The sequence below is a fragment of the Halichoerus grypus genome, chromosome 7 (assembly GCF_964656455.1).
Source record: "Halichoerus grypus chromosome 7, mHalGry1.hap1.1, whole genome shotgun sequence".
In the NCBI taxonomy this organism is placed as follows: Eukaryota; Metazoa; Chordata; class Mammalia; order Carnivora; family Phocidae; genus Halichoerus; species Halichoerus grypus.
In genome coordinates this window covers 72,012,014-72,239,980 of record NC_135718.1, presented here as the reverse complement: position 1 = coordinate 72,239,980, position 227,967 = coordinate 72,012,014, and the positions used below count along the sequence as shown (strand labels likewise).

The 227,967-nt window shown below is 38.5% G+C and overlaps 4 protein-coding genes and 1 non-coding gene across 14 annotated transcripts; 4 read left to right on the top strand and 1 right to left on the bottom strand.

Moving 5' to 3' along the window:
* Positions 1–17,008: 17,008 nt before the first annotated feature.
* On the bottom strand, positions 17,009–28,242 carry GGPS1 (geranylgeranyl diphosphate synthase 1). Of its 4 annotated transcripts, none has more exons than XM_036109750.2 (5): positions 28,026–28,242; positions 25,386–25,548; positions 24,326–24,418; positions 18,553–18,623; positions 17,009–18,094 (listed from the first exon to the last, which is right to left on the bottom strand). In XM_036109750.2, the coding sequence occupies exons 3-5, from the start codon at positions 24,393–24,395 to the stop codon at positions 17,333–17,335; spliced, it is 903 nt and encodes a 300-aa protein (XP_035965643.1). In that variant the 5' UTR covers positions 24,396–24,418; positions 25,386–25,548; positions 28,026–28,242; the 3' UTR covers positions 17,009–17,332. The 4 variants fall into 4 exon arrangements, with proteins under 4 accessions (XP_035965643.1, XP_035965645.1, XP_035965641.1 ...); XM_036109752.2 differs by lacking the exon at positions 25,386–25,548 and adding an exon at positions 22,484–22,587; XM_036109748.2 differs by lacking the exon at positions 25,386–25,548.
* Positions 28,243–28,594: 352 nt separating this feature from the next.
* Positions 28,595–172,143, top strand: ARID4B (AT-rich interaction domain 4B). Of its 7 annotated transcripts, none has more exons than XM_078077719.1 (24): positions 28,595–28,863; positions 29,865–29,919; positions 88,848–88,958; positions 91,625–91,690; positions 95,853–95,943; positions 98,765–98,844; positions 104,648–104,739; positions 112,304–112,442; positions 116,851–116,930; positions 118,677–118,753; positions 119,776–119,930; positions 122,844–122,916; positions 124,865–124,959; positions 125,871–125,968; positions 127,095–127,338; positions 127,659–127,834; positions 131,892–132,143; positions 146,842–146,926; positions 149,394–149,592; positions 158,907–160,121; positions 162,712–162,825; positions 165,038–165,253; positions 166,306–166,452; positions 170,388–172,143. In XM_078077719.1, the coding sequence occupies exons 2-24, from the start codon at positions 29,914–29,916 to the stop codon at positions 170,513–170,515; spliced, it is 3,939 nt and encodes a 1,312-aa protein (XP_077933845.1). In that variant the 5' UTR covers positions 28,595–28,863; positions 29,865–29,913; the 3' UTR covers positions 170,516–172,143. The 7 variants fall into 7 exon arrangements, with proteins under 7 accessions (XP_077933845.1, XP_077933846.1, XP_077933844.1 ...); XM_078077720.1 differs by having other exon boundaries at positions 28,595–29,029; positions 131,892–132,035; XM_078077718.1 differs by having other exon boundaries at positions 28,595–29,029.
* Positions 172,144–175,713: 3,570 nt separating this feature from the next.
* Positions 175,714–198,602, top strand: RBM34 (RNA binding motif protein 34). The gene is made up of 11 exons (XM_036108675.2): positions 175,714–175,869; positions 176,016–176,190; positions 176,398–176,534; positions 179,947–180,178; positions 180,888–180,947; positions 186,203–186,246; positions 191,300–191,383; positions 191,535–191,598; positions 192,977–193,016; positions 193,472–193,590; positions 198,259–198,602. Exons 1-11 carry the CDS (start codon positions 175,811–175,813, stop codon positions 198,535–198,537), a joined length of 1,293 nt encoding a protein of 430 aa, XP_035964568.2. The 5' UTR covers positions 175,714–175,810; the 3' UTR covers positions 198,538–198,602.
* Positions 198,603–204,252: 5,650 nt separating this feature from the next.
* On the top strand, positions 204,253–221,442 carry TOMM20 (translocase of outer mitochondrial membrane 20). Its single transcript, XM_036108676.2, has 5 exons — positions 204,253–204,533; positions 210,513–210,559; positions 212,519–212,600; positions 216,627–216,769; positions 220,180–221,442. Exons 1-5 carry the CDS (start codon positions 204,413–204,415, stop codon positions 220,222–220,224), a joined length of 438 nt encoding a protein of 145 aa, XP_035964569.1. The 5' UTR covers positions 204,253–204,412; the 3' UTR covers positions 220,225–221,442.
* Positions 204,951–205,085, top strand: LOC118546047 (small nucleolar RNA SNORA14). The gene has a single exon (XR_004922395.1). It is a non-coding gene; the product is annotated as a small nucleolar RNA SNORA14 (small nucleolar RNA).
* Positions 221,443–227,967: the final 6,525 nt, after the last annotated feature.

Sequence of the window (227,967 nt, the reverse complement as noted above, 5' to 3'; positions counted from 1 at the left end):
CTCGGTGGGCTGAGGGTCCGCTTTCGGAGGCTGGGGTCATGATCCTGGGATCGAGTACCGCATCAGGCTCCCTGCTCAGCGGGGAGTCTGCTTCTCCCTCTGTGTTCTCTCTCTCATGTTCTCTCTCAAGTAAATTAAAAAAAAAAAAAATCTTAAAAAAAAATAAACATAGGGGCGCCTGGGTGGCTCAGTCGGTTAATTGTCTGCCTTCAGCTCAGGTCATGGTCCCAGGGTTCTGGGATCGAGCCCCACATTGGGCTCCCTGGCTTCTCCCTCTCCCACTCCCCCTGCTTGTGTTCCCTCTCTCGCTGTGTCTCTGTCAAATAAATAAATAAAATCTTTAAATAAATAAAAAAGAAAAAAAGTGTTGATGCCTCAAAAGCTAAAAATAATAATAGTAATTAACTAGCTAAAACATAAGGCAGAATGAAAGTAAATACAATAATAGAGCAAATTCCATAGGCATGTTACTTTCTAAGCCTCAGTATTCTCCTATGTAACTAGCTCAATGGATCAACTGGTTTGTTGTGAGGATCAAATGAGGACACAAACTTTTAGCAATGGTGATTAAAGCACACAATACCTGTGATGTTGTTCTCACTAGTTGAAAGAGGCTTTTCACCCACCCGAGGGGAAACTGAATAAAAACTCAGGGAGGTAGCATTCATGCTATTAAAGTTGAGAAAAATTTCAGTACATGAGATAGATACCCATGTGAATCCGTAAAAACTGCTTTTGTTGATTAATGAAAGGACATAGGATGAAAAACCTTGCTCCCTAAAACAAACTTTCAGGAGCTTTATAGTTTGAAATCCTATCAGTAAGAAAGGAACATCCCTCTCCTGCCTGGCTGAGCTGAGCCATGTGGATCATTTTGACACTTTTCCAATCCAGGTATAGAGCTTCACATAAGGGTTTTTCAGATATAACATTCCATATTTATTTTAACTTTGTAGTTGTCAAGGATTCTAGACCTTAGAGTCTGCTTCATAGCCCAGACAAGAGCCTGCTTAATTCTTACCTATACTCCAACCAATCCTATGCTATCCCTGTCTCTTCCCCACCTTTTTTTTAGTTAGACTCCCCCAGTTGCTCTGGTGTTGTGGTCTCACTTGTTTCAGCCAGTTAATAAACCTGACTTTGTTAGACTATAGGTTTATCTTTCATGGGCTTTATCACTGTTTATTTTGACCAAGCTTCTTGCACTCATGAAGGTTGGAGGACACTTTTAACCCTAACTTAGACAAAAACTGAATCAGAATAAAGGTAAATGATTTACTGACATTCATATGTGTCCTAAAAAGAGCTGTGGACTTTTTAACCTGAAGGTTTTAAAATTGCCTTTTGGCAGAGAAAAACAACCGTTCTAGAAAATTGTTTGGCATCCGCCAAATTCAGACCACCCCACAACAGACACAGGAAGCATGAACCTTCTTTTTCTTTGTAAAATATTTTCTTGTCTCCACTAAATTGTGACAATATTTGCCCAGTTTTATCTAGAGTGCAATAATGATCCTTTTGCCTTCAGTCCGTTTCTCGTCACATTTATCCCATACACTGCTGCCTCAACTATGTTACCTACTTGAAGTACTTACTCTGCTAAATCTTTCCCTCAAAGAGGTGTATACCTCCTGCCTCTCATTCCTCACCTCCTTCTCAATTTTATCCCTTTCAGCCTGGCCTCTGGCTTCACCAGTGACTTCAAATCACCAAGGTGATTCTTCAGTCCCCCTATCCCTTGATTTCTCTACAGCATAGGTTGATAGGATTAATTCTCACCCTTTGTTGTAAAAGTCGTATTTAAGGGACGCCTGGGTGGCTCAGTCAGTTGAGCATCCAACTCTTGATTTCGGCTAGGGTCGTGGTCTAGGGGTTGTGAGATCGAGCCCCGAGTCAGGCTTGATGCTCAGCGACGAGTCTGCTTGTCCCTCTCCCTCTGCTCCTCCCCCCTGCTTGCTCTCTCTCTCTCAAATAGGTGAATAAAATCTTTAAAAATAAATTAAATAAAAATAAATTAAATAAATAAAAATAAAAGTTGTATTTAAAACATTATAGAAAAAAGCTCAAACTTAAAATACTGAATATTTGCAATGGAATCTCATCATTGGTGCCTTGAGTAAATATTTAGCAAGTGCCAGCTCTGCACCAAATACTGTTTTTCAGGCATTGGAGATCTAGCAGTGAGAAAGAGATGCAGTGTTCCAGTCCTGGGACATTTATATTCTAATGGCATGAGGCAGATGATACATAAATAAAACAAATAATTTCAGATTGTGCTAAGTGCAATAAAGGAAATAGAGAGTGCTATAATAAGATGTAACCAACTTAGAGTAGGAAGGTAAAGGGAAGATAACTTTCAAGATTGTATTTGAACTGGGGCGCCTGGGTGGCTCAGTTGGTTAAGCGTCTGCCTTCGGCTCAGGTCATGATCCCAGGGTCCTGGGATCGAGTCCCCCATCAGGCTCCCTGCTCCGTGGGAAGCCTGCTTCTCCCTCTCCCTCTGCCTCCCTCGCCCCCCGGCTTGTGCTCTCTCTCTCTCTCTCTCTCTTTCAAATTAAAAAAAAAGAGAGAGAGAGAGAGAGAGATGGTATTTGAACTGATAGCTGCAAGATAAGAAGGATCCAGCAAAGTTAAAAATAAATAAATAAGTAAAACAAAAAAAAAAAGGTGAGAGGTGCCTGAGTGGCTCAGTCAGTTGAGCATCGGACTCTTAGTTTTGGCTCAGGTCATGATCTCATGGGTCGTGGGATTGAGCCCTGTGTCAGCTTTCTCGCTGACGGGGGGGGGGGATTCTGCTTGAAGATTCTCTCCCTCTGCCCCTCCCCCACACTTGAGTGCAAGCACTCAGATTCTCTCTCTCTCTCTCAAAAATAAATAAATAAATAAATCTTAAAAGAAAAACTGGAAGAACAGCATCACAGGCCTAAGTAGGAGCAAATATGAAGATCCATAAGTGGAAAATACTGACTTACAACTTTTAAAGATCTTTCTAGGGGCACCTGAGTAGCTCAGTGGGTTAAGCGGCTACCTTTGGCTCATGTCATGATCTCGGAGTCCTGGGATTGAGCCCCAGGTCGGGCTCCCTGCTCAGTGGGGAGCCTGCTTCTCTCTCTCCCTCTGCCTGCCACTCCCCCTGCTTGTGCTCTCTTTCTCTGTCCAATAAGATCTTTAAAAAAAAAAAATCTTTCTAGTGCTACAAGTTAACAGGGATGGGAGTCAGGGGAGAGGGTGAGTTAAGAGGGAAGATGGTGAGTAGAGAGGTCAGTTATGAACTATTACAGTCATTTCATATACAGCACACACACACAAAAATGGTGGTTTAGGAGTGCCTGGCTGGCTCAGTGGGTAGAGCATGTGATTCTCAATTTCAGGGTCATGAGTTCAAGGCCCAAGATGGGCATGGAGCCTAATTAAAAAAGAAAAATTTTTTGAAAAGAAAATGGTGGCTTAACCCAGAAAGGTAGGAGCAAAACTTGAAGACTGGGGGTTTATTTTTTTTAATTGCTATTATTTTAAGATTTTATTTATTCATTTGAGAGAGAGACAGAGAGAGAACAAGCAGGGAGAGAGGCAGGCAGAGTGAGAGGGAGAAGCAGACTCCCCGCTGAGCCAGGAGCCCAACATGGGGCTCCATCCCAGGACCTGGAGATCATGATGTGAGCTGAAGGCAGACATTTAACCATCTGAGCCACCCAGGCACCCTGTAGACTGGGGTTTTAGCTGGAGAAATTAAGGAAGATGAAAAGAGAGAACTACTCACTAGATTTTGCAAGATAAATGCCAGTGTCCTTGACAAGAGCAGTTTTGGTAGTTTTGGACTCAGAAGCCAGACTAGCATGAGTTGAAGTGGAAAGGAAGTTTAGGGAACAAGGCTAAATGACTCTTCAAAGAATAGATCTAACTGCCACATTTGATGAACATTTTTCAGACATCCTATTGGATGTCTCTGCTGCATTACACTGTAATGGTTTACTCCTAGAAACCAGATATCCCAATTCCACTGGTTCTTTCTTCCTCTCCTCCTTCTTCTCCCTCTTCTTCCTCTTCTTCTTCCCCTTCTCCCTCTTCTTCTTCCCCTTCTCCTTCTTCCTCTTCTTTTTTGACAGGGAATTGTGAATCACTTTGGAAATCTAATGAAAGCTATCCATATATATATATATATATATATATATATATATATATCCATTCATATATATGTACATATATGAATTTTGCCTATAATTTCAGAGAGTTAATTAATCCTTTCAAGCCCATTAATAGGCCCCAATGAGTCCATGGATCCCAGATTAAGAACACCCTTTCTTGGGCGCCTGGGTGGCTCAGTTGGTTAAGCGACTGCCTTCGGCTCAGGTCATGATCCTGGAGTCCCTGGATCGAGTCCCGCATCGGGCTCCCTGCTCGGCAGGGAGCCTGCTTCTCCCTATGACCCTCACCCCTCTCATGTGCTCTCTCTCTCTCTCTCATTCTCTCTGTCTCAAATAAATAAATAAAATCTTTAAAAAAAAAAAATCTTTAAAAAAAAAAAAAAAGAACACCCTTTCTTTTCAATTAGCTGGTCTCTTCTTCCTTCCTGAGTTCCTTACTCCTTTGATTGCTCCCTCCCTGGTTATCTGTCTTTGCCTATTGTTCTTCTTGTGCTGCATACTTTCTCAGTGTCTACATCTACTTTCTTGGTTTTGTTATTGGGGCCATGACAACTATTTTAGTACAGAAGCCATTTGGAGTTGTGGGATAACTTGAAAGAAGATCAAGTTCAGGTAAGCCCACTCAATTTCGGGAGACCTATTTGATTTCATTAGTATCTATTTAGACACCATGACAGTTGAGGCTATGAATAATTGTTCATAAGCACATTCTGAGAAAGATTTATATAAGAAAACAAAATCAGGGGTGCCTGGCTGGCTCAGTCAGTAGAGTATGCAACTCTTGATCTCGGGGTCGTGAGTTTCAGCCCCATGTTGGGTGTAGAGATTACTTAAAAATAAAATCTTTAAAAAAAATAAAATAGAAAACAAAACTCAAAAGCGAATTCTCTCATTGTAACATTTTACAATCTTCTTCAAAGTTGTTCCTCCTCCTACCCCCATTGCAAGGAAGTGTCAGCCTTCCAGGGAGATGTTCCACAGTGGCATTCCTGCTGGCCTTCTTCTTATGAACTTTTGGCACTTTCTGACATGGCAACTTTCCCCCTTATTATACTGGTTGTGAAGATTGATTGTGTCAACTTAGGCTAGGTCATGGCACCCAGATATTTGGTCAAACACTAGTCTAAATGTGGCTGTGAAGGAGTGTATTAGATGAGATTAACAGTTACATCAGTAGACTTCAGGTAAAGCAGATTGCCCTCATTAGTATGGGTGGGCCTCGTTCAATCAGTTGAAGGTCTCTCGGAGAAAGAGAGAATTCTGCCCCCCCACCCCCGAAGCATAGGACCATGAAACATGGAGACAATATCAGAGTTATTTCCACAAGGGAAAAGCAAGGAATGATTGCTGGGTAGATAAAAAAAACATCTGTCATAGATTCAATTCAATAGCATCTCAAATCTCTCCAATGATATTTTTTGATTATGGTTTGTCTTATTTTAAGGTTTTCTCTGTTCCCTTAATTATTCCTGTTCCTTTAAATTAAATTTTTTCTCTATTTTTCTTGTTGCTTTTTTTTTTTTTTTACCTTGGTCTTTCTCTGTTAAACTGCAGATGCTCTATAAATGTGGGAGTTCCTGGTTGTCCATTTATATCACAAAGTGAGGCAGTAGAAATTCTAAATGGGAGCTAGCAGGAGCTCGACTTCTGTCGGTAAGGCTGCTTGATGGTAAGTCTCATTGTCATGTGAGAGGGAAGGGAACCACCATGCTGCAGGAAGGCTCTCATATGCCAAATAGAAGAGTGTAGCTCTTTGACACCAACATCTTTGCCAGTTACCCAAATTCTCCCCAGAAACTCACTCCTAGCTCTCTAGAGAAGATGTCTTACTTTTCTGCTTAGGGATATATACCTGGCAATGATGATTTAGCTTCCTCACTGGGGTACAAGAAAGAGGTAGTGGGAGGAATGCATCCTGTTATTTGCAGCCCATCAATTAATTTCTGTTTTCATCCATATTTATCCCTTCAAACCTCTGTGTTGACAAGTACAGCACTGTTCCAGTTCATTTCCTATCACTGCTCTAACAGATTACCACAATCTTAGTGGCTTAAAACAACATAAATTTATTATATTACAGTTCTATAGAAGTCCAACACTTCTCACTGGGCTAAAATCAAGATGTCAGCAGGGCCGTGTTCCTATCTGGAGGCTCCAGGCAAGAATCCATTCCTTGCCTTTTCTGGTTTCTAGAAGCCACCTGTATTCCATGGCTCACAGTCCCCTTCATCCATCTTCACGGTCAGAAATGGTGTGTTGAGTCCTTTCCATATCACACCACTCTGACCTCGTTTCCATCCTCACATCTTCTTTTACTCTCCCTGTCTGCCTCCCTTGTCCACTTGGAAAAATCCTTGTATTACTTTGGTCCACCTGGGCAATTCAGGATAATCTCCGTATTTTAAGGTCATCTGATTAGCAACCTTAATTTCATCTGCAACCTTAACTCCCCTTTGCCATATAACCTACCATATTTACAGTTCTGGGGATGAGGACATGGACATCTTTGGTGGGGGCATTATTCTGCCTATACATTTGGTTCTACTGAGCCTGTTGGATCCTATGTCAGCCCCAACCTCTTCTCTACATATTTTTAGCTATGGCTTTATCCACACCGCTTTCATCAATCAGTCATCTGCTTTCTGTATTCCAGAAATTTTTCTTAAGATTTTATTTATTTATTTGAGAGAGAGAGAAAGTGAGAGAGCACAAGCGGAGGACAAGGGGTAGAGGGAGAGGGAAAAGCAGACTCCCTGCTGAGCAGGGAGCCTGATGTGGGTGGGGCTTGATCCCAGGACTCTGGGATCATAACCAGAGCAGAAGGCAGACACTTAAACAACTGAGCCACCCAGGCGCCCCTGAAATTTTTTTTGAAATTTCTCATGCACTAGCAGAGCCCATTCTCAATGTTATTTTGATATTTTAGCCTTTTTATTCTTTTACTTTCCTTTTAGTATTCTCCCAAAAGGGAGAAAGAATCAACATTGTACTCAGTCTAGCATCTTGAAGAGGATGAATATTCTTTTTTTTTTTTTAAAGATTTATTTATTTGAGAGAGAGAGATTCCAAGCAGGGGAAGAGGCAGAGAGAGAGGGAGACAAGCAGACTCCCCACTGAGTGGGGAGCCTGATGCAGGGCTCAATTCCAAGGCCCTGAGTCACGACCCCACCTGAAACCAAGAGTCAGATGCCCAACCGACTGAGCCACCCAGGTGCTCCTTGAAGAGGATGAATATTCTTCCTCCACCTTGTAGGGCTTGCAGAAAATTTAATCTCAGTCAGACTTGGGACCACTTTACCAGCTTTTAGATTTAGAAGGTACCTGAGGTCATCTCATCTCTAGGCTTCATAGACACCATGCACAGGTTTATTGTTAAAGCTAATAAAGATCCTTCAAAGTCCAGAACATTTCTGCTTCCTCGCCATGGGAATGCTGCTATGAACATTTGTGTACAAGGTTTTGCATGGATATGTTTTTTCTTTTTTTTTAAGATTTTATTTATTTTAGAGATAGAGAGATGGGAGGGACAAGCAGACTCTGCGCTGAGTGCAGAGCCTGACGAGGGGCTCAGTTTCACAACCCTGAGATCACGACCTGAGCCAAAATCAAGAGTTGGACATTTAGCCGACTGAGCCACCCAGGTACCCCTGGATATGCTTTTTCATTTCTTTTGGGTTTGTGGACTGAATGTTTGTGTCCTCGAAAAAATTCATATGGAAGGGAGTGAGGATGTCCGGCCCATCCTCTCTAAAATCTTGCTCATCCCCTGGAACACTAGCAACAATCTTGGGAACTTCTGGCTTTTGCTCCCTTCCCAGAATCTCTCCTCTCCTTTCTTTTTTCTTTGCCCTTAAAGTCACTGCTCCTTTTATTCTGTGCCCCTCTTCCAGGATACCTAGCCTGATCCTCTCCACGGGCTCAGGTTTTAGGAAAATTAATTCAGAAAAGGAAGTATCTTGCAAGAAATTTATTTTAGTCTGATAATTTTAATACTTCCCTGAGACAAGAAAGCACAAAGTGGCCTGGGTACTTTTCTGGAACTAAGGATGGAAAAAAATAGAGGAAGAAGACCACAAATATCTCAAAAAAGTATTTTGCTTAGTAAAATGGTTGGATATTATCAAATTCAATTACCAGAAAGCAAAGCAAATAATTTTAGTATGAAATTTGATGGAAGGTACTATTGACCTTTCACCAGCTTATTTATTTCTCCATTTGATCCAATGAAACCAACTCATCTTTTCTTCATTGTGTGCTACACAGACATTAAAGTCTTGAAAAAAATTTGGAATTCTTGAATATAAGCTGTAAGTTTCAGTCTAATTCTTTTTTTTTTTTCTAAGATTTTATTTATTTATTTGTCAGAGAGAGAGAGCAAGAGAGAGCAGAAGCAGGGGGAGCGGCAGGCAGAGGGAGAAGCAGGCTCCCCACTGAGCAAGGAGCCCGATGTGGGACTCGATCCCAGGACCCTGGGATCATGACCTGAGCCAAAGGCAGACACTTAACTGATTGAGCCACCCAGGCGCCCAGTTATGGTCTAATTCTTAAACAAAAGTATTAAGTCCCATTATGTATTTTAGTGTTTTGCTAATTAACTTTAGTAATTTTATGCTTATTATGGTAACATAATTATTTATAATATTTCATTATAACTGTATTTGCCATTAATAGTTGGAAATGATATGGATCAATAAAACTTTTCTATTGTTACAAAATATTTTGCTAATAACTGTATCTGTAAATATCTATATCGATATATCCTTAGTATATAGTTTTTGTTTTTGTTTTTTCTTGGATTTATTTGAGAGAGAGAGAGAGAGAGATTGAGAGAATGAATGGGAGGAGGGGCAGAGGGAGAAGCAGACTCCTCACTGAGCAGGGAGCCTGACGCAGGACTCGATCCTAGGACCCTGGGATCCTGATCTGAGCTGAAGGCAGATGCTTAATCAACTGAGCCACCCAGGCACCCAGTATATAGATAGTTTTGCTGCACTCAATCACAGACTGTGATTTAATCCATTTATATTGATGGACATTTGTCACTTTTCTCTATTATATGTACTGCTATAATAAATAAATATATTTTTATATACATTTTGTACACCTGAGGGGGTATATCTTAAGTATATATTCCCTACTCAAAATGTAAAACAAGATCACCATATGACTCAGCCATCTAGGATTTACCTGTCACTGTTGGCTTGAGCTGCTATAACAAAATACCAGACTGAGTGGCTTAAACAACAGAAGTTTATTTTCTCACAGTACTGGAGGCTCAAGTCCAAGGTTAAGGTGCCAGCCAATTTGGTTCCTGGCTTGCAGATGGCTCTCTTCTTACTGTGTCCTCACATGATAGACAGAAAAAATAGTTCTCTCTTGTCTCTTCTTATAAGGACACTAATCCTGTTGGATCAGGTCCCTACCCTTATGACCTCATTTAAACATAATCGCTTTCATAAAGGCCCTATCTCCAAATATAGAAATATTGGAGGTTGAGGCTTCAAAATGTGAGTTTTGGGGGAACATGACCACTCAGTCCATAACATTACCCAAAAGAAATGAAAAAAGTACACCCACACAAAAACTTATATGCAAATGTTTGTAGTGACATTATTCATAACAGCCAAAAAGTAGGAACCACCCAAATGCCTGTCAACTCACAAATGCATAAACAAATATGGTCCACCCATGCAATGGACTATTATTCAGACTTAAAAAGAAATGAAGTTGGGATCATGACCTGAGCCGAAGGCAAACGCTTAACCGACTGAGCCACCCAGGCGCCCCCCTCTACTGATGACCTAGGTTCTTTTTTTTTTTAAAGAGATTTTATTTATTTATTTGACAGAGAGAGACACAGCGAGAGAGGGAACACAAGCAGGGGGAGTGGGAGAGGGAGAAGCAGGCTTCCCGCAGACCAGGGAGCCCGATGCGGGGCTCGATGCGGGGCTCGATCCCGGGCTCGATCCCAGGACCCTGGGATCATGACCTGAGCTGAAGGCAGACGCTTAATGACTGAGCCACCCAGGCACCCCTGCAGACCTAGGTTCTTTTGTTATACCCTTATGTAGCTATGTAAAACAAGGCTAAGATCCTCTAGGGAAGGCCTTTGTTTTTCTTGTTTTGAAATTCAATCCATTTATTGAAATATATATTGTACATGACTTACAAATCTTCACTTCTGTCACTCTGCTAGAACTTTTCCGGAAAAGCCTCCATTTCCTCGATCCTCTTTCCACAAGTAATGGAAGTGACTGTGCTTTGAAGGTTACAGCTGACAAACACCTGTTCGTTGCTCTCCCTGGCTAAGTGCTGGGCAAGGCCAGTGGAGGTCCTGTCAGAAGTGTCTCTGAGGACGGAGGTAGACACAGGGATGGAATCGTAGCGATTGCACACAGCCACGGCAACACTCTGCCACCCTAATTCTTCCTAATCCCATCTGTTTCCTTTTGGCAAATTACCACTCCACAGTTGTATATAGCCACAGTGTCCTGTCTTCCCATACAGAAGCCAAAGGGTCCCGGCAGGTTGCTACGTCCTTCTCTTACTGCTACAACCAAAGGGTAATATGTGACCTAATCTTGGCCAGCTGGATTCTGCTTCTAGGGAGATTCTTCCCTTCCCTTCCCTTCCCTTCATCCCTTCCCACCCCTCCCCTTCCTTTTTCTCCCCTCCGCTCCCTTTTCTCCTTCCCTTTCTCCCCTCCCCTCCCTTCTCCTCTCTTTTTTCTGTTTAAATAGGCTCCACACCCAGCGTGGAGCCCAATGGGGGGCTTGAACTCATGACTGTGATTTCCAAACCTAAGCTGAGATCAAGAGTTGGACGCTTAACTGACTGAGCTACCCAGGCACCCCTCCATGGAGATTCTTGAGTGGAAAAAACTGTTGGAGTCCCCTCATCTGGCAGCAGACTCTGACCAAAAGGCTAAATAGTACTTGCTGTTACAATTATTTTCCGGCTCTTGTTCTATCTTGGTTATTTGTCCTGAACCTGAACCTGGTGATCCCTTCAGTAAATTCCCTTTGGTTCTTAAGGTAGGCTGATCTCCAAGCTATAGGAAGAGAAAAACAAGAAAGCACAAGGTGGCTTCAGAGATTGTTACAGTAAGTTGCCACCGTGTGAAAAAGAATGAAATAAAATTATTTACATAAATTATCCCTAGAGTGGAACATAACATTATTGGTTTAAATAACTTGCTTCATTTTCAGTTTCCTTTACTTAGTTTTATATGTCCAATTCTTTATGGTTGACTTAATATGTCCACTTTTCTTTTTTAGTTTTTAAATTTTGTTTTTGAAGTAATCTCTACACCCAACATGGGTCTCAAACTCATGACCCTGAGATCAAGAGTCACAAGCTCTACCAACTGAGCCGGCCAGGTGCTTCAATCTGTCAGCTTTAATAAATCATTTCTTTCTTGTAAGAACATTGACATGAGTTAGAATATCATTTATTACAACTAAATCTTTTTTTACTTTTCAAGTGTTAATTCACATTTTAAAATTTCTGTTAAGTGACTTTACAAGTTTTGGTAAGATTTACAAATTACTTTGTAGCTTACCATTAAATATCTTCTATTATTCATTAAACCAATTCTCAGATCTTCAGATATAGTTTTCTTTCTCTATGTACAGTAACAAATATAATTCAAGGATAATCAATTGGTCATTCTTCTAAAGCATACAGTGCTTTATAAAGAATGCACATAGGGGCACCTGGGTGACTCAGTCAGTTGAGTGTCTGACTCTTGGTTTGGGCTCAGGTAATGATCTCAGGGTCGTGGGATCGAGCCTCTTGTTGGGCTCCATGCTCAGCGTGGAGTCTGTTTGGGATTCTCCCTCTCCTCTCCCCAAAATAAATAAATAAATAAAATCTTAAAAAAAAAAAAAGAGGGACCCTTGGGTGGCTCAGTTGGTTAAGCGTCGGCTCAGGTCATAATCTCAGGCTCCTGGAATCGAGTCCTGCATCAGGCTCCCTGCTCAGTGGGGAGCCTGCTTCTCCCTCTGCCTCTGCCATTCCCCCTGGTCATGCTCACTCCCTCTGACAAATAAATAAAATCTTAAAAAAAAAAAAAAAGAAAAGAACGCACAAAATATAACAGCTAGTGCTACAAGTGTCTTCCAGACATCTCTGTGAAAAGATGCCCATTAATTAATGGTCATAAAACATCCTACACAATTAACTTGAACTCATGGGTTAATACTGAAACTTACATTACTAACATTATTGCTTATTGCACTACTATATATTTTACTAGCTAGTATATAGTAAAAATAAGCCATACCACTCGTTAAGGTCCAGTATATTCAATCACATAAAATGTGAGGTTGCATTACTACAAGATTAATGGAATAACCAGAGGAAGTCTGTAGTAGCCAGCTGGAGGTGGGGACGGTTTGAGGAGCTGAACGCCAATTGCGTTATATCTGAATTCACATTATTGTGGAGTCCTTTATAATGAGTCTTTTTCTGTATTCTAACCACCAAATATCAGCCTTATATGTATGGCAACAAAACCTGTTCTTTTTTTTTTTTTTTTTTTTTTTTTTTTTAAATTTTATTTATTTATTTGAGACAGAGAGAATGAGAGAGAGAGAGCACATGAGAGGGGTGAGGGTCATAGGGAGAAGCAGGCTCCCTGCCGAGCAGGGAGCCCGATGCGGGACTCGATCCAGGGACTCCAGGATCATGACCTGAGCCGAAGGCAGTCGCTTAACCAACTGAGCCACCCAGGCGCCCAACAAAACCTGTTCTAATGACAGGGAAAATGCAAAGTAAGGGTCAGATAAGAGACATCTCAAAGGACAAATCCGGGTGCCTGGGTGGCTCAGTTGATTAAACATCTGCCTTCAGCTCAGGTCATGATCCCCGAGCCCTGGGATTGAGTCCCACGTCAGGCTCCCTGGCTCAGTGGAGAGACTCCTTCTCCCTCTCCTTCTCCCCCTCCCCCTGCTTGTGCTCTCTCACTCTCGCTCTATCTCAAATAAAATCTTTAAAAAAAGAAAGGACGATCGCAATGCCTGGGTGGTTCAGTCAGTTAAGCATCTGCCTTTGGCTCAGGTCATGATCCCAGGGCCCTGGGACCGAGTCCCGCACTGGGCTCCTTGCTCAGTGGGGAACGTGCTTCTCCCTCTGCCTGCAGCTCTCCCTGCTTGTGCTTTCTCTCTGACAGGAAAATCTTAAAAAAAAAAAAAAAAAAGGATGAACCTATAGGACTTGGGACGACTGGATAGAGGTGATGAGGGTAAATAAATTACTCCTGGATCACTTGAAGCATAAAGACGGTGATAGAAAAGGCAGGGGTTGAAGTGGTTTCATTCCATTGTTTGGATTGGTAGAGGGATCGAAGGGAAGTATAGGTTGGTTTTAATTACGTTATTTCAAGGTGATGATGGAAAGCTTAAATGAGTAGGCAGTAACAGGACCTGAATTTGAGGTCAGGCTTTGGATAAAATAGTAATCACAGACAAAACAGTAAGCAGTCTAAGAATCCTTTCAGAAGTGAACAGAACATTGAGTAAGAATCATTTGAGAAAGTTAGAGGTAGAACCACATTAACACAAAAGTTAACATGTGAAGTTTATGTTATCTTTTCACACACTTTTTTTAATGGAAACCTTGAGAGGTGGGAGATTAGTTTCAAGTAGATTTATTCATTATAAATATTTATTAAGTGCTTCTGGGAATACAAGGGTGAATAAGTCACAGTCCTTGCCCTTAATGAGTTTCCAATGCAATGGGAGACAAGTAAAAAAGTAATTAGGGGCCCCAATTCCAGCACTAAAAATGCTATTTAATAACTGGCTATTTACTTACTAGTCTCCATTACAGGAAGGAATAGTGTCTTTATCACTCTTACATCTCCAAAGCCTAGCGTAGATCTAGCACATAGGCATTCAGGAAGTATTCTAAAAAAATTAAATGAAAATAGACAGTCTCAGCAATGATGAGTACTATTTTATGGCAGAGCATAAGCTGTGTGGGGAGAGTGAAGTGTTAGGAAATATCGTTAGTTATGGTGGGTTGGAGATCAGATTTTGGAAAGCCTTATATGTGATGCCAAGGGATTTATAGGTGGCAGTACTGAGGATCCAAAGAGAATGTCAGAGGGGTGCCTGGGCAGCTCAGCTGATAACTGGCTCTTGGTTCCAGTTTAGGTCATGATTTCAGAGGGAGTGGAATTAACCCAGCATCGGGCTCTGTCAGAGCACAGCATGGAGTCGGCTTCAGATTCTTTCTCCCCTTCACTCCTCCTTTGCTCCTCCCTGCTCATGTGCTCTCTCTCTAAAATAGATTTAAAAAATCCAAAAAGGCCAAACAAACCAAAGAGAATGTAAGACACGGGAATGACAATCAGATTTATGCTTTGGAAAGACGACTTTGGTTGGAATGTATGTTACTATAATAGACAAGTGCTTTCCAAACTTTTGAACACATTTAAGTGTGCACATAGAATGGGAGGCTGGCTGTACAGAACAACGTGCTCTGACCTGTATTCAAGTTCCTGGCTCTGCTCAGCAAACGCTTGAAGAAAAAAACAAATCATCTGGTACCCAACAGGTACTTCATCTATGTACATTTCCTTCCCCTTTTCCTTCCTCTGAATACACTGATTAAAAAAAGAGCCAATGGATAAAACTTGAAGATATATGGCAGGGGACTGATATAGGCCCTCAAGAGGCAGAAAGGGAGGGAAACAAGAGCAGGAGGGCTTCCTTGGCCTAATGGCATGAGGACAAACAACTTTTCTTGAGATGAAAGGCAGACAATTTGAAGACAGACCTAAGAAGTAGGCAGGAGGAAAGTTTGCAGAGTTTCCACTAACTGGGAAAAGAGTGGAAAAGAAGCAGGGGACATTAGATTGACAAATGTGAAAACTCCATCAGGATTAGATAAAGGGCTTATTGAGGCCTTAACATGTTAACCTGCAATGGTTCTAACAGCAGTTCTGGAAACGCTCCCCGGCAGCACTGAGCAAGTTGGGAGAACAAAGATGGGGGTGGTTGGAAGCATCCAGGATTGGGAGCTGGCAGGATGAGAAAGGCCTGAGGAAAGTGATCTGAGAAAGCTCTTGAAAGGCCGCCTTTAGTGAATGACTGTAGGGCATAGGTCAGGAAAGGAAGGAAGTCAAGTTAGAAGTTAACAGAGTGGAATAGAGTAGAATAGAGAAGAGCTGGTGGATTTAAAATCTTGCCGAAAGTGATTTATGGCAACATAATTTAGCCTTCATTCTTTTGGCTTTGGCAAGGAAAAAAATCAATTTATTTTTTGAACCTCCACAGACTAGAAAATGTGCAAATGTTTTAAAATTACAGGTCTTCTACATGACAAAATCCAACTTACTTTGGTTCCAAGACATTCCTTTAAGCAGAAAAAAAAAATACCGTAGTTTAAACCTAAGTAGATAAATGAATATATTTTATTAGATTTAAACTACTCTTACATTGTTTTTCTTCTGTATTGACAACTGTGATTATAATTCAAGTGAAAAGAATAGATTTTTGATTACTTAATGGATAAAATGACTCTTTTTTAAGTCCCCAATTCAAGGTCAAGCATTTCTGTCATTGACAAAGACCAGATACAAATGACAAAAGAATCATGAATAGCACCAGGCCAAGATTAATTTGATTAGGTAAGGAATAATCAATTTAAACAGTCTTCATCTTAAAGGTAAATATTTTGTCTATATAGTTAGCATCAGATCTTTTTTGAATAATCTTTACGTTTTTAAGTAATGGAGTCATAAACACAGAGTTCAAGTTTCCATAATGCAGCATAAATACCCATGATTTTAAGTTTCCCTTATGTCAATTAAAATGGAAGATTCAAACTATTTTAAAAGCTAGTAAATGTAGTACCCAACTCTTCAACGACTTCAGCTGAAGGCTTCAGTGAGATTTTCTCATATAAGTACATAGTGATTAAATCTGATATAACATATTATAATGGAACTAAACAAGCAAAATGCAATGTTTCTGAAAAACACAGTTTCATTTTGGGAGGTCAGCAACACTTGTAAATGAAGGAATCAGGGTTTTTCTTTTCTTTTCTCCTACCTCTTGTTGCCAGATGGCTCCAGGGGCTTGGTGGTGGAAAGTACACAAAAGGGATAGAGAGTCAGGGTTAAAGCACTATAAAGCTAATTAGTGCCTGATAGCATAGCCTTTGACTACTTTTCAGCCAGGCACTAGCTCTCAGGTTAACACTTCTCGTTCCTTTAATCACAGAGATTAAAGATACCTACTTCCCTTTCTATTCAAGCACCAATTGCCTTCAAGGGGAAGTAGTGACCTGGGTGGCAAGGAAAAGAACATTTCCCCCTGCTTTTGTACTTAAGGTGAGCAAACAGCTCTTTTATGATTTTTACTACTAACCAATAGGAAAATATAAAAAGGCTTAAATTAAGGCTCCTTCCTAAAATACTTTTTCCATATACCCTTGTTTCTTCACAAATGGAAAGCCATTGCTGTATCCAGATATTAATCAGTTTTTGGATCACAAATTACAAGGAAAAATGAATGAATTTGGGCTAACATATAAATTTCATTAGGTGGAGACTCCTTGGTTAAAGAGCAGAATTTGCTGGGCAGGAAGAAGAAAAAAAGGAAGGGGGTAAGAAGAAAGACCAGTGCACTTACTGAGTATCACGGTCAGCTCTTTCATGGAAGACTTCAGTGAGGGAGTTTCCAAGAAGAGACTGAGATATTCTAAGTAGCAACATTTAGGAAGAAAGAGGAGGTCCAGTGGTCTCTGGGCCAGCTCGCTACAGAAACTGGTCCCAAGGAGTCACTGGCTTGAAACTGGGGTAGACGAATGGGGAATTGCCCATACGGTACAGTTAGGAAGTATCTGGATAAAAATTCCTGGAAGCTGAAGTCTTCTTTATTGACAGAATCAACAGAACATTTGTGGCAGTTGTCCATAAGGTCCAAACATAGCACATTCTGACATTCAAATTAGACCTATTTAAATGTGGCTCCTTTTGATTCCTTCAACTTTGTATATGATGATTATCTGTACAAAGGGGTTCTAAATGGAAACAACCTCATTCACATCACCCCTATTCACTCAGTTTGTGGAGAGTGACAGCTTGGTCCAAATTTTTTAAAAAGTGATAGGCTAAAAGACAAAAAAAAATAGTCAACTGCAATAAGCTACCAGGCTTAATCAAGAATGGCTTAATATTATTCATCCTCTTCTTTGAACATTTTGCTTAAGTGCTTTATTAGAGCTACAAGCTCAGGGTTCCCACCACGTGCATCAATTTGTTTATAGGCTTTAGATTCAAGCTCTTTAAGAGTACTCCGAGTGTATTCAAAAGAACCTACATTCTCAAGATAATGTACACAGTATTTTTTAATATCTACATTTTCGGTTCTCTGGCGCAAGATATTCTGCACCTGGGTACTTTCAGGCCTTGACCAAATAGCGTGAATAGTAGGGAATGAAAACTTTCCCTCTGTTAGATCTTCACAAAAGCTTTTGTTTTCACTGTATTCTTTGGAGTGTAGATTAGCATAATCATCCCTAATTTGGAAAAAGAGCCCAAGTGTATTAAGTAGTGGCTTTAGATCTTCTTTGTAATCAGAGAACAACTGCATGAGACCTACTGCTAATCCAAATAGTCCACCTGTCTTTTGCAGCACCATCGCTTTATATTCTTCTTCAGTGGGACAAGTGTAATTATCCCTCCAATAAATATCTAGACCTTGTCCCTGATGGAGTTCCAAAAGCTGGTGGGTAAAAAGCTTCACTGCATCTGGGTGATCAAGGGTTAAGACTTTCTCTAGGCCAAGAAAATATACATAATTGGCAGAATTGATGACAGATGGAATTCCATAGATGCTGTGTGCCACTGGAAAGCCACGTCGGAGTTTTGAGTTGTCTTCAATATCATCGATGAGCAAACTGGCATTATGCAACATTTCTGTCACTTCAATGATAATCTAACAAAAAAGACAAGTGATAATTTCATTTTATTTGAGCTATTCAAAACAGCTTATAAACACTTAACAGATTATGAGAGTCTCAGATTTCCTAGTTTTTGCAATGGATAATTATTTAGCAACCTCAATATAAAACAATACAAGTATGCACATTAAACTCAATTATGAGCAAGAGGTATTTTATGTGACATCTATTAATTTATTAGGGATTAAGAATGAGGTTAGGGGCACCTGGGTGGCTCAGTTGGTTAAGCGACTGCCTTCAGCTCAGGTCATGATCCTGGAGTCCCTGGATCGAGCCCCGCATCGGGCTCCCTGCTCAGCGGGGAGTCTGCTTCTCCCTCTGACCCTCCTCCCTCTCATGCTCTCTGTCTCTCATTCTCTCTCTCTCAAATAAATAAATAAAATCTTTAAAAAAAAAAAAAAAAAAAAGAATGAGGTTAGAATTGCCTAAATACCTGTAGCTTGTCTTCTGGAACTTTTAGCCAATGATTAAATGCCTGTGAAAGTTTGGTTCTCACTTGTTTACCTGAAATTAAAGAATAAAATTTGGAAATAAAATTAATATTTCAGTTATTAAAAATACATTCAGAAACCTCCTTGAAAACTGTTCAAACTTGAATCCAGCCCCATCACTGCTGGGCCCCTACTGCCCCCTCTACCAAAATTCACATTCTAAAAGCTCACAGCCTTTTGAAATTAGGACATGCAAAGAGATTCTAAAGTATTCAAATGGCCCACTAGTAAGCCCACTCCTTTCATCTTAACTTGTATCAACAATTTTGGAATGAAATGGGCATTTTACGAACTATGATCTAATTCATTCCTTTTTTGAAAAATAAGTCGGTCTAGTCAGTGGCAGTTAATTAGCAATGTCTGTTTCAGAGAACTATAGGTATTTCTTTTCTTTTTTTTTTTTTAAGATTTTTTATTTATTTGACAGAGACACAGCGAGAGAGGGAACACAAGCAGGGGGAGTGGGAGAGAGAGAAGCAGGCTTCCCGCCAAGCAGGGAGCCTGATGTGGGGCTCGATCCCAGGACCCTGGGACCATGACCTGAGCTGAAGGCAGACGCTTAACGACTGAGCCACCCAGGCACCCAAGAACTATAGGTATTTCTAATGAAATGTACTTTGCTATTGAATTCAATAAAATCTCATAAAATTACCTCTTAAAATTATCTACCATTCCTTTAAATTAAGGTTTTAGAGATTGTACAACTCTGCTTCTTTCCTATCAAAAAATGAGATGACAATTCCCTGAAGTATTCCTTTTTAGCATCCCAGTTTGGTCAAAAGTTAATCTCTTTATTTTGACTAGGGCCATTAGTTTTCCAATATTATCATTTTCTTACATGGAAAGCTCAAGAGGTTTTTGGGTAGTAGTTATCAATAGAAGTCATTTTCGCCCAAATATAAAGGAATGGTAGATAAAAACCCCAACAAGATCTTTTAATAATGTTCTATGAGAGGGGCGCCTGGGTGGCTCAGTCGTTAAGCGTCTGCCTTCGGCTCAGGTCATGATCCCAGGGTCCTGGGATCGAGTCCCACATTGGGCTCCCTGCTCGGCAGGAAGCCTGCTTCTCCCTCTCCCACTCCCCCTGCTCGTGTTCCTGCTCTTGCTATCTCTCTGTCAAATAAATAAATAAAATCTTAAAAAAAAAAAAAAAAGTTCTATGAGCTTCCTGCTAGAGGGAATGCACAGTAACATCCTAATTTCAGATGAGGTTTCAGAAAAAGTTACATAAAAAGTTTCAGTGAACAAAAACAGTTATTTTTTGTGTGTGTGAACAAAAACCTATCTGTTTTCTCTGCACCAGTCACCCAAGCAAATGAATACATAAACTCTCATCACATATCCAAATGAAAGAAAGTTGCACTTTTTGTGAGAAGTCTAAAAGGGAAGGATCTCTTAAGGTTCAAGAAGCAGTATTTTCTGTCTACTAACCTTTAAGGTGAGCACAGTCTGGGTAGCAGCTATATACTTTATACTTTTGATTTACTTTCCAGTTTAACAAAGGCCAATCTGAGCTATACTTACAAAGCACATCTGTGCAAAGTAACCCATACTGCCTAAAAAACAAGTTCAGAAGATGTAGAACACAAAGAATCAATGTAGAGCCACATTTTCCCTTTTGCTTTAGAATGTACTTAGAAAACAGCACAATAAATGGCTTAACTTATAGGTAATGCAGTTGTGTTTTAATATTTTTTTCCTTTAACCAGATTCTGGGGTCTGGATTGATATTTTTAAGGCCCCAAATAGTTTCTAACAGGTACTAGTCATAGAGATCCCTCAAAATTAAAAGAAACAAATGATAATTATCTTTCCTCTTTATTTTTTAAAAAGATTTATTTTAGAAGGAGAGAGAGTGTGTGATTGGGGGTAGGGGCAGAGAGGGAGGGAGAGGGACAAGCAGACTCGGTGCTGAGTGCGGAACCCGAAGCTAGGGCTTGATCCCATGAACCCAAGATCATGACCTGAGCAGAAGTTAAGAGTCTAATGCTCAACTGAGCCACCCAGGTGCCCCCAATTAGCTTTCCTCTTTAAAAGACCTTAATGTTACTAACTCCTGGCCTGGGCACCTACACTAGGACAAATAAATAAAAGTCATTTGATTTCACAAATTTCAGAAAATCCTAATATTAATAATTGTTAATTATTATAATCTTTTATTAGCAAGAGTAACTTTCCAACAGAATAAATGGCCTGGACCACCTTTAAGTCACTTTAGGAACTCCGAAGTTCTCTGTGAAAAATAGGTTTATTATCCATAACGCAATTTCCTATTTTTTTTAAAGATTTAATTAATTAATTAATTAATTAATTTGGGGGGAGGGGAGGAGATCAGATGTACACGCAAAGTGGCAGAAGAAGAGGGAGAGAATCTCAAGCAGACTCCTCATGGAACCCAATGAGGGATCAATCTCATGACCCTGAGACCATGACCTGAGCTGAAATCATGAGATGGGCGCTTAACAAACTGAACCACCCAGGCACCCCCCATTAAAAAAAATTTTTTTAATTTAAATTCAATTTAGTTAACATTATACTGTATTATTAGTTTGTGGGGTAGAATTTACTGATTTTATCAGTTGCATATAACACCCAATGCTCATTACATCAAGTGTCCTCCTTAACCCCCATCACCCAATCCCCTACTCCCTATTTTTTTCCCTATTTCTTTTTAAAGATCTTTATTTTTATTTGTTTTGTAATTTACTTTTTAAAGATTCTATTTATTCATTTCAGATAGAGAGGGAGAGAGCACAAGTCGGGGGGAGGGGCAGAGGGAGAGGGAGAAGCAGACTCCCCACTAGTGGGGAGCCCGACGTGGGGCTTGATCCCAGGACCCCAAGATCATGACCTGAGCCAAAGGCAGACGCTTAACTGACTGAGCCACCCAGGCAACATGAAGATTTTTATTTTTTTAAGTATTCTCTACACCCACTGTGGAGCTTAAATTTACAATCCCAAGGTCAAGAGTCACATGCTCCACTGAGTCAGCTAGGTGCTTCATAATTTTCTATTTCTTTAGGAAAATCATCTGAGGTTATATTCTATAATAGATGCAAGATTATATTAAATTAAAAAAAAATGAGAGACATAACAAGAGGTTTAATTGTTATCTAATGGCTTAAAATACTACTTCAAGATAATGATTTAAAAAAAATGTTACAGAAGTTCATTACACAGGTAAACAGTATTGCTAAAATGTAGCTACAGACAGTCCTTGCTTTGTACAGTAGCAGAACAGGAGACGCTCTTTAAGACTCTTTACAGCACTGATAACTGGCATGTTTTACCATAGCCCAGTTCTAGCCAGTGTTTGCAAACTTGTTACAAAATAAGTCCAACAGTAGAGTGCAGGAGTAACATCATGTTTCTCAGCAGGAGACTCTGAAATAAGTGTAGTTACTAGCTGCTGAATAAATATCGCTCAAAAGGGGTCTCTTGGCTTTTTCTTTTTCTGGGGGGGGGGGTGTGGGGGGGGTGTGGGTGGGGCAGAGGGAGACAGAATCTGATCTCACCACCCTGAGATCATGACCTGAGCTGAAATCAAGAGTCAAGATGCTTAACTGACTAAGCCACCCAGACACCCCTTGGCTTTTTCTTAAATAGCAGGCAACTTTTCCTTTTCATTATTCTTCTTTTGTGTTTTTTCTTTGATTCGTTTTTTTTTTTTTTTAATTTGAGAGAGAACGCGCGTGCGTGTGCGATGAGGGGAGGGGCAGAAGGATAGGAAGAGAAGCGGACTCCCTGCTGAGTGAGAGCCCCAACATGGGGCTTGATCCCAGGACCCTGAGATCATGACCTGAGCTGAAGTTAGATGCTCAACTGACTGACCCACCCAGGTAACCCCCTGGTTAACTTTTTGAGTGTACTTACGATCATTGTTTATGCAGTTATATATCAATAAAAAGCAGCACCAAGCCAAGGGCAAGCAGTCGACGTTGTCTGCCCTGGGTGTAGGCAATAAAGAGGTGCACTATCTGTAATGAATATAAAAATAGTAACAGACTGACTAGTTTTTAAAAAAGTGTGTATCTTCTTTGTCCTTTGGATCTTGAGGATTTCATCTTTAAAACGTTTGGATTTTAACTTATGAGGATTTTATTTTTTTTTGTCTCTGGAATCATCATGGTGGAAGGTAATTTATATCCAAAAAACTTAGGATCCTTTCATATTGCTTCTATAGTACTATGGAGTATCTTTATGCTGTCAATTAAATTTCATTTAATAAGCTTTGGTGAGTTATATCAGACAGTATGGCTGGGTATAATTTGAGTTGGGGAGTAGATGGTTCCCTCCATTCCTTCGAAGCATTGACATTAGCAGGTACGTCTCCATTTAGGTCTGCCAGAATAGAAATGACACTAATCATGATGGCTTTCAAGATGTAGCTGGGGAACTACCACTCTTCTGCTTTAGATAACCATATTTATCCTCTCCAGGCTTAGGAAGAATAGAAACACACATAATACCACTGAGGTGTGCCCATAAAGAAAGGTGTGCACTTTAGAACAGAAATGAAAAAGTGTTTATTGTGATTGAGTTGAGAACATCACTGGGTCTATAGGTTAGCTATCTTACGGGCTAAATAGGTTTTTATGGTTGTCAACTAACTTATCATCTTTCACATAATTTCTACAAGAAAGAGCATTCCAAGTTTCAAGTAACTGGTTTGTGAATGAATTTTTATTCATTTTATTCAAGAACCCACACTTATTATATATATGAGTTTTAACTTGTTATTACCATTTTCCAGACCAAGTTAAAAAAATAGCAAAATAAAACATGCATATACATGATTAGGCAGGTGTTACTGTTAAGAAGCTATGTTCAGGTGACCTATCTTTATATAGGAATAATGTGGGCTATGTTTCCAAGTTATGTGACTTAGAGATGCATTACTATTTGGCTCTTAAAGGAACTAGTAGCGTAAGAAATGCAGTGTATGCGTGGTAGTAGAAAACATGAACATGGAAAGTAGAGTAAAGCTTTTTATTGTTACACAAATTGGCATAAAAACCCCTGATATCTAAATAGTGGGGAATAGGAATGTGTGGCATCCCTAAAGAATAAAACCTCCAATGACGTACTCAAATGTTTTCAGTATTTTTTTTTTGTTATGTTGTATAATTGGACATTTTTAAAAGGGAGCTTCAAAAATATCCTTTTTTAAAAAGATTTTATTTATTTGTCAGAGAGCGCGCACAAGCAGGGGGAGTAGCAGGCAGAGGAGACGCAGGCTCCCCACTGAGCAGGGAACCCGATGCAGGACTCAACCCCGAGTGAAAGGCAGACGCTTAACCGAATGAGCCACCCAGGCATCCCCAAAATATCTCTTTTAAGAACAAAAAACTAGGGGCGCCTGGGTGGCTCAGTTGTTAAGCGCCTGCCTTCGGCTCAGGTCATGATCCCAGGGTCCTGGGATCGAGCCCCACGTCGGGCTCCCTGCTCAGCGGGGAGTCTGCTTCTCCCTCTCCCTCTGCCTGCCTCTCTGCCTACTTGTACTATCTCTCTGTCAAATAAATAAATAAAATCTTTAAAAAAAAAAAAAAAAAGAACAAAAAACTAAAAAGTTCTATTTGTCATTTTCCTCATATGTATCACCTTATTAAATAGGAAATCTTAAGAGCTGGTAAGTCTAACCTTTTCTGTATGCTAGCATTTGAATGACCACTACTCTATCACAAGACCCTATAAGGACCATAACTAAACAGTTACCTGGTAACTGAAGTAAATATTTATAGGGTTCTAGAAGAATTCTTTGGGCTGTTTCTTGAGTCTTCTCCATTGTTTTTAAATTTCAAAGCTGATCTGTGAAAAAGGAGAAATATAATCTTAATAACTAAATTAATTTTGAGTTTCAAATGCAAAGGAATTTGTATCTCAAGGTGTTTTTGTACTGGCAGACTTTCAGTTCTGTTGTATAAGAAAATTCTACATATATGAAATCTTGAAACATGCTAAGTGAAAGGAGCCAGTCTTCAGAACAAATCTATAAAGACAGAAAGTAGACTGATGATTGCCTAGAGTTGGGGTAGCAAGAACAGGGAGTATGAAGCTTCTTTCTGTAGGGATTAAAATATTCTAAAATTAGATTGTGGTGACGGTTGCACAACCCTGTATATATACTGAAATTTAAACTTTAAACGGGTGAACTATATATGTAAATTATCTCTCATAAGGAAAAAAAAAAGGAAATCTTCAAGTGATTCATTGGTCAGCCTTAGTTAAAAAACTTATACTAAGCCTTTCTTATTTTACTCAACCATAAAGGCTTAAATTGTTGACATCAAATCAATGTCAAAACAAATCCACAGAATTAGTTACTTCTATATTTGATTTATTACATAAATTAGTAAGCATACTTTTTTCAATGAGCATTAAGATGAATAAATTTTATATACTTTAAGGGGAAAACTTCTCTCTTGTACTTTCTTTACAACCAATCCATTTCAGAGATTCTAATTTAAGACGTGCATTAACTTGAATGCAATTATCAAAAATATTAGCCTGTACCTACAAACACACACACACACACACACACACACACACACACACACACTATTCCCTTGTAGTGATTTATTATCTGAGTTTTACATTCACTTCAATATTTTCTGAAATACCCCTCATGGTCTTCTACAATACTTCTTTACTGTTGAATCCAATCCCCACTTGGTTTCTTTGTAAGTATCTTTTGCAATTTTTATTTCTCCTTATCTTAGGAATCTTCTTTTCTCATTGCTCTGACATCTTGGGCACATTTTAGGTGGTTTCTCACCTTTATCTGCTTTCTTTTGCTTCTATAACAATGATTTGGTATTCAGGATCATGAACCAAAAGGATTGAAAAGTGAGTTTTTAGTAATCTCCTCTTGAGTAACTAGGTGAAACAATCTTAAGAACTGAGCATTCCAGCAAAGGAAATCATCTTAGCAGTATGACCTAAAAGACAAACACTCCATGTAGAAAAGTTTCACACCTGCCTTGACTGACAATTAATACCCAGTATGTCACAGCGGAAAAAAAAGTTCAGAAAATATTTTGAAATTATCTAAAAATTAGTAATCTCTTATCTATACTGTTTATTATTTTATTTATTTATTTTTAAAGATTTTATTTATTTGACAGAGAGAGATCAAGAGAGAGAACACAAGCAGGTTGGGCTGCAGCCCAAGACAGAGGGAGAAGCAGGCTCCCCGCTGAGCAGGGAGCTGATGCGGGACTTGATCCCAGGACCCTGGGATCATGACCTGAGCCGAAGGCAGACGCTTAACCGACTGAGCCACCCAGGCACCCCTCTTATCTATACTGTTTAACTTTGACATGTTACCCCATTCTTAAGAAATTAAAAAAAGAAAGATGACAAGCAGGGCGCCTGGGTGGCTCAGTCGTTAAGCGTCTGCCTTCGGCTCAGGTCATGGTTCCAGGGTCCTGGGATCGAGCCCTGCATCGGGCTCCCTGCTTGGCGGGAAGCCTGTTTCTCCCTCTCGCACTCCCCCTGCTTGTGTTCCCTGTCTTGCTGTGTCTCTCTCTGTCAAATAAATTAAAATCTTTAAAAAAAAAAAAAAAAAAGGTGACAAGCAGGAAGAATAATCACTTACATAAAAGATTACTGAACAGAAAGAATTAGGGGTAGGATAAACAAAAAAGGGCATCTTTTATACACTTCTGCATTTAAAACAGTTGGTAGCCATCTCTTCACAACTAGGTTGAGAGCAATAATCATGTTTATCTTTTTTCACAACCTCCAGAACACATTTAACTTACGAGTTATGTGTCCACCTTTCAAGAACTCTTTTGTCTCTATCTGGAGACAAGTATACTTTGCCCAGACGTCAGAGCTAACTAATCTTTATTCCAATTCTTAAGGCTTTGGTTGATGCCATTAAAATACAAAAATACTAATTATTACGTGAATTAATGTTCCTTTCCTAGAGGATGTTTATACACAAGTATTCTCAGTAGCAGGAAAACACAGGAACCTCAATTTTTCTAGGTATTGAAAAGTAATCTGTTTTGTGTCTTCTTAAGTCTCAGGGGTTCTACACACTGTGGCCTATACCCTATCTGATTTTTTTTCCCTTTTTTTTTTTTTTTTTAAACACAAAGGACTCCTATTATGGCTAGAAATTTCAGCCATCAGGTACTAGACTCAAATATATTGAGGCATTAGTGTTACATGAAATCTACTAACTTGTTTTTAGATTGAATAACTACAGAATGCCTCTGTGAGAGAGTCTGAAACTACTCACTTTCAAAACTGGAAAAGTGCCTTTAATTTGTTCCTACAATTGATGGATGAATATTAATATAAAAATAGATTATCCCCTGTGTGTGGACTAGTACTGAAATAATCTCCTAGTTGGGCTCCCTGCATTTGCCCCTCAATCTAGACCTCTACTCTTCAGCCATCTTTGCAAAATTCAGATCTCGCCCTATTTCCCAACCAACTGAGAACCCTTCAAAGACATCCCTTTGCTCTTAAGGTAAAAACAAAACTCCTTAACAAACTAAGATTGGACTACTCTCCCGCCTCCCCCACCCCCAACTTCAGTTCTTCATACTTTATCTCATTATTATTTTTGTTATTATGTTAGTTCTTCACACTTTAAAAGCTCCCTCTAGATACAAGGCTTTCCAACATATTTTTTCTGCCTGGAATGTTCTTTCCTTAGTTAACTCCTGCTAACCCACTCTCAGCTCGATCCTCACTCTACTTCCCTTAAGCAAAATTCCCTATTTTAAATCATCACGTAACTCTCCTTTGTAGCAGTCACCACTGTTACCAGTTTCACACTCGTGTGTCCATTTTACTTCATATCTGTCTGTACGGATTTTCTATATGGTAGGTGTTCAATAGATATGTGAAGGATTGAATGAACAGAAATTGCCTTCTAACGCGCTAGAGGACGAAATCAGGGCGCACCCTTGCAATATAAAAAGTTAAAATACCGTGCAAGTTTTTTTTTTTTTAAGGGAATGATCTGGTTTCAAAATCGCTAAATACTGACATACAAAATAAGTGTAGCTGTGAAACGCCGAATGAATCCTTCCACTCAAACTTTGGGAGATGATAAACCTGAAGAAAATTGCCCGAGATACAGGCAGTGGATTTAAATAACTTCAAGGCCGATTTTTAACAGACTTGGCAAAAGGGCTTCAAGGGGGTACTCTGCTAGTCCAGAGCCTGCAGGGTCGGTGAGGTTCCTGCTTCCTCTCCGCTCAGATGCCTCCTTCCGCCCTACTCGGTCACCTACAGCTCCTCCCCTTCTCTAGCAAGGATGGAAAATTCATACACAATCCGGTTCAGCATCCGGGTCCTCACCCTCCTTTCTTTCTTTCCTTTCGACCCCGCCTTCCAGCCTCCCCCGCCCTCATTCCCATCCGGGTTTCCCCCGGCCGCCACCACAGCCGCTCACGGTTCAACGGTGATATCACAACTTTCGCGCTGCCGGTCCGGGAGTAGTAGTACCCAGCATCAACTTCCCACTTTATAGTTCACACCAAGACGCCGCCTGACGCCTACATGGATCCCTCCCCCTACTTCACCACAGAACTCTCCACCCTCCTCAGCCGCCAGCGACACCGCATTACTCGGTGCAAGAAAATGCGCCATCCCGGTCACACTGCGCAGGCGTCGTTGCCGCCTCCCCACTGCTTTGTCGCTCCGCCCCTCCCCCCCCCCACTTCTCGTCTCATGCAGACGCGGAGCATTGCGGATCTTGCAGTTCTCCTGGGCAAGGGCTTGCGCATTGGCCCTGGAGGTTGGACTACATTTCCCGGGAAGCTTTGAGGCGTAACTTTCTGTTTCCATAGAAGTGGTGGGAAAATGGCGTCGTTGTTTGTATCCCGGGGACCAATAAGAATAGGGTATAGGCGGGTTCTAAAGAATGTTAACCAATCCGAGGTCGTCTAAGAGGCCCTCCGGGAAAGAGGTAGGGGAGGGGAAAATATCTAGGGGAGGGGAGAAAGAAGGGAGGGGGGACACTTGGGGTTGGGGGGGGAAGCGATGTTTGCCCGTCAGTCGAGTCCGGAGTGAGGAGCTCGGGCGCCGGAGCGGAGGGAGACTCTTGAGCTTAAGCTTGCCGCCGCCACGGCCACCGCCTGGACCTTTGCCCGGAGGGAGCCGCAGAGGGTCTGGCGCCGCCGTCCTCTGGAGGGCAGCGCGATTCGGTGCCCGGACCTTCAGTCCGGGAGGGATTTTTCGTCGTCCCCCCCTCCCCCCAGCGAGGGAGCCCGAGCGGCCGCCAAACAAAGGTACCAGTCGCCGCCGCGGGAGGAGGAGGAGCCGGAGCTTCAGCCTCAGCAACCGCTGGACCCGCCGCCCTTCTTCCCCCATCTCTCCCCCGGGCCTACTGGTTTTGGGGGGGAGTAGGGGAGGGAACTCTGGACGTGCCAGGGTCAGAGCTCGCCTCCGCGGAAGGTAGGGGCATTTTCTGAGGCTTTCACCGTCTCGTAAGGGGGTCTTTTCGGGAGTCACCGGGCCCAGCCGAGGAGCAGGGGACGATCACTCGGGGGTCTCGCCGGGCGCCCGGATTCGGGGCTTCGGCCTCCCGGGAGCCCCCGCCCCCGTGCAGTTGCCGAGCCCGAGTCGCCCCCCAGCCTGGCGGCCGCACACTCAGCGCTTTACCGGCTCCGGGCCGCGATGGGGGGCCCGGGCCGGCGCGGGGGGCTGTGCCGCTTCCCGGCCCCTCGGTCCTCTGGCGGTCTCCGCGGTCCGGCAGCCGGGGATCCCCCTCGCACTTGTCTGGTCTCCGCCTCGGAACGGGACGTGGGCAGCGGTTGTGCGGTGGGTCGGTCCTGCCCGCGGCCCTCCGGCCCGCCTGGCCTCTCCGCCGCCCCCATCCGGGGCCCCTTGGGCCCGGGCCTGCTCCGGCTCGGACGCGGGGCTGCGCGACCCTCTGGGGCGCCGACCCGCTCGGCCTGGCCCGGAGGCCCTCCGGGAGGACAGCCGGCCCCGCGCCGGCCCCCGGGCTTGTTGTGAGTTTCTTCTCTGACAGAAATGGCGTCATTGTCGGAGACGGGAAACTCCGTCGGGTCCCGACAATGGGGACGGGAAGCTGCCGAGCTGTGTAGGTGGCTGGGTTTGCGGGGCTGGCGAGGCCACAGGGAGCCCCTCATCGGCGTTTCGTGTTTCGGAGGCTGACGTCCGCTACGGCTCTTGCTTCGGGGTTTAGGCTTCGCTCGGTTCCCACCGCCTCCGCCAGTGCAGAGGGGTGCCTGTGGTGTTGACCGGGTGTCTTTTGTTTCCCCTCCAGGTGCAGGTGAATCTGGTGTTTTCGAGGGGATCGCGGTCCCGGAATCATCATGAAGGTAAGATTGCTTACAGAAAATGACCTCTGGGGTTGTAGAATTGGGGAAGTGGGGGGGGGGGGTTGATCGAGGTCGTGTGTGGGGCCTCCCAGTTTTGCAGAGGAAGGTGTGTTTGGTAGCTTGGAGCCCGAGCCCCTTTCCCGGGAGACGATGGGGTTCAGCTGGTGTGGCTCTCTGTCGGTTTAGCTGTGGAGTTGGGGCCACTTATAGGATGTCGCACTGAGCATAATTCTCCCATATAGAACGTCTCTTTTTGCAGGGTAAGGCAGGAGTAACTGCATGAAATAAAGTGTTTTAAAAGGTAAAACAGAAAAAGCAGGTCAAGTAATCTGACTCTAGAAACTGAACTGTATGGTGGTTCTAGCGATTACACTGATGAAAGAAAATCTCGTTTATTGTGTGAACGGTACTGTGAATTTTTAGCAGAAGACCTATTCGGTTAGCCATGAAAATAATCTGAATTGAAAGATTTTTAAAGAGAATCTTTGTGATCTTTACACAACTCAGAGATAGCAGTTTTTCCTTGTATTTCCTGGGATTTAGGATTATATGGTTTATTTTTCTTTGTTGATCCATTTAGTCTGTAAATTGTTAGATGTTGTGATAAAACCAATGTGGATTGATGTGGAAAACCCATGGCCAGGTTACTCTTAAATGTAAACATGTTAACTGAATGGAGGATAGTGTGTAAAAAGTAGAATTTACTTAATTGGTGGAAGAGATCATGGCAGTGAAAGTATAGGTTGTTTTTTTTAGAGACTATGTAATTGAATGCTGTCATTTTTTAATACACTGGAGAATAAAAAGCCTTAGATATCTGGCCTTTCGAGATTCAACTGGTGGAACTCAGAAACTAGAGATATTTTTCATCCATGACAAATTCGGAAGTGCTTGAAAGGGTAGGGTGTGTTCACAAGTATAGAAATGCATAGAATAGTATGTGAAAATGTAAATGTTGTCTACTTTTGATAGTTCCTTTGAATTATTTGAAAACAAGTTTTCTTCTGTTCAGGATCAACTGCTTTTATAGTACTGCATCTAAATGAAAATTCGTAATGCTTGTGTTTATGGAAGAAAGTAAAAGCTGTGACTACTTAAATATGTATCAGCTATACAAAGTAATTAAGTTTAGTCTAGTTTTTCTTTTTTTTTAGTTTTTTTTCTTCTTGAGTTTGGGGTGCTATAAACTACCTGAAACAGTTTATATCTGTTGAATTCCTGTCTCATCTTCATGTAAATGAAAAAAATAATCAGTTATGTTTCAGAAACAGATCCCTTTTGTTAGTCACAGATGCTACCTATAACTCCTGGGACCTGTGTAAAACAGTGACAAGTGAATTTGTTAGGAAAAACCGTATATCTTCCTTGGTGTTGGGTGAGAATTTCTTAAGAAAAGTGTTGGGTTGAATAACATATAATAAATTCAGAAGCTGACTAATACAGGATTTAGTTTGTGATAGATACTGCAATCTGTCATAGTTCCCAGTGTACTGCCTGGCACATCTTGGGTACTCTGTTAACGTTTGATTAAAAGAAATGTAGTAAGTTGAAGGTCCTTAAGATTTAACTTTTCTTTTCTTTCGTTTTCTTCCTTTCATTTCCCCCCCCCCTTTTTTTTTTAACTTGTGTGTTTAAAAAATGAAACTACACTGGAAACTTTAGCCTTAGAAGTGTCATAGTATTAGGCAAATGCAAATTTTTGGTATCATTTTAGAACTACTAATTTTAAGTGCTTAGCATTTCCATTAACATTGCCTTTTTAAAAAGGGGTACTACTAATGTTCAAAGGAAGAGTTATTAAATTTCTAATTTTATACAAGAAGAACTTCCTGTTATTGTATGTATAGTAAGTCTTCTCATTGGGAATCTACTGATAATCAGCAGTACTACAAACTTAGCGTATTTCTTATAACGTAATTTCTTACATGGTGAACATTGAGAGGTTGCCCATGATTGGTATTTTGCTGTAACAAAGTTGTAATTCAAAAAGTATTTAGTAGTGATTATATTGGGCTCACATTTTCTCTTTTTTGTGTGTGTTCCCAGTTTCTAAATTGTAATGACAACTGAGCTATAGAAGGATTTATGCTATTTATCAGATCTTTCCAAACATACTAGTACTTTGAGGCAAGCTTTTAAGTTTTTATTGTCTGTTTTGTTAGTCACAAGAAATTTTTAAATTTTATTAAGTGGCAGTGTATTGATGTCATTGAAAGAATGTTTAGTAATACTTTTCTGGTTGTTGCTTTAAAGTCCCAAAATAAAGAAAAATGTATATATCATTTTAAATGTTAAGTATTTTAGAAACAATTTTACTGTAGTACTTACTTCAAGAGTTTATTTAAATAAAGCCCCTTCACTCACTAGTATATTCTGTCTTGTAATATTTTTGCCCAGTGTGTTTTTGAGAAATAGCACTGTAACACAAAAGCCGTTTTTGTTCTTAACATAGGTCATGATATTGGGGTTACATCGGATTTTTTATAGTTTTTATAGGTCTTTCAATGTCAGTGATAGCACATTTTCAGGAAATCCTAGATTATTGAAAGTTTGTAAATGATTCTAAGACTTAATTATATCTGATTCATTTTCTACTTTTTTCTAACTAAAACTGTTTTCCTGCTTATACATCGTGCACATTATTAACATCTCTCATTACATTGCAGTAAATTTTCAAGTGAAGTGGGAGAAGCTGGAGAGGCTGGAGATTTCAGAATCTTTATGGGATGAGTGATTTAGATGGTTGTGCTTAGAATCTTGGGAGAGTGGGCTTTTTCAGATCTACCATTATCTTCAGTAATCACTGGCTTTAGAACACACAAAAATAATGGATTGATGGGGCACCTGGGTGGCTCAGTCGTTAAGCATCTGCCTTCGGCTCAGGTCATGATCCCAGGGTCCTGGGATCAAGCCCCGCATCGGGCTCCCTGCTCGGCGGGAAGCCTGCTTCTCCCTCTCCCACTCCCCCTGCTTGTGTTCCCTCTCTCGCTGTCTCTCTCTCTGTCGAATAAATAAATAAAATCTTTAAAAAAAAAAAAATGGATTGATTACAAATGCCCTTTGCTTGTGTGCATGTTCTCACCCCCTTCCCCTTTCCTCCCACCTTCCTTCCCCCTTTCCTTTCCCTGGCTTCTCCTTTCCCTCTTTTCTTCCCTTCCTTTTTTCCCCTTCTTCCTTCTTTTTCTTCACTTGCTTCTTCCCTCTCCCGTCACTCTCTCTACCCCCTTCTTTTCCCCTTCTTTCTTCCTCTTCCCTCTACCCTCTTTCATAAATCATTCATTTAACAACAACCCCATGCATCAGGCAGTGTGGAATGAAGGTGAATAAGCTATCAGATCTGCTCTCAAGGAGCTCACAATTTAGTAGAAGACACAGAAAAACAAAGCAGAACAGCACATATTGAATTATAAGAGTATTGACCACAGTATACAATAATTGTGGTAAGTGCTGTGGGAGGACAGAAAAGGACATCTAAATCAGAGTCATGGAAAGTTCTCTGGTAGAATTGACATCTAAGCTGAGTGTTAAAGCTTTCATTGGGCAAAGAAGGGTAAAAAAACAGTGAGACAGATAGGGGACTACATGTTGGAAAATGAAAAAAATCAAGATAGTGTATTTGGAAACTGTTCGCTGTGCCTAACTTAAAGCATGATGTGTTTGGGATGGAAATAGGAGGGCAAGGATGGGAGAAGGCTAAGTTAGGCAGTGGAAAATTTTCTTGAACGGTACATAGAACCACTGAAGGTTGTTTGAAAGGAGTAAAGTTGGTGGATTTATATTCTGGAGAGGTCACTTTGGTAGTATCGTAGTGAATACGCGAAATGGGAGATCTGAATGGAAGATCTGGAGATTCCAGGTGAGAAGTCCAACTGAGAAGTGAGTAGGGGCTTGAACTAATGCAGTGGGGGTAGATCTGAGATATCTAGGAAACAGAATTCAGGACCTAGTAACTTGCCCTAGGGTGGGAAGAAGTTTCTGTCGTGGGGCATGAGATTGATATTATTGTCACCTGAAGTATTGTTGGAATTGAAATAAAGATGTTGTACAGGGTTTTGAGTATTGAAGGGACCTGTAGGATGTCCACATCCTCTAGTTAAAATGTAAGATTAAGAGAGCAGGTAGGATGAAGAGAAATCAGAGGCATGGTTAATTCAGTGTGAATTAACTTTTAACTGTAATATTTGAGAGGATTTACATCTATAATGTGGCGTATGTATTTTGTCCTATGAATTTGTGGTCTTCTTGATGAACAGGTAATTTTGTAAAATACTGACTTGTGTTCTGTCTAAATTGCTAATTGTCTCTTGTAATTTTTTAAAAAAGCATGTTGGTTGAGTACATATTTCACTAAAGAATGTGTTCCTGCTACTTCAGTCTGTGAATTCAGTCACTGAAGAAATAATTGTGTACCCTCCATGTACCAGACATGCTTCTAGGTATTGAGGATACAGCAGTAAACAAAACAAGAGTTCTTCCCCTCATGGAGTTTACTTTAAACTAGGACACACAGACACCAAGCAAAAAAAAAAAGTGATAAGTGCTGTGAAGTAAAGCAAAATCAGGATAAGAGGTTACAGTGACAGAAGGTGTAAACTTTAGGTGAAGTGTAATAAATGGCCTGTTTTTGGAGATGACATGTAAGCATCATGTGAAACAAGTGATACAGTGAGCCATTCAGTTATCTGGAGGAAGAGTGGTCTATGCAGAAAATACAAGGGCTAGGGTCCTGGGGAGGAATGTATTTGGCCTGTTTGACCGTGGCATACCTTAGGGAACAGGAAGGCCTTTAGAGCTGGAGTGGTAGGATATGAGGCTAGAGAGATCACAAGGACCAGTTCAGTGTAGGGCCTTGTAGGTCTTGGGAAGGACTTGGAGTAAAACCTGAGTGTATTGGAAGTTACTGAAGGGTCTTGAGCAAGAGAGTAAAGTGATCTGATTTACATTTTTAAGCGGTAACTGCTGGTCAGAGGCTAGACTGTGGGGGAGCAAGAGTAGAAGGAGGGGCACCAATGGCAAGGCTGCCAAGTTAGTTCTGGTGAGAGATGGTGGTGGACCAGGTGGGAAGGTGGGTGTGTTGCAGATGGGGATGATAGGATTTGAATGGATTGGATGTGAAGGAAAAGTTCTGCTTCTTGCTGCTACTTATGGTTGACTAGTCTCTCCCCTTCCCCTTTTAAAATATGTCTTCTGTGATTAATTGGTGGAATGGATTCTTAGGATTGAATACAGCCAAGAAGGCATTCCCAACTCTTAGCCTTCCCTTATTAGGGAGCCATGAACATTGAGCCATGAACAATGAACAGTCCTTTCCATCTTTTTGTTTTGTTTTGTTTTTAAATTTTAGGAAATGAGATAAAAGTCACCCTTTCAAAGTCTACAGTGCGGAGGTGCTTGGGTGCTCAGTCGGTTGTGTCCGATTCTTGATTTTGGCTCAGATCATGATCTCAGGGTCGTGGAATCGAGCCCGGCATCAGGCTCCATGCTCAGCAAAGAAGTCTGCTTAAGATTCTTTCTCCCTCTGCTCCTCCCCATACCCGCACACACTCAAGTACTCTCGCTCACGTGCTGTCTCTCAAATAAATAAATCTTTTTTTTTTTTTTTTTTAATGTTTTTTTTTAATTTATTTATTCATGAGAGTCAGAGAGAGAGAGAGAGAGGCAGAGGCAGAGGGAGAAGCAGGCTCCCCGCCTAGCAGGGAGCCCGATGCGGGACTCGATCCCGGGACCCCGGGATCATGACCTGAGCCGAAGGCAGACGCTTAACCATCTGAGCCACCCAGGCGCCCTCAAATAAATAAATCTTAAAAAAAAAATAAAGTGTACAGGTCAGTACTTAGTATTTTCACAAGATTGTGCATCTGTTCACTACTGTTTAACTGCAGAACATTTTTGTCTTCCCAACAAGAAACCTGTACCTATTAGATGTCACTCCTTGTTCTCCTCCTCTGTCTCACCCCAGGCAGTCACTAATCTACTTTCGGTCTCTAGGGGATTGCCTGTTCTGGACATTTCCTATCAGTGGAATCATACAATATGTGGCCTTTGTACCTGACTTCATTCACTTAGCATAATATTTTTTTTTTTAAGATTTTATTTATTTTTGCGAGAGAGAGAGAGAGCACGTGCGCGCACACACAGGGAGGAGGGGCAGAGGGAGAAGCAGACTCTCCACTGAGCAGGGAGCCTGATGTGGGACTCAATCCCAGGACCTTATGGGATCATGACCTGAGCTGAAGGCAGACGCTTAACCAACTGAGCCATCCAGGCACCCTCACTTAGTATAATATTTTCAAGGTTCATTTTGTAGCAGTACTTTATTCCTTTTTATTGGTGAATAATATTTCATCTAATGGATGTACCACATTTGGCTAATCCACTTATTAGCTGTTGGACATGTGGATAATTTCCGCTTTTTGCCTATTATGAATAAATGCTGCTGTGAACTTTTGTATGTAAGCTTTTGTATGAACATGTTTTCAGTTTTCTTGGGTCCTAGGAGTGGATCTTTCTGTTTACAGGGTAGTAATACTATCTTTGATAACCCTGTTGAGAGCTGAGTGTTTAGCTTCAGATACTTTGTGCCATTGTATCACATGGCCACCGAAGATTTGGACATTAAAAAATTTATCCAACATTTATTGAACACTTATGTATTGGTCTCTGTTCTAGCCATTTAGGATATATCAGTGTACAAAACAGAAAGTCCAGGCCCTGTGGATCTTACATTTTAAGGTGGGGGGACAGACAAAGAGGAATAAACATAATAAATAATCTAGTTTGTTAGGTGGCAAATAGTATGGAAATAAGAGGGGAGCTGGGTAAGGAGGGTAGGGAATGCCGGGGGGGTGGGACAGGTTATAGTGTTAAATAAGGTGGTCAGGTAAGCATACTGAAAAGACATTTGTGCAAATACTTGACTGAAGGATGTGAAAGAGTTAGTCATGTGGCTTTAAAGGCAGCTCAACATGTTCAGTGAACTGCACAGAGGCCAAAGTGGCTGGAGTAGAGTAAGGAAAGAAGAGAACGGGAGGGGATGGGTCAGACAGATAAAGGGGATGAAGGTTCGGGGCAGAGCAGATCAGATCACCTAGGACCTTGACAGCCTTTGTTAAGGATTGTGGTTTTTACTCTGAAAGAATTAGAGTTTTACTCTGATAGAAACTGTGAGTTTTGAGCAGAGGAGTTATGCAGTCTCATTACAGAGTGACAGAGTTTCATTATATTTTTAAGGGATCACTGACTGCTGTGTTAAAAACAGGCTGAAGGCAAGTTGAAGATAGAATAGAAGCTGACCAGTTAGGAAGCTATTTTAATAATAGCTGTAATGATGATGATGGTGGGATATAGTTAGGAAGCTATTTTAATAATAGCTGTAATGATGATGATGGTGGGATGGGATATTGGCTACCACAGGGAAGTGAGGAGTGGTCAAAGTCTAGATCTCTTTTGAAGGTAGATCCAACAGGAGTTCTGGTCAGATTGATTGTAGAGGAAGGAGAGTTGAGGAGAACACCAAGATTTTTTGGCTGAATAATGAAAAACTGGCGTTGAGGATGAAGTTAGGGCTGTGTAATTTTTGGAAATAGCATTATATTTTATATTTGTGAAAAATGCTAAGTGGTGTATTGCTCTGTGAAATATGGCTGTAAAAAAGATACAGGTATGCTATGTTAAATTTTTGTTAATAGATAATTTAAAACAGTTAAAACTTTCGTTCTTTTTTTTTAAAGTTTTATTTATTTATTTATTTATTTATTTGACAGAGAGAGACACAGCTAGAAAGGGAACACAAGCAGGGGGAGTGGGAGAGGGAGAAGCAGGCTTCCTGCTGAGCAGGGAGCCCCATGAGGGGCTCCATCCCAGGACCCTGGGATCATGACCTGAGCTGACGGCAGATGCTTAACGACTGAGCCACCCAGGCGCCCCTACAAACTTTTGTTCTTGATGAATTGTTTAAAAATAAGACTCCTTCTGCCTTCCTTTTGGTGTCACAGAACAAAGATGTTTCTACACTCATGAAAATTATGATCTAGTATTCTATATGACACTAACAGTAAGCGGTGGAACCCATAGTCCTGTTCATCCTTTTGATATTTAAATGTAGATTATAGAAGGTATGAATTTGATAAGGCCTCTAAAGAAAGTATGTCAGTCTTTTTTCTTTTCAGTTGGGCCTCCTTTACACCTAATGGACATTGAACAAAACAAGCTATATAACTAGCTTTTGTTTCCAAGATAATTGAAATATTTTCATATAATTACTTTACATCAAAATAAGACTGTATGCATATTTGTTATCTCTTAAACTTCTAATCGGTATGTTTAACTTAATTTTAAATGAGAACTTTTGTATAAAAATTGTTACATTTCTGCTTTCAGAAGTACTGGAAATTCTGACATTCAGGTTTTCTATGGAAGATGATGTGTTTCTAGAAATCTGATCATTTTCATACTAAGATTCGAGATAGCATTCAGGTTCGGAGGTTATGAAAGTATATGAACAGTTTACTAGAAAATAAAAGGCAGATCTACGGGGATCAGTTTACAGAGACAGAGAAACCAAACTTCATGTTTAACTTTCTGTGCTAATGGTCATATTTTGGCTGGTTAATAGAAGCAAGGGACAAAATAAAAGACAAGAAAAAGGGAAAGTTTAAAATGACACGTGTTTTACTTTGAGTATAGTTCCCAGTATTCCTTTTTTTTTTTTTTTTTTAAGATTTTGTTTATTTATTTGACAGAGAGAGAGAGACAGTGAGAGAGGGAACAGAAGCAGGGGGAGTGTGAGAGAGAGAAGCAGGCTTCCCGCTGAGCAGGGAGCCCCATGCGGGGCTCCATCCCAGGACGCTGGGACCATGACTTGAGCTGAAGGCAGACTCTTAACGACTGAGCCACCCAGGCGCCCCGTTCCCAGTATTCCTTAATCAATATTTGCTCATACTCTATTGGGAAGGTCCAAGTATGGGCTTCAAGATTGCTGTGAATCTCTCCTCTCCCCAGAGTTATGTGCAAAATTTCATATACCCATATGCTTTCTTGGGAAGATGAACCATAGCTTTCATCAGCTTCTCAGTGGAACCTGTAATACAGATATTAAGAAACACAACTCTGTGGTATCACCTGTTTGCTGATATGCTGGTAATCATTTTAATAGGAATAGTTGTTTGTATGTCCTTCTGATCTTATCCTTAAACAAGCAGGTAATCAAGTGGTTACTACTTAGTTTCTTTTCTTTTTTTTTTTGTTTAGATCACTGTACAATCAGAAAAGAGTTTTTATTTTTGAAATGTTAGCATTTATATGAAATGCATATATAGCTTACAATATTTGAGTTTTTGAATTTCTGGAACGAATTTGAATTTTTCAATTATAAATAAATAGCCTTTGATTCATGGAAACATTTCATAAAATAATTGTAAAAGGTTGCTCTGAAAATCTGGAAGTGTAGTTTTTAGCATGCTGGCTTTACTTATGAAACTATTTATTATAAAAGTTAATGTATGTTTGTTATTACTTTTTCCGCATTCACTTATTTGCCAAATGGGGTCATCCAGAGCAAGGATAATGTCTAACTGAATATCCAGATATACTTAGCTTTAGGATACAGTTAGAGATTATATTACTCTTGCTGGTGTGAGTGTCTTTCCAGCTTAACATTGATGTTGGCAGTCACGTGGTACAGAAGCTGATTCTCTGGACCATTATGATTTATACAGAAGAAAATCTTACAGAAAATAGTGTATATCACTTTTTTTTAAAGATTTTATTTATTTGAGAGTGAGTGAGAGAGCATGAGCTGGGGGGGGAGGGGCAATGGGAGAGGGAGAAGCAGACTCTCTGCTGAGCAGGGAGCCCGATGCAGGACTCAATGCAGGACTTGATCCCAGGACCCTGGGATCATGACCTGAGCCGAAGGCAGACTCTGAACCGACTGAGCCACCCAGGTGCTCCTATATCAAATGATAAATTTAGCTATAATTAAGAGAATAATAATTCTGTAATAGCTTTATGCTATTAAAGTATGTCAGATTATATGTAGTGTATCTTGGGTGGTGGTATGGATACTTTATGTAGACTTATTTAAGCCATTTTCTTCTAATTTATAGATAAATTTTTGGCAGTATGACTTAGCTCTAGGATATCTGAAGTCCTGTGTCAAGGCTTTGCCAAGGAACAGGTTGCTGTCTCCTAATTTGATAATTTTGCTGGGCATAATCATTTATGAGAGCATAATCCTAGATACCTGTTTAATACGTTTTTTTGAAAATCACTCATTTTTTAATCATTTACTTTAATAGCAGAAATGAAGATTATAAACTACAAAACTTTGAGCAAGTGGCATTTAAAGAAAAGATTCACTTTATACCAATAGTAAAAAGCTCTACTTGAATATGACTATAAAAACCATCTTTGTTTAGTTAAAGTGCCCAATAAACAGTGTAAATGATTAAGAGCATATGGCTTGGAAAGAGAGGTCTTGTTCCCAGTACTGTCTCACTCTGTTCTTTACTTGGCTGTTGAAGTTTGGGCAGAGTTATTTATTTTTGCAATGAAAGGAAACATCAGTTTCTTTTTTTTTCTTTCTTTTTTTTGCAAAATGGGGATAATAATAGTTGCCTTACAAAGTTGTGTAAGTACCAAATGAAATATCATTTAAAATGCTTTATACTGCACTTGGCATAGTTCTGAGCAGTCAGTATGTGGTAGCTTTATTATTCCCATAAAAGCCTGTCATGTCTTTTGTAAACTGATAGAGTGAGGATTCTTTTTAATCAAGACTCCTTGGGATTGAATTGGGACTCTCCTACTTATCCGGGTTGTGGGCAGTTTTCTTAAACCTTCTAAGAAGGCTGGTGCCCTTGCCTAAAATGAGGAACGTTTGTAGTATTTACCTCATGGGGTTATGGGGGGATGCCTAAATGTAATAAACAGGATCTATTACATAGTAAATTCTCAATAAATTGTAGCTATTATTATTAGTTCTGTGGAAAGAATGTGCAAACTCTTGTGAGTTTAAAGTAGGCTTTCAGGGTGATACAGTCACTAATCTTTTTTAATTTAAAAGTTGATTTGGAAGTTTGGTGGAAAAGTTGTAATTTTGTGATTAAGGTTAAAACCTGTTATTTTTGTCTTTATGAATTCCTTAAAAACAAAATTTAGGAGCAGCTGGGTGGCTCAGTCAGTTAAGTATCTGCCTTCGGCTCAGGTCATGATCCCGGGGGTCCTGGGAACAAGCTCTGCTCAGTGAGGAGTCTGCTTCTCCCTCTGTATGCCGTTCCCCTGCTTGTGCGCTCGCTCGCTCTCTTTCTCTCTGTCAAATAAATAAATAAATAAAATCTTAAAAAAAAAAGAGACTATTTCATGGAAGGGGAAAACCAGATTTCTTTATTCTAAGAACTCTTTGCTCCCATTTCAAACTTTTATTTTATCCCAGCCCTCCCTTCCTGATGCAGAAGCTTCTCTTAGTAAATATAATACTTGTCCTCTCTTCTAATTTGCAGCTGGTTTGTCCAGATGGGATTTTTTTCAAGGGAAAAGTAAATTTTACTTCCAAGCCTAGAGGGTTGTTATTGGATTAGGTGAACCACTGGAGATATATATTTTCTGGATAAGCATCCGCCTCTAGCGTTGCTTATGTAGGGCAAACATTTTTTTCTTCTCTTGATCCGATCACTGTTCTGATGTGGCAGTTAGTCACCTGAAGCTGGTCTGGCATCGGGAGCCTGTGGGGGTGGGGCAGATGAGTGATGGGGCCCTGCCAAGCCTGTCTGGACTCTAGAGAGGAGTAAAAGGAAAGCTGAACAGGCTTGAAGACAAAGGAGCTACTATTGCTGTCAAAGTTTAAATGAGGCAGCTTGTCTTATGCCTGTTTGGGAGTTTTAAAATAATGTAGCTTTCCATTTTTTCAATTTTATCTTGATAAGGGTATCTCACCAAAGGACCCATCTCTATTTTTTATCTGAATATCCTTCCTGAAAGTTGTCCAGTGATTTTTAAGAAAAGTTGTTTCATGTCTGAGGGCTTTTGACACTTAGTCACCTAATTTTGCTTTACCTGAATTTGGAGACCTATTTTTCTAAACTAGTTCTATTCCTAGCAAAATTAAATTAATAAGTTTTTAGGGCGCCTGGGTGGCTTAGTTGGTTAAGCATCTGCTTTTGAGTTGGATCATGATCCCAGGGTCCTAGGATCGAGCCCCATATTGGGCTCCCTGCTTAGAAGGGAGTCTGCTTCTCCCTCTGCCTTTCCCCTTGCTCATGCTCAATCTCTCTCTCTCGCTCACTCTCTCAAATAAATAAAATATTTTAATAAAAAATAAATTAATAAGTTTTTATTATAAAAGCAATACAGGTTTGCTTGTAACATTTGCTATAAACATTAAAAATTACAGAAATCGTACAGTGAATAGTAAAAGTCATTATGTTCCCCAGTCTCGCTTCCTGTGGACAACTTGAGCTAACAGTAGGGAATATATTCTTCCATACCTTTTTCTTTGCACATATACATTTACAAAAGAGGATTTATTTTGTTATGCTTGGTTTTTCAAAAATGGGCTCATACTATAAGTATCGTTCTGTGACTTTTAAACTGTCCTTGTGCATTAGTACATAACAGAGCTTTGTCACTCTTTTTTGATGGCTTTTAGCAAGATTTTATTTGCATTCGATATGCTCTTTTCTCTACCACCAAATGATTCGTATAGGGCACCACTATGTTTCTTCAGCCTTAAGTTTTGGCAAGTGTGTAGAAACCTCCTTTAGAGCAGTATTTAGCATTCAGTAAGTAATCAGTAAGTATTGTTAATTTATTTGAATATGTAGTACTGCTAGGTGGTGAATAGTCCCAGTCGTCTGTAGCATTTATGACAGCCCCTCGTGGCCCTATGGATTATTATTACAGCTACTAACTAATAATGAAATCGTATTGCATGAGATTGCTATTAAAAGGTAAGCTGGGGGGTGCCTGGGTGGCTCAGCTGGTTAAGTGTCTGCCTTCGGCTCAGGTCATGATCCCGGAGTCCTGGGATCGAGTCCCGCATCGGGCTCCCTGCTCAGCGGGGAGTCTGCTTCTCCCTCTCACCCTACCCCCTCTTGTGTGCGCTCTCTCTCTCTCTCTCTCTCTGTTTCAAATAAATAAAATAAAATCTTTAAAAAAAAAAAAAAAGGTAAGCTGGGAAGTTAGTGAGGGAGCATCCCTGTGCTATATGGCTGCTGCTAGAGAAGCTAAGGCTATTCTTGGGATCCCTAGTAGCATTTATTAGAAAGGTTAATTTTAGGACAGACTACTGTAGGCATTGACCCCCACAGATGCTTCGGGTCAGAGTATGTGGTTTAGAAAGGACTTTTTAACACTAGCGTTATAATGTTTTTATTTATTTATTTATTTATTTATTTATTTATTTTAAAGATTTTATTTATTTATTTGACAGAGAGAGACACAGTGAGAGAGGGAACGCAAGCAGGGAGAGTGGGAGAGGAAGAAGCAGGCTTCCCACTGAGCAGGGAGCCCGATGCGGGGCTCAATCCCAGGACCCTGGGATCACGACCTGAGCCGAAGGCAGACGCTTAACCGACTGAGCCACCCAGGCGCCCCGCGTTATAATGTTTTTAAATGGCACATTATGTTTTTAAAGTTTCATAGTCGTTAAGTTATTTCTTATAATATCCCTTTGAGGTAGGTCAGCAGCATTTTTCCTTTTTTATGGTCGGAGAAGCAGATGCAAAGATGCTGAGTGATTTGCCCACAGGCACACATTAAACTGATGGCAGAATCTGTTCTCTTGTTAGTAAACTGAACCATGCTGCCTCTCTGCTAGTTATAAATGAGTAATAAAGTTGTTTCCATTTAGTGACCTTTTGATGGCTTTATGGAATAGTGAATGTAGTTTAGAAACCTTTTACCTACTTTCTTTATTGAAAGAAAATCCTTATAAAGCTAGAATTTACCTGTATCATAGTATTAAATATTTTATGTAAATTTATCCTATTCTTTTAAAAATAGAAAAAATCATAGGAAAACATATTAAAATGAACTACAGTGGACTTAGTTCTTCTGGGAGAACCTTTACTGGCTTGAAAATTAGTATTGTAAATTAGAGGAAAATGGTACAAGGCTTTGAAGAGTTAATATTTTATAGTAGGAGAAAAATGAATCCTCAGGTTATATTGCCAAGTAATTTTGAGTGGAAACAACTGTGGCCTATAGAGCTAGAAGGGACTTTCAAAGATCGTTTGGCTCTGTGCATTTAGACCCCAACTATTGTAGCAAGTGACAAACTGGGTTACTTAGACTAAAAAACTACAGTCTGGGCGGCATCCCTTAAGTTCTAAGTTTTCTTGTCCATTGGAAACATTCTCTGTTTACTTGTTTGGACTTGATTCTATTTTTCCATTCCCTCTCCCCCAGTATAATAATAATTACTATTTTTTCTTATATGCAGCCTTTTTTCTTTCCAGTTGAAAATAATTTTTTTTTTTAAGATTTTTACTTATTTATTTATTTAGTTGACATAGACAGTGAGAATGGGAACACAAGCAAGGGGAGTGGGAGAGGGAGAAGCCGGCTTCCTGCGGGGCAGGGAGCCCGACGTGGGGCTTGATCCCAGGACCCTGGGATCATGACCTGAGCTGAAGGCAGACGCTTAACAACCCGAGCCACCCAGGCACCCCTCCAGTTGAAAAGAATTCTAACTGTAATCTTGTGTTGATAGAGGGAGATCGTGGGGAAATTTTCAAATAATAGGCAACTATTGTAAAGAGATTTAATTGAAGGGATCATAGAGAGCCAGAAAATTATATATTCACTTTTGGAGTGTTAAGACAGATGCTTTGACATGAGTTACAAGTCTGTGATAATAAGTAATGGTTAATCCTTATGTACTCTGGTAATTAGCAATCCTGTATTTTAATAAACATGCAATTTCTAAATACATTTTTTACTGCTATAGACATATCCCATTTATCCCAGTCAAGCTGTCATCAATTTTATCTTGTTTTGAAATAGTATTAAAATATTTATCACACAACCTCTGCCCTTATCATGTTCTTCATGACATCATCAAATTCATCATTATTATTATTATCATGGTAATTTTGCTACTACTTATTTAGTGTTTAATATGTGTCAGACATTTTCTACATTTTAAAATGTAATTCTCAAAAAAATGCTGAGAGGTACATATGAATATCCCTGTTTTGCAGATGAAAAAAGTAAGGCTGAGGAGATTATGTAATTGACCTAAGTAAATTCATGCCACTAGTTAAGTGGTAGAGCTAGGTTTTAAACCTAAGCTACTCCCAAGTCAGAGCTCTTACCAATACTTACACTGTTCTGCCTCTCATTTAACATACATGTCTTTCCTTAGATGTCTAGTTTGCTTAGTCCACAGGTGATTTAGAAGTATCCAGTTCTTTATAAGTTGTGAGTGTCTGTGTGTGTGTTTATGTTTATATGTACATATAAGGGTCTTGGGCGAGGGATTTTTTTTTTTTAAGATTTTATTTATTTATTTGACAGAGAGAGATATAGCAAGAGGGAACACAAGCAGGGGGAGTGGGAGAGGGAGAAGCAGGCTTCCCGCGGAGCAGGGAGCCCGACGCGGGGCTCCATCCCAGGACTCTGGGATCATGACCTGAGCCGAAGGCAGACGCCCAACGACTGAGCCACTTAGGCACCCTTGGGCGAGGGATTTTGAAATGGGCACAGTGAGCTCTGGGATTACTGAAGGAAGAGAAAAGGGAGATACTTTAAAAACTAAGATACATGAATGTATTCTCGTTCAGTAATCCTTTCTGTTTTCACATGTGGACCTTAAACTGTCAGGTTTTAATAAGTTCCATTTCTTTTTTAAGTTTTTATTTTTAAGTAATCTCTACAGCCAACATGGGGCTCAAACCCACAACCCTGAGATCAAGAGTTGCACGCTCTGCCACCTGAGCCAGCCAGACACCCCTGTTCCTTCTCTTTATGGAACAAGGGAAGCACAAGAATTTAGAAAGGTCCATTAAATTTTCATAAAAAATAGGGTTGTATTCTGGAAAGTATAAATTTCACTTATTAAAAAAATTAACTTCTGGGGCGCCTGGGTGGCTCAGTTGGTTAAGCATCTGCCTTTGGCTCAGGTCATGATCCCAGGGTCCTGGGATCGAGTCCCGCATCGGGCTCCCTGCTCCGCGGGAAGCCTGCTTCTCCCTCTCCCACTCCCCCTGCTTGTGTTCCCTCTCTCGCTGTCTCTCTCTGTCAATTAAATAAAGAAATAAAATCTTCTTTAAAAAAATAAAAAATAAAAAAATTAACTTCTGTGGAATACTTCATTCTTCCTTGGTACTGGGCAAATAAGTTGCTGTTACATTTTTAAAGTGTATTTTAAAATTCAGGATTAATCACTACTTTTCTTTAAGAATCAAGAAACTTTTATGTAAGAGTATACAAGTTGAATTTTGAGGGATTAAATGCAACAGGGGTTTTTATAGCAAATCATTACTAAATGTTACTATTTAGGTTCTTTATAAAACTAGTAAATTCTTGCAGAGCAGTGACAGATTTAGGTTCCGTATTTCTTTCCTATTGCTGCTGTAACAAGTTGCCACAGATTTGTGGCTTAGAACAACACAAGCTTATTATTTTGCAGTTCTGGAGGTCAGAAGGCAGAAATGGGTGTTGCTGGACTGCATTCCATCTGCAGGCTGGATGGGAAATGTTTCTTTGCTGTCTCCGGCCTTTGGAGGCTGTACACATACATTCCTTTGCTCCTGACCTATCCTCTATCTTCAAATTTCTGACTGACCCTACTCTTCTGCCTTCCTCTTTCACTTTTTTAAGACCCTTGTGATTTCGTTGGGCCGGTCCAAATAATCCAGGATAATCTTCCCATTTCAGGGTCAGTTGATTAGCAACCTTAATTCCATCTGCAACCTTAATTCTTCCTTGCTATTTAGCAACATTTTCACAGATTCTGGGGATTAGGATACAAACATCTCTGGGGAGGCCATTATTCTGCCTACCAGGGGCTCGTGAGTTTAGCACAATCCTTTAGCCTTTTAGGCTTTTCTATAAAATGAGATTTGTATTTATTGTTTACCACAAAGGAATTTCATGAAAATGGGAATTCTCTGCCAGTACAGACAGATCATGCATAGAATACATTCAGAATTATTAACAGATGTTTACTGGTTGATTTTTACCGTTTCTGTTGGGTAGATGCTTGGGGATAGGTAACCAGTGGGCTTGGTAAACTCTGGTCTGAATACTAGAGTTAAGTTTGGCCTCTAGAAACAGAACAAAATGTCAGTGACTCAAGACACTTCCCAGAGAGTGAAGCTTCACTGCTGTTGTTTACTTTTTTTTTTTTTTTTTTTTAAGTAGGCTCCACGCCCAGTGTGGAGTCCAACTCGGGGCTTGAACTCACAACCCTCAGATCAAGACCTGAGCTGAGATCAAGAGTCGGACAGATGTTTAACCAACTGAGCCAGCCAGGCACCCCTGTTGTTTCCTTTTAATTTGACTCTTACGTGACTTTTTGTTTTAGAATTTGACCTTTCCAGACCTTTGTTTGTTGAGGACGGTGAAGATTTATAGCCCAGTGTTGAAAAAATAGATGAATGCTTAACTCTGATTTTTTAAAAAAGTTTTATTTACTTAAATAATCTCTACACCCAACATGGGACTCAAACTAATGACCCAGAGATCAAGAGTCACACAGTCCTCCGACTGAGCCAGCCGGGGGCCCTTAACTCTCATCTTTTTATGATTTGAGTCTGTTTTAGTCTAAAAGATAACATTTTTTAAGCAGTAGGCTTTTCCACTTACTATGATTTTTCAAAGGACTGGTATGACAGTAATTAAGGAGGGCTTTGAGGGACACCTGGGTGGCTCAGTTGGTTAAACGTCTGCTTTTGGCTCAGGTCATGATCCCGGGGTCCTGGGATCGAGCCCCACCCCTGGGATGGAGCCCCTGAGCAGAGAGCCTGCTGCTCCCTCACCCTCTGCCCTTCCCCGCCGCTTGTGCTCACACTCTTTCTAGCACTCTTTTTCTCTCTCTCTCTCAAATAAATCTTAAAAAAAAGGGGTGGGGGAATTTTGAGTAGTAGGCAGTTTCAAATCACTATTGCATATGATTATTTTGTGTGTGCCTAGTTGTTATTCTTGTTTGAATATCCCAAGTAATCTTGGAGGATTTCAGTTTTTAATGTTTCATTTGTTAATTTTTCTTAGAGCCACCTTTTTACTTTGCTGACTTAAAGTCTTTCAGTGTTCAAAACTGAGGTGCTGTGCGGCAAGGTTGGAGAGTGGAGTAGAGGGTGGAAGTGACTGTGCACCTCGGGGGCAGTGTCTTTAATGATGTAAAATTCAGGAATATAAGCTTAGGGTTGGAGATAGAAGAGCCTTGGTGGTTAAGAATATAACCCTTCACACCAGACTGAGACTGAATTGTAATCCTCTCACCATTGGCAAATGGTGATTGTGCTTGCTCTTGCTCTCTCTGTCAAGTAAATAAATAAAATCTTTTAAAATAAATAAACAAAATAAAAAGTATCCCCCAAAAGATCCTGGTGTAAAATTAAATTACGTATCAATAATAAAATCAACACATTCTTTAAGTCAAATGAGATAAAAGGTAAATGTACAAAGTTTAGTATCTCAATGTAATTTTAACAACCAAAAGTGTACTCTGGCACATGACAGATAATATCTATAGACTATTTAAATGTATTTTATGGGGTAGTGGCAGAGGGAGAGGGAGAAGCAGGCTCCCCGCTGAACAGGGAGCCCATCCTTGGATCATGACCTGAGCTGAGGGCGGTCACCTAACCAACTGAGCTACTCAGGCGCCCCTGGTGGATACTTTCTCTAATCCTCTCACCTTGGGCAAATGACTTAAGCTTCTCTGATTCTTAATTTAAAATTTCTGAAATGAGGATAAAGAAAAAACCGACCTCCTACTTTGGAGAAATTGAGTGACATACTCCATGTAAAGCATTTAGCATGGTATCTAATATTACTGAACAACAGCTGTTAATTACTACTATTAATAATGATAAATAGAAGGGATAAATAGTGGGCAAGTATTCAGATGTTAGAGTGTATTGTTTGGAACAGCATTATCAGCAGGAATATAATGGGAGCTATGTGAAATTTTAAGTTTTCTGGTAGTGGCATTAAAAAAAACAGGTAAAATTCATTTTAATATTTAACCTGGCACATCCAAAATATTGTTATTATTTATTTATTTATTTGACAGAGACACAGCGAGAGAGGGAACACAAGCAGGGGGAGTGGGAGAGGGAGAAGCAGGCTTACTGCTGAGCAGGGAGCCCAAGGCGGGGCTGGATCCCAGGACCCTGGGATCATGACCTGAGCTGAAGGCAGATGCTTAATGACTGAGCCACCCAGACGCCCAAAATATTGTTATTTTAACATGTAATCGATAGAAAATTACTAATGAGATTTTTACCTTTTTTCCCCCCACACTATGTCTTTGAAATTTGGTGTGTATTTCACACCTACAGCACATCTTAATTTGGACACTAAATTTTCATTGGAGATACTTGATCTATAACTGCAGCTCATAAAATTTACAGTTGAAAAAGTAGATTCATATATCCAGGTTGTTCTAAACATACACAAAAGTTTTCTCATAACTGAATTGAACATAGTTTTTAAGTTAAAATTAAATAAAGTTAAAAATTCAGTTCCTTTGTAGCCACATTTCAGGTACACCTGTGGCTGGTGGCTCCTCATCTGATGTCACAGGATGTCCCTGTGTGCCTGTGTTCTCCATGGCTCTTCTCAGAATTATGTTATGGTGATTACATTAAAAGCTTTTTTTGTTTAAAAATACTCTCGTTAAAATACATTTAAATAGTCTGTAGATACTATCTGTCATGTGCCAGGTACTTTTTTGGTTGTTAAAATTACATTTAGATACTAAACTTTGTACATTTACATGTAATGTAAATGCATTGATTTTATTGTTAATACATAATTTGATTTTACACCAGGATCTTTTGGGGGAATACATTTTATTTTATTTATTTATTTATTTTTAAAGATTTTATTTATTTCACAGAGAGAGCAAGAGCAAGCACAAGCAGGGGTAGTGGCAGAGGGAGAGGGAGAAGCAGGCTCCCCGCTGAGCAGGGAGCCCATCCTTGGATCATGATGTGAGCTGAGGGCAGTCACTTAACCAACTGAGCCACCCAGGCGCCCCGGGGGATACTTTTTAAAGGGAAACTTAACATTTTAGCGATTTAAGTTTTCAGGATTTATTTCCTTGTTTAATATTTGTATTTAAATTGAAACAAAAACTTAGAGACCACAGTATACTCTAGATAGCCTATACACTTTTTTCTTTTTAAGTTTTTAAGTTTTTATTTGAATTCCAAAAGTTAACACAGATAGCCTATACACTTTTAAGAAGATTCTGTAGATGAAACTCCTGTGTAAAGGAAGCACTAGAGATTAAAAATACCTTTAAAAATATTTAAAATAATGATATGAAGGGAAGGAAAAGAACTTCTATCACTGAAGGAAAACACTTATTTAAAATGTATTGTGGCTATTTCTTTTTTTCTCCAGAAAGGCATCTTTAATGTAGAACAAACTATAGTGGGGTGCCTGAGTGGCTCATTCACTTGGGATCCTGACACTTGATTTTGGCTCGGGTGGTGGTCTTGGGGACATGGTATCGATAGATCCCTGAGCTCTGGAGTCAGCTTGAGATTCTTTCCCTCTCTCTCTGCCCCTCCCCATGCTTGTGTTCGTGTGCAAATAAATAAATAAATCTTTTTTTTTTTTTAAAGAACAAACTATAGTAACAGAAGCAGTAATAAAAAATGACAGCCGTTGTTTACTGAGTATTTTATGTGTATTATGTCTTCTTCTAAACACAGATATCTCATTTAATCTTCACACAACACTGTGAGATAGATACTTTTATTTCCTATTTACAGATAAGGAGAAAATAGTAGAGCGTGGATTTGAACTTCACCCAGCTCCAGATCTTGCCTTCTTAGCAACCACACGACCTCCTTATTAGTTTCTGGATAGAGTGAAAAAGCAAAGGAAAGAGTATTTTTTTCCCCCTTAGTAGTTTTTCTGGGATTCTCTAATGGGGGAGCTGGAGTGGAGTGATGTGGAGGGAGGGGGAGCACTGTATTTAACCATTCATTTGGGTTTTTAAGAATAGGACTGGGGTGCCTGGGTGGCTCAGTCGTTAAGCATCTGCCTTCAGCTCAGGTCATGATCCCAGTGTCCTGGGATCGAGCCCCGCATTGGGCTCCCTGCTCAGTGGGAAGCCTGCTTCTCCCTCTCCCGCTCCCCCTGCTTGTGTTCCCTCTCTCGCTGTGTCTCTCTCTGTCAAAATAAATAAATAAAATCTTTAAAAAAAAAAAAAAAGAATAGGACTAAATATTTAAATTCTTCTGGGACAATAAAAAGATACCTAATAAAGGCACATTTTTTTTCTACTCCCAGATTCTTTAGAGTCCCTGACAGTTTTTAAATGTATGATATAAAGACTTTCTGCTGGTCATGAATGAAACCTTAGAATTCCTTCCCATGATAGTGCTTTAGGCAGCTATCTCAGATGGGTAAGAATTAGGAATTCAAACTGGTGTAGACCAGCCTCCTCATTTGATCTCTTGACTTATAAACCAGTGTTCCTTTCCATTGTATTCCATTATATTCCATTGTATTCCAGAGAACAGGTCCATCTACTTCTAAACCAGTGCCAAACCAGTGTCCACAGTGATGGGCAAGAAGCATTTCTATGAGTAATTATTTCCTTGATGAATTAGTGTCTGGTGTTAATTTTTGACTAGGCTGAACTCTCAGCAGTTGTTAGTTGTTGTTAGCACATTAAACATTTGGATAATTTCAAAAACATAGTTTGTCCCCTCGAAAAACACTAACAAGTATTTAATGAATATGAACTTGGATTAGGTTCAAACTTTAAGGTGACTCTGGAATGTACAATGAGAAACTTACAAGTCTGCAGGGTTTTTTTGTTTTGTTTTTTAAAGCAAGCTCTGCACCCAATGTGGGGCTTGAACTCACGACTCTGAGATCAAGAGTTAAACCGCTCCACTGACCGAGCCAGCCAGGTAGGACTGCAGTTTTTAATGAATGAAATGCCTCTGTGTGTGGATCAAGCCAGCTTTTATGGCAAACATTAATAGTGGTTTAGTTCCCCATCTCCACACCACTGAAGTTATAACTTACATTGTCCTGATTGCAGTTTTAGCTGTGATTAAGTGTTGATAAAACAAATGTAGGGTCCTAGTTAAGCACAGTGAAGATCTCAAGTAAAACTGAAGTGAAATGAAGCCATATACTACGTAAGGACCAGTCTGCTAAATAAATATTTAACCAGTCTGTGGATAGGTACAGTGACTGTTAATAATGCAAGTAGTAATTTTTGTATAGATTTAATATATGGTAATTGGTTTGTATTATTTGAAACATTATAATTTTTTTAATTTTAGAAAATTCCATGACACTCAAATTCTGGAGACCTCAAGTGATGAAAATAGATGATTAGAGATGAGTACACTTTAGTATGACGAATATGCTGGTGATAACAGCTTTAAAAATTTATTATGGAAATTTAAAACATACAAAATTGAGGTTCAGTGAATTTTCACATACTTATCACCTAGCTTCAGCATTGTTCACATTTTGTCATTCTAGTTTTATCTGTTTCACTTTACTGCTCCTTCTCTCCCCTCCCCCTCACCGTGTAGCATTTTAAAGCAAATCTCAGGTATCATTTCACCCATCATTTCACTCGTCTCTTTTTCCAAAGCATAATCACAATGCCATTGTCACAACTAATAATGTTAACAATAATTCCTAATGCCATCCTATAGTTAGAACATGTTCAGATTTCTCTGATTGTCTCACATATGTCTTTTACAATTGGATTCCTTACATTAGGATCCAAATAAGGTCCTCACATTGCAATTGAAAGATACGTCTCTTAAGCCTAGTCTCTTATTCTATAAAGTCTCCTCTCTTTTCATGCCATTTATTTGATGAAGGAACCATATTATTTAACCTGTAGAATTTCCTAAATTCAGAGTATAGCTCATTTATGTCTGTGTGGTTTTGTTTAACCCCTTTATTTCTTGTAAACTGGTAATTCTAGGGACTTTTTTTGATGAGCATACTTCCTAAGAGGTGTTGTATTTCTATTATGTATCATCAGGAGGCACATAATGTTAGGTTGATTCACTTTTTTTTTTTTTTTTTTTTAGTATTACTAAGATTGGTCAGTGGTTTTAGGTGTTGTAAGCCTTACCTATTTGTTACAAAGTTCATGTTAACTTTCACTCAGTGGTTTTAGCAGCCACTAATGATTGTTGCCTGTCCATTGTACAAGGATTGCAAAATGATTTTATAATTATATCACTGTTACTGCATTTGTTACTTGAAATTCTATGTAGTGACTCTAAAATACAAAAATACAGACTAAATTGGGACGCCTGGGTGGCTCAGTCGGTTAAGCGGCTGCCTTCGGCTCAGGTCATGATCCCAGGGTGCTGGGATGGAGCCCCGCGTCGGGCTCCCTGCTCAGTGGAGAGTCTGCTTCTCCCTCTCCCCCTTGCCTGCCTCTGCCTGCTTGTGCTCTCTCTCTCTCTATCAAATAAAAAAAAAAAAAAATACAGGCTAAATGACTATTTTCCCTTCACTTTGCTGGTTTTTAGAATAATTAGTAGGTGCCCTTCTAAAATGACCAATGAAGCTTTTTGGTTTTTGTTTTAGGGTTTTTTTAAATGTTTTCTATGTGTTTTAATTCACTGTGGTTGCTGTTTGACATTTCAGTGGCAGTTGGAGTTCTTTCAAATGGTTTCTGTGTTCTTTTGAATATGATCCTGTTAGTTTTTGATAACTTCCTTACTCGCTGGCACAGGGGATCTTGGGCTTGTCATGTACATTGCCTGCTCCAGGTCTGAAATCAGATTTTTCCTGGAGGAGCCCTGGTTTCCTCAAGTGGGAAATGGTTTTTAGAGATCACAATCAGGGTGTTAGGTGTGTTCACTGCTACTGGTCCTTTTATTGCTTCTAGGCTTTTTTAGTGTTTATACCCAGAAAATAAGGTTTTTTGTTTTTGTTTTGGTTTGTTTGCTTTTTTTTTTTTTTAATTTTATTTTTGAGCCATTTCTACACCCAACGTGGGACTTGAACTTACAACCCTGAGATCAAGAGTTGCATGCTCTACTGACTGATCCAGCCAGGTGCCCTTGTTTGCTTGTTATGCCGATATTTCCAATTCCCATGAACAATTACAGAGTTTTGATTTAACTTACATTTGTATTTTTTTAATTTTATGCTAAAAATCTTTGTTCCTAATAACGTTAACATATATTACATATAACATACATATGTTTTGAAATAACAATATCAGTCTTATTAGTAATACTAAGACTAATGCAATTTAAGATTCCTTTGTGGGGGCAACTGGGAGGCTAGTTGGATAAGCATCGGACTCTTGATTTTGACTCAGGTCATGATCACCAGGTTGTGGGATCGATCCCCATGTTGGACTCCGTGCTGGGCGTGGAGCCTGCTTGAGATTCTCTTTCTCTGCCCCTTCCCCCTGCCTGTGCGTGCTCTCTCTCTCTCCAAAAAATAAAAATAAATAAATAAATAAAAAGAAAAAAAGATTCCTTTGTGGGTTTTTTTTTTGTCCTTAGGCTATATTCCACTGAGGAATATAAGAACAGAAGACTTACTTTATTTTACTTTGTAGTTTTTTTCTTTTTAAGTAAACTCTGTGCCCAACATGGGGTTTGAACTCACAACCCCGAAATCAAGAGTCTAATGGTCTTCTGACTGAACCAGCCAGGCGCCCCAGAATACCTATTTTATTTTATCTTATTTATTTATATTTAAAGATTTTATTTATTTATTCATGAGAGACAGAGTGGCAGAGGCAGAGGGAGAAGCAGGCTCCCCGTGGAGCAGGGAGCCCAATACGGGACTCGATCCCATGACCCCGGGATCACAACCTGAGCGAAGGCAGATGCTCAATTGACTGAGCCACTCAGGTGCCCCCAGAATACTTATTTTAAAGTGACTTGAAATCATTGTTTCTATGTGCTTATCCTACCACCTTGATAAACAGTTCATTTCAGTTTGTTTTTGATTTTTCGAGATTACTATATTTTTTTCTTTTTAATTTTTTTTTTTTTTAAGTAGGCTCTATGCCCAACATGGGGCTTGTATTCATGACCTTGAAATTAAGAGTCTCATGCTATATCATATGAGCCAGCCAGGTGCCCCTCCTTTTTATTTTTTTTTTGATGTAAATATTTACATGTTTTCAAATGTTGGGGCATTTCTAAAAAGATGCTGGTGGTTGGCGTATCATTATTCTCATATTCTGTCACTAAAGAAAGGAAGTATTTTACTGTACAGTAAACTTTATTTTTTATTATATTTGTATTTTACTGTGTTAAATACATTAATATTAATTCTGTTAATTGTATAATTAATTATACTATTATGTTAATATAATTACTGTACAAATTATATAGTTATATAAATATATAATTAATTATATTTCTAAATGTTTACTATATTTATTTTGATTTTTAAATTTTTACTATACAGTAATTTTTTATTTAAAATCTAATTTATGCTTGCATGACTTCTTTAAGGTTCAAATTTAAAAGTCCAGTATAAATTTTTCAAGTCATCAAATGTTTGCTAGATGGCAGTAAATAGTTCTTGTTTATATTGCTTTTTATTTTTTTATTTTAAAGATTTATTTAAGGGAGAGTACATGGAGGCGAGGCAGAGGGAGAGAGGGAGAGAGAGAGAGAGAGAAAGAATCTCAAGCAGACTCCCACTGAGTACGGAACCCCACACAGAGCTCGAGCTCACCAGTCTGAGATCATGACCTGAGTGGAAATCAAGTCCGATGCTTAACTGACTGAGCCATCCAGGTGCCCCTATATATTGCTTTTTAATTTCAAATATTTTACTTGGTTTTGAACATATCACATGTCATTAGAAGGCAGATGGAACTATCATTGCTTAAAAGTTGTGGTTGTGATATCTGCAGATAAACAATAAATATTTCCTGTAATTCCATTCTCCCATCAGTTAATAACTGTATAAAGATGTTTTGCAGGGGATGCCTGGGTAGCTCGGTCAGTTAAGCGGCAGACCTTTGATTTCAGCTCAGATCACGATCTCAGGGTCCTGGGATTGAGCCCTGTGTCAGGCTCTTGCTCAGTGTGGAGTCTGCTTCTCCCTCTCCCTCTGCTCCTCCCCCTGCTTGCTCTCTCGTTTTCTTTCTTAGTTTTGCAGGCTAATATATTGAAATTATGACAGAGAGCCAGACTTCAGAGATTATATGGCTCAAATTTGCCAGAGTAGGCCCTTTTCTACTGGAGGAGATCTGTTGTAGGTATAGTCTTGCTTAATGCCAGTCTACCACGGAAATGTTAAAATCAGCTCTTGAGTAGTAGGTGGTGATAAACTTGCTATACTGCTATGTTGGGTTGCTAGACTTTATTTGGCTCTATCTTCTTTCATCCTTTCTCTTTTTCTCTTTTCTTTCAGTATCTGTGCTTTTTAGAATACGCTGTGTGATAAAACCCCAGTGTACTTAATTAGGTTTAGGCAGTGGTTCGCTTAGGTTTGTACTATCTAGGTAAGTCAGATGTTTTACCTCAGAGATTACTGATTTTGTTTTTGTCAGTTCTTACTGGTTTAATTTAGTTAAGGGGTATAGACTGGTATATAGATGGTCTTTTTAAAAAACATTTTTACTGAGATGCATTAATTGTTAATGTTAGGATGATTGCAAACTTATATCAAACATAATATATAATGAAAAGTGAAAGCAGACAAGTTACGTTAGAGGATATATTCATATTGTTGAAGTCCAAATGTCTGTCTTTTTTTAATTTTTTTATTTTTTTTTTATTTTTTTTTTAAAGATTTTATTTATTTATTTGACAGAGACAGAGACAGCGAGAGCGGGAACACAACAGGGGGAGTGGGAACACAGCAGGGGGAGTGGGAGAGGGAGAAGCAGGCTTCCCGCTGAGCAGGGAGCCCGATGTGGGGCTCGATCCCAGGACCCTGGGATCATGACCTGAGCCGAAGGCAGCCGCTTAACGACTGAGCCACCCAGGCGCCCCTGTCTGTCTTTTTTTTAAAGATTTTATTTATTTGAGAATGAGAGAGCGAGCGAGAGAGAGCATGAGTGGGGTGAAGAGCAGAGGGAGAAGCAGACTCCCTGCTGAGCAAGGAGCCCGATGGGGGACTCGATCCCAGGACTCTGGGATCATGACCTGAGCCGAAGGCAGATGCTTAACTGACTGAGCCACTCAGGTGCCCCCAAATGTCTTTTTTTAACTTAATTTTTCAAGTGGTTAGAATACTTACATGGCTGAAAAGTTAAAAACATGTAAAGGAATATAGTAAAAAAACCTTTCGTTCACTTTTTCTTTCCACTCTTTGAGTTTCCCTTCTTTCCACACAGGTATCCACTGTTGTTTCTTGTGTATCATTCCAGTGTTGCTTATGCATAGAAAAGCAGACACAAATTTGCCTTATTTCTCTCTTTTTTATGTTCAATTTTTAAAAGTTTATTTAGTTATTTATAAATTTATATTTTTTTAGTAATTTCTGTACCCCTCGTGGGGCTCAAACTCATAACCTGGAGATCAAGAGTTGCATGCTCTTCTGACTGAGCCAGCCAGGCGCCCCATTTATCTTCAATTTTTGTTTGTTTATTTATTTTTTAAAAGATTTTATTTATTTCTAGAGAGAGTTGGGGGAGGGGCAGAGGACGAGAGAGAGAATCTCAAGCAGACTCCCCTCTGAGGGAGTCTGTGCTCGATCTCACGACCCTGAGATCATGACCTGAGCTGAAATCGAGTCGGACGCTTAACCAACTGAGTCACCCAGGTGCCCCTACCTTGGATTTTTAAATCGTACATTCCGTTCTGCACTTTTCAGCTTTGTTGCTTGGCACATCTGGGAGATGTTTTCATATGAAGGTGAACAGTGAATGCCCTCGTTTGTGGAGTTTTTTTTAAACAACTTTATTGAGGTATAATTTTTACACCAACATATTAAACCATAATGAATGTAAAAATCAATGATTTTTAAATAAATGTATGAGGTTATGCATCCATTATCACAATCCAGTTTTAGAACATTTTTATCTTCCTTAAAAAGTTCCTCCTGTCCATCTGTAGTCAGTCCTCACTCTCATCTTCTGCCCTAGACAAGCCCAAATCTCCTCACTTATTTGTTCAGCTCTGTGTTAGCCAGTTTTATGGATGTAATATCACTTATTTAACCACTCCTCCATTTTTGGAGTTTGGGTTGTTGTTGTGACCTTTTGCTTTTATAAATAGTTCTGAGATGAGGTAATTTTGTACGTATGTTATTCTATACATGTGCAAGAGTATCTGTAGGATAAATCCCAAAAGTAGGGTTACTGGTTAAAGGGTATATATATTTTTTATTTTGGTATTTTCTCCATATAGGTTAAATAGATTTACATTCTCCCCAGCAATAGGATTGCTTGTTTTTCCAAACCTTACCAGCCAATCATGTTATCAGTCTTCTGAACTTTTGCTGATCTGAAAGTAGAAAATACTATCTTGGAGTAGTTTTTATTTGTATTTCTCTTATGAATGAGTTTAAACATCTTTTCATGTGTTTAGGAGCCACTTGAGTTTCTTTTTCTTTTTTTTTTTTTAAGATTTTGTTTATTTATTTATGAGAGAGGGAGAGAGTGCCATTGAGGGGAGGAGCAGAGGTAGAGGAGCAAGGCGACTCAGTGCTGAGTGTGGAACCCAACGCCAGGCCGGATGCCAGGACCCCGAGATCATGATCTGAGCTGAAACCAAGAGTCAGGTGCTCAACCTACTGAGCCACCCATGCGCCCCAGGAGCTACTTGCATTTCTTTTTATGTCAATTACTTCTTCCTATAATATGCCCACTTTTCTTTCGAATGGTTAGTCTTTTTTAAAAATTAATTTTTAGGTGTCCATAGATTAGTTTTTTGTTAGTGATATGGATTACAAATCTTTTTAAAGAGTTTGCTATTTTTATTTATATTTGCTTGCTTTGTATAGTTTTATTTTTTGCCATGCAGAGGGTGGTTTTTTTTTTTTTTTTAAAGATTTTATTTATTTATTTGACAGAGACACAGCGAGAGAAGGAACACAAGCAGGGGGAGTGGGAGAGGGAGAAGCAGGCTTCCGGCCGAGCAGGGAGCCTGATGCGGGGCTCGATCCCAGGGCCCTGGGATCAGGACCTGAGCTGAAGGCAGACGCTTAACGACTGAGCCACCCAGGCGCCCCCAGAGGGTGTTTTTTAAATTTTATTTATTTGAGAGAGAGAGTGAGCAAGCTTGCACATGCGGGGGGGGGGGGCAGGGACTAAGGGAGAAGCAGACTCCCTGCTGAGCAGGGAGCCTGAAGCAGGGCTCAATCCAGGACCCTGGGATCATGACCTGAGCTGAAGGCAGATGCTTAACTGACTGAACCACCCAGGCACCCCTGAGGTTTTCTTTTTTAATGGTTAAATTTATCAATGTTTTCTTTTATAGCTTTTGAACTTCGAGTTAATTTACTCTTTAAAGTAAGGCATAAGTTGAATACCCTTCCAAGGTCATAATTCATTATCACTTTGAATTAAATTAGCCAGATTTATTGACTTGTATTTGTGATGAATACCTTTGAACATACATTGTCTCACACATGTACAAATGTATCTTTGGATGAATTCTGGTGTACATTCTTAGGGCTAGGGATATATGTGTTTTTAATATTGATAATTGTCATCAAATTCAAATTGAATACATGTATCTTTTAAGACTGTTAAAATACTTCATTGCTAATAACTGGTGAAGAAATAAGTGGTGATTTGTGTTCAAGATGCCAGATCATTAAACTCCTCCAGTACTAGGAAAGCTTTTGTTGAAAGTAGAACACTTAGTTGTAGAACACTGAGAATCTTCTTTTTTCATTATGTATTGGTCTTCAAGGCACCAGAATTATATTTTAGAAATTCTTGGAGCATTTGCATTACCTCTTAAAATAAAAATGTGCATATTCTGTGCTCCCTCTTGACATCTGTCCTAGAGCAACACTGGTATAGGTAGGTACACAAGGAAGCGTGTATGAATATGTTTATTGAAGCCTTGTTTGTAATAGTGAAAAGCTGGAAGCCATTTAATATCATTAAATACCAAAAAGATAATTTGATCATCAGTGTTTACTGATTGGAAAGATCTCTCAAACATTTTTTGAGTGAAAAACAGAAGTTGAAAGAGAGTGTATTCAATTTAGTACCAATTATGTAAAAATATATTCACAGAAATATTGTATATGGGTACATATACGAGTATATAAATGGAAAAGTCTGGAAGAGATCTGGAAGGACATATGCCAAAATGATAAAAGTGGTTACCAATGGGAAGGTTTGGGACTGGATATGGTAATGTTTTATTTGTACAAGGATAGTATATTCATAGGCTGTGTAAATAAAAGCTAATTTTAAACATTTGTTGGCAATAAAAGTATGTCGTTTTGTGCATAGATCCCTGTAGATGCAGAGAAAGGAGACTTGAAGGAGACCCGAAAGAGGCAAAAGGAATTAGTATGAGGGATGTGAGAAGAGGAGAAAGTGAAGGGAGACAGCATTTACTTTCTGTATACATCTATATATTTTTATAAAGCAGATGAATTCATGTATTAACTTGTATGATGAAAAAAAAGACTAGGTTCTTTGGGACCAGGAATTCATATGAGAATATGATCTCATTTTGTCAGGCTCATTTAACTGTTCTTAATGAAAATAGTAGCTGCCAGTTGAATCACTAGGTAGAGAATAAAGGCAAAGTTTACTAATTTGATTATAATTAGGGCATTAATTTGCTTGATATGATGCATGCTCATCACTTTAGGGCAAATACAAGAATGAAAATATGCAGACCCTTTCCCATATATCGTCATGAATACTTCTAGCTTGTAATACATTCAAGATAGTAAACATAGAGCCTGTTCTTCCTGTAGCCTCATCTGGAATTGTCTCTTGTCTTCCCCCGTGCTTTTACAACCTCTCCCGCTCTCTGGATATCTCTCTAGTTCAGTTACCCTAGTTCACTAGTCCAGTTTTAATGAAATGGGAATCAGCAGTGAGAGGAAAAAAGATACAATTCTTCATTATTCCTTTATTCAGTTGGTCACTGAATATGAAGATTTGTTTTTTTTTTAATTCAAATTAGTTAACATATAGTGTAGTATTGGTTTCAGGAGTAGAATTTAGTGATTCATCGCTTACATATAACACCCAGTGCTCATCCCAACAAGCGCCCTCCTTAATGCCCATCACCCATTTAGCCCATCCCCCCACCCACCTCCCCTCCAGCAACCCTCAGTTTGTTTTTTATTTTTAAGAGTCTCTTATGGTTTGCCTCCCTGTGAAGATGTCTTTAGTCAGTCCTTCTCTCTCTATCCCTACCTTATATCTTATTCTAGCTTACAAGAGATTCCTAACTTGTCTCTCTCTGATTCTGTCTTATATTTTTGGAGTCCATTTTCCACATGGCAGCCACTGTGATAGGAGACATACATCAGATCATATTACTCTGCATAAAATTTTGTGATGGTTCTCCTGTTGCTCTCAGGCCATGCTTCTCCCTTGACTATCAAAATGCTTCTCAGTATGGTCATTAATAATTGTAGACTCTTATATAACTACCTTTCCCCTTGCATTACGGTTTTCCAGACTCTATATTTCTCATTTCAGGTCATTACACATCTTTTTTTCCTTTTTTTTTTGAGAGAGAGAGCGAGAGAGCAAGTGCATGTGTGCTTGGGGGGTGGGGCAAAGGGAGAGTGGGGAGAGAGAATCTTAAGCAGGCTCCACACCCAGCATGGAGTCTTCATGGGGCTTGACCCTGAGATCATGACCTGAGCCAAAATCAAGAGTCAGACTCTTGACTGACTGAGCCACCTAGGTGCCCCCAGGTCATTACACATCTTGATTCTTTTTCCTAGACTTCTAGTCATCCTTCAGGTATCCTTGTCTGCTATTCTAAGACTGATTTACATTGCTCTTTGTGCTCCCCTTGAGCCTGATTGCAGTAGTTGTCTTTGTATTGTAATTGCTCACTTGTTTAACTGACTCCTCCACTGGACTCCTTGGAAACAAAGACTAAGTCTTAGATTGTCTCCTTGGTTCCTAACTAGTGCCTGGTATATTATAGGCTTTAGGTAAAATATGAGTCAATGAATAGTTAATCTTATGTAATCTTAACTTTCAGCAATTTTACTCTCTTACCTTTCTTTTCTCTTGTTCTTTCCCCACCTAGTGGAAAAAATGGGGTAGGGTAAAAGAAAAAGCAAACTGAAGAATAGGAGGAAAGTTTGTGTGCTGGGTTCTTAATATTCCATGCTTAATTCCCCCCCTACCCTGCCAAGAAAGAATACAAGAATTTATTATTTTTATTACAAAGAATGGACGTTTGCTATTTTCAGATTTCTAGGCAAGGGATATAATTTTTAGTTTAAAAACTAAAAAGGCAATATGTATTCTGAAGTATTTAGGGGAAAGTTCCTCTGACATCTGCCATTTACTTTATTTATTTATTTATTTATTAAAAGATTTTGTTTATTTATTTGACAGAGAGAGACACAGCGAGAGAGGGAACACAAACAGGGGGAGTGGGAGAGGGAGAAGCAGGCTTCCCGCAGAGCAGGGAGCCCGATGTAGGGCTCGATCCCAGAACCCTGGGATCCTGACCTGAGCCAAAGGCAGATGCTCAACAACTGAGCCATCCAGGTGCCCCCTGCCATTTACTTTAAATTCTTACATCTGGCTGGCTCAGTTGATAGAGCATGTGACTCTTGGTGTCAGGGTTGTGGGTTCAGGCCCCACGTTCAGCATAGAGTTTACTTAAAAATAAACCAAAAAACATTGATCTGACTGTACACAAATTTTAAATTGTACAAGAAATTGACAGGATAAACAAAAATTAAGTGTTGTTATTAGAAAACTAATAAATGCAACTGGGATAAAGTATATTTTAAAAATTAAATTATCTGATAATTCCAACATCTCTGCCATATCTGAGTCTGGCTCTGATCCAGTCTCTTTCTTCAAAATGTGTTAGTATGCCCTGTAATTTTTTACTGTAAATTTTTATGCTAATTTTTACTTGTAATGATGTACTGGGTAAAAGGAACTGAAGTATATGGGCCTTTAATGTAAGGTTTTATGTTTATTGGCTAGGTTTTAGGCTATATATACTGTTTGCTGTGGCTGTGGGTGTCAGAAGCTAAAATCTTCCCTGGTGTCTTTGTTTTTGACTTCAGGTTTTCTTTAAGTAAATTCTGTGCCCAATGTGGGGCTGAAACTCATGATCCCGAGATCAAGAGTTGCATGCTCTACTGACTGAGCCAGCCAGGTGCCCCTTCTAAGAGACTTTCTTACATAAGGTCTTATACATGCAGTTCTTTCACTTGTAATCCTCCGTTACTGTAAGGAGTTCTGTTCATATGATGGAAAGGTGTGGGGGAAGGAGAAGGAAGCATTCTGTAGTCTTACAATCAGGTCTTATTCTTTTAGTGAGCTAGTGTCCCTGGGTTGTGATCTTCACAAGTGTTTCTCAGGCCCTTCTCCTGGGATGAGACTGAAAGGTTTGAGGGGGCTGGTTTTGGGTATTTTCCTTCCCCCAGGTTGGTTAGGCTCTGATAGAATAGTTTCTTTTGAGGGCCAGCCTTGTAAAGAAAAACAATGCCCTGGGTGTATTTCAAAGTGGTGAAAATTTTTCCTAACCCCCTGCCAGAAGCACGAGGGGATTTTTCTCTGATGTCTGTGAGAATCTGGTAGGTCATTCATGAAAGTATGGGATAGGGACGCCTGGGTGGCTCAGTCGGTTAAGCGTCTGCCTTCGACTCAGGTCATGATCCCAGGGTACTAGAATCAAGCCCTGCATCCGGCTCCCTGCTCAGTGGGGAGTCTGCTTCTCCCTCTCCCTCTGCCCCTTGCCCCACTGGTGCACACGCGCTCACGTCCCCTCTCAAATAAATAAAATCTTAAAAAAAAAAAATGAAAGTATGGGACAGCTCAGGCTGTCCATACTGAGCCTTTAGCAATTCTTCAATAACAATTTAGGTTTTCCTATGCCTTACTACCTCCAGCACAGATTTCTACTCCTGCATTACTTCTCTGGTTAAGTTGTAATTCTCTGTATTTGCCTGTTCATTTCTTCAGTTTTGGGAGCTGTGGTGTCATTTCCCTAATAGAGAAAGAAGAGTCCTTGATTTTCAGTTTGTTCAGCTTTTCTCTTCTGGGGATGGGAGTGGTAACTTCCAGTCTCCTTACAGGCCAGAACAGAACCAGGAAGTCTTCTGCCATTTACTTTATTATTATTAATTTTTTGCCATTTACTTTAAATATAAATGATTCACAGATAGAAGGATGGTAGAAAGGTATATCATAAATTACGTAGAGTAACATGTGAATGGTAGAATCTGTGTGTTCTGACCTGAGGATACACGAAAGGTTGGAAGAATACAGAGACATTGTCTAGAAAATTCAGAGAAGTCTTTATGTCTAAGCAGAACTTTGGAGAATGAATAGTGTTCTAGATGGAGAGTAGGGGGAGGGATGCTTCAAGGACAGATAGCATTGTGGCCAAAGATCCAATAGGCTGGGAGAATTTGAAGTGTTGAAAAGCCTAACATGGCTGGAACACAAAACCTATGCCTGCCTAGCTCTTACCTCCGAATATTATATTAGCATAACACTTTAAGTACCCATATCTCTCTTTCAAAGCCAAGACTTGGAGTTGGAGCTTTTGTTTTTGGACATAATCTTCGGCCATATATCTTTTGGGTTTTTCATCAAGTAAAAAATAGCTCTCTTTAAGTCTCTTTCAAACTTTCTTTGAGCATATTTTGTATAGCAACACAATACATGTACACATAGACACTGGACACAGAAATTCCACAAAATAATAATTCTTCCATGTTCATTTCACTCTGATACTTTCTATTCTTTTCTACCTCATTTTTTGAAATGCTGGTCAGGACCCACCAAACTATATTCACAGTCCATTAATCGATCATACCTTAGTTTGAAAAACACTGAGGGAATTCCCATGTACCAGTTAGTACTCTCAGAATGATTAACTATCATCTTCTGCTGGATTTATCCTTAATTATTTAGTAATTTTTTATTCTGTTGTAAAATTTCCACATTTGATCATTTTAATTTCTGATTGTTTTTGTTTATAGGAATGAAATTAATTTACCTGTATTGATTGTGTATCCCGTGATCTTGATAAAACCACTTACTTGTTCCGGTAGCTTTTTTTGTAGATTACTTTGGATTTACTGTATAGCTAGCTGATCATGTCACCTGCCAGTAGAGTTTTTCTTCTTCCAATCCAAATGCCTTTTGTTTTTCTTTCTTGGTTACATTGGCTGGAATCTCCAGGACAATTTTTTTTTTGTTTTTTGTTTTTTAAGATTTTATTTATTTATTTGAAAGAGAGAGAAGGAGGGGAGAGTGTGTGAGCATGAGCAGGGGAAGGGGCAAAGGGACAAGCAGACTCCCCACCAAGTGCGGAGCCCGATGGCAGGGCTCTGTCCCAAGACCCTGAGATCATGACCTGAACCAAAGTCAGACGCTTAACTGACTGAGCCACCCAGGTGCCCCTCTCTAGGACAATGCTGAATAGAACTGGTGGACCTCTCTGTCTTGTTCGTTCCCTCCCTCCCTCTCTCTCTCTTTTTCTTTCTTTCTTTCTTTCTTTTTCTTTCTTTTTTTCTTTCTTTCTTTCTTTCTTTCTTTCTTTCTTTCTTTCTTTCTTTTTCTTTCATTCTTTCTTTCTCTTTTTCTTTCTTTCTCCTTTCTTTCTTTTTCTTTCTTTCCTTCCTTCCTTTCCTTCCTTCCTTCCTTCCTTCCTTCCTTCCTTCCTTCCTTCCTTCCTTTCAAGATTTTATTTTTAAGTAATCTGTACATCTAATGTGGGGCTTGAACTTAAAACTCTGAGATCAAGAGTTGCAGGCTCTACTGGCAGAGCCAGCCAGGGGCCCTTGTCTTGTTCTTAATCTTAGGGGAAAGCATTCATTCTTTCACCATTAAGTATGATGTTAGTTTCAGGTTTTTCATGGTTGCCTCTGTGTTGAGGAAATTTCCTTTTGTTCCTAGTTTGCTGAGAAATTTTATCAGGAATGCATTTTGGATTTTTTGTCAAATACATTTTCTGTGTCTATTGAGATGATCATATGCTTTTTCTTTTAAAAATTTGTTGATATGCTGAATTACATTGAGTGATTTCTGAATTTTAAACCATCCTCCATTTCTAGAATAAACATCACTTGATGTATTTTTAGTGTATTGTTGGATTCTGATTGCTAAAAATTTTAGAATTTTTACATTTATGCTAATCAGAGATAATAGTCTGTGGTTTTCTTTTCTCATAATGTCATTGTATATAAGGAAAAACCTGGCCTTATAGAATGAGCTGGGGAAGATTTTATCCTCTTCAATTTTCTCGAAGAGTTTGTGTTGAGTTGATATTTCTTCTTTAAATGTTTCATAGAATTTACCACTGAAGCTATTTGGACCTCAAGTTTTCTTTGTGGGAAGGTTTTTAACTACAGATTCAGTTACTTTTTTTTTAAGATTTTATTTATTTATTTATTTATTTGAGAAAGAGCTCGTGAGTGCGCGCACACACGCAGGAGTGGAGGGAGGGAGAGGGAGGACTCTGTGTTGAGCATGGAGCTACACGTGGGGCTCGATCTCACACATTGAGATCATGACCTGAGCCAAAACCAAGAGTTGGATGCTTAACCAACTGAGCCACCTAGGCACTCCACTACTCCACTATTAAATTTTTAAAATAGGTAGAGGTCTATTCCAGTTATTATTTCTTGTTGAATGTGTTTTTATAATTTGTATCTGTCAAGAGATTTGTCCATTTTATGAGTTACTGAACTCACTGGCATGGAATTGTTCATAATGCTCCCTTATTATCCTTTTAATGTTTATAGAATCTGTAGTGATGTCACCTCCCTCATTCCTGATAATGGTAACTTGTATCTTCTCCCTTTTTCCCACATGCTTTTGGCTAGATTAGCAATTTTATTGATCTCAATACAAGTCAGATTTTGTTTTCATTGATTTTCTCTATTTTCCTGTTTTCTATTTCACTGATAGTTATATTGATTTATTGATTTATTTATTTAATTTTTTTTTTTTTTAAGATTTTATTTATTTGTTTGACAGAGAGAGACACAGCAAGAGAGGGAACACAAGCAGAAGGCAGAGGGAAACGGAGGAGCAGAATCCCCACTGAGCAGGGAGCCTGACGTGGGGCCCGATCCCAGGATCCTGGGATCATGACCTGAGCCGAAGGCAGACGCCTAACAACTGAGCCACCCAGGCGCCCCTATATTGATTTATTTTTTGTTTTCTACTTCAGGTTTTATTTTTATTTTTAATTTTTTTTTAAGATTTTATTTATTTATTTGAGAGAGAGAGAATGAGAGAGAGCACATGAGAGGGGGGGAGGGTCAGAGGGAGAAGCAGACCCCCCGCTGAGCAGGGAGCCCGATGCGGGACTCGATCCAGGGACTCCAGGATCATGACCTAAGCCGAAGGCAGTTGCTTAACCAACTGAGCCACCCAGGCGCCCTCTACTTCAGGTTTTAATTTGCTCTTCTTTTCCTACTTTTTTTTTTTAAGATTTTATTTATTTGAGAGAGAGAGAGACAGCACGAGCAGGGGGAGGGGCAGAGAGAGAGAGGGAGAAGCAGATTCCCCTGCTGAGCTGGGAGCCCAACATGGGGCTCAATCCCAGGAGCCCGGGATCATGACCTGAGCTGAAGGCAGACTCCGAACCAACTGAGCCACCCTGGCGCTCCCTTTTCCTACCTTTACCTACTTTCTTAAGGTGGAAGTTGAGGTCATTGATCTGAGACCTTTCTTCTTTTTGATACAGGTGTTTAGTGCTATAGACTCATGCCTAAATACTCCTTCAGCAACATCACACACTTTCTGATGTGTTCTATTTTTATTTCTATTCTGTTTGAAATACTTTCTAATTTTCCTTATGATTTCTTCTTTGACCCATGGGTTATTTTGACATGTGCCACTTGGTTCCCAAATATTTGTGGACTTTCCAGAGATCTTTCTGTCATTGATCTCTAACTCCATTGTAGTCATATTTTGTATAACTTAAGTGCTTTCCCATTTATTGAGACTTGATTTATGGCCCAGAATATGTTCTGTCTTGATAAATGTTGTGTGTGCAATTGAGAAGAATGTTCTGTTCTTGTTGGGTAGAGTGCTATACATGTAAATTAGGTCAACTTGGTTGATTGCATTATTTGCTTGTGTTTGGGAGTTTTGAATTTCCTGGATCTCTAGGTTTATAGTTTTTATCTAGTTTAGAAACAATTTAGTTTGGCCATATTTCTTCAAAAGAATTTTTTGTTTATCCCCTTTCTCATTCTTTGGGGATTCCAGTTACATATATATTACGCTATTGGAAGTTGTGCCACAGCTCCCTGATGCTCTTTCCATTTTTTACAGGTGGGGTTTTCTTTTTTCTTTGTTTTATTTTGAATTTTTTCTATTTGTCTCCAAGTTCATGAATCTTTTCCTCATCTAACGTATTTTTCATCTCAGACATCATAGTTTTTTTTTTTTAAGATTTTATTTATTTATTTGGGAGAGGGAGAGAGAGAGAAAGATCACGTGCATGCGCACATGCGTGGAGGAGGGGCAGAGGGAGAGCAGATTCCCCACTGAGCAGGGAGCCTGACATAGGGCTCAATCCCAGGACCCCAGGATCATGACCTGAGCTGAAGGCAGATGCTTAATCTACTGAGCGACCCAGGCACCCTTCAGACATCATAGTTTTCATATCTAGAAGTTTGATTTGAGTCTTTAAAATTTTTTTTCCATGTCTCTATTTGACTTTTTGAACATATGGAATTTGATGTCTTTAGATGCAAATTCTAATATCTGTGACAGATACGGATCAGTTTTGAGTGATTGGTTATTCTTGTGGTTCATATTTTCCTCCCTCTTTGCATGCCTGATAATTTGTGAGTGGATGGCAGACATTGTGAATTTTGCCCTGTGTGTACTGGATATTTCTGTAGTCCTGTAAATCTTATTAAAGTTTTTCTTAGGAAGTAGGTAAGTTATTTGGAAACAGTGTGGTCTTTTTGGGTCTTGCTTTTAAAATTTGTTAGGCAGGCCAGGAGCAGTACACAGACAAGGGGTAGTTATTCTCCACTACTGAGATAAGACAAGACTTTCCTGGGTACTCTACCCATAAGTTATGAGTCTTTCCAATCTAGCTGGCAAGAACAAGCACTTTTTTGGACCTGTGTGAACACCGGGCAGCATTCCCTGTAATCGTTTCTTCCATGGTCCTGTGTAGTTTCCTCACATACATATGTTACTAGGTCCTCTGTTGAAGACTTGAGGAGAACCTTTTACAGATCTCCAGGGTTCTCTTTCTGGGTAGCCTTCTCCTCTCTGATAGTCTGTTTTAGGACTTCTAGCCACCTTGGTTTCCTTAGACTCTTACCTCTGTTGCTTCAATGCAGGGAGTCCTCTGGCTTTTGCCTCAGTTTCCTCTTAATTTAACCCTTTTCTTGATGATAGTGACTGTATTATTGATAAACTTTAGCACCCATGTAAAAATGAGGTGTAAGAGTAATATGTTAGATGATATGTTGTGTTCTCTGGTTAACCAAATACAGTATTTTAATCTGTGTGGAAGAAGTATAATCACTTCTTTTTGATAACCATGGAAATGACAAAAGGGCCAATTATGCAGAAAATAGTGACATGTTTGCAAAGCTAAAATAAAAACTAAGTTGCAGTGAAAACATGTCATTTAGAATTCAATCACTTAATTTTTAGTTGAAATAATATGCCATGGTCACATTATATTTTTAAAGACACACTTGTTATATGTAGGTACAAACAAATGAAAGCCTGTGAAGTAAATGTAATTAAATTTCTCTATCTGATCAATTTATCACATTTCATCTTAAGATAATTTTACAGTATGCTTGGAAAACAGGTGATGTTAGACTTCACAGAATTAATGGAGATCCACTTAAAATACAGGATGAATTTTATTTCTTTTATGAAGGAGTCCAAGTTAACTTCTAAAAAGAAAAGAACAGGGCGCCTGGGTGGCTCAGTTGGTTAAGCGACTGCCTTCGGCTCAGGTCATGATCCTGGAGTCCCGGGATCGAGTCCCACATCGGGCTCCCTGCTCAGCAGGGAGTCTGCTTCTCCCTCTGACCCTCCTCCCTCTCATGCTCTCTGTCTCATTCTCTCTCTCGCAAATAAATAAAATCTTAAAAAAAAAAAAAAGAAAAAGAAAAGAACAGTGTTGACAAGAAGTCTCATAATTGACTGCTCTTAAGTAAATACTAAATACTAGTGTTTAATATTAATAATTCTATAATAAAAAAGATTTGATTTAAACAGTTTCTGGTTATTATAAAGATTATTAAAAACTCATAAAAATATGGAAAATCTAGAAAACTAGACAGGATAAAGATCACCAGCTGAAGACATTGCAGAGATAACTACTGTTAACATTTTAGTATATCCTTCCAAGTCTTTACATATACACTTTTTTTTTTTTAAAGATTTTATTTGTCCATTTGAGAGAGAGAGAGAATGAGAGTGAGAGAGCATGAGAGTGGGGAAGATCAGAGGGAGAAGCAGACTCCCTGCTCAGCAAGGGAGCCCGATGCGGGACTTGATCCCGGACTCTGGGATCATGACCTGAGCCGAAGGCAGTCCCTTAACCAACTGAGCCACCCAGGCGCCCCATATACACGTTTTTTAAACAGAATTTGTAGTAATAACTTTTCTTCTTTTTAATATTTTTTAATATTGTCTCCTAAATGGGAAGATCAGTTTAAATATTAGTTACAGATGGAGTTTTATTTATTTATTTTTAAATTTATTTATTTAGAGAGGGAGTGCATGTGCATGAGAAGGGGGGAAGGGGCAGAGGGAGAGAGAGCGAGAATCCCAAGCAGACTCCACCCTGAGTGTGGAACCCAGCAGGGGGCTCATTCCCACAACGCCAAGATCATGACCTGAGCCGAAATCAAGAGTCAGTTGTTCAACTGACAGCCACCCAGGCGCCCACAGAGTTTTAAAGGATGATCAAGGCTGGTGTTACAAGGCAGCATGCAGTAACTGAGTAGAAATTTGGGTGTATGCCCTTTTCCTATCTCTAATTGGTTGTGTCCTTAAAATCACTTAAAGTTCTGCCTTTGTTTGCTTTTTTATGTCCGTGAGTAATGGTCCTTTTCCTATTCACCGACAGAGTTTGTTTGTTTTTATAGAAAGGAATGTGTTAATCAGTTTTATTATTTTGTTATAATGTTAAATACTATCTAGAGTAGTAAATATTTCCATCTCTGGTTAAATCTGATTAATGTGCTTCAAAGTATTCTTGTTCTCTCCCTTTCTTGCATTTTAATTGGGTAACCTTAATGAAAAGTGTTAATGAAAAAATATATTTATTATACATATATAAAATCTCTGAAAAATTCTGTCTGTAACTGTAGGGTTGTCAGAGACCTACAGAAACACTTTTATGGCTTCCAGGTTAACTGCTCCTATGTATACAGTAGTCTGCATCCATTGTCCACAGCACCTTGGTTTACCTACTTGTGCTTCCAGGTTTACCAACTTGTGCTTACATATTTGTGCTTACCTACTTGTACTTGAAACTAATTTTTGCATTAACTAAATTTACATACTGTTATCCCAAAGTCTACCAAACAGAGGTTGCCTGTAGCTGATTGTATCCTATGAAGTAATCTGGAGCAGAATATTACCTTCTGTGAGTTAGAGGCAGCAGTGAGGGCTAAAGGAGGATCTTGAGTTTAGTGGAGCATGTAAAAACTTAGGCTCTTGAGGATATAAGTAAGCAATCAGGGCTATAAACAGTTTTCATGCAATATCATAGTGTTAAGGGCAAACCAAGTAAATACTGGGTTAACTAGGACCCACTAGAGACCATTGTTAGGCACCATTATGCTTACATAGTGATTGTGTTTTTGATGATTTTAATACCTTCAAATATACCACTGAATTCTACTATTTCAGTGTTTCTCTTTATTTCATACCTGATCCCTCGTCTCCTAAACTGTGGTATATGTCCCTAGGCCCATATTTTACCTCAAATAGGAAAGTTTAAGGACCATTTTGTGCCTGAAAATTATTCCATTATTGATAATATTGATATGTAATACGATTAGTAATATATTACTTTCTTTTCATTATGTATCTCTAACATTTCTAACATCTCTCCTTGGTCTTTTCAATGGTATAAACAATAAATTTTTATTAGCTATTACCCAGCTGCCTTAGAATTGCTAACTGCTGTTAGATTACTAACTCCTGCTCACTTTGGGGCATACGCTATAGAATTGCCCTGGTCAGAAGCAGTCTGATGGCAAGTCATCACTGTGCGGTCTGTGCAGTCTGCGACTTTTTATTTTGAGTTTGCATTTGAAGCCACTTTATTTTTTATTTTTATGTCTTACTATGAGAAGTTACTCAGGACTCTTTATAACTTAGTTTGAACTGTGGGAGACCATGACTGTCTTCTTTGAGATGCTGCCCCAATTTCTTTGAAGTAAATTTTGGATTTGTCCAATAGCCTGATTTTAGTGGTCCTCTCCTATGTGGGCCTGCCCAGCATGTATTCTCCCTTCATTTGATAACAGCATGCTGGATTCCCTGAAGGGACTGTCAGTGTAGGTGCCCTGTCCTTGACTGGCCAAGGACTGAGCGTGTGATTCAGATTAGACTTTTTGGATATATTTTTAAAAAGTAAGAAAATGGAAATAAAATACTATTAAAATGTTTTATTTTATTAATGCATCAAGTAAAAATAATACAAACATGTCAGATTTGATGGTATTGTCAGTGTTTTTAACCCTGTTATGTGACTGTCAAAGAGCTCATAATAGAAGAGAATGTGTTGGGAGTTCTCAAGATCACTCTCAGGTTTGGTAATTCATGGAGAGAACTCACAGCACTCAGTGTATAGTTATGTTTAGGCTGTAATTTATTAAAACAAAAGGATACATAATCAGCAAAAGGAAAAGATGCTTGGGGTGAAGTCTGGGGGAAGCCAGGTGCAAGCTTCCAGAATCTTCTCCCAGTAGAGTCACACAGGAGGCCCTCAATTCCCCTAACAATGAATTGTGACAGTATATCTGAAATGTTGCCAACAGGAAAGCTTGTTAGAGACTGAGCACCCAGGATTTTTACAGTGGCTAGTTACATAGGCACCCCATGCTTGGCACATATCCAAATGCCCAACTCTGAGAATGAAAACAGGTGTTTAGCATAAACTGTATTGTTTGTAATACAGTTTAGGCACAGTGAGCCATTCTTATCAGTGAATTGTGGGAATGCTTCTGAAATCCAGGTTCCCATAAGTTCCCAGATGCCATCTCAGGGCCTGCCTGGCAGGCAGGCCAACAATAGCAGTCAGGCCTGTTGTATTTAACTCTTATGCAGAGAAGTATTAGTTTTCATTTTTCTTAGAGTTTTTACTTTTTGCATTAATAGTTTTATCTCAGTTTCTGATTTCTTTGCTAGAATCTTAAGCCACATTTGTATATTGTTTTAAATGAGTCTGCTTTTATTGCCTTATTTCATTCTGTGTGTATGTTAAATATTTTTTTCATTATCACCATCCTGATATCTTTCATGGCTTTTTCTTTGGCCATTCCCACCATAGTATCTCATAATACATGGGTCAGGAAACCAAATAGAGATTCTGTTAGTTGTTCAGTCTATCTATTACAAGTTCTAGTGAAGACCTACAGAAATAACCTCTAAGTTTTCAAACAGTAGGTGTGTCAGAGTTCCCTGGAAAGACTTGTTAAAACACTGATTGCTGATTCCTTTCCCCAGAGCTTCTAATTCAGGATGTCCAGAGTAGAGCCTGAGAATTTGCATTTCTAACAAGTTTGGAGGTGATGCTTGACACAGTTGGTCCTGGGAGCACACCTGAGAACCTCTTTCCTAATCTGTAATATAATCCACAACTCCCATGAAAACCAGATTTGTCATCTGCCAAATATACATCTACAGGCATACTGAACACAGATTAAAGATGCTGAAAGTGAATGGACCATTTTCAACCCCTCTGTGTTCCTTAACTGCCACTTTTCACTCAGGACATATCTGTTCATGGGACACATGGCTCAGGTGGATCAACTTAGATATGTATTTAAAAAGCTTACTTTCTGGGTGCCTGGGTGGCTCAGTTGGTTAAACGTCTGCCTTTGGCTCAGGTCATGATCCCAGGGTCCTGGGATCAAGTCCCGCATCGGGCTCCCTCTCCCTCTGCCTCAACCCCCTGTTCTGTGCTCTCTCTTGCATGAGTGTGCATGCTCTCTTTCTCTCTCTCTCCTAAATAAATAAAAATAAACTCTTAAAAAAATAAAAAGCTTACTTTCTAATCTGTTTTTAAGATAAATAAATAAAAGATTCCATATTTTTTATATGTTCAGTGAATTGTCCCCACACTACTTGCAATTTCTCATCTCACCTGAGTAATCAGACCTAGTGGATTATTTCTTCAACATTTTCTTGGAAAAAATATTGGTTTTTCTTTCCAGCTAGGAATGCTTATGAAAGGGGATCTCACTGAAAATTTTTCATGACCTCATTGAGGTCAGAGAATCCCAAGGAGGCAGAGTTTAGCTGGTGGCAGGGTGTGGGCATGGTCATCACAATAGGTGGCAGGGCAGGCTTAGTAATGAAATTCTGAAAATGTTCTGATCCACATGGGATCCTAGGTTGATAAGTCACCCGTTTGGCTGGTATACATTTTTAAAAGTCCAGGTCTGGTGATGAGCAGTCTGATGTAAGCTATGGTGTTAGAGTGCCTTGAGGATTGTCTGCTTTGTTCTCAGAGCCCATTGAAAGAAGGCAAGCTCAAGTACCCTGGAGGGCCTGTTACAGATCCCTGTATATAGTGTGGCCCTTTCTACCTGCTTTCATTAGTGATATCTTGTGTTCATTTATTTAAATAACTGTGCAGTAGGGAAGGGTAAAGAGTTCTTTAAATATGGCTGGAACTGTTTGATACTGACTCTGATGTAACAGTAATTTCTGGTGATCCAGAGGACAACCAGTGTGACCTAGCAATAAGATGAGGTGCATATGCAGAGCCAGGAGATAGTTTTGATATAAGTATGTTTCTCTACACCTGTCCTGAAATAATTTCTCTTGGTTCTAAGTGAAGAGATCTCCTCAACAACTAACAGAATCCCCATTTAGTGTGATGTAGTATGGTAGGAATGGCCAAATAAAAGTCATTTGGTGCTACCATTAAAAACTTGAAAGATACCAGGATGGCGATCAGGGGAAAAAACAAACCAAACCCCAAAGCAAAACAACAACAACAACAACAACAAAAACCCTAAAATATGCACATAAGAAAATAAGGCATTAAAAAAGTCTCACATTATTGTCTTTAATATTACTGTTTATTCTGTATTTGTAGACTGATAGATAGCCTTGGATCAGATGTATCAGAAAGTTCTTTCCAGTTTTAGTGAGAGTTTTAATACAAATTGAGACTCCATAGGAGGCAAGGACCATATATTTGTAAGTGATTTTATTCTTCAGAATTAATGTTTTTCTAGAGAAAGTGAGAAAAGAATAGTTAATAGGTTAATAGACTTGGACCTTATTTTTTCATAGAAGGTTGAAATCTTATTTTCAGTGTAATCTTTCAAAACCATGGACCAAAGTACTTTTAAGTTTCCTGAGATTTTGGTCTGAAGGCTTTGGCAGTGCCTCCTTTCAGTCCCAATCGCGCTAGCTGGAGTGTACAGCATTAAATGTGTCCAGCTGGTCTTCTCAGTGTCATAGACCTATATTGTGACAATTTAGCCTAAAATTTTAAACTGAAATTGGTGTAATGTTTGTATAGATGTGATCTAAGTCCTCAGTATCCTAGGGCATTATGGATGCTCAATAAATGTTTATAGAATTGTAATTAAATTTTATATTATTTCTACTTTGATAAGTTTCTGATGGGCTTTAATTAAGACTATTTTGATTATTGGTAATAGAAACCATCTCAGCTTATCAAAATCAGAAAAGGGAATTTATTTTAAGGATACATAGTATCCAAGAGCAGAAAATCCAGTCAAATTTTAGGAGGGATTGAAGTGAGTTGGGAGTTGGAGAGCTAGCAGGAACTAGCTATTCCCTTAGGCACTCAGAGGACACACAGTCTCTTATGTGTCCCTTTTTCCTCTGTATGTCTGTTTTGTCCTTCTTTATTTCTTACTCTTTCTTTGCGGACCAGTTTTCTCTCTTTTTCTCCCTACACATGTCAGAAAATGGCTACAGGCTATATTATTTTGCTCTACCAACAAGTTGATTAGCATTTCAGCATTAAATTCCTAGGAGAGAGAACTTGGTCTGCCCAGTTTGGACCAGGTGTCTGGCTACCAGTCTAATCAATTTGTTGGCAAAATATATTGCCAGAACATATCTCTTTGTTAGGAGAAATTATCTAATAATGATGCTTGTCACGTTACCAGCTTATTCTTTATGAAACTATATGGTCTTTTTTTAGTGTAAAAATTTGGTTATCTGAGGGACACCTGGGTGGCTCAGTCTGTTAAGCATCTGACTTTTGATTTCAGCTTAGGTCATGATCTCAGCTTCGTGGGATTGAGCCCCGAGTCGGGCTCCACGCTTAGCAAAGTCTGCTTCTCTCCTTCTCCCTCTACCCCTCCCCTCATGTGCGCACTCTCCCTCTCTCTCTCAAATAAATAAATCTTTAAACAGTTTGGTTAACTGATAAGTTATAAACTGTTTTAGATTTATCAGCACATGATATAATTTTCTATGTAACAGATCACAACTTTATATTTTACTTATATATAAATACATATTATATGCTTATTATATTATTATTTTTATTATATGCTTATTATATTATTATTTATCAGTCCCACTTTACACATGTGAAGCTAGGCTCAGAGAAGTTAAATAATCTGCCTCAAAGGTCACATACCTAGTAAGTCATAGACCTAGAGTTTGAACCAGGTACTCTGATTCCAGAGCTCATGCTTTTGACCTCTCACTGTAAGATGATTCTCATTATAAGGTGTTTTGAAATATAAATATTTAGCTTAAGAGAACTCTCATTTAGCCAGGCTTAATTAATGTCTGACTTCTTTGGTTCAGTAAATGTTTCCTGAATTCCTCCTATATGTAGGTGCAATTCTAGGACCAGGGCATCCAGAGGTGAGTAAGGGGCTATTTCTGCCTGAAGTTGCTCAATCTAGGAGAGAGAACAGACACAATTCATTAAAATACAGTGTGAAATGTTCACCTTTACAGAACGTTTGTATCTGTTTGGGACAAGCAAAGCCAGTATATAGTGTAACAGTGAGTATTGTAATATTGGTTACCAAAGGAGTTAATATTCAGTGATCTGAAATTAGAATGAATTCTAGGGCTTAGAGTGCTTATTACATATTATGTGGGTCAGTTTGTTTTGGTCATTAGACAAGTAATGGACAGGTTTTTGAGCAATCAAAGGTTAGTTTCCTTTTTTTTAATTAGAAAGAGAGCGTGGGGGTGGGGAGAGAATCTTTAAACAGCTCCATGCCCAAGATGGAGCTCGACCTCACGACTTCGCGGTCATGACCTGAGCCAAAATCAAGAGTTGGACGCTTAACTGACTGAGCCACCCAGGTGCCCCAGATTAGTCCCCCCCCCCTTTTAAAAATATTTTATTTATTTACTTGAGAGAGAGAGCGCACATGAGAGGGGGGAGGGTCAGAGGGAGAAGCAGACTCCCTGCTGAGCAGGGAGCCTGATGCGGACTCGATCCAGGGACTCCAGGATCATGATCTGAGCCGAAGGCAGTCGCTTAACCAACTGAGCCACCCAGGCGCCTGATTAGTTCCCTTTTGATGGCTTCTTTCAAGGTTATATTCTTGAGGCTATAAAACAGGATAAAAGCTTGGTTGGTGGGCCAGACAACCATCAAGTGGGAACAAATTGTTATACCCCTGTTAGTGGTATAAGGGTCAGATGCAGGTTGCCCAGGATCCAGGGCTCAGTCATCTAAAGGAAATATACATAAGTGGAGTACTGTGGGACTGAGAGAGGTGAGTAGTCTTGCTCTTGGGCAATGGAGTAGGAGCAGGGTCTGAGCAGATTGTGGAATGGCACTGTACTGTTAGGTGTCTGAGGTGTTGGTCTCTGGTTTCCCACCTGTTTAAAAGAAAAGGACAAAACCAACATTAGATTGAGCTATATAAATTGCCCATATTTGACCTTTTTGATCTATAAAAATAGCACTTTCATATGGTTTAATCTGATATTTGCTGAGTGCTTGTCAGTCTCCTAAAGAGTCTAAATACACTACCTAATTTTAACTTAAAACTTTCGCAAGCACCCTACAAGATAAATCTCCAGTCTATAGAGAGGAAACCAAAGATTAAAATGGTGGAGGTGACATACTTCAAGATAGAAAGTTACTTAGTGAATAGCAGTCTCTCTAGCTCAAAAGCCAGAGATTCTTCAGATTTGCTAGGGTCTTAATCAGTACATTAAGTTGTACAGCCACTCTGAAATCAGACAACAAATAGGAGATGGTTTTCATCAGGAGAGCTAGTGAACCAAGTACCAAACCCTATATCCATAGGATTTGCTTCCTCCTTGTTTTCTCTGCTTCTGGCCTCTACCATTTATCTCCTTGTCATTCTCTATTTCATCCATCCTCCTTCCACTCCCTCCCTGCTTCTATCTCTCTCTCTGCAGTCATGAAGAAATCAGTACATAAAAGTTGGTGCAGCACAGATAAGACTATGTAATGATTAGCAGTCACTTTATAGAATCACATTTAAGATATGGAAGAACATTCAGGCTCTACTAAGTGAAAAACAAAAGTTTACAATGAAGTGAGAGCAGTTGATCAAACTGTCATCTCTCTCTCTGGTTATTTTGCTAGGGGAAAATATCTGGAATAGTATAATGATAGTCATCTCTGAGAAGACAGACGCATCTGCTAATCTGATTTTTCTCCTTAGTTTTCTACTGTAATTTTTATTGGTAATAAAACAAAAATGTAATATTGTTGTTTTCAGGTCATCTAAAAAAAAACTTGATTAATGGGGACTTTCAAGGATTATTATTTTTGGTAATCAAGCAGACTCTTAGAAAATATTCTCTAGATGCATCCTTAGTGACTTATCTTGTGACATTTCAAAATGTTCTACTTACTGCCTTTCAGTTCATGCCAAAGTAGATATTACTAACATGCCCAGATAGACATAAACTGTAACAATGCCAGTTTATGGTTTCTCTTTATAAATTCTGATTTTTTGAATTGGCTGCACCACCAGGCTCCTCTAAATTGCAGATCATTAAAGTTTAAATATTATAAATGAGCATGGTATGTTCTGAGAGTGACGTTATTCTGAAGCAGTTTCATTTAGTTTGAATAAAGTTTTAACCTCACCAGCAAGATACCAAATAAGACTAACCTCTTCTGAGGGCAAAATAAATTGGCTACCTCTGTGTTATATGAGGAAAGTGCCTGTGCTTTTTTTGCTTATAGAATAATGTCTTAAATATACAGTAGGCACTTAATAAATATCCTTCCTATATTTCTCTCTTACTTCTTTGCTGATGATGAATAGTCTAGTTAGAATGTCTATTTTGAGCTTTTAAAATTTCCAGGAATATGCCTCTGTGAATGTGCAGGTATCTCTCTGGCTAGTAGATACGAGTAAATTTCGGTTAGTAGATGTGGGAGTAAAATTTACTTACAAGTAATTTGTGGTTCCATCGTATAAAGTAACTTAAATTTTAGGAAAATATTAGGAAAAAAAGTGGCATCCAGAGAAGATTTTTGTGTTTGTTTGTTTGAGAGAGAGAAAGTTTTGTTTGTTTGTTTGAGAGAGAGCGAGAGCCTCAAGCAGAGTCTGTGCTGAGTGTGGAGCCCAGTGTCGGGCTCCATCTCACAACCCTGAGATCAGGATCTGAGCCAAAACCAGGAGTCGAACGCTTAACTGACTGCGCCACCCAGGCACCCCTGATTATTTTTTAATATGCAAGAACTTAAAAAACATATGCAAGAACTTTTACATCCAGTTAAAAAAAAAGTAACTCAAAAAGATGGATAAAGAACACAAATGAGCAACTCAGGAAAAGATATACAGATGCCCAATAAACATATATACTACCTAAAAAAAGTTTACTTTCAAAGAATTTTGAATTTGTAGTACAAATAATTAATATAACCTATATATGTATACATATGTATGTACCTTTATCTTTTTTTTTTTAAGATTTTATGTATTTATTTGACAGAGAGAGACACAGCGAGAGAGGGAACAGAAGCAGGGGGAGTGGGAGAGGGAGAAGCAGGCTTCCCGCTGAGCAGGGAGCCCGATGTGGGGCTCGATCCCAGGACCCTGGGACCATGACCTGAGCCGAAGGCAGACGCTTAACGACTGAGCCACCCAGGCGCCCTGTACCTTTATCTTTATCTTCATATTTCTTGAGAGCAAGCTGCAGACATGATGTCCTGTCACTGCTAAATATTCCACTGTGTAATTCCCAATAAAAAGGCCACTCTTGTACCTATCCTGCCTTCAGCCCTCTAAATCAGGAAGTCAGCATGGGTATAATATTGCCATCCTATCCACAGATCCCTTTTAAATTTTACCAACTCTCCTAAGAATGTCTCTTTTTCCTTTCTGGTCCATGCTTTATCCAGGAATTCATGTTGCATTTGACTGTCCTACTTCTTCAGACTACTTCAATCTAAAACTGTTTCCTAGTTTTCCCTATATTTCATATTCTTTTGAGTTTTAAGGAATACAGGAATAAGGAATTCTGTAGGATAACTTCTTCAACCTGGTTCTAGTTTTTCTCATTGTCAAGTGCCACACAGAAAGTTGCTCTTTTGTTTTCAGTATATTCCATCATTGCACCACTGACAGTTGAGTAATATTCCAGAATTATATTAATACGCTGTTCATCAGACCTCCACTCATCAGTTTAGCATCTGTAGACAACACTATGAATCTATCACCTTTAAGATGGCTGCCAAAAGATGATCCTCTGTTTCCATCATTCCTGATACATTTATGAACATTTTACTGTAAGGAAGAACTTTCCCTTTTCTGCATTTACTTATTTATTCATCATTCATTCACTTGTCAGTATGGATCATGGATGCCAGTTTTAATGAGTGGGTTGTAATTTGTTATTAAGTTTTTAAACTGAGGTACAATTTACTTACAGTGGAATATATACATCTTAAGTCAGTTTTGACATACATAGACATGCCTGTCAAGGATAACCAAATTTATTTTGGTTTCCCCCATTTGGCCAGTAGGAGCCCCTTCAATTGGCTCCTGTGTCTCTCTTTGAAATGTCTCCCATCATTTGTTGAACATTTCCTTACTTTCTGGCTCAAGAGGTTTCAGATTCTTCTTGTAGTTTTCCTGTCCAACTTTGAAGTCAGCCATTTCTCCAAAGATCTTTGGTTTCTTTTAATGTAGGATGGGATTTAGAAATCAAGAGATGGGCCATTGGTATGTTTTTGTTGCTGGCCTATCGGTTGCTATTGCGCCTTCTAGGTGGACAGAGTTAGGAAAATATATGTACATATATATGTGCACACACATACACACAAATATATGTGTGTATATATATATAATATACACACATATCTGTAACTATTCATTTTTCTATATGTGTGTATTATGCAACCATGAATTCATATTTCTTTTTTTTTTTAAGATTTTATTTATTTGAGAGAGAGAGAGCGTGCACAAGCCGGGGGAGGGGCGGAGGGAGAGGGAGGAGCAGACTCCCCACTGAGCAGGGAGCTTGATGTTGGACTCCATCCCAGGACCCTGGGATCATGACCTGAGATGAAGGCAGATGTTTAACCGACTGAGCTACCCAGGCGCCGCCCAGAGACAGCGAATCTTAAGCAGGCTCCCCGTCAGCGCAGAGTCCGATGCAGGACTGGATGGATCTCACGACCCTGAGATCACAGCCTGAGCTGAAACCAAGAGTTGGACACTTAACCGACTGCACCACCCAGGCACCCCACCTTAGACTTCTTTATAGCCTTTTTCCTTCCCTCCTTTTACATTTCTCTGGCAGTGAGAAACATGGCCCTACTATCCTCGGTATATTTACTTATTTGATCAGTCAGTTTACTTATTTGGTGAGTGTAACAAATTTAATTATGCTGCTCATTTCCTGTCTCTGCTCAGCTCCCACCATGTCCTTAGCCACAGGGTCAGCCTGTGCTTGCATGTGACTCCCACAGCCACCTCCTCGTTACCTTGTACACTCAGCGTCTGTCCTGTCCCTCTGTGCCTCCCCAAACTTTACCCCTCACTACCCCATGTCCTTAGTACCACATGAAAAGGAAGAGAGGAAATGGTCCCAGAGAAGATTTTAAAGTTAGATTACACGGTTTTCTTTATTTCTTCAATGTACTTAGTTTTTTTTATGTTCTAAAAAATTGTGCATTTTTGTTTTTAAATGACATACCCTTTGGCGTATAGGTGTATTTTTCATTCATTCATCTGTTAGAATTATCTCTGCTATTGTTTTAATGCCTCTTTGAGATTGTCATATACAAAAGGTCGTTTTCCTAGATTTATTGTTACACTATGTTGTTTAAGTACATTTCTTTACTGATGGTTGTAGCATCAAATCTCTGTTTCTCCTGGCTGCATCGGCACTGCCACAGCCAGTTTGAATGCTTACCCTTCTGAAGAAACTACCTCAATAAAATGGCGTCAGGCATGTTTTACTTTTTAAAAAAAATAGATCTTGAATAACTGAATATTTCCTAGGCAGTGTCAACATTAGTCAGCCATTTGGAAAATTGATTCAACTATTGTCTTTTTGAAGCTTACTTCAAACATTTGGTGTACTGCAGCCCAAGGCACATTAGAAATTACTGTTGATTCCTTTGGGCACTTGTATGTTTCACTGGCATTTTGGCTTCTTAAATGGTTATTATCCACCAATAGCTAATTTAAAAATCGCTTATGCTTTTTAGTGTTCCCATGGAATTCAATGGTTTTTAGGTGCCACTTAGGGCATTTGGTAGATTGACTAGAAAAATAATTGTTTAAGCAATGCTGGATAACTGTGAGGTAGCCGTTGCCTTGACAACTAGAAACGGTTCTGTTTGCTAAACAAAGGGATGGTAATTTAGTAGTTTAATTTCCTTTTTGGCATGGAGGTGCTGCATAATAACATTTTATTTTAGCCTCTGAATTGGTCTGTATTATTGACCAAAATCAGAGAATCAAAGCAAAAAGAGAAGAGTTTTTTCTGGTTTAAAGACATGTTTATCTAACAGGGTCAGTGTTGGTGCAGGTAATTTAATTAACCAGCTGAATAATTCTTTGTATATCTCTGTTGCACCGAAGGCCAGGAGCCCTAGAATAGGTATATAGTCTTGGTTGTCTTTCTACTATACTAAAGGGTTGTGATGTACTTCATAATGGAGCAACACCACAAACACTTTAACCTCTGTTGCTACTAGAATCAACAGGATTACTTTATTTCTGAATTGAATGAGGGGGGATAATATTTAAACACCTCCTCCCAACCTCCTCCGTATTATACACAATTATACTGGCATCTCTTCTGTTTGTGTGGAATATCTTTTGTATAGGACTTAAAGAATTTTTTTAACTCACATTTTCCCCCCAAATTATTAAGTAATAATAACAGTCTTTATTTAGCACTGTATGCCTAGCCACGTTCCAAGCACTTTACATGTAGCATTTCACGTCTCATCCCTGTGAGATAGTCACTCTTTTATCCTGAAGTAGCGAGGTTCTAGCCCAAGGTCATCTAGCTGCTAAGTGGTAGATTTGAACCTAAGCATCTAATTCAAGAGCCTGTGCTCTTAATTTACTATATTGTACTGACTCTTATTAATATACTCATTCTAAGTACATTGAAGAGTACAGGAAAGTATTAATAAGAAAAATAAAAATAACCCATAATCCCAATCACTGCAGATTAGAATACTTTTTTTTCCCCCCTTTAGATTATAATACTCTTTACTGTTCTCATGAAGTGATGTAGTATCTGGGTTTCTTTCAAAATAATCATTGTATAGGAGGGGTGGGTGGGAGTATAGATGAGACAAAATTGCATTGATAATTGTGGGATCCAGATTATGAGTATATGGGGGATTTATTATACAGTCCCATCTTCTTTTGTATATGTTTTGAAGTATACGTTTTATTTTTATTCATTTTTATTTTCTTAGAGCGCATGTACATGGGGGCGGGGCGGGGAGCAGAGGGAGTGGGAGAATCTTTTTTTTTTTAAAGATTTTATTTATTTGAGAGAGAGAGAGCGAGAGAGAGTGAGAGAGCACAAGCAGAGGGAGAGGGAGAAGCAGGCCTCCGCTGAGGAGGGAGCCTGACGTGGGGCTCCATCCCAGCACTCTGGGATCATGACCTGAGCCAAAGGCAGACTGAGACACCCAGGCCCCCCCCCCCCCCCCCCCCCGCCTCTTAGTATACATTTTAAAAAGCAAAGAATACATGCCACTTGTAACAAAGAAACCTTTTTTTTTTTTTTTTTTTTTTTTAAAGACTGGAAGACTGGGGCGCCTGGGTGGCTCAGTTGCAGTCCACCTCCTGATTTTGGCCCAGGTCATGATCTCAGAGTCTTGAGATTGAGCCCCGCATCAGACTCTGCGCCGAGCATGGAGCCTACTTAAAATCCCTGCGCCCCCCCCCCCCGCCACCCATGCGCGTGGGCTCTCTCAAAAATAAAAAAGAACAGGAAGACTTACTTTGAATGAAATATTTTTATACCCATACCCCTCCATTCCATTCCCTTTCCCATAGGTTAATCCCTTTTTAAAAGCAGTTATTCCTATCTTTATTATGTATATTTTTACATATGTATAAAATAACATAAATATATCTGATTATTTTTGCATTTCTAGAAAAAGCTTAACTGACAGAACCACCAGGTGCCTCCTTTTTTTCTTTTTAAAATGCTAGAGGCAAAACCTCATTTTAAATGATTGCTCATTGGGGCGCCTGGATAGCTCAGTTGGTTAAGCAAAGGATTCTTGATTTCAGCTCAGGTCGTGATCGCAGGGTCATGGGATCGAGTCCTGTGTCAGGCTCCGCTCTCACTTTGAAATCTGCTTGAGATACTCTCTCTCCCTCGGCCCATTTCCCCGTGTGCGCACCGTTCTCTCTCTCTCTCTCAAATAAATAAATAAAATCTTAAAAAAAAAGGGGGGGTGCCAAATCTGAATTTACATCAGTTTAATGACTTGTTTGCCTACCTTGAGTGTTTCATAATAGTAATAGTAATTGTTAATAGCTAAATGCTTGAAGCATCATAATTGAGTGCTTTTTTTTTTTAAAGATTTTATTTATTTGACAGAGAGAGACACAGTAAGAGAGGGAACACAAGCAGGGGGAGTGGGAGAGGGAGAAGCAGGCTTCCCGCGGAGCAGGGAGCCCGATGCGGGGCTCCATCCCAGGACCCCGGGATCACGACCTGAGCTGAAGGCAGACGCTTAACGACTGAGCCACCCAGGCGCCCCGAGTGCTTTTTAATACTGACCATGTTTTCCTGATGTGGAAACTGAAGCTTAGAGAGGTTTAGTAGCCTACAAAAACTCATCTAGTTAGTGTAAGGAATAGAGCTGGGGTAAGGACCTTGTCTTTTCTGCCTGTGCTATGAGTCTGCTTTATTACCTTATATTATACTAATGATAGAATGATAATTTATGCTCTGATAAAATTATGTATACAAATCTGACCGTGTAGGTAGGTTATGGATTTCATTTGTTTTTCTGTAGAAATTCTCATTCATATTTTGGTTAGCATAGTTTCACTTCTAGATGATTATGTGTCTCAGTGTCCCATTTTGGCCATCTCTGTAACCCTGCTTTGAGAAACACTTAATAGAGGTATACAGAATTCAAATTCTTATGTTCATCTAATGATGAGAATTCGGGAACAGAAAAGTAACTTACCTAAGATGATGCAAAACAAAACAGTAGAGGCAGAAGTAAGATCAGACCATAGATCTTTGCTTTTCATGTGTTGCCTTTAACAGATTAACACTGTTCTAACAATGCATTTCAGTTTAGCAGGTGTTTATTAGACTTCGGTTTCCCTTCTCAAGTATTTTTGTAGTAGACATTTTCTTTATGTGTTTTGCTAATTCCTTTTCATGTGTTCTATCTTGAAGGAAGGGAAATATTACCCTTCATAATAATAATTTGCCTCCACAATATTTAAGGTAATTATTACTCTTTTCTGTTAGCATGGATTTTTATGTTGGTAAGCATGGATTTTTATGTTGGTAAGGATGTGAGATAGGCTTGGTTTTGGGGAAAAATCTCATTCAAATTTAAGTTGAATGAATCTGCTCAATAAACATATTGATAGCTTGCTATCATTGGCATGTTGCCAGGGTTTGGTATGAATATTAATGAAAAGAATATGTATATGGGTTTCTGTATATAAGTAGTCTAAATATATTACTATTCTGTTCCCTTTTTTGTTCACAATTCTCTATAATAAAAATATCTTAAAAACTTCTCACTTCTTAAACATTTGTTTCTGAGTAGGCATAAATGTGCAACTTTTAGTTTTCTTGTTTTTTTCTACATTTCACAGTTTCTCGTTCCTCATCAGTATTCATTTATTTTAACTATACTATTTGTCTATGAAAATAAAATTTACTGGCTAATAAGGCAGGATGTGTTAATGGGAGAGGTTTGCAAGTTGTGGAGATTAATGTCTGTGGTCATGAAGATAGCCCCACCATTTGCTTTTGTAGCAGTAACACACAATACCAATTGAACCACAAAGTGAATTGATGTCTTCCTGAAATTTTCTTAAAATTTCTGGGTGAAATGCTATGTGTCCATTTCATATACTTGCTATAATAAAGCCACTAGCTTGTCTGGAATTTAACCAAGAATTTGACCAAAGAAAATGGTATTTTAAGAGGGTTAAGGCAAGTAGGTAAAGTAGAAAAATACATTTATTAACTTTAGGTGCAAGAGCAGTACAAAGTTACCAAAGTTGTAGTCAATGATAACAAATTTAAGTAGTAGTAATTCAGAAATTATTGTCTTTCTGTGAGGGTATACTTCTGTTATGGCATAAATGAATTGAAATATGGGCATTTTCCTAGGTAGATTTTTTTTTTTTTAACTTTTTTTTTTAAAAGTAACTACGTGCAACATGGGACTTGAACTCAAAGCCCCAGGATCAAGAGTCGCATGCTTTACTGGCTGAGCCAGCCAGCCCCCCGCCATGTAGATTTTAAAAACCATATACTTGATATATTTTGTGTTCTTTTTAAACATACTTTTCATGAGGGCGCCTGGGTGGCTCAGTCGTTGAGCGTCTGCCTTCGGCTCAGGTCGTGATCCTGGGGTCCTGGGATCAAGCCCCGCACTGGGCTCCCTGCTCCGCGGGAAGCCTGCTTCTCCCTCTCCCGCTACCCTTGCTTGTGTTCCCTCTCTAGCTGTCTCTCTCTCTGTCAAATAAATAAATAAAATCTTTAAAAAAAATAAAAATAAAAATAAAAATACTTTTCATGAAATAAATAGAATGTGAAACAAATGGCTATTAAGGAGTTCACCGTGGTATTTTTAGTTGTAGTACCTTTGTTTTGGTTTATGTGCTACCTCCCACCTTTAAAAAAAGTTACAATTATTTGATTATAATACTTTTGGTATAGCATTAGAAAATATATCTTTTTTTTTTTTTTTTGATCACTCCCAGTGTGTATTATCCACAACTATTGGGATGAATTTATTTTAAGATCCAAATGAAATTTATATTTTCATCATTCACTGCTATATTAACAGCATTTTTCCACCTTATGTTCTATAGAATTTCTGCAAGATGTTAATAGATGTTAATAGAAAAAAGGTTTATTTGGATGATGAGGCAGAGTAGGGGTTTGATGTTCCCAAACTTTCTCCTCTTCTTTTTGGTGGAACATCTCAGGATATTAGTATTTCTTGTAAAATACTTTGTGCAAAGTTACCTACATAATCTTTCCTTGATTATGCAATGATTAATATAAGCAGAACTCCTTAAAATTATAGATCTTATACAGAAGTGTACCTGATTATGGAGTCAGAGCGGCTAGATTAGGACTGTTAAAAACTAAATCTCACACACACACACAATAAAAAAAATCACAAGTGAGGAAACTTAAAATATTTAACATATAAGGGTAAATAAACAGTGAACTCATGCCAGAGCATATAAGATTTCCCAGATTGGATTTCTTATAGTTTTCTCCAGTTGTTTGAAATACATGTAATTCTTCCCACCCCTTCTGTGCTATTATTCTACCTTAGAATTGTCTAGGTAGGGATATGACAAAGCTATTCTGAATTTGGGTGGCTTCTAAGATGTAGCCAAAATTTTTGAGGCTTTTAAGGATCTGCCTTCTCTTTAGGTGGTCATATAGTAAATATTTGAATGAATGGGTAGATGGAAGGGTGGATAGAATGATAAATTTGTGATTAAGCTGATTCATATCATGGGCTATATGTATTTTATATAGAGAAAAAAAGATGCATTTTTATTTTATATGATGTACATTTAAATAGATTTTTTGATACATAGATTTTACTCATTTTTAAGTTATAGTATTTTGTGGATGGTTTTTGTTAACAAATACATTCAATTATTACAACTTTTTTTTTAGCTATAGTGAGATTATTAGATCTGCCAGCCTGAAGTCTAATTGTGCTAAAGAATTAAAGACTTTTAAATCTAATTATATTTGTTTGCATTTTTAGGCCCTTGATGAGCCTCCCTATTTGACAGTGGGCACTGATGTGAGTGCTAAATACAGAGGAGCCTTTTGTGAAGCTAAGATCAAGACAGCAAAAAGACTTGTCAAAGTCAAGGTAAGTATATGTAGATCTTATAAATTATATGTTCAGTATTTGATATTTAAACTAGTACTTGGTGGGTGTATTTAAGACTTTTTTTTTTCCTGCAAGATGAGTTTAGTTTCTATATAAGGGTTGTCAAATACCTGAAAACAAAACATTATTTGGGATTTTAAAGTATTCTAATTAGAATGAAGTTAGGTTCTTACAAATTGATATTTTGAATGCCCTTTCAATATTGACAGACTTGGTACTGTTTGTGTTTTTAGCCTTTTCTAAAAGGCTGGAAAGGACCTTAGAAGTCATGTAGTTTAATTCTTAATTTTAGACCCCCCACCATTTTAGCCATTAAGTTGAGATGTGATTTATAATTTGATGGTGTTTTAAATAACAGTAAAATAAGGTAGATCTAGTTGTTGATTTCCTTATCTTCTTTCTTTAAAAAAACCTTTCTTAAATACTTGTGTTTTGTCTCAGTGCAGAAAAAGAAATGTAATTGTTTACATTTTAGTAAATTTATCAGTGTTGAAAAATATAGGACAGGTGAAATATTTGAAGGTAGATATTTATTCATTTGTCAATTATTTACTGAGTGGTAAACTGTGCAGGGTACTCTGTTAGGTGGAAGGAGGTTGGGGATATGAGGATGGCCTGATCTTTGTCCTCAGGGGATTTATGGTGCAGATTAGCAGATACCCTGTAAAACATTGGTTTGAATATCACCAAGTCAAAAGGCCACAGAGGTGTATGTCCAGTAGAGAGTTTCAGGTTTTCTTCTGGAGCTTTTTCCATGCCTATATCCTAGGTTCTTTCCTTATGCATGGATGTGTTGAAAAAAGCTTCTTGTGATTCTGATTTACACTCCTAGTTAAGATCCACTGTGATAAGACCTTTAAATTAACTGTAAATCTGTAGGAGTCTAGTCTTGGCCACACCATGCCTTTAGTTTTCACATGTGTGGTATCTGTGAGCTCTTCCGTGATTTGATTTTTGTGGGTACTCTTATAGTGTTCTGATAGCGGCATTCCCTGTTCTGATTTCACACACTGGTGTTCCCTGAGCACTCATTTTTTTGCCACTACCATCTTGGAAATGAAGAGAAAGCTTTTTATTAGTTTCCTCATTCTTCCAGACAGGGCTCCTACTAACACATGGAATATCTTACTGTGAATTAGACAAAAGCCCTCCCTCTTGGTAGATAGCTTCTTTAGGGGAGCTTGGCCTACAGATAAGACTTCTGTGTTAGGTAGAAAAAGGTCCTCCCTTAGGACAGGAGCAGTTTTACTCCAGGACCCATGCTTTGGTTTGCAGAGCACAGGCTGAATTTTAGCCCTGACTTGCAGTCTCAGCTGGGTGTTGCTGTGTAATGAATGAACCAGCTAAATGGCATGTATCACTCCTGCCATTTCTTGCTATTAATCAAGGGAAGAGAACTGTTAGTCTTTACTGCTTCTGTTGATAGCACAGAGTACAAGTACCTTGTGCCTTGTAAATAACGGATAGCTAAAACTTGTTAATTTTTTTGGCTGCTCTAAAAATCTGTTTATAATTCAAAGTTAATTATTTTCTCAACAGATATAGTGGTATATTTCTGGTTTGTTTATAATTCAGACAAAGTTAATGCATTTCCAACAATTTGTTGATATACTTATTCCTCATCAATTTTCATTTATTAAACATTTACTGTGTGCTAAGTACTATATTAGGTATTGAAACTCTAGTGTTAAAATCTGATCTCTGTCATAAAGTGGCTTACAGTCTGAGTGAGTGACAGAGATAATTAAACACATAATTTAAATAAAGCATGGTAATGCTTTTGTGTGAGACAAATGCCTGGGATGCTGTGAGTATAGGACATCTCTTTTCATAACTTGTTTGTGAGCATATTACGTAGATTGATTACCATAGACATCTGATAAGACCATGTTGATGGTTCAATCCCTGTAAGAACTCTTGCTTTGTATAGGGAAAACAACTTTTTCTACATTGAATACTGGAAGCTGTCTTATTTTTCACCAACTAATGTGAAATATTTAAACCTGAACCCTTATTTTAACTTAATCTCCTCACATCTGGTTTCCCATTCTCTGATTTCTGTACTGATACAGAGTACAGTAAACTTCTGGAGCTTGACTGCCCGAGTTTGAATCTCAGCTCTACCATGTACCAGTTCTGTGATCTTGGACTGGTTACTTATACTTTCTGCTCCTCAGTTTTCTTATCAACAAAGTGGGAACAATCATACCTACCTATTAATAAGGTTGTTGTAAAGATTATATGTTTAGTGCTTGAGCCTGATGCTTAGCTCTCAATAAATGTTTGTTGCTACTGCTTATTATTAAACTAGGCCTTTACAGAATGATAGAGGATCTAATAGCCTAAGGTCTCTACCTGTTTCCCCCCCCCCCCCATTTTTTAGGAAAAGAAATTATACTACTAAAGTAATAGCTAATAGTATTGAATAAAGTCTAATCCATGAAACACCAACTGATTTAGTCTGGGAATTTGTCTGTTTAAATAATAAATTTTTCAGTTAATCTGCTTAGGGATTGAGATTTTATATATACTAGATAGCTGTGTTAGATTACTTGTAAGGAGAACGAATTCATGCGTTGGTGAGCTTGTGTCACTTGATTTTTTTTGTGTGTGGGCTTGTTGCTAATTAAATTTGTGATCTCTAGGTAACATTTAGGCATGATTCTTCAACAGTGGAAGTTCAGGATGACCACATAAAGGGCCCACTAAAGGTAATTCATTTATTTATTCATTATTAATTCTGATGCTTCAATGGGAGACATTAAAAATTATACTTGGTCATTTCTTTTTAATCATTGGCTGTTACTGAGTTGATAAACATAATTCTCTCTAACTAGACCAGTAGAAAACAATAGAATGTTCGGTGAAACTTGATGTGATAGGAAAACCTGTGGTCAGAAATGATCAAGGAAGCATTGACTGCTTTTTATTTACTCACATGTTTACTTTTCACCATGTTGCACTTCCAGAATTAATAGGTGATGAATTAGGGATTAAGTGACAGAGGTTCTGTGATGATGTGAAAAGTGAGGGAAAAACCCCAACACGTTAAGAACCTCAGAGCTTTTATTTATTTATTCATTCATTCATTCATTTATTTATTTTTAAAAGATTTTATTTATTTATTTGACAGAGAGACACAGCAAGAGAGGGAGCACAAGCAGGGGGAGTGGGAGAGGGAGAATCAGGCTTCCCGCTGATCAGGGAGCCCGATGTGGGGCTCGATCACGGGACCCCGGGATCATGACCTGAGCCGAAGGCAGGCGCCTAACAACTGAGCCACTCAGGCGCCCCTTATTCATTTATTTTAAGATTTTATTTATTTGAGAGAGAGAGAGTGTGTGTGTGTGTTCACACAAGCGCAGGGAGGGGCAGAGGGAGAGAGAGAAGCAGATTCCCTGCTGAGTAGGGAACCCGACAGGGGGCTTGATCCTAGGACCCTGAGATCATGATCTGAGCCGAAGGCAGACACTTAACCGACTGAGCCACAAAGAGCTTTTAGAGTGCTAATTTGTTGAAGCAACTACAGGCAAATGAAATTTTTTAAGGGTTATCAGGCAATTAAATTGATAAGCAGGTTACATACAGATAGTTTTATTTATTTGCTTTCATTTCTCCTCCCTGGTGGGTGAAATGAGTACCGCTCTTTCTACTAGTGAGCAAGCTAAAGGGAATGTGTGGGTAGCCACGGTGTGCTCTTTGGCCCTTTTGAATGTCTGAAAATTGGACAGTGGCCTGCCTGGGTGAGTTTTAAGAAATGCTAACAAAATTGAAGAAACATTTATAGATACAAGAAAAATCCTTTACTGACACAGCTGTACTTTTGGGGGGAATTAGATATGTGTATCTGCCAGTGGTTTGTTTGTGGTTGACTTAAAGCCTTTTTTTTTTAAAGATTTTATTTATTTATTTGAGAGAGAGAGAGAGTGAGAGACAGAGAGCATGAGAGGGGGGAGGATCAGAGGGAGAAGCAGACTCCCTGCCAAGCAGGGAACCTGATGCGGGACTCGATCCCGGGACTCCAGGATCATGACCTGAGCTGAAGGCAGTCGCTTAACCAACTGAGCCACCCAGGCGCCCTTTTTTTTTTTTTTTTTTTAAGACTTTTAATTGGATCCCCAGAGCATTAGTAGGCACTATAGAGAGCTAAAGCTTGTAATTTAAAAAAAAAAATCTTGCCTTAGAAAAATTATTTTCCACCGTTTCTGTTTTGTAGGTGCCATTTTTAATGTTACATGTACATGTTCATCATTTTCAGGGACAAAAAAGACAAAACATGTATACTTATGATGCTTGTCACCATTTGTTTAGCACTTAGTATGTGCTAGTGCTATGCTGATAAGTCTTTTGCACATACTATCTTATATAATCCTAACAGCTCTTTACATAAGACACTAAAGGGACATAAAATAATCTGGCCATGACAGCCAGTAATGACAGAGCTAGAATTCTGATAGGGTCACCCCCTTGTCATTGAAGCATGTGCCCTCTGAATTTTCAGAACACATACACTTCTGTGCCTTATTTGTGTTTTTGCCTCAGAAGCACACCAGCATAGCTCTCACTGATAGGTGCCCTGTTTGCATTGGCTTGGGCCAGCTCCTGCCAGCTACAAAATATGCTCAGTGTTGTGAAGAGATAGAAAAGGCAACCACTTTGTATCCTCAGGCCCTCTTTTTCTCCTTCTGCTCCCACCTCTTTATGGCACAGTTGGTTTATTTTACTTGTTTGGCTTTTCTTACTGTATTGAATTGTTCTTTGTGATTAGGGCTAAGGACCAATTTTGATTTTGACATAGGCAGGTATATTAAATTTTGGTCTCAAGATTGTTAAAGTTTTTTTTTTTTTGGTCTATTTTTTTTTTTTTTTGCGTGTGTATAGAGTTTAAATTGTTCCCTAATATACTTCATAGCTTTCTGTTACCTGATAGAAACTGTCAGCATTTGGATAAATGTTTCTCTTAGAGGAAATAAACCTACCAAAAGTGATGGTCATTTGATCTCAATATATTTTCTAATGAGTTCACATGAAATGTAATACCTAGACCACTTATTAAATCATGTATTTATTGACTGTAGTCATTTAATAAGAGCTCTATTAATTCTCCAGTTTCCTTCCCCATTTTGGGCATTGTGTGGGGCTAACAGTCTCTCTCTGAACAAGTTTATTTTTTGTTATCATCATAAAGACATATACTTGTATTTTATTTTTATTGGGGTATGATTGACATATAATATCTTATTAGTTTTGGGTGTACAACATACTGATTCAATGTTTCATCAATACAGTAAGTCTGGTTATATCCATTACTATACATAGTTTAATTTTTTTTTTTTTTTTTGCTTATGATGGAGACTTTTAAGATTTACTCTCCTGGCAACTTTCAAATATGCAATATGGTACTATTGACTAGGGTAACCATGCTGTCTGTACCTTATATCCCTAGGACTTAATTTATTTTATAACCGGAAGTTTGTACCTTTTGACCACTTTTACCCATTTTGCCTACTCCCCACTCCCTTCCCACCCACTGGCAATGACCAGTTTGTTCTCTGTGTCTATGAGCTTCTGGTCGTTTGTTTGTTTATTTTATTTTTTAGATTCCACATATAAGTGATATCATATGATACTTGTCTTTCTCTATCTGACTTATTGCACTTAGCATAATGTCCTCAGAGTCCATCCATGTTGTTGCAAATGGCAAGATTTCCTTCCTTTTTATGGTTGAATAGTATTCCATTATCTGTATATTTTTTCCTGTATCCATGCATCCACCAGTGGATACTTAGATTGTTTCCATATCTTGGCTGTTGTAAATAATGCTGCAGTGAACATGGGGGTGCTGATACCTTTTTGAATTAATGTTTTCATTTTCTTTGGATAGGTGCCCAGTAGTGGAATTGCTGGGTCATAGTTCTATTTTTAATTTAAATACCTCCATACTGTTTACTGTAGTGGCTGTACACCAATTTATTTTATATTCCCACCAACAGTGCACAAAGGTTCCCTTTTTTCCATATCTTTGCTAACACTTGCTTTTTGTTGTCTTTTTGATAATAGCCATTCTGATAGGTGTGAGGTGATACCTCATTGTGGTTTTGATTTCATTTCCCTGATGATGAGTGATGTTGAGCATCTTTATATGTACCTGTTGGCCACATGTGTGTCTTTGGAAAAGTGTCTGTTCAGATCTTCTACCCATTTTCTAATGGGATTGTTTGGTTTTCTGCTATTGAGTTATATGAGTTCTCTATATATTGGATAATTAACCCCTTATCAGATAAAATATTTGAAAATATTTTCTCCCACTCAGTAGGTTCCCTTTTCATTTTGTTGATGATATCCTCCACTGTGCAGAAACTTCTTAGTTTGAGGTAGTTACAAAGACCATATAAATGTAATTATCGGCATTTTCTTGATTAGATGGAAAATATTTTAAATGATTGTCATTAGTGGAACATTATAACTCTTAAGGAAATGTCAAAGCTCTTTCTTGTTTCTACCTTTCCTCGGCCTCTTTGAAGGATGAGTGCTAATATAAGGCAAGGATAGTCAACTTCAGAGATCATGGTTCTTAAAGTATGGTCCGAGGACCTCTGGGGGCTCCCAGGACCCCTTTCAGGGAGGTTGTAAGGGCAAAACTATTTTCATAACAATACTTAGATATTATTTACCTTTTTTACTGTGTTGACATTTTCACTGATGGTACAAAAACAGTGGTAGGTAAAACTGCTGGCGCCTTAAGACAGATCAAATCAGTAGTTTCTTTATTCTTCGCCACCGTGCACTCAGTTAAAAAAAAAAAAAAGAGCTAGTTTTTGTTTTATTCATTTACCTTCTAAAAGTTTTTCTAACTTTTTAAAAATACTTTAGGTCGGAGCTATTGTGGAAGTGAAGAATCTTGATGGTGCATATCAGGAAGCTGTTATCAATAAGTTAACAGATGCAAGTTGGTACACTGTAGGTAAGGGAATAAATCTTTTAAAAATGTATTTTCAAAAAATACAAATCAAAATTTCCTTGATTCAGTTCCTCCCCTAATGCCATAGATATTATTACTGTTAATATATTTTGTTTTTGTTTTGCTGTTAATGTTTTTTTAATCTTTCCAGGTCTTAAAAATTTTTATTTCATAAGTATGTACATAAAGTATAATTTGAAATTAGTGTATATATTATACAGTTGAATTTGTAGCTTTTTTCACTTCAAAATATATCTTAAAGAAATTTTTTCTATCTTAACTATTTTTAGATGTACATTTCAGTGGTGTTAAGTGTATTCATGTTGTGCAACAGAGAAATTTCTTTTAATTATAGTAGTATGTTTCATATTTGTTGTACCATAATTTATTTTCTTTTACTGATGGTGTTGCCAATTTTCTTGCCATTACAATAAATGCTGGATTGAATGTCTTGTACATGTACATTATTCTTGTATTTTCCTGGTGTATGTGTACACTGAGGACCAGGCATAGTGAAGTGAAATGTACTTTAAAACTTAGGTAGTGAAAACTGCCTTTCTAGAAGAGGGTATTCATTTACACTTCAATGGACAGTGTGTGAGTGCACTCATTTTCCCAGCCCAGGTAAAAGTTGATTTTAGTAATCTGTAAAAATATTTGCCCATCTGGATACAAAGTAGTATCTCAGTTTTGTTTTAATACTCCCCTCCTGTGATTAAGTGAGATTGAACATTTTTTTCATATGTTTATTGAAAGGAACATCATTTCATTTGTATTTTCTCTCTTTCAAATTACCATCTTTTTATTATTTATTTATTTATTTTTAAGATTTATTTATTTGAGAGAGAGAACGAGCAGTGGGGAGGGGCAGAGGGAGGAGGGGAGAGAGAGAGAGAGAAAAGCCGACTCTCTGCTGAGTAGGAAGCCCGATGTGGGGCTCCATCCTGAGCTGAAGGCAGACACTTAGCCAACTGAGCCCCCCAGGCGCCCCTCCATCTTTTTTATTTTTTAAAGACTTACTTACTTGTTTTAGAGAGAGAAAGGGCTCACATGCGTGAGTGGGGGGAGGGGCAGAAGGAGAGAATTTTAAAGCAGACTCCCTGGTGAGTGCAGAGCCTGGCATGGGGCTTGATCTTAAGATCCATGAGATCATGACCTGAGCTGAAACCAGGAGTTGGAGGCTTAACTGACTGAGCCACCGAGGCGCCCCTTTTGAATTCCATCTTATAGTGTCTTACCAGTCTCCCCCTTGTCCTGTTGGGATGGTTACATTTTCTTATTTTTAGGACATGAGATCTTTGTATATTCTGAATATTAACCCCTGGCTACCTTAGTTGCAAGTATTTTTCTCCTATTTACTTTTATTTTCACTATCAATTTTCATATTGTCAGTTTTTCCTGTGGTCACCTTTTCCTTTGTAGTTTTAGTTTTGAATCTTGTTTTAAGGGGCTTCCTTCCATCAGTGTTATAAATTTATTTTCCATTGTATTCTTCAGTTTATAGTTTTATTTTTGTTTTGCAAATAGCTGTTTATTTCATCTACAGTTTATTTTTTATTTTTTGGACATTCTGAAGTGTCATATTTTTTCCCCCAATTAATAGCCAATTATCCTGGTATTATTTATTGAATGGGAATAATTCTTACTCTTTAATGACCTCATGGGTGAGAGTAAACACCTAGTTAAAATGTCTTTGATGTTGTCAAAATTTGATGGACCTTTGAAATAGTATAGATGAGTTTTCTCTATATTTTTGTGGGGTGAGGAAAAGCTTGGTGAAGAGGGGAAATTTTAATTTGAGACAGGAAAATTTGACTTTATGTAGGTGACAAGACTGTGAGCATGTTCTGTGCAGTAAGTCTAGATGGTAATTATGTATGGTAGTCAGTCTCATAAATGTGGCATTTTTTTCGTTGAATATTTTAGTTACAACATTAAAACATTGTACTAAAAGTTATTTATCCAGTCTCACATGAAATTTCACTTAATATATAAGAACCTAATTTTGTTACTTAGGTAAAAACTGCTATTTCTAAAATCAAAGCCTGGTAACTTTATTTAGAATAGATGTATTTTTTCCCCATGATTTGTGAGGAATGTAAGTATATGCTATAAAATTACAGTATAAAATATACATATATTCTGTGTACGCATAAACTTACAGTAAATTTGCTGGAACATTTTAGTACTTTAAATAAGTAGTTTTCAGTGGGGAGCACTTGGCAATGTCCATAGACATTCTGGTTGTCGCGAATGCGGAGCCACTAGTGGCATCCGGTGGCTAGCAGCCAGGGAAGCTGCGGACTGTCCTGTCGTGTTCGGGATAGCCCTTCGCGACAGAGAATAATCTGCCCCAAAATGCTAGTAGTGCTCAGGTTTAGAAACCCTGCTTTAAATAGTAAAAGCAGAGTAATTTTTTAGGGGCAGTCTGAATAAATACATTTGTATTCTTTTTGTTTTCTCGGTAAATCTGTCAGTATTTACCAGTTGGAAAACTTGCTTTTCCTTTACCATGTTGAGAAGGGTTAATTAGCATTTAAATTATTTCTTCCTAAAATGCTAACTTCTTTTTTTTTTTGGTGTTTTCTGGGTCAGGGAAGATGTTTTCATTTCAGGTATATTATTTCCTTATTGCTAGAAATTGGAAAGCATATTCTGTATTTGAAGTTGTCAGTTAGAAAACATAAAATGTGAACTGAATTTCAAATGTAATCTTCTGAAACACTGGTTCTGTTTGCACTCAGAAAATTAAATGATAATTTATATCATCGTGTTAATCTTTGAAAAATCCTTCAGTAGTTTCCAATTTTACCTCCTCTCCTAGTTTTTGATGATGGAGATGAGAAGACACTGAGACGATCTTCACTGTGCCTGAAAGGAGAGAGGCATTTTGCTGAAAGTGAAGTAAGTAATCATTTAATGAATGACTGTGTCTTCATATTTTGTATTAGGGGGAGCATATTTTTCTTTCTCAACTCAAGCAACTTACTTGTTAATCAGGAAAATTCATTAATACCATTATCATGTAATCTGTGAATCCTGTTTTTAAGGCCTTGTGTTTGAGTACCAGGTGATATATCCTTTTTTTTTTCTAAGAATATTTTAGCATTGGGGCGCCTGGGTGGCTCAGTCGTTAAGCGTCTGCCTTCGGCTCAGGTCATGATCCCAGGGTCCTGGGATCAAGCCCCACATCGGGCTCCCTGCTTGGCAGGAGGCCTGCTTCTCCCTCTCCCGCTCCCCCTGCTTGTGTTCCCTCTCTCGCTGTGTCTCTCTCTGTCAAATAAATAAATAAAATCTTAAAAAAAAAAAAAAAAAGAATATTTTAGCATTTGTCCACAATGAAAATTCAATGATCTTGCTTAACTGTTATCTTCAGGCAACTTTTATGTAGACTCTAATTTTAAATAATTGTAGAAAAGAGATGTTCCATTTATAATCCACTTGAACCCCCTCATCATGAAAGGATCTGTAGCTACTGTAAGCAGTCCCTAACTACTACTGCTACTACTGCTTCTGCTGCTGCTGGCTGACATTATTATAGCCCCTCCTCAAAGATGCCTTGCCTGACTGCCCTTTCTACACTAGTTCCTGCCATCCTTTTAATCCTTCTAGGTTGACCGAGGTTTCTTCAAAGCTTGTGTCATTCTCTGACATCAGGATATGTATGTGCTTAGTTATTTGTCTGCCTCCCTCCCTAGAATGTGTCACAAGGGTGGGGATTTTATATGTTTTCTTCACCACTCATTCCCAGTTCCTTGGACAGTGCCTGGCATAGAGTAGGAGCTGAATAAATGGTAGTCAGATGAATAAATGAAGTGCTTATATTTGCCAGGGACTTTGCTCACTGCTTTACCTACATCATCACATTCATAACACTATGAAGTAGATAGCATTATTATCTTCAATTTACAAGTGGTGAAACTGATGGTCAGAGCTGGTTCTGAAACCAGGATTTTCTAGTACCAAAGCCATGCTCTAGAATTGAAAGGTGTTAAGTTAGTAAGAATGGAGGGAGGGTTCACAAAGTTTTGTAAATCAGTAGCTTGCAATCCAGAATTTTAAAAATGGACGTATTGTTAAAGTGTTATATTCTATAATCCAGCCTATAAATATTAATTAATGCACAGTGTGGCCAAACCATGATTACTTTTCTTCTTGTCACTATTTAGAACAGTGTTTCTTTGGGGGATGTTTTTATATTATTTATTAAACTATTAAACTTTATTTTATATTTTCTTGTTTTGAAAATACTTTCCTTGGGGCACCTGGGTGGCTCAGTCATTAAGCATCTGCCTTCAGCTCAGGTCCGGATCCCAGGGTCCTGGGATCAAGCCCCGCATCCGGCTCCCTGCTCCGCGGGAAGCCTGCTTCTCCCTCTCCCACTCCCCCTGCTTGTGTTCCCTCTCTCACTGTGTCTCTCTCTGTCAAATAAATAAATAAAATCTTAAAAATATATATATATATATATTTTTTTTTTCCTTTCCCTTAAATAATTGAATTCCTAATCCAGTTCAGAATTTGGGACAGGTTCTGTGTATTATGATACCAGCCTATTTTTTCAGTCTCATATTGTAACATTTCCTTGGACTTATTTTTTCTTTCCCCCTTTTTTTTTTTTAAGTTTTTATTTAAGTAATCTCTATGCCCAGTGTGGAGCTTGAACTCACAACCCACTATCAAGAGTCACATGCTCTTCTGACTGAGCCAGCCAGGTGCCCCATTTTCCTGTACTTCTGTCTTATAAGACTACTTCGTATTTTCAGATTATGATTCATATTCTTGTCTTGGTTTCTGCTGAGTACTGCTCCTCTTAATGTTCCTCCATGAGGTCTTTCATGAGCTTTCTAACCAGATTTGATCCCTTATCCTTTGATCCTTTGGCACTTCTCTTATTCTTATTTGATGGTCTTTTTTTATTACTTTTCTTATTTTCCCTGTAAGATTTTAAGCTGTTTTGGGGGTAATAGCCATCTTTTTGTCATTTTGATAGGCTCTTCTTTTCCCAGCAGTGTTTTCTATACGAAAGCCTTCAGTAAATATTTGTTGAATTAATTGTGAAGGTTTAAATATAGGAAATACAGCTTTAGAATTTGCAGTGAATTTGGCTTTTTGCAGTGATAAAGTAACAATTCTTTATAAGTTATGTAATTTTGTTTATGTTTATTTATTTAATCTCTACACCCAGTGTGGGGCTCAAAATCATAGCCCTGAGAGCAAGAGTTGCATGCTTTTCCGACTAAGCCAGCCAGGCGCCCCTAAGTTTATATAATTCTTAAAAATAATTTCATTTCCCTTAGAATATGTGTACAGTTATAGTAGGTCAGTGAGTGAATATGGGGGCTTTGAAGACTTGATTTTTCATATGCTTAGTGAAGGCATGTGCCTTATTTATTTAATCCAGAGAAATATCTAAAATATCTAAAATACTTTTTTTTTTTTAGGAGAATTGTGTAGTTCATAAGACATTTGTAGTGTAAAGGCTGAAGCAATATGAGCAAGTAGTTCAGTGTATCCTTCTCATCTTCAAGGTGGACCACTTTTACTGTGTGTGTCTATATGTGTTAGATTCTGTGTTTTGCTAGAGGGTACTTAGAATACTGGTGTATTGTTCCATATCCCATTCTCATAAGCCAGGTGTTATGTTAGGTACTGGAGACACAAGGATAGGCCAAGTAGACATGGAATTTATCCTCGAGTAACTTACCATCTGTTGGAGGAGAAAAAGCATTAATCAAACAATCAAATATTTTAAGATTATAAATGTACTGAGTTCTGTGATAGCATGGCCAGGAGTGTATTTAATCTGCCATCTGTGTATTCCTTCCCTTTATTTGATATTTTTCATATTTTCAAAAAACATTTTTAATTTGTTGAAAAATTATTCAGAGCATTGTTATTATCAGTAATAACTTTGGTCTTTGAGCAAAAAGCCACTGGCAGTGTTTGGGGTCACTAATTCCATTAATAAGCTACATACTTAAAGACTTAAATTTAAAAGATTTCGTAATAAGAGATCACAACAGCACTTCCGTCAGTCTGAATTCCAGCACTAACATCACTGATTCTAGCCCTAACCGGCTTAGTGAGAGTGTTGCCACTGCCCGGGGGTTGGGGCATTTCTGCAGAGCATATAATTCAGAAGTAGTTTCATCAGCTGTTATTTGCTGTGCATTTACTACGTGCAGTTGAAAACTCTAAAGAAAAGTTGGGTAAAATCTCAGCTCCATATTTCCTATAGCCCATTTAAGAAACAGGGACATAGGCATGTTTCCCCTAGGCCTATGGAATTTTCTTTTAGCTTCAGTATAGCTAGGAGTCTCTGCTTTTTGCTCTTTAGGTTTTGACGCAACACATTCTACCCTCCCCGCAGTCTTTTCTCTCACTTGAAATAAAGGTGCTCCTACCTTCCTGGACATGGTTTAAGGCCAGGGACAGAGATACGGCTTCTTACTGTTCTAACTCTTTATTACAGAGGGAGAGAAATCAGAAATCCTGGATATTTTCTTTCCTGTAACTGGTGAATACCAGATGCTTAAAATAGAAATTACAGTACTTAATAGAAGTCTCTGCTTTCACAAGAGCAATCTTAATTTTAGGGGAGTGAGGCAGGGCGTTTAATCCTTCTGTTAGCTTGACCGAAAGTGAATCTAGATTAATTTATTTTCTCTGTTTACCAAATATAGTACTTTGAAATTTTTTGCTCTTGGGAAGCATAATTAGGAGTTAATGATAAGTGACTTTTTTTTAAAGATTCTACTTATTTGTTTGAGAGAGAGAGCAGAGTGAGAGAGAGAGAGAGCGCACGAGCAGGGGTGAGAAGCAGAGAGGGAGAGGGACAAATAGACTCCCCGCTGAGCAGGGAGCCCAATGCGGGGCTCGATTCCAGAACCCCAGGATCGTGACCTGAGCCGAAGGCAGACACAACCGACTGAGCCACCCAGGCACCCCTGACAAGTGACTTCTAAAGAGGTTTTGTTTGGTATATTACTATATTTGGACCAACTTTTGCCTCCAGATTTTTTTATTATTTATTTATTTATTAAAATTTTATTTATTTGAGAGAGAGAGTGAGGGAACAGAGGGTGGGGGAGAGAAAGAATCCTCAAGTAGACTCCCCGCAGAGTGTGGAGCTGGACACGGGGCTCGATCCCAGGACCTCGAGGTCATGACCTGAGCTGAAATCAGGAGTCAGATGCTTAAGTGACTGAGCTACTTAGATGCCCCTCTAAATATCTTTTAAATGCCTGACTTAAGCTAGATTTGAAAGATTAGATTGTATGCCCTATAAAAAGTTAATATATTTTGTCTTCTGAAGGAATTGATCTTTATGTTTTATGGGTAGTACCTTTTACCTATATCAGTATTCTTTGTTGTTGGATACATAGATCTGTGTACCTCAGGTACATTTACATATATTCTCAGAAGTTATGCAATCTAATAAGTTATGCAAGATTATTAATATGCTTCCCCTTTCACATTTTAGTTCATCATTGTTTCAACAAAATTATCTGTTTTAAAAATAAAAGTTTTAAATATTAACAGTTTATATTTAGGTAGTCTGATTTTTTTTTTAAAATCCAAATTGATATATACCCTTTCATATAACACCCTGGTTTGTAACTTTGAGAAGTCTTTATCCGAAGTAGTTTCTCACCCTCACTCCCATCCTGACAGTTTTTGTGGGGTCTTTAGTTCCCCTGGTATTCATGAAATTATCTGTAATAGCAGAGGTTCTGTTGGATGAAAGGAATAGCAACTGTGTGGAAGATCTTAAAAAGGCAGAAAAAGTAGGATTATCAAAATTGATATTCAGAGAATTCAGTTAGTTGGGATAGCGTCTTCAGATTGAGACCTTAACTTTTTAGTTATATAAATCTTTTCAGGAAATAATGACAAGAAAAATCTAAGAAGTATCTGATATTGAGAAATGAAGGGAATCATTCCAGGATCCCTTTTTTCTTCATTCTGCTTTTAACCAACAACCAATTCCTCACCTGGAAATCATTATTTTAGGATGGGGTGAGGGACAAAGGGTTTGACATGAACTGTCAGTTGACAACAAGACATGTTTATTTACCGATCATTATTTTCATACCAAGCACCGTATTGGATGCTGCAGATTAAAAAGGAAGGGAAAATTAAATTTAGAAAAGTCAATATTTACATATTTTTTAAAAAAAGTTGATTGCAGAAAATGTTTGCAGAGTAATAATATATCCTACCTAAAGCCTTTTTTCAAACAGTTGATGCTTTTTTTTGGATAATTTTGTTTGTTACTAAGAATTTTATATTATGGATTATGATTCCCTTTGAACAAAGAGAAATTTTATTTGCAGTTGGCTCCAATGCAGGTGCTAGGTCCTTACATATAAATTTCGTATCTCTCCAGTCTATTTTCTACTGAGCTGTGTTTTGTTTTGTATTTTAATCATTCTTAGAAGTCTTTCAGCCTTCAAATAGATAATGAAACCATGAAGAAAGAACAACTGAATTTCTTTTCACTCCCCCCCCCAATAATGGGTTCATTCATCTTTATTCTAATATCTTTGAAATGACAGTTGTCTCTCTTTAGGAAAGTTGTATTTTAGTCTTCCTTGGGGCAGTTTTTAATCTTCAAATCTAAGCATATTCTTAAACTGATTTGGTTTAAAAGGGAAAAAGAACTTGCTACGTCGTAACTTTGATGGGTTTATGTTCTTACCCACAGACATTAGACCAGCTCCCACTCACCAACCCTGAACATTTTGGCACTCCTGTCATAGGGAAGAAAACAAATAGAGGAAGAAGATCTAATCATATGTAAGTCCATTTTCATAACTGTTAGTTGAACCTGAATTCATTTCTCCTTCTAGTATTGTTTTAAGAGTTAACTAATTTGAAATTGTACTTTGCAAAATGCTAACTGGATCTCATAGTAATTTCAGACTCCTTAGCACGGGTGCTTGAGATACTCCATGCTCAGCCAACCTTAACAGTTGTATATCTACCTCCCATTTCTCCCTGCATGTATCTTGATGCTGTAGTCAGAATGGAACCAGTCAGCGTTCGCTGAATACATCCTTTGTTTTCCTGATACCATGCTTTTATTCATGCTCTTTTTTTTCTTTCTCAAATCCACCCATACATGTCATTGTCCCACTCATTCAATCACCAACAGAAATGCTCCCACCTTTATGTGAACTGTTTTGTCTCCTTACTCTTCCCTTGAAAACAGACCTGTTTTCTTTCCTCTGAACCCCTCTAAATTCTTTGCATTTATCTAATGTCAAAAACAGTATTTCACCTGTTATTGTCATTGTAGTATTTGTTTTCTCTTCCTAATAATCTCCTTGACAGAAACCGTCTTCCTTATTTTCATGTCCTACAGTTGTGACATATATTCTACCTATTTAACAAATTACTTTTAATGGGCCATGCTTAGGCTCCAGAAGGCTCTAAATTAAAAAGGATCACAGGATCATAGGGTCATCAGAGATAAAGAAACAATTTTCAGTTACAGAAAGAAAAATAATTTATTGCGAAGGACTGGGGAGCAGAATAGCATCAGACTTCTCCATTGTAATACTAGATAATGGTAGCCAATAGAATGCAGAGTGGAAGAATGAAAGTCTCTATTAAAAAGGTGGACTCAGTTACCTAATATAATGGAACATTGGGGGGAAATTAAAGATAATATGATAACAAATAGAGAAAAAATAGCAAAGGCATTAAGTAACTCACCCTGAAAATTACATCAGAAAGGAAAACTTAGTAAGATGGAGGGAGAGGAGGTGGCTTAAATATAAAATTAAGTCCTAGTAACAATAGGAATTCAACAGAATAATGTATACAATGTATAAATTAGTATAAGACTTTTATTTAGAGATAAGGTAGTAACTATCAAAGAAATAGCTGAAACAGTTAAAAACATAGTTGCCTCCATAGGAGGCAAAGAAAATGGGAAGGGGTGGGATTTTAATGTATTCCATTGGAGGTTATTTTAAAAACAATTTTGAACATTTCACTTGGATAAAATTGAAAAAATTTTAACATGTCTAAGCCCAAATATTGTCAGAATGGCTGTTAAAAATAAATGTTGAGTTGAATTATTGAAATCTTTAGTGTAAGTGAATGCTTTCATTCAGTATTTAGAATCACATATTAAATCTAATTGTGGCTGAGCTTTGAAGATAGAAATTGGGTAAGCGCTATCTCTCATATTGCTTACTTTTAGCCTTAGAGCAAACTCATGAAGATAGGTATTATTTTTACCCATACTAAAAACTGGGGGAATTGGGCTCAGGGACAGTAAGTAATCCAAGGAACACAGGAAGGAAAGGACAAGGACTTGAACTCACCCATGCTCTATGGGCCTTTTCCCATTCAACTGATTGACTCTTATTTAGATAGAGTAGTACTTCAGTTACTTCCTAAATTAGTTCTAACAGTAAATAAATAATGACTCCTTTGAGGGAGGAAATTAAAAGACTAATCCTTGCATTGAAAAAATATTTCATATTAATATTTTCCTACTATACTTGTGATTCAGACCATGCATTTTTTTTTTTAACTCTCTGAAATTTTTAGAAGATGTTTTTCAGTTAATTACTAAGTGAATAATTTCTCTCACTTGTCATTTAGCTTGCTGATGACTTGATTATCTTTAGGGTATTCAGGGTATAACAATTATTTACTCTTCTGCATATGACTTGTTCTATCCAGAAAGAAAAATAAATGAAAAATGTATGATAGCATTATTCATATGAAGGAATCGTGTTGTGATTATTTGATGCTACTGTGATCTAATAATGTTACCAGTTTTTCCAGAGGGATATTTTCTTGCCGTAGAATATTCACTGAAGCACTTACAAGATAAACCTTTTGCTGTCTCTTTGAAAATTAATGATTTCAATTATGTATTAAAATTTTACCTACCATTGCTCATTAGAGTCTTCCATAGTTCTGTAGTCAACTTCTAATTATGATTGGTGATGTCAGAATAGTGAGGTGGGGTGTATTTAATGTAAAATTATTTCATTAGTGAAGATTTCTGCTTCTCTAGCTTTCGAGAGTGGCAGTGTGGCTTGATTGTTAAGAGTGTGAACTGTGGAGCCAGGTGGCCTGGGTGTGAATAACTCTCTCTGCCACTTCCTTGCTATATAACCCTGGGCAGATTACTTAGTTTTCATGCCTCAATTTTCTCATCTGTAAAATTGAGATAATAGTATAACCTATCTCTCAGAGTTGTTGCGAAGATTAAATGAATTCATATCCTTAAAGTATTTATATAGGAAACACTGTGTAAATACTAGATATCAAACATCATATATTGAATGCAAAAATTTTCATGAAATACCAGTATGTGACGTGACTTCATTCATAAAAATGTGTTTATATGTGAGTATATAAAAATTCTGCTTACAGTGTTTATGTCTGATAAGTGGAACTGTTTTGGGCTATATTATTTGAATTTTTTAGAACATTTCCATATTATGTTATATGCATATTGTAGGAAAAAGTTTTTGTGTCTACCAAAAATTCTTTTTAAAAATACTGCATCTAACATTTAGACATGTTTTATCTTTCTTCAACTGTCATCTACACGTGTAAAAATAAATTTAAAGTAAGATAATTTATAGATTATCACCTAGAGTGATCTTCAAAAATGACCCAGAATTATGATGTATTAAAAAATCTGTAAGTTGAGGTCTCCCTTTTAGATGAGACTAAAGCATGCATTTGTCACTGAGCAAGTTGATCTTTGCTTTCTAAAGACTCCCGCAAACATTCTAAGTTAGTGATTTTCCTGTTGAGAATCTCTGTATAATGAAAGATTTGCTGTTGGGATTGTATAGCATATGTGCAAAGTAAGAAGGCAGATCAGAGGTTGAGAATTAACTATTGTAGGAAACGAAGCCCCTCTCATCTGTAATCTTGTTTTACTTGCTCTTCCTTCCCCCTCACTATGGTGGTCATTCTCATTGCCAAGAGATCTTAACATCATAGTATGTAGACACCACAGGCAAGTACCACAGTTGGAAATTCCCTTCTCCTTAATTACAATTCCTCAAAGTTCTTTCACCCCTTTCTGAGTGATTTTCTACAACAAAGTCTTGGACCTGGACCTTAAGGTCATTTATCTGACCTTCATTTCCTCTTCCATTACTCAACTAAAAAAGTCTTCATTTTGATTCTCTGATTGTCATTTAAAATTTAATTTTGTACAGAGATAAATAAGGTTATCTCTTCCCAGGATTCCCCAGACTCTATTGTTAATGAGTATATCACTACTTTTATTTTCTTTTAACAACTGTTAATCCACATACCAGTTAATCTGCCTCCAGCTATTCAAAAATTATTTTTGACACCTTCCTTCAATTGAGTTTTATTTATATTCTACCTTTAATTAGTTAATTCTAATATGTTGAAGTTATTTTCTTAAGATTATCATTCTCTTTTAATTTTTTAAAGAAAGTTACTGATCATTCAGTGTATAAGTTGATTGAATTTTGCCCTTATAATTTAACCATCATATACAGATGTTTTGTTTGATTCTGCCTAAAGAATAGAATACCTGAAATTATAGAAACATTTGTGTACCCTCACCTCTCAAAAGTGTTTTCCAATAACCTGGCAAAAGTGTATATGCAGCTGCTACAGTAGAAATCAGTCTGCTTGCTGTTATTTTTTTTCTCCTTCAGAAAAAGAATAAAGCATAAGAAAGCTTATAATGGTTCTTGATAGTGATTATTTGTGGGGAGGGATTTTACCTATTGACAGTACTAAGTTTACCCAGTAGAGTAGTGATGTGTACCTGGCGTTTATAGGTCTGCAGATCTTTAAAAAATTTTTTTTCATTGAGATATAATTAACATAACAAAATTCACCCTTTGAAAGTGTATAGTTTGCAGTGTTTTTAGTGTATTCACAGATTATGTAACCAGTACCACTAATTCTAGAAGATTTTTTTTTATTGTTTGCTGTTTTATTTTGAGATGAGAATTTGATTCTAGTTTCCTTCTTGATTAAAAATTGGGGAAAAAATAAAACCCTTTTATTGGTAAGTATATACATGTCCATATTTCTAAGGAGCTGTACCTTGTTAGACTTTCTCATACTTACTAATACAGGTTTTTTAATTTAGTGTACAAAATTTGAAACTGAGTTACTTGCCTGAAATTATAAGGATGATTGAAGTCAGTTTCCTGTTTGCATCTTGTCATTTGCTGTTCTTTGGCACACGTCTTGTCTAAAGTTCTTCCTACTTAATTTACAATTAATTTACAATTAATAGTGATGTGCAGTCCCCTTAAATAATTAGCTATTAGTCTGTGGTGGTAAACATTCCCGAGTAGTTAGCTTTGTTTCCAGTGGCAGCATCAGATGTTATGTCACAAACAGTGCATTATTTTGTTCTGGCTCTGTAAACAAATACCACCTTACCACTGAAGCAGCAACGCTGTCAGAGGGGAATAAAACCAAGTAGGTTCTCTGCTTGCTCTGTATTTGCTCCCTTAAAATATTTTTTAAAATTATTGTTTATTATTTTTACATTTTATTTTTATTTATTTGAGAGAAAGTGCGTGAACACACAGCAGGGGGAAGGGCAGAGGGAGAAGGAGAAGCAGATTCCCCTGCTGAGCAGGGAGCCCAAAGTGGGGCTCGATCCCAAGACCCCGGGATCATGACCTGAGCCGAAGGCAGATGCTTCACCGACTGAGCCACACAGGCACCCCTTAAAATATTTTTGATGCTCATTTATTTTAGTTCACCAGTTTATTGAGTGTCTTGTATAAATTATTTCTTGGCTAAACTCCTCCAAGAGGAAAAGTTAAAGGAGCCTTAGGTATATATAGTGGTGTGGTTTTAACTGGTTGTGTACTTTATACTGCTTGTATACATTTTGTGATTTCAGGAAAAATAAAATTTAAAATAACCATCGTAGAAAGAAATAAATCTATTCAGTTCATTTATTTACTCAACAAATATTTATTGAATATCTGTGCTTGTGCCAAGCACTGTTCAGGTACTTGGGATATATCAGTGAATAAAACAGGCATTGATAAAATCTCTGCCCTTAGAGCTTATATTCTCTCATATAGGGGAGATGGGCAATAAAGAGAAAACGTAAGAAAGAACTAAGTAGATTATATAGTATGATGGATTTGTAAATGCTGTGGGTAAAGAATAAAAGTGAGGAGAGATTGGGGCAGGCAGGTTGTAAATTTGAATGAGATGGTCAGGGTCACCTAACTGAAATGACATTTGAACAGAGACTTAGAGGAGTCAAAACGTTTCCAGATGTCGAGGAGTAGAACATTCCAAGCTGTTTGGCTGCAAAGGGGAGTAGAGAAACGAGGTGGCAGTAGCTGGTGGAGAAGGTGAGGTCAAGGGATTCTTTTTTTAAGTGGGAGAAATAATAGCATATTGATGGAAATAACAGTATGCTGATGGGACTCAATGTAGTAGAGGCAGAAAAATTGATACAGGAGAAATGAGTGCTCTTGGAACAAAGTCTTCAGTTGCCAAGGTCGGGGTTGGGGGTGGACAGGAAATCTAGTCTGTAAATGGGCAATGGTTTTAGAGTGGAACTTGGACATTTAATATGAAAGGTGGATAGGTGTTTTATGTAGGCAGTCACTTTTTTTTTATATGTCACTTTCTGATGTCTGAAGTCTTCACACTTGTTAAGTCTTAAGAAAGAAATGAGAATCTTCATAAAGATGCAGATGACTTTGTTAGGCAAATAAAGCCCAGTTTTCTCTCTCTCTGTTTTACAGATTTGATACATGTTATCCGTGATATTGGGACTTTCTATCTTGCTAATGATAATGACATGAAGAGTGTCCATTAAATCCTAGCTGAATAAGTTTTTTATGGCTGCTTTAGAAAAGCAGTAATTATGGTTTTAAGGTTGGATGTCTTCCATAGTCATTAGAAAGTGAAGAGATAAAAGTCATTGCCCTTGAGAAACACTTCTAATCAATTAGAACTCAGACTTGGGAGGTCTTTCATTACTGTCCCAAGCTGTGTGCCTATTTTTAAGGTTTTATGCTTTGCTAATATGAAGGTATATTTGTTTTTCCTACCTCCTACTTACTTTCCATGTCCCTACTTTAAATTGCTTTAAGTGCCATTTGAAATACAGTAGTTCTCAGCAGCAAACTTGAAAATTTGCTTTGTTTTTACCAGGGGACAATTTTTAAGTCCCTTGATCATTGAAATCAAATAGTGATATTTCCCATATCACTCTAAAATGTTTAGTATTATTATAGTAGTTTTTGCTTTTTTTATAATTATGTTGAAATATATAAAGGAGTGACATTATGTTGCCATCCCTTTGGAAAGGCATCAAGACAAATTTTAGAGTATATTAGATTTGTCCCAGTCAACCAAATAGTTAAATCATGTTTAAGGTTTTAAAATAATCTGTCAGTTTACATTTTTTGTCAGTGAACTTGGTCATTGCCAACTATCTCAAAAATGTTTTCATCCCTATAGGTAATTAATACTAACCATTCTTCTATTTAATTTGTAAAAAAGAACGTACATTGTAGTCTATTCATTTCTTAGTGTCTTTGCTTACTCTGTGCGTTTTGAGCACTCACTTGTTAGAATCTTTCTTTAACACTGATTGTGGGCTTTCTTGGAACCAGATTCAGAGCTGTATTTTTGTTTGTTTTATGTTTTTTTTTTTCCTTTTTAGTTTTACTTTTTGCTGTGCTTTTGTCTAACAAATGGATGGTTTTAGATAGTTCCTTTTTCTGCTGACAGTGAACTTCTTTCTAATTTATTAGTCCAATATACAATGTAAACTGAAAGGAATTTCTAACATAATACAAAATAACAGTATTGTACATTTTATCAATTCCTGGTTTGTGTATATTTGATATTAAGGATAGCATTGGTGATCTCTTATCAGATTGTCTTCTCTCCCACCCTAAGCCCCAATAAATAAAGACCTTTCTTCCCCTTTTTAAAATTAGCTTTGTACTGGGAGTATAAAATTACTATCTTTAGAACTTCCTTAATCTGAGAGTTGGATCTAATACATTTTAGTGTAGTACTGGGATGTTTCGTATGGGGCCTTCAGCTTTTTGAGAATTTGGGGACCATTGTTACTCTGTTCTGTTCTCCCCCCTTAACCTTTTAGAGTAGCACTAAATAAACGCAAAGGATGTTTAGGAAAATGATGTGCTTCCTTCTAATGATAACCCTTTTTGTTATTCTTTAGAAATTTAGAAAATTGTTTAAAAATTTAAATTTGCCATTCTGTAGGTTTTAGAAAATGAGGTAAGATTTCTAGACTACCTATATTTATCAACTTGGTATGCTCATTCTTTGTGAAGATAAATGGAAATATCTTATTTTTTTCTTTCCCTAGACCAGAGGAAGAGTCGTCTTCATCCTCCAGTGATGAAGATGAGGATGATAGGAAACAGATCGATGAACTACTAGGAAAAGTTGTATGTGTAGATTACGTTAGTTTGGATAAAAAGAAAGCACTATGGTTTCCTGCATTGGTGAGTAACTTCAGTATAAAGGAGTTTAAAATTCAACTATTTAGGTTCATGAAGAAAACAATTGATAATCTTACTAGTGTTTTTCATAGGTACAGAGTAGGGAAATGGTTTTAGTGTCATTTAGTTTACACAAAGATTACTTTCAAAATTGTCTTTGAGTACCAAGAATTCTTTTAAGTCATCCAAGAAAGGCAAAATTATGGTAATTTTAGAGGGTAGGTATGTGGGAGTTCATTATACTGCTCTCTCTATTTTGGGTAGAAGATTCATAATGCAAACTTTTAAAACTTCTAAATTCATCATGCAAAAGACTGCAGAAGAAGAGAATCTTTTTCTACTGTTGTCTGCAAATGATGTCTATTTATCGTTCTTTTCAGTGAACATGATTTGTGTTCTTTATCCTGAATACTTATCAGTTCAGTGTTTTGCACCAAGTAATTGCCCAATAAATGGCTAGCTCTTATAATTAAAACTTATATTGTATCTTACAATTAAAACTAAAGAGGGCAATTATTTGTTTTAATAAATATAAATACTTTATGATACCTTCATACCTCTGCATATACCCATCTATCCAGCCTAATAGTTATTGGATGCCTGCTATCTGCAAGGACTGTTAAGACCTTTACAAGGACTGTGAGGCAGGTAATATTATTTATCCTCACTTAGAGATCAGGAGACTGATTATTGGAAAGGTTAAGTAACTTGGTTAATGGTGAGCTGAAAACAAATGTCAGTGTATATGATCATTTCTTTTTTCCTAAAGCACTAAGATTCTTTGTAAGAATTTCTTTTGAAAACATGTTTTAAAAAACAGTTTTGTGTGTCTTTTTCTAAAATAACAGGAATATTAATTTTTCACTGTTAGTATATTCAGTATTAAGATTCTCTCGCCCATAGTTTCTAAATAGTTTCCTTGATGATAAGGAAAATATTTAAGGATTTATGATGTTGAATTGTCAGTAATTGGTGTAGGAACCATCACAGTATTATTTAAAGAATCTTAGAGATCCTCCCCCCCCCCAAATTGAGATCTTTTGGACAGTTATGAATAATTTTTGTCAATTAGAGTGTGAACTTGTGTTCTCGATCGAACAGTCAACATAATCACATAAATAGTATTTGGGTTTCAATTTTTAAAATTAGTTTTTATAAATTGAGTAAATTTTACAAGTGTTTAGTAACATCACTGTGTTAGGAAACAGTTGTACTCCTAGGACCTGTAAGTAGCCCCCATGTGTTGAGCACCTACCATGTCCAGGCACTGTATGAAGCTGGTCACATAAGTAGTCGCATTGAATCCTGAGACTGAAAAATACGGGGTATTCACCCCATTTTAACAGAAGGAAATCTTAGCTTCCATGACTCACGCAGTCTTCCTTTTCATTTTCCTTCACTGTTTCTCCTCTAACCAGCCTTTAAATGTTGCCGTGCAAGGTTCAGAATATATCACTCTGTATTCTCTTTAGGGTGATCTCATCCCCTTTTATAGCATCAGTTGCAGAGTTAACAAACTGAAATGCCTTAGGGACCAAGAAAATCACACACATGAGTGAACAGGATGAAATATGGATTATCATTCCTGTGGCAGAATGGAAAGCGAACCACTTAACACACCAGCAGCAGCACTGGCCAAAGCTACCATATGTGTAGTTTTTGAAACCCATGAGAAAGTGTGAGTCCTTCGATAGCTCAGTGGTAGAGTGGAGGACTGCCAAACCCATGAGAAAAAAAGAAAAAGGTAGATTTTGTTCACAGTTTTAGACCCAAGTTTAAGCCCCTGGTATTTAGGCTGTTGACTCCCAAGTTTATATCTTAACAGTTCAGACTTCCATTGAGCTCCGGACTTGGGTATCTGTTTAGTATCTCCATTTGGCTGTCCTTCAGCCATCTCAACACTTAATAAGTTTAAAACTAAATGTATTCTTTCCTCCCTCCTTCCCAAACTTGGCCCTCCTCCAGTGTTTCATCTCACAGTGAATGACATCATTTGCACAAGACAAAAACCTGAGCATCCTCTGCTCACTCATCTCTTCACTTCCCTAATTACCTCTAATATTCTCTTTCCTTTAATATGCCATTGCCACCACTCTCCATCCGAGTCACCACCACCTCTCTCACCTGGGTGATTGTGGTGGCTTCATCTCTTTCAACTCTTGCCCTTCTCTAGCCCATTTTCTTAAAAACAGCCGAAGTAATTTTATTTTATTCTTTTTTTTTTTTTAAGTTTTATTTATTTAAAATCTCTACCCCCCATGTGGGGCTTGAATTCAAGACCCTAAGGTCAAGGGTCATATGCTCTTCTGACTGAGCCAGCCAGGCATCACCAAAGTAATTTTAATTTTTTTATTTTCATTTTTTCAAAGTAATTTTAATTTAATTTTTTAAAAAAGATTTTATTTATTTATTTGACAGAGAGAGACATAGCGAGAGCAGGAACACGAGCAGGGGGAGTGGGAGAGGGAGAAGCAGGCTTCCCGCGGAGCAGGGAAACCGAGGCGGGGCTGGATCCCAGGACCCTGGGATCATGACCTGAGCTGAAGGCGGATGCTTAACGACTGAGCCACCCAGGTGCCCCTCAAAGTAATTTTTAAAAGGCAAATCTAGTATAACATTACCCTGCTTCAGAGCCTTTCCTTAAAGATTTTAGATTTTATCCCTAAGAATTAACATGACCTAAAAGACTGGAAAAACCTGAACCCTTCTTATCTCTCTTAATCAGTCCAGGCAGAAAGTTAGCCAGACTGACCTTCTTTTGCTCTCTGGGGCAGGTTCCAGTGCTTGCTGTCTCTGGCCCTTCCCGTTATTTGTTTCCATTGCTTGCAGCGCACCCCTTATACGACACACACGTGCATCTAGGCACATTGTTTGTCAGGCCATTTCCTACTCAGTCTTTTTTTTTTTTTTTTTTTAAGATTTTTATTTATTTATTTGACAGAGAGGGAACACAAGCAGGGGCAGCGGGAGAGGGAGAAGCAGGCTTCCTGCCGAGCAAGGAGCCCGATGTGGGGCTCGATCCCAGGACCCTGGGATCATGACCTGAGCCGAAGGCAGACACTTAACCGACTGAGCCACCCAGGTGCCCCTTCTACTCAGTCTTAAAAGCTGAGCTTAAATGTTGGGTCTTCAGGAAAGTGGTCCCTGATTACCTAGATAAGGACTTAACGTAGTAGCAGTTAAATACACGTGCACTTACTTGTTTAGTGCTTGTCTTCTATAGGGTGCAAGCTCCATGTGGGGAGGAGCAGTGACTGACTTGGTCTCTTTTTCTCCGGCATCTAGTACAGTACCTCGAGGTGGCAGTCAGTATCTGTAGAGTCACAAGATGAGTATATGAGCAAATGCTTAGTATTTACTTCAGACTTTTTTTGGCATGACAGGGAAGTTTCCCTCGATGCTAATAATGTATAAAAGACTTTCATCAGGGAGTTCATTCAGAATGCCATCAACATTTAAAGAATGCTTAGTGCAATGCAGTTGCAGTTATGGAAAATGTTAACTAACTTCTTAAAGACTGAATTAGAACTAACCTGTTTCTAGCTCCTTTCTGACCTGTGGTGAGAGTATGTGCCTTTATGTACTGTTGTGTCATTTTTCAGAGCCGATAAGCCCATCCTTAGGACAAACCTGTCATACTTACTTAGCTCATTTTTCATTTAGAAATATAACTATTCTTTTAACTTGTTCTTGGTGTACAGAGTGGGCTGTCTTGGAATTGAAATACTAAAAATTTATAGGTGTCTTGCATTAGCCTTTGGGAAGGCCCACTTTGACCTCACTTTAAATAGCAGCTGAGGCAGCTCCAGCTAAGTCCTCTCTTGGGGAGTGATCAGTCCTACACAGCCTGCATGTCTTTTTAAAAATGTTTACTTTTTAGAGTGGGTAGTATTATGAAGAAATTTTGGTGCCTGTTATACATATTTAAATGTAAATAATAAGTAGAACCTCATCTGTATCTTTTTTAAGATCGAGACTGCTCTGATTGAGGTTCTGATACTGGCTCCCGTTTTGGTTCCCGCTGTTTTCCTAGCCGTGCTGCACACCCTCTGTTAAGGCTCGGGCTTTACCTCCGTTTTCCACCCCAGCCTCCACTTTCATGCCGGTGTTCTATTTCTGACGAGAACTTGGTCCACAGCGTCAGTCTGGGCATGGCCGTGCTTCTGCTTTCAACACGAGCCTGTGCCAAAAACCGTGTGGGGAATCCAGAGAGCTGGAAGGATAGAGGATGTAAAATTAAAATTACTTGTGTGTATTCCCACATGTGTGTAGCTGTTTACCCTACAAACTAAAATTAGTTTTTAAACTTTAAGCTGAAACTGTTTTTTGAAAGGATTTAAATAGTTGATATTTATGTAAATATCTGTAAATTTTGCTTTTAGCTCTAATGGTTTTACACTTTTTTTTAAAGGTGGTTTGTCCTGATTGTAGTGATGAAATTGCTGTGAAAAAAGACAATATTCTTGTTCGATCTTTCAAAGATGGCAAATTGTAAGTATGATTCACTAGGGATGAAAAGTATGCTGTTTTTCCATGTTAGGAAGATAAATGATAAATTAGTTTTTTCTAATGACTTATGCTTTTACTTTTCATCATACAGAATGTTTTAAACAAAGTATGATCTTTTTCATATTATCATTTAAGTGATCTTATAGTCTGCTTTCCTTGTTCATTTTGGTTTTTTTTTTAAAACTCCCAGAGTTTCTAGACCCTCAGTATTACCTAGTTTATCAGTATTTGCCTGTATAGTAGCTGGTGATTTGTTGAGGCAAATTTAGATCTATCTACTATAATACTTGATTGCTGTATTTATTGATGTGTTTATTATTCTGGAATGTTTAATTGGGCTCTAATATTTTTAGTTCTGTCCAATGGTTATACTGATACCTGTTGTATAACATTTGACTTCTGCAGTTCTAAGGGTTAAAATGGATTACTATAAATGTATGTTAAGTGTTCAAGTGATTTTTCCTATAGAACTTTTTTGGAACTGAGTTACGGATTTCTATGGGTTTTTTTTGTTTTGTTTTGTTTTTTAGAATTGTGCGACTAGAAAAGTCATATATTTTATACTTTGCCTTATTCCGTGTCTATACCTTAAAATGATCATCATGTTTTAAGATTGGTGTTTGGGTTTTCAGGTTCTGAAAAGTGATTTTTAAAAACAATCTATGAAATCCACTTTAACAAAACTGAGATAATCAGAAATTTGAACACTGAAATTGAATACTGGTTTGATGATAGTAAGAAATTACTGTTAATTTTTAAACGTGTAGTAATGGTATTTGTTATGATTTTTAAAAAGACTTCTTTCAAACCTTCATAATGAAGTATATTATAAATCAAATTATATAGTATCTGGGATTTGCTGTAAAATAATCCACGAGGGAAGTATAGGGATATAAATGAAACAGTGACTATGAGTTCATGATTATTGTAGTTGGGTAATGGGTATGTGGTGGTTCATTGCGCTATTCTATTTCCTTTTGTATGTATTTGAAATTTTTAAAATAAAAAGTTAAAAAAATAGGCAGGTTGAAAAATGTATTTGGAATAGTTTTCAGGCTTTTGTAGATTGATTGATGTAAGCCAAATGCAGAAGAGCTGAATGATGTAGAACAATGATTTATTATTGTAAAATAGGAGGTATGTGTGATATATATGATAGAAACTCTCCCAGTTGCTTGCATCTGACCCCCTCCCTATGGTTGGAGAGTTCCATGAAGGATCTTAAATTATATATTAGAAGTTTGCTTGTGAGCCTAGAATCCAGTTTAAAAACAGTTATTAGAAGAACATTTATATTATAAACAAGTACATTTTCTTCCAGTCTTAAATTTAGTAATCTCTTGTGATTATCCCAAGATAATGGCAAATTCTTACAATTTGACTTCTTTTTTATTGGATTGATCCTGCTCTCCAAATATTTTCATTTATTATTATTTTGGATAGCAGGATCAATATTTTCCTTATTGCATTTAGCCAGGGACTCTTTGATATTTGAGAATACCTCGTAAAACATCTCTCAAGGAGGGGTCGTTCTGTAGATGATTACATATTTTAATATCCTGCCTAGCATTTCATTTGGGAATTGCAACACTCTGCAGTCACTTTCATTGTAAATGTTAATGTTTCCATATTTTCAGTATCTTTCTGTGGTGTGTAATTGGACTCTTAATCTCTGTTGTGTTTTTGTGGCTTTTTTTTTCTTTAAAATAAAAAAAAAAAATAATGTAGTACTTCAGTGCCAAGAAAGGATGTCCATGAAATTACTAGTGACACTGCACCAAAGCCTGATGCTATATTAAAACAAGGTAAGGATAATCTTGGAATAATTTATGGTTAATTTAAAAACTGCTGAAGTGTTTTTGAAGATCAGACTTTCTTTTGCTTTTTAAAAAAATACATATTTTTGAAGTTCTGTCTTTGAAGTTCCATTTGGTTCTGTGTGAATTACACTTTTGTAAATCTGTGTGTCTTTTGCTATTATAGGGCTGCTTTTTCTTTTTTAGCTTATAATCAGGGGCAGTAATCTAAGATTGGGAAGGAACTAGATCATCAGCCAATTACCATAGACTTGCTTTGCCTAGTAAATAGAATATTTAGTTCCTGAGGATGGTAGAAACAGGAATCAAAAGTAATTTTGATTTGGCATTTCTCATAGTATAACAATAGTTATATTTTATTGAGGAATATGCCGTAATTGCCTTTCTTACTTGATTTTTGGCATTGTAGACAACTTTCTTATTGCCCAGTTCATCAAATCTGATAATATGCTATGTAGACTAGTTAAAAATCACCAAGAATTTGTGGCTTAGAGTTCATGTCCATGTATTGTAAAACAAAAATAATTGTGTCTCACCAATTTTGGTTTAAGCTAATTATTAATATAATTTTAATTCATGTTTTATTAGGAATGAGGATAACATATCTATAGTACATTTTCAGCTATTGTGTGTTCAATACAATGGCTCTGTGCTTGATATATAATGCTGTTTAATAGTCATTTGTTGGACCAATGATCAGAAATTTACCTATGTTAAAGTTGTTTATACTAGGCATGTTTAATTTTTGTTTAAAAGAAGAAAACTGCTCTTTTCGTTTGTATTTGTTTGAACCTAAGTCATCTTCTAATAGCAGTAGTTTGCCATCTATAAATTGGGTCCCGATGCTTAGGACTGCTGGGTTTTAAATGAGTCGCTACAGAACAGTGCCTGGCACACAGCAAACAAATGTCCGTGCTTTTAGCACAGCGGTTAATTTTTTATCTTGTTTAATTAGACAAATCAGTTGTCTTAATTTCTCCAGTTCACATAGTTTTTGGTCCTCTCTGCAGCCTTCGATCAGGCCCTTGAGTTTCATAAAAGTAGAACTATTCCTGCTAACTGGAAGACTGAACTGAAGGAAGATAGTTCTAGCAGTGAGGCGGAGGAAGAAGAGGAGGAGGAAGATGATGAAAAAGAAAAGGAGGATAATAGCAGTGAAGAAGAGGTAAGGACAAACAGTTGATGTCTTAAAATTCAGAGTAACAGTTGGGTTTCCTCTGTGAGTTAGGATTTGGCACAAAGTCATCAATCACTTCAGTGTTTTTAGTATTAGAAATATTTCGTAATAAATATGTGCTTGTGCTATCCATCATAACCAAGTAGTTTGCTTGCTTATTTAAAATAGAAATATGGTCTTGGGAAATTAAAAATATTAAGTATAGTTATTTCAGTAACCTCAGAAATGTTTCTTAATCTTGCCGTGCTTTTGGTTTATCAGATAATAAGGGAAATACCCACCTAATATAGCAAAGTGCTGCTTTCAGCACTGCTTTCATCAAAGTGATGCTTTTCATCATTGTGTGGCCAGCCGTCACCTCCTACAGTGTTTTTATCTGCATATTTTATTGAAATACCTAGAGAAGTATAAAATATATCTTCTATCTAGTATTATTAAAAGAATAATCAGCAAAAAAGGATTAATATCTCTTTGATTTAGAGAATCTTAAATAATTATATCTAATACAAATGGGTGGATAGTTCTAATTAGATCATAAATAAAGCATCTATGAGTTTATATGGATCAAGGAGATAAAGTTTTAGATTACTGTAAATGGTACTTTAGGTCTAGCAATGATAAGTACCAAAAAAAGATGTCCATGATATTACTAGTGACATTGCACCACTGTACTTGTTAATGATACTTCCTAGAAGTTATTGGTGAATGGTGCAGATAGTGAAGGCTGTATATTTGACCATCAAGCAAATTGGACTGAATGTTTTCAGGAAACTAATAAGTTAATGTCAATATGTAGTATTTTAGGTAAGTTATTAAATTCTGCCATCTAACTGTAATGAACAACTATTGATGAAATAGGATTGTTCTAGAGTTTATGTTTTATGACATAGTGCTTTATGATGACAGTGTGTAGTGTAAAAGTTTCTCAGCTTCAGTCGTCCCCACTGCTTTCTGTTTAAAATGCCAAAATGAACAAGCAATCCTTTGCTTAAAACCTCCCCAATAGCTTCTTATCACCCTAAAAGTCAAGTTTCACTTATAGAACCTCCTTTACAGTCCGGCCCCACCTTCATATCGCTTCTCTTGGCATCCCTTGCCACTTTGAACTTGATGCTGTAGCCATATTAAATTACATACCTTGTTTCTGCTCAACCTGTACACATACCAGTACCTTTACCTACAGTGCCCTTCCCTGTTCTCCCCCACTTAGCCTGGCAAACTCCTGTTCAGTTTTCAGAACCCTACTAACATGTCACCTCTGTAAAGGGAAGCCATCTGTGAAGTATCACCTCCTTCACCCAAGGAAAGTCAATCACTCCATTTGCTAATCTAACCTGATATCATTCCTTGTGCATTTTTTTGTCATTTAAAACCCCTCCCCCCACCCACACTTACTGTCTGTTTTCTCCCCTATAAGCTCCTCAAGGGTAAAGGACCCTGTGTTAACTTGATAGTGTCTGTCAGAAGGTATAACATGTAAATAAATGAGGGTCAATAAATATTAGTTACTAAAATTTTTGTTGCTTAGATTTGTGTTCTATAAATGTTTTTGTAAAAGCAAATCTGATTTCTAGTTTAAACATTTTCTTAAGTTAAATACAAACCTCACTGAAAGATTTTTGTGACAGGAATACATTTGGCAGTTTATGAAAGTCAAATATTGTATCGGGGCATTTAAGATAATATCTTAGATTTATATCTGATTACTTTACCAAAGCCTAGCTCTGTGGACCATGTTTAAATTGAGAAGTGCAGTGTTGTTTTTTTTTAATAAACAAATTAATAATTGTCATTTATTCTTCTCTGCTCAACCAGCAGACCTAAAGGTTTATCAACATGGATTTTGTTTCTGGTTTTTAACTTGCCTGCCTTTGCTCTGCCAGCTTTTGAAATAAAGGGGTAAATGTCAAAACAGTGGCATTAGACAGAGGATTTTTAAAATTAAAATGATAGAGTTATTTAGACTATCAATTGAAAAGCATGCTCTTAAGTTTTACCATCAGAGATACATTTGTTTCAGCCAGAGTAACTTTAAGATGTGGATTTTGTATCACTTTCTCTGCAGTTACTCCTGATCATGTTCTCTAATGAAAGGCTCCATCGCTTATTTTTCTTTTATTTGATTCAGCACCTAGCATAGTGCCTACACTTACTGGTGCTCATTAAGTGGTTTGTTGAATGGATGATAGTCACTGAATTGATGAGTTCCTCCATCTCACCTACTACCCTGCTCCTTGCAGGTTGCTTCAGGACCAGCTCCCTACTGCCACAGCCCCTGGCCACAGCAGCAAGAAGCTAGTCCCTCCCTTGTAATTGATAAATCGGGGAACTATTTTATTACTTGAAGATTTCCCTAAGTCTGAATCTTCAGGTATTGTAGATCAAGTTTGTTCCCCACTTTACTGATTTTCTAAGCTTGAAGTGCTATACAGTGGGGCTGTATATAATGAAGGATACTTGTAGTTAGAGCTAAGGGGACCCACACTTTGTATAGTTCTGGAGGAGCAACAAGAGAGTCAGTTTTGGTGTTAAACCCTGACCCAATTTAATATAAGTGAGAGTAGGTCTTCTTGAGCCTGTGGCCCTGATTTAAAGAATAGATATCTGATATGGTAAAAAGCTCATGAGCCATCTTGCTAAGTCTCATTTCTTAGATGAGAATTTACATTTGGAATTGTCACTATTGAGATACCTTTTAGGACATATTCCTTTGGAAAGCATAAAATGTCTAGACTTGCCTGGTTTTGAACAGCTTAGTGTTAAGAAATAATTTTTACTTGGTAAAACAAGCCTTTGAAATATTTTAGTGAGTATTAGTCTCTGCTGTTGGTAGGAAATCTTACATTATTAAAATGCTTCCTTGAGGAAAATAATACTCTCTTCTTCTGTGACCAAAATTAGGAAGAAATAGAACCATTTCCAGAAGAAAGGGAGAATTTTCTTCAGCAGTTATACAAATTTATGGAGGATAGAGGTGAGTTTTTTTTATTCATGATTAGTATTATAATGTATCATATAGTTAATTAATACTTTAAGAATTCTGTTCATTAAGCTTCATGTCATGTAGTAATCGTGGCCCTCTTCTTGATTGCCAGCGTCACCAGCACCTAGCATCATACCTGTCATATAGTAAATGGAATGAGGACTTTGACAGTATTCTGATGGATATTATGGCTATGGACCCATATGGCCTGATTTCTGTCCTGGTCTGGCCACCCATCCATGGGTCCCCAAAGAGCGCTTAATACTAGGGAGCAGTAGCAGAATGAGAATCATAGTACCATTTTATTTGCACCTACATGGGTGCTTTTATGTTATAAGCCTCCCTCTCCAGAATCACTGTTTGATATACCTAGGATGTGTCTGTGTGTGTGTGTGTGTGTGTGTGTGTGTGTCTGTGTTATGTGTACATGTGAGTGAGAGAGGGAGGGAGGGAGAGAGACCTCATACTCTAAGATGCCATAAGTCTTCTTGTGACCCAGCCACACAGAACTAAGCAGAGAATTAAACCATCCAAAGAGAGTTAGACGTAGAGAAAGGTGACAGTCTCAAGGTAAGCCTTGGCTTAGCTGTTTGAATCTGCCTAATGTTGTTAAAGAAATGCAAGGATTGAGGGAAAGGGATATGGGTGCTAACCTTTAATTTACGGTAGTGACCTAGTCCTCTAGTAACTATGGCCCTGTTACTCTGTTGCTTATCTGCTCTTCAAGGAGAGTATAGTATCTCCTTTCCTGGGAAGATGCTAGAAAGGGAGAGGGGAGAGGCAGAAAGCTTTTTAGCTTGAGGAGAAGGACAAAATGAATGAATAATATTTGGAAGTACCACTCTGTACCCTGGGAATTAATTTTCTTGTGGGATGGGAATTAATATTTTTTAAATCCTCATTTGTATTGCTGATTAAGTAGAAGGTGGCTCGGTTTGTCTTTTGCTCTCATAAGTGATAGCGGCTACTGTAATGTAGGTATCTTTTTATTGTTTGATATGAAATGTCTTTGCTTTCTGACTTATTTCTTTGTGTGAAAGGAGGCTTCGCCTAAGAAGGTAAGCAATTTCTTAGGCTTTTATATAAGATAAATAAAAAAGAAAATTTAAAAAGCTAATATTAGAAAGAGTGATAAAATATGACCGTGCCAGTCATAGGTTGTTTTGAAAGAGCCACAGTTGCATCTCCATCCCATTATTTCCTCTACCACTTTCTGATGGTTTGGTAGTTTTAGTGTCCTTGCCTTGCATGGTCCACATTAGAAAGAAACAAAACTAGGGGTGCCTGGGTGGCTCAGTCGATTGAGTGTCTGACTCTTGGTTTTGGCTCAGGTCATGATCTCATGAGTCATGAAATGCAGCCCCATGTTGGGCTCTGTGCTCAGCGGGGAGTGTGCTTGGGATTCTCTCTCTCCCTCTGCCCCTGATGACCCCCCCCGCGCACTCTTTCAAATAAATAAATACCTTTAGAAAGAAACAAAACCATATAGTCTTACCCTGGAATCATTGTTTAGACTAGTCACCAGTTAATAACATACAAAGAAAGTATCATGAAAATCACTCTCATTGTGAAGCAGTTGCCCATTAATTATCTTAGCCCTTTCTTCAGTTCTACTAAACCTTGTTTCCTTGATTTAAAAAATTTTGTTCTGTTGGTATTTTATTTTGGTTTATCGGCTATTTACTCTTTTGCTCATTAGGGAAATGAAAATTGAGTGAAATCATATAAGGTTTTGAAAATCTGGTAGGAGAAATTTTTAAAAATGAAATGGGCTTAAGTAGTAGACATCATGTTTTTGATTAACAAGGGATTTGTTTTCTCATATATATACAGCTTGCACTATATATAGTCAGATATTCAGTGGTGATATCTGAATCTTTTGTAATTTTAAATAAAAAATGTAGCATGGTTATAATATATTTTGTATTTTCTTTAATAGGCACACCTATTAACAAACGGCCCGTACTTGGATATCGAAATTTGAATCTCTTTAAGTTATTCAGACTTGTACACAAGCTTGGAGGATTTGATAATGTAAGTATTACAGTTAGAAATGAAACATGTTTTTTCATACATGTTTTCTTATCTAAAAATTACCTAGAATTGTATACTAATAAAAACTTAAGAGTAGAAGGAAAAGAAAATGGAAAGCACAGGTTAGAAACAGGTAGCTTCCTTAGACCAAATTTAAATTCAATTAAGGATTTTTTCAAATGAACTTTCTGATTTACTGTTAAGTTTGTCAAACTTTCATAAACCACCTGTGTATGTCTGAGTCACCGCACAACCATATTGGTAGAAGTTCCTTCTATGTTTCTTTTCCACTAGACTGTAAGGTCCTTGAGAGTTAATCTTCTTTATATCCTTTATCTCTTCCATTGTGTCTGACACACACACACACACACACACACGTACATGCACATATGTATATGTAGAAACATGCAGAAAAATCATCGTTGAACTGAAGAAATTAACTTAAGGTCGCCATGATGTATGGTGTCCATTCAATTAAGATTATTCTGGGGGGAAAAAGTATTCTGTAGATAAAATGTTTTACTAAGATCCTTAGAACTGCTTTGATTTATTAAGCTTACAGGTTTTATGGGAACTAATACATTACTTAAAGAATTTTATATGTGTCTCTTCATTACAAATTTTGATTTAGAAACCTGAATATTTTCTTAGGTACTACGCTAGAGCTAATTTAAAAATCAAATGGCCTAATATTTCAACATTTGTAATTCTGAGATTTGTTAGAATACTAAAACTTACTTTAAAATATTGTTGTATACCAAATTTTTTATTTAGAATTTATTAAGCTAGTTATTTTTCATTCCTTTGAGACCAGAACCAACACATATAAACATATATATGCTGCATTAATCAAAATTTTATTATATTCCCACCTTTTACTTTGGGAGTTTTCATTTTACTTTGTCTGTTAGATTGAAAGTGGAGCTGTTTGGAAACAAGTCTACCAAGATCTTGGAATCCCCGTCTTAAATTCAGCTGCAGGATACAACGTTAAATGTGCTTATAAAAAGTAAGTCAGTGTACTTGATATACCTACATTCATTACTTTATCTAGAAAGCAGGTTAGAATTTACTGTATAACTGAGGCTAATTATTTCTTCTAAGAAGAAATCAGAAATTTTTACTAGACTAATCACTCTATAATAGCATTTTCTACAGTGTATTCTACGAATACTAGATCAAGGAGATATTCTATGAAGAAAGTTTTTGTGGCCAAGTAAATTTGGAAAGTACTGTGTAGAAGTTAAAATGCCAAAGTGTTAAAAAGTCAAGGGTTGAATCCTGGTTCTGCCAGTTATTAGCTTTTGTGCCTCCAGGACCATTTCTTTATTCTCCTAAGCTTCAGTTTCCTCGTTTGTAAGATGGGATGTTAGTCCTTGCCTCGTTGGATTACTCTGATGATTAAATGAGATTTCATGTGAATGAAGAGGCCTAGTGCATGGCATGTAAGAAGTGCTCAACAGATTGATACTCTACTAATACCTTTAATAACTACTGTTGTTACATTACTCTATTTAACATTCTGACTATCTTTTCACTTTTAGTGTAGTTTTTTTTTAAAGATTTATTTATTTGAGGGGCGCCTGGGTGGCTCAGTCATTAAGCGTCTGCCTTCGGCTCGGGTCGTGGTCCCGGGGTCCTGGCATGGAGCCCCACATCGGGCTCCCTGCTCAGTGGGAAGCCTGCTTATCCCTCTCCCACTCCCCCCTGCTTGTGTTCCCTCTCTTGCTGTGTCTCTGTCAAATAATTAAATAAAATCTTTAAAAAAAAAAAAAAAGATTTATTTGAGAGAGAGGGAGGGGGCTGGGCAGAGGGAGAGGAAGAGAAAGTCTTAGGAAGACTGCTGAGCATGGAGCCCAACACAGGGCTTGATCTCAGGACCCTGAGAACAAGACCTGTGCCAAAACCGAGTTGGATGCTCAACTGACGGCACTACCCAGGCGCCCCTAGTGTAGTTTTTTTAATGACTTTTTTTCTTTGAAAAATGTTTCTATTTGGGTTAAAGAGATTGGGAAGAACTGAACTAGAATAAACGAGAGTATCTGAGAACTTAAAAGAACACATTTTAAAAACCATAACTCTACAGCAATATTTTGAAATGTTTTCCCAAATGTAATTTCTCTTCGTGTTTCCAGATACTTATATGGTTTTGAGGAGTACTGTAGGTCGGCCAATATTGAATTTCAGATGGCATTGCCAGAGAAAGTTGTTAACAAGCCATGTAAAGAGTGTGAAAATGTAAAAGAAATAAAAGTTAAGGAAGAAATTGAACCAGAAATCAAAGAAATAAAGATTGAAGAGGAGGAGAACATAATACCAAAAGAAGAAAAACCTACTGATGATGATACTGAAAGAAAGGAAAATATTAAACCCTCTCTGGTAAATCAGATACTGTTAATAGTGTATGCCTTCTTTGGTATATTTTCTACCTAGTCTGTAAAGTTTTCATAGCTTATTTATTGTAAAATGTTATACTTTATTTTTTGTGCGTTTTCTTCATTAAGTGCTATTTTTGTATTTAAAATTAGTTGTTAGCGATTTTTTCTTAGTGTTTTAGGAATGGCAGGAGTTTCTTAAAATAACTACTACCTTTCTCAATATTAGTATTGGTTGGCACTTCCTTTTGCTAACAATTAGATCATGAAATTAGGTTGACAGTGTATACTTTTGTTGGTTTAGTTCCTCTGATCTTTTTCTAGGGAAGTAAAAAGAATTTATTAGACTCTATACCTACACAGTCTGATCAGGAAAAAGAAGTTAACGTGAAAAAAACAGAAGAAAATGAAAATCTGGAGGATAAAGACGAAGAGACAACTGGGGTAGATGAATCCCTCAGCATAAAGGTAGAAGCTGAAGAAGAAAAAGCAAAATCTGGGTAAGAAATTTGTTTTTGGTTAAGATGCATTTTGGCTGAATGAATTCTAGTAATTTGCTTTTTGTTTGTGTGTGCATGTTTGAATCTAAATTTGACAAAATACAGGATTATTGAGTGGTTTGCATTTATTATGTAAGTACCATTTGCCTCCTTCAGAGACCCTGCTAAATGCTACTTTGTAGCAAAAGGTCATATTTTTGATCCATTCTTCTTGCTCTCATCATGGAAATTTATGAAATTTTGAGCTAGAGAAAAAGTCCTTCTTACTACATTAAGCTATTCTGAATAACCAGATAATATAAATTTGGGAAGATGGCTTTCTGTAATGTTTTGTAGATGGAATGTTGGCTCTAGATTTTAAGAGTTGTACTAATTTCTTAAGCAAAAAATAAGAATGGAAAAGTGCTAATAATTAGTTTTCAAAAGGCCAAAATTGTTATATTGTGTTTAATGTGACAGTAGCAATTTCTTGTTTTGGTCAGTTTGGAATGATGAACTTATTTATTTAGCAATGTAATTTATGCACTGCCAGTGAACCCCTGGATTTTGTAGGTGATTTTTGGCATCTGGTCTTATTTCTGAGATTTAAACAACCTAAACATCTCCATTGTTAATGGTCCATTTAAATAAGTACAACCAAATGTTTTTGATCATTTTAGTATTTTTCTGAAATTTGGCCACAGCATGCAGACAAGCAGGGAAGGGAAGCAAAATATGCTTCCTGAATATAGTGAAAGGTGTTTGTTTAGTATACTTTGTTATATATCTTTGTACAAATGTGTATATCGAGTACTCCTTACTGCTATTGGAGATTATCTCAGCTATTAAGAAACTTAGTAAGTACTTAGCTTTTTGCCTAAAATCTCTTGATCATTTTAGTGTCCTCTGAAATTTTGGCTGTAGCATGCAGATAAACATGGAAGGAAAACCTGGGTTTAGATAAATATAGTATAAGTGTTTTCTCATTATACTTGGTGTTGTAGTCCTGTGTGCACGTGTATATTTGAAGTACTCATATCTGCTACTGGAGACTATTTCAACTCTTAAGAAACTTAGTAAGGATTCAGCTTTTTGCCTAAAAATCTGATTTTCATATCTGCATGTATTTCTGGAATATCTACTGTGTGGGAGGCACTGTGATAAGCCTGTATTTTCTTTTTGTTACTAATAATTAATTTTTCAAGTTGGTGTTTCCGCTGATTTTATAGTGTAAACTATATATTGTAGGTTTTAAAAAATTCCTTAACTCTATAGCTTTTTAATTTACTATATATATTTATAAATGTTTCATACCACAAACTGAAATTTTCCTGCTGTGACTGCCCTAATTTGGTAGATGTTCTTCAGAAGTGTTGTGTGTTGGGAATGTCCAAGATTGATTTCTGAATTTTATTAGATAAGTGCAATAGAAAATTTTACAATTATAAAGAATCATATGTATTTCTCTAGCATGTAAACTTTCTCTAAGTAATTAGCTGCTACCAAGAACTTTCCGTGTCCTTCTCTTATAGTCTAGGTATAGGAGATTAAATAAGTTAATTCAGGTAAAATGCCAGGTTCAGTGCCTGGCTCATAGTAGGTATTAATAAATTACAGGTTTAAAAAAATTTGTTCCATTGTAAGGAGTGTGACATCAAAATGGGAAAATTTGGTATTTCTTTGTGAATTCAGATGAAAAATACTGATACATTTGGTTTCTCAAAATACAGTTCTTTAAACGATAAGTAACAGTGTGTGTGTGTGTGTGTGTGTGCGCACGCTCATGCACGTGCGCAGGTGCAGCATGCACGTGGGTGTGAGTGAGTTATATATATAAATTTAATTTTTAAAATCTGTATGCTGGTTACTTTTTATACTTTCAAAGGGTATCTTTGTTCTGTGTTCTATCTTGTTTAGTGCATCTACCTCTGATTTTTGCCACTGAATTACTAGAGGAAAGAGTAGAATATTTTATTTGGCTGATAGTAATTGTGTTGTTTGCTTTTTTATACTTTAGTATATTATTTAAGTGCTCTTCATTTGGTTTGTGTCTGAGGTTGATATTCAATGCAAAATTTTATTTTTAATTTTTGATTGCTTTATTATTACAGAGTATTAGGGTTTTATTCCAGATTAAAGATTGCCCTGGCTGCTACTTAAAGTAGGATTGTGCTTGCTATTATTGGCATTTACCAGTTGTGGTCAGTGCACTGTATAATGTAAGACCTAGTTTAGAGTTTGTTTTCATTTAAAAATATCTTAGACGTTTTATTCTATATCTCTCTTTTCCCAATATATGATGATTCTGAGGTACATGATAAATCTCCTCAGTGCATAGTAAATTGCTTCTTTTGTTGTGGCCACTAAAATACACTTCGTTTTCTCCCTGATATGCAGAGCTATAAGTTTATGATTTAAACAAGTAATATTCTTCCCCCAAAAAATGTCTTAAGCATTTTAATTTATATATATATAAACATTTATTTATTTAAAATTGTTAATAATAGTTTATCATCCATAATACCCTTTCTGGTAATTTTCTAGATATTTTAGCCTTGCTAATAATTATTTCTTCATTATAGACATGTTAATGTATTTTTAATAATAGAGTTCCTATTTTTACCTCAGATTATAGCTGGTTTTGTTTAGGTCTTAATTTTTAAGTACCTATTCATTTGAATATAAATGAGTCTTTAAAAATAGAAATAATTCTTGAGATTCTGTAGACTTTGTGATGTATTTCAGAGAAAACTGATGCATTTGTTACTTCTGTAAACTTAGACTTAATTTCACAAGACTATTAGGTTTCCTTTCATCCCTCCTGGTTCACTATGTAGAAGCAAAGGCATAGAAGAATAAAAAATCATTATAGTGTTGCTTATGTTACTATAGATTATTTTTGTTGCTTACACAACTGCATAATTAGGAATGATAATAAAGTATGTTATTGCTAAAAAGTTTGCATAGAAGAATATAAAACCAATTATCAGTGGAGAAAGCATTTTATATAAATATTATATTAATCAACTTTTAAAACGTAATTACTTAGCTATCTTGTGGTTCTGTTTTATGGTCTTTGTCAGCTCTAAAGTGATGGATTCTTTTTGAGAGAAAAATTGTAAAAAGTATAGACATAGTTTTTATACTGTACAGCAGATAAAAACTTAGAACTAAATATAGTTGAATTTCATTTTGAAGTTTTTTAAAAATAAATCTAGTGTTTGGAAAGATTTATAATTTAAGATTTTCTCCAACTTGTTTAATACAGATTTGTGGCTAATATAAAATGAATGCGAATGCTCAATTTTAAAAAGTGCACAATATTGAGAAGATTGAAATGGTCACAGTGCTGCTTCTAGAATGATTTGACTTTTAGTTTGATATTACTTGGACTTGGCCTTATATACATATTTCATTGGAACTTCAAAGTTGAGAGAATTGGTAGAAGACTTTCAGTAAATATACGGTAAAGAAAGCAGAAATTGTAGCAAAGTTTAGAAGAATAGAAAGAAAAAACTTGATGTGATATTGATGTGAAATTAATCAGATATTCCTATGAAAGGTAAAATAATATTTCAGTTAGCATAACTTTTGAAATTTTGGTTGGAGCACCTTTTGAACTCAGTAAGACTAGCTGTTGGCTAGTAAAAGTTTTGTTTTAAACAACATGAGGCTGGAAATATTTGAATAAAAATAACTTTTAGTCTGAAAATGGCTCTCAGGTGTAATGATTTTTGTTTTTGTCAACACTTTTGTATAAAACATTTTTATAATAAAACATGAAAAAGTTGTTACAGTCGACCTTACTAGTTTCTTATACAACTTCTGTTCTGGCTGCTGGAAATTTTCTTTTAATGCATTTTTCAATCTTCATTTTCTCTAAATTTATCTTTCTGTAACCATGGTCATCTTATACAGTTTTAGTTTTTAACGTTACGTTGAAACTCAGAATTTCATACACATGGAACCTGCTGTTCCCGGAGCAGTCACAGCCACGATTTTTATCATTTTATGTGGTTTGGAACTGAAAAGCTTATGAGGTGTCTTTTATTAACTGCAATTTTTTAAACCTTTCAAGAGATGAAACGAATAAAGAGGAAGATGAAGATGATGAAGAAGCAGAAGAGGAGGAGGAGGAGGAGGAAGAGGATGAAGAGGATGATGACAACAATGAGGAAGAGGAGTTTGAATGCTATCCACCAGGCATGAAAGTCCAAGTGCGGTATGGACGAGGGAAAAATCAAAAAATGTATGAAGCTAGTATTAAAGATTCTGATGTCGAAGGTGGAGAGGTCCTTTACTTGGTGCATTACTGCGGATGGAATGTGAGGTAACTTGAGTTTTAGCTAGTGATTACTACCTAAAAACACTTATAAAATAATTTTCTATTTTAAAATTGAATTAACGAATTACAGACTTGTCAGTATTCTAATTGAGGTCATAGTAAAAAAAATGTAGATTTTAGCATGTAAATGCCTCACGTAGTGACTTCCTACTTACTGTTTTTAATACTTACAAGATATCCTTAGTGTCTAGAAAACTGAAATCTATCCAGTTGATTTTTGTGTTATACATGTAGATTAACAGAGGCAACATTGGTGAAATTACAGAAAAATCTTTTTTAAAGTTAAAAGAGTTTTGAGCTTCTTGATGTCTGCAGGTTACTACTAGGCTTCTTGCTCTCTTGCATTTTCAACTACATTGCCACAATAACCTCTTCTTTGTAATCTTAAGTCATCCAGTAGGCAGGGATTTTAAAGTTGTGATTTCTTAAGCTTTAGCCATTTTAAGAGGGCCTTTATTTCCTCATTAACAGCTCTTGCGTTACAGCCTTCTTCAGAAGCCTCAGAAATTTGTCTATTTGAGACAATATGGTGGAAGTGTAAGCAAGTCTGCTTGACTAAAATAGAGTGCACTTTCTGACTGCTGCTAACCCTAGGGGGATGAAAGGGAAGACTAAGGTTTGGTTTTAGGTTGTGTTCAATGACTTAAGTTCTTTTCTAACACAAGAGTTCTTTGGTTTATCCAGAGATTTTGTATTTGAATTTTATCCAAAATTGGCAAGCCTGTTTTAGGATCTGGTCATTTAGAGGATCTTTTAAGAAAAACTTAGTTCATTTTGGAATATTTGATATTATATTTGAAATACAGCCAATGATAGGGTTGTTGCCCTTGAAAAGTTCACCATAGAAGTTTTAAGTGGTGGTTTCAAGGTGTACGTAGTGTCTTCAAGGAGGAATATAGTTACCATGCTTTTTATTTAAATTGTATTCTGTGATTTGGAAAGTTATTAAAACATCATCTCAAATGCTGTTTCTTAAAAAAAAAACTGTAGTCTCTGTTTCTTAAAAGTCCATTTTGTGTCGTCCTGTTGTGGCATTAGGAAGCTCTAGGAAGCATGGCTAATCTGATTACCTTTCTTATTTAGAAAAAAGTACAATTCTGATCCATTCTGAAGCTTGGAAGAAAATAACAATTTAAGTCATAAGGAAATGTTCAGAAGTTTTGTTTGGGACCCGTTCTTTATTATTTCTGACCAGCAAGATAAAGTTTTGGATTTTAAGAATGCTGTTATCCTAAGTGTTGTCCTGAAACATAAGCTTTTCCAGAGAATCAGTTTCAACATCATGTGTAATTTACCCTTTTGTTTGTTGGCTCTTATGCTACCTCTGTGTGCATGATTTTCCTCACCTGAAGGGCTGGCTGTTACTGATCATGTTCAAAGGAAGATACCAGATATAGCTGCTCTAAGAATATTTTGCCCAGTCTTTGATATTTAATCATTTTGATCTTACTAAATGATCTTATTAATATAAATGTAGAAGGAATTCCATTTATGCCTAGGATGTAACTGTAAATGTTGAATATGTTAGCTTAAAATTAGGAAGGAAAAAAATTGAATCAGGAAAAATTAATAATTACTGAGTAACACCCACAGGGATAGATAAGAGCCACATCATCTTTTACCTCTCCTTGAGTTCTTCAGTCCTAGTTATTCTGCTGGTTTATATAATGAGGCAGTTTTTCTAGTGGCCTTTATTAAATGCTTTAAATTGTGTGACTGGTAGAATTTAGGTGTTCTCCAACTTGCAGTATTATCGGGGCTTGATTATTTTCTATTATCTCATTAAACAGAGAGGAGGCCTAGTAGGTGAAAGAATTGAGACACTCATGAAATTATTCTGCAAGGAAGATATACAACATTCTGTTTGTTAAGAAAAGATGGATTAAAGGCGAGAGTTATCCTAGGAACACTTGGATTTTAGAGGGTAGAAAGAGAATGTCGGTATTTTAGCTTTGAAACTGCTAGGGGGTTGGGTAGGGTAAGGGAAGACTTCGAATGGAGGCCTTCAAGTTTTTAATAATAGAGAAAAGAAAATGAAACCTAGTTCAACAAGACAAGCCTATGTTGCTGAGAAGGATGCCATCTACTCCTCACACCTCAAGCGTTTGTATGGTCTGAACTTTCAAAAGAAGAAAACTAACCAACTTGATGAAGACCTGTAGAGTGGATCTCTCCACACTCCAGCATCATAGAGAGGACTGTACTTCTGTAGATTAGCAGTTAATTTTCTTTGAGTCAGTAGAACAGTGCTCCTATTTCTCTCTGAAGCTAATCTAATGGGGACTGCAACAAATGCTCACCAGTTCTACAACAAGTTTCCTATTATTCCGGTGATCTTCAGCTTGATCTTTGAATTTACACTTAAGAGACGTGAAATTAGAAATGAAGATTTATGCACGAAAGTTCATGAAAATAGTTTTATCTTCAGTAGAAGTCATTCATTACTATAGCAATTTAGGAAATTTTATATGAAGCTATTATGTGAGTTTTGTTTGATCCTGAAAGGTCACTTTCCAGTGAAGAAATTTTTCTTAAAGAAAATAAGAATATCTGTCTTAGTTTAAAAAATACTGTTTTTCTGGTAATTTCTACATTTTTCCTTTTTTCTAAAGTGCTGTGTAAACCTTTATATTGATATTTTTATTTGTACCCCTATTTCACAATTGAAAATGTTAATTTTTACTACATAGAGGATAGTGTTTGGGCCAATTTGTTTTTTACTACCACAACAGAAAAAAAAGGCTTACATCCAGTTTTATGGAAAATAGCCAGAACTCTGGATCTTAAACCACATACTGGCTTATAAATGGTATAATGCTGCTACAGAATTTTTCAGATGAGGTGGTCGTATATCAAACTATTGTCCGATACAAGTAAACTTGGCTAGATTGTCACGTGCTTGGAGAAAAGTCAGTGCTTTTTTTATAAATTGTTTTTAACTCTCCTAAAAATAACATTCAATCTAGAAAAATGGCAAAATATATAAAAGTAGAAAGACAACTATTAATATTGTAGTATGTTCTCTTTCAGTCTTTTAAAAAACATAGCTCATATGTTTTTAAAAATTATAATCATACTTTAGTAATTTTTAATAGTAGCCTTTCTGTTTGTTTTCTCTTAGTGATGTTAATATTTTATAGAAGTTTTTAGTACCATTAGCTAATTGATCCCTTTCATTCTCAAGTTTCTAAGTCATGCCATAAACGTGGGAGTGATTTTTGAAAATAAAGTTACACTTTGAAATTCAACTGCTATAATCTCTGTTGCACGTGTTGTGTTTATCCCCCGTTCAGTGATACAGCTAAGTGTATTACAGCTATCTAGACTGCTTGGCTTGGGATTTAAAATACATCAGTATTCTGTTATGTATTGAGGCTGATTTATTTTTCTTCCATTTCTAGTTTGGCTTTCCATAATCAAGGGGTTGGGAATTTGATTTGAGATTTTTTTAATATTGAGATTCATCAACTGCGTTAAAAAGATAGCCCCAAGTAAAAGAGAAAGGGAAAAGCAACACTGAAATTTCAACTGTAAAACTCCTAAGTAACAAGTTAGTTCTATTCCATATTATAAGTTATAGGAAACTGAAAATAAGATAAATTATACTTAAATATTTTACTTGAAATAAAAATGCATATTTTTATTTTATTTTATTTATTTATTTTTTATTTATAAAAAAATGTTTAAAAAATATTTTACCTCTCGAAGCAAATTGGCTCCTCCTTTGAGGGAATGGGGGTAGGGGAAACTAGTCAAAAGCTTTCACACATGGCTTCAAACCCACTTTGTGCTAACATTTAGCAGCTTTTTAACAAACATCTCTTCCTTTATTTGGCATACAGAAGTTCAATATCATGTGCAAAATACTATGCTTGGACTGAAGATAAAAAGAAGTGGTCCCTATTAAGGAATTGATTGTCCAGGCAAGGGAATTACCCCACCAGGATTTACACTCTCCCTCCCGAGGCTCTCAGCTCTCCTTTTGTGTTGCTTACCTTCAGTCACTCCTTATAATCATTTCTTTTGACCCACATGCTTTTCTGTCGCTCTTGTGTTGCTTTGTATTCCTTCCTTGACAAAACCGCTAGAACGCTGCTTAAATCTCACGCTCTTACTCCTGGCCTGCATCTGTGCAGCTGATCCTGTCTGGAGAAAGCAAACAACCACGCTGACTTCTTTTAAATTCATGACTATGAACTTCAAGTGGTCATGATATGTCTCTCTTCCATTCACTCTCCTACTTTCTCAGAAGACTGTTTCATACTGTTTCTTACCTCTCCTCAAATGCCCAGCATCTCTTTTCCGTCCTCATTTTCAGTTGGTGACCTTACTTTATAACCTCATTGAAAAATTGAAGTGAGAGGGCGCCTGGGTGGCTCAGTTGGTTGAGCGGCTGCCTTCGGCTCAGGTCATGATCCTGGAGTCCTGGGATCGAGTCCCGCATCGGGCTCCCTGCTCGGCGGGGAGTCTGCTTCTCCCTCTGACCCTCCTCCCTCTCATGCTCTCTGTCTCTCATTCTTTCTCTCGCAAATAAATAAAATCTTTAAAAAAAAAAAAAGAAAAATTGAAGTGAGAGGAGAATTTTGCAGATTTCCACATCTGCCTTCTTACCTGCATCTGCTGCCACATTCTCTGCCTCTTCCTCTTTAGTCATCTGTGAAAACAAGCATGCTACTATCTCAAGGCATTCTTCTAATTGTCATGCCTTCTTTCCTAAGTCAGAGACATGGGCCCAGAAATTTTCCCTTTTTACCCTCTCTTTTGTCAGTTTCTCGCTCTGTTTTGAATCATCCACGTCTGGACCTGCAGTTATTTCTCCCATCTCAAAACTCACTTGAGCTTTACCTGCTTTTCCTACTGTGCCATTTCTTTGCTTCATTTCCATCCAGCAAAACTATGAGTTTACACTTGTCACCCAGTTTCTCTCCTGTTGTTTTGTGTAAACCCACTCCAATAAGGCTTTTGCCCCTATGACACCTCCCTGTCATAGCTGAATTCCATCCTTACTTCTTGACCTCTTGTTACTTGTCTCGTCAGTGGTATTTGACCCAGCTGATCGCTCCTTCCATGATAATTTTCACTTGTGTTCTAGCTGCGACAGCAACAACTGTTTTTCTTGTTTATTTTCCTTTTCTACCATCCCTCAGTTATCCTCTTTTTTCTTGTGTTTTCTTCTGTGTAGTCGTGCTCTTCTTTTATCCTTCTGATACCCATTTTAGCTTTTTTTACATTCCATTCCTATTTTTCCAGTCCTAATTTGAGTCACTTTTCTGATACTGAATTTTTCCAAATTATTTTTTGGAGCTAAAGGGATTTGACCTTCTGGAATATAACTTACACCTAGGACTGTGGGCAGTTTGTTTTTTTTTTTAATTGTTCAAGCTTTCTACATCAGGACCACATTACTTTCCAATACAAAAGTGCATTTAACTTTAAAACATGAAAAAAATCCCAATTCCATATTCATTCCTTTAGTATCCCTTACCACATCTAGAAAAGTACATGCCTGCATATGGTAAGTAGGAAACAAATACTGAACTAAATTGGACCTCCCAGCAACATAATAGAAGTAGAACAGAAGTTAAAATCTAAATAAAAGGGACTGGTCTATAAAATGATACCTATAGAATATAGATATATAGAATATAGAGACTGATGGGGGATTGGGACGGCTGTGGCCTGGCTCTCTCACTGGAGCCTCTTGATGCTTTTATATGTGGTAATTCTTTAACTCTCTGAGGAACTGTCCAACTGTTTTCCACAAAGGCCATTTTACATTCTTGCCAGAATTGTATCAGGGTCTGGTTTCTCCATACCCTCACCAACATTTGTTATTTTCTGTTTTTAAAAAATGTTTATTATAGCTAACCTAGTGGGTATCTCATTTGGTTTTGATTTGCATGTTGCATTAACATTGCATGTTAATGACTAGTGATGTTGAGCATCTTTTCGTGTACTTATAGGCTATTTGTATGTCTTCCTTGGGGAAATGTCCATTCAAGCCCTTTGCCCATTTTTGAATTGTTTTTGTTGTTGAGTGGTAGGAGTTCTTCCTGTGTTCTGTATATTAATCCTTTCTCAAATATATAATTTGCAGATAGTTTCTCCCATTCTGTGAACCCGCAGAATTGTCTTTCACTCTCTTGATAGTGTCTTGATGTACAATAGTTTTAAATTTTGATAAAGTCCAAATTCATCTATTTTTTCTTTGTTGTCCATGCTTTTGGTGGTGTATCCTAGAAAATATCACCAAATCCAGTGTTGTGAAAATTTCCCCGTGTTTTCTTATAAGAATTTTATAGTGTTAGCTCTAATACCTAAGTTTTTGACCCATTTTGAGTTAATTTTTATATGTAAATATGCTAGTCAGTTCTTTTTTATGATCTCTTTTTGTCATATGAAGAGCCCATCTCCTAATTAGTAACCAAAATGGGGTTGAGGGTGAGAGACTAGAATGAATCTGACTGGAAATACTCCTGCTCTGTGACTTTCCTTTGGCTCTGTCTCCTTTTGTTCCTTAAAGAATTTTTATGTCACTTCAGCCTAATTTCTCTATTCCTTCTGTTTGCAGAATGTTCTACGGCCTTACTTTTTTTTTCTTTTATTTCCACGTAATCTGATCCTTGTCATACTTTCATTGTGTAAGCTGTTGGTCTTAGGAATGTTGATAAAAGAGTACAGAGTTGTTCTGTTCCTGTGCTTTGAAATGATTATTCTGGTAATGATAGAAAGAAAAGCAAAGTACTCTAGGAACTTTTCTGCTTTATTGCTATAGTACGGAAGTTAAAGAACTATAAATGAAGACCATTTGACAGTGGTTTCCAACTGAATATCTGCAAACTTGTTTTAGAGGGCGGGGAGGACACATTGCCCCTGTCTTTTTAACCAAGACTTTCAATTCCCTTTGCATGTTTTTCCTCCTGCTGTGTCCCATTCATTTTTTCTTCGTACCTCACTGTCATGTTTTCAAAACTCTCAACTTCCCCAACCCTCTGTCACAGTCTCCCAGCTTATTCACTTTTTAGGATGGAAAACATACTAAATTAAAAAGTACTATGGCAGTCAGAGGACTGTGTTACCACTCGTGAAAAATTCTTATGCAGTATGAAGATGCTTTGTATCAATACAGGCAGTCCTACCTGTAGAGACAATTAAAGTAGTGAATAAAGTGAACATAATAATTTGTACTTTAAAAATACGACTTTTGAGGGGCGCCTGGGTGGCTCAGTCGTTGAGCGTCTGCCTTCGGCTCAGGTCATGATCCCAGCGTCCTGGGATCGAGTCCCCCATCAGGCTCCCTGCTCGGGAGGAAGCCTGCTTCTCCATTTCCCACTCCCCCTGCTTGTGTTCCTCTCTCGCTATCTCTCTCTCTGTCAAATAAATAAATAAAATCTTAAAAAAAAAAAAAAACGACTTTTGAGTCGACTGGTTTTTCAGTGCAAGTGAATATAAATATTTCCTTCCTGAAAAAAGATTAGTAACTCGGGTATTTTTGCACTCAGATGGACTTTCTTTCTTTGTGTTTACTTAGAGTGTTTACTAAATTGAGCCTGTTCCATTCAGTAGTTTTTGTAGACTGGCAGGTACATTTAATGTAAAACATAAATGTGGACCTGTTCATTTGGTGGTTTTGTAGATGGGTAGGTCCATCAGTATATTTGTCTAACTGTGCATAAATACTAATCCCCTAAACATATCAAGGATTAAGAAAGTAAACTTTTCAGGTACTTTTAAAAGTCAGTATCTGCGTCACAAAATACAGTGAATGCCGCAGTTGTTAACCATTTGCAGTGATCTCTATAAATGAGCCTGGTACAATGCTCTGTGATATGTTCTTAACATTACATATTACCCCTGCCTAAAGACCTATACCTTTGTTTCATTTTACAAAGTTAAACTCTTCGGGAAAACCAATTGATATAATTACTATACCATGCTCTTGGGCTACTTGTGTCAAATATTAAATATGATTATGCTATAATATTCAAGTTATTGTCATTCTGTTATATTCTTAATTATGCTGAACACCATGTGTCTTTGATGTGGATTTAATATTAAGTGTTATATGAAGTGGAAATATGAAATGTTAATGACATGCTTAGAATTTTATTTTTTCAATAATATAATGCTTTTATTTTTGTTTCATTATATCAAGAACATGACAGAAGGCATTAAATTATGTTCAGTGGGTCTTTTATAAATTTTGCTTTAGATATTCTCTCAGATTAAAAATATATGTGTAAATTGAGATTATTATAGAAAATTCATGAAGTGGGCAAATATTGATAAAATGGTTTATAAAGTTTATAATTTAATAACTGTTGCTGCTTTTCATATGACTTGGTCTTTTTTCCTATTACAGTGTCATACTTTTTTTTTTTTCTATATTTTTTTACTTTAAGGAAGGGGAAAAATTTCTTTCCTTGCTAAGATAGCCTAAATTTCCACTTTAGATGTGAGATTTTTAAATTCTGAGTTAGTTATATGACATATTAACTTTTTAGATAGATAGACAAGATATAAAGTACATATTGTTCACCTGTTATTAAATGAGTCTAATCCTTACAGAAAACAAAATACAGATGATTTCAATATTTTATCTAAATTAATGGTTTTTAGATTTTATATTTTTTATAATTTGTATACATATTTCAAATAGTGAGTTTTTTAATATGTCACTTGGTTTTGCTTATGAAATTATTTTTTAAATATTTTTATTCTGCATGTAATTATTATTTTTTTAAATCTCTAAGGTTATGTCTTTGGGGTATGTATTAATGCACACTGATAATATTTCTTTGAAAGTGGTTTGGTTGGGTTTAAGAAGAACCAAAATCTGAATTGATGTGGGCAACAGGACCATTTTGGTTTCTTATCTGGTTGACTAACATTCTTTTCCGTTTTTATCATTGCTAAGTGATTTCTTAGATGATTTGCCAACACATCCAAACAAAAATCAGAAAGCTGTTTTTCTCTGTTTTTCTCTGGTGAGAGCAAGTATGTTACGGTCTCTGAATGGTTCCTTCTAGCTTTGTATGAATATTTTAACTCAACACATTTAAAAATTCAAATATCTATGTGGCTGCTTCTTTCAGAAAGTTCAGAAGGTTTGTATTGTTAATTTTGTAATTACTGCTTAGTGTTGTCTTCTCTGTTACATGGTAAGCTCCTTGTGGGAAGGAGCCATGCTGCTTTCATTCCTGAATACTCAGTGCCTAGTGCAGAATTTGTCACATAAATAGTACCTAAGAAGTATTTATCAAATGAGTAAGTCCTCATGCATACTTTTAGTCACGGAGTTTCATGTAATTTTTTACTTTAGGGATCATCTGGTCCAGCTCCTTCATTTTATATAGGTCAGGGAGCAGACATTTATAAGTTAAATGAGTTGCTCATGCATCTGTTCTTTCATGTTTGTTCCATTAGTTGAATATTAGATGATCTCAATAGAGATATTCTCAGGTATGCCATATATATACTTTGAAAATATTTTCCTTAATACTTTAGTTAAATATCTGATGAGATACTTGTCTAGATTTTATCCATTAATTACAGTGGATTTATTGATCATTGAAAAAGTATGGTCTAATTACTAACAGACTTAATTTTTTAATTTAGTACTTGTTTTTTTTAATTCAGTATTTGTTTTAATACTTGTTTTTCTCAGTTTTTCCATATTTGTTTTTATTTATTTATTTTTAAAGATTTTATTTATTTATTTGAGAGAGAGTGAGCGAGTGAGAGAGTGCACACACACACACAAGCAGGGGGAGTAGTGGGAGAGGGAGAAGCAGGCTCCCTGCTGAGCAGGGAGGCCCATGTGGGGCTCTATCCCAGGATCCCAGGACTACAACCTGAGCCAAAGACAGATGCCCAACCGACTGAGCCACCCAGGCGCCCCTCAGTATTTGTTTTTAAATAGAAGAATTCAGTAATCTTTTCATTGTGCCCTGGCAAACTGTATTTCCTTTTGTCACAAAGAGGCCAATTACTGGCTTGTGATCATAATTTCTAAAGGTAATGTCCAATTAAAGGCAGGACAGTTTTTATCAATAATCCAAACTACCTGGTTTTCTTCAGACATTGTCATAGAACTCTTTTATTGCTTGGATCCAAAGCTGCAAGTCATTTTGTTTGTAGGCCCACTGCTTAGCTTACATTTCTCTCCTAGTTCTCAGACTACATGATCACTAAACATGACAACTGACAGCAACAGGCCCGCTAACCTTGAAGAGAAATCTAGGTATTTAATGAGAAAAAGTGGTTTCTCTGAAGTCTGAAGTCCTGTTAACCCAAAATATCTGTTAAGAAGTGTTCTTCCTATGAAGTGGAGAGACCCCATCCAAATATGTGCTCTTGATGCCCTCCATGGTACTTAAAGCAGAATCGAGAATATTGGAGAGCCCCTGACTATCGTAGCTGAGGGAAGGATAGCATGACTGTGTATTTGAGGATGTTTGAGAAAAGGACTAGAAACCTTTTCAAATTAAAAAAAAATACTGCATTTAGTTATTAAGATTCTTGTATTCTTTAAGAATGTATTTTGAAGGATGAATGGATATCTTAATATGGTACCCTAAGGAGAAATTGAGAACTATTTTATGGTATTCTGTTTCTTAGCTGCAATTTTCTGCTCTTAGCCACTTCCAGTAATTTCAGTTTTTATGGTATTCAAGATATTTGGATTTGAGCTGAATTTTCTCATTTTCTATCTTCATTGATTACTTCCTTATTATGCCTATAGTAAATGTGTGGTCTCTTTTTAATATATATTAAATATACTGTATTAAAAGTCAAAGTTTATATAGAATGAACAGCATCAATTTCTTGTAGTTCTGAACTAGATTCCCTTCATTCAAGTATTTATTCTTGGTATTTGATAGGGAGTCAGAGATCTTGACCCACTAATTTTGCTTCCTTTTTTTAAGTATCTGGCACTAGTAAAGTCAAAATTAAATTGGCCTACCTCTTTCTTACATAAGTTAGTGTTTGTAGGAAATGTTGTGGGGTTGTTGGGTTTTTTTGTTGTTGTTTTGTTTTTGCACAGTTTTTTTGTTTTTCTCTCACATGAACTTATGTATCTCTCCTTTCTGTTCTTTGAAAGTATTCTGTAAAGAAAATGGGACACTTGCATGTTACTCTGAGTACTTACATAAAGGGAAGGAACGTTTCTTACTTTTAAAATACAGTGATCATGGGACGCCTGGGTGGCTCAGTCATTAAGCATCTGCCTTCGGCTCAGGTCATGATCCCAGGGTCCTGGAATCGAGTCCCACATCAGGCTCCTTGCTCAGTGAGGAGCCTGCTTCTCCCTCTCCCTCTGCTGCTCCCCCTGCTTGTGCTCTCTCTCTCTGACAAATAAATAAATAAAAATCTTTAAAAAAAAAAAAATACAGTGATCAGTTATAGCTCTCAGTTTATTCTCTGATCTTTGTTCCTTGTAAGATTAATCAGACAACTAAAGTGCCATTTAGGACCTCATTAAGTTTTGAAATATTTGTCTGGGTTAATGTTTGTGTCAGCGATCTCAACTTTTATTTGGTAAGGGCATTTGTAACCTGAAAGCTCTCCCTTAACCAAAATTCTCACGTTGTTTTCAGTTCTCCCTCATCACGGGTTGTGCATTTTTAATGTGGCTTTTCCAGCTGCTGATCTATTACTCTTCTCTGTGCTTACTCTGGATGGGACCTGTCATCCATGCCCTCTACCATTATTCTGGTATTGACCAGAATGTTTTAAGAGGCAGTCCCTTTCCCATGTTTCTCTAACTCTCTACCTGGTGCTTTTTTGGCAAGCCTATTGCTCTCAAAGTCAACTTACTTTCATGGTTTGAGTTTTCTTAATCTGTGAAATAAATTCATTGATAGACTTTTAAGGCATGTTCTAGTCCTAAAGGCTATTAATTATAATAACAATATAAATGTTGTGTTACTACATTTTGTAAAAATAGAGAATAAATCTGGCAGAGAAAAGAAAAAATCTAAAAGAATAGTGTCAGAACAGGGGAATGCCCAAACAAACAAAAAACACTGAGAAAGTAGAACAGAAAAAGGCAAATAATAAAGGAGTAATAAGATTAGCTAATATTTATAGGACTGTAAGTTACCATGTACCAAGTACCTATTACTTCAATAGGAAACATATTTAAAGAATTTTCCAAGTCGTCTCCTAAAACCATACAGAATATTCATTATTTTAAAACAAAACTGTCATCCAAAATAGTAAAACCATAGTATTCAAGTACTACTATTCCAATATTTTAGAAGTGTGTGTAGTTCCTTTCATCTAATTCCAGAATTTGTCTTTTTTTCTTTTCTGCCTGGTCCAACGCTCTTTCCACATCCACAGTCACTACTTTAAGTTCTTCTGATAGCCAGTCCTCTTATAGGACTCTTACAGAAAATGATTACCAGATAGCATCTGTACACTGATGGAGCTTAGGCGGTGGGCATCAGCCTGTACCAAGGCAGGAGCTTTTATTTTATTGATGTGTATGTTTCTTTTAAGTTATATCCATTCTCTCTGAGTCATACAGAAATCTTGCTCCCTCATAGTGAACATCTTAACTATGGAGGCAATAACTGTTTTTTTGCTTGTTTGATGTATTTGGTGTTCCACGTAAGATAGACAAATATAAGAATATCGTGGTGATGATCTTAAGTTGAAAGCTACTATTTTGCCCTAGTTTGAAATATAATTCATGTCAGAAACCCAAGTTGACTAGTAAAGATGTCTGATATTACAGAACTAACTACATAACAGTCTTCAGTTAAGAAAGGTAAAAAATACTATATCCTTGTTTAGCTTACATTGATGTTCTGTATAGCCATCATGAACTATCTTCAGTTATCTCATAAGAAGATAGGAAGCTTGTTTTGTTTTCTTTTAAACAAAGTACACAGCATTGACTTCCATAACTATATCCAAGTAAGAGCAACTTCTAGGAGTTTTCATTCAACTTTGTGAAGGGCAAGGATATTTTCTGTTCGTTTTCCACCTTCACTCCAATTTTGGAAGGAACTAAATTGCTTTCATCTCAAGCATAATGCAATTTTCAGTATTCATGGGAAAGTTAAAAGTACTATAAATATTTAGGTAGGTGCTACTGTACCAGTAAAGTACCAAAAGGGGTGTGTTGAGTAGAATAATAGTATTTTGTTTTAAAACTTTTCAAAGTTCTTATCATGATTGATTTTTGAAAACTATATGTGCTATGCAGTCTTACCTTTTTATTTTTCTTTTTTAAATATAGTCTTATTCGATACAGAATACACTAAGTCTGATGTTGAGAATGGCTTGACCAGGGCCACATAACTAGCCTGCAGGGATTATGTGAAGACTTTCCTAGAACTCATTCCATTCTTCCTCATTCTCTCTAATTATCACTGTGGCCCTCAACAGCTTCCAGCAGATACAGACATAATCCCTTGCCTGGGGGTGTGCCCTCAGCTTTACTGATGCCAATGTGTACTGGCCGGTAGCACTTTGCCTGGGCGTTGTTACAGGCGTACTTTCCAGGCCTCCTCTAGAGCAAGAATATCATTTATTAGTCAGGTAATGACCCAAGTCATTTACTTCCTGGCTTAGGGCCTTTATACTTCATTTAGTACCTCTAATAATGAGGACATTTTAATTTAAAAGCTCATTTTCAGTTGTTCATGTTCTGGAGTTGAAAACGTCAGGGAGTTTTCCATTTTGTACAATAAATGTATATAACTTTGAACATAAAAAGAGGTTAATTCATTTTTAATGTTTCTTCCTTCTAGTTGAGTTTTTACAAACTGCCATTCTTTTTTGCTTTAAACAAATAGCTTTATTGCAGTCAGGAGTAAGTTGCACCGTAAGAAACTCACACAGATTGTCAGCATTGAGTGGAAAGGCCATCAGAGCTGTTGACTGTTAGTTGTGTGTATTTGTAGGAAGCGTCTCAGAATATTGAAAAACTTGGCCGAGTAAAGCTTTCCTACTATTTTATGAGAAGGTTTTTTTTTTCTATTGATTTTGCATTGTCTGTAAGTTATAATATTATGCTCTTCTATCACACAATGTCATTTAAAACTAGAGCATATCGGTGGCGCCTGGGTGGCTCAGTCGTTAAGCGTCTGCCTTTGGCTCAGGTCATGATCCCAGGGTCCTGGGATCGAGCCCCCCCTCGGGTTCCCTGCTCTGCGGGAAGCCTGCTTCTCCCTCTCCCACTCCCCCTGCTTGTGTTCTCTCTCTCGCTGTGTATCTCTCTCTGTCAAATAAACAAAATCTTTAAAAAAACTAGAGCATATTACCTTAGCTTCCTGATATGTCTGGGGGGGACAAAAACTGTCTACTTACTGCTTAAAAACAAAACAAAGTAGTAAAACAAAAAAAACGTAGAAAATATTGTGGTTTCTTTACAATACAAATTTGGTTTCTTTTTGGTAGCAGAGTAAGGAGCGCTAGTTTAGACATCAAGAAATCTTTCTGGTCTTGGTTCAGCCGGTAGCTGACATTATGTCCTTGGGCAGATCACTTCATCTCTCTTTTTGGGTCTTGGTAGCTTTATTCATTGACCCAGGAGGTTGAACTAACTGGTCTCCAAGGTCCATTCCTGTTCTAAAATGTGATGATTCTATTTATGAATTTCTCTTTAGTATGGCATAGTTACTTCTGTGATGTTTTGTGTACTTACACAAGTTTCCTTTCATTTTAGATATGACGAATGGATTAAAGCAGATAAAATAGTAAGACCTGCTGATAAAAATGTGCCAAAGATAAAACATCGGAAGAAAATAAAGGTAAGTGCTTATTTTGCTACATCATAGCTGTTAATTAAAGAACTTTTCCTCTAAAATGATGCATTAAGCGTGTGTGCTTTAGTGTTAGTAGAGATAGCAATACTCTTAGAACAGCGAATTTATCAAATGCTAGATTTGGGTATAGTTAAAATTGTCAGCTTATGGAAAGGTCTTTTGGAAACAGTACTAAATGATCTTTGAGGCTTTTTTAGTCCCAATATTGTGTAAGGCCACCCAGCCAGGTTTCACTTATTTATTCCTGTCCTTTTTGCCCCTCTCTTCGCCAGCTAGGAGCCATAAAATAGTGTGGCTGGGAGCCTGGTTTAGTGTAATGGTTGTAAACTACTCAGAGGAAGAAAAGGAGGGGAGGTATCTGAAGGCAGAGGAGAGCCTCTCTGCACCTCCTCTGTTTCTCTTCTTCTTTATCTGACTCTATTCGCAGGAGCTTAGAATGTGTTCACAGGATCCTGTTAGCCCCACCATAGATGGGTACCATGGGGAATCTATTAATGAGCTTGTGTGGAAATTAATGCTACTGTTGTGCATGATAGAATTACTCTTATTTATTCTAAGTCTTTTAATTGTTTTATTAGAAAGTCGACCATTAACTAGGTTTTAAAATGTTTTTTATCTTTTTAATGGCTTTTTTAACTTTGAATGATATATGTAGGTGAGGTGTTCAGTAGTTTTTCTGAAATTCAGTCTTCGTATTCACAGTGAGAAGCTGTTTCCTTTCCTGCTGGTGGCCCCAAATAGTGCAAGCTTTCCCCCAGAGTGGTTGTTCTTTTCGCACTGTAAAATTCGGTCTGTCCTTCAAGTTTTGGTGTAGCAACCCGGGAACTACAACTAGGGCTTCTCAAACCCCTTTCATCTTCACTTTTGGTCTTTATTGGCAAGTATGGAAATCAGGATATTTAGCATTATTTTTAGCTACTGGAAGAGTTGTGTGCGAGTGGTGTTAAAAAAAAGCCAGTTTCTGTATACAAAGCAAGTTTTAGGAGGGAGTATTTCTCAGGTAGAGGAGGGGGTAGGGATGGGAGAAGCGGCATTAGAATATTCCCTAGGGAGTTTTTTTCCCCTCAGTATGTATTCTCAATTCAGTTCTTGGCCCCTCCCAGGGCATATTACAGTTCCTGGTCATTAGGGAAGAGGCATGTAAATTTTGAAAAAGCTTCCTACCTAACATTCTGATATTGCACACCCCTCTCTCACTCTGTCTCATCTGTCTTCTGATAGCCATTAAAAGTCATATTTGAATTTTGAATCGGGTGGACCTTTTCTGCCCTCAGAATACATGTTACATTATGATCTCTGGAATAAAATAATGAAGTAGTGAAAAGGCTAGCAACAGGAGACAAATGGAGCAGCACTAATTATTGGTAGGTTGGGGTCATCTACCTGCACATCAGGCTTTTCAGTCCATTCTGAGAATTAAGCCCAGATGTCTTAACTGAGTGGCTCTCCCACTTGAGCACCTATCACAGTCATCTGGAGGACTTGTTGGAACTCTGATGGCTTGGTCCCATCCCCAGCATTTCTGATTCACTAGATGTGAGGTTGGTTCCAGGAGTTTGCATTTCTAACACATTCCCGTAAGATGCTCATGGTGCGGGCCCATGGACCACACTTGGAGAACCATTACCCCAGAGCATCTGCAATATGTAATGAATTACCTTCTGTGAATCCAGAATCATGATAGTGATGTACCATCTTTGGGAGAAGTGTGAAAATAGTCACTGAGATTCTATAGTCTGTCTCTATAATAGGATTTCAGAGTTGTTTACTGCTCCATCATGCTCTACATCATCATTTAGGAACCTTGTCTAAATGATTTTTCCTATAAATTATTTTCAAAACAAAGTTAAAAGCAGTTTCCAGGAAGTATTTTAGTTAGCTTCTCCTCATTTTAGTTGTAAACAGTTTTTTCCCCTCAAACGTTAATTTTTATCAACGAGGCAGGAAGGTTGCCTCGCGACTTCACATTATAAGAGATCATTTGTTTACAGTTATTCCCAGTTGTCAGCTAAATGAAGATGTTTGGAATTTTGTCATTCCCAACCCACATTTTATATTGAAAATGTTACAAGTTTTGAAACTACCAGGTTGAAATTTTTTTTTTTAATGAATATTTAAGCCTTTTGGGATTTAATTTTGAAGAATTTGTGATGTCAGTTATTAGCAGTATGAGGTTTGTTAGTCTGAATTGCTTATGGGATCACTAATTTACCTTCGCTATTAAAATTTAAATATTAGACAAAAACGTTTTGTGTTTATCCTGTAGCATTTGTTAAAAACTTTGGAAAAACATTTCTGGCTGTTTTTGAGGAGCTTCTTATATTCTTTCTTTTCATATTATTTAATAATATAAAATACAACTTTGAATTTAAAATGTGTGTTAACATTGTTACTAATAAATGCCTCATGATAAATTATGGTTAACATGAGATACTTTTTTTTCTTAACCTAGAATAAATTAGACAAAGAAAAAGACAAAGATGAAAAATACTCTCCTAAAAACTGTAAACTTCGGCGCTTGTCAAAACCACCTTTCCAGACAAATCCATCTCCTGAAATGGTATCCAAACTGGATCTTACTGATGCCAAAAACTCTGATACAGCTCATATTAAATCCATAGAAATTACTTCCATCCTTAATGGACTTCAAGGTAAACATAGCAAATATCCTGTTGCATGCAACTATATGTTTTTAGTTGTTATAAGTCAAATTCTGTAAAGGCAGTTCACTGTTTTGTTTTGTTTTTTTTTAAAGATTTATTTGACAGAGAGTGAGAGACAGGGAGAGAGGGAACGGGAGTGGGAGAGGGAGAAGCAGGCTTCCCGCGGAGCAGGGAGCCCGATGCGGGACTCGATCCCAGGACCCTGGGATCATGACCTGAACCGAAGGCAGACGCTTAACGACTGAGCCACCCAGGCGCCCTGGCAATTCACTGTTTTTAATTGGACCATAATTTTGTTGTCTATTACTTGAAATAAAATCAGCCATTGATTGAGGATTGGAAATATTTCTATTATTAGTAGGTCTAAAGGTGTCATTAAATTTTAGTTATGATTTATTATTCACCCTACAGTACTGTACTATGGGTTTTTCAGGTACTGTCCTTTTCTGTTGCCACATAAAACATGGTTTGTGTTATGCAATATTAGACTATATACTGAATTTTTTTCATAAAGAATACCAAACTTTGCTTCTCGATTACATCTATTATGGTCTCTTTTATGATGGCATTATTGCTTAATATTTAAGGCAGAATGAAGTATAACTATCAAATAATAAAAATGAGGAAAACTGGAGAGGGGATTTAATAAATTTGACTGTCAGGGAAAGGGGGGAAATATGACCTATTAAATGAAGTATGTATCTTCATAAAAATATTTTACATTTCTCATTACTTAAGAGTTTGGATTTTTACTCATTTAGAATGTGACAAATTGTTTTATGTCTCTTAGTTCAGATGGTTATTTACATAAACTAATTTTATAATGCTGTAAATATTCTTAAGTTCAGTCTTTATAATTTTCTGATGTATCAGACATAGACAGTATATCAAAATATATATATAATATAAAGAACAATACGAATATGAACATTGGTGTGTCTGTCATAGTGGTGAACAAACAGTATTTACTTAAAAGAATTTTGCATTTCTGCCCCAGAAGTAAGTAATATCCTGATTTTTAAAAAAAATTTTTTTAAGATTTTATTTATTTGAGCAAGAAAGCGAGTGGGCGCACGAGATAGAGAGCGCACAAGCAGGGGGAGAGGCAAAGGGAGAGGGAGAAGCAAGACTGCCTGATGCAGGGCTCGATCCCAGGGTCATGACCTGAGCCGAAGGCAGACACTTAACGACTGAGCCACCCAGGTGCCTGTAATATCCAGATTTTAGTGTGATCATTCCTTTACTTTTCTTTAGAACTAAACATATATGTTTATATTAAACATAAATATATATTTCTAAAGAGCATATTGTTTAGTTTTTTTTTAAACTGAGTAGCAAGCATAAGCCTTGCTGTGTGAGAAAAGGCAATATTTCCACTCAGATGAAGGCTGCCTGAGAATGTTACCTGAATAGAGTCTGTAGGCCATATTCTTATTTCATATTCAGCTTCTCTGAGAGTTTGCAAAAGCATCTCTAAGGGAATTCAGTGGGGCAAGGTCATAAGGGAGTTCTGGGAAATATCGGTGCTCACCATGATCAGAAAATCTGATGTAGTTGTAGTGGATGATGAACAGGAATATGAGAGTAGTAAGCTGCTCTGTATTTTCTGATTCTAGGCTTACCAAATATACCTCTAGCTTTCAGATGCAGGTCAAAGAAAAACGTTTCTGCTGGGTAAAGTGATGTAGTCAGCTGATCGGAGTAACACCTGGCAGACATGGAGGGGAAAGCTAGAAGTTCATCAACATGTTGTTAAAACAAGCTAAACCTATTTAAACTCCTTCAGACTGTATGGGGGCAGCAGGCATCTTAGTGATAGTAGTCTTCATATTACCTTCTTTGGAAACAACACTGCTAGTATGGACTGGTGTCCTTCTGCATCTGGTATACAGATATCTTCCTGGGGATAGATCCCATTCTAGGGATCACTGTTCAGAGTACTCCTTGGGATTCCTTTGTTTTGGCATCTCATGTCTTTTTTACCCTCCTTGAGCATACTCTCATTGTGGTGGAACATATTCTCTAGTAACTTTTTAAGAACAAGTGAGTGAGAAGGCAGGTTAAGTTTTTAAGAGACTGTGTATGTCTGAGAAAATGTATTCTGTGCATGGTTTAGCTGGGTTGAATGTTTTTCCCTCGGTGTTTTATTGGTATTGTTCAATTGTCTTTTTTTCTTCTAATGTTGTTTCTGTGAAGTCCAGAGCTCTTCCAATTACTCATTCTTTCTTTGTGACTTGTTTTAATACATGGGTTTTTTGTTTGTTTGTTTTGTTGTTGTTTTGCTTGTCCCTATATTTGGAATCTTGAATCTTTGTTTTTAACGTCCTAAAATTTCACAGTGATTATGCCTTATGTGGATATATTTTTATCCACTGTCTTGTGTTCTTGGTAGGCTCTTTTCATTCTAGAAACGTGTGCCTTTCTGTTCGAGGTTCTTTTCTTGAATTATTTTGTTGATTATTTCCTCCTCTGCATTTTACTGTTCTCTTTTGTGTTTTTTTTTTTTTTTAAGATTTTATTTATTTATTTGACAGAGACATAGGTAACACAAGCAGGGGGAGCGGGAATGGGAGAAGCAGGCTTCCCGCCAAGCAGGGAGCCCGATGTGGGGCTCAATCCCAGGACCCTGGGACCACGACTGGAGCCGAAGGGAGACGCTTAACGACTGAGCCACCCAGGCGCCTCTTTTGTTTTTGTGTGTGTGTGTGTGTTTTTTTCTTGACTAGTCATTATATCAATATTGTACTTTCTATAGCATATTCTAATATTCTAATATGTTTATCTTTTGGGGGGTGGGGCTATTATTCTTTTATGTTTTTCTTTGATTATTTTTTTAAAAGATATATTTATTTGAGAGAGAGAGTGTGTGCAAGCACACGATCAGGAGGAGGGGCAGAGGGAGAGGGAGACAAGTAGACTCCCTGTTGAGTGGGGAGTCTGATGCGGGGCTCAATCCCAGGACCCTGAGATCATGACCTGAGCTGAAGTCAAGAGTCGGACACTTAACTGACTGAGCCACCCAGGTGCCCCTTTTCTCTGATTTCTTAGAAATTTTCTCAGCTTTATCTTCTGATCCTTTTATTGACTATTAATTTACTGCTATAATGCTTAGTGACAGCTGTAATGCCTTTAATTTTCAAGAGCTCTTTATTTTCTACATGGCCTCCTACCATTCTGTTCTTTTAAGATGGGTACAATGTCTTACCTTTCTGTCTTTGCTCTTTCCAAAGAATATTGTAAGTGTTTGTTCTTCTTTTGCATGGTTACTTACTTCCAGTTTGCTTTTTCCTGCTTGGTTGTTTTGATCTCTTCCTTATGAAGGACTTTTTCCTTGGCTGTCTTCTCCAAATTAGGAATCTTGAGCACATTGTTGGGACAGGTCAACTTTGAGTTTCACTGTAGGGTAATCTGGGTGGGCTGTTTTTTGGAGAGGACTACTGTCAGATCTTTAGGTCTTTTTCTTAGACTAGTTGCATTCTAAAGAGAGGAGTCTTCTAGTCTTGACTGGAGGGTAAGAGAATGGCTTCCAGTGCTAGATCTAGGATCCAGTTGAGGAATGGTAAAGGGAGGAGGGAAAATTCTTAGCATTTTTTTTTTTTTAAGTAGACTCCACACCCAGCATGGAGCCCAACACAGGGCATGAACTCATGACCCTGAGGTCAAGACCTGAGCTAAGATCAAGAGTTGGACACTTAACCGACTGAGCCACCCAGGTGCGCCTTAGCATTTTTAGTTCACTGATCCCACTGAGTTCAGCATCACACCTGTACCTCTGCCTTCGGTCGTTCTTAGCATTGCCTAGGCCAGGAACCCTGTCTTACCATCTTCAGAGAATAAACCTCCAGAAGAGTGGTCACCTAGCAAACTGCAGTGGGGGTGAGGACCTAGGAATGTAAATACTTTTCTTTTTCTTTTGAAGATTTTATTTATTTGAGAGAGAGAGAAAGAGCACAAGCCATGGGGAGGGGTAGAGGCAGAGAGAGAAGCAGGCTCCCCGCTGAGCAAGGAGCCCGATGTGGGACTCGATCCCAGGACCCTGAGATCAGGACATGAGCCAAAGGCAGACCTGACTGAGCCAGCCAGGCGCCCTTAAATACTTTTCAAATAATGTTCACCTACTGCTCCTTATGTTAGGCTGCCTCCTCCAGTTTTCATTTTCATAGGTACATGGTATAGCCAGTTATTCCTGAGTCTCTGGTAGACTGGTGTCATTCTCAGCCCCATTCACTGCTGACTTGAGAAAAGGGTTGTCTTTTTTGGGTCTGTTGACTCTCATTCATCTGCTTTCTGGCTTGCACATTCTGTTGCTGTTCTATTTGTCCCCATTTTTGTTGCTATATTATTTCAGAAATAGTGTTAACATACCATATGTATAATATGTGTGTGTGTGTAATATATAATTATTAATATATTAATGTTACTATATATTATAATAAATATATATCCCTATATAACACATATATACGTATATACACATATACAATATGATATTTTTATAAATGGGATCATTGACACTACAAACCCCGCCTTTTGGGGCAGGGCTTGGTATAGTCTAACTGATAAATCTTTCTATATCAGCACATTCATACTATGGAATAGCTGTATCATAATTTATTTAATTAGCTCTTGATTGGGTGCCTTGGTGGCTCAGTCAGTTAAGCATTTGCCTTCAGCCAAGGTCATGATCCCAGGGTCCTGGGCTCAAGTCCCACATCAGGCTCCCTGCTCAGCGGGAAGTCTGCTTCTCCCTCTCCCTCTGCTCCTCCCCCCTGCTCATGCTTGCTCTCTCTCAAATAAATAAATAAGATCTTTAAAAAAATTAGTTCTTGATAAAAAAGATATTTAGGTTACTTCGTTTATTTTTCCTATTGTGCATAATTCAACAGTGAGCATCACATTGGCATATTTGTAACATTTCAAATACTCTCTTCTTCATATTTTCCCTTTTCTGTGGTAAATTTTATTTTATTTTAGATTTGGCCATAGATTGAGTTCAAGACATTTCAGATTATTTCCAGTTAAAAAATGATTGTTACTATGAATGCATGTGTATATGTACATGTATATATAAAGAAAATAATGTGAGGGGCACCTGGGTCGTTCAGTCATTTAAGCGTCTGCCTTCGGCTCAGGTCATGATCCTGGGGTCCTGGGATGGAAACCCCCCTCACCCTGCCCCATCGGGCTCCCTCCTCGGCCGGGAGTCTGCTTTTCCCTCTGCCCCTCACCCCGCTCTCTCCCTCCCTCCCTCTCTTTCTCTCTCTCTCTCTCCCTTAAATAAATAAATAAAATTTAAAAAAAAATAATGTGAGACCACCTACAAGTGTAGAACACAGACAGCTAGGAGTCTATCCCCTTGGCATGAGACGGGCTGGGGACGGAACAAGAGAGTGCGTGATGGTTAAAATTCTGTGGAGAAATTTTAAATGTCTCTAGAGAATAATCTTCCACATTTTAGTACTAGAGATCCCCTAAGTAAACTAGATCCCTGATGAATCACCAAATGGAAAGCTTATCCGCTAATAAACCCTACCACAACACAGTCAAGCTTTAGCAGGTCATCCTTCAGTGTGAATAATCAAGGAAAGCTCCAGCATAAAAGATTGAAACTAAAACAAACAGAAGAAATGACCCTTGAGGAGAGAGATAGTGAAGATAACAAACATAAACTAATATCTCTGGTTATTATTAATCTCAGAGAACCTATAAGCATCTGTAAAACAAGAACACGATATACTGAAAAGGGAACAAAGAACAAGAAAAACTTGGAAATAAAAACTGAAATTAAAATTCAATAAAGCAGAGTTTGAAGTTGAGGAAGACTTCCAGAAAATATAAGAAAGCGGTGATGGAAATGTTAGAAGATGAGTGATATGGAGTATCATTCTAGGAATAGTGAAATTAGAGGGGAAGAAATTAACAAGTAACCCACACATACCACTGTTGTTTGAGTATACTCATATGTTTATATCTTTGTTTTTTACAATGGGGAAAGAGACACTAGCATTACTTCTAGAATCGGTCAGCCTGAGGAATCAAGAAGCCATGGAAACAGCATGCCTGGTTATGTGTAACTATAAAAAGCAATTGGATTTTGAAGAACTGAACAAGAAAAAATCAGCTAGGGTTTTCTTATGAACTGTCTCACAACTATATTATTGATTTGTAGCTCATTTCTTAGTGAGTGCTGTATTATATATATAGTGCTTGTTCTTATGTTCTCTCCTTAATGAGCGCTGTATATACAGTGGTATATTCTCCTCCCCCCACCCCCATATACGTATCAATCACTAGGGTCATCCTGGAATAATCCTTGGGTGGGTGGAGAAATTACCAAGTAACTAAAAGAAGAAAAAATCTTTTTTTTTTTTTTAAGATTTTATTTATTTGACAGAGACAGCGAGAGAGGGAACACAAGCAGGGGGAGTAGGAGAAGGAGAAGCGGGCTTCCCGCTGAGCAAGGAGCCTGACAACAGGGCTCGATCCCAGGATCCTGGGATCATGACCTGAGCCAAAGGCAGACACTTAATGACTGAGCCACCCAGGACCCCCTAAAAGAAGAAAAATCTTCAGAACTGACAGAAATGAATCTTTATGTTTTTTTTAAAGATTTTATTCATTTATTTAAGACAGTGTGTGTGTGAGAGCACCAGCAAGCAGGGTGGGGGTGGTGGTGAGGAAGAGGGAGAAAGGGAGAAGCAAACTCCCTGATGAGCAGGGAGCCAGATGTGGGGCTCAATTCCTGGGATCATGACCTGAGCCTGAGCTGAAGACAGACACTTAACCAACTGCGCCACCCAGGCGCCCCAGGACATTGAATCTTTATATTGAAAGAACCTATCAAACACCTGAAAAATTAGTGAAGAAGGAGCCATGCCCCAGTGCATTATTATGAATTTTTAAAACACCAGGAATTAAAAACCACCACTGAGAAGACAAATGAAAGTAGTGTTTTTAACACTTACAAGCAAAAGTACCTTCAAAATTTTGAAGGGAAATAATTTTCAACTTGGAATTCTGTACCTGGTTAAACTATCCATAAAACAATGAAGTTTGAGGGTTAGGATGTATTTAGACCTATAGACAAAGAATATCTGCTATGTACCTTTTTCAGGAAAGTACTAGATGATGTGCTGCAACCCATGGGAATAAACCAAGAAGGAGGAAGATGGGCAGTTCACTTAACAGTGGATCTCTGTCAAGAGAAAACAGTGAAGGGAATTCCTAGGATGATGGCTGTTAGAGCAGACCCAGAGAGCAACCACCTAGATGGAGTAGAAAGTAGGCCTTTAGGACAGAGAGATTTGGTGAATAAGGGAACTGGAGGGAGTGCTTGACTTTACAGAACAGTTGAAATAAATGTGAAAAGGGGCACCTGGGTGGCTCAGTTGGTTGAGTGTCTGCTTTCGGCTCAGGTCATGAACTCAGGGTCCTGGGATTGAGCCCTGCGTCGGGCTCCCTGCTCGGCAGGGAGCCTGCTTCTCCCTCTCTCTCAGTGCTTCCGCTCGTGCTCTCTCTCTCTCCCAAACAAATAAAATCTTTAAAAAAAAAAGAAAGAAATGTGAAAGGCCTACAAAAGGAAGACATAACGTAGAAAAGAAGGACTTTTGGAAACTTGGAAAAATAAACAGCTCTATGAGAATGGAAGTTTATCAAGTGTGCTGTTTACTTCTGCAGTGAATCACATTTATGTACATTACAAATAGCATATTTAATTAACTAAAGAGAACTATATATAGAAAGTATGGCAGGAGATGGGAGTATTAATAAGAAAACATCCTCACTGCTCGTTGCAGACTAAACTTCCTAAGTGAACAAATAGTTACTGTTATCCTCTCTTAATAATATACTATCCGAAGAAATAGTATTGAGACTTTGCAGGCTGAGGGAGAAAGAAAAAGAGCTGTTGGTTTTCTATTATGAGTCTACATTTGTAGTCTTATACACATTGCTTTGATATCCGTTTAAAAAAATTCAGTTATACAGAAAAGTTTAAATGTTTTTAACTGTTGTAATTGTGTCAATTATTTTTTACTTTTAAGAAACTTAGCTAAAGAACATACATAGTTTTGTAATTACGATTCTAAAATTCAGGAGTCAAATGACTTCGGTTTTGATTTCATCTCGACTTTTACTAGCTCTTTGGGGTAGTTTAACCTCTCTAAATCCCAGTCTCCTAAACTATAAAATGGGGTTAATAATAACATGCCCCTCATCAGGTTATTGTGAAACTGAATCAGACAATCTATACAAAGCATATCAAAGCATCTGGCATGTAGCATTTTCTCAGTAAATGTTATATTAAAATCATAGCAAAGGCAATCATTATTTCTAAAGATTTATTTATTTTGAGAGAATGCATGCAAGTGGTGGGGAGGGGTAAAGGGAGGGGGACAGAGAGAGTCTCCAGCAGACTCCCTGCTTAGTGCAGAGCCCGACAACACGGGGCTCCATCTCAGGACCCATGAAATCATGACCTGAACCGAAACCAAGAGTCGGACACTCAACTGACTGAGCCACCCAGGCCTCCTGGCAATTATTTTTACACTTAATTGAATTCATTTACTAAAATGAATTTTTAAGAAATAAATTCTGTAAGTATTTTTATATAAGGTATCAGTTACTTAAGTTAGTTGTGTCTTTCTTTAAACATCGTGGAAATTCATTGTTCACAAATCTTTGAATAATCATTGCTACACTGAAAATGAAGCCTACAATTTCATAGGAATACAGACTTTAAAGTTAGAATCACCTGGACCTGGGACTGCATCCTGACTGCGCTGTTATATTCCACTCATAAATTTGAGAACTTTTTTTTTATAATCAGCTTTATTGAGGTATAATTTACAAACAATAAAATTCACAACTTTCATGCTTACAGTTTGATGTGTTTTGGCAAAAGTATACAGTAGTGTTAGTACAGCCACTGTCCCAGTATAAAACATTACCATCGGGCGCCTGGGTGGCTCAGTTGGTTAAGCGACTGCCTTCGGCTCAGGTCATGATCCTGGAGTCCCAGGATCGAGTCCCGCATCAGGCTCCCTGCTCGGCGGGGAGTCTGCTTCTGCTTCTGACCCTCTCTCCTCTCGTGTTCTCTCTCTCATTCTCAGATAAATAAAATCTTTAAAAAAAAAAAAAAAACATTACCATCTTTGTGTATCTTTCCTCTCCAAAGCTCCATTTGCTCACCCGCAAAATGTGGATAAAATGTAGCAACCCAAGAGGGCTATAAACTGCCTTGCACAGGGAAGACATTGCTAGTGTCGTTATCATACTCATCAGTTTTTCATCTTATTTTCTAGCTTCTGAAAGTTCTGCTGAAGACAGTGAGCAGGAGGATGAGACCGGTGCTCAAGACATAGATAACAATGGCAAAGAAGACTCTAAGATTGATCATTTGACCCACACCAGAAATGATCTTCTTGCAAAAGAGGAACAGAACAGTTCGTCTTTGCTAGAAGAAAACAAAGTCCATGCAGATTTGGCAATATCCAAACCAGTGTCAAAATCTCCAGAAAGATTAAGAAAAGATATGGAAGGATTATCTGAAGATACTGATTATGAAGAAGAAGATGAAATCACAAAAAAGAGAAAGGATGTTAAGAAGGACACCACAGAGAAGTCTTCAAAGCCACAAGTAAAACGTGGTAAAAGAAGGTATTGCAATACAGAGGAGTGTTTAAAAACCGGATCACCTGGCAAAAAGGAAGATAAGCCCAAGAACAAAGAATCACTTTGCATAGAGAACAGTAGCAACAGCTCTTCAGATGAAGAGGAAGAAGAAAAATCAAAAACAAAGATGACGCCAACTAAGAAATATAACGGTTTGGAGGAAAAGAGAAAATCTCTACGGACAACTGGTTTCTATTCAGGATTTTCAGAGGTGGCAGAAAAAAGGATAAAACTTTTAAATAACTCTGACGAAAGACTTCAGAACAGCAGAGCTAAAGATCGAAAAGACGTCTGGTCAAGCATTCAGGGACAATGGCCTAAAAAAACACTGAAGGAGCTTTTTTCAGACTCTGACACGGAGGCGGCAGCCTCCCCGCCCCATCCTGCCCCAGAAGAGGGGCCGGCGGAGGGGTCCCTGCAGACTGTGGCCGAGGAGGAGAGCTGCTCACCCAGTGCCGAGCTCGAAACACCGCCTCCAGCCAGTGCTGATAGTAAACCTGCTGAGGAAAAACCCGTGGAGGTCAGTGACAAAAAAGCAGAATTTCCGAGTAGTGGCAGCAATTCCGTGCTCAATACCCCTCCTACTACACCTGAATCGCCTTCCTCGGTCACTGTAACAGAAGCCGGTCGGCAGCAGTCCTCTGTGACGGTATCAGAACCGCTGGCTCCAAACCAAGAGGAGGTTCGAAGTATCAAGAGCGAAACGGATAGCACAATTGAGGTGGATAGTGTCGCGGGGGAGCTCCAAGATCTCCAGTCGGAAGGGAACAGCTCACCGGCCGGCTTTGACGCAAGTGTGAGCTCCAGCAGTAGTAATCAGCCAGAGCCGGAACAGCCTGACAAAGGTGAGGAGCAAGTACACGCTGCCCTTCTTACCTTTCCAAGGGCTTCACGGTGTCTCTCGTTAGAACGTGAGGTGTTTAAGTGAAGTACTTGTGTGAACATGGTAAAAATGGAAATTTGAAGGGTAATTTAAGCAATGCATAGTGAATGAATTGAAAAGCTTGATGAGGACTTAATGTCCTTTGCTTGAGCTGTCTGTTACACTTCATAGTGGATCAGAACACAGGCTAGAAATGCACCCAGGCCCAAACCCAAACCTTTTTGAAAATTCATTATACACTGGTTGACTGTATGGCATGAGCAGCTTGAATATATTTCTGTAACGTTGTTTTTGCGATTGTAATGTGCAGTTTCTCACAAACATTTTGATTTATTGACAGACCCCTCCACCCTTAACCAAATACTGTATGTAGGGGTTTGGAGCAACCAACTGTCCAGGCACTGCTTTCCTCAGACAACCGTGTCAAACTGATTTTCAAGCCTGACTAACTTGTGTGAGTTTGTAAAGGAATTTGATGCTTTCTTAGATGCATAGCTTCCAAATTGAAGGACCAATGTATATGTTAAATAACCTACAGTAATACTTTTTTGATTTTCCGTGCAGTTGTTTAAAGTGGAAATTCAAATTAGTACTTCCCAAAAGTATTAGTGCCTTTTGACTTTGCCATAGCTATACTTCTGTCATCATTTTTCTTATAAACCATTTCATTCAGATGTCCTCAAATGAATATAATATACGCTGACACTTGGCTTTGAAACATACTTTTCCATTATAAAGATAGGATATGTATTTTATATAACATACAGTTTTTATTATGCTAGCCTGATGTTTTTAGCTGAACTTAAGGAGATGTGATAGAGTTCAAATGAATTAATTCCAAGTTTTCTCATACAAATAGTTTCCCTTTTTTTCTTTTTTCAGCTTTACTGAGATATAATTGATGTAATATTGTCACACAAATCTTGACTTAAAACATTTCTTTTTAAAAAACAAATATTAAGTGAAAAATATAGTTGCAATTCAATTGGGATCTTCATTGTGTTTTCACGTTCATACAGCTATAGTATGTGTGCCATGAAGAAAAGATGCAAGAGCTTGTCTTCTGATAGACTAAGTTAGCACTGCCCTTTAGAATCTTAATCTTGACCAGGTTAAAAAGTATTCAACTTGAGAAGTACTCCCAAATTTAGGATAACAGAGGCCATCTGCTTTATCAATAGTTTTTTAGAATTGATCTCTCTTTAGAAATAAATCTTAAGCACTCATTTCATATGGCCTCATTTTAAGAACTTTATTTCTTAAAATTCACATTGTATCAAAAGTAAAAATGTAAATTTTACAATTTAGATTTAGGATTTTTCTCCAATTAGCTTACATTAAGCTTTTTATTTTTTGCAGCTGAGAGCTTCAGAATTAATACTCTTTTCGGGAGAAATCTGGCAATTTTTAAGACTCTGTGCTTCAATATAGTCCTTATCTTAATCACCTTCTTTATGTTTCATTTAAGTTGTTATTTTAAAATGGCATTAGGAAAAGTGATCAGTAAGGTGTAATTAAAAAACTATCTAGGAAGTTGCAAACAAAATAGTTAATAGCCTATTCCATTTTTGACCAAGGAAGCCATGTCTGCTGTGCTCAAGACTGATTTTACCATTGGTAACAGGACTAAGAAATATTTCTTAGTGAAACATGACAATTTTTTTTTATCATATTTATATCATGTCATTATAGTATCTGACATTGTATTGAATAGAGATGAGACTTTCTTAATGTCTGAAGAAGTCTGGTAGATGACACATATAATTTAGAAATACACAGAAACACAGCAGATACTGAGGACCAAGTTAATAGTATAGAAAAATGTACTGAAACTACCGTTTGAAGTAGTGGTCAAGTCATGAAGCCTGGGCATCAAGGAAGGTCTTAGTGAAGATGTAGGACATAAGCTAGTCTTTTGAAGAAAAGGGAGACATTTATGATGTTTCGGAATAATTTCCTACCAAGAAGATGAAAAGTTTCTTAGAATTACTATGCTGGATTTGTAAATGGTATATGCATTAACCAGTGCCTTGGCAGTGAAGTCATTGTTGAAATAAATAAATTGATAAAATAACTAAGTGTGAATTACTACTAAAATTTATCCCGTTAATATGATGATACCATTTTAAAATTATATTAATATCATTATATCAATATTTTTACCTGTAATTAAATCTTAATATTTATTTTGGTTTTATTGAATTTTAACAAATTTCAGTTTTTATTTTCAGCATTTACCTGTTTTTGAATTACTAGACTCATAAACTCCCAGTACTAAATTGAGAACTATTTTTAGTTTATATCTGATTTTTCTAAGAAGGATGTGCATACTTTGCTTTTTTAAAACTCTAACTTTTATTACGTGCAGTAATTCAGTGTATTAATGATAATTTATTCTAAAAATTACAGTAATTTCTACGATAATTTATAAATCTCATAAAGAACATGCATGGTTTCGGAATTGTTCTATGCTTCTAAAATGTGGAATTAATTTATACCTAGGAAAGTTTGATTTTATTTTGTGTTACTTAATAATTTCTTTCCCATCGTAGCCTGTACAGGTCAGAAAAGAGGGAAAGAATCTCAGGGAGGAGGAAGTTCATCAAAAAAGCAGAAGCGAAGCCATAAAGCAACAGTGGTAAACAACAAAAAAAAGGGAAAAGGCAGTAAGTGTGAAACCTCTCATTATTTAAATATAAAAATAATGGCGGATATTTTTTTCCCCCCCATTAAGAAAAGGGTATTCAGGATATGGGATAGTTATTTTGATTTTGTCTCTGCCCTCAAAAAAGTCACACAGAAGTCTTCTGATCCTAGGTAAATTCTAGGATTAAGCAGTTTGGTGTTGATATTCAGCAGTGGTATTGATTGCTGATGAATGATCAGGTAATCCTTTTTAAATTAATAGCCAATATAATATAAGCTCAACATCTTTGTTAGTTTTATGTCCCACAGTTCTTTCCACTTGTCATTTATATGTGCCATATATAATTGAAAATGCTTCAATTATATATTATTTTTATTACAATGAAATTGATTGCTTTGTAACTCTTCAAGGCCAAATCAGACTGGAAGAGAAGAATCAAGATAGCTTTAGAGCTGTAATTTCAACAGCTCCAGTCTATTACTTTTATCTTTGGTACCCCAAACTATGTGTCCCAAGAGCAGCTATATACAATACTAAAGATTTAACTTTAGTAATGGCTCTGTTTGTTGACCAACAGGAATTTATATACTGTATTTCTCCTGAGAGCTGCACATTTTATCTCTCTTTTGTAGACAAAGTAAGAAGCAGAAAATATGTAAAGAATTTTTTTTCAGGTGCCCCACACTGACCTCCTGCTGCTCTTCCAGGAGACTCCTGCCACCTCCACTGCCTGACCTTTGCTATCGGCCGGCTTGGCTGCACTTCAGTGCAGAAAAGGGTTATGCGGCCAGCTCCCCGAGGTTCTGCTGAGCCCATATGACTTCCAGGCGGTGAATATGGCGTCCCTCGGGGCCCCGGGCGGCTGTGCTCAGCAAGGCCGTGAAAGCCAGGCTGAGGCAGACCACTGCATCAGAGTGGGGCCAAGCCTTGGGTGGCTTAGCCAGGAGTTGCCAGGGGTTCCAGAGCAGCAGTGGTGGGATTGGGAGGGGATTCGTTTAAGATGTGTGGAAAGGAGTTTTTCCATTCTCCAAACACCACAGTGGGAGGAGTTGCTATGTACCTTTTCTATCTAAATACTTTTCAGGCTTTGAGAGCCTAACTGTGCTTTTTTGGGGGGTAGCTGTTGTTAAATAAAGAATAAATACATGCCAAATTGATCACCAATTACTTGGAATAACCGACAGGATATTGAAAGTGTTACTACACAGTGCTACTTTTGTCTACAAGACTTTACCATTTAAATGACATTTCCTAAGAGGGCTCATCTTCAACAAGTCAGTTAATGTATTCCTACAGTTTCGAGGTACAGCAGTTAAATTTGATTGTATTCTATAACTGTTCTGTAGCAGTTATAGTTAATTGTATTCTCCCATTTTAATGATTGGGCTAAAGGCTTGGTAAATCAGATGAGGAAACCATTTTCTGAGAATAATTTAGTAAAGTGGAACCAACTCATGGAATCTCAGATAATACTTTGTATCCAGAAAGCGGTAATTCATGGAAATATCAATCCCATCACCTATTCACATGGTAAACTGGCAAGGTTAAGCCTTTTTATTGAAGGACTGAGGCTTTACTCAGCAGAGGCAGATGTACGTAGTTCTTACATAGATTTGTGAAATCTTCATGCCGAATATATTTACCAGAGTCGAACTGATGGTTTATTTTAGTCAACGAGCTACGATGTAGGAGTTACTTGAGGAGAAAATCATTGTACACATCGAAGTTTAGAGTTTGGGAACCCAAAGTATTTTTTATTGAATTTCATGATTATCTATCATTGTTTGCTTGTGGCCAGAGGAGTAGGGAAAGTGTTACGTGAACATGATCTGTATACAACCTAAAATACTAAATTTAAGTTCCTATAATGAGTCATTTAAAAAAATGCTGTATAATAGTAACAGAATAAAGAGCCATTCAAATATGTAATTATGATACATTTGACAGTCTACCAGGTATAATGGAAGATTAGTTTGAATGTTTTTTTTTTTTTTAAATATTATTGGCAATTCAGGTAAGAATTTTTTGGTTTTGTTTTTGTTTCCCTTGACTGAGATGCTGCTGTATCTGTACATGATGACTTTCCAGGTCTTTAGGCAGGGTCTATAAAGCAAGGTATTTACTTTAGTAATGAATTCATGCGGTTCATTTTAAATTGTTTACTAAAATCGGTGACAAATTTTTTGTTACTTTTCTGTTTACTAATGCTTTTCTTTTTATTTTTCTTTCAGCAAACAGTAGTGATAGTGAAGAACTTTCTGCTGGGGAAAGTGTAACTAAGACTCAGCCAGTCAAATCAGTTTCCACTGGAATGAAATCTCACAGTACCAAATCTCCTGCAAGGACACAGTCCCCAGGAAAATGTGGAAAGAATGGAGATAAGGATCCTGATCTCAAGGAACCCAGTAATCGATTACCCAAAGTTTACAAATGGAGTTTTCAGATGTGTAAGTGACATTTAGTAAACTGACAGTTAAGAGGAAGAAACTTCAGCCTGGTAACTCTTGAGGCTAATAACCCTGAAAAAGAGGCTGTAACCAAACTTGACACATCGTAACCAACTGCAGTGTAGAGAGCTTAGTTGGATCTTGATTTGAATGAACAAGTTCCTAAAAGAAAAATTTCAAGGCAATTCAGGCAAATGCCAACATTAACTAGATATTTATGACAGGATGTTAGACATTTGAGACAAGATTTGCCATGAATTGCTAATCACTGAAGCTGGATGATGGTATGTGGGACTGCATTATTATTCTGTGTACTTTTGTTTATATGAGAAGTCTCCATAATAAAGACTTTTTGAAAAAGATTACCCCAGAGTTTCTCACATATGGAGATATTCTTAGGAAATTGAAAACTGCTTTTTATATTTAGCTAAAATTTTCCTACAATTTAAAAGTTATACATAAAAAAAATGTTATACGTACTCATAAAAATCTAAAAAGAGGACAAAAGAGAAAAATTTATCCACAGCCCTGACATTCAAAACTATATTATGATTTTTACATCTTGGTGTCTTTCTAGTCTTATTTCTAAGTATGATTTTTAGTGATACTGTATATGAATGTTGAGTTTTTAGCATACGTGTTTAGGTCTTAAGGTTTTTAATTCTGCACATTCATTCATTCAATGGATACCATACGTGTATTATATATACCAGGCATATATAGGCATAGCTTTGCTTTGCTTTGCTTTGCTTGCTTGCTTTCCTTTTTTTTTTTTTAAGATTTTTAAGTAATCTCTACACCCAATGTGGGGCTTGAAACTACTACCCGAGATCAAGAGTAGCTTGCTCAACTGACTAAGCCAGCCAGGCGCTCCTATATAGGCATAGCTTTTTATGTTCTAGGCTAGGAAAAAAAAAATCTCAGGGAAACAAATACCCACAAGCCTTAGTTTTAATTTATTTGACCTTTTTCTACAACCCCACTATATGCTTTCTTTTATGTACTACAGTTTTGTTCAAAAATACATATTCATGAAAGTTTTAAATTCACAGCGGACCTGGAAAATATGACAAGTGCTGAACGTATCACAATTCTTCAAGAAAAACTTCAGGAAATCAGAAAACATTATCTGTCATTAAAATCTGAAGTAGCTTCCATTGATCGGAGGAGAAAGCGTTTAAAGAAGAAAGAGAGAGAAAGTAAGTATTAATCTTACTTAAAAAGCAGTTTATGACTGCATTTAGACTCATATGAGTTTATGTCTATGTATCTTCGGGCAAGTTCTTTAATTGCTCTGCCTTATTTTCCTCATCTATAAAATGGAAAAAGTTTATCTAAAGAAAAACAATTATCTCAAGTCACAATGTTCACTTCCGTGGAGTTTACAATCTGCCTTAAAAAAAAAAAAAAAATGAGATTTCGGATCGTGAACAGCACTGTGAAGAGAATAATGTTAAGGCAGGGATTGGATGGGCTGTGTTAGATTACCAGTGGTCAAGACATTTTCACTGAGAGCTGAATGACCAGAGGAAGTTAAATCTGAGGGAAAAGAGTTCTCTTAGTCTGCCAGGGCTGCCATTAACAAAGTACCCCAGACTGGAGTCTTAAACAACAGGAAATATATTGCTTATCTCCAAATACTGTCACATTGGAAGTTAGGGCTCCAACAGAGAAATTTAGGGAGACACAATTCAGTCCGTAAGAGTCCTGGGCATAGAGAACAGCACGTATTCCCTAAGATAGAGTTTCTTAAACTTGGAACTATTGACATTTTAGGCCAGATAATTCTTTGCTGTGGGGGGCTGTTCTGTGCACTGTAGAATGGGTTAGCAGCATCCTTCATCCCTGGCCTCCAACCACTGGATGCGGCCCCCCCCCCCTCAGGACAACCAAAAAATGTCTCCAGACGTTTTTCAGATATCCTCTAGGGGGCAAAATCTCCCCAGATTGAGAACAGCTGCTCCAAGGAGGGGAGATACACTTGGTGCCTTTCAGGAGCAGAAAGAAAACCACTGTGGTGAAAGTGATAGAGACGGAAGTTAGGTAAGCAGAAGCATAGAGACGGAAGTTAGGTAAGCAGAAGCCAAATCATGTGGGGCCTTGTAGGGAAGGATGAAGGGTTCAGATTTTATTCTAAGTGAGATGGACAGCTATTTGAAAGTTTTAAACAGAATGAAAGTGACCTTTTCAAGAGCATTTACGTGAGCTGTGGAGATGGAGAAGCTGTATTAAAGCTGATTCAGTGGAGGAAGGGGTGGGGAAGCAGAGGAGGTAGAGAAGGTGACCCTAGGAGAAAGGGAACCCTAGGAAAATCTCACGTTTTATAGTTTTGTAGTGAATGCAGAAAGCGGACATTAGGGGTGGGGGGAGGGGACAGTGTCATTTCAAGCTTATGATTTTGCCTCCCCAGCCTTCCTATTTTGACACTGCTCCCATTCTCTGAAGCACTTTGATTTTCATTTTCTTTTTCTTCAGAGGAATGTTCTTCCTTCCCTCTTTTGCTGTTGCGATAAGTCCTATAACTCTCTCCACCTTTTGTCTAGGCTTTTTAATTTATGCACTGGCTGAAAGTCTGGGTTATGGAGTACTTTGAAAAGAAATTAAATGTTAATATATAGAAAGTATATACAGAAACATTCTGTCAAAGGAGGGGGATCAGGGTTCTATTTGATATATAACCATCTAAAAATAATTAAAAATCAATTATAATAAGCATACTATTTAAAGAGCTCCTTACTCTTAAAGTCATCCAAGCCTTTTTAGAGTGTTTTTTATGTAGTAAGAGGTCTATCTAGAAACTGCTCCTCTAAAACAGTGTTTCATATATGTGGTCACCACAGATTCTCTATAGCAAGTGATTCTGATAAATGGATGCTTTCTCTGGGGAGTTAGCATTAAAGTCAGTTCCTAAATACTATTGAAGTATCAGTAGGAAGGGGCACCTGGGTGGCTCAGTCAGTTAAGTGTCTGCCTTCAGCTCAGCTTATGATTCCAGGGTCCTGAGATCTAACCCCACGTCGGGCTCCCTGCCCAGTGGAGAGCCTGCTTCTCCCTCTCCCTGTGCCCTCCCATCCCCACGCTCATGCTGTCTCTCTCTTGCTCTTTCTCAAATAAATAAAAAAAAAATATCAGTAGGAAAATGACTATCCTAGTTGTCAAAGAAAAGCCAAATATGATACTGTTCCTAGCCCCCCCGAAAATGTATAACTGAAACCAGTGCTAGGAAAATAGAGTGAAATTCATATACATTGCTGGAAGCATTGGCACAATTATTTTGGAAAACAGTTTGACTATATATTTGGAGAACTAGCTTATTCGAGTTCTAAGAATAGGTCTCAAGGAAAAATAGTAACCATAAAGAAGTTTGTTGTAATATTTATAATAACAGATAGAAATTATTTAAATTGTGATACATTACACTGAAGAAAAAGTAGACATTTAAAATTTTATTTAAAATGTTCAAAATTGGGGTGTCTGGGTGGCTCAGTTGGTTAAGCCGTCTGCCTTTGGCTCAGGTCATGATCCAGGGTCCTGGGATTGAGCCCTGCATCATCAGGCTCTCTGCTTATTGGGGAGGCTGCTTCTCTTCTCCCTCTGCCTGCCACTCTGCCTACTTGTGCTCGCTCGCTCTCTATCAGATAAATAAGTAAAATCTTAAAAAAATTAAAATGCTCAAAATAGTCATTACATTGTTGTTAACAGGAAGAGACTAGGGATTGAAGAAGTTACAATTCATAATATAATGGAATACTATTCAACTTTGAAAAGAAAAAGGGGGGGCGCCTGGGTGGCTCAGTCAGTTAAGCGCCTGCCTTCAGCTCAGATCATGATCTCTAGGTCCTGGGATCCAGCCCCACATCCAGCTTCCTGCTCAGCAGGGAGTCTGCTTCTCTCTCTCTCTCTCTCTCCCCTCCTCTGCCCCTCCCCACCGATTGTTTCTCTCTTTCTCTTTCTCTCTCTCTCAAATAAATAAAATCTTAAAAGAAAATAGAAAAGGAAAAGAGGTATTTGTATATGTATGGCTATGGAACAGTCTCATAAGATAGATTAACTGTTAAAAAAAAATCAAGAGTCAAACACTATACTGTGATGCTTCCACTTGTTTTTTTAAAGTAGCGTTGTAGCTACACATGTTAAATTTGCATATCGTATCTCTAGCTTTGGAGATAACATTCCTCCAGAACAGGGGTTGGAAACATTTTCTGTAGAGGCAGATGATAAATATTTTGGGCTTTGTTGGCCAAGTGGTCTCTTTAGAACAACTTGACCCTGCCATTGTAGGTGTGAAATCTACCATAGGCAAGATGTAAGTACATGGGCATGGCTGTGTTCCGATAAATTTTTCTTAACAGAAGCAGGTGCGCCAGATTTGGCCTGGGGGCAATAATTTGCCAGCCCCTATTCTAGAGTTTTAAAGACTATGAAGCAACTGGTAACAATGGGGAAGTGTTATTTGGAGGACTTAGGAGGGTTTTTGATCAGAAGATTTGCTTTTCCACCTTATATTCCTGTACTGAAGGAATTTCTTTTACCTTGTGCATGTATTCCTTAAAACTTTTTTTTTTCAAATACTGATTGATAACAAGGAGAGAATTTCCCTGAGGAAAATAAGAAATGTGTCATTTGCTTTGTAAATGAAGTGCAGGAAAATGCAGATCAGTTAGCCCTCCATTCTCATCACCATTTAAATTCCTAAGAAACTCCCAACACAGGAAGATGCAGGAATTAGGAGGAGGGAAGCGGAGTTTTGGGTGGATTACAGATTTTTCCTATTGGATTCAAAGCTCTTTTTGACATTTGTTTCTGTTGTTACAGAAAGTCGATTCTCAGTTTTATTTCCATGTCTTAATAGACTGGGCCCATGATTTTTTTTCTTCCTAATTGATCCATGCAGGAGCAGCATTCCCTGATCTGTCCTTTTTCATTAACTCTGTAGTTTGGCATGGTCTAGCTACTTGAGATACACTAGTTTTTCCTCTCTTTACATTATGGTATTGTGACATACAGACCACTCTTGTTGTCAGCTAAATGATTTTAGACAACAGAATTTTAGTTGAGAGGACTGGTGTTTTCTTTCTTTCTATTGTTGTATATACGTTTATTAAGCCTTTGGTTTGGTCTTCCCTTTCTTCAGGTGCTGCTACATCCTCATCCTCTTCTTCCCCTTCATCCAGTTCCATAACAGCTGCTGTTATGTTAACTTTAGCTGAACCGTCAATGTCCAGCGCATCACAAAATGGAATGTCAGTTGAGTGCAGGTGACAGCAGGACTTGCTAAAGCACTTTGCACTTAATGGCTGTTGAGGGCCACGTCTTTTTTTATACTGCACAGTGGCACAAAAAAAAAATCAGACAAGCACTATTTTATATTTAAAAATTGTTTCTTGACAAGCTGACTTGGCACTTAAGTGCACTTTTTTTATGAAGAAAAAGTACAATGAACTGCTTTTCCTCAAGCAATAATTGTTTCCAACTTGTCTGGGAATTGTGTGTCTGGTAACTTGAAGGCCTTCCACTGTGGCAAATGGAGGCTTTTCACTGCCTGTAGAGACAATACAGTAAGCATAGTTAATTCGGTGGGCCAGAACATGTTAAGATAACTTACTGTATATGTATTCCCTTGTATTTTGTTAAAGCTGGAACATTTGATATTTTTCCATTTATTTATGAAAAAATATGAACCTATTTTCATTTGTACGAGCTAATTGTTTTTTAAAGCAAGTCACCTTAGGGTGGCTTTAATTGTATAAGTCAAGCACATGTAATAAATTCAAAACCTGCAGTTAACAGGATATTAGACATCAATCCTGGTAACCAAATATTAAAGATTCTCTTTAAAAAAGACTGAATATGTTTACAGGTTTGAATTAGGCTAAAAGGTCTTGCAGTGGCTTTTCATGCCCCTTCAAATTGGAATGGAACTACTGTACTTTGCCATTTTTCTATAAATCAGTATTTTTTTTTAATTTTGATATAATACATTGTGTGAAAAAAGAAAATGGCTAATAAACTGTATTAAATCTTAAACAATGTATAAAGATTGTACTTAGCCAGTTCAAAGTGTATATTTATTCATAATGAATTATAACAGTTATATTTTTGTGTTTTCTTGTAAATGTTTCTTTTTCCTTAAATACAGATAATTCATTTGTATTGCTTATTTTATTATGAGCTACAACAAGAGGATTTCAGGAACAAGTAAACTGTATTAGTGTGGTTCAAGGTTGATGATATGAACTGTCTCAAAAGGATGGTTGTTATTTTAAGTATAAATAGCTAATCGGGGTGGTAGGCCTATAAAATTAAATGCCTTGTATAAAATCCAAAATGAACGCAAAATTGTTTTCACTTGTATTGACTTTATGTTGTATGATTCCAATCTCTGTTCTGTTTGGCACTTGTATTTAATTCTACACCTTTGTAAGACATTTGTATATTGCGATGTGTTCATTCAAGCTATTTAATACCTGGCACTGTTAATACACAGTACTTTACTGTACAGACTGTTTTACCGTTTTAATTGTAGTTCTGTGTACTTTTTTTGGATGGGGCTGGCATGTTTTGTTTTCTGGCAATACGACATGTGAGAATTTCGAAGCGTTTTGTTGTAGATGCTAACGTGTCAGAATCCTTTACATTCAACTTTTCTAAGAAAAGCATTTTCAGTCTTGTAGTGTGTGCTTACAGTAACTAATTTTGTTGAAAATGGTTTCAAGTTATTCAAATTTGTACAGGACTGTAAAGATTTGTTGACAGCAAAACGTTGAAGAAAAAGCTTATAGAATAAAAGCTATAAAGTATATATTAGGATCTGCAAACAATGAAGAATTATGTAATATATTGTACAAATGTAAGCAAAGGCTCTGAAATAAAATGCCATAGTTTGTGAATCCTTGATTCTGTTTCTAAAAGATTAAGTAATTTTAGTTCATTTCTGTATATGATGACTGACTGGAACATACATCTCCAGCCTGTATTATCAGAAGGGGTTTAATTGACATACCAAAGAAGGGAAATATTATACCTATAAAAATTAAAAAGTTCATTAATCAGACACAGGATTTAGTAGGTATTTTTTATCTTTGTATATACACTATAGACTATTTTGCTTGAGTCTGAACGTGAATATTTATGAGTTGGAGGTTTGTCTAAAGAAAAAAAAATATTTTCTTTAACATGTGGAACCATTACCAGCAGCTTTTTTTATTTTTTCCTGTCTTGTAATTTCAGTGGACTTTTACTTTTAGTGTACTCTGCCCCATTGCTCATTGGAATCATCTGGGCATTGTTAAAACAATAGTCAGTACTTGTACTGTGCCCATGGTGGTGGTGCTAGCGGTGGGGCAGCTTTTGCCCCCCAAAAAGTCGTACTTAATTGGTCTAGGATGAAACTTGGATGTCGATCTTGTTTTAATGGTCTCCAGTGACTTTAATATGCATTTGAGTTGAGAACCACTGCTTTTCTCCCCATTTTAAAAAATCGGTAATTAGGTTTTTTGCCCCACTTAATGAACTTTCCACCAAGAGACAATCCTTTCTTTTTTTTTTTTTTTTTTTAAGATTTTATTTATTTATTTGAGAGAGAGAGAGAAACAGCATGAGAGGGGATAGGGTCAGAGGGAGAAGCAGGCTCCCCGCTGAGCCGGGAGCCCGATGTGGGACTCGATCCCAGGACTCCGGGATCATGACCTGAGCCAAAGGCAGTCGCTTAACCAACTGAGCCACCCAGGCGCCCGAGACAATCCTTTCTTAAAACAGTAATTTTTAAGGCCTAAAAAGCTCAAATGTATAGTTTTAAAGCACCTTTGGGATGACCCTTTATTTTTACAGAAATTTATTTAACTTCTAAGGGATGAGTTTTAAAATCTGTAGAACAGTGCTTCCCAAAATGAAGTTCTAGAATACTGGTTCCTGGAAATGCTTTGGGAGTTGTCAAATATATATGCCATATATAGCACTTTTTTTCTGCAGATTCCATTGTTAGCATATTAAAAACTGAGGAGGCCTGTGAAGAGATACCTGGCTAAACTTCCTTAACCCTACTGTTTTCAATCTTGCCTGATCATGAAACCTTGTTTTTCAAGGAACTACTAATACAACCGACTTTTTATGTTACAGAAACCGTGCTCTAGCAGAGAATGATTCCACACTTTGTTGTAGTCAAGGTTTACACTCTTGGGCCTCTCTGCCTTCCTGCCCATTCTCCCTTCTTCCCAGCTCCTCTGGAGAGTTTGAGAATTTCATGGTATTACCAGAATTTGACTTAAGTTTTCATCTGGTCACCCGAACTATGTTTTATCAACCTAGTTACAGTGTCTGGTAAAATTAAGAGGATATGTTTTCTGCAGTGTTCTCCAAAACTTTTTTTTCCCTACTGAAATAACCTGAGTGAGGTCTTGTTAATTTTCTTATCCTGGGGAAACTGGGGAAGCTGAAGCAGCATACACAAGACCACTAACTTTTTTTTTTTTTTTTTTTTTAAGTAGGCTCTATGCCCAGTGTGGAGCCCAATGTAGGGCTTGAGCTCACGACCCTGAAACCAAGACCTGAGCTGAAATCAAGAGTTGGACACTTAATGGACTGGGACACCCAGGCGCCCCTTATCTGTACTTTCCTCTGAAAAGAGTCTTTATATTTTAAACTCTTCAAAGGGGTTAAGTGATCTCCAAACACTTAAAAACCAGTTCTGAACAGCAGTGGGGATCATTTTTTAACTCTCCAACCACAGCTTCTTTAATCCTATTTTCCTCTAGAAATGTGTGCTGCCTCTCATTCTTTGAGTCCATTTCTCCACCTTTCTTTTAATTTTAACCTACTCTTTAGGGATTTCTGGCTAACATCTTGATGGCTTTTGTGTATATTAGATGTGATACCCTGGAGGAATAGTTTCATGGTTTAGTTGTAGAAGTAATATACGTAAGACCTAATAAAATCTGTGCTAAACTGGACGGTCAGGGAAAACCAGTGCGTAAGAGTTTAAAGGAGGAGATGAATGAGCATATGGGAATTGTGATGACAGATGTGAGGGTGACACAGAGGAGATGCAAACCTTGAAGTAACATTCAAGGGAGATTCATCTAGAAGTGGAATGTGTAGGCAAGAATGGAGAGGAAGAGTCAGGAAAAGCCAGATGTGATGAGGTTTCAGTGTTACAGATAAGAAAATGATTCTTGGAATAATGCTAGAGAGAGTAGGGAGGGAATGGGATTGGGACATTCTGAAGGAAAATGTAGGATTTCTTCATTGGACTGTATAGGATGGAGGGAGATGCCTGAATTGCAAATAGGGACAATTGGATTTGTCCATCTTTTGTGAAATACTGCAAGGTCACAATTAGGGGAAACCTAAATAAGAGACTCAGAAAACAGGGTTCTAGAGGGGAGGGGGTTGGGAGGATGGGTTAGCCTGGTGATGGGTATTGAGGAGGGCACGTTCTGCATGGAGCACTGGGTGTTATGCACAAACAATGAATCATGGAACACTATGTCTAAAACTAATGATGTAATGTATGGGGATTAACATAACAATAAAAAATTAAAAAAAAAAAAAGAGACTCAGAAAACAAAACCACGGCCAAGCAGGTGAATATTGGTTTTTTTTCGATTTTTTGATGTGGCCTATGAAAGGTCACCTATATTCTCAATGACTTCTGTTAAGCAGCTTTCAGAAAGATCTATTCTCAGAGTCAAAATTCAATCCGATTTTATACCAAAGTTCTGATATTTATCTTTTATTACCTAAAAATCAATTTACCGACATCCACTAGGTACAACAAATATACAGAAATTGGATAAATAAGACACCTATTTATACATCTAGATAGAGTGTACATTAACACTAATGCAGTTTGATGAAGAACTGGAAAAAATCTATTGCAAATAGCTGGGAAATTTTCGTAAGTGAGATATCAGAGCTGGACCTTGAAGGATGGGCATGATTTTGCAGGTGGAGATGAGTAAAGAGGAGGATAATTTTGGGTAAAGGAATAACAAAAGGTAAAGGAATAACAAGGAATAAAAAAGGCCAGAATGTGCGGGTTTGGAGGGAGAGGAGTCTGGAAGTTAGGGTGAGGAAATAGCAAGAATTTTGAGTGCCAAGGATCTGGTAGAATAGGGCAGAGCAGGTTAGGGCTGAGGCCTCCACTGTCAAATTTCGGAAAAATTGCCAGAGCAATGCAAAGAATACCCACGTACGCTTCACACCGATTCACCAATTGTTTAATATTATGTAGCCGACATCCCTATAACTTCCTTTCTTGATAAACCTCTCTCCCTCCTCATCAGTGATTCAGGGGTTTTCGACCTTGTTTTCCCTCCACCTGGACTGACTCCCCACACCCAGTCTGGCTGATTCTTACTTATACTTAAGGCCTCAAGTACTCTCGAAAACTTCCTTCACTCCCGAGGTCCAACCCGGTGCCGGAAGCCCTTCCCCAACTCGCCGGATGTCTCCGGCTCCCACGCAGCCCAGAGCGGAAGGGGCGTGGCCCGAGGGCGGAGGTAGCCGGGAGCCGGAAGTGCGAGCGCGCGTGCCGGCCGCTGTCCAGGAAGGCTGGGAATGAGAATGCCGTTGGAAGGGAAGAACAAACGGAAGAAAAAGGGAGGTGCGGAGGAAAGGTGAGTGGCGCGTGGCACGTCTACCCGGGCGAAGGTGGGCGTTCGGGAGCTCGGGCGGCGAAACGGTGGGGTGGGGTGGGGTGGGGTGGGGCGTGGCGTGGCGTGGCGTGGCGTGGCGTGGCTGAGTTTGTGGCGTCGGTGTCTAGAGACGACCCAGACGGCGGCGTTCGCGGGAATCTGACAGGAGACTATGTGGTTGGACAAGTCGCCAGCAGCTTGTTCCAGGGCAAGCGGCCCTGCAGAGACAGCACAGCTCGGCTGGCGTCCCTCTTCAGCTCTTTAGAGCCTCAGCCTCAACCCGTGTATCTGCGTGTGCCGAAAGTAAGTCACCGGCTTCTATTCCGAATGGCCCGTTAGAACGGCTTTTTACCTCGCAGGGCTTGGTTTCTAGAGTGGGGCAGATAGGATTAATTTTAAGTAACCGTTCATTACTGGACATCCAGTGGGAGAGAAAATTTGCAAATTTAGAAAGACTGCTAAATTATTGAAAAAGATGAGTTCTCAAACATAACTTCCAATTTTTAAAAGGAGACCACCAAAAAAAGGAAACGGGATGAGGAGGAAGAAAGTACATCCCCAATTCAGAGACCACTCTTGCAAGAACCTTCAAAAAAAGCGAAAGCGAAGAAGAAACTTTCTGATGCAGACAAAAAGTTGGCAAACAGGTTGGCAGAATTCTCTTAAGTTGATGTTAAATTAGATGGTAAAGAAATTAAGATTTTTGGACCTGCAATATTCTTTTTTTTTCTCATTTCGTAGTTCTAATTTTTACCAAAAAATTTTTATTATGGAAAATTTCATATATATTCAAAATTTGAAAAGGATGAGGAGAACCTCATATACCCAGCATCAACAGTTATTCATACTTGGCCAGTCTTGTTTCATCTTTACCCCATTCATAGCTCCCTCACTAAGTGGAAGCAAATCTAAGATCTGTAATCTATCTGTAAATATTGCAGCACGAAGAAGAATTTTGTTTTCTTAAACTTCCTAAGTCAGAGATCAGATTTCTGCCATTAGCTTATAAAAAAGCTTTCTTTATAGTTTATCTGATCAAGATCCAACTAGAAGTAACATCATAGGTTCCCAGGTAACTTTCCTCAGTTTGCGAAGCCACTCTCTTCAAGCCCTTTATTTCGCGTTTCTCTCTCCCCAGGTGATATTACTTAGAGAGCTATTAATTGCTAACAGTTACTAACCACCACTTTTCCCTTTTCCAACCTCCTACTTAGTGTATTTAATGCACATCCTTAATTTCTTTACCTTTCTCTTAGAGAAAGATGTCTTCCTCTTTGTCCAAGATTAATTCAGTCACCTGTTCTGTGTATACCACAGACCTCTTCTGCCTCCTTCGGGATTGTGCCATCAGGTATATGCATTTTCTTTTCTTTCCTGTGTCTTTTCTGTGTCTACCGTACAAATATGCTCAAGATTCTCATCTTAAAAAGAGAAATCCAACAAAACCAAACCCTGTCTATAGTCATGCTTCCCTGTTTGCTATCTACCATTCCCTTGGTCCTTCCCTTCATAGTCAAGCTTTCAGAAAAATGTGATACTTATGTTCTCTTCCTTTTCTGGATCTGCTTTATCTTCCATGAACTTGTAGTCTGATTGTTTGCTTGTTGTGTTTGTTTTTCTATGATCTGACCAAACTTCTGAAACAGTGCTCAGTGGAGCCATCCTGACCTAGTTGCCATATTTAGTAGACAGTAAGCCTTTGTCTAGTGAGTCCTCTCTTGCATTTCACATGGCTGCTTTTCTTTCTGCAGCTGTTAGATTTTTTTATAGCAATCTCTTCTGAGTCTCTTTGTTCCTTCTCTGTTATTGTGGGTACCTTTTCTTCTGACTGCTCTGTAAATGTTGATTTTCCTCAGCATTCTGTTTGGTCACCTTCTCTGGCCTTTTTTCTGCCATTCATTCTGAGCAATCACATTTATTCCCATGGCTGCATCATTCCGATTTCTCTCCTGATCCCCTGACCTGTGAGTCTGTTTGCCTGCTGGCATTTGCACCTGTATCTTCTATATACAGTTGACCTTTGAACAATGGAATGGTTAGGGGCAGCGACCTCCACACAGTCAAAAATCCACATATAACTTTGACTTCCCCAAAACTTAACTACTGATATCCTGCTGTTGACCGGAAGCCTTACCAGTACCATGAACAGTCGATAAACACATATTTTATATGTTATATATAGTATATATTCTTACAATAAAGTAAACTAGAGAAAAAATGTTATTGAGAACATCATAAGGAAGAGAAAATACATTTATAGTACTGTACCGTATTTATCGGAAAAAAAATTGCACTTGTAAGTGGAGTTCAAACCCATGTTCAAGAGTCAGCTGCACCTCAAGTTCAGAATGCCTCAGACTGAGCTGTGTATCTTCATCAAACCTGTTCCTCTGCACGAGTGGTACCACGAGCTTTCCAGTTGCCTAAGCCAGTGACTTGGGAGTCACCTTACACTCTCTCTTCCCTGCACATCTAATTAGCTGCCAAGTCCTGATGATGCTGTCTTTTAATTATCTCTCTAATCTTTCTCTCCCTTTCCACACCTCCCTTTCTGTAGTTGGTCTGTTGTCCTCTCACATACATGCAGTTATAACTCTCTCCTTATTGATCTCTCTTATCCAGCTTTGCCCCCTTCCTAATTATCTTCTGCTCTGCTGCCCAAATGATCTGTTTTAGTCAGTCTCTAAAGTCTTCAGTGGCTCGTTATTCTCCGTGGGTTCCAATGTAAGCTCATTTGCATTAACAGCCACGGTCCTTGACCTGGTTCCTTCCTCACCATACTGTCTTGGTTCCCTTCACTCCTACTCAGCACTTTATATGCCATAGTGGACAAAAAAACTCGACACGAACCCTCTCCTTAGTGGAACTTAGGGTCTAGTGGAAGAGTAATAATGGTAAAATTTACTGAGCACTATATGCCAGACACTGCCTTTCCTCCTCTGAGAAGCCTTTCGTGTTTCTTTTATTTTTCTACACCATGTTCCCATTTTATTGTGAACTTTGCCTATCTCTTCAGAGGCTGGACTATTGAAAGGCCTTTAATAGTCTCTTCATCTTTCTATCCCCAGAGGCTGGAACTGAGTAGAAACCCAGTAAATATTTACTGAGTGAATGTATCATTTACTACCCATGACTGGTACTATCCATTCTCTCCCCTCCTTAACATCCCGGTCCAGGGGCACCTGGCTGGCTTGTTTGGAAGTGCATGTGACTCTTGATCTTGGGGTCGTGATTTTGAGCCCCATGCTGGGTGTAGAGATTACTAAAAACAAATAAATTAAAAAAAAAAAAAAAGATCCTGGTCCAGTTCTCTGTTAGGAGCAATGCTCAGATCTCACTTATCCGTGTGCACCATTTCAGAATGTACTTTTGACAAGCAGTCCTTTAGCTATTATAGAACTATTATAAATAGGAAATCTGGTTTTCCCTATTGGCCAGATTACTTTTATGAAGTATTTTGCAGCCCATATTAACCTTTATAGAACCCCTGGGAGTGCTGCAGTTCCCCTAGAGTTCTAGAGCCGAGAATGAAACTAGGCATTCATAGAGTGTAAACTAAATCTCCAAGAGCTTTAAATGTACCAACTTTTGTTGAAATGAACTTTGGTTGCTCTGCTGTTACCTGGTGGTTTTAACATATTTTCAAAAAATTGAGCTTGATTTTTTCTAATCTTGGGTTTTCTAAAGATACCAGTCACTTTTTGATAATACTGTTTTATAAATTTAGATATATTTGTGACTCATACATTTATATTTGGGAAAGTCAGAAGTAGGTGGGAATTTTTTTTTTAAGAGATCATGTGTGCTTGGGGAGGGGGTGTGCGCAGAGGGAGAGGGAGAATCTTAGGCAGGCTCCATGCTCAGCACAGAGCCTCACAACTCTAAGACCCTGAGATCATGACCTGAGTAGAAATCAAGGGTCCGATGCTTAACTGAGCCACCCAGGCGCCCCAGGTGGGAAATATTTTTGATCCTTGTGCTTTGCCAAATACTACACCTGACTTCCATGACTCTTACTTCTTCTTTTCTTTTTGCTCTTTTTTTTTGGGCCTTGTAAAGGGAAAACGCTCTAGCAAGTGCTGATTTAGAAGAAGAAATTCATCAAAAACAGGGACAAAAAAGGAGTAATTCTCAATCTGGTATTAAAGTAGCAGATAAAAAAGTACCTGATGATGTAGATCACACAGTTGTAAATCAAAGAAAGAAAATTGAAATCAACCAAGAAGAGGAGAGATTAAAGAACGAGAGAACTGTGTTTGTTGGGAATTTGCCTGTCACATGTAACAAGAAGGTAAGTGTGTAACCTGCATGTTGTAAAGATTCAGAGATGTTAATAATTCATAACTTTGTTTACTCTTCCTTTATTGAATAAGTGCATAATTAATAAGTTATTAACATAGAATTTCATTATAAATGACTACGTTGATCATTCTATAGATTGATTCCAGTATACACCCTCCTCTTTCCATTCCCATAGTCACTGCCCTAATTCAGGCTTTTGCAAATCTTATTTGAAGTATTGTGGTGGCCTTCTGTCCCGGTTTTTTCTTCCTTCCAGCTGTCTCTTCTGTTAACACGTAACTAGAATGTAAACCTGAAAATAGTGCCTAGCGCGTAGTAAGAGGTTCAGTGAATGTTGTGTAAATGAAAGAATACATCCTAACTTTCTTCCATTGTGTGGGGTTCCCTAAACCCGAAATCTGCCCTTTACTTTTGTAATTTATATGTAGTAAAGATTATAAAAGATTGAAAGAGAAAAATGTTGTGTACGTTATGGGTAGTAACAAGAACTTGAGTTGTGTTTATATGAACATAAATATGTATAAATTTCAGTAGAATTTTTTTTGTCTTCCAACTGAATAGTCAACTATTCCTGAAATATTCTTAAAATAAAACCTGGCAGTAAAAGATTATCAGACAGTTGTACTTAATTCCTTTTTATAACACTTATTTGATGTTCTGAAAGTAAACTAAAGTATATATACACTTTTTTGTTTTAGAAGCTGAAGTCATTTTTCAGAGAGTATGGACAAATAGAATCTGTACGATTTCGTTCTCTGGTATGTGTTCTCCCCACCTTGAAATTGCAAATCTTAAAACGTACTGCATTTAAGTCAGACTTATTAACATGTTGGTATTAGTGAGATGGAGAAGCACAACCTTTTGAATCAACAGGTTCAAATCTAGCCCAAGAGAAGAGGTGCTCTTAGTATATAGTGCTGACACTTGGACTCTGTTCATAATTTAATGAGTTCACATAGTGAAATGATATCGTTGTTGGAGGGTGGATGTGTGACTTTTGTTTGCAGAACAGTAATACATGTTGGGATGCCTGGGTAGCTCAGTCGGTTAAGCATCTGCCTTTGGCTCAGGTCATGATCCCAGGGTCTTTGGATCAAGTCCCACATCGGGCTCCTTGCTCAGCAGGGAGCCTGCTTCTCCCTCTCCCTTCTGCTCCCCCTGCTTGTGTTCTCTCTCTTTGACAAATAAATAAAGTCTTTAAAACAAACAAACAAACATTAATACATGTTGAATAGCATTTCTAGAATCCTAGGCATTCGATACAGGAAGTTCGTGTGACTACTGCAAATAGTACTTACACTCTGAGCATAGGCAGTCAAAGTTTTTATTTATTTTAATTGCTTAAAAGATTTTATTTATAAGAGAGAGGGCTTGTGCACACATGAGTGGGGAGGGATAGAGGCAGGGGGAGAGAGAATCCCAAGCAGGACTTCCTATTGAGCGTGGGGCCAGATGCAGGGCTTGATCTCATGACCCTGAGGTCATGACCTGAGTCCTAATCAAGAGTCAGACGCTTAACTGACTGAGCCACTCAGGCGCCCCAGCAGATGAAGTTTAAAAAAAAAAAAAAATCAAGGGGCGCCTGAGTGGCTCAGTTGGTTAAGCATCTGTCTTTGGCTCAGGTCATAATCTCGGGGACCTGGGATGGAGCCCCGTATTGGGCTCCCTGCTCACTGGGGAGTCTGCTTCTCCCTTTCCCTCTGCCTGCTTCCCCTACTTGTGTTTGCGCACACGCTCTCTCAAATAAATAAAATCTTAAAAATAAATAAATAAAATAAAAAATAAATCAATTTAATGCTAAACCTTTATAGAAATAGATGGTATCTGATTTCACCCACTGAGCACTCTGTAGACCAGTTATAGCCATGCTCCTTGAAGTATGAAATAGCATCATTCTTTTTTTTCTCATTCATATTTTTTAAACGTAATTAATGCATATTAAAACATAAGAAATGTTTATTCCTTGTTTCTAACTGTTCTTTCTCATGTGATTCTCTAAAATGGGGTTTCTCAGCCTTGATACTGTGGATGTTTTGTGCCAGGTAATTCTTTGTTGTTGGAGGCTGCTCTGTGCATTAAAGGATGTTTAGCAGCATCTCTGGCCTCTACCCACTAGATGCCGGTAGCACCCTCCCCACCCCAGCTGTAACCACTGGAAGTTTCTCCATTCATTGCCAAATGTTCCCAGAGGGCAAAACTGCTCACTTCTCTAAAAGTAGACATTTCCCAGGGCGCCTGGGTGGTGCGATCGGTTAATTGTAGGACTCTCTTGGTTTCACCTCAGGTCGTGATCTCAGGGTCATGAGATCGAGCCCTGAGTCGGGCTCCTCACTCAGCACAGAGTCTGCTTAAGACTCCCTGTCCTTCTCCCTCTGGCCCCCCCACCCCTGTACACTTGGCCCCTGTGTGTGAGCTCTCGTTCTGTAAAATCTTAAAAGTAGACATTTCCCAAGGTTTTGGCATGGTCGCCATAATTTTTGTCATGGTATTTGTTTCTCACTCACTTTTTTCATATATATTTTGTCTGTCCTTCAGAGTCCCATTTCCCCATATCAGAACGTTCCCTGATACATCCACTTGGCTATCTTCAGCACCCCAGTTTCAGCATGTCTCTGCTCACCTCCATTTCTCCCGGCCCCCATCCCATGCTGTGTGCTGATGTTCTATATGAGTTAGTGCCACCCAGGCTGCAAGCCTCTTCAGTGCCTTGGACCCTTCTTTGGCCCAGCCAGCCTATTGCTTGCATCCCTTCCTATATTTTAGCTGTGGTTTTTTCCCAAGAGGAGTCCTTCCTTTCTTTCTGCATTGTTCCACCAAAGTTCTCATTATCTCTTGCCGGAATAGTTGCAGAAGTTTGTTACGGTTCCTACATTCAGTCTACCTCTGTTCAGCACACCCACTCTCAACTTAATTTTCCTAAAAATTCTTCTTAATGGAACTCATGATCATTACACATATAGACACCACACCACACGTGTGTGCGCGCACACACACACACACACACACACACCCCTTGGCCTGGTATTACCTTTGGGGAGCCTGGCCAGATTCTTCCCTGTCCCTGGATTATTGGTCTGTACACACACACACACACACACACACACACACCCCGGCCAGATTCTTCCTTGTCCCTGGATTACTGGTCTGTGTGTACACACACACACACACACACACACACCCCGGCCAGATTCTTCCCTGTCCCTGGATTACTGGCCTGTGTGTGTACACACACACACACACACACACACACACACACACACACACACATCGGCCAGATTCTTCCCTGTCCCTGGATTACTGGTCTGTGTGTACACACACACACACACACACACACCGGCCTGGTATTACCTTTGGGGAGCCTGGCCAGATTCTTCCCTGTCCCTGGATTACTGGTCTGTACACACACACACACACACACACACACCCGGCCAGATTCTTCCCTGTCCCTGGATTACTGGTCTGTGTGTACACACACACACACACACACACACACCGGCCTGGCCAGATTCTTCCCTGTCCCTGGATTACTGGTCTGTGTGTGTACACACACACACACACACACACACACACACCGGCCTGGTATTACCTTTGGGGAGCCTGGCCAGATTCTTCCCTGTCCCTGATTACTGGTCTGTGTGTGTACACACACACACACACACACACACACACACACCGGCCTGGTATTACCTTTGGGGAGCCTGGCCAGATTCTTCCCTGTCCCTGGATTACTGGTCTGTGTGTTGACCCTGCTGTGCACTCTCCAGCACCCTGTACTTCATCATAGTCCTTATGATTCTGTTCCGTAATTGCTACATTGTTTGTGCGCCCCACCTGACTGAAAGCCGTGATTGCAAATACCCTGTTTGTCTTGCTCATCCCTGGGTCACCAGTACCTGCACGTTGTGCACATCAAACATATATGGAATTGCCTAAAACCCTTACCTTTTTCTTGCTGTGAGTGAAATCTGTCCTGGTTCTGAGCCTGACACTCGTCACAGCCTGGTCCCGAGGCCCTGTGTGCTTCCACATGTCACTCTGCTGCAGCCCCAGAGCTTCCCTCATTGCTGATCATGCACTTGGGCTTTCTCACTCCTGTCCCTTTGCTCAGTTCATTTGTTTGTTGGGAATTCTCCTTGAAGTCTCATTTTGCCTAGTAAGGTACTATCTGTGTTTCTGCAGGCAATTAAAATGTCAAGGGGCAAGGGCGCCTGGGTGGCTCAGTTGGTTAAGCGACTGCCTTCGGCTCAGGTCATGATCCCAGGGTCCTGGGATCGAAACCCACACCGGGCTCCCTGCTCGGCGGGAAGCCTGCTTCTCCCTCTCCCACTCCCTCTGCTTGTGTTCCCTCTCTCGCTGTCTCTCTCTCTGTCAAATAAATAAATAAAATCTTAAAAAAAAAAAATGTCAAGGGGTGCCTGGGTGGCTCAGTCGGTTAAGCATCCGATTCTTGATTTCGGCTCAGGTCATGATCTCAGGGTTGTGGGACTGAGCCCTGTGTTGGGCTCAGCATGGAGTCCACTTGGGATTCTCTCTCCCTCTCCCTCTGCTCCCCCTGCCCCCGCTTCTGCGTGCATGTACGTGTGCGCTACCTCAAATAAATAAATCTTTTAAAAAAATAATAAAAAATTTAATAAAAAGTCACTTATTCAAGTTTTTCCTGATACTTTATACCATCAAGTGGTACTTTTTCCCTCTAAATTATTCTTGTACCTTATTGCCTTATGTTATACTTACTCATTTGTATCTTCAATAACAGGATCTAGATGTTTGCAGGCCTCTAGAAGGCACCCAGTAAATGTGTTTTGATGACTGTCATTCACCGGTTGATTATTCATTGGGCCATTTCTCATGTCTTGTACTGTTAAACTGTCCATGTTGACTGTATGTTAGCAGTCTGAACAGGACAAACTGAGAATTTCCTAATTTTGCTACATATCGGATAACTAAGAAAGATTTCCAGAGGAGATTTATAGTTACTGCCCTGAATTAAATTGACATTCATAGTGGTCCTGGTCGGTGAACTTGCAGGGTCTGTATCTTTTCACCTTTGTCTTCTCAGTAGATTCTCAATCTGAGTAGATTGGCACATCGCTGACAGTCACAGTTGCTGACTTGAGTCTCCATCTCCTCCATAAAATTGTCCCTCCCTACCCCCTTCACTCTTAAGTAGTACTAAAGGAATACTGTATATGACTGAAAATAAAGTGAGCTTGAATGTAAAGGGGGTTCCCTTATTTGCCTGATTAAAGATACCATGTTGTTGTTGTTGTTTTTGCCAGCTGGCATATATCAACTCTTAGACATGGATGTCACATGGGTAATATGTCTTTACATTTTTTACCAATTTAATTCAACATATTTAAAATCCTATAGAATTTACAATAAAATATTAGTTTAGAAATGTTGCCTTTTTCCAAGCTTATTTTATAAAAGTTTTCCTTATATTTTTCATATGTGTTTTCTTTTTTTTTTTTTTTAAGATTTTATTTGCAAGAGAGAGAATGAGAGACAGAGAGCACGAGAGGGAGGAGGGTCAGAGGGAGAAGCAGACTCCCCGCTGAGCAGGGAGCCCGATGTGGGACTCGATCCCGGGACTCCAGGATCATGACCCGAGCCGAAGGCAGTCGCTTAACCAACTGAGCCACCCAGGCGCCCCTTCATATGTGTTTTCAACATCAGTGTCCCCTCATGACCAGAGACTCCCTTGAGTCATCTGACACAGTTTGAGGGCACATAATGTTTACTTCCATCTAGATGGAGAGTTAATGCCTGTGAAATCTGAATATGGTCCTATAGCATTGGAAAATTTTGTCCTACGCCACCAGATCCCATTCATACAACGTTAGGACAGGACTCAGTTTCATTTTCATTTCATTCATTTCCCTTGAATGTTTTTAATCATATCACATCAGAATAAGATATTTAGAATTCAATTAATTAAAATACAATTAATTTGAAGTAATATTTCAAATAATGAATTTTCTTTAATACCCCTTTTTTTTTCTCTTAAAAGATTCCAGCAGAGGGAACTTTGTCCAAAAAGTTGGCAGCAATAAAGTAAGTTTATAATTATAGAAATGGAGTAGTTTAAAACTCTATTTCATTTTGGTTAAAAGTTGAGATCATGTTTTCATGGATTTTTATATTTGGGTAAGACATCATATGTGACCATTTTCTTATGTTTGTAATAGCATGTAAACTTGTCAGATGTTTGTCTTTAAGCCTTAACAAAAATAGTAGAGTCACAGAAAGTATCATAAAATAACTTAGTAGAAAATGTGCCATGAGAAATTTCAAGGATGTTTAATCGAGCATAGTGTTTGGAAGAGAATAAGAAAGTTTTGTGCTTAGATATTCTAGTGTAAATCTTAAATACCATATTTTATCAATTCTAAGGCACACATTTTCCCATATCTTAACATTTTGATGTCAGGATGCACCTGAAGATCAGGATGCCCCCCATAGTTGCTATTGGCTGGTCAGGTTTTTCCAGAGAGGATTCAAGTTTGCTTCAGTCACCTGGGGGGTGCTACCAGCCCAAGACCACTTCAAGCTCTCTGAAGGTTTGGGGACCATGCTGGTAGTGTGGCTTTGTGGTTCATATTCTCGGGATTTTCCCCTACCCTCCTATCCAACTGGTGCCAAGGATGAGACATTCATGTTTCTTTACTCTTCTTTATTTCTCATTAATCTTAAAAATTGAAATATAATTGACATATAACATGTAAGTTTAAAGTGTACAACCTTTATTTCTCATTTATTTTCAGTTCTATGCAGGGTTTCCTATTAATCTCTAATGTTGTTTTTTTTTTCTAACTAGGACATGAAATAATAGATTTTACAAGCAGGTGTATATATTAGATACAGTTATATTAATAGGTATAGAGATTACATCTCTATATAGATATAGTTATATTAGATAAAATATAATAATATACTTTGGGGGCGCCTGGGTGGCTCAGTCAGTTAAGTGTCCAACTCTTGATCCTAGCTCAGGTCTTGATCTCAGGGTTGTGAGTTTGAGCCCTGTGTTGGGCTCTACACTGGGCATGGAGGCTACTTAAAAAAAAAAAGTGTATGGAATGGAAAGTTTCTCTCCTAGACCTTTTTCCCTAGTCAGCCAATTTCCTGCCCCAGGCAGCTGCTATTTTTACTTTTTTGTATAACCTCCTAGAGACATTTTATGCATTTACAAGTTGATACACAAATATATACGTTCCCCCCACACATAACTTTTGATGCGGTGGTATTCAACATGTGTACTCCACATTTCCTTTTCTCCACTTACTATAAACTGGAGATCTGTTTATCAGTGTAAAAATTGCTTCCCTATTCTTTTTCAGAGCATCTCAGTATTCTGTAAGGTATACGATAACTTGTGTCAACAAACTCTCTACTCATGGATATTGAGCTGTTTTTCCAGTCTTGTGGCCATTACAAATAATGCTTGAGTGAATAACCTTGTTCGTGTGTAATTTTGTACATGTGAGAATTGCCTGTAGGATAAACTTCTAGTAGTGGAATTGTTTGGTTAAAAGGGTATTTGCATTTGTAATTTTGACTGCTATCCCAGAGATGGTAGCCTATGTGTATTCCTACACCTTTACAAATGTATGTTTTTGAGCTTTTCAATGATAGGTGAAAAATGATATTTGTAATTTCCATTTCTCTCATGAGTGAGCATCTTTTCATATATTCAGGAGTCTTTTGTGCTTCCTTTTATCTGAATTATTACTATCATTTGCCCAGTTTTTTGTTGTTGAATTGTTTCTCATTGATCTGTGGGATGTTAAGGAAATTAGCTTTAGTGATTTGAGTTAGCAAATATTTTTCCTTATTTTCAGTTGCTTTTTTGCTTGGAGGATTTTGCCATGTAAAACTTACTTTGCTTTTTCATATAGTCAATTCTTTTAGCCTTGTTTCTACTTTATTAAGGTATAACTTACGTTCAATAAACTGCATATATTTGAAATGTAAAATTTTATGATTTTAGCATATGTACATGCTCATGAACATACTGAATACTGGGGACCTGGGTGGCTCAGTCAGTTGAGTGGCTGCTTTTGGCTTGGGTCATGATCCCAGGGTCCTGGGATTGAGCCCTGCATCAGGCTCCTTGCTTAGTGGGGAGTCTGCTTCTTCCTTTGCCCCTCCCCTCTACTCGTGCTCTCTCTCTCTCTCAAATAAATAAATAAAATCTTAAAGATACTGAATACTTCATCACTCTGGGTATCATCACCCCCACCTGTCCCCAAGCAACCACTGACCTGCTCCCTGTCTCTGTTGGTGTGCATTTTCTAGAATTTTGTGTAAATGGACTCATCATGCAGGAGTTGCTTAGCCCTCTCTGTAGGGAGAAGAATCCAGGTGGGGCTTTGTGCCCTTCCCACACTGGCCTTGGCCCTTCTCTTCTCCAGCCCACACCCCCATGGATGCTTTTGGGCTCATGCCAGACCTCAGTCATTCCCGGGGACACCGGCAGAGGTCAGTGGAGCAGAGCCTCCTAGTGGGTGTGCACCCCAGTGTTGGCGGCCTCTAGAGATTGCATTTCAGGCCTAGCCCACACTAGGCTTTAGCAATTTTTTAAGTCCTAGCTGAAATCGGTCCAGCTGGCTTGTCTGGCACCCGTCCTGTGAGCCAGAGCTGCCTGCTGTCTCCTCCAATGGGCCTGTCTTTGCTTAGCTTTCAGGCTGCTTGGTTTCCCTTCGTCTTCAGCTCTGGTGGCTTCAGCAAAAGTTAGTGTTGTAGGCTGTCCGGCTTCTTACTGTTTAGGGTGGGAATGATGCTATTCCTGGCTTTCTACCTTCTAGGTAGAACTCTAGATGTCATTAGTGTTTTTAAATCATCCATCAAGCTTGATACAAAACATGTTCTTGCCACAAGAAAGGAGCAGCACTGCATTCTTGACCTCTTCATTCCCTGTGCCAAGCAAGGGTCTTTGATCGTCAAGTAACAGAGTACAATTAAGAGTCTTTTTTTTTTTTTTTTTAAGATTTTATTTATTTATTTGACAGAGAGAGAGAGACAGAGCACGCACAGGTAGGCAGAGAGGGAGGGAGAGGGAGAAGCAGGCTCCCCGCTGAGCAGGGAGCCCGACACGGGGCTCGATCCCAGGACCCCGGGATCATGACCTGAGCCAAAGGCAGCCGCTTAACCAACTGAGCCACCCAGGTGCCACCAATTAAGAGTTTTTAAAGTCACTTTCCATTTAGTTTGTCTTGGGGTTTGTCATAGCCCATGTGGGTTGCTATGACAAAATGCCGCAGACTGGATGGCTTTTACAAACAATAGAAATTTCTCAGTTTCAGAGGCTGGGAAGTCAGAGAATGGGATGCCAGCATGGTTGCATTCTGGTGAGGGTCAGCTTCCTGACTCATAGCCAGGGCCTTCTCACTGTGCCCTCACATTTTATAGGTTAAACAGTAAGATAAAAAAGGGGCTAGGAGCTCTGTGGGGTCTTTTTAAGAGCCCTGTTCCTGTTCATGAGGACTCCACCCTCATGACCTCAGCTACGCCCAAAGGCCTCACCTTCTATTACCGTAACTTTGGGCATTAAATGGATTTCAACATATGAGTTTGGGGAGGATGCAAACATTACAACACTAGGATTGCCCTAGGACGTGCTGATGAGGATGTTTTCAGCAGCTCTGTGTTGCAGGACCCGAGGAGGGCCTCTCTCGAGTCAACTAGGCTTGTTTTAAGTCCTAGGCTGGCCACTCCTTGCCTTGTGATCATGGCACTTCTCTGAGTCTCAGCTTCCTTATCCATAAAATCAGGAAAGTAACACCCATGTCAGAGATGTGAGATTAAATAAAATACATAAAATGTCTAACATGGTGCCAGTATTATATTAGGCATTCAATAAACCATACTTGGTTTTATCAATATAAAACTATCAGATAGTGTAGCATATAATTATAGAACGCCATGAGAAATGCCCTGACGTTTCCTAGTATCTTTTTTGATGGTACTCATTTGTTTATTAGCATTTTTGCTACTTCAAAGACAATAGGTTCATGTCTTCAGAGAAGAATCTATGGTCATTACTAGGCCCTTTTTGCTGATTGTTCACATCTAAATTACATGACCATTTTTGCAAACCTAGTGAATTAGTGGGTGTAGGCATTGAGCAGCAATAGCTGCAGTCATTAAAAAAGAGTGAAAACCAGTCATAGCATGCTTCCTATTGAAAATACAGCACTGCCTCCAGTCCTGACAAAGGGGTCCAGTCTGAGTCCTATCACACCTTAGGGTCTGGCTGCCAATTTGCCAAGAAAATAGGGAGGACAGAGGTACACGTTGAACTATACTGTGGGCTTGCACTCCACGAAGTCCAGGCTTTGGAATATTTGATAGGTTGAACAGTAAGGTAGAGAGAGAAAAGGAGAATCCTGCAGGGGTGCCTAGGTGGCTCAGTCGGTTGAGTGTCTGACTCTGGTTTTGGCTCAGGTCATGATCTCTGGGCCCTGGGATCGAGCCCCATGTCGGGCTCCCCACTCCGTAGGGAGTCTGCTTCTCTCCCTCTCCCTCTGCCCCTCCTCCTGCTCCTCTCTCTCTCTCTCAAATAAATAAAAATAAAGTAAAAAGGAATACACATTTGAATGATAAAACCGTGCAGACACGCAAGGAAATGGTTTCTGTAAAAGTGGGGGTGGTGATTACCTTTGGAGGAGGGGAGGCACAGACAGGCTTTGGGGTGGGCAATGGCCGCAAGGGTATTGGTCTTTAATATTTCTCTAAGCTGTACAGGTTTGGGTAGCTTTTATTTTACAGTAAAAAGGACAAATCAAGTTGCCTGTCACATCTACTTATATGTGTGTTTAGGTACAGAGCTCCAGCTAAGATTCTCGTTTCTAGCCTTGTAGCATTGCACGGAGGTCCTGCTTGCTCTTTCATAGTGATCGATGACTAATACGGCACAGGCGACATGTAAAAAGTTGTGTGTTATTTTTTGAGTTGTTACTAAAGGTTTATTAAAAAGAGATGAAGCTTCCCCCAGGAATTCTTGTCGTATGTGTTGATTGAGAGTGAGTAGGGAACAAGCTGTATTGTTTCAGTGACTTTGAGATTAACAGATTTTATATTGTCTTTTTTTGTTGTTGTTGTATAGACGTAAAATTCATCCTGATCAGAAAAATATTAATGCTTATGTTGTGTTTAAGGACGAGAGCGCTGCTACAAAAGCATTGAAAAGGTAATTTTACTTATTTGAGATTTGGACAGAATGATTGTATTTAAGTATATATGAGTACATGCTTTATTCTTTGGTTTGACTTTAGACTGAATATTTACAGTTAATATTTGGTGCTCATTTTTCATCTTCCCCCTTCGTATTTATAATACAGAAATGGTGCCCAAATTGCAGATGGATTTCGTATTAGAGTTGATCTTGCATCTGAGACTTCATCTGTAAGTAGTACTTGAGTTGTTTAAAGAACTTAACTAAAGTCTCAGAGAGAGAAACATTTTCTTCTGAGCTTTTGCTAGGAGAGGAGTGGAATCAGCAGTGAATGTGAGGGAAGCAGAGGAGGAGACACTTTTGCCCTGTGTGGTCAGTGTTGGTGCCCAGAGTGGTACAAGGACCTTAGTCAACAGCTTCTGGGAACATGGTTCTCCCACCCCAGCCCCTAGATCAAGTAATCAGAGAGAGGTAGCCTGCAAAGGATGTTGGAGATCATCAGGGCCAATACCTTATTTCATATACTGAGATCGAGAAAGTTCAATTGCTCTTTAAACAGTTTTTGAGTCCCTACCCTGTGTCAGGCATGCAATGCTGAGATATATATAGTCTCAGTTCTCTAGAGGTTCACGGTATAAAGGTGAACACAGACAGATAGCCTGGTTGTGACACTATTTTATGACAAATACACAGGATGCTTTGTCAGCTTAGGAATGGGACACTTGACTTGGGGATGTGCCAGCAAGAAGGGACTTCTTGGGAGGGCTTCCAGGAGAATAGGTGCTCTGTCAGACTTGAAAGATGAGTCAGTGTTACCTAGGCCGAAGAAATTTTAAACAGTGTATGTGGTGGGGGCCAAAACTTAATTTGCTTAGGGAACAGCAAGAGCTTGATACAATTATGAGCAGGTGGAGTGTGAGGAAGAGCGACAGTTAAGAGTTACTGTTGGAGAAATAGGAGAGGCCAAATCATGAAGACTGTGGTCTGCCATGTTGAGGAGGCTGGATTTTGTCCAGGAGCAATCCCACAGGTTTAAATGCAGATTTGCAGTTTACAAAGGTCTCTCACAGTGGATGAAGGCTGCGTTGTAATTACGAGTTCACCACAGAATCAGAGTTGGGTGTCAGAGTGACCTAGTTGAGAAATGACCAAGGCCTGGTAAACCTCTCTGGCTTTTATCATTGACCCATCCTGAGGGCCAGATCTATCTGCTGCCTGTGTTATTTAAAGTCTTATTAGCACACAGCCATACCCATTAGGTTAGGTGTTAATGTGCCATGACGGGCAGAGGGGGGCTAGTTAGAACATGGCCGGCAAAGCCTAACATACTTGCTGTCTGGCCCGGTACAGAAAGAGTTTGCCCATCTAGCATGCCCTTCTTGAGCACGGCCATGTGTTAAGAGCTAGCTATGAACAAAAAACTACTTCCTCTGGTGCTCACTCACTTTCAGGGAGGAAGACGGAAGAAACAATCAAACAGGGGACTGGTGTGTAGTCAGATCAGGAGATGGAGACCCGTCAGATATGTGGGGTAACGGAAAGAGTGGATTTTAGGATGACTTCCATTTTCTGCTCCAGTGATTTTTATTAACCCTCTTTATGTTTCAGAGGGACAAGAGATCAGTGTTTGTGGGGAATCTCCCGTACAGTAAGTTTGTTTAAACGAATAAAGTACCCATTTATCATTAAAATAACAGGAAAGGGGCGCCTGGGTGGCTCAGTCGTCAAGCGTCTGCCTTCGGCTCAGGTCATGATCCCAGGGTCCTGGGATCGTGCCCCGCGTCGAGCTCCCTGCTTGGCGGGGAGCCTGCTTCTCCCTCACCCTCCTACTGTTCCCCCAGCTTGTGCTCTCTTGCTCTCTCTGTCAAATAAATAAAAATAAAATCTTAAAAAAAAATAAATAACAGGAAAATAACAACTGAGTAGTAACTTAATGTTTTGCTTTAAGACTAACATGAAAAAGCATAGAATGTTAACTTGACTAATTTTCATGGGGCTTGCTCTATTAACTATATTATATTAACTTGCTATATTATTTAACATCTCCAGCTTTTTCTAAGGCGATCTTGTCCTTACTTGCACCTTGGTTGAATTTGTTTTTAGAAGTTGAAGAATCTGTGGTTGAGGAGCACTTTTTGGATTGTGGGAGTATTGTAGCAGTAAGGATTGTGAGAGACCGAGCTACTGGAATTGGCAGAGGGTTCGGCTATGTGCTCTTTGAGGTATGGGAGACTAGTGCATTGTCACTGTCCTCTGAAATGTGCTGGACAGGCTGTCACTGCTCTTTCATCACTCAGACAAAATTGTCACCGTCACCTTCAAATTCCATCTTCAGAAACCTAAACTACCCTGCCATAATAGAGTATTATTCCTGTAATTGCACCTCACCAAAAGCCATGCTAGTTCCCTTTTTCTCCATATTAATGTCATTAAATAATGTGTTAGACATTGGACATTTAAGGTATTAAATCTCTGAATTTCCACCTTACATGAAATGGAGAAAAGAATTGACTGTTCATGCAAGCAGAAGGAAAATTTTAGTGTTTGTACAAAATTGGTTATATTTGGCTCACTATTACCCAATGTTTCATGCCTATTGCTTTAGAACATACATACTATTCGAATATACATACTACCTGATGGCACTTAAGTTTTTCTTCCCTCTACAAGCACCCATTAAAACATTTCCTTTCAGTTTTTTCTGTGTCTTTTATATAGTTGAACTTCTGTCTGTGAACATATAAACATACTTTGCAACCTGCTTTGTGTTGTTTTCTGTCGTGTAAGTATGTTCCATCAAACGATGTAGAATAATTTATCCTGTCTTTTCCCTAATGTTTCCCAAATGTTGGAAATTTGCAGTGTTCTTTTTTCCTGAATAATGAAATTGAAGTAGTTTTTTTTTTTTTTCTTCAAATAGTTGCCTGCAGTTTTTGATTACTTCTTTAGGATAGATTCCCAACAGGCTATTACTGACTAGGTTGAGATAATGAGGGAGCAGAAGGCAAGCTGAGGACAAAGCACAAACACCCTGCAAACCCAGCCCCCCACCTCGGCTGACTCTCAGGTGGTAGCCCACCAGGATATGTCAGAGGTTCTGGGTGTCAAAGCGACCAGAGGCATCCCTCAAATGAAAATCGCTGTTGATCACCATCCTGCCTTGTCATGAAGGCAGGCCGGCTGTAAAAGGCCCTGTAGGAGATACTGGCGTCCCCCTGCTTCCCCACTGCATCCTAGGCTATAGATGGGTGCCTCGTGTATGGACTGAGTTTGCCTCGCTGTGAAGGCCATGAGGAACCCGCCATTTTTAACCCATGGAAAACACTAGAAAACCAATTTTACAAGGGGAAATTACCCAATTTTGTGATTTAAGTAGTTAGTAGAGGACATTGACAGAAAACAGTAAAGATTGAAATCCATCATGATCTAAGTGACATTCCAACACATATAGTCTTTACAGCCAACTTCTCTAGGAAACCCGTCCCCAGTTGGGTTTTAATTCAGTCGGGTACTGGTTTCGGCCGGCTCCCAGTGGAGGTCTCCTGGCCTGAAGTAGCTAGACCAGAGATGTGGAGGGGTTCACATTAGACCAATGAGGAGGAAACCTCACACTGGGAGTCTTAAGATTGGCAGCTGTGCTAGTCACTTAGGTGGCTGTCCCGTGCCCAAAACAGAGGACTTTTATGAGGACAGGAATAAAGAGAAGGCATCAGGTTTCTGGGTCTTCTTACCATTCCAGCCAGGGTACTAACTTCTAGCCAAAAGGCAGGGCTTTCTCCTCCCGGTAGAGTAGCCACGGACTAGAGGATTGCAGCCTGAGCAAACAGCATGAGAGTGTTCCAGTAAGACCATACTCCTTTAAAACCCCTGAAACGAGAGTAAAGGAAGAGAAGAGAAATTACCAAGTTTGCTCTGAAGCTCGGGAGTCCAGATGAAAAAATTCAGCCCCACGTTGGCGGCCAAATGACGTAGTGTTTGGAGTGTTGGTGTTGGGGTCAGGAGCCGATGACCAAGAAAGAATTCTTGAGATGTCTTTGGTGCAGAAAGGTGATTGTATGAAAGCATGGGACAGGAAGGCTGAAAGGGCTGCATTGTAAGTGTGAGGGGTGGCTGATTATATCCTTGAGAGTTAAGGGAGGTAAGGACAAAGGGAGGTGTCCAAAAGGACACTAAAGAAGACTCCCAGGATCCTGGAGGCCTGGCTGTTGTTAAGCTAAGGGAGTTTGTTTTTCCCTCCAGTGAGGCATTAACATAAAGATAGTTGAGAGTTCCCTGGAGTCCATTCTGGAGGAATGTTTTACTTTGCCTATCTCAAGTATTTGTCAATAGGCTGCAGGTTATAAAGAAATTTAATTTTATTTACATTCCTTTCTGCCTGTTTCCCATCACTGTGGAGGGGAGGGTGATGTTAGGGCTCTGGGAAATTGAGCCCATGGGTCTCTGGAAATTAGGCTATTGATAAGAATGCTTTTTATCTTGTAAATAACTGAGACATTTGTAAACTGATGGACACTCATGTCCTGCAGGACTGTGATCTCAGTCAGTTAACCATTTGTTTTTCCCTTCCCTTAGTTTTTTTTTAAATTTTTTAAAATTTTAATTTTTTTTATTATGTTCAGTTAGCCAGCATTATAGTAGTACATCATTAGTTTTTGATGTAGTGTTCAATGATTCATTAGTTGCATATAACACCCAGTGCTCATCACAACATGTGCCCTCCTTAATACCCATCACCCAGTTACCCCATTTCCCCACCCCCTACCCTCTGTAACCCTCACTTTATTTCCTGGAGTCCAGAGTCTCTCATGGTTTGTCTCCCTCTTTGATTTCTTCCCGTTCAGTTTTCCCTCCCTTCCCCTGTGGTCCTCCGCGCTAGAGTGAAACCATATGATAATTACCCTTCTCAGCCTGACTTATTTCTTTTTTTGTTTGTTTGTTTGTTTAAGATTTATTTATTTGCGAGAGAGAGAGAGAGAGAGAGACAGAGACAGAGAGAGACAGAGAGAGCACATGAGAGGGGGGAGGGTCGGGAGGGTCAGAGGGAGAAGCAGACTCCCTGTCGAGCAGGGAGCCCGATGCAGGACTCGATCCAGGGACTCCAGGATCGTGACCCGAGCCGAAGGCAGCCGCTTAACCAACTGAGCCACCCAGGTGCCCTCAGCCTGACTTATTTCACTTAGCATAATCCCCTCCAGTTCCATCCATGTTGATGCAAATGGTGGGTATTCATCCTTTCTGACGGCTGAGTAATATTCCATTGTATATATGAACCACGTCTTCTTTATCCATTCATCTGTTAAAGGGCCTCTTGGCTCCTTCCACAGTTTGGCTATTGTGGACATTGCTACTATGAACATTGGGGTGCATGTGCCCCATCTTTTCACTACATCTGTATCTTTGGGGTAAATACCTAGTAGTGCAATTGCTGGATCGTAGGGTAGCTCTATTTTTAACGTCTTGAGGAACCTCCATACTGTTTTCCAGAGCGGCTGCACCAGCTTGCATTCCCCCCAACAATGTAAGAGGGTTCCCCTTACTCTACATTCTTGCCAACATCTGTCGTTTCCTGTCTTGTTAATTTTAGCCATTCTGACTAATGGCTAAAATTGACTGGTGTGAGGTGGTATCTCATTGTGGTTTTGGTTGTATGTCCCTAATGCCAAGAGATGTTGAGCAACTTTTCATGTGTCTGTTAGCCATTTGTATGTCTTCTTTGGAGAAGTGTCTGTTCATGTCTTCTGCCCATTTTGTGACTGGATTATTTGTTTTTTGGGTGTTGAGTTTGATAAGTTCTTTGTAGATCTTGGATACCAGCCCTTTATCTGAAATGTAATTTGCAAATATCTTCTCCCATTCCATGGATTGCCTTCCCTTAGTTTAAGGGCAACCAGGAATGCCTGATGAATGTCACACTTATCCCACCTGGGAGTTGGGTTGCAGAGTATCAGCTTGTGCTTTGTCCTCAGCTTGCCTTCTGTTCCCTCATCAAAGAAATATGACCATGTTTAGTACTCTTGCTGTGTTTTATTACCAGATAGCTCTTGCAAAAGGTGGTCACAGCTTTCTGTTTCCATCATGACTGCATTGGAGTTACCTTACTGTCTCTCTGCTGTCTACTGTTACTTGATAAGTTTGTGAAGTCCCTTAACAAATATCTCATGGGAAGAACCATGAGAGACAATGGACTCTGAAAAACAAACTGAGGGTTCTAGAGGGGAGGGGGTTGGGAGGATGGGTTAGCCTGGTGATGGGTATTGAGGAGGGCACGTTCTGCATGGAGCACTGGGTGTTATGCACAAACAATGAATCATGGAACACTATATCTAAAACTAATGATGTAATGTATGGGGATTAACATAACAATAAAAAAATTTAAAAAAACAAATATCTCATGAATATTCAGGATTGTTAGCATTTAGTGGTTTTATATTGCAATAAAAGAGTAATAGAATTTGGGATCTTCACGGAGGCCTGCAAGGCATCTAGTTCAACGTCTCAGAGACTGTTCCCTTCTCTCAACTAACACAGTGGGGCTTCTGCAGAAAGAGCCTGGGAGAGGCAAGGTTGATTGGTTTAAAAGGTTGCATGTGACTAATGTCATTGGCCGAAACTTGCCTTTTACAGTGAGAAAAATGAAGCCTGTTGGGTTGTGACAGGCAGCTGAGTGCTGGGGGTGGGGAGGGTGGGAATTCTTGAGGAGCATGATGAAAACAATACTTCAAGCACGGTTGCTGAAACCCGTGGGATTGAATCTCGTGGAGGTGGAAATGGGAGGGGTTTCTGTCTATGGGCAAGCTTGAAAATTGCTCTAATCCATTTAGGTCACAATTTTACTAGTTTCTTTGCAGAGGAATTTCTGGTGGAAATTAATATATTGATTTTTATTGCAGAATAAAGATGCTGTTCATCTTGCTCTGAAATTAAATAATTCTGAACTGATGGGAAGAAAACTCAGAGTCATGCGTTCTGTTAATAAAGAAAAATTAAAACCAAGCTCAAATCCCAGTTTGAAGAATGTCGTTAAACCTAAGCAGGGACTTAATTTTGCTTCAAAAAATGTAGGACCTTCTAAAAGTTTGTTTATTGGAGAAGAAGCTGTTATCATTAAGAAGAAAAAGAAAGGACAAAAGAAAATTGGACAAGCTAAGAAACAGAAAAAACAGAAGTAACCACCCAAAGATTATTTCGTAATGGTAATAAAAAACTGGTAATAAAAATATGGTAAACCCACGAATTGAGTTTCAGAGTTTTTTTATGGATGGTGCGTGTGAAACGTGGAAACCTGTTCAGTTTATTCACATTGTAATAGCACCTTTGAAGCCTTTGTTTTAAGATGTAGGCAGATTAGTCACCAATGATTATGCGTTTCTGCTGATGGACTAGAGCAGTGTTCTCATACTTTTGATTACGATCTGTTGTAGTAGCTTTCTTTTTTTTAAGATTTTATTTATTTATTTGAGAGAGAGAATGAGATAGAGCACGAGAGTGGGGAGGGTCAGAGGGAGAAGCAGACTCCCCGCTGAGCAGGGAGCCTGACTGGACTCCAGGATCATGACCTGAGCCGAAGGCAGTTGCCCAACCAACTGAGCCACCCAGGCGCCCCTGTTGTAGTAGATTTAACTTTACTTTGTGACCAGTACAAACACAGATATATATATATATATATATATATATATATATTTTTTTTTTTTTTAAGATTTTATTTATTTATTTGACACAGAGAGACACAGCGAGAGAGGGAACACAAGCAGGGGGAGTGGGAGAGGGAGAAGCAGACTCCCCGCGGAGCAGGGAGCCCGATGTGGGGCTCGATCCCAGGACCCTGGGATCATGACCTGAGCCGAAGGCAGACGCTTAACGACTGAGCCACCCAGGCGCCCCGAAACACAGATATATTTAACTGACCTGAAAGTTGCACGTGACAGTACTGGTCCTTACTACACATGTTGCTTTCTGATATATATATAGTTTTAAAGATTTTAGACTTAGGGTAAACACTTAGAATTTTAGTGGTTATGTATTAGTGTAAGTTAGTGGTTATATATTAGCGTAAGTTAGAAATATGTAATTAACACTTCACATGGTTATTTCGAGAATTACTTGGGATGAGACTAAAGTGAGTAACTTAAAAATCTATATACACACACACACCTTAATACTGACTGGACCTAGACAGAGTCGAAATACTAATCTAATACGAATCCCAATCCCTAAGAAGAAAGGGTTTTAAGCGCTGTTATATAATGGCCACTAATTTTTTTTCCCTTTCTCTTGAACTTGTGAAAAGTGGAGTTCTGGGTTTTTATTTTCTTTCATCAACCTAGTAATAAACTAGCCCAAGAATATTATATGAAATGTTGCTTTGATTTCTTAACCAGTAATTAAACTTGTTACTGAAGTCCTTGGCAAACTGTGTCTCAAGCAGATTTCTACTTTTATTTCTGTTTTTTAATTTGAAAAAATATTCTCCCAGGAAAACTTGTGATTCTTAAATTAGTGTCATGCAGTAGAATGAAACAGTCCTTCAAAAAATCCCATTTAAAGGATATTTTCTGATAAAATATGGTAATTAAGTCACAAAGTATAAAGTTCAATAAGGGGAGAGAATATCATTGCATTCCCCTGGGGTTCAAGTTCATGCTATGGCTGTTGCCCATCTCACAAATCTTAAGCAAGCTGCATCTGTGCCCAGGAGGAAGGGGGTGGGAGAAATCCAGGGGTGCTGATCTGAGGCAGGCAGAATCTAGGATACCATGTGTATGAGGTGAATAAGGGGACTGGGTGAGTTATTACTGATTATTATTTTTTTTTTAATTTTTTTTTATTATTATTTTTTATTTTATTTTATTTATTTTTTTTTTTTTAAAGATTTTATTTATTTATTTGACAGAGAGAGACAGCGAGAGAGGGAACACAAGCAGGGGGAGTGGGAGAGGGAGAAGCAGGCTTCCCGCGGAGCAGGCAGCCCGATGCGGGGCTCAATCCCAGGACGCTGGGATCATGACCTGAGCCGAAGGCAGACGCTTAACGACTGAGCCACCCAGGCGCCCCTATTACTGATTATTTAAAAAAATATTTCTTTTGGGCATAGCACCAGGAAAACCTAATGGTTCTTTAAAATGTAAATTGTAGAAATCAGAGCTCTATTCTCCTATATCCAGAGACTGGATATTTCATGTTTAGCATATTCTGTGGTGCTTAGAATCTAGTTTTTCGTAAGTATAGTTTATTAAATACTTACTCCTTGATAATCTTGAGCATTTTTGCATATATTCCCAGTTAAACTTACATAAAGATGCTTTTGCCTGTATACACTGTCACTGTAGATGGAGAGTATATATGGTATAGAATTTTTTTGTGGGTATCCTATAGTGTGTATATTAGTGTCCATTATATTGTGTATAATTTACAGTATATATAAATTTGTATAACTTTAGTCTTTAACATAGAGTGCTCCTTTTGGTCTCCAGGTGTTTGTGTAAAGAGCCCTGGATTGGAGTGTAGGGGCATCTTGTTCTTGACCCAGCTCTGGCTGTGTGTGTGCATGACGTTGGACAAGCCTCTCAACCTCTTTATCTAAATATCTTGATTGGTGAAATAAGGGACATGGACTAGAGCAGTGTTCTCATACTTTTTTTATTACAATCTGTTGTAGTAGCTTTAACTTTACTTTGCGACCAGTACAAACATGGATATGTTTAACTGACATGTATTGGTCCTTACTATACATGTTGCTTTCTGGTATATGTTTATTTTTAAAGATTTATTTATTTATTTGAGAGAGAGTACGGGTGAGTGCGTGAGCAGGGGGAGGGACAGAGGGAGAGGGAGAGAGAGAGAATCTTAAGCACTCTCCCTGTTGAGTGGGGAGCCTGATTGCAGGGCTTGATCCCAGGACCCTGAGATTGTGACCTGAGCTGAAACCAAGAGCCAGATGCCCTGCTTTCTGATATTTTAAATTCTATTTTATTAAAAACACTGGTTATGATCCACTAAGGGTATTCCACAACTCACTCATGATTTGACTCACAAACAAGTGTGGGGGTTCCAGGCTGTTCCTATTTCAGGATTCTATGCTTATGTTTTACAACAGGTGTTTTTGTTTTGTTTTGTTTTGTTTTTTTTTAAAGATTTTATTGATTTATTTGACAGAGAGAGACACAGCGAGAGAGGGAACACAAGCAGCGGGAGTGGGAGAGGGAGAAGCAGGCTCCCCAGTGAGCAGAGAGCCCGACATGGGGCTCGATCCCAGGTGTTTTAAAATGTAGAGTGGTCAAGGGATCAAAAGGCGCAAATGTTGCTGTAACTGTGCTTTCTATAAACATGTTGTCTGGTATATCATAGGAGTGACCTGAACATTTACCTCATGTTTACTGTGCACAACGCAGGGATAGTTCTTTGTTCATTCAGGAGTCGAAATCTATTTTTTTTTTCTTAAGATTTTATTTATTTGGGGGTGAGAGAGAGAGAGGGAGAGAAAGAATGAGCAGGGGGAGGCGCAGAGGGAGAAGCAGGCTCCTTGCTGAACAGGGAGCCTGATGCGAGGCTTGATCCCAGGATCCTGAGATCATGACCCATGCCGAAGGCAGATGCTTAACCAACTGAGCCACCCAGGTGCCCCAAGGAGTCTTAATCTAATGGCCATGTAGTCTGTTCAAGTTTTCAAGAGAGTGGAGTGCTAGGCCCCGTGTCATCTGTGTGGCCTTGGACAAGTCTCTTTTGTTCCAACACACCTGAGGCTCAGGATATACTTCTAACAGCTGAGGTTCACTGGCAACGTTTTGGAACTAGAAGAATGAGAATGTTTGCAGTGCATAAGGAGAAGTTTTCTGTGTTATTCTGTGTAAATCTCAATTACTTGCTTTGGTACATAATGCATCTCCACACTCCTCTCCCTCCTCCACCCCAGTCCAGGCAAAAGCATACATACCTTTGGTCCAATTCCCGTCTTCCAAAGGGTCTCAAGTTCATCATCACATAAGCAGAAGGGCTTTCCCGGACTCCTGGACTAGGTTAGAGCCTCCAGCTAAAGGTTTCTGCAAGTACCCTTATAATAACTTCTGACACCAGCTACCCAGAGTTAGGCCAGACTTCATAGGTTAAGAGCACAGAGAGCACAGCTTCCTACAAGACTGCCTTCAGACCCCAGATAAAAATTTGGGGTGGGGGGGCTCCAGGTCACTCTCTCATAACCAGCTGGCTATTAGTTTGGGGGTTCCCACTACTCCTTCACGTTCAATAATTTATAAAGACAATTCAGGAGCATGTTACAACTTTTTTAAAAAAGTGCGTTCATTTATTTGAGAGAGCACAAGCAGTGGTGTGTGGGGGGGGGGGGGCGGGAAGGGCAGAGGGAGAGGGAGAAGCAAACTCCCCCACTGAGCAGGGAGCCTGACACAGGGCTTGATCCCAGGACCGAGATGGTGACCTGAGCTGAAGGCAGACACTTAACTGACTGAGCCACATAGACGCCCCTACACTTATCTTTTTAAGTTTTATTTATTTAAGTAATCTCTATACCCAACATGGGGTTGGAACTCACCACTGGGAGATCAAGTCGCATGTTCCTCTGACTGAGCCAGTCAGGTGCCCCAGGAACATGTTACACTTAGGATTACAATTTTATTATAGCAAAAAATAAAAACCAAACCAGCCATAGGGAAAGACACATAGGGAGAGGTCTGGGAGAGTCCCACACTTGAAGCTTCTGTTGTCCCCTCCCAGTGGAGTCAGAACACCTCACCGTCCTAGCACATGGCACATTGGTGTAGACACTACACAGAGTATTGCCAACCTGGGAGGCTCACCTGCTTCTGCATCCTGAATTTTTATTTGGGTTTCATTATGTAGGCCGTGAATCTCCAGCTCTCCTCCCCTCTAATTCCCTTCCTCCCCAGGGATATCACCTAGATCAAAGTCCCAACCCTCTAACCACAATGTTGGTCTTTCTGGCCTGGCCAGCCCCCATCACCAGGGGACTGCTTAGCATAATCTGTCAGGACTCACCATGAGTAAGAGCCATGGCTGTCACGCCTATCCCTCTCTAAGACTGGGGACAGAGGCAGCCACTTTTATTACACATCCTTGTATGTGCCTTCTCTTACCCCTCTCAATTTGTAAAGTTATTTTATGTCTGCTTTCTGACCAAGGTTTTGTCTTTTTATTTTTTTAAAGATTTTATTTATTTCAGCGAGAGCGAGCGAGCGCAAGCATGAGCAGGGGGGAGAAGCAGCAGAGGGAGAAGCAGACTCCCCACTGAGCAGGGAGCCCCATGCTGGTCTCCACCCCAGGACTCTGGGATCATGACCCCAGCGGAAGGCCCACTTGCTTAACCGACTGAGCCACCCACGTGGCCCTGTCTTTTAAATTCAAACTACCATACATTTCCAGTGACTGTAAGACAACTCATGTTTTCAGTTTTTTTCAATCTCTTTTATCCGTTTTTTTTCCAATATTCGCTCAGCTTAATTTTCTTCCACCCCTCATGAAACTATATTGTAATATTCTTTGACACTGAATCACTAGATTAGGGTACTTGCTGCACAGATTGTGAGCAATCTCAGTTCCATTCAAACAAGGCACAAGTTGCCTTTATTATACAAGAGTAGGAAGAAGCATTTGTCGTCAGCCCCTTCCATCTCTGTTTGACACAGCAGGAATGTCAGCTACCAAGTCTTTAGAGTATGTACACGACGGCCACGCACCACCTTCGCTACGTCACGCTCAGCGGCTTCTGAGGAAGGGCGAGATCCCCCGCAAATCCTGACACCAACGCACACCTCACCCCGAGGCGCCTGGGCGGCCGCGCCTAACCCCCTGCGCAGGCGCAGAAGCGGCGCGGGCTCCGCTGCTCAGGCACTGCCGCGGACGTGCCGGAGGACCTCGCGCTGCTGGGGCCGGAAGTGCGTGCGCTCGGCCTTTCCGCATCCCTCGCGGCGAGCGTCAGGGCGCAGTGGCGTGGTCCGCGCTGAGGGTTCACGGCCAACTGCTTCTTCGCCGGCCCCGACGCTGCCGCGCTCGCTCCTGCTCCTCGGTCGAGGGAAGATGGTGGGCCGGAACAGCGCCATCGCCGCCGGTGTCTGCGGGGCTCTTTTCATCGGGTACTGCATTTACTTCGACCGCAAGAGACGGAGTGACCCCAACTTCAAGAACAGGCTTCGAGAACGTGAGTGGGTCCCCTCGGCCCCGGGCCCGCAGCGTCCGTCCGCCTGTCCTTCGGCGCCGCGGCCGCCTCCGCGTGCCTGCTCCCCGCTGCCCACTCGCCGGGCCGTGGGGGGAGTCGGGGGTGCCCGGCAGAAAAAGGCGGCGGCGCCGGCTGCGCGCTCCCGGTGTCGCTCCCGGCTCTGGTGCCCTGCAGGATTCCCTCCATTTTGGAGGGACGATTTTTCCCATTTTGTCTTCCCCAACCGCTTGTCGTCTGAACGCACTCTCGTTTGTATTGTAATTTCGGTGTGTGTGTGTGGGGGGGGGGGCTCTTTTTGCCGTTCACCTTTTTAAACCTTTCTTCTTAACTCGAAGTCGTGTGTTTTGTCTTTTACGAATTTGTGCTTGAAACCAGATCCGTAAATCAACGGTATCGTTGCTGCATTCTTAAACCCTCTTGGTAGCTTCCCTGAAAATGCTTCCAAGATATGAATGAATGCTATAGAAATTGCAGGGGAGTCCAAAGGGCTGCGCTTCTCCTGTGGCTCAGTCTTATTTCATACCTGCGACATCTTTTAAGAGAGGTTCACATGAGGGAAATCATGTCACCAAAACCATTGTGGTTTTTGAATTTCGGAGGCCTTATTCGCAGCAGTGGAAGAGTAAATTTGTTGAGATAAGTAATTTTGTACCTGTCTAGATTGCTCAGTCAAAATAATGTTTAAAATTAAAATTGAGGGGCACCTGGGTGGCTTGTTTGGTTGAGCATCCGACTTGGTTTCAGCTCAGGTCATGATGTCAGGGTCGTGAGTTTGAGCCCCGCATGGGGCTCCCTGCTCAGCGGGGAGTCTGCTTCCCCCCCCCCCCGTTTGCCCCTCTCCCCACTTGTGCAATTTCTTTAGAATAAAGAAATCTTTAAAAAATAGCATTAAAATTGATACATAAGTTATTAAAGCCGGGACCTTACAAAGGCGTGATTATCTTTTTTTTTTTTTTTTTTTTTAAGATTTTATTTATTTCTTTGACAGAGAGAGGCACAGCGAGAGAGGGAACACAAGCAGGGGGAGTGGGAGAGGGAGAAGCAGGCTTCCCGCCGAGCAGGGAGCCCGATGTGGGGCTCGATCCCAGGACCCTGGGATCATGACCTGAGCCGAAGGCAGACGCTTGACGACTGAGCCACCCAGGCGCCTCCGAAGGCGTGATTATCTTAATGAATGCTTAGTATTTAATGAAGCAGTAGTAAATAATTTTAAGTGTTCAGGAGCCCCACGTGGCTAGTGACCTAGCCTCTTGGGGGTATAGGTATAAGATGACCTTATACGATCTAGAATATCACATGTAATTCTAGTTATTTTATGTTTTAGGAAGGAAGGTATACAGAGAATTTGTTTTATTTACAGTTAGATAGACTAATGGAAAGAATGCTATTTTGGATTCAGACACTCAGTTTTCCAGGCCCAGGTGAGTCACAGATTAGCTGCATAATTTTAGACTTTCTGAATCTTAATTTTCATAGCTCGTAAAATCAGGTAATGTCGCCTGCCTCTGGTTGTTTTTATGAAGACTGAGCTGTTTGAAGTGCCGACCACCATTCCTGACAGAGAGCTAGCCCCTCCATAAATGCTGGCTGTAAGCATAGCTAGAAATTCAGATCATTTTTTGGTAGTTTCAATAATAGCTGGAGGGGTGGTGGTGGTGGCATAGCTACAGAGCGCAGTGAAGAATGGATTAATCCTTTCTTCCTTTGGAAGCACTGCAATCTATTGTTAGAAATCTTGAGAAAACTAGTTTTTGGTTGAAGAAATCATAGAAGCTGTCATTTTAAACAAATTGAGAGATTATTTTCAAAATCCCTTTTCCGTCATCTTCAGTCCATGAATTTTTTTCTAACGTTAGCAGTGGCCTCATGATCTCAGTCGACAGGCTTGAATGATGAACTGAGTAACCCTGGGTGAGCGACTTAAAGCTTTAGTTTTCCTCTTTTTTTTTTTTTTTAAAGATTTTATTTATTTTTGACAGAAAGAGAGACAGCGAGAGAGGAAACACAAGCAGGGGGAGTGGGAGAGGGAGAAGCAGGCTTCCCGCGGAGCAGAGAGCCCGATGAGGGGCTCGATCCCAGGACCCTGGGATCATGACCTGAGCCAAAGGCAGACGCTTAACAATTGAGCCACCCAGGCGCCCCTCGTTTCCCTCTTTTGTAAAATGGTGTAATACATAGGGAGTTTAGTATAAAGTCCCTGACACATGGTAATTGATGGATGCTATAGATTATTTATGAATATAATTATTATTTGACCTTGTCTTTAGGAAGTAAAATTTGTATTCAGAGTAATTCTGCAATCTGTAAGTTCATGTTTTATGTGTATTTTTGAAAGTAGACAAAGTCTGTTTTAACTTGTTAGGTTTACACAGTAGCACTTGGGACTGATTTCTAGTAAATACTGAGTCAAGGTTTAATTTTGCTCATTGAATGTTTAACTCCATGATTTTTCAGTCTGTTACCATCTTTCACTTTATTACAGAGATAGTATAATATACTGATAAGGTAACAAGTAAATTGTCTTATGAAACTAAAGCTAGAATTTTAATCTTATGCTAGAAATTTAAAGCAACTAATCAGTCTTAAAATTTGGTAATTGTATCAAACATTCAAAAATGATCACTCTCCACCCACCACATTAAAAAAAAAAACTCTAAGATTGGATAATAATGGAAACTAAGTTTCTCTCTATTGGGTTTCATCATTATTGTCATTTTCCATAGATCTGGTTTAGCAAACTGTATTTCTCTGTTTATTCCACAAACTTGCCATGTTCATTTCTGAGGTGCCTTTTATTTTTATGGGAATGTCTTCACTTCTGTTAGAAGGTAGCAGAGGGATAGTGAAGTATTTCCCAAACTGAGAAGGCACTTTGAGACTGGAAAATGAAGCAGGTGACTCCATACAGTTTACAGTTTTATATAGCGTAATTTACTGACGGGGGAGTGGGCAGATGACGATCCAGCTGCACAGTTACTCTCCACAAAGTCCAGACCTTGGTCCACATTTCTAGAGTGAGGGCACTAGCAGAAGAGCATTGTTGCAGGATCAAAGGATTTGCACGCAAGCACCTAAATGACAGCTAACCTTTTATTAGCTATTGTGGCACTACCTGTGCATCAGGAAGGAGAGAGACTGTTATCTCTCACAGATTCATGGGAGGCCAAAGAAAGCCTCCCCCAGTCGTGGCCTTGGGCCTCTCTAAGATACTTACAGGAATCTCCAAGGGACCTGGAACATACAGCCCCAAGAGAGGTCATCCAGCGCAGCGCGCAGGAACAAGGTGGAAGGCCAAAGACAGAGTCAGTATTGTCCACATTCTTACAGCTTCTCTACAGCGTGCGGTGGCAATACAGAATTATGTTTGAGGGCACATGTTCTGAAATTCGGCTACTTGGCTTTGAATTGCCCCTCTACCACTTATTAGTTGTGACCTTGGTAAATGTTCTCGTCTGTAAAATGGAGATCATGATAGTACTTGTTTTAGTGTTACTGTGATGATGAAGTAAGCAAATTAATAACCTTTAGAATAGTGTCTGACCCCGTAGCATCTAAAACTTACTGGGTGCTTAATCTTTTTTTTTTTTTTTTTTTAAGATTTTATTTATTTGTTTGACAGAGACCGCGAGAGAGGGAATACAAACGGAGGGGGAGTGGGAGGGAGAAGCAGGCTTCCCGCAGAGCAGGGAGCCTGATGCGGGGCTCAATTCCAGGACCCTGGGACCATGACCTGAGCCGAAGGCAGATGCTTAGCGACTGAGCCACCCAGGCGCCCCACTGGGTGCTTAATCTTAACATCTCAGTGTTCCTTTATCTTCATGTCTGCTGCTTCTGTGAAGTCGTCCATGTCCAGAGTCTTAGTAGTCTCCTTCTGGCACTAGTGAAATTCAGTAATTAGTTAACCTAGTATGGTAGCATTCATTATTTTCTGCCTAAGAACGGCCAAATGAAAACCTTAAACAAATTGAGGGTAGAATGTTATGGTTCTGTTTCCCTACAGTTAGTTGCCCGAAGATGAACACCTAGGAAAGGTAGTTTGTTAGAAAAATAGGCAGTCTTCAAGTCTATGTATAAGATCAGCTTATTTAATGTATTTTTTTGTGGTTGAAACTGCTAAAATTGTATTTAAGCCTTAGAGTTGTAGCACTTTAGGTGTTTTGGGGGTTGGAGTTGGCAAGAGGTATGGGTGTGGTTAAACCCAGTTTGTTAGGGTAGATAAGTTTCCTGGACCACAGTAAATTAACCCATCTCACTGCAGTTAGGCAAACAGGTCACTGTCTCTAGTCATGCATTGATTGAGACTTGAGTTTGTAGAACACTTTAAGGTTTTCAGAGGACATTTGCTTGTTTTATGAAGCTTTTTGTTTCTCACAGTGGTGGTTAAACGTGCCTTATCTTTAGAGCGCTTAAGAGATTTATTTGTCAGAGATCACCCAGGTAATAAGTATTAGAGCCTTAACGTTTTTAGCTATGCCACAGTCTCTGTGTTCCTGGTACGTTTTAGTGACTTGGGAAACTTTAGATATTTAGCATAGCACAACTCCTTAGCCGAGTTGCTGGTAGTGAACTATCTCAATACCAGATACTTGCTTAAGTAGTTCATTACCAACTCCTCATACGGTACATTATAAATCAGACACTGTTAAAAAATACTTTACATGCATTAACTCATTTAATCTTCACAACAGCTCTGTGAAGCATGTATCATTCTTAGGCCAGTTTTACATAAGAGGAAAGTGAGGTACAGGTTACTCTAACTTGCCCAAGGTCACACTGACACTAAGAAGAGCTGGGATATAAAACAAGCTTGAGCTTCCCCTGTGCTAACACCCTTTCAAATGGAGTATATCATTAAATAGCAATTTATTTTTTACTTTTTGAAAAGTTTTTAAAGATTTTATTTATTTGAGAAAGAGAAGAGCTCAGCCTGTGGGAGGGGGGAGGAGCCGGAGGTGGAGGGAAAGGGACAAACCGACTGCACTGAGTGCAGAGCCCAACGCAGGCCATCCCATGACCCTGAGATCATGCCCTGAGCCAAAACCAAGAGTCAGAAGCTTAACTGAGCCACCCAGGAGCCCCTATAGCAATTTAAAATATTGTTAGTGTCCTTTATTGATTTGGCTTAAGGGTTTTAAGATTTTAAACATCACTTACTTTTGAGATATGTAGTGTTGCTTTTTCGAATCAAAAACAAGACAAAAAACTAAACAGTTTACAGAGTGTAGCCAGAGGGTTTTTTTCTTAACCAGCCAGCAGTAGTTAAGAATTTTGCAGTGCATTTTTAAAAAAATTTTTAAAAAAAATTTTTAAAGACTTTGTTTATTTGACAGAGACACAACACAGTGAGAGAGGGAACACAAGAAGGGGGGAGTGGGAGAGGGAGAAGCAGGCTTCCCACAGAACAGGGAGCCGGACGCGGGGCTCATCCCAGGACCCTGGGATCATGACCTGAGCGGAAGGCAAGACACTTAACGACTGAGCCACCCAGGTGCCCCTGCGGTGCATTTCTGAGTACTGTCTTCCTACCCCCTTTTTTCTCATTTAGGAATGTCAGATAGCTTTCAACTTTCAGTAAAGATTGAATCTGTTATATTTCAGTAATAAAACTTCCTAACAGCTGTGGTTTAATTCTTGCTTGTGTTTCATGTCCTGTGTAGCTGGGGGTGGGGGCGGGGCTTGCTGTGCTTATGGCAATTAATCACCTGTTAGAATTGTCTCCATCTTCAAAATTGCTGATCTTGGTGCCCCAGAGGGAAGGAAAAAGCTCTTGCCCAGAAATGTCATATTGTCCATAGCTCATTGACCAGAACTCAGACCCTGACAAATCACAAGGAGACAAGAGAATAGGAGAGCCCTACTCTGGGATGTTTTACAAATAGAATGAATGACTGCCACAGCAGTTTGACTTCTTTTGATTCCCATTTTAATAATGGTAAAATGAAAATACTCCATTTCTTGCAGGAAGAAAGAAACAAAAGCTTGCCAAGGAGAGAGCTGGACTTTGCAAGGTAATCTGTTTTTTTGTTTATATTGTATTTATATATGTTACAGAAATAACGATTTTAAAACCTACTTCAAGTGTGTTTTGAGAAAGCTAGTTGATACCAGGCATTGATTTTCTATTTTAAAATACAGGTTTTTTTTTTTTTTTTTGGAATAGTTAATTCAGTTCAACTGCAGATTGTCTGGTCCATCATTATTTCCCCCTTCTTGGCCCAAATAGCACACAGCTTATTACATGAGCAATATTTAAGGGGAAATAAGCTGATAGTCTCCAGAAGACAATTCTGCCAAACGGTTCAAGCTTTCTCACTCAGCTGCTTCAAAATAATACAATAAAACATTAATTTAATTTTCCTTCCTTCAGCTTCTTTTAAAAGAACCACATGCTATTTGTTTCAAAAGTTATATAGGATTATTCATACCCACTGATCCAGAATCCTACCACATGGCAAATTTTTTACCTTGATATTATATGTACAGGTAGATAAAAATCTTTTTTTTTCTTTTCATAGATCCTGTGTTCATGATTATTTTTAATGACTACATAGGTTTTTCTGCTTGATAAAAAAAATGTTCTGTGACATGTGTAAGTAAAGTAAGTAAATGTTAATCATTGCACATATAGCTTTTCTTTTTTATTAAAATTAGTTCCATTGTCTGGATTCCCAGGACTTGGACTACAGGATCAGTATTGGTTCTTTTTTTTTTTTTTTTATTCATTTGAGACAGAGAGATACAGAGAGAGAGAGAGCATGAGCAGGGAGAGAGGCAGAGGGAGAGGGAGAAGCAGACTCCCCGCTGAGCCAGGAGCCCGATGTGGGGCTCGATCCCAGGACCCTGAGATCATGACCCGAGCCGAAGGCAGACGCTTAACCATCTGAGCCACAGGTGACCCAGTATTGGTTCTTTTTAAAGTAAGTTGAGGCAAAGAAAAATTAAATCAGAAAATGTTACATTTTGTTATTTTGAAACAATCAGGTAATTAATTAACACAGCTAAGTGACTGGACACAGTAATAGTGAAACTAAGAGTCAACCACTTTGTTCTCTTATGTCTAAACTACCTTTCTGAAATACATGTTCGTAGTGTTTCAGTAGCCTTTTTTTTCTAAGGACCTGGGAAGGTAGATACAGACATGCATCAGTGTGTATTTTTAGATTCAAGAATAATCAAATTCTTGCCTGTGCTGGGATAGTTGATGACAGATGCCTCTACTTTCAGAAATTTAAATTTTTGCATCTGCGTTGGTAATGAGAGTGTATATAATATTAATCAGGAACCAAAAACTTCCATTAATAGAAGTCTAGGTTTTTTAAAAGAATAGGATTTTTTAATAGTAGGTTTATGTTTTTTAATAAGTCATATAGCTGATGGCATTATATATTACCATAGTCTGGTAATATGTAACAAACTATGAAACAAAAACAAGAAATGCAAACCTACTTAAATAAAGCTGCTTTGTAATAGCAAAAAAATTTAGAAGTAGTTCATGTACAACAAATAGATCATGATTAAGCAATCCTATTTCTCAATGGAATATTCTATTACCACTTAAAAATAATCTTTTAGATGCAGTAAAATCTATACAAAATATACTGGATCAGAAGAAAGTTGATTACAGTTACATAAAAATATAAAAATGGTAATCAAAATAGTATAAATAGTAAAGTGCCTATTTTATGATAGAGAATTGTATTCTTCATTTTTTACTTTAGGTTTGATGTACAGCCTTCTGAGAACTGTTCTAGTATCAGTTTGATCAATAAGTATTTTTTTCTTATATTCATTTAAATGTAGATACTAAACTAATGCTTTTAAGTATTGAAGAGTAGATTTCTTTTTATCATTTTTTATAATGAGTTAGTTTTTTGTTGTTTTGTTTTTAGTGGCATGATCTTCTGTGTATTGGTTATGTCCCCAGCATAATTTTGGTATCAGTTATTAAATACTGTATTTCCAAACAGTTACCTGACCTTAAAGATGCTGAAGCTGTTCAGAAATTCTTCCTTGAAGAAATACAGCTTGGTGAAGAGTTGCTAGCCCAAGGTAAGTCATTAAAAGATGAGGAAATTAGAATTCTTCACAGTAACTATAAATTTATGGTGATAGGGGGCTTTTTTTGGTGTAGTGTAGCAGCTTTTAAAAAAGTTACTCCAAATATTTCAAGACAAGTCATTTACTAGTGGGAAAATTATTTTATTTAAGACTGGCTCTAGGGGCACCTGGGTGGCTCAGTCGGTTAAGCATCTGACTCTTGATTTTGGCTCAGGTCATGACTTCGGGGTCCTGAGGTGGATCCTTGCCTCGGTCTCTCTCTGCAATATGTAAATAGTAACTGAAGGAGTGTGATCTAGGCATATACTACTACTTCATCTAATCTTCAGGTCTTTTCTAATATTTATAGGAAGGAATGGCTAATACAAGTCCCAGAGAAGGTTAATTTACCTGTCAGGGTCACACAGTGAGTTCATGGTGCTTGATTTCAGGACCAGCCAGTGATCTGAATCTGATCTAGAGTTTAGGCTTTGTGCTTTACATATTCAATTAAGGATTAAGGTTCTTTTTTTAAAACATTACTATTAATGAAGTTAAAATGATGAAACTGATATATTTGAGAACTATAATTCAGTAATTTAGTCTTAAATGTATTTATAAATTTTTAGTGACAAATGAGCTTTTATTTATTTTTAAAGATTTTTATTTATTTGACAGAAAGAGAGATAGAACACACAAGCAGGGGGAGCGATCAGGGCAGAGGGAGAGGGAGAAGCAGGCTCCCCGCCGAGCAAGGAGTCTGATGCGGGGCTCAATCCCAGGACCCTGAGATCATGACCTATGCCATAGGCAGACGTTCAATGGACTGAACCACCCAGGCGCCCCAGCTTTTACTTATTTTTAAAAGATTTATTTATTGAGACAGTGTGTGCGCGCAGGGGACTCTGGGGGTAGGAGAAGGGGCAGAAGGAGAGGGAGAGAAAAAGTCTTAAAGCAGGCTCCACGCCCCAATGCAGAGCCGTCAGGCTCCATCCCAGGACCCTGAGACCATGACCAGAGCTGAAGTCGAGTCTGATGCTTAACTGACTGCACCACCCAAATTAGCTTTTATTTCAAAAGTATATTTTTATGTAACTTTGAAGTATTTGCTATCATTAATAAAAACGATACTAGGTGTCAAATTTTCTTATGCTCATTGCTGTATCATAGATTTAGATAGTATTGAAATACATGATGTAGGTCATTTGTGGTTTTTTATTTGTTTTTATGGAAAGGATTAAAGGTTTGAGGTGGTGGTGACATGTTACTTTTTGTCTTGTCTCCCCCTTCCCAGTAATTTCTTGCTTTGCTTTTTTCTTTAGGAAACAGTTATCTTATTTGGATGGCATAGTAGGCTGATAATATTTATAAATAAAAATGGAAATGCCTTACTAGAAAACAATTTTGGCCTTTTTACCCCATAACAATAAGAAACCTGAGGTTTATAATGATTTTTTTTTTTTTTTTAAGATTTTATTTATTTGACGGAGACACAGCAAGAGAGGGAACACAAGCAGGGGGAGTGGGAGAGGGAGAAGCAGGCTTCCCGCAGAGCAGGGAGCCCGATGTGGGGCTCGATCCCAGGACTCTGGGATCATGACCTGAGCCGAAGGCAGCCGCTTAACGACTGAGCCACCCAGGTGCCCCAGAAACCTGAGGTTTAATCATGGGGTAATAGTAAAGCACTTAAATCTTCATAGACCACGATCGTTTGAGAGACTCTGTTACTTTAATATTTAAAAAGAAAGCTGCATATATAGGGATATGTGTCGAAGATATAGGTTGTAGTATTTCATTTCATGCAAACATTCTCAAAATATTTTGTTTATGCTCATAAATAAAGAGGTCTATTTGATACTATCAAAATATTCTTTCAAAATAGAAACACTTTTAATTAATTTATTTTAAGATTTTACTTATTTATTTGGGAGAGAGGGAGAGCGAGCAGGGCATAGGGAGAGGGAGAAGCAGACTTCTTGCTGAGCAGGGAGCCCGATGTGGGGCTTGATCCCAGGACCCCAGGATCGTGACCTGAGCCGAAGGCAGATGCCTAACTGACTGAGCCACCCAGGCACCCCAAGAATCACTATTTTAAATTATTTTACTCACAGTCGAACATATTAGAAAAAAGTACACTCATAATAACTTCTGTTTGGATTGTCTTGGAGATCTGTGCATTGTGGCCATCTGTTGACTTGAGCTGTCAGCTCCAGATTGAGAAGGACAATAACTCGTGGCTGGGAGGAAGGTCAGGGAAGGATAGGCAAGAGTTACTCTTTTTCCCAAGCTCACGTTCCACACTTTAGCTCAGCACTGTCCAGAGGGTTACTTAACTCTGTCAAGCTGCCTTTCTTGTGGAAACTACCAACCGAACCTGAGGTGGTTAGATTTAGGGAAAAAGTCAACATCAGAGTAAGTCATGTGAAAGCATGAGTGATTTAGGCAGTGAACTTCGTTGGTTGGTGGTCTCCTCCATCTGGGGGTCTTCCATAAGCATAATTCTTTTTTTTTTTTTTTTTTAAGATTCTTTTATTTATTTATCTGACAGAGAGAGACACAGTGAGAGCAGGAACCACAAGCAGGAGGAGTGGGAGAGGGAGAAGCAGGCTTCCCGCTGAGCAGGAAGCCCGATGCGGGGCTCGATCCCAGGACTCTGTGATCACGACCTGAGACGAAGGCAGACGCTTAACAACTGAGCCACCCAGGCGCCCCATAAGCATAATTCTTTTAACTGAGCCAGATCTCATCTCAGGATGATGTGAACGGGCCCAAGTCTGCAGGTGCAGAGAGGAAACTGCATTGAGTTGCTGTGGTGGTTCATTAACTGTTGCCAGTGTGTTTAGAAATGTTAGGTGGTGTCTTGGGATCCTGTGTTCTACACATAACAATCCAGAAGCAGCTCTGTTTCCATTTAATAATCAGAATTAATATCCCCAGGCAACAGTGTTGTAATCCCTTATATTGCCTGTAAATTCAGTGGTATGAGGATTCAGTGGCCAAGTGGCATCTTAATTTCCAGGTCATTGGAGCCATCGTGTCCCCCCAATGGAGGTCCAAGCCCATGCAGAAAGAACTAAGTCTTTTGTATTTTCCATTTTTAATGCTTTGTAGAGTTCTGCTTTCTTCAGTTTGAATACCTCAGTCCTTAGATTTTCTCAAGTGAAATGTTACAGCAAGCAATGCCTCTTCTTCATGTACCATTCTTCAGTCCCTTATATGGTCACGTTCTTATTCAGGGTTGGAAGATTTGTCCATTGTAGGATAAATTAAAAGAAAATCCTACCACTCAGAGATAATCGCTATTTTGTTACCTGCTTCTTGCCACTTCGTTAGTATGACTTTTTCCTACTAGCATCACTTTCTTAAAAAGATTTTTTTTTTTTTTTTGAATTTGCATGTGATAACATTCAAAATAGTATAAGGGATTAATCTAAAGTGAATTTGGGCCTCCTTTCCACCTCAGTCCCCAGTTTTCCAGTTCTTTTCAGAAAAGTAGTGTTCCATAGTTAGCAGTTTCTTTCTTTTTTTAAGATTTTATATATTTGACACAGAATGAGAGTGTGCGCGAGCAGAAGCAGGGGGAGTGGCAGGCAGAGGGAGAAGCAGGCTCCCCGATGAGCAGAGAGCCCTATGTGGGACTTGATTTAGGACCGTGAGATCATGACCTGAGCGGAAGTCAGACACTTAATTGATTAAGCCACCCAAGCACCCCATTATTAGCAATTTCTTACATAATCTTTCAGAAATATTCCAAGCTTATAAATAGTAATATACTTGGACATTTCTGCACTTTAATTTCTCCCTTTTTGTATGTGTTTTGAAGACACTTTCATATCAGTACCTGTGATCTAATCCGTTTTTATTAATGCTCTCATAATATTCAGTTCTATGAATGTACTGTAGATTATTTCCAAGTTTTTACTTGTGTGATGTTTTTGGTCAGTATCGCTTGGAGATACAGTGAAGGCTTTAGAGTTGAATTTTTGACAAAGGCAAAGGCTTTTCAGGTCACATGTTATTTTTACGTAAATCTTTCAGGTGAATATGAGAAAGGTGTAGACCATCTGACAAATGCAATTGCTGTGTGTGGACAGCCACAGCAGTTGCTCCAGGTGTTACAGCAAACTCTTCCACCACCTGTGTTCCAGATGCTTCTGACCAAGCTTCCAACAATTAGTCAGGTAAGGATTTGAAACGTTAAAAAAGTGAGTAGAATCTGAGAATTCAATGTTTTAGGGACATTGACATTTAAAAATTAGTCTAGTGAACATGATGAAATTATGAAACCCATTCATTCCTTGGAATCAAAGTAGAATTGGAGATAGCAGTGCTTGAAATTTTTCTTTCCTAAGAATATTGGAGTGAGTGAGCATAAGATCTAGTCATTGTGCCCTACGTGTGGATCAGGATACGTACGTCTCATAGTATGAAATCTCAGGTATTCAAATACCAAATTTGAATAAGATAAGATATTCAAATACCAAAATTCAGGCCACTCTCAGCTACTTTCTGAAACTAGCTTTCTATCGACTCTTGTGAGCCCATGCATTCAGTTACGTGGCCTGGCATAGGGGGCCAAGATGTCATAGCCTGAAATTAGATCATAAAGGATTGTGGATACCCTCTGACCTCACTTGTCTAAAGGCCCCAGTGCCTCTGCTTCTGCCAAGGTGGGCTTTGAGCTTGGAGTTATTTGACTACATCTCCAATCTATATTGAACACAACACCATTTGTATAAAAGAATATATATAACTTAAGAATTCATTAAAGTGCATTTTGTTCATTTTTAATTTTTTCCAAGGAACTGAAATGAATCTATTTTTTGTAATAGTTTGTTTATTCGTGTGTTAATTTCCACAGTTGGTGTGATTTAAAATTGGTTATTTCTTTTTTTTTTTTTAAGGTTTTTAAAAATTTATTTATTTGAGAGACAGAGAGCATGAAAAGGGGGGAGGGTCAGAGGGAGAAGCAGACTACCCACCAAGTAGGGAGCCCGATGTGGGACTGGATCCCAGGACTCCAGGATCATGACCTGAGCCGAAGGCAGTAGCTTAACCAACTGAGCCACCCAGGCGCCCCTATAATTGGTTAATTCTTCAAACTGATCTTTACTCAGATTGGAAAGGGACTGGAGAGAAAATAAAGGCCCCAAAAGATTTAAGGGAAAGAGTTGATAAAACTAAAGATTTGGTCTTAATCCTTCTTACTTAGACTAATATGGTTCCTGGTCTATCTAAATCAGAATCTTCTGTTTAATATTATATGCTCTTGGAAAGGCAGCATAGCATAGTGCTTTTGGAAGATGGACCTGAGGGTGTGAGGTCTTTTGAAATGTGGATGAGCTCAGGATGAAACCTGAACTCCACTTTATAAAAATGGCCTCCTTTACTCAGTTAACTCATGTTATCTGGAAATATTTTCAAATGCTAATTTCGGAATTACTGTATTCCTTCTTGTATGATGACTGAGCATTTTCAAACCAGAAAGGGAAATGTTAGGAGCATAGAATGACCAGTAAAGTGTTAATCAGTATTCTTAGTTTATATGGGAGTGAAAAGATACCTTGAATTTTTTTGGTTTTAGTTACATAATTGATTAACATGTAAAACAGTATAATGTATCTCTCCTTGGATTTTGAAATGCGACTAACAGTAGTGTGATCGTTATTTTCTTTGATAACAGTGTTTAGAAGTGTTAAATATTGAAATCTCAGAATGGGTAAACTTTAGCAAGATCTGATTCTTTGTATACAAAGGACATTTTTTTTCCCTTAAAAAATTTTTTTTAATTGAAGTATGTTGACACACAATTTTATATTAGTTTCAGGTGTACAACTTACTGATTTGACAAGTCTGTACATTATGGTCTGCTCACCACAAGTGTTGATACTATCTGTCTGACCATACAGTGGTACTACATGATCATTGACTATATTCCTTATGCTGTACTTTTTATCCCCATAACTTTTTATCCTTGCATAACTGGAAGCCTGGACTTCTCACTCCCCTTCACTCATTTTGCCCCCACCCACTTCCTTCTGGCAACCACCAGTTTGGTGGTATGGGTCTCTCTCTCCTTTTTTTGTTTGTTCATTTGTTGGTTTTTAGATTCCACATATAAGTGAAATCAGATGGTGTTTATCTTAGTGAAATAACACTTATCATAATATCCTCTAGGTCCATCCATGTTGCAAATAGCAAGATCTCATTCTTTTTTTTTTTTTTTTTTTTTTAAAGATTTTTATTTATTTATTTGACAGAGAGAGACACAGTGAGAGAGGGAACACAAGCAGGGGGAATGGGAGAGGGAGAAGCAGGCTTTCCGCAGAGCAGGGAGCCTGGTGCGGGGCTTGATCCCAGGACCCTGGGATCATGACCTGAGCCGAAGGCAGACACTTAACGACTGAGCCACCCAGGCGCCCCCGCAAGATCTCATTCTTTATGGCTGAATAATAGTCCATTGTATATGTTTACCACTTCTTTATCCGTTCATCCATTGATGGACACTAATGTTGCTTCCATATCTTGGCTGCAGTAAACCTAGAGGTGCATACATCTTTCTGAATTTCTTTTCTTTTTTTTTAAGATTGTATTTATTGGAGAGAGAGCACTAGAGGGAGAGAGAGCGAGTGAGCAGGCATGACTGGGGGGCAAAGAGAGAGGGAAAAGCACGTGCAGGGAGTGATACAGACATGGGACTTGATCCCAGGAACCTGGGATCATGACCTGAGCTGAAGGCAGACTTTTAACCGACTGAGCCACGCGGGTGCCCCGTATTTTCAATTTTCTTTGGGTAAATAACCAGCAGTGGAATTACTGGATCATACGGTATTCCTATTTTTTAATTTTTTGAGGAACCTTCCTGCTGTTTTCCACAGTGGCTGCACCAGTTTGCATTCCCACCAACAGTGCATGAGTGTTCGTTTTTCGCCACATCCTCGCCAACACTTGTTATTTCTTGTCTTTATGATTCTGGGCATTCTGACATGTGTGAGGCGATTATCTCATTGTGCTTTGATTTGCATTTCCTTGATGATTAATGGTGTTGAGCATCTTCGCATGTGTCTGTTGGGAAAATGTCTATTTAGGTCCTTTGCCCATTTTTAATTGGATTATTAGGTTTTTTTCCTCGTGTTGAGTTGTATGAGTTCTTTATATATTTTGGATGTTAACCCCTTATTAGATACATCATTTACAGATGTCCTCCAATTCATTAGGTTGCTTTTTCATTTTGTTGGTTTGCTTTGCCATGTAAAAGCTTTCTATTTTGGTGTAGTCCCAATAGTTTATTTTTGCTTTTGTTTCCCTTGCCTGAGGAGACATACCTAGAAAAATGTTGTTAAGGCCAGTGTCCAAGAAGATTACTGCCTATGTCTTCTAGTTTTATGGTGTCAGGTCTCATGTTTAGGTCTTTAATCCAGTTTGAGTTTATTTTTGTGCATGGTGTAAGGAAGTGGTCCTCTTTCATTCTTTTGCATGTAGCTATACGGTTTTCCCAACACCATTTATTGAAGAGACTGTCTTTTTCCATTGGATATTCTTGCCTCCTACAAAGGACTTTTAAAAATTAAATTTTTTTTTTCTTTTTCAGAGAATTGTAAGTGCTCAGAGCTTGGCTGAAGATGATGTGGAATGAGAAAATGTCAACATAATCTCAATTAAAAATATTTTTAAAATCTTAAGTCGGAAGATGAGCAGCTCTGGGGGAAAAGGGGCAAATAGGCTTGTTATGGACTGTCCTACACTGAAATCTACCAGAGTTAATTTTTACTTTGTGTGGATCCATTCATCTGTTTTATTTATTTTTCCCAGTGAAAAGTGTATTTTGATAGAAAGCTTTTCATTTTATAAATACACTATGAGTTACAAAATATCATGGATTTATTTTATTCCTAAAACGTGCAATTAAAGTGTGTACATATAAAATCACATTACTTAGGTTGAAAATTACTCAGTGCTTAGTTTTGAAAGATAGGCAGAAAAAGTATAGGAGAAAGCTGAAGAATGCACGTTTTTTTTTAAGCTAGTACATTTGCTCTACATAAAAGAATTGGATGGAAACTATCAAAACTGAGCATTAAAATCTTTTGAGAGATTACTTTTTTCCATTTAATCTCTTAAATATGTGAGATGTGCTGCTGTGTTGTATTAATTCACTCCCTCCCTGTGTATTTGTCTTGAAATGTTTAGTTTTAAATCGGTGGGCTTAATGTGTTCTGGATATTTATCTCCTTGTATTTTAGATGTATGTAGTTGCAAATAGCACCAGGAATTAGATCTATGTACATCCTTAATCTAGCCATGTGAGCTTCACCAATTATTGTCTGCCCTCTTTTCTCACTTAAAAAATGAGGGAATTGGTCTGCTAATTCAGAGAAGTGTCCCTTTCAGCTTTTGGTTCTGTATAGCATCTTCAAATCCACCTTCTGAGGGATATGTTTGTTTGGACAACCAGGCCTTGCATTTTTTATACTCTGAAGTTTGCATGCTTGCCTGACTTAGTATTCTGAATTGATCCCCTGCCCTCTTTTTTTTTTTTTTTTTTTTAAAGACCTAACTTGTGTTGATTTTCACTGAAATCATACGGTTCTGTCATTACTCTTGTAAATCTGAAACTTAACCTTTGGGGTAACAGATGATAAGCTTGTAAAATGTTTGTTCCCTTTTGCTTTTATCTTCAGTGTATCTCCTTAATCCTCTTTCAATCTGATTCATTTATCTTGTTATGGTGAGAATAAGGTATAACCTTGTGGCTGAAGACTTGCAAAGAATGGAGGTGTTCTCAAAATAGTGACATGTTATCTGCAGTCACAGATTGAACATTAGGTCTGAGAATAAAGATCCTTGATACTTACTTGTCATCTGTTGAACTGAGTAACAGTTTCTCCTTGTACACATTGCCTTTATTCTGTCTCAAAATCTGGAGCGATCCCGAAGACTTTTCCTGTCTGCTTATATATTTTACTTAATTTACTTATAAATTTTCCTTAACCTTAATCTTGGGTTTTTGTTGTGGTTGGGATATAGAGGAAAGAGTTTGGAGTATGATTCTAAGTTTTTGCTTCTGGATAGCTGCATAGCCTTTGGCAGGTTACGTTACATCTCTGAACTTACCCCTGGTCTCATCTATAAAATTAGAACATCAGACTACGTAACTCAGACATTTAAGGATTCTTCCTCGTGTAACTTCCAGGTTTGTGATCCTGCACTCTTGAAACAGTATTTTTTTTTTTTTTTTTTTTTTTTTTTTTGATGGCACCCTGCCTACTCTTGTCTGGGGATAGGGAGGCAACTAGTGCAAACATGCTGGTTAGTCATTTTTACTCATAGATCCCCAATCCAAAGCAGTGTAGTGGTCATTGGTCACACAGCTAGGAAACAGTCTTTTCGTCCTGTACTCGCCCTAGTCAGAGGGGAGTATTCAGACCAGGGGCATTCAGAATATAGAGAGGAAAGAGCAAGGGGCAGATAGCTTGGCATGGAAGGAATGGACCCCCCAGAGAACCTAAGGACGAGCTGGAGGAGTGAGCAGTCAACTTAGTTTTGGGAGAGGGTATGAATGCTATAGGCCCTTGAGAATTGTAGTATAGTCCAAGCTTCGTATCACTGGGTTTTCTGAAAAGTAATCAGCTTTGATCTAATGCTTGTTGAAAAGGCTGTGCTATCTTCCCAGTGGAGCTGATAATGTGGTCATTTTCTTACTTAAATGACAGCTTTTGTGCTTTATTTTTTAATATTTTATTTATTTGACAGAGAAACACAAGAGAGGGAACACAAGCAGGAGGAGGGGCAGAGGGAGGAGTAGGCTTCCCGCTGAGCAGGGAGCCTGATGCGGGGCTCGATCCGGATCCCAGGACCCTGTGATCATGACCTGAGTCGAAGGCAGACGCTTAACGACTGAGCCACCCAGGCGCCCCAGCTTTTGTGCTTTAAAATTAGGTGCCACTTCTGAAAGGTGGTAGTTTGGTTTAAAAAAAAAAAAAAAAGCCCAAACAAGGTTTTCCCCCAGGCGCATAATTGCTCAACAGGGTTACCTATCTAAAAAGTTTTACATGGTATGGAACCAGGAAGTAGGCATGATGTTGGCCAAATGGTGCTCAACCCAAGATTTAATTAAGAGTGATGACAGCCTGAATGTGCCCATGTGCTAATGTTGCATGCTTGTATAAAGTCTTTGGAGATGGAAACAGGTATTAGTGCACGTTGGTGTGCTTCCCTGGGAAGGAGCTATTTGATTCCACAATTTGTACTTAAGGTGAAAGTGCACTTAAAACGGGCTTACCTGGCAGTGTCCGTGCTGTCTTGTTAATAACTAGAATTTACATTCACATTGAATTTATGTACATAAAATCTAGTACAGTGGGTATAGTAGGCAGTTAGCAAATGTTTGAGTCCTCTTACCCCTCCAAAAGGTGATTTTTTTTTTTTTTTACCATCTTTCTGCTTGCTTTTCTGACCTTGTTGAACCAACTTAACAGACCAGAGTATTAATGAAATACTACACAAAGTTTTGAGAAAATTAGTATACCATGCAGATGTTACACAAAATTTTCTTCCTTGTAACATAAAAAAAAAATGCAGTTTTATTATTGCTTGTGCCTCAACTTGTTTAAGTAAATATTAAAGGGCTTGGAGAAAATTTTCGTTCGGTGTATATTTGCAGAAGTGAATTCTCAATTTGATTCACAGTGGTGGTACCTGTTTCTCGGTTAATATCTGTTGGAGAATGTTGATAGTTGTGCAGCTTCCCCAGGAGAAAGCACATTTGCTTTTGACTTGAGAAGATTCACAGCTCCCAGGTGAAGAACCCGTGCTTTCCTGTCAGGCGAGGATTCTGTGTAATAGTGGGTTCCCAACTGGAACAGGTTCCTGGAAGGAGTGTTAACACCGCTGGGCGGTAGATCTGAGCCAGGAGCATATTATTAGTATTTTTTTAAATCAAAATATATTTATTTTAAAGATTTTATTTATTTATTTGACAGAGACACAGAGAGAGCAGGAACACAAGCAGGGGGGTAGTGGGAGAGGGAGAAGCAGGCTTCCTGCTGCTGAGTGGGGAGCCCGATGTGGGGCTTGATCCCAGGACCCTGGGATCATGACCTGAGCTGAAGGCAGACGCTTAACAACTGAGCCACCCAGGCAACCCTAATTAAAATATATTTTTTTAAAGATTTATTTATTTTTGGAGAGAGAGCGTGAGCAGGGGAGGGGGCAGAGGCAGAGAATCTCAAGCTGACTCTATGCCCAACACGGGGCTCAATCTCACAACTCTGAGATCATGACCTGAGCCCAAATCAAGAGTCGGATGTTTAGCCAACTAAGCCACCCAGGACCCCCAAATTATTTTTACTTTCTTTTAAGTGAACCCTACCCCCCAGTGTGGGGCTCTACCTCAGGACCCCGAGATCAAGAGTCACATGCTCCACCAACTGAGCCAGCCAGGTGCCCCATGTTAGTGTTTCTAACAAGTCTCCAGGTTTTGGTGGTGCCACTGGTCTGGGGCCCTGCTGTGAATGTGGCACAGGAACACTCAGTGGTGGTATGGAAAACATAAACAGGAAATGTTTCTTATAGCAGCCATGTTAATGTCACAGGTGTGATGTACTTCAGCATTCTGTAAAAATGAGATGTGTAGGGGCGTCTGGGTGGCTCAGATGGTTAAGCGTCTGCCTTCAGCTCAGGTCATGATCTCCAGGTCCTGGGATCGAGCCCTGTGGCAGGCTCCCAGGTCAGTGGGGAGCCTGCTTCTCCCTTTCCCTCTGTCCCTCCCTCTGCTTGTGCTCTCTGTCTCTGTCTCTCTCAAATGAATAAATAAAATCTTTAAAAAAAAAATTGAGATGTGTAATTTAAAAAGCCAGCTAACCGGTGGTAGAATGTGATTATTAAGAACACCTGGTACTCGGGGCGCCTGGGTGGCTCAGTTGGTTAAGCGACTGCCTTCGGCTCGGGGCATGATCCTGGAGTCCCGGGATCGAGTCCTGCATCGGGCTCCCTGCTCAGCGGGGGGTCTGCTTCTCCCTCTGACCTTCTTCCCTCTCGTGCTGTCTCTCATTCTCTCTCTCAAATAAATAAATAAAATCTTTTAAAAAAAAAAAAAGGACACCTGGTACTCATTCTAATGCTCTGAAGCATAAAGACCATCAGTTATCAGACTTTATGTTCAAGACAGGCCAGTCTATTTAAATGTGTCTTAGGATTTTTTTCTGTAAACAGCCCATCAACTAGACACATCAGTTAAACAGAAAATACATTCCCTAAGCATTTTGGTTGTGTTTTAAAATTCTTATTTCATATTTGTGTTTTGGGGCGAACCAAATAGATTCAGGGTCTTCAGCACATTTTATATATGTAATTTTTTTTAAGATTTTTTTTATTTATTTGACAGACACAGTGAGAGAGGGAACACAAGCAGGGGGAGTGGGAGAGGGAGAAGCAGGCTTCCTGCGAGCAGGGAGCCCGATGGCGGGGCTCGATCCCAGGACCCCAGGATCACGACCTGAGCCAAAGGCAGACGCTTAAGGACTGAGCCACTCAGGCGCCCCTTTTTCCTTCACTTTTAACGGCTAGATACAACTGTGTTCTAGAAACAGTCCAGGAGGCATTGCAGAGGTGTTAAATCCTTTTTTAATTTACACTGCTATTGATAGAGGAGTCAAATACTCTGTAGTCATAGGGGTATAGAAGTTATGGGTGGGGGAATGGTGGGAGAAGAAATGGTTTGAGAGAGGCTGTGGTTAAGCTGGAGCTTGATCTGAAAAAGATGGACCTGGTGTTGAGCAGTACCTCCATGTGGAATGTGCCCGCATGTGATCTGCTCGTTCAGGGAAAACAACCGGATCCCACTGGAACTTCACTGAGATCTTAAATCCATGTCGCCCTGCCTTTCCTTTGTTGCCTAAGGAAGTAGATGAGACTGAACCGAGCTGGCCTTTTTAGTTTGTACCTCGGTAGAGTGGGTAAGTTTGAAGTTCTAAAACCAGAACCTATCTCCGTTGACCCAGAGTAGCACGCAAGACGAGTCCCTGGACAGGTTAAACAGCTTCGTTCATGACCTCTGGACAGTGTTCACATTGTGCATATACTTGCTCACCCTACTCAGCACTTGAAGAGGACAACTTTGTGGTCTTAGAGACTGTTTCATAAACCAGTTACATCAATTACCATTTTTATAGAGCCCTATGCTAGTTTTCAAAAGCTTCCTCTGTAGTTAGGACTCTGGTAGCAAGTATAGAAACCCAACTTGGGTTAGCATTAGTGGCATTGTTAGCTCCTCAGGAAGGGTAGATCTAGCCTCTCAGGTTAGAACGAGCACCCCAAACCAGGACGGCTCCCTCTCTACCTCTGCACCTCATTGTGCTTTTTGATGTTCACTAACACACACAAAGGAGGACGGAAACACTTCTGGGCTCTAGAATGGATTCAGTTCGCTCCTTACAGTCTACAGGAGTCGTTCCCCTTTCACAGCTTAAGAAACCTGCCTAGTGTTGCATGGGAAATGGAAGATTCAGGATTTCCCCCCATCTTTATTGAAGTATGATTTATAAATTAAAATTCTGTGTATTTAAGATACCTCGGTGTATGTGGACGTGAAATGAGTGCCACCATCGGGCTAATTAACATCTATCACCTCACATAATTCTTCAGGCATGTGATGTAAGAATACTGAAGATCTACTCTGCAGATTTCAAGTATGCAATACTGTGGTCCCCATGCTATACATGAGATGTCCAGAACTCATAACTCAAAGTTTGTACCCTTAGTTCAACATCTCCCCAGTTCCCCTGCCCCCTCATCCCTGGCAATCACCATTCTACTCTTTCCATGAGTGATTTGTTTAGATTCCACCTCTAAGCGAGATCATGCAGTATTTGTGTTTTCGTTTCTGGCTTATTTGACTTAGCATAATGATATCCTCCAGGTCTAACCATGGCCGAAAAGGCAGAATTTCCTTTTTTAAGGCTGAATATCCTGTGTGTGTACACACACACACACACCCTGTTACGTTTTATGTATCTGTTTTATGCACTGACAGACGTTTAGGTTATTCTCTACACACACACACCTGTTACATTTTATGTATCTGTTTATGCACTGACAGACATTTAGCTTATTCTCCTGTCTTGCCTCTTGTGAACTTGAGAGTGCTCTTTGAGATCGTGATTTCATTTCTGTCTGATATATACCCAGAAGTGGGATTACTGGATCATCTGGTAGTTCTGTTTTTTTAAGTTTTTGAGACCTCTCCATACCGTTCTCCAGAGTGACTACACCACTTTACAGTGGGCTCCCTTTTCTCCACGTCCTTGCCAACACTTCCGTTTTGACTTTGGTACTAGCCGATCTGTCAGGTGTGAGGTGATACTGTGCTTTTGTGTTAAGTGCTGCCGAAGTGAGCATGATTCCCATTTCCCAGATGGTTAGTGATGTTGAGCACTTACTGGCCATTTGTATGTCTTTGGAAGAAAATGTCTTTCAGGTCCTTTGCCCATTTTAAGATTAGATTATTTTTTTTGCTGTTGAGTTGTAGGCGTTCCTCATATTTTTTGGATATTAACCCCTTATCAGATAGGTAGTTTGCAAGTATTTTCTTTCATTCCATTGGTTGTCTTTTCACTTTGTTGATGGTTTCTTTTGCTGTGCAGAAATTTTTTAGTTTGATGTGGTCCCATCTGTTTATGTTTTCACTGTAAACATGAAAATATATAATAACTTGGCTTTCAAAATTCTGAATTTCACCTTTACAGTTTTTCTTACAACATTCTGATACCAGAATTCTTTTTCAAGTCTCAAACATTTTTGTAAATTTCTTTTTACTTTTTTTTTACTGAAGCATAATTGACATACAAAGTAGTATTAGTTTCAGGTGTATAACATAGTGATTCAACAATTCTACACATCGTGCAATGCTCACCATGATAAGTGTAGTTACCATACATTATTACAGTATTGACCATGTTCCCTCTGCTATACTTTTTATCCCTGTGACTTATTTTATTTTATTTTATTAAAGATTTTATTTATTTATTTGCTAGAGAGAGAGAGCATAGGTGAGAGAGAGTGAGCGAGAGTAGAAGCAGGGGGAGCTGCAGGCAGAGGGAGAAGCAGGCTCCCTGCTGAGCAAGGAGCCCGACGCGGGACTCGATCCCAGGACCCTGGGATCATGACCTGAGCTGAAAGCAGCTGCTTAACCGACTGAGCCACCCAGGCGTCCCCCCGTGACTTATTTTGTAATTGGAAGTTTGTACCTCTTAATCCCCTTCACCAGTTTCACCCATCCCCCACCTGCCTCCCCTCTGGCTACCACCAGTTTGTTCTCTGTATTTGAGTCTGTTTCTGTTTTTCATTTGTTCATTTGGTTTTTTAGATTCCATATATAAGT

Bases quoted from the DNA above. Each gene is read 5' to 3' on its own strand.
- GGPS1 (XM_036109750.2), bottom strand. From the start codon at position 24,395: ATGGAGAAGACTCAAGAAACAGCCCAAAGAATTCTTCTAGAACCCTAT. The intron at 18,624-24,325 runs GTAACTGTTTAG...CTTTAATTTCAG, and splicing joins ATATTTACTTCAGTTACCAG to GTAAACAAGTGAGAACCAAA. The intron at 18,095-18,552 runs GTATTTAGGCAA...CTTTTTTGTTAG, and splicing joins TTCCAGAAGACAAGCTACAG to ATTATCATTGAAGTGACAGA.
- RBM34 (XM_036108675.2), top strand. From the start codon at position 175,811: ATGAGAATGCCGTTGGAAGGGAAGAACAAACGGAAGAAAAAGGGAGGT. The intron at 180,179-180,887 runs GTAAGTGTGTAA...TTTTTGTTTTAG, and splicing joins CTGTCACATGTAACAAGAAG to AAGCTGAAGTCATTTTTCAG. The intron at 180,948-186,202 runs GTATGTGTTCTC...TTCTCTTAAAAG, and splicing joins CTGTACGATTTCGTTCTCTG to ATTCCAGCAGAGGGAACTTT.
- ARID4B (XM_078077719.1), top strand. The intron at 88,959-91,624 runs GTAAGTATATGT...TGTGATCTCTAG, and splicing joins AAAGACTTGTCAAAGTCAAG to GTAACATTTAGGCATGATTC. The intron at 127,835-131,891 runs GTAAGAAATTTG...AAACCTTTCAAG, and splicing joins GAAGAAAAAGCAAAATCTGG to AGATGAAACGAATAAAGAGG.
- TOMM20 (XM_036108676.2), top strand. From the start codon at position 204,413: ATGGTGGGCCGGAACAGCGCCATCGCCGCCGGTGTCTGCGGGGCTCTT. The intron at 210,560-212,518 runs GTAATCTGTTTT...ATTTCCAAACAG, and splicing joins AGAGAGCTGGACTTTGCAAG to TTACCTGACCTTAAAGATGC. The intron at 212,601-216,626 runs GTAAGTCATTAA...TAAATCTTTCAG, and splicing joins TGAAGAGTTGCTAGCCCAAG to GTGAATATGAGAAAGGTGTA.